The following is a 288358-nucleotide window of genomic DNA, read 5'->3' as shown; positions in this document are numbered from 1 at the left end:
ACCATCACGCCGGGTGAAACGCCAGTATGGGGATGACGAATACACACTTCCAATGTGCGTTCGCCGCGATGTCGCCAAACACAGATGCGACCAACATGATTCTGTAAACAGAACCTGGATTCATCCGAAAAAATGACGTTTTGCCATTCGTGCACCCAGGTTCGTCGTTGAGTACACCATCGCAGGCGCTCCTGCCTGTGATGCAGTGTCAAGGGTAACCGCAGCCATGGTCTCCGAGCTGATAGTTCATGCTGCTGCAAACGTCGTCTAACTGTTCGTGCAGATGTTTGTCGTTTTGCAAACATCCGCATCTGTTGACTCAGGGATCGAGACGTGGCTGCACGATCCGTTACAGCCATGCGGATAAGATGCCTGTCATCTCGACTGCTAGTGATACGAGGCCGTTGGGATCCAGCACGGCGTTCCGTATTACCCTCCTGAACCCACCAATTGCATATTCTGCTAACAGTCATTGGATCTCGACCAACGCAAGAAGCAATGTCGCGATACGATAAACCGCATTCGCGATAGGCTACACTCCGACCTTTATCAAAGTCGGAAACGTGATGGTACGCATTTCTCCTCCTTACATGAGGCATCAGAACATCGTTTCACCAGGCAACGCCGGTCAACTGCTGTTTGTGTATGAGAAATCGCTTGGAAACTTTCCTCATGTCAGCACGTTGTAGGTGTCGCCACCGGCGCCAACGTTGTGTGAATGCTCTGAAAAGCTAATCATTTGCATATCACAGCATCTTCTTCCTGTCGGTTAAATTTCGCGTCTATAGAACGTCATCTTCGTGGTGTAGCAATTTTAATGGCCAGTTATGTAGTTAACTGCAACACTGAACTACAATTGAGTACTATCCTGTGGAAGTCAGTTGTAAGTATTTGTCAGGTTCTGCCAATGAGATTAGCCTCCTGCGTGATGACCAAAACTGCCGTAGTTTTCGGAGCCCGCAACGTTCTTGGTCGCTCTAGGATGTCACAACTTCTTCTTTCATATGCTCTTTTTTTCTGTATCAGCAACTGGACAGTTACTCTTGCATTCGATCTGAGCTTTCTTGTGTCAGTTTGCACACTCAATATTATGACGATACCCATCTGTCACCATGATGTCATATTGTTACGTTGCTTCTGTTTAAGGGCTCATCCCATCCAGGGTGTTGCAATAGTTCCTGAGTCCGCTAACACTCCTTCAACGTATCTCTCTCGCTGGCATTTTGCCTGGCCGTTGACCCAATCTTTTCTCCCTCTTACATTCCAGGAGGGAACTTTAACAATATTCTAATATCCGCCCAGAATATTATTGTGGGGTGCAACAATTCTTTGTGTCGATCAATATGCACAAAACATACGTCTGGGCACTCTCAGCTAATTTATTGAACAAGACGAACAGGCAACTACCATTTAATTATACAAAGGAATTTTGCTTGGCAAGTAAGTGTATAGTGAAATCTTGCAGTCAGCAAGTGCCGGGTATTGCCGGGTATCATTATAGCATGATACCGCCACACCTGCTAATTATAGCTGTAAATTCGACATTGACAACAAAGAGTCAGTGAGTTTGTGCGAAACTGGAATGCTTGTGTTTTGTGTCTACCACCTCTTGGGAAATCAATGCAGGGCAGGAAATCGAAAAAAAAAGCAACTAAAACGGGAAGAAGCGTGCCTTGAAACGTGGGATTTACGTACGCGAGGAGGGAGGGAAATAGCGTTCGCTCCTGGGGAACCAGTTTTTTGCACCTTGCGGTGACAACACGTGACACGAATAGTCGCCTCCAGGTTTCTTCATTAATTACGGGCGGAGGGCGGCCGCGCGCGGACACAGGGAGTTATGGCCGTGTTTACCCGTCTAACAGTATTTTGTACCTGCCGGGCAGCACATGTTTTCCTGAATGGCGACAAAATAAATGGGCGTCCAGTCACAACCGGTGCTGCCTGTTGTGCTATTCCTGGCCACTGCATTCACACAACCTGCATTCGACAGCTCTGTGCTCGATTCACCAGCAGCTGAAACGTGCATTCTCTAGACTGAAATACGAACAAACTTTGAAATAATTTCTGTCGTTTTGCCGACACGTTAATACTGCCACGCTGCTTGAACAATAATGATTTCGTTGGCTTAGTTACTTCGTCATTTCTTTTCTTATTCGTGCTCTTCTGCGTTGTACTACTTCTGTCAACTGATTTATTTTCTTGTTTGCATATCTGAATTACGTCACAGGTTTATTTCTACATTCATGTGTCTCGTTCTCGTCTATAAATAGTTCATCTCAGCGCTCGCTGCCTACTGTTTTAATTTCAATCGTTTTAACTTGCTTGTGTCGTTATAACAGTTGGATCAGTAGAAACAAGAGACATCTTCACAGCAGATATTTCCAGGAATACTGACAGGTGAGTCGACACGGTATTTTCGTAACCAAAGTCGCTAAAGTGTGACAGCACGGTAGGTCTTTTTTGCTTGTAACCAGATCGAATTCAGGTAACCTGCATTTGGCCGGGAAAAAAAAGAAGTGATAATTATGTAAAGTTTTATATCATCAAGTGGTGAGCCTAAATACTGCGTTATGTTGTAAAATTATGCAACCGTGTCTAACGGCATTAGAGCATGTGTCATTGGGGATTCATCAGTTGGAAGGGGAGTTTACCCCGACGATCATATTTGTGTTACTCGAGAGAAGTAGGCTGTTTTCTCGAAGACGGACAGAAATCTTAATCGTTTATATGACTCAAAAAGTATGTGTTATCAAACCAGAAATGTTATAATTTACGTGGCTTCCACTGGCCTTACATCAGGGACACAAAGTACAATTTCCCATTGTAAAAGCATATCCTTAACGTAAACGAGTGAAATTTAAGGGGGGATGTTCAAAAATGGCTCAAATGGCTCTGAGCACTATGGGACTCAACTGCTGTGGTCTTAAGTCCCCTAGAACTTAGAACTACTTAAACCTAACTAACCTAAGGACATCACACACATCCATGCCCGAGGCAGGATTCGAACCTGCGACCGTAGCGGTCGTGCGGTTCCAGACTGTAGCGCCTTTAACCGCTCGGCCACTCCGGCCGGCCTAAGGGGGGATGCAATGGAAAATGTAAACATTTATGTAAAATATCATTACATCCATATTTATAAATGTACAAATCTAAAATTTATCATGTATAAAGCAAAAGAGCGTTGTTTTAAAGGAAAAATATAATAAAATATGCAGGATTAATATTTTGCCAGAAATTTGGATTTTTAACTTTTTATTGTCTTTTTTATAAAAAGCCATAACTCGAATTCTAATCATGCAATTAATCTGAAAATTTTATTGTAGTGTCATGAGAAAATTGTAAGACCACTGAGCTACAGTTAGTAATTTATGGTACAAATTGTATCATTAACAGTTTTTAATTCTGCACATCCAAAATTAATTTTTTTTCTACAGATAATCATCTAAAAATCAGAATGTAATTGCTGGATCTCGTATTTTTTAGTTCCAGGGAGACACAAAAACGTTGCAAACAGTTCCTGAAAATTTCATAGCATTAGCGCATATACTTTTTATGAAAAGGCTTCTAATAACGTAAAAAACGTGTAACATAGAAAACAAGGTTCAAAGATTTTCTTCTCATACTTATACATGTAATGAGCTTACCTCAATTTTAAAATCCTCCATACTGATACTCCTCATCCTCCAGGTTTCTCTTCTCTCCTCTTCGAATCGGCCTGGCCTGTATTTGCAGGTGAGGCACTGTTCTGTTAGCTTTCTTGACCTTGCTCTCGTCGATGGTGTAAAATGCTTTTATTGTAAACACACCAGGATCTATACCAACTCTCTTCAGCACTTCAATTCTGCCATTATTTCCGTTATTGTAACATAAATATGCATCATAGACACCTATTTTTAGTACTTCAAGTCCACAGAACGTCCTTTTTGAGCATCTAATCCAAATTAAACTATTGAGGGTTTCAATTGCTTCCTCAATAAATCAGCGTTTGCAAGAAACCTGAATGTGGGCTAAATTGCATTCATAACAGGTTCTGCTAATGAGTGAATACGTCTGATTTCTGTTGCTGAACTTACACCAATCGTCTTTCGGACACAGACTGTACATTGGTGTTTGGTCAGTGGATTGTTTGTGGGAAAAAATTGCCCACACAGCACGCCTCATTGCCTCTAAATTGTGTGTGTTTCTCCTGATACTCCCCAATAAAATAAGTGAAGAGAGTCAGTTTTTTTTCAGAGTAAGCTTGCCTTTTCCTCCTAGTTGTTTTCCAACCTCAAGTACTTCACTTTTGTTCTCTTTCAGCAAGCGACAAAGCCTACCACCAAGCCTCTTTTCGGTGTGGCCAATACATTCCAACTTTTCTATTGATATATTGTACGGATTGTTATCTGTTACAGCTTTGAACGAAGAGGAGTCCCCATTACCAAGGCATTTAGTATATCTAATAACATACTGGTCCTCAGATCTGGAGAACATCCTCACAACTGCAGCAGCTTCCATGCCCCCACTTGAGCCACTATAATTTTTTGAGCACGCTACTGCATGCTTTTCTTGTCACAGTTTCTCACTGTCTTCCTTGTTGAACGCTGGTGGCAGTATTTAGACACAATTTATACATCTAAAACTTTACCTGAGGCAGTACCAATAACAGATGCAACTCCATAGAGCGATGTGTGACCCCTTTTCATCCAGGTCCTATCTACAGACCCACACAGGTCAGTACCATTTGTAGGAGATTCACTGTCATGAATATCTACCCGAGGATCTATTTCTTTTGGGTTTGTTTTCACCAATTCCTCCAGTGCTTTCTTCATAGAAACTTTGGCAGTACCGTATACAGAATCAGACATTTCTTTATTTACTTTTTCAAATCTTGCACAAGGTGGAGGCATGTTCAGAAAACCACACTAAAATTACCTCCTTCCCTGCCCTGTCCAAGGCATCTCAGAGCATATGCTAATCTAAAATTGCTTTCACAGGTAACAGTGACAGTTTTTTTGGAGGAGGAAAATGAAGATTCATAGGCACACGAATTACAAATTAGTTTAAAATCACAAACTATTTCCACTCTTCTTTCCTCAACAACAATCATGCATTCCGTATTTTTACAGCTAACACATGAACTTGAAAACTTTGTAGCCTGGCAGAGAAGCTCTAAATCAATAAGTCTGAATCGAGTGGGATCCATATCAACATCATTCACGCACCTGTACAATTCTCCTGTCCCCAGTTTCGATGCTGAAGCTGAGAGCTTGTGTTCTTCATTTCGAGCTGCTTCCTATTTTTAATGGGTAAACCGATTTTCATGAAGCCTCCGTTTCCTAAACACAGTTTTTAAACCACCCATTATGCATAAATCTTGACTTCCGCGTAAAGCTTTGCGAATTCAATAATATGTGTTAGTATTGTCAAAACGTAAGTTTTCAGGCAAATGTATAGATGTCAGCCAGAGATATAGATGTCATCCAAAGATATCGAAAGAAAATAGCATTCACATTGACAACAATTCTGCTGAAGCATGCAGTTTCCCAAATGTTGGAAAAGGTGGGAGTGGCAGACAGTGCAGAGTTAATCAGTTTAACAACTTAAAGTCATTTCTAAAGCTGCTATCACGATTTAATTCCCACACAATATAGATAAAACTGTGTGGATCAAGAAAATAATATTTTTGAAAAATCGATTTTTTTACCAAAATCCATTACATCACCCCCTTAAGAAGCGTAAATGGATGATAAGACCCAATAATGTATGGTATTTATCTTACCACTCACTAGAATTCTGGAAACCCAGAATCTACTCTGTAGGAATCAACATGGATTCCGGAAACAGCAATCGTGTGAAACCCAACTCGCTTTATTTGTTCATGAGACCCTGAAAATATCAGATACAGGCTCCCAGGTAGATGCCATTTTCCTTGACTTCCGGAAGGCGTTCGATACAGTTCCGCGCTGTCGCCTGATAGACAAAGTAAGAGCCTACGGAATATCAGACCAGCTGTGTGGCTGGATTGAAGAGTTTTTAGCACACAGAACACAGCATGTTGTTCTCAAAGGAGAGACGTCTACAGACGTTAAAGTAACCTCTGCATGCCACAGGGGAGTGTTATGGGATCATTGCTTTTCACAATATATATAAATGACCTAGTAAATAGTGTTGGAAGTTCCATGCGGCTTTTCGCGGATGATGCTGTAGAATACAGAGAAGTTGTAGCATTAGAAAATTGCAGCGAAATACAGGAAGATCTGCAGCGGATAGGCACTTGGTGCAGGGAGTGGCAACTGACCCTTAACATAGACAAATGTAATGTATTGCGAATACATAGAAAGAAGGATCCTTTATTGTATGATTATAAGATAAGAGGAACAAACACTGGCAGCAGTTACTTCTGTAAAATATCTGGGAGTATGCGTATGGAACGATTTGAAGTGGGATGATCAGATAAAATTAATTGTTGGGTGCCAGGTTGAGATTCATTGGGAGAGTCCTTAGAAAATGTAGTCCATCAACAAAGGAGGTGGCTTACAAAACACTCGTTCGACCTATTGCTCATCGGTGTGGGATCCGTACCAGGTCGGTTTGACAGAGGAGATAGAGAAGATCCAAAGAAGAGCAGCGCGTTTCGTCACAGGGTTATTTCGTAAGCGTGATAGCGTTACGGAGATGTTTATCAAACTCAAGTGGCAGACTCTGCAAGAGAGGCGCTCTGCATCGCGGTGTAGCTTGCTGTCCAGGTTTGGAGAGGGTGCGTTTCTGGATGAAGTATCGAATATATTGCTTCCCCCTGCTTATACCTCCCGAGGAGATCACGAATGTAAAATTAGAGAGATTCGAGCGCGCGCGGAGGCTTTCCGGCAGTCGTTCTTCCCGCGAACCATACGCGACTGGAACAGGAAAGGGAGGTTATGACAGTGGTACGTAAAGTACCCTCCGCCACACCGTTGGGTGGCTTGCGGAGTATAGATGTAGATGTAGATGTAATATGGGTGCTTGGTTCACTTCTTCGAGGGTCAGAATATTACCATTCATTTACATCGGTATAGTACAAAGAATCGTCAGTGATCCATTTCCGATTAGTCCCGAAAGAAATTTCTGGTACCGTAAATGGTAATACGCAAACTAGGCTGGCGTACGGTGGTCCAACAGGTCAGTGACCCCTTTCAAATGTTTCTCCTGAATCGAGGCTTGGTGCTCCTCCCAAGGCCATCCAATATCGGAAGAGCAACTTGCCGCTGCAGTAACTTAAAGCAGCTCCAGATCAAATGTCAGAGTAGTCTAGATCACGAACTACCGATTATTAGAGGCCTTAATGTTTTGTATTTGAAGCGACATGAGTCTGAAGTCAATATACCCGACTCTCAACTCGCACTATGGTTTCAATTAAAGTTTAAGTCGCTCCAAAACCAAAAAAATACCTATCATGGTTCAAAGGTCAGTGGATGCTGTAGTATACAGAGAAGTTGCAGCATTAGAAAATTGTAGCGAAATGCAGGAAGATCTGCAGCGGATAGGCACTTGGTGCAGGGAGTGGCAACTGACCCTTAATATAGACAAATGTAATGTATTGCGAATACATAGAAAGATGGATCCTTTATTGTATGATTATATGATAGCGGAACAAACACTGGTAGCAGTTACTTCTGTAAAATATCTGGGAGTATGCGTGCGGAACGATTTGAAGTGGAATGATCATATAAAATTAATTGTTGGTAAGGCGGGTACCAGGTTGAGATTCATTGGGAGAGTGCTTAGAAAATGTAGTCCATCAACAAACGAGGTGGCTTACAAAACACTCGTTCGACCTATACTTGAGTATTGCTCATCAGTGTGGGATCCGTACCAGATCGGTCTGACGGAGGAGATAGAGAAGATCCAAAGAAGAGCGGCGCGTTTCGTCACAGGGTTATTTGGTAACCGTGATAGCGTTACGGAGATGTTTAATAAACTCAAGTGGCAGACTCTGCAAGAGAGGCGCTCTGCATCGCGGTGTAGCTTCCTCGCCAGGTTTCGAGAGGGTGCGTTTCTGGATGAGGTATCGAATATATTGCTTCCCCCTGCTTATACCTCCCGAGGAGATCACGAATGTAAAATTAGAGAGATTAGAGCGCGCACGGAGGCTTTCAGACAGTCGTTCTACCCGCGAACCATACGCGACTGGAACAGGAAACGGAGGTAATGACAGTGGCACGTAAAGTGCCCTCCGCCACACACCGTTGGGTGGCTTGCGGAGTATAAATGTAGATGTAGATGTACAACGGAAGGAGTTTAAGGGCGGACTATGCGAAATTGCAATACTTCGTAAAAAATATTACAAAGTCCAAAGATATCAAGAAAATGTAAGTAAATTGACTACAGTTGTTAAGAAATATTAAATGCATGTACACACAAGTTTTCGTCTTATTCACGTTATACGGTTTTAATCATAAACAATTTTAATTTTTTCGACAAATGTTCCTTATTTAAAAATCTGTGACAACTAAATCAATGCATTTGTGTAAAAAATTTTATATATCATTATCATAAATATCTGTGGAACAGAATTTTGTTATCTTCTTTTCCTGGATTTTTACAGCTCTCTAAATATCTGTAAAACAAGTGCGCCATACTTCAGAGCTTTTCTCATTCATGAATGCCTTACTATTGTGTTAAATGAAAATCCCTGCCACATAATATGTCGCTATAGTATTGACTAGTGGCATGCCAAATTTTTAAGTACTCTAACGGCAGTTGTTTGTGAGGAAAAGGTACGTAAAGTTTCCAAATCGGAAGTTACGCGAAACATGAGTCGAAGCTTCGACAAAGTTTGTGTAAGACCTTAATGTCTGAGTTTGAACTAGTGCGAACTACATGCATACTTGTCTACATCCTCGAACAGCCTTTTCTTCTTTGGCTAATCTGATTTTCAAGCTGAATGGCAACAATGTTAGCTGCAGCAATTCTCCCGTTTCCGATTTCCTTCGATATTGACAATGTAAAAGCTCCTGGATCAAGTCCTATCCTCTGTAGACTTCGTACTCTACTGAGATTATTAATGTGTAGTAATTACACTTTACTGGAGCGAGGCATACTGCTAATTACTATAACAGATCCACACAGAACTTTCGTAATCCTTACTACTTTGCAATCACTTGTAAACAAGCACCAAAAACTAATAAATACAAAATAAGTGGCAGGGATGTTAATCCTCAGCCTTCTTGATGTACTACACAAACATTCCCTGCGAGGTGATTACATAAAGCTGGAAGAAAACGTGGCAAAAATAAGTAATATGACAGAATGCAGAAGAAGGAAAGGGCGTTGCCCCGCCGTGCAAGCATTTGTCATTTCTCATTTTTATCACACTTACGAGAGGAACTGCAACGTAATATTTAGGATTTGAAAAAATTTTTTTTCACAATTTTGGACGCTTTCACGTACGTCTCCCCTTAACGTCCCATCTACGATGAGGTCATTAGAGAAGCAGCAGGAAATCAAGATGGGGAAGGAAATCGGCCGAGTCAGTTTCACTGCTTTAGCGATTTAAGGAAATCAGGTAAACCTAAATCTGGATGATAGAACGGAGATCTGAAGCACCGTCCGCCCGAACGCGATGTGCTACTTCGCTATGTCAGATCAGGGGAAGTTAAAGGACAGGTCATCCCAACGTCTACCGCAACGACTGCTTTCTCCTTTCCTGTTTACGAGTTTACGCGACTGGGTAACATCTGTTGCTGTTTTTTAGTCATAACTTTAATACAGGGCTTCATCAAGTAGTTGCCATAACGGAGCTTTCGCTGTCACAGATAGCTGTGCCTGGGAGCCATACACATCCGCTAGGCACACTCGGAGTACTACGTGCTAGCCGTCAGCGCCCCATAATCTGCGGGATTCCCTGCCGTTAGCCGGAGCCCCCTCCTCTTCTCTCGCAAACACTGTAATCTCAACACGCCACCTCCGATAATTGTTGTTCTCCTCGTTCTTCTGTCCCTAATGACCAACCGTGATCACTCACTTCTTTGACGCGATTACTAATTCTCACACTGTTGATACTTGGGAGAAATCATACGCTCACATCCGGAAGTTCTAGGAAGAAATGTTAGGGTTCAACGCCCGAACATCGACTTCGTTGAGGATAGAGCGCTAGATGTATCATGCTAATCAGGAGAAACAATTTTCAGAACATTAAAGAGATAACAGAAGTGAATAAAATACCAGCAACGTGGTAATCTCCTTAACTGTAACGTAAACCTACTCGTATTGTAAAGCGTAACCACGTTTACTGGCAGGAACCCGCAATGAAACTCATTCGGCTGAAAGTAGCTCGTCTTGTCTGCTCCGTTTTCAGGTACTGCTGACTTACGACGACCATTTGCTTTTGATGTTCGTATCAAATATAATCTCTCACACGTATTTTGTAACACTGTTCATGCAATCCAATCGTACGAAACAACAGCCAGAGAATGTTACTGAAATAAGTATTTTATACTTACTGTAAACATAGACACACAAACTTACCTTGTATTTTAGCTTTGCCTGTCCATAAAGAAAACATTGGCAAACTACACCTCTGTTGCTACTGTGATCTTCTGGAACAAGTAACCTGGCATTCCGCACACAATTCAGTGTTCCGTTGCATTGTAGAAAATGCTGAAGCACTTTGTAAGAGGTACATGGCTAAGGAATTTATTGCTAGCGCATTCGAGCAGACGTAATTTCGAAGGATTGCTCACGCGCTGCCTGCGACATGTAAGCTATAATAGAATTGCAGACCAGAGAGCAGTGCCGGCAGTAGTAGTAGTTCTAGCTCCGGCAGTAGGAGTAAGTTGTAGCTAGCAGTCGGGTGTATGGAGTTGGCGGGGCTGGTCGTGGGGAGCGATGGCGGTGCCTGAGTAATGTAGTATAAGGTAAAAGCAGCCGCGCGCATATGTAGTTTGTTACAACTAAATTTGTTCTATTGTTATATCAAGTCCCATGTAAATGTTTAAAAAATCTTTTAATAATAATCTTTTTTTATAAAATTAACTCATTGACAATCATTTATCTGAATTTAAAGAATTTACTAATTTCTGCAATCCATGGTCATCCCGATTAACGTTAGGAAAAATCAGTTGTTCCTTTTTATACATGACAAATCTAGTGGCCAGCGTTGTACTGGGCTGTGCCAGAAAATTTCTTATAGGAGCAGATATATACGCGTTATCCAGCGACTTCAGGTAAGAATTTTCAGTTTATTCAGAATGATCTATCAGGGCAATGACGCAGCACTGCTGACGTCCAAATAAACCAGTTTAGATTCACAGTCAGTTAATTATTGAAAGTTTATATATGAGTCACATTTTTTATTAGGAGGTTAGTCACATTATTACTGCGAGGTTACGAAATAATAAACTGTTGGGAGGTTACACTGAATGTGAGTGGTACATATATTTTTACTGTTAGGAGGCTACAACTTCCTTTCCTCAGTATCATAACACATCAAATTTCCCTACAAATTAATACATCTGACTGTTTCCTCTTTGTCAAATAGTAAAGCAAATTTCTTCATCTTCTCCTAGTTTTAATTTTTTTTCCTTTTGGTTTCCATGTAACTCACGCCACTTTCTCATCCTCTCACTTCAATACTTGTGTTTCTATCGAGCTCCTCTTCCTGTTTCTCTCATACCTATCCTTTCATTTTAACTGCAGCGAGAGCCATCATGTAAGAGGTCCGAGCAGATGTAATTTCGATGTATTGCTCATGCGCTGCCTGCGATATGCAAAGTCTCTGACCAGAGAGCAGTGTTGACTGCAGTAGGAACTATGTAGCTGTAGCAGTAAGTTGTTGCTAGTCTGGAGTCTGCTCTGGTCTGGTATGGTGTATCGTGTTGGCTGGCCCGTCGCGGTGCAGCGATGCCGGAGCCTGAGTATTATTGTATAAGGTAAAAAGCAGCCTCGCGTATATGTAGTAATGTTATCTCAAGTCCCATGTAAATATTTTAAAAATCTCGTAATAATAATCTTTCTCATAAAAGGTAACTTTTAACAACCATTCGTTTCAATTTAAAGAATTTACTAATTTCTCCCATCCATGATCATCCCGATTATTGCAATACAAAAATCAGTTGCTTTCTTTCATAAATGACATATAGGTCGGCCAGCATTGCACAGAGCTGTGCCGGAAATATTTATTGCAAGAGCAAATATATCCGGCGACTTCATTGAGGTAAGAATTTTTTCCTTTTTTCATTCAGAATGATCTTTCAGGGCCATGACGCAGCACTGCTGTCGTCCAAAATTTACCAGGTTAAATTGACTGTGAATTATTGAAAAGTCATAAGTGAGCGACAATTTAATTGAGAGGTTAGTTACATTGTTTTATTACCAGGTTACACTAAAATCAGAATCATATTCATATTATTTATTTAACGAAATTTTGTGGGGAGGTTACACTTGGCGACAACCGGCCAGGATCGTATTTCTTTGTGAATCTCTGAGAGGTAGTCATATATCTGCTCTTATTTACTTAAATGTAGTTTGCATCTGGCGCAACGCATTTACTAATTTGTCACTGTTTCTTTCACAGATCATCGGCAATTTATTGCTCTTTGTTGTAATTGTATTTGTTCCATTTGTGCTTCGTCTTTGTTTCATTTTGTGCTTAATTTTTATTTGTGAAAAATGCCGCGAAAAACTGTTAACAGTACATCGCGATATGCAATGAATGAAATAGCCGACTCGTATAATTTGACCGATCATACTAGCGACAGTCAGTGTAATAGTGATAATCCTCTATTTACAGACAATCAGTGCGTACCGACCACTAGTAATGATTTTAATTCTAATGATGAGCAAACAAATTCAATTGTGCCCTCTGTTAATTTAACGACAATTGATGACGCGGCACGTTCCGTTACAATGAACGCTGTCCAGTTTGACACGCGTAATTTGCAAAATTTACGTAGCGAACAGATAATTGTTTCTAACGAAGGTGAACAATGTACTCAAAGTACGTCAGATTTATTTGATTCCGAGGTAGTGACTAACAGTGCACATCCAATTGGCGAACCTTTTCAAGAATCAGAAAATGACCAAATGATTACACAGCATAGAAAATAGAGTCGCTAATTTTGGCTTGGATCAAATTATGGCAGTATTGCTACAGTCTAAGAAAGAACAAGACGACAATTTCAAACGACTTAATGAATCGAACAAACAACTTAATGAAAAACAAGACAAACTTAATGAAAATTTCAAACAGCTGAATGAAAAACACGACAACCTAAATGAACAGAACAAACAACTTTGTGAACAGATTGCAGCCATTGCCGCGCAATGTCATGATACTAAAGAACAATTACGTGAGGAAATTAAGGCTTGTGCTAGGAACAGTAGTGAAGAAATTATATCTGTGGCACAAGAATTAAATTATACACATGCAGCCACAACTAAATTACTTAGAGATGAAATTAGTGCAGTCGTTAAACAATGCTCTGAAAACGCAACACAGTTACGCGACGAGTTTAAATTAATGTCAGCAGAACTTTCACGCACACTGGATGCGAAAGTAGACGCGAAATTTGACCAACAGAACAGCCAAATTGACGAACGTTTTAATCACCACCTACAAAGCAGTGAAACGCGTTACCGTAAATTTATACAGGAACAGAATAAAGTAAAGCGACAAGTCATGGAAACAATTACTGCACAGCGACAGGAGGATAAGCGTAAATTGTTTACGAAAGCAAAAACATACGTAGACAACAATATTGCTACAGTATCAGACGAAATTAATACTATCAAACAGTTGAACACCGAATTGCATGATGAAATCTCCGATCATAAAACAAAAACAGATACACACACATTAGAGTTTCAGACAATGACCAACAAACTCGAAAAATTGGAACTAATACAGGATCCGGACGCCATCAAAGCAGACGTTAAAAAATTGAACATAAACACACGTAAAATACAAAAACAAATTAATGCTTGTGATACTAAAAACGATGATCAGGTAAAAGTACTGACTGAAAAATATGATGAATTGGCCAGTCGTATTGACGTTATCGAAAGTAATAATGACACCAAATCAGACGATACGTCACCAGTTTCGTTTAATCATACACCCGAATTCCAAAATTTACAGCAGACGATTAGTGAGATAGGTTCGTAGAATAATACATTACGTAGAAAATTGTCAACTTTACAGCAAGAAGTGACAGAGATGAAAAATATTTCAGCCTTTAACATATCACAGCATATGCCACTTTCCAAACATTTGTCAGACTCACATAGCCAGTATAATTTAGGTAATTTACAGAGAGTACGTGAGTTAGATTCCGAACAGTCACAGACAAACAGATTACCATACAATCCTGAACCTGTTCAGACATACAGAGACGATAATTTTGATTACAAGCACTTTCTATCAGTGAGAAAATTTAAAGTACTTAATAATGACAGAACACAGAGTCACGCTTTGGACTGGATACGACAATTTGCTTTTGTATTTTCATCAGCTTGGCCTGTAATGCAGAAACTAGAATTGGACTGGATACGACAATTTGTTTTCGAGTTTTCACTGGCATTGCCTGTAACGCAGAAACTAAAATTTATTTGCAGTGCGTAAGTGACCTCAGGGGATTCATTACGCTTCGATGAATATGTGCCGTAGCGTGCACAGGGCCCCGAGCCGTAGTAGTGCTATTTCATTTTTAGTTTTCTGCACTGCTGCCTTCTCTTCTACTATCCTTTATATCTGTCAAAACAGCTCTTTAACTATCGATCTATCTAGAATTAAGAATGAGTAAAGAAAACCTGACATGACAAGTTTTACCGAAAGTGACAATCTTCATTAGACACTCGCGAAATAAAAAGAAATACCAGCATAATTTTAATAACAGACAAAATTTTTAATCTTCAGTATGTACAAAATTTTCAGCTACCGCAGACGCATTTTGGTAACAATAGAGGTTTTTCCCAACAACAGCAACAAAACCAGCCAGTTAGCATACCTAACCAACTATGTATTGTGCAAGGTCAACCAAGCTTTAATGTTTCGCCACCTACACGTATAGCGTCGGCTCCGCCAAATAGTAACTCAACGCAACAAGGAAATAACTACGTACAGAAAACACATCATTTTAAGTCGTATCGCAACGCACCGTACAGCAATGACTATCATGACAGACGTAAAAATAATGAGCACAATTTTCAGCGTACGTTTAATAACAGTCGGTCTTACCAGCAGCAAAATCATCCACAACAACAAATTATCATGAATGAACCAGACAGTCGGTATCATCCCGAACCTAATGCGTCAGGACGAAATAACAGAACAGTACAAGTAGTGGAAATGCCACAGCATCCTCCCGCAAATAATAGCACGTCAGATAGAATTTGACTAGATACAGTACAGGTTGCATCTTCCAGCAACGCAAGCAATACTTTTGACACACAGAATCTTGTTCACGAAAATGTTAATACTTTTGACGTCATCCGGGACACACTTTTGCATGAAAAACCAGTTATTCAAAAAACCATTTCACACCCTGTCATTGAAGTAAAGATTGGGTCATCCAAATTTTCAGCAGTAATCGATTCTGGATCACCTATGTCAGTTATAAATGAAGAAACTTTCAACGAATGTAACAAAGAGAATACCTATCCTACGTTACCATTAGGCAAAACTAAAGTAAAAGGAGCAGTATCTGGTAAACGAGTAGATGTAAAATTACAGACACACTTATCGTTTTGTATTGCAGGTCATACGTTTCACTCAAATTTTTGGATTGTTCCCTTATTGACACCGGGTTCCCGGCTTCGATTCCCGGCGGGGTCAGGGATTTTCTCTGCCTCGTGATGACTGGGTGTTGTGTGATGTCCTTAGGTTAGTTAGGTTTAAATAGTTCTAAGTTCTAGGGGACTGATGACCATAGATGTTAAATCCCATAGTGCTCAGAGCCATTTGAACCATTTGAACCTTATTGACAACAGACTTTATTTTAGGTACGAATTTTCTGGTACAATACGACGCAATTATTGACTTTCAAAATTCCTATTTAATGTTAAAGGATGAAAATGTACAACTGGCATTAGAATTTCAGCACTCTTTATCTGCAGAAGAACAAACAATTAATCGTACAGAGGTCATTTCTATATCGCGTTACATAGACTGTCATTTGACATTGTTCACAGATACGTACGTACACAATTATAATACTCCAGACGAAGCCGACTATGACGTTATACAGATGATTTCTGATAAAGTTAAACAGAGCAGTGCAAATACGGACGACGAACGTACTCAACTACACAAAATTCTTTTACAGCAAGCTCCAGTTTTTGGCAACGTCCTTGGTATGAATTTCAAGTTAAACAGCACGACATATTTAAAGCCAAACATTACCCCATTCCGTACATTCACAGAGAACAAGTTAAGAAAGAATTGCAAGCTATGCTTGACCAAGGAATTATTGAACCGGTAGTTAGTCCGTACATAAACCCGCTCCATATTATTAAGAAAAAGGATGGTTTACTTCGCCTCGTAGTTGATTCGCGTCACATCAATGACATTACTATTAATGAAACAGATCGCCCTCAAACACTAGAAGAACTTCTACAGAAATTTCGGGGTACTGCTATTTATTCCACATTAGATTTGAAATCGGGATTTTGGCAAATTCAGCTCCATCCGAAATGCAGAAAGTATACGGCTTTTCTCTGTTTTGGTGACTGTTATCAATTTTGTAAATTACCGTTCGGTTTAACTATTTCTTCAGCAGCATTTATTCGCGGTTTGGATAGTTTACTTCCGACAGAATTAAAAGACAGAATCACAACGTATGTAGACGACATTCTTATTGCAGAAGCTAACTGGTCTGAACACAATCTGATTCTTGAACAACTGTTACAAACTTTTCGTGCACAAGGACTCACAGTTAATCTCAGCAAATCGCACTTTGGCAAAACTTCTATAAAATTTCTTGGACATGTAATTTCAGCAGAAGGCATTACGCCTGACCCGGAAAAACTTCAAGCTTTACGTGACATTACTGTACCTACGACGAAGAAACAACTACGCAGCTTTTTGGGTTTAATGAACTTTTTTCGTAAATTTATTCATCACTCTGCTTTAGACACACCTAGATTATGCCAATTGACAGGTAAAAACACTATTTGGTCCTGGGATAGCCAAGCGCAGTCTGAATTTGTCAATCTGAAACAAGCTTTGTTGAATGCACCACTTTTATCACATCCAGATCTTACTGGAAATTTTTCCAATGCCACCGACAGTTCTAACACTGCTTTAGGCGTACACATTTTTCAGGAAATTGAAGAAGACGGTACTACAGTAATTAAAAACATCGCCTTTGCGAGTCGCATTCTGTCACTTGCTGAACGCAATTATTCTGTTACAGAACTTGAAACATTATGTGTTGTATGGGCATTTACGAGATTTAGGCATTTTCTTTATGGAAGACACACTACCGTTTACACAGATCATAGAGCTATACAGTTTTTACTTTCCGCAAAATTTACACACGACAGGTTAAGCAGATGGAAACTTTATTTACAGGAATTCAATTTTACAATTGTTCACATTCCCGGTACACAAAATGTTGTAGCAGACGCACTATCCCGTTCTCTCAGCAACAATCAGCAAGACATCGCAACCAACTTCTGCCAAGCAAATTTTAGCGTCATGTATATTCAACAAGTTGCATTCGAAAATTTTATTTCGGCATCATTACGAGACATAGCACAAGGGCAGAGCAAAGACAACGTGTGGAAAGAAATTAAACACCTTTGGCAAGATAAGAATAATGTTACGATTAGAAACCATTACACTGTACGCAATAACATTCTGTTTCGCCGCTCTCACCCTGACAGCAACAAGTGGTTACTATGCATTCCTCACGAACTGGTTAACAAATTAATTTGGTATACTCATTTAAGTTACGCACATTATGGAGCCAAAAAATGTTTTCTTATACTCAGACAGAACTGTTATTTTGCCAATATGGAGAAACGTATTCGACGAGTTTTAGCGTCATGTAAAATCTGCCAGAAAGCTAAGTCAGACACGACTTCACATATTCCTACGTTACATCCCATTGTACCTGTTAAATTGAGACACATGGCCGCTGTAGACATTTTTGGTCCGATTCCCAGAACTAATAGAGGTTTTTGCTACATCTTTGTCGCCGTTGAACTCACTTCAAAATTTGTTACCTTCACTCCGTTACGCAAAGCTACTGCTAAATCGATTTCGAATGCATTTGTAAAACATTGTTTATTTCATGTAGGGCATATATTGAAAGTAATTTCCGACAATGGACCACAGTTTCGATCTGCTTTATGGACACGTATGTTACGAGCAAGAAACATTTCTCCGATCTATATATCCAGGTATCACGCTTCTTCGAACCCTTGTGAACGACTAATGAAAGAAATTGGCAAACTATGTAGAATATACTGCTATAAAAAAGATATTGATTGGGATACACACATACTGTCATTCCAGGATGTAATTAACTCCATACCAAATGAATCTACTATGTTATCTCCGACTGTTATATTGAAAAATGTTGAACCACCTAATAAAATTAAAGAATTAGGACCCTTTCCTACATCTCATCGACTGCGACACCATGAAATAATTGACATTGCGCTGAACAACATCAAACGTGCCGCAGAGCGCCGGAGAAGACAGCAAAAACAGGTTTGTACACGCCGTGACTTTCACATTGGACAGAACATATTAGTACGCACACATTATTTATCCAACAGAGGAAAGAGTAGATGCAGTAAATTTTGAGCTTCTATACTCAGGTCCATATCGAATTCGCAGCATTCCTCACCCCAATGTAGTACACGTCGAAACTCTGAGAACCAGATAAAGTAAAGGCAATCACCATGTCTCCAATATTAAACCCTTTATCGAATGAATATACTTTATGATTTATCACACTGTAATGCCATTTGCAGATATTTATATGAACACTTACTGATGATTATCACATTTTTTCTTGGCAAGTGCCCGGCAAGGTAAGGTTAGCAAGTCGCTTTTCTTGTCGTTACACATCAGACCGTGCACATTTTTCCAGATAAACTTACATATTTTATGACCAATTATGCAATTCTATCTAGTGACATATTAATTTTATCAAATTCTTTCTCCATTGAAGTCTTCAACTCTCGGCTCTAACAACTACACAACATACAAACTGAACACAAAGAAAGTCATTTCTTATTGTTATATATCAAACTGTGCACATTTTCAATTTTTCGTGTATATATGATTGTTTTCCTGTTTCGTTTGTATGCACTACGAAATCTTTAAGATATAACAAACACCAGTTGACTTAAACATTTTTCCTTATGATATCTCAATATCTTGACTATTCTACACTTTTGGCTACTGCATTATGAGACTGTGTGTACATTTTTGCACCTGAACACACTCTATGTTTTTGACATAATACGTTTTCTGTCATGCTATGCTGTATGCTTAATTATATCACTAGAAACAAGGTTTTATTTAATGGGTATATGATTTAAATGCAAGATATTAATCCTTATTCATCATTTTCAGAAAGCAATAACGTGTAAAAGAAATAACTTAAACAAACCACAGTGGATTACTATGAAATGGGAATTTCACCTTCGGAATGAACGAAATAAAATGCAATACCTCGTCATGAAGAGTAAATGGATCAGAATTAACAAACATTAACATGAATATACTATACACATTGTATGACTGCAGTCTTAACTAATTATTTTTCTTTCAGAATACGAGGCGATTGATGCAGGCTGTCAGACAGAACTACACATCTTAGTTTTAGCGATGAAATATGCTTGAAATAAGAAACTCTATACTATGAATAGTTGTATGAAGTAAATGGTAATATGAATAATGAAGTGTCTTTTTTGCAGATGATAATGAATGATGATGAATAGTTACATGAAAAATATGCTAATATGAATAATGAGGTTTTTCTTTGCAGCTGATGATAGTGATGAAGTTATGGTAATATGAATAATTAAGTTTTTCTTTGCAGATGAGGATAATGATGAAGTTTTTATATTTACTGTTAGTAGTTATTTAAGTATTTGTTGCAGTTCGTTTTGACAGTATGTCATATCGCATGGTATAATGACTGAATGTTTTTTAAAGGACAGCTGGAGTACATACATATTGAGTACACGTTTCATTACCTGTTAATTCGAAGTTCACTACTTTTCAGCATAATATGCGTTTCTTCTTTCAGCTTAATAATCCATTTTGTATTTTTTCCAGGAGAAGCTATTCATGAAATTAGTATGCTATAAGCAGTTAGTTATTAAACCTGTTCTAGTACTTGCATTTTTATTACCCATTTGTGTGTGTCATTCACGAATGTGATCACATATACTCTACTTGTTTCATAACCTTGCTACAGCTGACTCATGACGAACGATGTTACTAATCCTTATTTGCAGCAATAAGTCAAAAGCTAATATTTTCATGGCCCCACAATTAACTATCGGTCCCAACGCAATGCATTGCTAGCACACACACACACACACACACACAAAAATGTATTACCAGTCACAAATAATGCTACTAGTTTAAAAGATATTTGTAGTACTAAATATAATGCAGATTTGTCAGATGTATTGAATCCATTATATCTACATATTATTGAACCCCAGACCTTGAGTAATAGTTATAGTGTGTTACATTTTAAATATGTCCTATGTCACTTGAATGATGAGTTCTGAGTAATACTGAACGATGTTTTCTAACCATGGACCTTGAGTAATAGCTACAGTGCGTTACATTTTAAATATGTCCTATGTCACTTGAATGATGAGTTCTGAGTAATACTGAATGATGTTTTGTAATAATGCATAAATGCTATGCCAATAATTTCTGTAAATAATATTTTTGTTATACTCTATAAATGCTATGCCAATAATTAACTCTCATTTTTGAATGATGTCTTCTGAATAATACTGAATAATGTTTTATAAAACTATATGTATACTTTGTAACTGGCCAATGAATGCCACTGTTTCTTATATTTTAAATTTGTCTTATGTCATTTACATGCTATTATATATGAATACCAGTAGCTTGATGCTACACTCATTTACTCCTGTTTTGAATGATGACTTCTGAACAATGCATAAAAATGGTTTGTAACTGGCCAATGAGTGCCAATGATTAGTATAACTAGATGAATTATGTTAATGCTATGCCATTAATTAACTCTTGTTTTGAATGATGACTTCTGAATAATGCATAAAAATGGTTTGTAACTGGCCAGTGAGTGCTAATATGTAGTGTAATCAGATGACTTATGAATAATGTTCTGTAATACTCCATACATAGTACAGAAATGTTTAGTAACTAGGCAATGAGTGCCAACAATTACTCAATTCGGTTGATAGACTAGTGTAATTCTCAATGATGACTAGCATAAGACTTAATGTCCTTCACCTTCTGACCTAATTACCAGAAATTACTGCAATATCCGTTTGTCCTGTCTATCCTCATGATCATGGAGCACTATATTTGGTTTTTGCACTAATTCCACGTTGGTGTACCTTACAAGAATGTGGTGTTGACACATCATGCTGTCCACCACCTTGAACTATGGAGATATTATAGTCCCACTGCTTGTTGTACCTAATGTACTACCAAAATGATAACATTGAATATTAATACGACATTTCAGTGTCTTGGCTACGCTGATTAATACTTCAGGGAAGAGAACTTCAGATTGCCTCACTTGGTCTTGTGCTTCTGTAGAAAGATATGGACTTTCAGTGCAGCTACGTGCAACCTACTGTGCTACATCCATGATGCAATCCTTCCCTTTCCTATCCTAGTTCTTGTAAAATGATAAAAAAATATATATACAATGCGTGTGCACTTTATGTCATTTGTTAATGTGTTTTGTACTCATTGCGTATACATTTTGTCATTGCTTGATATGTTCTGTACTCAGTGCATGTGCACTCTATTTCATTTCATGTTCTGCACTTATATATGTATATATATATGTATATATTCTGTGACTGTAAACTTAGTTAATTAAGTAGATTTTAGAAAAATTTGTTGCTCATGGCAAGTCCAATTGACTCACCATCGCAGCCAAATTTTTGCCCCCCCCCCCCCCCCCCCCTCCCCCAGTGGAGGGTTACGTAAGAGGTCCGAGCAGATGTAATTTCGATGTATTTCTCATGCGCTGCCTGCGATATGCAAGGTCTCTGACCAGAGAGCAGTGTTGACTGCAGTAGGAACTATGTAGCTGTAGCAGTAAGTTGTTGCTAGTCTGGAGTCTGCTCTGGTCTGGTCTGGTGTATCGTGTTGGCTGGCCCGGTCGCAGTGCAGCGATGCCGGAGCCTGAGTATTATTATCTCGTAATAATAATCTTTCTCATAAAAAGTAACTTTTAACAACCATTCATTTCAATTTAAAGAATTTACTAATTTCTCCCATCCATGATCATCACGATTATTGCAATAGAAAAATCAGTTGCTTTCTTTCATAAATGACAGATAGGTCGGCCAGCATTGCACAGAGCTGTGCCGGAAATATTTATTGCAAGAGCAGATATATCCAGCGACTTCATTGAGGTAAGAATTTTTTCCTTTTTTTATTCAGAATGATCTTTCAGGGCCATGACGCAGCACTGCTGTCGTCCAAAATTTACCAGGTTAAATTGACAGTGAATTACTGAAAAGTCATAAGTGAGCGACAATTCAATTGAGAGGTTAGTTACATTGTTTTATTACCAGGTTACACTAAAATCAGAATCATATTCATGTTATTTATTTAACGAAATTTTGTGGGGAGGCTACAATCAGTTTAAATCTACCCGACTCTGACGTGCATTTGTTAATCTTTCATTAAGTGCCGTAAATTCTGCTTTTTTCTACTTAAGCTTTATCTTCTTTTATTATTATTATTATTATTATTATTATTATTATTATTATTATTATTATTATTATTATTATCGTCTTAGTACACTGCCTCTTTTGTATGTTTCCATTGCCCTCGATTTTGAGCCACCTCTTGCGATCGTGTTGCAGCCACCAGCTTCACATCATCAAGCAACTTCTTTTGGTGTTATCCAATGCCTCTCTTGCGGTCTTATGGTCTCCACGAACCACACTGGGGGTCCAGCTTATCGAGCTACGTATCCAACCCATTGCCACTTCAGTCTTGCAGTTCTCTCTAGGACGTCCCTTATCTTTGTTCTCCTCATGTCCTCTGATCGAATCCTGTCCCTGAAGTTAACTCCTAGCGTATTCCACTACATGGCTTGTGTGCGATGTAGCTTACGACCACTTGCTTTCTCGGAGTCACTGTTTCCAGACTGTAAGTTACAACTGGTAGTAGGTACATATCATACACCTTAGCCTTCAGGGTATTTGGGACACACTTTTTCGATAGGATAAATCGTAGTTTCTTGAATTCTGACCAGTTCAGTCTCATACCGCGAGGAATTTCTGTATTTTCACTGTTTTCCCCTAGTATAATTTTATGGTCGAGGTAGACGTGTTCATCAACAGCTGCTACTCCTCGTTGCTATTTCTGTGGTAACTGCATGGCAAAAATAGTGAAGCATCCAGAAGACATGCTCGGACGTAGAACACGTACAAACTGCCGGCGGATATGACAATGAGTAGAGATGCAGTTTTCTGTGAAAGGCTGAACTACCACCAGAATGTATAATTGTTTTTCGTATTTAGTGTTTTTACCAGATCTGTTAGGTATACAGGAGTCGAGAACAGAGTCACGTGCTCAGTGATCGCTGTGAAAGATGCGGAGGCGCCTAGTACTCCTGTGACACAGGGTTATCAGCACCTGAACGAGTTTGAAAGGGACTTCATTGCAGGATTTCATTTGGTCGGCTAACCGAATCGTGCAATATCCACATTTATAAGGTATTCGGATCCGACAGTGGCCGGATGTTAGACTTCATGGGAAACTGAGGGCAGGAATACTCGTCGTCAAGGTTCCTGTGGATCACATCTGCCGACCACAAGGGAGTACCACTGTACTGTGCACCAACTACATTGTAACACTTTCACATCTGCGCCTATCATCCGAGATAAAATAATGGACTAATTGCAATATTCTGTCTTACACTGCACCATTGGAGACAGGCAGCAATCGTCTCATGGGTAGGCTGTCATTAACACCACACCACAATCGGCTGCATTTGGGGCGGTGCCCTGAGAGGGAAGCAAAGACTGATGACGAATGACACTGCATTTCAGTTCTACACAACTCCAAATGATCACTGGAGGTGAGTATGGGGGCGATCTAGGCAGAGGTCACTGAAGCGCCAAAGAAACTGATATGGGCACGCGTATTCAAATACAGAGATACATAAACAGGCAGAATACGGCGCTGCGGTCGGCAACGCCTGTATAAGACAACTGGCGCAATTAGATAGGTTACTGCTGCTACAAAGGCAGGTTATCAAGATTAACGTGGTGTTATAGTCGGCTCACGAGCGATGGGACACAGCATCTCCGAGGTGGCGATAAAATGGGGATTTTCCCGAGTGCACTGTGAATATTAGGGATGCGGTAAAACATCAAATCTTCGAGATCGCTGCGGACGGTAAAAAATGCTGCAAGAATGGGACCAATGACGACTGAATAGAATCGTTCAACGTGACAGAAGTACAACCGTTCCGCAGATTGCTGCAGGTTTCAGTGCTGGGCCATCATTCAACGAAACATCATCGATCTGGGCTTTCGGAGCCGACGGCCCACTCGTGTACCCTTGATGACTGCACGACACAAAGCTTTACGCCTCGCCTGGGCCCGTCAACACCAATATTGGACTGTGATGACTGTAAACATGTTGCCTGGTCGGACGAGTCTCGTTTCTGATCGTATAGAGCGGATGGATATGTACGGGTATGGAGACAACCTCATGAATCCATGGACCCCGCATGTGAGAAGGGGACTGTTCAAGCTGGTGGAGAGTCTGTAATGGTGTGAAGCGTATGCAACGAGTGATATGGAACACCTGAAACGTCTAGATACGACAGGTGACACGTACGTAAGCATCGTGTCTCATCACCTGCATCCATTGATATCCACTATGCATTCCGATGCACTTGGGCAATTCCAGCAGGGCAATGCGGCACCCCACAAGTTCCGAATTGTTACAGAGTGGCTCCAGGAACACTCTTCCGAGTTGAAACGCTTCCGCTGGCCATCAAACTCCCCAGACACGAACATTATTGAGCATATCTGCGGTACCTTGGAACGCACTGTTTAGAAGAGGTCTCCATCCCCTCGTACTCCTACGGATTTATGGACAGCCCTACAAGATTCATGCTGTTAGTTCGCTCCAGCACTACTTCAGACTTTAGTTGAGTCCATGTCACGTCGTGTTGTGTCACTTCTGCGTGCTCGCGGGGTTCCTACACTATATTAAGCAAGTATACCAGTTTCTTTGGTTCGTCAGTATGTTTTGACAAGGCAAAGCGGTGTTACTCATTGCTTCATGGTGTGGGAATCGATCTGGTATGAATTCAGGTCTCGGCTGTCAGTGATTGAAGGAACTCTGCTGGCACAATGGTGCGTCATGGACATCCAGTATCTCACGTTTTGCCTGTGATGCGACAGTATCGTGGTGCCATTTTTCAACAGGACGGTGCCCGTCCACACACAGTACGTGCTCTATGAACTGTCTGCGAAGTACTGAGGTTAAAAAAGAACCCGATATCTATCCCTGAAGAGTGTGTGGGAACCAGTTTGGACATCTACTCCGTCCCATTGCCAGGATCCAGGTTATCAGGGACCTGTTGCAACAGTTATGAGCCAGCTTGTCTGAAGAGAGGATGCAAGAGGTTTATGGCACCCTTCCCAACCGAATCAGTGCGTGTGTGCATATCAGACAGGGTCAACTTTGTACTGATAATTTGGGTCTTACTGCAAGTTTTTCTGCATATTTGTCTCGATATTGTAATCACTGGAAATACACCACATGCACTCTCGAAGCGTGACGTTTCATTTCCTTTCCTCTGCCCCTTCTAGTTGCTTCACTTTCTTTGTCCGGCAGTGCAGTTAGTGCCACATTTTAAATGTAAGTCAAGGTCTTTTGCAGCTTGTATCTCGTTATGTGATCATAATGAAAAATATGTAGAATTTCTGGTTAGATATATGAAAGCGCCTCATGGACTAATATTGCCAGGATAAATACAAAAAAATAACAAAAAAATAACAAATAAAAACAAATAAAATACGGCCATCTAACTCTATCTAGAAAGTAGTGTCTCATAAACAAACTGAAGTAGATCAAATGGCTCTGAGGACTGTGGGACTTAACAGCTGAGGTCATCAGCCCCCTATAACTTAGAACTACTTAAACCTAACTAACCTAAGGACATCACACACATCCATGCCCGAGGCAGGATTCGAACCCGCGACCGTAGTGGTCGCGCGGTTCCAGACTGAAGCGCCTAGAACTGCTAGGCCACACCGGTTGGCTTTGGATTCCAGCTACCAGAATCATTTCTTTCATCTCAGTCTATTTACTGGTACTTTCGCGACAGTGGACGGCTCCTGTAGGATGCCCTGACAAGCCTTCGGCGGCAACCGCTGCGGGAGTACGATGTGTCGTATTATGAAGCCCATTTCGATATTCGGAACAAACGCAGAATCCGTATCATTGCTGGAATACTGAAGGCAGTGGCTTGGTGGAAGGGACTGAGAAGGAGGACCGTTCCATCAATCCTAGCCTCACTTACCGCACGGTTTGTTCGATGATGATGATGATGATTTGAGATTGTGAGATTGCGAGATGGTGTGAGATTGTGTGTGATGGTGTGTGATGGAGTGTGATGGTGTGTGATGGAGTGATGGTGATGGTGTGTGATTGGTGTGATTGTGTTTGGTTTGTGGGGCGCTAAGCTGCGCGGTCATCAGCGCCCGTACAAAGTCCCAATTTTTACACAGTCCAAAGTGTTACACAGTCCAATCGAGCCACTGCCACGAATGATGATGATGATGATGAAATGATAACAACACAAACACCCAGTCCCCAGTAGAGAAAATGCCCAACCCGGCCGGTTTGTTCGACGCTGCGTACTGTAGATGTTACACTCGTCAATCGAAGGAAGTTGTACTGATGATCAGGAGGGGATCCAAGGAGAAAGTCACGGGAGCTACCAGCTCCTTCAAAGTAAGAATTTACTAAAACTATTTCTATTTTTAACTGTAAATCTCAAGACAGTTGTTGCGAGAATATCGCGTATCGACTTGTATGCACTATGATAATGGGCGCAGGATATACAATCGCAACAAAAAGTATTGGCACACGTTGTTATTTATCATTGCTGGTTACCAACGCCGCACCTTCCGGTACACAGCACATGTACGTGCTATCTCACATTCCAGACTTTAAAATTCTGCCCACAGTGCCTACCATTAACAAAGAAATGCAGTGTTAAGGGCAAACATGGACTCCTCTATACACAAATAGTATTGGCACAGAGCGTGGTTTCTCGGTATATTGCTCGATTTTCAGGTACCGGAAAGCCATCTGCTGACGCAATGGACACTGCGTGTTGTTGACGGTCCAGTCGCTAGTATGTTGCTATATTGCGCGATCGTGGTCAACATGGGGCCGAAGAAGAAGCAACATTCATTCAGTGGCGTTGCGTGAGAGAGTGGTATTGCTCCATTCACAAGGGAGAAGCTATCGACAAATCGGAGCAGAGGTGTCTGTTAGCTACACCACGGTACGAGCCATCATTCATAAATATAAAGAGACTGGAACAACAAAAAAATGGTTCAAATGGCTCTAAGCACTATGGGACTTACCATGTGAGGTCATCAGCCCCCTAGAACTAAGAACTACTTAAACCTAACCTAAGGACATCACACACATCCATGCCCGAGGCAGGATTCGAACCTGCGACCGTAGCGGTCGTGCGGTTCCAGACTGTAGCGCCTAGAACCGCTCGGACACCCCGGCCGGCGACTGGAACAACAGTGAATAAGTGTCGTCCTGGACGTCCAAAAGTGCTTACAACCAGAAAGCGTCGCCTTATCATCGTACTTGCTCGGAAAGAACATGCTACAAGTGCAGCAGTTATTGCTAAGGTTGTTCAGGCAACGTCCGACAAGACGGTTAGTGTTCAAACTATACGAAATGAGTCTGAGATGCATGGACGTTCTCCCAGGAAAAAGCCATACATATCGGAAATTAATCGGCAGAAACGCCTGCAGTTTGCCAAGGACCACATCAGCACGCCAATGGAGTTTTTGACCGCTGTGATATTTAGCGACGAATCTATGTTTAATGTGTTCGGATTTGATGCAAGTTAGAAAATTTGGCGCAAGCCGAATACGCACCTCGACATCAAACACACGCATCCCACAGTCAAACACGGTGGAGGCGGTCTCATGGTCTGGGGCTGTATGGCGGCGTCCGGCGTTGGAAATGTAGCTGTAACCCACGGTACATCGACGTGTTGCGAGGTAACTTACACGATAGTGCACAGACATTGGGCCTTACTGGGGTGTTTCATTTCCACTAAGACAACGACGCAAAACATACTGCCATGAATACCCGGGAGTGGTTACTGTACAATGTCCCCAGAAGGGTTCTAAAACCACCTCAGAGCCCTGATTTGAACTCCATTGAGAACCTGTGGGCTCATCTTGACACACAATTCAGAAAAACGCGTCCGTCCGATAAAAACGATTTGCGTGGTCGTGCTGTAGCGTTCTCGCTTCCCGCGCCCGGGTTTCCGTGTTCGATTCCCGGCGGGGTCAGGGATTTTCTCTTCCTCGTGATGACTGGGTGTTGTGTGATGTCCATAGGTTAGTTAGGTTTAAGTAGTTCTAAGTTCTAGGGGACTGATGACCGTAGATGTTAAGTCCCATAGTGCTCACAGCCAAAAACGATTTCGAGAAAGTGCTCCTGGAGGAATGGTCGAAAATTACCCCCGATATCACCTGGGATGTAATACAAAGCATTCCTAGGCATTTACGTGCTGTTACAGATGCTAAAGGGATGCACACTGGCTATTAGAAGGTGAACATCAATGAAGAAAACGAACACATTGTCCGATTCATACGCGTGTACCAATACTTTTTAGGATGCAGAAGAGCGATGTTTATTTTCATAACACTTTACGGACAGGTGATTTGTATGTACAGTATTTGTAACCTATGTAATGTAAGGTGGCACGTGTCTGGGTTTTTTTTTTTTTTTTTTTTTTTCAGCACTATGCGACTTAACTTCTGAGGTCATCAGTCGCCTAGAACTTAGAACTACTTAAACCTAACTAACCTAAGGACATCACACACATCCATGCCCGAGGCAGGATTCGAACCTGCGACCGTAGCGGTCATGCGGTTCCAGACTGAAGCGCCTAGAACCGCACGGGCACACCGGCCGGCTGGTTAAAGTTAAACCGATCCAAAACCCAAGCGGTAGGGGCTGGTCATTCTAGACTCGTCAGCCCGAAATATCGGGAATCGCTACTACTTTTAAACCTAAATAAGACGAATATCAACTTTTCGCGTTCAGCATAGTCTAGAAGTAATAATAAATGAAGATCCAAATTAACTGATCTCGAACTATAGCGTGCAAGAAGGCATCAGCATGTCTCGAGGTGCCATTCCTCCACGACGTCGCATAAACCAGAAAACAGTAAACTTCTCTTTTTGCCGCGCTGTACCTTCACCGAAGAGAGCGTTTGGTGTCTTGCCTGCGATCCAAGCGGCGCGGCAGCCTAATAGGAACAGGCACACCATCTCCGCACTCGAGTGTTCCGAACAAGGCGGCCTGCTGCCAGCGAGTGCTAATGAGGGCGCGAGTGGCTGGGCTATTTGCTAGCGCCAAGGAGCAGCAGCGCCGAAACGGGGCCAAATACGGCGAACAATGCTGCCATCACCTCGCCTTGTTTACTTGCCCGAGCACCGCCGCGTCGAGCTCTTAATACCGGTCGCTGCTCTCCTTGCCCGCGTCCGCAGCGTCTTTCTCGTCCCCTGCGCGCGGCCACGCTGACGCGTTATAATTAAGCCGCACCACCTCGATTTAGTAGTTCGCCTACTATTTATAGACGGTTCACCTGTACCTGAAAGTGAAATCTAGGCCCGATAAACAAAATACCTGCGTTGCGGCCAAAGGAACGTCTGTTTTTAGCCCGAGCCTACTCTGCCGAATGAGTTATATCGCCGGCGGCCAAGAAGTTATCTCATTCTACTGCCGTGGCAGCTCACCTTTAAGAAGGATTTCCGATAGAAAACAAGTGCAGGCAGGTAGCAGAAAGTAGTTAACAACATTATACAGTTGAGTCGCATTATCATAACTGCCTCCTGCGTTTGACGTCAGTACCTAGTCGCCCGTCGTGAGCTGGCTTAGCGCATAAATCAGTGCGGGACAAGTCGTCTGCAGCTATGTTTCTAGTTTTTGTCAGTGGAAAACGGTGGTACTGCTAATCCAGCGTAGAAAATGTGAGTCTCGTTCAAGAATAGTTACTTCGCTGTGCGGTGTGTGTAGGTCGTGAATGTTCAATGCCTAAGAACTTCGGTGAAATAATTGTCACTGATGCGAGAGGTGAATTTCCGGTCTCGTTATGCCAGTGGCGAACGATACAAGGCAATGGTTCAATTCTTCCGTGGCATAACTATATAAAAAAATGTACAAATAACGCTTTTTCGAATTGAACAATGACACGCGTATTGGTGCGGCACACTATACAGGGTGGTCCATTGATCGTCACCGGGCCAAATATCTCACGAAATAAGCTTCAAACGAAAAAACTACAAAGAACGAAACTTGTCTAACTTGAAGGGGGAAACCAGATGGCGCTATGGTTGGCCCGCTAGATGGCGCTGCCATAGGTCAAACGGATATCAACTGCCTTTTTTTTAAATAGGAACCCCCATTTTTATTACATATTCGTGCAATACGTAAAGAAATATTAATGTTTTAGATGGACCACTTTTTTCGCTTTGTGATAGATGGCGCTGTAATCGTCACAACCATATGGCTCACAATTTTAGACGAACAGTTGGTAACAGGTAGGTTTTTTAATTTAAAGTACAGAACGTAGGTACGTTTGAACATTTTATTTCCGTAGTTCCAATGTGATACATGTACCTGTGTGAACTTATCATTTCTGAGAACGCATTCTGTTACATCGTGATTACCTGTAAATACCACATTAATGTAATAAATGCTCAAAATGATGTCCGTCAACCTCAATGCATTTGGCAACACGTGTAACGACATTCCTCTCAACAGCCAGTAGTTCGCCTTCCGTAAAGTTCGCACATGCATTGACAATGCGCTGACGCATGTTGTCAGGCGTTGTCGGTGGATCACGGTAGCAAATGTCCTTCAACTTTCCCCACAGAAAGAAATCCGGGGACGTCAGATCCGGTGAACGTGGGGGACATGGTATGCTGCTTCGACGACCAATCCACCTGTCATGAAATGTGCTATTTTATACCGCTTCAGCCGCACGCAAGCTATGTGCCGGACATCCATCATGCTGGAAGTACATCGCCATTCTGTCATGCAGTGAAATATCTTGTAGTTACATCGATAGAACATTACATAGGAAATCAGCATACATTGCACCATTTAGATTGCCATCGATAAAATGGGGGCCAATTATCCTTCCTCCCATAATGCCGCACCATACATTAACCCGCCAAGGTCGCTGATGTTCCACTTCTTTGCAGCCATCGTGTTTTTTCCGTTGCCCAATAGTGCATATTATGCCGGTTTACGTTACCGCTGTTGGTGAATGACGCATCGTCGCTAAATAGAACGCGTGCAAAAAATCTGTCATCGCTCCGTAATTTCTCTTGTGGCCAGTGGGAGAACTGTACACGACGTTCAAAGTCGTTGCCATGCAACTGCTGGTGCACAGAAATATGGTTCGGGTGCAATCGATGTTGATGTAGCATTCTCAACACCGAAGTTTTTGAGATTCCCAATTCTCGCGCAGTTGTGTGCTACTGATGTGAAGATTAGCCGCAACAGCAGCTAAAACACCTACTTGGGCATCATCATTTGTTGCAGGTCGTGGTTGACGTTTCACATGTGGCTCAACACTTCCTGTTTCCTCAAATAGCATAACTATCCGGCGAACGGTCCGGAAACTTGGATGGTGTCGTCCAGGATACCGCGCAGCATACGTAACACACGCCCATTGGGTATTTGAATCACAATAGCCATACATCAACACGATATCGATCTTTTCCGCAATTGGTGAACGGTCCATTTTAACACGGGTAATGTATCACCGTCCGCACGTGATACCACGTACTTATACGTTTGTGACTATTACAACGCCATCTATCACAAAGCGAAAAAAGTGGTCCAATTAAAACATTCATATTTCTTTACGTTCTACACGAATATGTAATAGAAATGAGGGTTCCAATTTTAAATAACGCAGTTGATAACCGTTTGACCTATGGTAGCGCCATCTAGTGGGCCAACCATAGCGCTATCTGGTTTCCCCCTTCAAGGTAGACGAGTTTCGTTCTTTGCAGTTTTTTCGTTTGACGCTTATTTAGTGAGATATTTGGCCCGGTCACGATCAATGGACCACCCTGTATAGCGCTGCTCGAAAGTGTTTAGAGAGCGACTGTTCTGTCAGTTGTTTTGTTGGAGTTAAGGAGCAACCTGTTGTTCGTACACTACCTCATCAAAGCTAGACATCACAAGACGAGGACCAGCCAGTGCAAAACGTGGCGGGGAGTATTGTGTTGTCAGCAGAGAAGCCGCAACAGCAGAAAGGATCGGTCAGAGAAGCTCAGTAACTTTGAACGTCGACTAGCCACTGGATGTCAGCTGAGTATCAAATGCATAAGGGGCATTTCAACACATCTAAGACTGTCCAAGTTGGTGATATTGTGAAGTGGAACCGCGAAGTAACCGTCACAGCTAAACCAACGTCCGCCCCCGGTAGCTGAGTGGTCAGCGCGACAGACTGTCAATCCTAAGGGCCCGGGTTCGATCCCCGGCTAGGTCGGAGATTTCCTCCGCTCAAGGACTGAGTGTTGTGTTGTCCTAATCATCATCATTTCATCCCGATCGACGCGCAAGTCGCCGAAGAGGCACCAAATCGAAAGACTTGCACCTGGCGAACGGTCTACCTGACGGAAGGCCCTAGTCACACGACATTTACATTTACATTTAGCTAAATCAACATCAAGCAGGTGTCATGTACTGGCGAACAAGGACAGTTCAGCATTGAGAAGGGTTGTTGTAAAAATCGCATGAAATGAGCGGAAGGAATCACTCGAGAGTTCGAAAGTACTACCAACAGTGTAGCTAGCGTAAGCAGTTAAAAAAAATGGTTCAAATGGCTCTAAGCACAATGGGACTTAACATCTGAGATCATCAGTCCCCTAGAACTTAGAACTACTTTAACCTAACTAGCCTAAGGACATCACACACATCCATGCCCGAAGCAGGATTCGAACCTGCGACCGTAACAGACGCGTGGTTCCGGACTGAAGCGCCTAGAGCTGGTCGACCACAGCGGCCGGCGGTAGTTAAAAAGAATTGGGTATAATGGTCGAGCAGCTCCTCATGCGACACACATTTCAGTAGTCGGTACTAAGCGGCACTAGGCGTGGTGTGAAGAGTGAGGTGGACAGTGGACGACTGGGAGTGACGAATCACTCTATACGCTGTGGCAATCTAATGAAAGGGTTTGGGTTCGGCGAATGCCTGGAGTACCTTACCTGTTGTCATGTATAGTGCCAACAGGGAAGTACAGAAACGGTGGTGTTACTATAAATGGTTCAAATGGCTCTGAGCACTATGGGACTTAACATCTGTGGTCATCAGTCCCCTAGAACTTATAACTACTTAAACCTAACTAGCCTAAGGACATCACACACATTCATGCCCGAGGCAGGATTCGAACCTGCGACCGTAGCAGTCGCATGGTTCCGGACTGCGCGCCTAGAACCGCGAAACCACCGCGGCCGGCAGCTGTTACTATACTGAGTGCTTCCGTGGTTAGGGCGTGGTCCCCTTATTGCATTCAAGATAACACTATGTAAAGATGGGTGGTGACACGTTTTACAGTATTATGAACTGCGTAGAGGAGAGCAACAGTTCGGAGACGATGATTGTTTCTATCAGCACAATAATGCACGCTGTCATAAAGCAGCACCGGTGAGTAAAGGCTTGTGGACAAAAACATTCGTGAGAGGGACTGTGCTGCCAAGAGTCCCGACCTGAATCTAATGGAACACGTTTGGAATGATTTAGAACGGGGACTTCGCTCGAGACCCCAGCATCCAGTATCGCTCGCTACCTTCTCTGGTCTCGGCTTTGAGAAGGAAGTGGCTACTATTCCTCCAAAGGTATTCGGACCTTTGTTGAAAGTGTCCGCAGCAGAGTTCAAATAACTACAAAGCTGAAGAGTGAATTGACACCATATTAATGTTCACTAATTTGGTGTCGAGATACTTTTGAGTACATAATGTACGGAAAACAGACAATAAAAGCTATAATTTAACAACAAAATTAATTATTCTGCCAAAAATATAGCTTCTGCTAGAAAACGAAGTTCAGAAATTCACATTTCGTGTGTGTTTGACAATAAATTGACTTTTAATACAGTAAAAAGATTCAAGATAGAGACACCTTCTGTAATGTTGTATTTTCCTGCATAACCCTTTGCTGACATTACAACAGCGCATTTTGCAGGTATACTGAAACTTCCGCTTTGTATGTAAATAATGACAGTGCTGTAACTTCTACGTTATTTGATTTTCAAACAGCTGAGCAAAACTGAACGTACTCAGACAGTCTTCTCTTTACTTATTCTGATCCTCACTAAACTGACACACAATATTTTTAGCGCAATGCAGTCTGACTTTATAATCCCTACAAAAGAATGGCCCTGACTAACAATAACGTATCCTTTCATGAATCACTTACCTCACAAAAATCTTCGTTACTCGAACTACTGCAATACAGCGAGCGCCACTACTGCCGGCTAAATAAAAGATTCTAACTACTGAAGGCACTAACTACTGATACGTTAGCTAATGAAAGATTTTGATAGAGAACAAACAATGCATTTACCTTAATAATGTCTTCAAAAGTCCTAATATATATATCAGTTCATGGCATCCAGTCTTACAAATTTCCTTTTTCTGACGGACACACGTGCAAATCGTCCGCTCATAGTAACCTCTCAAAACTCTGGCATCTCTCTCAACAGCCTACTTACAGTACATTAAATTAGCCGTAATACTGTGAGACGTATCTTTCTCCATTCGGACTGCAGAATTTCATAGCAATCTGCTTTATTTTGGTACTCACTTCGTCTAATAGATCTGGCAAGTACCTCCAAGATATGCTACATCGTAGTTACATCCGGACTTTGACTGCCCCATCTTTATGTTTTTCTTCTTAATATATTCTCGGACACACATTGAACGATTTTTTTAATCGGTTTTTTTAATGCAATTTCGTGAAATGGTTTCTAATATTTTCTTATGCTTAAGACCATTCATGATAGCCACTATGTGTACTGAAGGAGCCACTCCTAATATCTTTCTTTTTTTTCTCTCTCTCTCCATACTTCACGGTTCAGACCGTGGATTCCATATTTCACCTGAAGGTCGACAAACGTACGGAATATCGACGGAGGACATCAAATTGAATTTATTTTCGGTGCTATAGAACACCGGGGACGAATCTTTTGCGTCCACTTGCACTGTTTTTTTTAGCAAAGGCAATTCTTTCCTTCGTATATGTCGAATTTATGGAAGATATTTTTCCGAGGACAGAGGCGTGTGAAGCCTGAAGCTCGAAGTTGACGTTTTACTGTAGGAACTTTGATCTTCTAATCCGTGACATTTGTTCAGTTCGTCCTAATCCGTAACGTTTGTGCATATCATCAGTAATTTACCGTGTTGTTTTCTGGGTTGGGTTGTTTTGGGGAAGGAGACCAGACGGCGAGGTCATCGGTCTCATCGGATTAGGGAAGGACGGGGAAGGAAGTCGGCCGTGCCCTTTGAAAGGAACCATCCCGGCATTTGCCTGGAGCGATTTAGGGAAATCATGGAAAACCTAAATCAGAATGGCCGGACGCGGGATTGAACCGTCGTCCTCCCGAATGCGAGTCCAGTGTTTAACCACTACGCCACCTCGCTCGGTTGACATCAGCTGTCTAGATACTCCGAAAGCATGACCAAACTCAGTCTGTGCTTAACCTTCGATCAAACAAATGTATTACTGATGGGATTCTTCAATTTTTTCCGGCGTAATGAGTACTCCATGAAGTGTCGGGGACTGTAGCCGGATAACGTCGAAATCTGACGCTCACGCGTATGCGCATAAGACCTGGCACTCAGACGTACGCGCACAGAATATCGCCGCACGAGCGTCCTCTATCAAGTTTAGCGCCTTATTTGAATATTGCTCCCTCTGAGGCACGCCTTCGGTCGGTATGCGCCCCCCCCCCCCCCCCCCAGTTAAATTAAGATATGAGCATAATGAAATAAATTGTCGCTAGATGTGTCAATAGTCACAAAACGCGCTCTTTCCGAATATATTAAAGAAATCACATGATGACACGTTTTATCTAATTGCCGCGCGGGGTAACCGCGCGGTCTGGGGCGTCTTGTCACACGGTCAGCGTGGCTTTCCCCCCCACCCCGCCCCCGCCCCCACCCCCTCGCCCCGGTGGTTCAAGTCCTCCCTTGGGCATGGATGTGTGTGCTGTCCATAGCGTAAGTTAGCTTAAGTTAGGTTAAGTAGTGTGTAAGCTTAGGGACCGATGACCTAAGCAGTTTGATTCCGTTAGATCTTACCATAAATTTTCAAATTAAAAAAAATTATGTAGTTGAAAGCCACCATCAGGATTCATCTTCCGCCAAACATATTCCCAAAAATTACTTAATAACTGAATCTCAAAAGTATGTCTTCAGGACCAAAATTTACGTGGCAGAATACTCCATAGTGTCCTGTGGAGATACGGTCCACAGCTATGGCTGCTTTCCTGTGCTGTCAAAGGCGAGTGTGGTGGCCATTTTCAACGCACCTTTCACGTACTGTGCGTGTGATCTGACCATTGTAGGCTTTCCCACACTGGCGTGGTATTCTGTAAATTCCGGTCTTCCGCAATCGCAGATTATCGTTTACCGAACCGAGAAATACACATGTTTTTGCATGTGGCTGGAAGATTACATGACTATAATACACTGACGGATAAAAATGCAACACCAAGAAGGAATTGTGCGTGTTGTGTTGGCAGAAGAGCCAACACCGTGTTACTAGAGGAGGCCGAAATGCACGCGTTTTAGCTCACGCAGGCTGGCGTGAAGAGGGAAGAACTATACTGACGTGAGGTCTGGAACATGACAAGGAATTAGAATTCAGAAAGCGGACGGAAGTAGTTTGATGCTTAACTTTAATCCATTAATGATGAACGTCGCTCTTGACGGTACATGATTCACAATATCAATATCAATAGTAACTGAATATGGCGCCTTGCTAGATCGTAGCAAATGACGTAGCTGAAGGCTATGCTAAACTGTCGTCTCTGCAAATGAGAGCGTATGTAGGCAGTGAACCATCGCTAGCGAAGTCGGCTGTACAACTGGGACGAGTGCTAGGGAGTCTCTCTAGACCTGCCGTGTGGCGGCGCTCGGTCTGCAGTCACTGATAGTGGCGACACGCGGGTCCGACGTATACTAACGGACCGCGGCCGATTTAAAGGTTACCACCTAGCAAAGTGTGGTGTCTGGCGGTGACACCACAGTGCGACATAAGCGAGGGTTCTCTGTTGATTCATCGTGGATACGGAACATCAGCCGGTCAAATATTTGCCAAGGAAAGTCGCCGTTTGTTTTGAGAAGTTTCGACATCCCATTAATGCCGTCTTCTGGCTCCTTTGTGCTCCATGTACAGACAATCGGATATATCGATACTTGCCAAACTGGACCCATCAATATAAGGAGTTCGTTAATTCGTTTTTGGCTATTTTCCTTGGTAAATAAACGAAAGCTAGTAGGAGTGTTTGTACATCTGAAATATGATGTCTATCCAAATTTCACGCCAGTCACGTAAGAGTGACGCTACCGGCGCCATTATGAGGAGGCCAATCCAGTTTGCTGTAAGCACATGCTGTATCGGCCGTGAACGTTACTTACCTTTGAGATTGGACGTAGTGAGCCGACGTTAGTCAAGAATGCCTTTAAGTCGACGAAGACACCATCATCAATATCTCACTGAGTTTGAACGATGTCGTGTAATGGGGCTACGACAAGATGGCTGCTCCGTCTGCGATATTGCAGAAGGTCTTAGCAGGAATGTAGCCATTGTACATGACTGCTGGCAACGGTGGTCACGAGAATGTACGGTCACAAGAAGACCGGACTCCGGACGGCCACGTGGTACTACCGAGAGGGAAGAAAATGGTTCGAATGGTTCTGAGCACTATGGGACTTAACATTTGAGATCGTCAATCCCCTAGAACTTAGAACTACTTAAGCCTAGCTAACCTAAAGGCGTCACACACATTCATACCCGAGGCAGGATTCGAACCTGCGACTGTAGCGGTCGCGCTGCTCCGGACTGAAGCGCCTTAACCGAGAGGGAAGACCATGATGTTTGGAGTATGGCTCTGACGCATGGAACTACATCTGCAGCAACAATCTGGGCAGCTGTTGGCATCACACTGAAGCAACGAACTGTTCACAGTCGGTGACTTCGACACCTCCGAGCGAGATGCCCTTTAGCGAGCATTCCACTGACCCCAAACCACAGCCATTTGCGATTGCAGTAGTGTCAATCGAGAACTAATTAGAAGGCAGGGTGGAGGTCTGTTGTGTTTTCTGATGAAAGCCGGTTCTGCCTGCGTTCCAGTGACGCCCATGAGTTGGTTAGTAGAAGGGCAGTCGGTGGCCTGCAACCAAACTCTCAACGTACTAGACGCAATTGACCTACGCCTGGAACTATTGTCTAGTGTGTGACTTCGTACGACAGCAGGAGCGTCTGGTGATTCAGTCTGTTGTGCTGGCATTCATGACCAGCATTCGAGGGGGTGTTTTTCACCAGGATAAAGCTCGCCTACATGTCGCTGTTGTAACCCAACATGCTGTACAGACTGTCGACATGTTGCATTGGTCTCCTCGATCACCAGATCTGTCTCCAGTTGAGTACATATTGGACATCATTGGACGACAAGTCCAGCCTCATCCACAGACTGCATCAGCCGTCTGTGTACTGACTGACCAAGTTCAACAGGCTTGGAACTGAGTCTGACAAACTGACCCGATACCTGTACGACATTTTGATGCTTGCATTCAACATTCTTCGTTTATACCGGTTGTTAATGTACTAGCATTTCACGTTTGCAATGGCATATCTCGTGATTACATTATTCTTTGGTGTTGCGATTTTTTCCGTCAGTGTATTTCTTTAGGGATGAGACACATTAAGTTCCTGGTGCAACAGCGTTCGCAGAAGGCCCATGGTTGGTGTAGGATAGTGTCATCTAGGAGCTTACAAATATCAGTGTTTAAGCATGGGCTTACGGCAAAAGATATGCCCCAATGGCCCCTCCACTAACCGACTAACTAAAACGTCTAAAAACAATAGATAGCCACCTTTTCCCATTTCCGTCGTAAATGCGGCACTGTCGTGGATTAAATTCAGATCCTGTAAAAACCGTGACAGGTGTTCTTGACCGCGTGACCGCACTACGAAAGTATCGTTTACATCTCGCCGGAAGACGTTTGGTTCACGATCCACTGAATCGAGTGTCCTCCCTTAAAAGTCTCTCATAAAAACCTAGAGGACTACCCATGGCAACGCCGTCAAATTGCTCAAAATATTTACTGTTGAAAAGAAAATGGGCTAAGGAAAGAGCATGATGAAATAGCGCCGGTATACCGATTTTTAAATTACTTTATTAAAATTTTTAAAAAATTTCTACAAGAAACTTCCTACCCCACAATTTACGTTATACAATTAAAACGTGATGACTAGTTTCGTTGTGTATAACAATCTTCTTCAAATCGCTCGTATGGTAAACGCAGGTGGAGCATGTATTGCAGAGTATCAGTAGCGAACATCACGCATAAAACATGCATCTGTATTAAAAAACTACCAGACCAAGACAATATTGACGTTAAAACCATCATTACGGGCGATCCAGTACGTACCTTGCGAGACGTAGATAAAAAAGAGGAGGTGGCAGTTCCGTAACTAAAATTACATCAGTCATCCATTACGTGCATTTGCATAACAGGTAATACAGTGAGAAACCTTTATGTAACGACAAGAACGAAAAACTGATCCACGCTCTGGCTGACAAGAGAGTAATCCACCAAGATTTACAAAATAGCAATCGTTACATGATTTGTACTCGTTAGTGACAAAAATAAAATGGTACTAGTGAAGCCAGACTGGCAAGACGTTCCCGTTCTAAGAATAACTTAACTATCTCGAATTTATTGCCGATGAGTGACGACGTATTCCTGAGAGCTATCCTAGAGGAAGTGAGACGAGATCGAAATTTAATAGTAAGTACGACTCATTGGGTCGTAGTGACCTCAGTCTAATAATAAGTCAGCAGTGTTGGGACAGAAGATCTCAGTAACGAAGCAAGATGTTTAGCTCAGTCATACATCGGTGCGCCCGTATGGTATGCAATAGGACGTAATGTCAGGTTTTTTGTGAAGTTTTTGGATGACCGTATAACCTTGGAGGAACACAGCTGTGAGGTCTTAACCTTTTCGCAAATTCTCGCCAATGTGAAGGGGAATTTATTTAAGCTGACGTTTTTCTTTCTTATCTCCCCGCACGCCTTTACCAGTCTTCTGTTAGACCTACGTAGGTTCACTCAATAATCTGTCATCTTCTGGCCATAGATCTCACATAGGATCAGTACAGTGGCATTTCATTTATCCTCTGGGAGGACTGCCGTGTGAGTATCTTCTCGTAACTTCCGTAATGCGGCCGTTACCACGGAGGAAATATTATTCTGAGGCGGACCTCTCGTACCTTATCCGTGAAACTGACCGCGAAGCGTCGAAAAGCAACTTTTTGCGGTGACGTTCCTGACAGGGGGTTTAACTTCGATTACTGCCTTGAACTAAACTCCTTATGGAACCAGGGCCAGACTGGCGTTACAAATGTTCAAATGTGTGTGAATTCCTAAGGGACCAAACTGCTTAGGTCCCTAGACTTACACACTACTTAAACCAACTTATGCTAAGAACAACACACACACCCATGCCCGAGGGAGGACTCGAACCCCCGGTGGGAGGGGCAGCGCAGTCCGTGACATGACGCCTCAAACCGCACGGCCACTCCGCGCAGCGACTGGCGTTCTTGATACAATGTGTCACTTTATTTTGCGGGCTGGACTTACGAAATTCATAACCTAACATTAAACCTTTTCGTGACAGGAATATGCATTTTACATCATTCAAGAGAAGAAATAAAGCATGTATTAAGTCAAATTACACCTGATGATGGACCCACAGGGTCCTAAATACTGCAGTGGGTAGCTCAGTTTCAAAATGAACTAAGCGGGTGAGAGATGTTTCCTAAAAACGACAGTTCAGCTAACACCGTGTGAATAAACACGCGGTGTTGTGGATATTATCCCGAGTACTGAACTACCAGGCTGCCTCAGGCTCAAATGGCTCTGAGCAGTACGCGACTTAACTTTTGAGGTCATCAGTCCCCTAGAACTTACAGCTAATTAAACCTAACTGACCTAAGGACAGCACACACATCCATGCCCGACGAAGGATTCGAACCTGCGACGTAGCGGTCGCTCGGTTCCAGACTACACTCCTGGAAATGGAAAAAAGAACACATTGACACCGGTGTGTCAGACCCACCATACTTGCTCCGGACACTGCGAGAGGGCTGTACAAGCAATGATCACAAGCACGGCACAGCGGACACACCAGGAACCGCGGTGTTGGCCGTCGAATGGCGCTAGCTGCGCAGCATTTGTGCACCGCCGCCGTCAGTGTCAGCCAGTTTGCCGTGGCATACGGAGATCCATCGCAGTCTTTAACACTGGTAGCATGCCGCGACAGCGTGGACGTGAACCGTATGTGCAGTTGACGGACTTTGAGCGAGGGCGTATAGTGGGCATGCGGGAGGCCGGGTGGACGTACCGCCGAATTGCTCAACATGTGGGGCGTGAGGTCTCCACAGTACATCGATGTTGTCGCCAGTGGTCGGCGGAAGGTGCACATGCCCGTCGACCTGGGACCGGACCGCAGCGACGCACGGATGCACGCCAAGACCGTAGGATCCTACGCAGTGCCGTAGGGGACCGCACCGCCACTTCCCAGCAAATTAGGGACACTGTTGCTCCTGGGGTATCGGCGAGGACCATTCGCAACCGTCTCCATGAAGCTGGGCTACGGTCCCGCACACCGTTAGGCCGTCTTCCGCTCACGCCCCAACATCGTGCAGCCCGCCTCCAGTGGTGTCGCGACAGGCGTGAATGGAGGGACGAATGGAGACGTGTCGTCTTCAGCGATGAGAGTCGCTTCTGCCTTGGTGCCAATGATGGTCGTATACGTGTTTGGCGCCGTGCAGGTGAGCGCCACAATCAGGACTGCATACGACCGAGGCACACAGGGCCAACACCCGGCATCATGGTGTGGGGAACGATCTCCTACACTGGCCGTACACCACTGGTGATCGTCGAGGGGACACTGAATAGTGCACGGTACATCCAAACCGTCATCGAACCCATCGTTCTACCATTCCTAGACCGGCAAGGGAACTTGCTGTTCCAACAGGACAATGCACGTCCGCATGTATCCCGTGCCACCCAACGTGCTCTAGAAGGTGTAAGTCAACTACCCTGGCCAGCAAGATCTCCGGATCTGTCCCCCATTGAGCATGTTTGGGACTGGATGAAGCGTCGTCTCACGCGGTCTGCACGTCCAGCACGAACGCTGGTCCAACTGAGGCGCCAGGTGGAAATGGCATGGCAAGCCGTTCCACAGGACTACATCCAGCATCTCTACGATCGTCTCCATGGGAGAATAGCAGCCTGCATTGCTGCGAAAGGTGGATATACACTGTACTAGTGCCGACATTGTGCATGCTCTGTTGCCTGTGTCTATGTGCCTGTGGTTCTGTCAGTGTAATCATGTGATGTATCTGACCCCAGGAATGTGTCAATAAAGTTTCCCCTTCCTGGAACAATGAATTCACGGTGTTCTTATTTCAATTTCCAGGAGTGTATATAGCGCCCAGAACCGCACGGCCACTCCGGCCGGCAGGCTGCCACAGCCTGCGTCTATAACTTTGAAAGTATGGACGGCATCTTACGCTAGCATTTGTCACCACAGTTAATATCTCTGTCCGACGGGGGGCTGAGGTGGTCACTAATTACGGAACCTACAGATATTTCTGGTAGGTGCCAGTCTCTACTGCAGAATTACTGGATGCTTTCATCTTTCCTGATTTACTGCGAAAGTTTGTAATTAGTAACAAAGTCCTCGACATATGTCTGAAGATTTACTCTTATGATCGCGAAATCGACTGCATTATATCTGAACATCAGTCGTTGTTACTTTGGTGGTCCACTTTTGCAGTTTGGAAGCGACAGACCAGCAATTCTCGGCCGGTCGTAGGATCTTTGTGACATATCACATATATTTCACCCATTTCAATGATTTACATATGTGAAAAATACAAAATTCCACCCTGTTATGGAATCCACGATTAATTTTGAGTTCTCTGAACTCGCTGGGTAAGTCAGTTAATAGGACGGTGGAAGGTAAAGGCATAGCACCTACAATACGATCATGCACAGCAAACGTCAGCGGGGTTCTAACCAGCCTTCAGCTTGCTGGTAGCTTTACTTTATTTAATTAATCACTTACAAGGCGCCAATACCCGTGCGTTTGGAGCTCCATAATCTTTATTACTTGGTTCGGAGCGAGCTGCCGGAGACAGCGGCGATGCATGCGTGAGGTGTGCTTACTTGTCTGAATGAATGTGTGTGTGTTTCCTTTTCTGGTCTAAAGCTTATGTGGAAGTGACTTTTAGTTGTGTTTGTCCGCAACTTAATGTGTCATCTTTACGGTACGTAGCAATGTGTCTTTTCCTTATATTGTAGTTATCAAAAATGTTCAAATGTGTGTGAAATCTTATAGGACTTAACTGCTAAGTTCATCAGTCCCTAAGCTTACACACCACTTAACCTAAATTATCCTAAGGACAAACACACACACCCATGCCCGCCGGGACCAGCCGCACAGTCCATGACTGCAGCGCCCCCGACCGCTCGGCTAATCCCGCGCGGCCTGTGGTTATCACTTAGTTTCTTGTACTTTCTTGTTTTCTCTATCTTCCTCACATTTCTGTAAAGCCACGAAGTACTGCTGGATATTTTCCATTATCATGGAAGTATGAACACCCTCCTTCAAACGAATGCTTCACATGAAGTTATCTTAAGTCCCGATGCGTTGATGCGTCTTCTGTTTCCCAGGGTTTCTCTAGATATCTTCCAGTAAATATTGACAGTTTTGTCAGCTACACCGATAGCGACATTACATGTCTCTGGAGGCACTTTCGAGAATGAGAATTTTCTTATCACCGGCGCATCGTTGAATAACAGCTGTTACCTGATGAGCCATTTCCTGCTATTAGCGTTCCTAGGAAGTACACGCCTCCCCCCCCCCCACCCCACTCCCACCCCCCTCTCATACTCTTGCTTGGCAAACAGTAGCTCAAATATCCCGCCACTGTGAAGCAAGACTCGGTGAGTGTTGGCAATATTATTTGCACGGCGTAGAGTTCCCACGTTGGCATCCACAAATGAAGGGCAGACACGAACACATCACATGTAATGCATTAGTCAAATGGGCATGGCCCCCTACAGGAGCTGAAAAAACGAATAACTTACAGTTTTTACTGTTTGTTGGTGTATTGTGTACTGTCAGCTATGTAAGTGAAGTATAATATGTATAGAATTTCCGCATAAGAAGATGAAGAGAAATCCCCAAGTAAAAGTTACTTCCACATACATCATTATTCACAGAGATAAATACATCAGTAATTACGAAACTTCAGTTGTTTGTGTTACATTAAAGACAGCAGAATAATGCAGCAACTCACGTTTCGAAAATATCACGCCTAAAATCGTAATATACACCAGAAACGCGTTTGATAAAGGAAATTACCTCCTGAAACGTGTTGAGTAAAAACATCTAAACTAACATCGCGACATGCAGATACAAATATTATTTTATAAAAAACAAAACACTGAAAACAGGCAGACTACAACTGCTTGCCGGACCGGGACTCGAACCTTGGACCGCAGTTTTTCGTGAGCAGATACTTCACCCATCTTTTTTTTACTACTGTAAATCTTGCTTTTGTTGTGAAAATCCGTCCATGATCTTAACAAGGCAGGTAATTCAGTAACTTTAAAAGACTGCATTACTTCCTCTTTTTATTGACGAATTGACCACCTGAGATCACGTGGCAACTGCATTTTGTCATCTTTGTCAGGACTCTCCTCTGTTTCCAGTACTACTTCACACGGTCGCTGCGCTGCAGCTTCTGATCTTCTGTCCAGTTCTTCCTTTCTTTGTAGTGCTTCTTTCAGTATGAACACCCTCTAAACTTTTTATTGTTTCAGAATACGTCCAGTTCGAACACAGGAGCTTTCCAGGGTGTTGGACCACTCAAGGTCTTTCCGAGCCTCCTTAACCAACGACCTGGTGGTCTTCCTGTTCCAGGGGTAATCAAATATTTTTTGGACAGTCTTATTTTGTTCATTCTGCACAGCTGCCCAAGAAATATCAGCCTTATTTCCCTCATGGTCTCCGAGATCCACGCCACATTCTCTTAAGGCTTCTTTGTTGCTCCGAAGTTTCCAACGGCTTTCAGCCTGGACTGCGCCCATGAAATTTCGTAGGATTCACATTTCCAGGATCTACGACTTCTCTAGCTTGCAGTTCATAGAGAGGCATTCACCGGAGGACAGGATTCTGTTTTGATCACAGTATTAGGGTGTCTTAGTTCGGCATTCTAACTATTGCATTATTTTGATATAAAACTTTTTAATCAGCCCTTATACTCTCTCCATTTTTGATATCTGACTGCCTATCGCAGTTTTTTCTGGTACGTTTTCGATGTACAGTCTCACCGAGGTGTTTGAATTTCTGTAATCTCGTAACCTGGCCCGCTTTTTGTTTCAAGTGTATATGAAAACAGTGATTTTGTAGCTGGGATTACAATATTTGCGCCCATTAGGGAACAGTACAACAGAAGCGAGATTTTTGGAAGCAGTAATGTAATGAGTTAGAGTTTTCTACGTTTAGAACTATAGCACAGCTCACTGTCTACAAAGTAAACTGCTGTTACAATTAAATATTTTATACGTGAATGAAAATAATAAGCAAATAATAAATAAGTAAACATTACATTACTGGCATTTTCAGGGGAAGCCGTCAAAATATCTGACCTACTAAACCCTCTCTCTAACCACTGGCTATTGAAACTGGTTTACAAGCAGAGAAACAAACAAGAGACAGAAACATTTGTACGTTTGTTTGGTTTCACATGTGCTAGTCAAAAGAAAGGGATAGAAAAAAATTCAGTACAATGAAGCAGGCTTGCTGGGATGGTTTCATATTTACACTCCTGGAAATTGAAATAAGAACACCGTGAATTCATTGTCCCAGGAAGGGGAAACTTTATTGACACATTCTTGGGGTCAGATACATCACATGATCACACTGACAGAACCACAGGCACATAGACACAGGCAACAGAGCATGCACAATGTCGGCACTAGTACAGTGTATATCCACCTTTCGCAGCAATGCAGGCTGCTATTCTCCCATGGAGACGATCGTAGAGATGCTGGATGTAGTCCTGTGGAACGGCTTGCCATGCCATTTCCACCTGGCGCCTCAGTTGGACCAGCGTTCGTGCTGGACGTGCAGACCGCGTGAGACGACGCTTCATCCAGTCCCAAACATGCTCAATGGGGGACAGATCCGGAGATCTTGCTGGCCAGGGTAGTTGACTTACACCTTCTAGAGCACGTTGGGTGGCACGGGATACATGCGGACGTGCATTGTCCTGTTGGAACAGCAAGTTCCCTTGCCGGTCTAGGAATGGTAGAACGATGGGTTCGATGACGGTTTGGATGTACCGTGCACTATTCAGTGTCCCCTCGACGATCACCAGTGGTGTACGGCCAGTGTAGGAGATCGCTCCCCACACCATGATGCCGGGTGTTGGCCATGTGTGCCTCGGTCGTACGCAGTCCTGATTGTGGCGCTCACCTGCACGGCGCCAAACACGCATACGACCATCATTGGCACCAAGGCAGAAGCGACTCTCATCGCTGAAGACGACACGTCTCCATTCGTCCCTCCATTCACGCCTGTCGCGACACCACTGGAGGCGGGCTGCACGATGTTGGGGCGTGAGCGGAAGACGGCCTAACGGTGTGCGGGACCGTAGCCCAGCTTCATGGAGACGGTTGCGAATGGTCCTCGCCGATACCCCAGGAGCAACAGTGTCCCTAATTTGCTGGGAAGTGGCGGTGCGGTCCCCTACGGCACTGCGTAGGATCCTACGGTCTTGGCGTGCATCCGTGCGTCGCAGCGGTCCGGTCCCAGGTCGACGGGCACGTGCACCTTCCGCCGACCACTGGCGACAACATCGATGTACTGTGGAGACCTCACGCCCCACGTGTTGAGCAATTCGGCGGTACGTCCACCCGGCCTCCCGCATGCCCACTATACGCCCTCGCTCAAAGTCCGTCAACTGCACATACGGTTCACGTCCACGCTGTCGCGGCATGCTACCAGTGTTAAAGACTGCGATGGAGCTCCGTATGCCACGGCAAACTGGCTGACACTGACGGCGGCGGTGCACAAATGCTGCGCAGCTAGCGCCATTCGACGGCCAACACCGCGATTCCTGGTGTGTCCGCTGTGCCGTGCGTGTGATCATTGCTTGTACAGCCCTCTCGCAGTGTCCGGAGCAAGTATGGTGGGTCTGACACACCGGTGTCAATGTGTTCTTTTTTCCATTTCAAGGAGTGTATTTTAATCTATTCATGTGTTCACCTCCAACACTGTATGCCTCTACTTCTATGACAAAAGGTAAGTACACATATTGTAGAATCATCTTACTCAGGTTTGAAACTTTTCTTGGCTTTTTCTGTGTTTGCAATTTAAAATGATGGTTGTACAATTTATACACTTTTTTGTGTTTGAGTAAAGCGAATTTTAAAACAACCTCAAAAAATTATAATTAGTGTGTTCACTATCACAAACATTATTTACTCTACGACATAATAGTTTTCTGGGTATGGTACCTCGTCATGTTGTATAAAACTTCTCCAGCAGTAGTTTTATACAATATGACGCGGTACCATACCCAGAAAACTTTTATGTCGACTGACTCTGGCCCCGGAAGCCTACGCAGTTATATTATTTACTCTGTATCTGAGGACATAAATCGCCCACACAATGTCACAGCAGAGCACAAAATAAAACCTTCATTTCCCTCATCTCTTTTAGGCACACAGTCTGGTCCTGGATGAAATAAATAAAAGTTTGAAGCCTATATTTTCTTTGGTGTGAGAATAACTGCTTTTGTGTGAAATGTCAATAAAGCGCTGTTACCTCGTCCAGACGACTTGTCGTGATCCGCAGATTCCGGGGTGATGCAGATTTCGTGCTGTCCCACATCTTCACATCTGTCAAGACAACAACCTGAGTATATTGTGCAGCACCGGCTCGTTACATGGGAGTTAACCATTTTGTAGCAATACACCAACGCCGCGTTTGAAGATAGGCTGTTTCGATTTTAGTTTGGACAATCAACCACTGAACAGTAACATTCAGATTCTTGGGGATTATTCGAATCATTAATGGAATGTGCATCTTCAATCTATTATCCTTCCCTGGCCATCATACTTATGCTAATTAATTGTTTATCATGTAAGATTCGTATTGTCAATCTTTTGGTTTTCTTGTGTACGACGACGGACTTTCGGAGTAAATCACTAGTTTATTCTGATTTGAATTTCATTTAAAGTAGGTAGTGTTCCCTTCCTGTATTACCAATTGCTTTTAAAATGCAATTATTAATTGAGTTTATAGCAATTCCCAACCTTATCATCTCATGTTAGGACCAAATTTCATATAGCGTGTTTCCATTGTTAGGTGTATCAACATTGAGTTGGTTGGTTGGTTGCTTTGTGGAAGGGGACCAAACAGCGAGGTCATCGGTCCCACCGGATTAGGGAACGATGGGGGAAGGAAGTCGGCCGTGCCTTTTCAGAGAAACCAAGCGATTTAGGGAAATAATGGAAAACCTGAACCAGGATGGCCGGACGCGAGTCTGAACCGTCGTCCTCCCCAATGCGAGTCCAGAGTGCTAACTAGTGCGCCACCTCACTCGGTCTAACATTGGGTCTTAAGGGATGTGATGAAGTCTAGATAATCTATGACTCTGAAAACGATTTATTAGTTCATACAAGCGGGGTCTTGCATGCATTAGGGCAGAGTTCATTTTTAATAACTTTATATAGAAGTACATCTACATCTACATCTACATCTATACTCCGCGAGCCACCTTACGGTGTGTGGCGGAGGGTACTTATTGTACCACTATCTGATCCCCCCTTCCCTGTTCCATTCACGAATAGTGCGTGGGAAGAACGACTGCTTGTAAGTCTCCGTATTTGCTCTAATTTCTCGGATCTTTTCGTTGTGATCATTACGCGAGATATATGTGGGCGGTAGTAATATGTTGCCCATCTCTTCCCGGAATGTGCTCTCTCGTAATTTCGATAATAAACCTCTCCGTATTGCGTAACGCCTTTCTTGAAGTGTCCGCCACTGGAGCTTGTTCAGCATCTCCGTAACGCTCTCGCGCTGACTAAATGTCCCCATGACGAATCGCGCTGCTTTTCGCTGGATCATGTCTATCTCTTCTATTAATCCAACCTGATAAGGGTCCCATACTGATGAGCAATACTCAAGAATCGGACGAACAAGCGTTTTGTAAGCTACTTCTTTCGTCGATGAGTCACATTTTCTTAGAATTCTTCCTATGAATCTCAACCTGGCGCCTGCTTTTCCTACTTATACACTACTGGGCATTAAAATTGCTACACCAATAAGAAATGCAGATGATAAAAGGATATTCATTGGACAAATATATTATTCTAGAACTGACATGTGATTACATTTACACGCACTTTGGGATCATAGATCCTGAGAAATCAGTGCACAGAACAACCACTTGTGGCCATAATAACGGCCTTGATACGCCTGAGCATTGAGTCAAACAGAGCTTGGATGGCGTGTACAGGTATAGCTGCCCACGCAGCTTCAACACGATACCACAGTTCATTAAGAGTAGTGACAGCTGTATTGTGACGATCCAGTTCCTCGGCCACCATTGACCAGAAATTTTCTGTATCCAGAAAGGCCCGTATGGCACCCTATACCATCATGCCGGGTGATACGCCAGTATGGCGATGACGAATACACGCTTCCAATGTGCGTTCACCGGATGTCGCCAAACACGGATGCGACCATCATGATGCTGTAAACAGAACCTGGATTCATCCGAAAAAATGACGTTTTGCCATTCGTGCATCCAGGTTCGTCGCTGAGTACACCATCGGAGACGTTCCTGCTGTGATGCAGCGTCAAGGGTAACCGCAGCCATGGTCTCCGAGCTGATAGTCCATGCTGCTGCAAACGTCGTCGAACTGTTCGTGCAGATGGTTGTTGTCTTGCAAACGTCCCCATCTGTTGACTCAGGGATCGAGACATGGCTGAACGATCCGTTACAGCCATGCGGATAAGATGCCTGTCATCTCGACTGCTAGTGATACGAGGCCTTTGGGATCCAGCACGGCGTACCGTATTACCCTCCTGAACCCATCGATTCCATATTCTGGTAACAGTCACTGGATCTCGACCAACATGAGCAGCAATGTCGCGATACGAGAAACTGCAATAGCGATAGGTTACAATCCGACCTTTATCAAAGTCGGGAGCGTGATGGTACGCATGTCTCCTCCTTACACGAGGCATCACAACAACGTTTCACCAGGCAACGCCGGTCAACTGCTGTTTGTGTATGAGAAATTGTTTGGAAACTTTCCTTATGTCAGCACGTTGTAGGTGTCTCCACCGGCGCCAACCTTGTGTGAATGCTCTGAAAAGCTAGTCATTTGCATATCACAGCATCATCTTCCTGTCGGTTAAATTTCGGTCTGTTGCACGTCATATTCGTGGTGTAACAGCAGTTTCAATGGCCAGTAGTTTTTTTTTTTTTCGAAATTCACGCCTGTAAAAGGTAATAGGCTGCTCTGGAATCAAAGAAAGGAGGACCTAGTTAGCTGGCGCTGTGCACCGTGGCATCTGGAACAGCGACGGCGAGCGCACCCAGCTGACAAAAGATAAGGCGGGCGCACACCTGTGACCCACAAAGATAATCCTCGCCCCGCCTAGACGGCTGCTCCCATTTACATAAGCCTCGCCGCCCCTGTAAACATCCCACGAGTGCGTCTGCTTCCGATCTATAGCGGCGTGCCTCATCTAGAGCAAACAATTACACTGTGCACGTGACACGTGTAATTCTACGTAATTTGCTAACAGCACTTCTGTTCTTGATAGTGTTGGAGGAGCAGAAATGTCTTCCCTACAGCCATTACTAAGTCAATATGATGGAGATCCTCCCATCGCCATTTTAAGTCCGTCCATTTTTCAGGAAGATTTCAGTCAACCAATCTATTTTACTACAAAGGTCAACAGTCAGAGCTCACACGTATTGTTTATTGACTAGACCGGTTTCGACACTTACACCATTCTCAATAGCCCTATGAAACCGGGAAATACAAAACCACACTTGTAATCGCTACATTATATAAACACTGAACTACAATACATAATTTAAAAATGTACCATATTACTCCCGAGCCAATGATTCATTGAGTATGTAGAAAGATCGTTCATCTCTTCTGGTCGCCTGGTAGAGGACTGACAGTGAGTGGGCCTAGCAAGTGGAGGCATGAGGGGTGCTTAGTAGATCTACATCTCCATTCACATGAGTGCCTGGCTGAGGGTTCATAATAATTCTTTAGAATTACAATCTCGAGCATGAGCACAGTAGACAAACTGTGGATCCTGTTACACCATTAATATGCACTTTTAATACACAAGAGGAACCCAATATTGTACAGAATTTCACTTGAATTGCAAGAGTAATTAAAACTTTCTATAATTAAGTAACTTTGTGCATTCGAACTACTTTCAATGGAGGGGGTTCCTTCATACTGATCGCTGTAGCAGAGAAAACTAAACACACTTTCAATACACTAAAGAAACAAGCCCCTAACAAACATGAACATGTACCTTTCAACAGTAATAGTTCTCAACTTTTGCTGGAATAGAACACAATTTGATGTGGTTATAAGACAATAGCTCACCTTTGGGTGATTTTCACCAGACTACACTGTGATCATTTAATTTGCAAAACTCTATATGCCACAGTTTTGAGAACATTCACTTTGGAAGTTGGCAACAAAATATTAATAAACAGTTTTAATAGAAAGATTATTTTCAACAAGCATCATTTGCTATATTACTCAGTTCCGCTACATAAACTTTAACTTTCTTTTTACTATGTTCAAGTGCCATTAACTAGTAAAACACTGGGCTTTCCTGTTTTCACAATATGGACACTCGGGAAGTATTTTTCACTTGGGAAGGACCCTAAGTGGTTGTGTGACTAGGGATAAAAGATCAAGGTAGGTATAAGAGTTTGGGTATAAGTTACCTTATATTTGCGCACACTGAAACATCCAGTGAGCTGATCCTTCACCATACATTTCTACTATTCCTTGGTTCCTTTTCAGTGATTGCGCAATGTGGTGGCGATTGCATGTTGGTAGGTGGATTTGCGGATAGAATTTCTGGACTCTGTCATTTCTTGGTGGCGATGACAGATATCAATTCCAGAATAGTTCCAGCTCTTTATCCACCCATCCGAGGCATTGGAAAGCGGCACGGAAAGCCTCTCCCGGCACCAGCACAATATACAACTTTTACATGAGCAGTTGACAGTTTGGTAGCTCGTCCCCGACTGACTCTCAATCCAACTCTTCTACCTATGCCAACCACAATTTGCGTCTACTATTCAGTACCGTTCCCGAGGGGAACCACACCACCTTTTACATACAAAATAACTAAGAACCCTAAGTGACGGTCAGCAGTTTACATAACAGCAAACATACATTTTAAATAAAACAGAACATTTGTATGTATTGACATTTATACAAAAAATTATTTAAACAAAATTAAAATTATATACATTAAGTTTTGTTCCCTCCAAATGAGGCAAAAAATTCAAATGATAGATACACTACATTGCATAGAATCAAGCCATGACATCAAAGTTTTGTACACAGAAAAGAATAACCACTCTAATGGTATCGATTCAATCCTACAACATTTACAGAAACTCAACGATATAACACTAAACAAAACAAAAGACAAAATAAATCAGTACAGTATTAGAGCTATGGTGTTACAAGCCTTAAAAATACAGAGAGGTGCTTGCTAAAATCTGAGCGGAAAACTGGTCTTTGCCTTGTCAAAATGCAGAGGGACAGAGTTGATGCTACATTGCCCGTTGTCTAGTAATTTTCACTATCGATAACTTCTGGCGACGGTCATCTTTCGTTGTGTGTTGGCGCCAGTGTGTGTGTGTGTGTGTGTGTGTGTGTGTGTGTGTGTGTGTGTGTGTGTTATCTTTCCCGAATTGTTCAGTAATCCGAGGTCTGAAATTCCCTTGTACAGCGCTTAGTTCCTGCAGTTTTTCCTCGAAAGTGAAAGGATTGTCATCTATCGGCTGCATTTACGTAAGTTACTTGAACACTTTAATTAGTTTATACAGACACGGCTAACTACATAACGACTCCTACCAGCTAGCCCCACTCACAGTCACTCCTCTTGTAGGAGACCCGAGGAGATATACTTCACACCGAAGGGACCATCGGCTAACGAGTATTATGGTATCACTTTTAATTCATGTATTGTAAGTGTTTGGTTCAAATGGCTCTGACCACTATGGGACTTAACATCTGAGGTCATCAGTCCCCTAGGACTCAGAACTACTTAAACCTAACTAACCTAAGGACATCACACACATCCATGCCCGAGGCAGGCTTCGAACCTGCGACAGGAGCAGTCGCGCGGTTCCAGACTGTAGCGCCTAGAACCGCTCGGCCACTCTGGGCGGCTGTAACTGTTTATTTAAAGTAATGCGACAAGTGTGTTTCTGCATATTGCTTTTTGTTTCATAGATCTACTGAGAACGACAGAACCATCGAAACCAGTCTTGTCAACAAAAGAATAGATGAGCATTGACTTATAAGCTACGCAGTCGAATTTAGTGCACACATGACACTGTATGCCAATATGCCAGATGTGAACAATCCATTTGTGCTCTTGTTTTCTGCGAATGGGGGACGTTGTCTTGTTGTAAACAAAAAAACAAAAAAAAAGTTTCTTTCAGCTGCGGTATTTGCGGTCGAATAAATCAATGCAGTGGATTAGGAACGAACTCCAGGTTAAATAGTAACACGCTCTATACATCATATTCACAGTAAACGATATCATGTGAACCGCATATATGGGCAACACTAAATAATATCAGACACTTCTCAGCTCCTGCTTATAAAGAATTTGTCCAGACTTCTCCATGTTTTGCAATGTTTCCAACCATGCGCAACCTGTACCTTCTCTAATTTTATCAATCAACCCATTCGGGCCTCTCCCCAGTCTTCTCTTATCTCTCGAAATCTGACAAAGAACTTTCTGACCCCAACTAGTATGTCCTGCTTACCTCCTTTTCATTTTCATCGGTGTCACAGTAACGTCTTCCACAACGGTCTCTGATACAGTTGATCACTCTGTAATTTCCAACATTTCTAAGCCAATACCGTACTTAATCGTTTACCGGGCGAACATTCATAAAACCGACAAACTGAATAAACAGGTTTCTGACTGGAAATAGAGGGAGAAAGATCCTATGAAGACGTGTTTGGAAATGCATCGTTGCCACGGCAGATAGCGCTGACGAATGACAGATCCTCTAATAACGAGCAGCAACGCGGAGTGGCAGCGCGGTTAGAGGCGCCATGTCACGGACTGCGCTGTCCCTCCCACCGGACGTTCGAGTCCACCCTCTGGCATGGGTGTGTATGTTGTTCTTAGCATAAGTTAGTTCAACTCAGTTTAAGTAGTGTAGGGACCGATGACCTCAGCAGTGTGGTCGCTTAGGAATTCACACACATTTGAACATTTTGATCACGTGCCGTGTGTTCCTTATGTGTTACAGCCTGTATTGACGCAGGGTACTGTAAGCAGCCGAATGATCCGGCTTTCATGTCGGGAACAAGCCGAGATGGTGTTTGTCTATGGCCAAACAGGTGGAAACGGGCGAGAGACAGCACAGCTGTAACAAAAAAAGTACCTTTACAGACACCACCCACATCACACAACATTTCAGGTCGTTCTTCAGCGTTTGTGTGATAATGGGTCCTTTCAGACAGACGAACGTGCATGGAAGCGGCGGACTGTGCGTACACAAGATTTGGAGGACCGGATCTACAGGATACGAAGACGAACCCTAGTAGAAACTCCAGGCAAGTGGCCAGCCAACATGGTGTAAGCCAAAGTACGATTATGTGTACCCAGCATGACACTGCATCACGTGGGCGCCACTATGATGTTGTGACGTGGGTGCGACGCAGCTCAGTTCTGTGTTCCGCGACGATTTGTTGTCGCTTTTTTAATAGTTTTAACTTCAAAACTTTACATGAGATCTGGCGCTAAGTAGACGTTCTAACTCGTCCCAAAGATGTTTCAGTGGGTTTAGGTCGGGACTCTAGGCGTTCTAGCCAATTTTAGAAATTTTGTTATTGGCAAGCCATTTTCCCACAGATGGTTCTTTACAAGAGGTCCACTATCATGTTGACACAAACGATAATCATCTACGAACTATTTCTCTAATGTACGCGATACATAATCCTATAAAATATGTTCATATCCTTCCGCATTTAGCGTTTTCTTAAGCGCTGTAGGGGGAGCATATCCTAATTACGAGCAGTACCCCCATGCAGAGGGACGAACACCTCCATACCTCAGTTTCCCCTATACAAGATAACAGCTAACATTCTCTATGCATTCGGCAAATCCCAGCCTCTCTATGCAGGAGAACGAACACCTCCATACCTCAGTTTCCCCTATACAAGATAACAGCTAACATTCTCTATGCATTCGCCAAATCCCAACCTCTCTATCTGATTGCCATAGGGTATAGCAAGTAACTTGTTTCTATTCGTCCACTATCTACTGGCGTCGCTCTTTACACCACTTCCAGCATCGTTTATGGTTCAAAAATGGTTCAAATGGCTCTGAGCACTATGGGACTTAAGATCTGAGATCATCTGTCCCTTAGAACTTAGAACTACGTACACCTAACTAACCTAAGGACATCACACACGTCCATGCCCGAGGCAGAATTCGAACCTGCGACCGCAGCAGCTGCGTGGTTCCGGACTGAAGCACCTAGAACTGCTCGGCCACAGCGGCCGACGCATCGTTTATGATTGACAACAGAAGTACGAGGGTTGTAACTTTAATAGTGGCAACTATTTATTTACAGATCGTACAAAATAGATACGTGTTTCAAAGTTTTACTGACATTCAAAGTAGTCACCAGCATTGTGTATAACCCGTTGCCAGCGATGCGGAAGTCGCAGGATACTCTTAGCAGCGCCAGTTGTGTTGACAGTTCGGGGGGTGCGGTCTATTGCCCGACGAATTTGTAGCAGTTCTGAAGTGAATGCCGTGAAGTGTTTCCTTCAGTTTAGAAATCGAGTTGAACTCCCGAGGGCTTAAGTCAAAAGTGCAGTAGGTGGTATAGCACTTAGCAGCCCCATCAGTCAAACAAATCACTAACAGCTTGCACTGTACGTGCTTGAGCATTGTCCTGCAAAATGATGCTCAGGTCCGCAGAAAGTGTCATCACTTGTGTCTCTAAGCTGGTCGTAGGTTGTGTTCCAAAAATGAACAACATACACCTGTGCACTGGAGTCACAGTGATGAGGTTAGAACGTGGAATCGGTTCCAACTGACAGGTAGTGCTGAAGACATACACCACAAAGGTCCACACGATGATCGATATCAACGACTTTTGAGTTAAAGGAACAGTGGGCTGAGTGGCCCATAATTGAATTCAGCGTTCGAAGAGGCACAGGACGTCATGTATTGCATCACACTGATAGAGATGATTGCACGACGGGAATCTCAATTCGCGACGACCTTGGCGAACGTCACGTCGTACACCACATCATCATGGACCGTGTTATCAGTGGACAAGACGCCCCTGGATTGGCGCCTCGTGTTGTTTACGCACGAAACTCTGATCCGTTTGTACTCCGATAATCATAGACAACATCTCTGGAGACAACCCGGCAATATTGAATGACTCCAATACTGTGTCCCACGTGTGCAACTACGTAGTGGTACAATGATGTTCTGCAGGGGCATTACATGGGGCACTTTACACCTCTCGTGTTTGTTTAGGGCAATCTTATTGCTCTACGGTACAGGAACAAGATTGTGCTACCAACAGCGGTGTTGTAAGGTCAACACTTTGGTGGCAATTTAATCTTGATGAATGATAACGCGAGTGCTGATCGTTACGTTGTCTTGAACACGTTCCTTTACCAGATTGGGTTGTCCAGTCAGTTCACCGAACATGAACCCAATTGAACACGTGTGGGATATACTGAAATAAACTGTTTTTGGTTGTTGTCAAGGACTACGCACTGTGCAGAATCGGCATGGTGGAGTCGGACAATTTGGTCTAGTGCTACCTTGACGATCTCCCCCATGGTATGTCACAATCAACTGAATACTGCACACTACAAGGGGACGTTCCACGACGTACTGACATTGCACATGAACACTCTAAGAAAGCCTGGATGGGAAACAGACAATTTTGTCACTACAGAATTATTTTTGTCGCGTTATCTGGACGCTTTGCAAATGAATACAAACGCCTGCCTCGGAGCACATATTTTTCTGTGCCATGAATATTGAAATAATGGGGTGATGCAAAACTTTCGTTGATGTGTGTATACACGCCTGTGATACTGATAATACCACTATTGGCCACTAAAATTGCTACACCACGAAGATGACGTGCTACAGACGCGAAACTTAACCGACAGGAAGAAGATGCTGTGATATACAAATCATTAGCTTTTCAGAGCATTCACACAAGGTTGGCGACGGTGGCGACACCTACAACGTGCTGACATGAGCTACGTTTCCAATCGATTTCTCATACACAAACAGCAGTTGACCGGCGTTGCCAGGTGAAACGTTGTTGTGATGCCTCGTGTAAGGAGGAGACATGCGTACCATCACGTTTCCGACTTTGATAAAGGTCGGATTGCAGCCTATCGCGATTGCGGTTTATCGTACCGCGACATTGCTGCTCGTGTTGTTCGAGATCCAATGACTGTTAGCAGAATATGGAATCGGTGGGTTCAGGAGGGTAATATGGAACGCCGTGCTGGATCCCAATGGCATCGTATCACTAACAGTCGAGATGACAGGCATCTTATCCTCACGGTTGTAACGGATCGTGCAGCCACGTCTCGATCCCTGAGTCAACAGATGGGGACGTTTGCAAGACAACAACCGTCTGAACGAACAGTTCGACGACGTTTGCAGCAGCATGGACTATCAGCTCGAAGACCATGGCTGCGGTTACCCCTGACGCTGCATCACAGATAGGAGCGCCTACGATGGTGTACTCAACGACGAACCTGGGCGCACGAATGGCAAAACGTAATTTTTTCGGATGAATCCAGGTTCTGTTTACAGCATCATGATGGTCGCTTCCGTGTTTGGCGACATCGCGGTGAACGTACATTGGAAGCGTGTATTCGCCATCGCCATACTGGCGTATCACCCGGCGTGGTGGTATGGGTCGCCACTGGTTACACGTCTCGGTCACCTCTTGTTCGCATTGACGGCACTTTGAACAGTGGACATTACATTTCAGCTGTGTTATGACCAGTGGCTCTACCCTTCATTCGATCCCTGCGAAACCCTACATTTCAGCAGGATAATGCACGACCGCATGTTGCAGGTCCTGTACGGCCCTTTCTGGATACAGAAAATGTTCGAGTGCTGCCCTGGCCAGCACATCCTCCAGATCTCTCACCAATTGAAAACGTCTGGTCATTGGTGGCCGAGCAACTGGCTCGTCACAATACGCCAGTCACTACTCTCGATGAACTGTGGTATCGTGTTGAAGCTGCATGGGCAGCTGTACTCGTACACGCCACCCAAGCTCTGTTTGATTCAATGCCCAGGCGTATCAAGGCCGTTATTACGGCCAGAGGTGGTGGTTCTGGGCACTGATTTCTCAGGATCTATGCACCCAAATTGCGTGAAAATGTAATCACATGTCAGTTCTAGTATAATATATTTGTCCAATGAGTATTCGTTTATCATATGCATTTCTTCTTGGTGTAGCAATTTTAATGGCCAGTAGTGTGTGGAGGATACAACCAACGTGCATGATATGTCAATAAATCTCTACTTGTTACCATTGTCTAAGGGTGTCCATCTTCTCTTTCAGACTAGAATTACTCCAATCACTCAGTAAATCATTTCTGAGGTGTTAAAATAAAGAAGAAAAAGGGGTGTTTCTACGTACAGCGTACGTAAAAATGTTACCGCGTGTGGTGTGGTGTATCTACAGTTCGTAAGCTACAACTGAGAAGCTCAGAAGTGTCTCAAAGGAGGTGGTCGGCGCGAAGGAGAGGAAAGCCCACATGGCCTGCGTGGGAAAGCACGGGGTGCGTGACAAGCATCGCTATGTACGGCTAGCTGGGCCACACGCGTCTAGAAGAGACGCCGTGGTGAAGAGCGAGCGATTACATCACCAGGGCTGGCTGATACACAGCTGTCGCTAGGGATTAGACGGCAGTGCTGAGGTTACGCAATCGAATGCGCTCCTACAGACAAACAACACAGCGAGTTTTAGAAACTCAAATGAGTTTAACGCGTCTTAGGAGATGTTTTTTCGATGTCATACGAAACAGGAACGCTTTTCAAGAGGGCTACAACACAGGGTAAATGGATGTGATTTCGCAACATTTCCGAACGCAAGAAAGCTTTTGGTATGAGAGCCTGTACCAATCTGCCAGTTTTTACTGCATATGTCTTTAGAAGACAGAGTTTTTGACGCTTACATCGCTGTACTTCTTAATAATCTTTCCAATTCTATACTGACTTTAAGTTGTGGAAGCGAAGTGTTTTTCAGAATTGCAAAACAACAAAAAGTAAATAAATTATATACTCATATTGAGTGGCTGCAATTATGTGACAACTTATACAGGATATATTACAGCAGGCATAAGTAAATTAGGAGTATTCTGAAGATAATTTGTCCCCGTGGATTAACGCTACACATCTTAAACATACTGGACAAAAATTCAGTCACTCACAGGAGGCATTCCGCTAATAGCCTGTACTAGCGACTCTTGCCTAGAAAATGGCCTCAATTCGACGAGGAGCAGAATCCACACGTTCCCTCACGTATGCTTTATCCACCCAGAGCCGCTCGTAGATGATTCAGTGCCGTAGAGCTACGAAAATTAAGGGATGTTGACTGCCACGCGTCACCCACTGTTACAAACGGCCCCAGGAATTTACTATGGGTTAAGGTCGGCTGATTTAGTGGGCCAGTCGAGGTGTCATAAGGTGCCCCAGTATTCATCAGCCAGGAACGTTTAAGAGCAGACCTATAAACACGACTGTTGTCATCCTGGAAGATGGGAGTGCCCATAGCATACTCATAATGAAGAAGTAATAGAAAGGGCGATTCTGTGAGGACATTGAAGTAAACACCCTCATTCATAAATTGTGATCTTTCACGTTTTCAGCCAGGCTGTAGTTTCCATTTCACGAACGACGTTTCGACAACAGACCCAGTTACCTTCTTATGGTACTCTGAGTTTTGCTGTTACACACAGTGATTCAGCTGCCCCTATTGACAGGTTTTATTCATCCCGCAATGCGTTCAAAAACCAGACGTGAGGTTTTCATATTGTCTCACTTGCTACGCACAAACCATCAGCCCTACAGAAAAAATGAACTGGGTCTTTTCGTAGGAATGTTAATGCAGTTAAATTGCGTATTGGGATACGTTTTCACTGGAGGCCACAGTCTTCGACTTCCTCAGGAGTATGAAGATCATTTTTATACGTTTTTCTTGAATAATTCGAAAACTACGACCTCTAGCGAAAAAGGAGCCCAGTACAAAATTTGATTACATTGAATTTCATAGAAAATGGTCTTAAGTTTCCTTTAATTTACGTCTATGGTCGCAAACATTTTGTTAACAGATTACCGGCTTCGGTCTATGTTGCCCATCATCAGATCTGCAGCAACAAATGAGAAAAAACTTAAATACATTCGCAGACTGTCTACAGCTTAAAAACAATAAATAGACCATAATGAAAAGTACTACTGACAAATATATGCATTTGTGCGCTTTAAGTATGAAGAGGCATACCTGTTTTATAGAATCAAAGTCCTCATGTACTGCAGCCATAGTGGCATCGTCAAATGTTAAATGCAGAATCAGCACCAGCATCGTCAAATATATATAAATAACATCATATGCACGAGTCATGTTGTCAGTAGCACTACTGTTCAAAACAAGCTGCCGTACAGTAGCCACAAAATGTTCGTGTTGGAAGTTCACCACATGTCGCTAATATCGGCGTACACTAGTTTTCAATAATTATTTGAACAGCGAAAATAAAGGGGGATACAATAGTTGCAATAGTTGAAGTATGTAATGAGCTTGTAACGTACAAAAGGCATTACAGTAATAAAAAGCAATGAAACAGAAAGCGACAAAAGTGAGATTGTTAAAAAGTGGAAGAGTTAAGAAACAGTAGTTGACATATGCTCTAGTGCCAATATTCTACATAATGACATAAATAATAAACTCCTTAGATAGTGCACAGGATAATATTAAAAAACCATAAAACAAATCGCCAAAGAAGCCATAATGAAAGAAAACATACTGCTGCACATAATCAGCGCCCTCTGTTATTGCTAAGGCCAGAATTCCGCATAGGCGGGAAGTGGTTGGAGGAACGCGACCGCCACAGGGTCCCTCGTACCCTGCGGCACTCCGTTGCAAGAAATGCGACGATGTCGCAGCTTGGGAAAAAGATCTTATTCATTTTTTATGCAGGACTAACAGTTAGCAGGTAGTGAGTGACAGGGTATGCAAATATCGCATGTAGTTCAAAATGGCTCTGAGCACTATGGGACTTAACAACTGACGTCATCAGTCCCCTAGAACTTAGAAATACTTAAACCTAAATAACCTGAGGACATCACACACATCCATGCCCGAGGCAGGATTCGAACCTGCGACCGTAGCAGTCACGCGGTTCCGGACTGAAGCGCCTAAAACCGCTCGGCCACCGCGGCCGCCTCGCATGTGGTACTTGAAGGTCTATTGTATTGTATGTTAACCGGGGACCTAGAAACGAGACGACTACCGCAGTCTACTTCACCCCTCCGCCGCCCGCCGCCCCACACCAAACCCAGGGTTATTGTGCGGTTCGGTGGACCCCCCCCCCCCCCCCCCCCCACCGGGAACGTCTCACACCAGTCGAGTGTAACCCCTATGTTTGGGTGGTAGAGTAATGGTGGTGTACGCGTACGTGGAAAACTTGTTTGCGCAGCAATCGCCGACATATTGTAGCTGAGGCGGAATAAGGGGAACCAGCCCGCATTCGCTGAGGCAGATGGAAAACCGCCTAAAAACCATCCACAGACTGGCCGGATCATCGGACCTCGACACAAATCCGCCGGGCGGATTCGTACCGGGGACCAGGCGCTCCTTCCCGCCCGGAAAGCCTGGAAGCCTTGCGTTAGACCGCGCGGCTAACCAGGCGGGCATTTAAAGGTGTTGTGTGTTGCATAAAACCTATCGTTAGGGGCGGCAGAACCATCCCGTATGTACTCACTGCCTGAATCCCAACCACACTGTGAATTAATGTTGATCTTGCGCTACTATTGACATGGGAAAACACCAAAAACACCTTACATTACCAAGCCTAATATCTTGTAGGAAACCCGTTGACATTCAAAACAGCTTCCAGTTGCCTCTAAATGAAAAAATACAGGCCCTTATATCTTATACCATATAGTGACAATTTCAGTTAATGATCACACAGACTTCTCTCCAAGGTAGGCCACAAAGACTCAATAATATTGAAATCTTGTGGCTGTGGTGACTAGGCAAGGCGCGACAATTCATCCTCGTGTTCAGAAAACCGATCCGGAACGATGTGAGGTGTGTGAACATGGTCCTCGTCGTCTTGTAATATAGTATCACAACTAGAGAACAGACGCTGTACCATGAGATTGACCAGAACAGTCAAAATGGTCACATAATTCTTCGCAGTAATGCGACCTTACTGAGTAACCATTGCTCCCATGCGATACCACTAAATGGCTGACCCAAATCATCATCGAACCCCCGATATCTTTAACTATTCGAAGCAAGCAATCTGAATCTCTGGCTTGGAACGGCGTACGCCAAATGTAAAGTCGGCCACAAGTTAGTGTGAAACAAGACTTATCCGACCAAATGACTCATTGCTCCGTACTTCAGGTTTTATGACTTCGACAACACGTTTTCCTATTGCGAGCGTTTCCATCACTAAACTGATGTTTGAAATTCTAGCTCACCCCGAAATTCACTGTTTATGGAGCTACATCCGTGTTGTTTTGGCGCTGAAGGGGTTCGCAAGTGGGACATTCAATTCTGCAGTGATTTTTGTAGCTGTCGCCCCCTTATTTTTCGTCAGAATTATCTTCTTTGATAGTCCGCCGCGATCACTGAACACACTCTTTCGTCCACATTGTGACTTAGAGGATGATGATTTTCCGATTTTCCTGTATGCGGAATACACTGAGGTGACAAAAATCACGGAGACCCTTAAAATATCGTGTCGAATAACCTTATGCACGGCGTAGTGCAGCAACTCGACATGGAATGGATTCGACAAGTCGTCCCATATCCGCTGCCCAAATATTGAGCCATGCTGTCTCTATAGCTGTCCCTAAATGTGAAAGTGTTGCGGAGCGGAGTCTTATACATAAACTGACCTCTCGATTACTTCCCATAAATGTTTGATGGGATTTATTTCGGGCAGTCTGTGTGGCCAAATCATTTGCTCGAACTGTCCGGAATGTTCTTCAAACCAATCGCGAACAACTGTGGCACAGTGAAATGACGCATTGACATCCATAAAAATTCCACCGCAAAGTAGCCCAACATAACGATTTCCAGTCAGTGATCCATTAAGTTGAACCAGAGGATCCAGCCCATTCCATGTAAACACAGCCCATAACACCATGGAGGCACCACCAGCTTGCTCAGTGCCTTGTTGACAACTTAGGTCCATGGCTTCGTACTTTACCACCAGATCTTACCAGCTGAAATCGAGACTCGCCGAACCATGCTCAACCGATATGGCGACAAGCCCAGGACAGGCGCTGCAGGCGATGTCGTATTGTTAACGAAGGCACTCGCGTCGGTCGTTTGCTGCCATAACCAAACTTCAACGCAGTGTCCTAACGGATACGTTCGTCGTACGTGCCACATTCATTTCTGCGGTTATTTCCGCAGTGATGCTTGCTTGTTAGCACTAGCAACTCAACGCAAACGTCGCTGCTCTCGGTCGTTAAGTGAAGGCCATCGGCCACTGCTTTGTCGGTGGTGAGAGGTTAATACCTGAAATTTAGTATTCGCGGCACGCTCTTGAAGGTGTGGTTCTATCAGCACTGAATTCCCTAACGATTTCCGAAATGGAATCCCACGCGCCTAGCTCCAACTACCATTATGCGTTCAAAGTCTGATAATTCCCGTGGTGCGGCCGTAATCACGTCGGAAACTTTTTCACATGAATCATCTGGATACTAGAGGCAGCTCCGCCAATGCATCCCTTCACACCTTTGTACGCGATACTACCGCCATCCAAACATGTGCATATCGCTATGCCGTGACTTTTGTCACCTCAGTTTAAATCTTCGATACGATCACATGTAGAACACTAGCCACAGCGGCTACCTTGAAGCTCTCACGATATGGGCACCAACAATTTGCGCACGTTCGAATTCACTTAGCTCCGACATAGCGCACTCTCAGCCACACAGCTGCCATAGTCCATTAAAGCCACACTTCGCCGCAGCCACACAGCAATAGATAGATTCATACCGCGTAAATTAATAAGAGACAGGACTGATGCACCATGGTACACAAAACACGTCAGAACACTGTTGCAAAAGCAACGAAAAAAGCATGCCAAATTCAGAAGAACGCAAAATCCCCAAGACTGGCAAAGTTTCACGGAAGCTCGAAATTTAGTGCGGACGTCAATGCGAGATGCTTTTAACAGTTTCGACAATGAAACATTGTCTCAAAAGTTGGTAGAAAACCCAAACAGATTCTGGTCGTATGTAAAGTACACCAGTGGCAAAAAACAGTCAATACCGTCACTCCGCGATAGCGATGGAAAGTTACCGATGATGGTGCCACTACAGCGGAGTTACTAAATACAGTTTTCCGTAATTCCTTCACGAAAGAAGACGAAGTAAATATTACAGAATTCGAAGCTAGAACAGCTATTAGCACGAGTGTCATAAAAGTATATGTCTTAGGTGTTCCGAAACAACTCAAATCACTTAAGAAAGGCAAGTCTCCCGGTCCAGATGGTATACCAATCAGGTTCCTTTCAGAGTATGCAGACACAATAGAGCCTTTCTTAGCAATCATATACAACCGCTCACTCGACGAAAGGTCTGTTCCTAAAGACTGGAACGTAGCACAGATCACACCAATATTCAAGAAAGGAAATAGGAGTAACCCATTGAATTACAGACCCATATCACTGACTTCAATTTGCAATAGGATTTTGGAGCATATGCTGTACTCGAACATAATGAATCACCTCGAAGAAAATGACGTATTGATACGTAAACAACACGGATACAGAAAATATCGTTCTTGTGCTCTTTATTCCCATGACGTAATGAGTGCTGTCGACAAGTGATCTCAGATCTATTCCATATTCCTAGATTTCCAGAAGGCTTTTGATACCGGTCCTGACAAGCGACTATTAATGAAATTGCGTGCATATGGAGTATCGTCTCAGTTGTGAGACTGGATTCGTGATTTCCTCTCAGAGAGGTCACAGTTCGTAGTGATAGCCGGTAAATCAACGAGTAGAACAGAAGTGATATCTGGTGTTCCGCAAGGTAGTGTCGTAGGCCCTCTGCTGTCCTGATTTATATAAATGATTTAGGTGAGAATCTGAGCAGCCCCCTTAGATTGTTTGCAGATGACGCTGTAATTTACCGTCTAGTAAAATCATCAGACGATCAATTCCAATTACAAAATGATCTAGAGAGAATTTCTGTATGGTGCGAAAAGTGGCAAATAGCACTAAACAAAGGAAAGTGCGAGGTCATCCACATGGGTAATAAGAGAAATCCGAAAAATTCTGGGTATACGAATAATCGCACAAATCTAAGGGCTGTCAATTCGACTAAATACCTAGGAATTACAATTACGAGCAACTTAAATTACAACGACCACATAGATAATGTTGTGGGGAAGAAGAAACAAAGAGTGCGCTTTGTTGGCAGAACACTTAGAAGATGTGACAAGCTCACTAAAGAGACAGCCTACATTACACTTGTCCGTCCTCTGCTGGAATATTGCTGCGCCGTATGGGACCCTTACCACGTAGGATTGACGGAGGACGTCGAAAAAGTGCAAAGAAGTGCAGCTCGTTTCGTGTTATCGCGCAACAGGGGTGAGAGTGTCACTGATATGATACGCGAGTTGGGGTGACAGTCACTGAAACAAAAGCCGGCGAGATCTGTTTGCGAAATTCAATCTCCAATTTTCTCTTCCGAATGCGAAAATATTTTGTTGACACTCACCTACGTATGGAGAAATGATCATCATAATAAAATAAGAGAAATCAGAGCTCGAACGGAAAGATTTAGGCGTTCCTTTTTCCCACACGCCATTCGAGAGTGGAATCGTAGAGTAGTAGTATAAAAATGTTTCGATGAACCCTTTGCCAGGTACTTACAAGTGAATTGCAGAGTAACCATGTAGATGTAGAGCACGCTTTTCTGACCACGATTGACACTTGCAACATATCGTGGATACCGCTCAGTTGCCGTTTGTGGTGAATTACAACTGCGCCATCTGCAGGCTGGGCTAGCGTCTGCATTTATGTTAGAGCAAGCGTCTCTCGAGCTGTTTCCATATTTTTCCCCGGTCCCTGTAGCTGCGTTTTATTCCCGGCCCCCACTTCGCTCTTTGATCCTGTTGTATTTTTTGCCTGTCGCATTGTGATGTTCCGTCAAATGAACAATCTTTCAGCGTTCCAAAGCTCTGGTGCATGTGAATGCCGGCGAGATCTTGATGAATTGACTGAAGAACTCGATGCCTTGTTTAAATTGAAATCTCCGGCTCTGTGTATTAGACTTTCCGATATCTTTATTTAGATAGACTCCTTATTTACGCTGTCCCAGGAACGTGACGTTTACAAATGGTTCAAATGGCTCTAAGCACTATGGGAAATAACATCTGAGGTCATCAGTCCCCTAGACTTAGAACTACTTAAACCTAACTAACCTAAGGACATCACACACATCCATGCCCGAGGCAGGATTCGAACCTGCGACCGTAGCAGCAGCGCGGTTCCGGACTGAAGCGCCTAGAAACGCTGGGCCACAGCGGACGGCGTGACGTTTATACCACTGTATTTCATTTCGTGAGAAAATTCGAGACAGTGCTCGGTGAAAGCTGCTTTGCGTGGATCTTTTGGTCTGGTGAGTCGCTGATGTCTTTTGCGTCTCTCTTCGATTGATATGGACGTCTCGTCGCACTTCCCATTCACCTGAGATAGGAGAAACTGAGAGAATGTGTGTCTCACAAAGAATATCAGTGCGGGCCCTACATAACAGAAGTGTATCAAAGGTCATAGTGGGCGTCGGGAGTCGAATTTGGCGCGAGATCAACAGCAGTTCACAGAGTGGTTGGAGCCCAGGCAGCGAGTATACACAACAGCAAAACTCGCATCACCTGACTGAGACGGATGAGTCGGTCTCGAAATATCGTTTATAAAATAACAAACAACAAGTGGGCTGAATACACGGAAATCCAGCATTACATAGTCACGTCGAGAGAACCATATCCCGGTCACCATCATCCAGCTGTATGGACCCAAATAATGGTAAGAAAAATGACCTCAAAATATTACAGACCCGCCTCCAGCCTAAACTGCGGACTCACGCATTGAGGGTAAACGTCTCATTGGATTGTCGCATTCAAGCTGTGAGAGCTCCGGACACAAATGCAATGTTGATGGCTAGAGAACCACAGCAAGTCCCAGCAGTACAACAACAACACACTTTGGAGTCCGCGGGCTTAAGAGAGCACGGAACTAGAAAGAGGAAACGTCAACTACGACCTCAGTATTATCCAAAGAACCGGAATTGTGCTGTTTGTATAGGAAAGAAGCGTTTTTGCAATTTCGTTGTCATCACAGCGTAGGTTTTTTGTGAACTTTCACAATATAATGTCATTAGGGATCTGTTTTGCTGGTCGAAATCTTCACTTCAGGCGTCAAATATAGTCTCAAGAATGCTGAATGTGCAAAAATTTGTTATTTTGGGGCAGGCATCCATTTCACAATCACGTCACCAACAGCAGATTTGGGCAGCCTTAGAAGGGTTGAAATGTGCCTGATGGATCTGTTCCTTAGGTGACATCCAATGACTGGTCCATATTCGATGTCAGTGAGCTCTCCCGACTTATATACTCTGATGTTACTGCTTCTCTCTACCCTCAATTCCCATCCCTCGATTAATATTGCCGAGTCGGCCTTCAGTGACATCTAGTGGTAATTACGCATTACGTACGGGTGTCCGTACACTTCCGATCAGGTTTTGTATGTTGTAGAGATACAGAAATTAAACAGTATGCAGAAACTTTGCTACGTACAACACAGTCTACTGTATACAATTAATACAGTAAGTTTATCACAATAACATTTTTGTGTTTTGTTGGTTTTTGCTTGTTACATGTACGTGACGGAGATCTGGCGAATGCTGAAGGCCTTACACTTCGCACGCAACGTGTCAACACGCCGCCGGTTACAATACCCAAGTCGCCAACGGCCGCCTAGCAGGCACCATACTGGAATTCCATCAGTGCCCAAGAACCTCAGCAGGGATAGTACCCTACAGTAGCAGGCACCATAACGAAATTTCATCAGTGGGTTCAAAGATAAAAGCAAATGTTTCATGCGGATAATCGTCACGGAAACTATGGAAGCAGGTAAATGTGCAAATACAACAAACAACTTTCATTACGGCCCATCACTGTATAACACTGGTGAAAATAAACCCACTTAGAATATTTAAGAAAAATGATTAATAACCACTGACTAACACATGCTATTTTATTAGTCTAAAAGTAGTTGTATCAGGTACACCTCCCTAATAAACTGGTTACATGTATATGAATAACACCTGTAATTTTGAGAAATGCTGAAAATCAACAGTATATCCTTAATTTTATAGTACTGTGATGAGGCGTATTTACAAATGAATATTTTGGTCATCTTAAGGCCTGAAAGAGCTTTATACTATATACGAATGAAAAGTACACAGTCTGATTACCCGGCAAACAATCCTACGTTATATTAGCGTTGCAAAAAATTACAGAAAAAAAAATGAGGAAAAAATTCTCCAATGCTTTAGACACTCCGGTAACGAATACCACATTAGGTAGTTCAGATGAGGAGGAGTTGGCATCTCTATAAAGAGCAATAACAAAATTTGGATAGATAAATATAAGTACAAAGAAAGTAACTACATAGATACCTTGGGTATCAATTGATCGACGAAGAAAGGAAGCACAAAAATGTTCAGAAAAAGAGAAGAATGCAGCAATGTAAGTCACTTACGAATGAAATTAATAGGAAGTGCATGGAAGCCAAGTGAATAAATCGAAAAAAAAGTTAATAAATCGAAAATAATGTTCGTGGGAAGGACAGATCCGGTATATAGGCAGTCAGGACTACCTCCGGTGAAATTAAAATCAAATGCGACAACATTAAAAGGGCAAGGGGAGTTCCACCGTTAAATGCAGAGGCGACAGCGGATAGCTGGAGAGAGTACATTTTAAGGCTTCTACGAGGATGAGTCGCTCTCTGACGACGTCGATATGGAAGAATCAGGGAGTATAGTACTTGAATAACATCGTAATCAAGTAAAGTGGAGGGCATAAATATCATTTCTCGTAGTTTCTATAATAATTGCGGAATGCGGCAACCAAGCGAATATTCAGTTTGTTTTGGAGAGTCTGTCAGTACGGAGATACACATGACACTCGTGGAAAAGTACTGTGCACTCAATCTCAGAAACAGCAAAGGCAGATAATTATGTGAAATATAGCGCAATCAGCTCATCAGCCCATGCACCCAAGTTGCTGACAAGAATACTGTACAGAATAATGAAAAAGAAAATTGTGAATCTGTTGCACGATATCAGTTTGTCTCTGCGAAGGATAAATTCACCAGAGGGGCAGTTCTGACTTTGCGTTTCATAACAGAATCAAGATTTAGGTAAACTGACCTGCTGATAGGATTTGTCGACCCAGCATAAGTGTTCGATATTTGGTTGGATGATTTGGAGGAGAAGTCAAAACAGTGACGTCATCGGTCCCATCGGATCAGGGAAGGATGGGGTAGGAAATTGGCCGTGTTCTTTCCCACATTTTCCTGAAGCGATCTGGGAAAAACTCGGAAAACGTAAATCAGGATGGGCGGGCACCGGTTTGATCAGTCATCCTCCCGAATGTGAGTCCGGTGTCGATATTGTAAAATGGTGCAAGATTTTCTAAATTCTCAGGCAAGTAGGTGTAAGCTACAGGGAAATACGGGTAAAATACAATACGTACAGTGTGCATACATCAAAAAAAGTTTTGCATCACCCTAGTTCCCAGAACTCCTGAAGATAGACGTTGACTATGAATATTTTATCACAGACACAGTACCTTTGACTGTTCAGAGATGTCACTAAACACGCCCAAAGATGTAACCAACCTTGCATGAGCAGCGTCTATTACACGGAGGTGGTCCGACAGTCGATCGGTTCCAGTCATTCCATCAGGAAGGAGGCACACAGCTCGTCTTGTCTGTACTTCAACCATGCCTAGACGGTCAATATCGCGTTTCGATATCGTCTGCATTGTTACTTTGTGCCAGGAAAGGCTCTCAACTAGGAAAGTGTCCAGGCGTCACGTAGTGAACCAAAGCGATGTTGTTCGGACATGGAGGAGACACAGAGAGACAGGGACTGTCGATGAAATGTCTCGCTCTGACCGCCTCAGGGCTACCACTGCAGTGGATGACAGCTACATACGGATTAAGGCTTGTAGGAACCCTGACAGCAACGCTACCATGCTGAATAATGCTTTTCGTGCTGCCACAGGACGTCGTGTTACGACTCAAACTGCGCGCAATAGGCTGCATGAAGCGCAACATCCCTCCCAACGTCCATGGCGAGGTCCATCTTTGCAACCACGACACCGTGCAGAGCGGTACAGATGGACCCAACAACATTCCGAATGGACCGCTTAGGATCGGCATCACGTTCTCTTCAGCGATGAGTGTCGCATTTGTCTTCAATCAGACAATCGTCGGAGACGTTTTTGGAGTCAACCTGATCAGGCTGAACACCTTAGACACATTGTCCAGCGAGTGTGAAAGGTGGAGGTTCCCTGCTGTTTTGGGGTGGCATTATGTGGGGTGGTCATAGAAGTCGCCGTAACGGCTGTGTGGTATATGAATGCCATCCTTCGACCGATAGTTCAACTATATCGGCAGCGTACTGGCAAGGCATTCGTCTTCATGGACGACAATTCGTGCCCCCATCGAGCACATCTTGTGAATGACTTCCTTCAGGATAACAATATCGATCGACTAGAGTCGTCAGCATGTTCTCCAGACATGAACCCTATCGAACATGCCTGAGATAGATTGAAAAGGGCTGTTTATGAACGACGTGACCCACCAACCACTCAGGGATCTACGCTGAAATGCCTTCAGGTTTGGGACAATCTGGATCAACAGTGCCTTGATGAACTTGTGGAATACAGCCACGCATCAATGCAAGAGGACGTGTTACTCGGTATTAGAGGTATTGGTGTGTACAGCAATCTGGACCACCACCTCTGAAGGTCTTGCTGTATGGTGGTATTCTTTCGATTTGCCACTACTGGCTACGAGCACGACGTTTTAATAATCGACGGATAAATTTAAATGTTTGCTCTTCCATCGCCCAAAAGCCACAGCTGATGAGCTGTCTCATATCAGCTCACTCCGAATAAAATCCAAGGTACATAAAACAAAGTTTTATACAGAAGTGCAGTCTAAATAGAAGGCAAAACATATAACGTTACTAAATGCATGAATACGGACGAATGCCATTCGAGCTCAATGAGATTATAACGTTATTACCTATGCCCATTTTGAGATGATTCTTAGCAAAATCGGCGAAGAGAGGAGTATGTGATAAAAACATTGACAAGATGAAGGTACAGAATGCCAAGACGTGTTAAGACAAAAAGGAATAATGTCCATGATACTTGAGAAAGCTGTTGAGAGTAAAAACTGTAGGTGGAGGCTAAGAATGGAATTTAGTCAATAACTCAAAAAAGCCGACGAATACCTCCGGATTTTTATGAAATGAACCTGCTCCCGTGATGAAGGTTCCGCAAAAGTGCATGGATTATGAGCAAGAGATAAATATTATCAGTGGTCGTTTCTCTATGTTCGTAAACAGAAAAACAAACTAATTAAGATACAATATTTCCTGCAGAGCGGTGTTGCGAGACCGCTTGCCTTCGTTATCCGCGAAAGAAGACGTGACCAGCGATGACGTTAACACATATGGCTCGGCACGAGAAAACAACAACTAGAACCTTTTTATCGTATCCTTTGTTCAAGATATTTTCTTCGTGAAATTATTCAACTATTGTGAATAAATATCGTGTAACAATGCCTGTTGGGATACGGTGCTGCCGGTGGAGGTGTTTATTATGCCCCAGTGCTTAACATTGTGTTTGTGTTGTTGTGGATGAAGGAGTAAATGAAGTAAATCAAAAGTATCCAGACACCCACCGAAACATACGTTTTTCATATTAGCTGCATTGTGCTGCCACCAACCGCCAGGTACTCCATATCAACGACCTCAGTAGTCATTGGACATCGTGGGAAACGAGAAAGGGACGCTCCGTGGAACTCACGGACCTCGAACATGGTCAGGTGATTGGGTGCCACTTGTGTCATACGTCTTTACGCGAGATTTCCACACTACTAAACATCCCTAGGTCAACTGTTTCCGATGTGACAGTGAAGTTGGTTCAAATGGCTCTAAGCAGTATGGGACTTAACAGCTGAGGTCATCAGTCCCCTAGAACTTAGAACTACTTAAACCTAACTAACCTAAGGACATCACACACATCCACGCCCGAGGCAGGATTCGAACCTGCGACCGTAGCGGTCGCGCGGTTCCAGACTGAAGCGCCTATGCAGTGAAGTGGAAACGCGAAGGGACACGTACAGCAAATAAAGCGTGCAGGCCGACCTCGTATGTTGACTGACAGATGCTGTCTGACAGAGACCGCCGACAGTTGAAGAGGGTCGTAATGTGTAATAGGCAGACGTCTATCCAGACCATAGCACAGGAATTCCAAACTGCATCAGGATTCTCTGCAAGTACTACGACAGTCAGGAGAGAGGTGAGAAAACTTGGATTTCATGGTCGAGCGGCTGCTCATAAGCCACACATCAAGCCGGCAAATGTCAAACGACGCCTCGCTTGGCGTAAGGAACGTAAAAATTGGACGATTGAACAATGTTGGGTTGGGTTGTTTTTGGGGAAGGAGACCAGACAGCGAGGTCATCGGTCTCATCGAATTATGGAAGGACGGGGAAGGAAGTCGGCCGTGCCCTTCGAAAGGAACCATCCCGGCATTTGCCTGGAGTGATTTAGGGAAATCACGATTGAACAATGGAAGAACGTTGTGTGGACTGACGAATCACGGTACACAAGGACACGATGGCAGGGTGTGTGTGTGGCGAATGCCCGGTGAACGTCATCTGCCAGCGTGTGTGGTACGAACAGTAAAATTCAGGGCGGTGGTGTTATGGTGTGGCCGCAGGTGTCATGAAGGGGGGCTTGCACTCCTCGTTGTTTTGCGTGGCACTATCACAGCACAGGCCTACACTGATGTTTTAAGCACCTTCTTGCTTCCCACTGTTGACGAGCAATTCGGGGATGGGGATTGCATCTTTTAACACGATCGAGCACCTGTTCATAATTCATGGCCTGTGGCGGAGTGGTTACGTGACAATAACACCCCTTTAATGGACTGGCCTGCACAGAGTCCTGACCTGAATCCTGCAGAACACCTTTGGGATGTTTTGGAACGCCGACTTCGTGCCAGGCCTCGCGCACCCGACATCTACACCTCTTCTCAGTGCAACACTCCGTGAAGAATGGGCTGCCATTCCACAAGAAGCCTTCCAGCACCTGACTGAACGTATTCCTGCGACAGTGGAGGCTGTCATCACAGCTAAGGGTGGGCCAACACCATACTGAATTAAAGCATTCCCGATGGAGAGCGCCACGAACTTGTAAGTCATTTTCAGCCAGGTGTACGGATACTTTTGATCACATAGTGTACTTGCTGCTGTTGGATAGGCCACTCCTTCAGAACAGCAGTAATATAGCCACAGGACGTCTTTCAACGAGCGGAGAGATAAGCACAGTCTTTTTAACACGAGACAAGATGCAGAAATGAGAGATACGTCAACGAAAGCTGAAGAAGCAACAGAACGTTCTAACTTGCACCCACACACTCCCAAATCAATGTAAGATGCTTAGCAGAACGTATTTCATATTACTGTTTATTCTAATTCGTGGATTACCTTCACAATCCTTCGTACTGGTGGTACCAGTTTTCAAGCAGAAGTTGTGAATGTAATAAAATCGCTGGCACACAAGAGTCCAAAGCAGTCTTCCTGGAATGAAAACTAATATTTGACGTACGTTTGAATACTATTTCGACATATAGCTACTATCTACGCTTCTAGGCGATGCGACGATCTTAATTTCCAGAGACCACATGGGGAATCCAGTTGTTCAAATTCTGCATTTTCTCAAATTATTGCAACATCATTCACACAAACTGCTGTTCGGTCAGAATGAACACATTGAGTGTGATTATGTGCTTTAATGTTACACGTGATTTTGACCACGTACCGCCTGCGGTACCACTTGTGTTAGCAAGGCCGTTTTAATCATACGTAGAATGATAAGCCAAAGTATTATGACCACAGCCCACCGCGACGTTGGATGCCACCTGCTGGCATTGCGGGCACGTGACACGGTAACAAAAGTACGTAGGCCAAGTAGACATGGACATGGGATCAACTTAGCGAAGATATTTGTTGAAAATGAGGAAATCCACTGAGATAAGCGACTTTGAAAAAGGGCCGGCCGGAGTGGCCGAGCGGTTCTATGCGCTACAGGCTGGAACGGCGCGACCGTTACGGTCGCAGGTTCGAATCCTGCCTCGGGCATGGATGTGTGTGGTGTCCTTAGGTTAGTTAGGTTTAAGTAGTTCTAAGTTCTAGGGGACTGACGACCTCAGAAGTTAAGTCCCATAGTGCTCAGAGCCATTTTTTTTAAAAAATGGCAGTTATTATCATGGAGAGCCTACAGTCGCGAGCAACTACGGAAAGAGGTAGAAGAACTGTGAAATTACCACTGGTCGCCAAATGGTTGGACGTCAATGACTCTTCACAGAGCGTGGGGTTCGGAGGCTTGTCTGCTCGGTAAAGCAGGATAGACGGTGATCTGCCGAAAGAGCAGAATGATGGTGTCCACACAAGTGTTTCAGAGCACACCGTTCATTTTATGTTGTTGAACATGGAACTCCGCAACAGACCATCCGTACAGGTTCTCATATTGATGCAACGACATCGTCAGTTACGATTGCAGTGGGTACGGGACCATTGGGATTCGACTGTCGAACAATGGAAACGTGTCAGCTCTTCGGGTGAACCAGACTTTTTCCTACTCTACGTCGATCGTCGTCTCCACGAGCGCTGTCATCGATGCGACACGAACGCAAATTGGTGGGAGCAGTACTATGCTACGGGACATATTCTCCTTCGCTTAAATGCGATCTGTGACAGTCGTCGAAGATACGCCGACGACTGAGAACCACCTGCATCCCTTCATGCTTGATGTCTTCCCAGACGGCGATGAAATCTTTCAGCGCCTTATTTGTCCATATCTGGGAGCCAGGAGTGTGCTACAGTGGTTTGAGGAACATTATAGTGAACTTACGCTGATATGTCTTCGACCAAATTCGCCTGATGTAAATCCTATGGAACCCATCTGGGTCGCCATCGGCACCATCACCGCGATCGCGTATCAGTGGCCCGTTACTTAAGCGAATTACATGACCTGTGCGTAGACATCTAATGACACTCACTTCTACAGTTCTACCAACGAACGGTCGGTTACCTGATATGCAGAATCAGTTATGTATTTCGTTCCAAAGAAGGACAAACAACGTATCACGCAGATGGTCATACCGTTTTGGCTCATCAGTGTAAGGCGTCCGCGGCTCGTGGTCTTGCGGTAGCGTTCTCGCTTCCGGCGCACGGGGTCCCGGGTTCGATTCCCGGCGGGGTCAGGGATTTTCCCTGCCTCGAGATGACTGGGTGTTGTGTGTCTTATCATCATCATTTCATCCTCATTCACTCGCAAGTCGCCGTAGTGGCGTTAAAGAACCGCCCCGCGAGGGGTCTCCCGGCCACCAATGCCATACGCTCATTATCATTATCATTATTATTATTATTATTATTAGTGTAAGGCGACTGCAGGCAGTAGCATTATGCTGAATGGCGTACTGCACGTCCAACAGACTTGTGTGGCAATATTTGCCATCGGAAATTTTGATTAGCAAACAGCCAATGAATGGTCCAGAATGAGATTTTCATTCTGCAGCGGAGTGTGCGCTGATACGAAACTTCCTGACAGGTTAAAACTGTGTGCCGAACCGTGACTCGAACTCGGGACCTTTACCTTTCGCGGGCAAGTGCTCTACCAACTGAGCCACCCAAGCATGACTCACGACCCGCCACCACGGCTTCAATTCCGCCAGTAGCTCGTCTACTACCTTTCGAACTTCACAGAAGCTCTTCTGCGAAACTTGCCCGTGAAAGGCAAAGGTCTCTAGTTCGAGTCTCGGTCCGGCACATAGTTTTAATCTGTTAGGAAGTTTCGGCCAATGAATGGTACTTGAAACTGGAGTAAGGCCGAAATTGTGCAATACTGCAATAACAAACTAAACGTCAACAGTTGCATGTGGCACGGAGTCATTTAAGATATTCCTGCCAATTGTGTACCAGTCTTCAAAGAAAGATTTCTAATTTACTTCTGGTATTCATGGAAAGTGATGTGAGCTTTATATTTCATTGGATGTGTCGTATTTCGTATTTGTATCCTAAAAATTTGTCGAACAATAATTTTTAGTAGTCGATATGCTCCGCCACGAAGTGTCCGAGTACAAGCACTGTGGTCTTTGGTTGTCAGCTGTCTTGTCGTTGCAGTAGGAATTCTTAGTGAGGCTAGTGAGTCGGGTGCTGGCTCTGCTAGTGAAATGATTGAAATAACTTGCAGGGCACGGAGATAAAGATACAGAGAAGGATAAATTGCGCATCATAATTTGGTAAATATTCAGAGTGTGCAAAGATTGGCAACTTGCTTCAGATGTTCAGAAATCTAAAGCTATGCACTTCGCAAAACGAAAAAAAAAAAAAACTTAGCACTATCCTATGATTATAATATCAAAGAGTCGCTGTTGGAATCGGCCAACTCATACGAATACCTGGGTGTAGCACTTTGTAGGGATATGAAATGGAGTGATAACGTAAGTTCGGTTGAGGGTAAAGCAGGTGGTAGACTCCAGTTTATTGCTAGAATAGTGGGGAAGTGCAATCAGTCCACAAGGAAGCTTGGTTAAACATCACTCCTACGACAGATTCTAGAATATTGCTCAAGTATGTGGGACCCGTACCAAACAGGTCTAATACGGGATATTGAACGTATACAGAGGAGGGCGGCACGAATGGTCGCAGGTTGGTTAGATCCGTAGCAGAGTGTCACAGGGACACTGAAGGAATTGAATGGAAAAGACTTGAAGATAGAAGTCAACTATCCCGAGGAAATCGGAAGTCCGTTAACAAAGTTTCAAGAACCGGCTTTAAATGATGATTCTAGAAATATACTACAACCCGCTACGTATCGCTGACATAGGATCGCAAGGATAATATTAAAATAATTACTGCACGCACAGAGGCTTTCAAGCATTCTTCCCACGCCCCATTCGTGAATGGAAAGGGAAGAACCCTAATAACTGGTGAAATGGGATGTACCGTCTATATGCACCACACGGTGGTTTGCAGAGTATTGGTGTAGATAAGTAAAGATTACGACGTAAAGCTGTCGCTGCGCTGCTTGTTTGTGCGTATTTAAGATGTTTTTGAATATAGGAAGGTTTTAGAGGAATTTTTCTTCATTGGTTTGGTTTAGTTCCATTGTTGAGACGTAAGGAAATTTATCAGTTCACATGGCTTGCACTCAGAGGTTAGAGATTGTAAATTCCTTCATAATTACAGTAATTAAGTTCATGGCAGATAAATATAGCTTACAAAAACGTAATTTTTTTGTAAAGGCAATGGGACAGTCAGAGAATGATTTTATTATTCACAATATACTTTTCTTAAAAATCAGTCTTTTTTGGAATCATTTAGATGCTTAAAATCCACCACTTTCATTTTCTCATTGTGTGTGTCGCCGTATTCCGCTCTGAGTTACACAGTGGCTAACGCTGATACGTTATCTTTTTAGAATAGTTGCACGTCCTTGCATTTCACTTGCACAAGGCTACTCTTTTATTTGGCTTGCTTGCTGTTGCGCTGCATATTTTATGTTCATCACTTCAGCACCAAGTTTCCGTTGCCACAGGTGAGCCAAACGAAATATGTTAGGGTCAGTTTTACGCTAAAGTCAGGTTACAGTTAGATCATTCTGAGACATCTTTGGTTTTTAAAATTCGTTATCAGTTGAGTTTGGATAAAGTCCATTTCAGATTTCATTTCATGTGCAGACAGTCTCACTCCGACAATGTAGCTTACATTCGGGTGTTTATTACTCAGTGTCTGGATTTCTATTTAGTCAGTTTGAATAAATAAATACACAGGGCCTTTTTATAGAAATGTTTGTGGTTATAAATTCTTCAATTCAAATTCTTCGTAAATTTCTGTAATTTTTATCCTGTTAGTTTTGTGTGTTGGAACTGCAAGTCACGTATTGTGACGTCTCGCATTGTAGTGCGGCTGACTGTACCGCGTAATGTAGTGTTTCACACGACAGTTTATTTAGTTTATAGTTTCAGATTTCTAATTAATTTGGTTGACGTCAATTAAAACACAATTACACAATTTCAGTTCTGGCGACTGATTTCGCAGTGATTCCGTAACTATACCACTAGCAATGTTCGGCATTACAACAGAGATACACGAGTTATAAAGCATAGCAGTTCAGTTTACCACAGTTTCAGTTCTTAAGATTAACCTTAGGAAGTTGCGCCGCCCTTCCCAATACCGCTCCAAACGCCAAAACGTCTCTTTGTAACGTACACTCGCACAAAAAGAAACAAACAACGCCGTTTTCAATGAAATAGCCATTATAAAGTTCGGCAAACATGTAAATTAAAATAGTGTTTAATAAAAGGTGTTTACTGTCTTATGTAATGAACGATGTCGGCCATCTGTTATAAATTTCATATGCAGACACTGCAGTACCTATTGGTCGTGTTACTAATTATCCTTGCTCTCATAACTGGTGGGTAAATATACGGATTCACAGAAAATTAAATGGTTATCCGTGTTCGGGAGGAGAGGGTTTTCTGGCCCTCAGTCAACCAGATCTTGCTTCTACGTAGTTTCGCTAAACCACTGAAGGTGAATGCCTTAGTGTCCCTTTGAAGAGGACATTCCAGTGCCTTCCCTCAGAGCTTGTCTAATCTGAACTTATGCTCCATGTTTTGGTGACCTCCGTCGTCGAAAGGAAACGCATACTATTCTGGCATATACCATGTTGTGTATCAAACAAAATCTCTGTAATATGTAAACACGCTGCGCACTTGTCCTAACACTATTTCACACGACGTAATGTGAATCAGAATAAATGATGAACTGTCTCATAGCAAGAAACACAGATAGAAATCCAACGTCCGTGAAGTTTTAAAAAGAAGTATAGACATAAGGCCAGCAGGAAGTGGTAGCACAAAAAAGGCTTGTATGTTTCTCTTTAAAAGGTTCTGACAGAAAACAGAGTAACCACCTGCGTCTATCATCATTTCTATTTCCCGCCAAAAATTTTGGCAAGCGGACATATTCGTGCCCTTTTTAAGAAAGAACATTCTAAATCCCTTTGCCCAGTCTGTCTCTGCAGCTCAGTCTTCATACTTAACATCTCCCTCTCAGGGCTTCTGTCTATGTATGTCTGTCTCCCATTGCCTCCTTCTGCTCTCGTTGAGATACTGTACGTAGTACTGCCACTGTCTCCTGTCTCACTTAAAACTGTTTCCTTTTGTCCCACTGTCACTCTCTTCGCCGTACCTCGGCGCTTAGAAATTCTAGGGGTCCAGTTTATTGTTCCCCTATACATGTGTTCAAAATTTCGATTCAAAATGCGCACTCCTTTGTACCTACAGGTTACAGTTCGCCGTTCTTGGAGACTCCAGAACCTCAAAGTGTACGTATGGTCTCCCCTTACCCCTTTTCCATTTCCACTGTCTCCTATCTCTTTGGTTCCCACTGATACTCTCTTCATCCACCTCTGTTCCTCTTCCAGTGCCAATTTTTCTCGCCCACCGCAACTGTCCGTGTTATTTTCTCTCCCAAGGGCACTTTGCCCCCTTTTTTCCGCCGCCTCTGTTTCTATGCTACTCTCTTTCAGCACTAAAAAGGGCAAATATGTTCACGTGACAAAATTCTTAATGAGGAAGGCGGGATGAGGAGTGGCGCAGCTGGTTACCCACTTTTTTGTCAGAGTCTTTTAAGGAGGAGCGGCGTACTCGCTTATTCTTGTGCTCCGACGGAGTATTTTTCCGCCGGTTCCCCCTATTCCTTGCTACAGCAGGGTGTGCTACTTATACCAAACAAATTCTATAGATCCTTAAAGTTTTGACAGTTTATTTATATACTTCGGCACATTAATATGCTTTGACACATATAAAGGACAAATAAGTACACACGATATAAGGTTAACCCAAAATCGTTTGCTTTAGACTTTTTTTCTGGTATCTGTTCATCCATCTCAATTCATAGAAAACATCCGACTCGTGATTCGTGTCTTAAAAGAATAAAAAGCTTATTAGAAATATTTTAATTAATTAGCAAACTCTCTACTTTTACAAGACTTTTGGCAGTCATTCTAAGTCTCTTCGTTCATGTTGAGACACTTCACAGATTTTTTGCCACTGCAGTACCATTTACGGCACATTTGTGTATGCGCGTAGTGCCCATCATACAGAGACGGCATTTCATGATGTTTTGTTGAAAAACTTCTGACAAAATATATAGTTTGGTGTCCTCAGAAACCTTGTGATGACCCTAAAACACTTGCCGTGTTTTCGTTATGTCAGTTGAAATTACATTTACGCCTCACACCGAATATTACGTGCATACTTTACGTGCGAAAGTACGGTAACTTTAGACCTCTGGAGGAACCGGTAACAGATGACGATATCGAAAAATGCTTCGACGTTTCCCGAGAATATAATCTTAACAACATATGGTAAAAATTTCAACGATCTCCCACAAACAGAAATTACAGAAGTGGCCACAATTGGTACTTTTGTGCCCAAAAATCACGGTTTTTCGCATTTTTTCTCAGGAACAAATGGTGATTTTATAAACCGTTTAAGGTTCAACATAGATCACACATAATGCAAAAGTACCAATTCATTTTCTCAATTCGTGTGGTTTAGAGAAGGCGTGTGGTTTTTAAATTTTTGCTCTTTACTGTGGGATATCTACAGACCGCCCCTTCTTTCGATTCAATAGGCACAGAAATGGACACTAGCCCGAGGTATATCCGAAACACTTGATACCTTGTCTCTGAGATCAACGTAACTCGAGGTATGAACCATTCCCTCAAAAAACAGCATTTTCGCCCAAATTTTTGGAACATATTGAGGCCGTGCTCTGTAGCGTACGGACCGAAAATAGAAGGCCTGTTAAACAAACTACATTATACCGCAGCCAGTACTTGCTGAGAAAGCGTACGATTCTCACATATATCTGCCGATATCTCTCCGAAAGTTCAAATGGCACAGCACCAGTATACTGGAAAAATAGAGTTATATGCCAGCTCCAGCTTTCACCTATCAGCTTTTCTACCGTCATCACGACCAACAACAAGATGAACAAAAACAACAAAGGTAGGTGACGCTAAACTCGACACTCACACATCAGTCAACGACACAATACAGTTACACATCTCATACTCAAACCTTTAAACGGGGTCCAGCAGAATGGCTTGCAAGTGACTCTGAGCGACATAGAATGAGAACCTACTCGTGAAGAGACGAGATGCCATTAAAAAATGAAAAGAAATGTTTGATTCAGAAAGCGCACTTCGTTTCGTAATGTGACAGGAAAGGAAAAAGGAAAACATAAACTGACCCTGTGATAGCTACCTGTCACCGTAAAGTTCTGCGGCCAAATTGCGCTGAGGGTATAATGTTTGACGCACAAATTTCACAACTGCTTACTTTCGCTAAGTAATTAAAACTTCACGGCATTTTGCTAGTTAACTGCCGAGTCACTGGCGTGATGAGCTTTCGCTCCCAAGAGACACGAAGGCAGCATTTAACGAAGTACGTTTCTGCAATTACGATTTGTACACAGAAACATTAACTGTCTTTGACTATGTGGAGCCGGGCGCAGTGGCCGAGCGATTCTAGGCGCTTCAGTCCGGAACCGCGTGACTGCTACGGTCGCAGGTTCGTATCCTGCCTCGGGAATGAATGTGTGTGATGTCCCTAGGTTAGTTAGGTTTAAGTAGTTCTAAGTTCTAGGAAATTGGTAACCTCAGATATTAAGTCCCATAGTGCTCAGAGCCATTCGAATCATTTTTTACTATGTGGATATCTTCTTTCAACATATTTATACTACAAGTTTTTCTAAAGAGAATTGTGCGCCTCTTGAATCTTCATTAGACAGCTTTAGTAGCGACTCTAATGATGAGAGTTTAAACTAATCTTCTACTTTATCTTCAACGCGACTGTTACATAAACTTCACACCGTAAGACATGAATTTTTCCTGTTGTTAAGCGAACGGTGACAACTTCTTTGTAAGGTGTTTAAACGCAGAAGATGAATTTGATGGCATTTGCATTTCACCGAAGATACAATTAACTGAAAGTTAACTGCAGGTTTTAATTTCGCCTACTTGTGCACTCTCAGATACGTTACTAATTTGAATCCTATCCCTCGCTTTTTAAATTTAAAGTTACATACTCTGAAGTACCAAAGAAACTGTTACACTTGCCTAATATCGTGTGGGGCCCCCAGGAGCACGGAGAAGTGCTGCAACACTACGTGGCATGGACTCGAGAAATGTCTGAAATAGTGCTGGAGGGAACTGACACCATGAATCCTGCAGGGCTGGCCACAAATCCGTAAGAGTACGAGGGGCGGAGATCTCTTCTGAACACCACGTTGCAAGGCATCCCAGATATGTTCAGTAATGTTCATGTCTGGGGAGTTTGGTGGCCAGCTGAGGTGTTTAAATTGAGAAAAGTGTTCCTGGAGCCACTCTGTAGCAACTCTCGATGTGTGGGGTGTCGCATTGTCGTGCTGGAACTGCCCAAGTACGTCGGAATGCACAAAAGACATGAACGGATGCAGGTGATCAGACAGGATCCTTACGCACGATTCACCTATCAGAGTCGGATCTAGACGTATCAGGAGTCCCATATCACTCTAACTGTACACGCCCCACCCAATTACAGAGCCTCCACCAGCTTGAACAGTCCTCTGCTGACATGCAGGGCCATGGATTCATAAGGATGCCTCCCTACCCGTACACGTCCACCCGCTCGATACAATCTGAAACGAGACTCGTCCGACCAGGCAACATGTTTCCAGTCATCAACAGTCCAACGACTGTGTTGACGGGCCCATACGGGGCGTAGACCTTTGTGTCGTGCAGTCATCAAGGGTACACGAGTGGGCCTTCTGCTCCGAAAGTCGACATCGATGATGTTTCGTTGAAGGTTTCACACGCTGACACTTGTTGATGGCCCTGTGTTGAAATCTGCATAATTCAGGTAACACATCACTTTAATTAAAAACTAAAAATGTTCAGTACTACATGTAGTATAGAAGTGCCTGTACAATATATCGTTAAAACGGCTCACGATAGTATTAAATACATTAAACGTAGATACAGGAGGACAAAATAATCAGATTCTAGACTGGTATGGATTTTATGAAAAAAATTGCATAATATCCGTCACAGTTTACATTATTTCATTTCTGGAAAAGTGTATTAATTATAAAAACAGTGCTACTGTACTGAAACTACCGAACGGTTAAAAATCACTTTTAAGGAATTTATTGCGACTTTGATACAGCACATCGTCAACGATCTTGTTAAAATCATATTGAGCCCTTGTAGCTGTACCATGGAATCACGCATGACGTTTTTGAATCTGTACATGTACTTCTGTTTAAAAAGATGCATATTGCGATACACATTAATGCTTTCTTAGCTAAAGCAGATTAACCATCAAGTAATGAAGTCCACAAATCTGCAAAATTTTGCTGCTTCACATTCGTTTTACCGTTCTGTCCGTTCTTTCTGCTGGTTCCATCAAAATACGCATTTGCACGGATCCATCTTCGTGCACTACACTAACGTCGACAGAAAACGGATGCAGAATCCAATGTGTGTACGAGTCAAGTTCAGGAAAATATTCACAAAAACTTTTTTCGTTAATGGTGAAAATGCTATCAAGAAGGCATCTAACGTACGATCTACCTTAACGTTTTTGTTTCTGTATTACAAGGAAATTGTCAGGAATGAAAAATGGATTAAAATGGCCGTTTGAAAAATACCCACTTCTCACCGAGCAAGCGGGGAAAATTGAGACAGGCCGTTCTCGTAGAAAGGAAAAGACCGCTAAAAATATGAGTTGGCCCATGGAGCAGTACTGATGTGCAACTGATATTGGTTTCGAATTCCGGTCGGGCAAACGGAATTTACTTCTCACATGTAATTTACTTTTCACATGTAAATTGCTGTTTCCAATGTTGCAGTTTTTATCATAGATTTTATTTTTGATTTCCAAAGCAAGAGAAAAACACGACAAAATGTAATATAGCAGTACATTATGTCTACCACATAATATGTTTATTGTATTTATCAAGGGAAACATGTATTTCAGGCCACTGATGATGCTTCCCAAATAAAAGAAGCGAAACGCGTATGGCAATAAACGAAATGTCTTCATTTGCATAGACGGTACATACCTCCATGAACTTTTTCTCCTTTCGAGATATTGGTGCAACGCATCTGAACGTGTGTCCAAAAATTAAGAGACACTTGTGAGCCAGTTTAAGTAGACGAAGAAATTTTTTACATAAAGGAAAGATTTTTTTCTTGTCTCTCGGTAACGTGTTAAAGCTCTGTTTTTTGATAAACAACGAAATTAGGAATGCAGCAATAATTTATAGTTCAGGCAATTTCATTTGGAGTTCTTGTTTTTTTCTCCGGTATTTCCTCAGCTAGGAGAGCTGCATTATGTGTAAACTAGGGATTCCTTGACGATGACGATGTTTTCTAATCTTCTGTTTAGTAAACATTGCGCGGAGAACAGGCGATATAAACAAAATAACCACAAGGAGGACAAGGGTGAACAGAAACTTCTTCCAACCACGAGGGAATTATAACACAGCTCGACGGTTAAAACCGAATAAAAATGGTTTTAAACTATGGCGATGTGTCTATACTACTATCATCAAGGTCATTTCTCTGTAAAATTCTTACATTTGTGTAGCCTCAATATTTGAAACGTAACGAATCTAAAAACTATAAAAGCCTAAGTGGCTGAATAAACAGCATCATGTTACAGATAGCTATGACCAATAGTGTCACGCGAGCCATCAATGAGGTACTGTTCAACAAACGCTAAAGATTTGCCTCGAACCATGTACGTTAACGCATATGCGGCACTTACAGTGATATTTCCCACCGTAGAAGCTGCTGCATTGTCGTAATTTCGTCTTTTATTAGTGATCGAAGTGCAAGTGTACAGCATCAACGAAACAGTTAGAACACAACGGGAGGGAATAGTAAGTTCCAAAGATGTAGGTAATGTGACCGCTGTGACTCTTGGACATTGGACTACGACAGTGCGGATGCAGTGAAATGACGCAGCATGTCCAAATTATGGCCTTGTCAAGCATGCACTCCCTCCCGTTTGACTGCGTTTCAGTCACTTCACAAACTCTACATTTGATATTTAACGACAAATGAAGTAAGAACGTACCACAACGCTCAAAGTTATGTTTTGAGTATCTATGACTGTACAGCAGTTGAACGGAATGGACAGTGTATTGAAAGGAGGGTGAATATCAACAAAAGAAAAATAAGGAAAATGGAATGTTGTAGAACTAAATCAGGTGTTGCTGAAGAAGTGACATTAGGAAAGGAGACACTTAAAGTAGTAGATGAGTTTTGGTGTAAGGGCAGCAAAATTAATGATGCTGGCATGGATCGAAAACAGACAGCGTGATCAGACCACCGATCTTTACCAAATTGAAGATTCTTCATCCGAACCTTGAAACTTACTGTTACATGGTTTTTTTTTTCAGGGAATCGTGTTCCTGTGGCTTTTAATTTTGTTATCCTACCTGCCCGTCGTATCTTCATGATTATTCTGTAACAACACATTTCGAAAGCTTCTACGCATTTCTTGCCAGTAGTGTTAATCGCCATACTTCACTTCTATATAAGACGACACTCGAGAAAAATTTTGAAATTTTTTCTTTACACTTCAGTTTATGTTACATGTTAACATACTTCTCTTCTTCAGAAACGCTTTTCTTGTTATCGTCGTTCTTCATAATATATTTTCTTTATTTCTGCTATCGTCAGTTACTTTGCATTCCAAATAACAAAATTCATCTACGAATTTAATTTTCTCATTTCCTAATCTAATACCCCCTGCATCACCAGATTTGGCTACATAGGTTAATATGGCGAAACCTTGGTGAATATGAACTCATTGCTACGATACTACACATTTGGCGACATGTAGGAGGAAGCTGGATAAAGAGGCCACTCTGAGGAAAATGTTGTTCCTCTGCCGTCATGAAAAATATTTGTATAAACTGTATAATTTCTGTAACTTTATAACAATTTTATTACTATTCAGCAGTGGAAGTCTGCAACATGGGTCAGAGTGGCCAGAGAGAGAGAGAGAGAGAGAGAGAGAGAGAGAGAGAGAAAACGAAAAATAAGACTCAGATGAAGTGGAATCTAATATTCTAATATTCTAATGCTTATGTTTGGATGTCTCTTCCTAAACTGTGTTGTTCATCCTTGCCTGTTATCTTTTTCTTTTCGTTGTATGGTTTAGATTGTTCTGCACAGCAATCTGAAATGCCAAGTGGCGTAAATCAGTTAATGTCATGCCACAATATTTTCGTCCACCGTAAAAAATATGGTTAAGGGGCTCTTCCTCTTACTGTTGGTCGAAACACATCGGAGGATCTAAAGAATCATCTTGTCTTCCGTAGCATTACCATTTTCTTAGGAATTCTTTTTTTAAGTGTGTTTCTTGACAGACTGAATAGTTTGGCTGCTGTAGCAAATGACACATTTTCTTTTCTTACAGCAACCAATGCCTGATGCATAGGTTGGAAATCCTATGAGTTTTGTTGCGATTTTCTTAAATAATTTGATGGCATAGTAACATGTTTATTGCTGTTGTGGTCTCCAGTCCAGAAACTGGTTTGATGCAGCTCTGCATGATAATGTATCCTCCGCAAGTTTCTTCATCTCCAAGAACCTACTGCAACTCGCATCCTTCTGAATCTGCTTAGTGTATTCGTCTCTTGGTCTCCCTCTACGATTTTTACCCTCCACTCTGCCATCCAATACTAAATTTGTGATCCCTTGATGCCTCAGAACATGTCCTACCAACTGATCCCTTCTTACAGTCAAGCTGTGCCACAAACTTCTCTTCTCCCCAATTCTATTCAATACCTCCTCATTAGTTATGCGATCTAACCATCTAATTTTCAGCATTCTTCTGTAGCACCACATTTCGAAAGCTTCTATTCTCTTCTTGTCTAAACTATTTATCGTCCATGTTTCACTTCCATACATGGCTACACTCCATACAAATACTCTCAGAAACGACTTCCTGACACTTAAATCTATACTCGATGTTAACAAATTTCTCTTCTTCAGAAACGCTTTCCTTGCCATTGCCAGCCTACATTTTATATCCTCTCTACTTCGACCATCATCAGTTATTTTGCTCCCCAAATAGCAAAACTGCTTTACTACTTTAAGTGTCTCATTTCCTAATCTAATTCCCTCAGCATCACCCGACTTAATTCGACTACATTCCATTATCCTCGTTTTGCTTTTGTTGATGTTCATCTTATATCCTTCTTTTAAGACACTCTCCATTCCGTGCAACTGCTCTTCCAAGTCCTTTGCTGTCTCTAACAGAAATACAATGTCATCGGCGAACCTCAAAGTTTTTATTTCTCCTCCATGAATTTTATTGCCTACTCCGAACTTTTCTTTTGTTTCCTTTACTGCTTGCTCAATAGACAAACATCGGGGAGAGGTTACAACCCTGTCTCACTCCCTTCCCAACCACTACTTCCCTTCCATGTCTCTCGACTCTTATAACTGCCACCTCGGTTTTGCACAAATTGGAAATAGCCTTTCGCTCCCTGTATTTTACCCCTGCCAGCTTCAGAATTTGAAGCAGAGTATTCCAGCCAACATTGTCAAAAGCTTTCTCTAAGCCTACAAATGCCAGAAACGCAGGTTTGCATTTCTTATTCTATCTTCTTAGATAAGTCGTAGGGTCAGTATTGCCTCACGTGTTCTAAGATTTCTACGGAATCCAAACTGATCTTCCCCGAGGTCCGCTTCTACTAGTTTTTTCATTCGTCTGTAAAGAATTCGCGTTAGTATTTTGCAGCTGGACTTATTAAACTGACAGTTCGGTAATTTTCACATCTGTCAACACCTGCCCTCTTTGGGATTGGAATTATTATATTCTTCTTGAAGTCTGAGGGTATTTCGCCTGTATCATACATCTTGCTCACCAGATGGTAGAGTTTTGTCAGGACTGGCTCTCCCAGGGCCGTCAGTAGTTCTAATGGAATGTTGTCTATTCCCGGGGCCTTGTTTCGACTCAGGTCTTTCAGTGTTCTGTCAAACTCTTCACGCAGTATCATATCTCCCATTTCATCTTCATCTACATCCTCTTCCATTTCCATAATATTGTCCTCAAGTACATCGCCCTTGTATAGACCCTCTGTATACTCCTTCCACCTTTCTGGTTTCCCTTCTTTGCTTAGAACTGGGTTTCCATCTGAGCTCTTGGTATTCAAACAAGTGGCTCTCTTTTCTCCAAAGGTCTCTTTAATTTTCCTGTAGGCAGTATCTATCTTACCCCTAGTGAGATAAGCCTCTACATCCTTACATATGTCCTCTAGCCATCCCTGCTTAGCCATTTTGCACTTCCTGTCGATCTCATATTTGAGACGTTCGTATTCCTTTTTGCCTGCTACATTTACTGCGTTTTTATACACATGATAAGAAATGTTAAAAAAGTATCAATAACCATTTATCAGTTTCGTGTTGCCATGACACGCCGCCTGGCGCTTTATTTAGTGTCACCATCACGTATCGCATATTCAACGCAACCGCTTTGCAATGGCTTCACAATGAGTGTTGGAGTTGCCTACATCTGAAACCACAGACTTGAGTTTCGTACTGTTCTACGTAGCACTTCATCGAAAACAAGAAAGGCGTGAAAATAATTCCTGCCCTTGTCGCAGACGCTACAGAGGTACAAGTATTTAAAAATTTCCAGTTTGATAACAAAGCGGTCAAAAGTTAAAAGAGGTCATCAGTCCCCTAGAACTTAGAACTACTTAAACGTAACTAACCTAAGGACATCACACACATCCATGCCCGAGGCAGGATTCGTACCTGCGACCGTAGCGGTCTCGCGGTTCCATACTGTAGCGCCCAGAACCGCTCGGCCACAGCGGCCGGCTTGCGTGTGGTATTAAACTTGTGTGGAGAAGATTGCATAAACTGCATTAAAAAAATCAAATGCTACGCATTTTGTTGCCATGTGTTACAAACGACGAAATGAAGTTTTCCTTGCAATGTTCCTATTACTTCATTATAGTTACGTATCCGTACACTAATAATCCAAATTACTATTTTTGCCGCGTGCATCAAGACACGACACATTTGAGCAAAAGAAGCTGCTTCCAACATATTAATTTCTGTTTTGTGTTGAGTTTTTGCGCTGATGGTAAAATAACTGAACTACACTACGCTGTCAGTTCTAGGTAGAATGCGGTTAAAAACCATCGCAAGCGGAATCTTCTCTCCTACTTTTGATGGTTTTCTCTGATAGCGCTAACGGCTAACTGAAATCTCATACGTTAAAGACAAAAAACAATAAAAAGACGCTGCTAGTATTGGGCGAGGGCTATAAAAAACCACCGAAAATGTAAAACAAAGAAGCGTCACACGTAGTCAACTACTTTTAACATCCGAAAGTGCAAGTCAAAAACAGCGTACAAATTCTTCTTTACCTTTTCTTTCATGGGCTAGATGTTATTCGTTTGCTGGAAAATGAAGGCATCTGAAATGCTTTAAAATTCGGGTCACAGGTCACCGGCAGTAGAATAAAAACATCAGCACCACATACGTAAATAACTAAGCTCCCAACCTAGACACGACAATATTTGTATCAAGTATTCGTACCAGATACAGAAATGATGGGTTTTCAATACTTCTACTGCTTGTCTTACGTCACCCTCCCCCTCCCCAGAGGTTATAACGTTACATAGTCAATAATTGTAAATTTATTTAGACACGATATCTGTACCGTGCGAAAAGTGTTAACTGACCTCAAACAATAAAAAGTGGGAGGTCCTCGATATGAGCACTAAACAACAATTCGTTAAGTTTGCGTTACACGATAAATCGCACGAATTTAAAGGTTCAGCTAAATATAGCTACAGTTACAAACAACTTGACCTCGATCAATCTCATAGAAAATGTTGTGGGGAAGGCTAACCAAAGACTGCGTTTTATTGGCAGAAAGCTTTGAAGATGCTACAAATCTACTGAAGAGACTGCCTACACTACACCTTACGGAGTATTACCGTGCGGTATGAAATCGTTACTTGATAGGATTGACGGAGAACACAGAAAAATTTCGAAAAAGGCTGGTTTTGCAACATCGCGAAAAAGGGGAGAGAGTGTCACTGATATGATGCGCGACTTTGGGTTGAAATCATGAAAGGAAAGGTATTTCTCTTTGCGGCAACATCCACAGAAGTTCAATTACCATCTTTCTCCTTCGAGTGTGAACTTATTATGTTGACTCACACTAACACGGGGAGAAATTACCATTATAATAAAGTAACACAAATTACAGCTCATACCGTAAGATATAGGCGATCATATTGCTCACTTGCTGCTCGAGAATGGAATGGTCGAGATACTGTGAGAGAGTGGTTCTATGAACCCTCTGCCAAACACTTGAGAGTGAATTGCAGAGTATTCATGTAGTCGTAGATTTAGTACGTACTGATTTTTTTTAAAAGGATAATTTCGAATGTAACTACGAGATCTTTTGTTAACCATTCTCTAAAGACGAGTGTAATCTTCTAACGAGTGAGTTAATGAGCATCGAAAGAAGGAAGGGAGGGAAGCCGGCCGTTGAGGCCAAGCGGTTCTAGGCACTTCAGTCCGGAACCGCGCTGCTGTCACGGTCGCAGGCTCGAATCCTGGCTCGGGCATGGATGTGTGTGATGTCCTTAGGTTAGTTAGGTTTAAGTAGTTCTAAGTCTAGGGTACTGATAACCTCAGATATTAATTCCCATGGTGCTTAGAGCCATCTGAACCATTTTTGAAGTGAGGGAAGGACCAGATTAACAGGACGTCAGAGACGCGACACAAGTTCATATGGGGGAGGATGAGAAGGGAAGTCCCAGTGTTCTTTACAAACGATCTACCCTACCATTTGCCTTACGTGATTTAGGGAAACTATGCAAAACGTAAATGCAGCTGGTGTAACGGGGATTTGAACCCCACTCCTTACGAATGCGAGTCTAGTACTTTGACAACTGCACTATCTTCTTTAGCATATCTCTCTCTCTCTCTCTCTCTCTCTCTCTCTCTCTCTCTCTCTCTCTCTCTCTCCCTCGAACAGGTACCGATCGGTCGCCGTGTCATCCTCAGGTCAGAGGCGTCACTGGATGCGATTATAGAGGGGCATGTGATCAGCACACCGCTCTCCCGGCAGAATGTCAATTTACAAGACCGAATCCGCTACTTCTGAGTCAAGTAGCTCCTCAGAGTGCCTCACAAGGGCTGAATGCACCCAGCACGCCAACAGCGCTCGGCATACCGGATGGTCACCCATCCAAGTGCTGGCCCAGTCCGACAATGCTTAACCCCGGTAATGGAAATGTGCGTTTGGCGTCATTGGCCGGGAGGCCCCTTACTTGGCAGGTCTGGCCGCATTGTTGCAGGTCTTATTACTTTCGACGCCACATTGGGCGACCTGCGGGCCGGATGGGGATGAAATGATGATGATGAAGACAACACAACGCACAGTCCCTGAGCGGAGAAAATCCCCGACCCAGCCGGGAATCGAACCTGGGCCCGTAGGACGACAATCTGTCACGTTGACCACTCAGCTATCGGGGCGGACGCTTAACTCCGATGATCTTACGGGACCCGGTGTTATCACTGCGGCAAGGCCGTTGGTTTCTTTGGCGTCTAGATTAGAAAATTTTGTCAGGTCTCTATGTCTGGAGTACGTTATTCTGTGACGGCATGAGCCTGGGAATGGGGAAAAATAAGATCCAATACTCAAAGGCGAAGGAGGATTAGGAACACAGAGAAATCGAATTAAAAAAAATTAAAAAACGCAGCTTGCTATTTAAATTCATGTCAACAGCAAGGTCGTTACGGAAGGAGCATTAGCAAGAATGGGGAAGAAAGTCGGTCACGGCCACGTTAAAGAAACCATCTCTGCTTTAAACCACAGAAAACCAAAATCCCCACCAGTAGAAGGCTATTTTAGCCCTGCGACACATGTATACGGGTCCAGTATCTTATTGGCGCCTCTCTTCCTTTGATTCCTTTTATTTGTCGACGTCTTCCTGGTCGATTACAGAGAGGGTTTTGAAGACTGCAGGAAATAATCTCTCCTCACCACACGGATTAGACAAATAGTCGCAGGAAGAAGAGAGAGCATGTGTGTGGCGGTTGAGGGGAACAAATTACGTTTACATCACGCAGTGCTGGTACAATAAATGTGCTGTGTTTTTCATATCGAACACTAATACGAAATGACACACGGAAGTAACGATCACTAATATTTCATGAAAGCTCCTTCCAGTTATGGTATACTTACTGCTACCAGCTCTGTGTAAGTTCTGAAACCGATTCCCGCGATATTTTTAATTGTTCTTCACGCCATATTTTAACAAGGCTTTGCCTATAAGTCTTAGGTACATCCTGCAATGTTCCTGGAATAGCTTCATCCTACATTTTGAACAAACATGCCCCGTGTTGTTGTTGTTGTTGCAGTCATCAGTCCTGAGACTGGTTTGATGCAGCTCTCCACGCTACTCTATCCTGTGCAAGCTTCTTCATCTCCCAGTACCTACTGCAACCTACATCCTTCTGAATCTGCTTAGTGTATTGATATCTTGGTCTCCCTCTACGATTTTTACTCTCCACGCTGCCCTCCAATGCTAAATTTGTGATCCCCTGATGCCTCAAAACATGTCCTACCAACCGATCCCTTCTTCTAGTCAAGTTGTGCCACAAACTTCTCTTCTCCCCAATCCTATTCAATACCTCCTCATTAGTTACGTGATCTACCCACCTTATCTTCAGCATTCTTCTGTAGCACCATGGCTGCCATATTACTACACACAATATTGTTATTGTTAGGCCCAGAAGCCTGGCAGCGGCTGGACACAAAGCAAAACACTAGCAGCCCGAAGTCTTCCGACTACAATCGATTAATACCGACTCTGAACTAGAGATCCCTACGATCAGAAAGACAGCAAACGAAGTTTATTAGGAATGACTTTTCCTTACAGAAATAGAAAGATAAAATAAGTAAAACCCACTAACGAGACAATTTTCAGCAACCATAACGTGAGGTCGCAGTATTGTGGATATCTCCCCACTACTGAGTTTCTTACATATAATGCACAGGAAAGAATTGAATACACAGACAAAATAAAACATTTCCTCCAGATATTTTACAGGAAACTGAGGTGCAAAGGCAAAGGGACATGAATAGTGAAATGAAAGACAAAAGGTAAGAGTTGCAGTAACTAGGTTTCAGCTGTAGAACTATCGTGATTGTAATATCATTTGGCAACATCCAAAATAATTGAAAAATTCTTAAGAAACTGGTCTCTAATTGCAAATTATGGAACGGTGCCCGCTTCAGGCAACGGTATACAGAGCCTGTGTCAAGTTGGAGAGCATATTTTCATTTTCTTAGCTTCAACAGCTGAGTTCCTGAGATACTTGGGGTTTCTTGGAATTATAAGGAGGAACGGAAAGAACAATAGTACATATCGTGTCCAGTTGTAATCAGTAGTCAGACATGTTGGATGGAGGTCGTTAATCTGATGTGGATTATGACATCTTAATTATAAATGCAAATTTTCAAAACTCTGTATTGTACTGTTTATTAACAAAACGTGTAACTGCGACCATGGCTGAATAGCTTAAACACAAAGCTGATGCATCGAAGCACACACTCGAAGTGGTACAGAAATGTCCGTTCAGTTTCTCCCTAGAATTGTTTGTATTTACTTCCGTATTAAGCCTCTTAACTTCCAGCGCTCTTCAAAGGAAGCCGCTGCGGAGCAGCATTGTCGGCTTGTCTCTGGAAGCAGTCCTTTTACGCGCTTACACGCTGCCTTCGACTGTCTTCTGCCTTGACAGCTTCCGCGTTGTGTCGTTAATTAACTCTATGGTGTAACTTCAGCTTGTCTGCAGACATTCGATTTGTTATAAATATACAACTACATCGTCGAGAGTGGAATCTCACGGATTTGCACCTAACATGAATGAGTGTCCGCAGAAATTTACCCGGGAGGGAGGGGATTGGGATGCAAGACTAAAATTGTCATTTTTTTTATACATATATGTGGGTGATTTTTGAATTGTCACGCCATAAGAACTACACTTGTGTGCAAAACCTAAGGACCGATTAAACTTTTCCATAATGTATCACTGCTAAGTAACAGCGCTTGATGAAACTCGGATTATACGTAGAAAGAAGGTAACTGTAAGAAACTGTGCTACGACACAGAGACCCCGTTGCTACACCGAAGCCCGAAACGCGAATCGATACCACAAACATTGGCGAGAGCTCGCTACAGTCCGCAACGACTTGAGGGAAGCGCTCCAAGAGACCACGCTCCCTTCTCAGCAACACTAGCACCATCGTACTGACGTTAGTGTAATACTGAGTAGGCAGGATCTCAGCCCCAGATCGATAACTCAGCTACAGCGCTCATCATCATCACCGTCTAGGACCAACGTGGTAGTTAAAGTTTCTGACGGACTTGTTAAACACTGAAAATTGTGCCTGAAGAGAATAGTTTTGCAATAAGTGCATCAAGCGTAGATTGCTAGCCAATGACAGTTGTAAATTAGACAATCAGTATACCTGTGATAAAGAATCGCGTCAATATTAAGTAAATCTTTTATTTTTATATACAATGAAGAGCCAAAGAAACTGGTACACCTGCCTAATATCGTGTAGGGCCCCCAGGAGCACGGAGAAGCATGACGCGGAATGGACTCGACTAATGTCTGAAGTAGTGCTGGAGGGAAATGATACCATGAATCCTACAGAGCTGTCCATAAATCCGTAAGAGCACATTGCAAGGCATCCCAGATATGCTCAATAATGTTCATGTCCGGGAAGTTTGGTGACCAGCGGAAATGTTTAAATTCAGAGGAGTGTTCCTGGAGCCACTCTGTAGCAACTCTGGACGTTTGGCGTGTCGCATGGTCCTGCTGGAATTGCCCAAGTACGTCGGAATACACAATGGATATTAATGTTCAAATGTGTGTGAAATCTTATGGGACTTAACTGCTAAGGTCATCAGTCCCTAAGCTTACACACTACTTAACCTAAATTATCCTAAGGACAAACACACACATCCATGCCCGAGGGAGGACTCGAACCTCCGCCGGGACCAGCCGCACAGTCCACGACTGCGGCGCCTTAGACCGCTCGGCTAATCCCTCGCGGCATGGATATTAATGAATGCAGGTCATCAGACAGAATGCTTACATACGTGTCACCTGTCAGGGTCGTATCTAGACGTATCAGAGGTCCCTTATCACTCTAACTGCACACATACCACACCGTTACAGAGCCTCCACCAGCTTGAACAGACCCCTGCTGAGATGCAGGGTCCATGGCTTCATGAGATTTTCTCCATATTCATACACGTCCATCCTATCGACACAATTTGAAACGAGACTCGTCAGACCAGGCAACATGTTTTCAGTCATCAACAGTCCAATGTCGGTGTCGACGGGTCGAGGCGAGGCGTAAAGCTTTGTGTGGTGCAGTCATCAAGGGTACACGAGTGGGCCTTCGGCTGCGAAAGTCCATATCGATGATGTCTCGTTGAATAGTTTGCACGCTGACACTTGCTGATGACCCAGCACCGAAATCTACATCAATCTGCGGAAGGGGTGCACTTCTGTCACGTTGAACGATTCTCTTCAGTCGTCGTTGGCCCCGTTCGTTGCAGCATCTTCTTCCGGCCGCAGCGATATCGGAGATTTGATGTTTTACCGGATTCCTGATATTCACGGTACTCTCGTGAAATGTGTAAGTAGGCTGTTTAGGTTTTTATGTTGGTAATGTCACCTAGCGCTCTGTATGAAAATCAGTGGCTGTGCTGTGTGCAGTCTGTGGCTGGTTGGCATTGGTGGAATAGTCGCTATTGTAGTGTTGGGCAGTTGGATGTGAACAGCGCGTAGCGTTGCGCAGTTGGAGGTGAGGCGCCAGCAGTGGTGGATATGAGGAGAGAAATGACAGAATTTTGAGAGCGGACGATCTGGACGTATGTCCATCAGAAATAGTAAATTTGTAATACTGTATATAATGAACTGATATATATATATTATGACTTTTGAATATTATTAAGGTAAATACATTGTTTGTTCTCTATCAAAATCTTTCATTTGCTAACTATGCCTATCAGTAGTTAGTGCCTTCAGTAGTTGGAATCTTTTATTTAGCTGGCAGTATTGGCGCTCGCTGTATTGCAGTAGTTCGAGTAACGAAGATTTTTGTGATGTAAGTGATTCATGAAAGGTATAGGTTATTGTTAATCAGGGCCATTCTTTTGTAGTGATTTTTGAAAGTCAGATTGCGTCGCGCTAAAAATATTGTGTGTCAGTTTAGTGTTGATCGGAATAGGTAAAGAGCGAAATGTCTGAGTACGTTCAGTTCTGCTCAGCTGTTTGAAAATCAAATAATGTATGAGGTTTATCAGCACAGTAATTTATTAATTTTTCTAAGGGGACGTTTCAAATGGTCTTACAGGAAACTCTTCACTTCATCGCTACCTCGGAGACGCTGTGTCTCATCGCTCGTACGCTGACTGTAACACTACGTTCAAACTCACTCAAATCTTGATAACCTGCCATCGTAGCAGCAGTAACTGATCTAAAAGATGTGCCAGACACTTATATGGGCGTTGCCGACCGCAGCGCCGTATTCTGCCTGTTTACATTTCTCTGTATTTGAATATGCATGCCTACACCAGTTTCTTTGGCGCTTCAGTTTATAATAAAGCAAGTAGTATTTAATGTGTTCTAGCGTGATGAGTCTTCATCTTGGACAATCAAAGAACCAACAATTGTGGCCGAACGGAAGTAGTTTCGCCTGGTCACAACATAAACGACACTTTTATTCAAAGACTAAAATTACATCAAATCACCGCTATTTATGATGGTTCTCTGGATATTAGGAAAGGCACATCTTGTTTCTAAACAGTTTGTGCGACCACCACGGACGGCAATACATGCTCTGTAACGCGGTCCCACGCTGGCCACAAACTTGGTAAGGCGTTCTTGTGGTAGGATGTTCCATTCCTGCATCAGTGCAGCTGACGATTGCTGGATGGTCGTTGGTGCAATACGCCTCCCATGGCATCCCACAAGCGCTCGATGGGATTGAAGTCTGGGGAATGGGCAGGCCAGACATGTGCCGAATATCCTCTCGTTCCAAGAGCCACTCCACCTGCAAAGTTCCATGTTGTCGCGCTTTGTCATGATTAAAAATAGAGTCAAAGCCGAATGCACTCCTGAAAAGACGTATTTGGGGAAGGAGTAGAGTGTCATAGCAACGTTGACCGTGTTCAAAAATTTGGAAGTCAGTATCCCCTTGCAACGTTATGACTCTGCACAGCGTGAAATCTGGACCATCAAAACGGTCAACTACGAGAATATCCCTGCGTGCATTACATGTTCCCACCTCTCGCCATATGAAGGTAGGTCCAGCACTGTCGAACATGTTCGTTTTGTTGGTGCAGCTGTTATGATATCGGGAAACATGATGTTGCATGGGCGTCCTGACATCCAAATTTTTGAACACGCTTCGTTTATCACTCAACGACATTGTTACACTGAACTCCTCCTACATGTGCGTCTTTTCAGGTGTGCGTTCAGCCCTGACTCCATTTTTGTGGATGACAATGCGCGACCGCATCGAATAGCGCAGGTGAAGGAACACTTGGAATGAGAGGATATTCGGCGAATGAACTGGCCTGCTCCTTTCCCAGACTTAAATCTCACTGAGCAAGTGTGGGCTGCCTTGGGGAGACGTATTCCAGTACGTGACCATGCAACAGTTGTCAACCGCAATCTTGTGGTTAGCGTGGGAGCAACTTGCAGAATATGTGTTGCCGTCCCTGGTGCTCACAAAGCCGTTTAAGAATCATGTCACGTCTCTAGTGCTATCCAGGGGACCTTTGTGAATCGCTGTGATTTCAGTGCAAATTCTGTCTTTGATTAAAAGTGCCGTCACTGTTCGTCTCACTATGTGCTTTATTCAGTTACCTTCTGTAGTAACTGTAGCAGTACTTTGTATGATACTACACTCATGCACATAAATTAATGATAATTGCAGAATGTAGTGCCACACGACGTGGCACTACACTAAACTAGTGCTAATAGCAAAGGCACATAGGGAACACACGAGACACAGATCTGTAAGTCCACGCTATTGGTAATAAGTTAAGAAAACCGTCCCGAAACACATGTGTTACCATGCACACGTACATAGGCTGCGCAACGGGTTGGCATATTCGGATCAGGTGGTCGAGCAGCTGCTGGGGTATAGCCTCCCATTCTTGCACCAGTGCCTGTCGGAGCTCGTGAAGTGTCGTAGGGGTGTGAAGACGTGCAGCGACACGTCGACTGAGAACATCCCAGACGTGCTCGATGGGGTTTAGGTCTGGAGAACAGGTAGGCCTCTCCATTCGCCTGATATCTTCTGTTTCAAGGTACTCCCCCACGATGGCAGCTCTGTGGGGCCGTGCGTTATCATGCATCAGGAGGAAGGTGGGACCCACTGCACCCCTGAAAAGACGGACATACTGACCTGTTACAGTTCCTCTGTCAAAGACATGCAGGGGTGTACGTGCACCAATCATAATCCCACCGCACACCATTAAACCACGACCTCCATACAGGTCCCTTTCAAGGACGTTAAGGGGTTAGTATCCGGTTCCTGGTTCACGCCAGATGAAAACCCGGCGAGAATCACTGTTCAGACTATACCTGGACTCGTCCGTGAACATAACCTGGGACCACTGTTCCAATGACCATGTACTGTATTCTTGACAACAGGCTTCACGGGCTCGTCTGTGACCAGGAGTCAGTGGAATGCATCTTGCAGGTTTCCGGGCGAATAAACCATGTCTGTTCAGTCATATGTAGACTGTGTCTCTGGAGACAACTGTTGCAGTGGCTGCGGTGAGGTCCCGAGCAAGGCTACCTGCAGTAGTCCGTGGCCGTCTGCGGGCACTGACGTTGAGATATCGGCCTTATTGTGGTGTTGTACACTGTGGACGTCCCGTACTGTAGCGCCTGGACACGCTTCCTGTCTGCTGGAATCGTTGCCATAATCTTGAGATCACACTTTGTGGCACACCTAGGGCCCGTGCTACGACCTGCTGTGTTTGACCAGCCTCCAGTCGCCCTACTATTCTACCCCTCATAACGTTTTCAATGTGTGTTCTTTGAGCTATTTTAGATACACAGTCACCATTAGCACGTCTGAAAACGTCTGCACACTTACTCGCTGCACCGTACTCTGACATGCACCAACACACCTCTGCGTATGTGTACTGCTGCCAGCGACGACCGCAGGTCAAATGCACCACATGGTCATCCCTGAGGTGATTTAAACCCGCAAACCGCCCACCAGAGCGTTGTTTCACCATATATCAGCATTATTCTTAATTTATGAGCATGAGTGTAGTTTGGCGGCCGGAGTGGCCGAGCGGTTCTATGCGCTACAGTCTGGAACCGCGCGACCGCTACAGTCGCAGGTTCGAATCCTGCCTTGAGCATGGTTGTCTGTTATGTCCTTAGGTTAGTTAGGTTTAAGTAGTTCTAAGGAACTGATGACCTCAGTAGTTTAGTCCCATAGCGCTCAGAGCCATTTGAACCATTTGAGTGTAGTTTCATCGAACTACATTACTTGCGAGTGACACATCATGCGAAACTTAGTTATGTCCTTAAGTTTTGCACACCAGTGTATTTTATAGGATACACTGCAGAACTGATACATTCTCCCGAGGTTCGGACAGCTTCAACGGGTCCGAAAATCACGCCTTTATTGAACTCTTCGTCAAGTGTGAACGTGAAGGCGTGTTTAATTAATAGCAGCTTCAGTTTAAGACACATAAGAAAGTAATGCCATTTATAAGGCCCATGATCCAATTTCATATTTTTCCTGTCAACATGAAGGGGGAAAATGATTATTAATATTTATCGTTCTTTTCCTCGATAACTGACTTCCATTTGAGGGTTATAAAAACTGAAATTTATGGTGTAAGTTTTATTAGAGTTTAAGGTTGCATGCACTTGCTACTGTAAGATATAGATGGATGCACACCATAAGAATAAACCGACACTACAAGTTTTCTCAAGAAAGAAAAGTTAGAAAAGATTTGATTTTGAGGAGAACTCCTTTCAGAAGTGAGGACGAACATCCATGCTGATATGAATTACCTGGTAACGAAATGTTTGTGGAGTCTGGTAGCAACATGTGTTGTTAGCTGAATGCCAGCAAACACAGAACCGCCGCTACGGGAGAGAGCACGGGTGTGGGGCAGGATCAATACAGCACGCTGGACACGTGTGGCAACTCACGGACGCCTCCGCCGCGTCAATTAGTGGATCTGACACGGTGACAGTAACGAGATTTCATTTGTTTACATTGGTACGCGTTGCAATAATGTAATTATAAGCGCCAATTTACTCTGTGGTTTATTTTTATACACGATGTGATAAACTGGAATTCCTTGGAGGCACAAAATATGCTTTGGGCGGCTACCCCCTAAGAACATTCATCTAAAGTTGGTCAAAGTTTGTAAAAAGTCTGTACATCAAAAAGCTGACGTCGTAGCACTTAGTGTTCATTATACACATACATAAATAATTTAACCGTAACACACTGCACCTAAGCAATATAACTTTAAGTTCACGTTATCAACGCCTTCGGTTATCCACTTCTGAAAAACCCGATACTCTCACGAAACAAAAGATATACGATATCAGTTAGTAAATTGCAATATTTCTTGAACCTCGTGATTGCCACGTCTGCTGTGATATCTGATGCCCTCAGTATTTTACGGCACGTATTTTACGCTGCTTATTTCAACATTGTGTTTCTCTGTCTAGTGCCTAGTTAATTTCCTCTGATTTCCCTACATGATATAATCTTCCATCAGCTAAAGTTTCTCGCTCTGTATTACTTTTCTGGTTTTTCACAGCATCGAAATTTCATTTTATACTTTGTTTACAGTTTCAGAAACTTCTTCGTGAATTTTAGGCAATTGTGGAACCGGCCCCCAACAGTTCTTTCTAAGAAAGGATCTTTTTTTTCTCTCTTAACCTCGCCACTCCTCCCCTTATATCTGGATTACTCTGATAGCCATGTACGATATTGTTAATTACATAAATATATATGTACCGTATCAGTCTGCCCACTTTCAGTTTTGATGTTACGTCTTTATGCCACATTTTGACACGCTTTTGATTCTCCTCTTTGTCTTGTTTATCCGCAGAGTAACCTGTGCATTCACCCATTTAAGAAAGTGTCCCTTACTGCAACTCGAGCAAAAATATTCCTTGATTGACATCTGGCATTGGTGAATCTGGTGCACCGTATTCTACATTCCCAAACAACCTACAGTGACAGTTACCGATATGTTATAAGACAAAAATTAAACATTTGCATACTGTTACTCTCATCTTCGTTGGTGCAGAAGAAATATTTATACGTTTTTCTCTAATTTCCTAAAGAAAATGCAGATGTATTGCAATGTACAAATTGATTCTGACCGTCAAATGACCGTTACCAGCTTCCATACACACAGCTTGAAAGAAAGCAAGCGCTGTATCGTGTATGAGATACAGAGCCGAGCGAGTGTGCCGGGACTTACTCCAGTTCACTGCTAGTACCGCCACGACACCTCAACGCGTCTCCGCCACGTCACCTTAACGCGTCTGTGCACAGCACACAAGTATTTCACCAGAATTAAGTATGAAATTAAAAATTCAAATTTATGTTTGAAACTTTGTTGAAATATAGTTTAGTGTTATAATGTTCTAAATACCAAGTCTTTATGTTCTAGGCTTAATAGTTTACGTAAAAATGCCGTGTTAAGAGAAAAATAAGTGGCGATAAATAATGAAGCTAGAAAGGCAGAATCTGGTCAGAAGGTGTAGTTAGAGCTCACAAATAAGTGGTGCAGGTTTCCAAAATCAATAACAAAAATTAACGCCGGAATCCACGTTTTTAGGAAAAATCAGAGGCGCTAAATAATGGACTTAGAAACATGAAAATTGGTTTTAAGCTTCAGTTCATCTCAGAAATAATAACTGAAAGACCACCTTAAGCTACCTATTATAGTTTTTGAGTAATTAAGTAAAAAACCAATTTTGTAACTAAAATGTACCCAATTGTCGTAGATTAAGTAACTGTAATTTTAATGATAGAGAATTTTGGTTAAAGTGGATGATAAAATATACCAAGAGAAAGAGCTATACCAAATTTGGGAGTTGTTGTATTAATAACAGCTGAGGTAAGTTCTAGTAACGATATGGTTCAGAGGTAACGATCTACGCTTTGTTCCACTATAAAAATTCTAGATGGCAAAGTTTTCATTCTAGCGAGCTGAAACTTTTTCTGTGATTTCAAACAGATTAACTGCGTACAAGTAAGAAGCTAAGAGGTTTCTGAAGTAATTTGTAACTATATTATTAAAGTTTATGTGCCCGAGAAAGCGATCGTTCGGATGCTGCTGCAGTATGCAGACAGCCGTAGACAGCAAATGTTCCCTCGGCCGTCCGCTCCGGCACCTATATAAATGCAGCCCGAGAGGCAGTAGTAAGGAAGTATACAGGAACTCGAGACACTCGAACAATCCTTTCATCCTCACTCTGGGAAACTACGATCACAACCACAGGTGGAAGCACAAGCGGCCAAAGATACTGCTAGCTAGGGCATAGCCACCTATGGTAAACTAACATACCCAAACAGCGACAAAAGTCGGTAAGCCCCTGCATATCAGCAACACTGACTGGCAACTACCAGCTGCTATTAGAACCGACCAACAGGCCACAGCAGGGACACCGACGAGCTCGCCCACAGACGCACAAACCATCTGCCATCATTCCCTCATACTGTGCTTCCGGTATATGACCTATCGGACACAAGATCGATAACAAACCTAACTGTTGCAGGTTGCTAACGCTGAACGAGGACTCTGTACCAGCACCCAGCGCCAGCCGCCGAACAGCACAAACGCACAACGTCAAGGTATCGACATGCATGATACCCACTACTAACAAAGCCTATCCTTGCACAACCTATCGCAGGCAGCAAGACAACCGCTACTGCTCTTACCACCCGACCTAACTATCGCAGAGGTTTTTTTCCCTTGGCTCTTGCCTTGGCACTTTTTTTCCTCTGCCCTTAAAACCGCTACCCTTCGTCAGATTTCGACCAATCCATCTCCAGATGAGCGCGTATTAATGGTTAATCTTAACCAGACGTACGCAAACATCGCAGTACCCACATCCTGCGACACCTCACTTTAGTGAAAACTAACCCTTATGCAGAGGTGGCAGTAGACCTTTCGTGTTGGCCATCATGCCGGTGTGGGCGTGCAGGGGCTCCACCTCTTTCCAAAATATATATATATATATATATATATATATATATATATATATATATATATATATATATAGTAAGGTTCACTTCGCACTCAGCCACTATGAGATCGAAGTCTGTCAAACGTCGGATTGCGCGCTGCCTCGGATGACGTCAGAGCCCAAGTGTCTCAAAGCGCGTATTTTGCGGTAAAACGGATAGTGAACTCGCGAGGACTGTACACCATCCTGGATCGCTTAGAATTCGCCAGAGTAACTGTTAGTGTGCCGTACGTGTGAATTACCAATACTGCGTGGCAAGTGGTGAGTTTATTTAAACTTTTATGGCGAGCATTAATTTTGAATATTTGTTGCAAACTTTCATTTGAGAAATTTTAGTCAGGGCGAAAGACAATCTGGTAGGAACGTACCGTAGAGGTCGCCTCTGAATTGCTGTGTGTGCCGTTAGAATAGAAAATTTGGCCGGCCGAAATGGCCGTGCGGTTAAAGGCGCTGCAGTCCGGAACCGCAAGACCGCTACGGTCGCAGGTTCGAATCCTGCCTCGGGCATGGATGTTTGTGATGTCCTTAGGTTAGTTAGGTTTAACTAGTTCTAAGTTCTAGGGGACTAATGACCTCAGCAGTTGAGTCCCATAGTGCTCAGAGCCATTTGAACCAATAGAAAATTTGTTTTCAATTGAACATAGTAAATTTCCAAGTATTGTATGTGAGAAACTTTACGAAATACAATTTTGATTGGAACTTTATACTTTTAGTTAAAATCATAGTCCTGATCCCATAAAGAAACAGGAGGACAGAAACTTTTCTTTCAGTGGGCTGGAACAGAATGTGGCCGTGCGGACTGGAAACTAAGGCTGTATGTTTCCCTTCGCTTTCTGCCTGACCAGAAAATTAGTTGCCAGGCTCGCGTGAGAAAAACGGCGAACAAAGAAATGAATAACTTTTACCCGCCGCCCCACAAGCTGGCACACGTCTTCCTGTAATTAGAGAGTTTGTGTGGACATTGTTGTCGATGTGACACAGGGCAAATGCGTTGTCTTCCCCTTCACTGTGCTACATGCGGTGTCCGACAAACGCATAGCACAACGAACACACGGCGCAAGTGGAACAGCTGTAACTGACGGACAGCCGTCACCTGATGACCCCTTATGCAGGTTCCGATATTCCTGTCAGATGCACCCCTACAGGTGTGTATCAACAAAACGGTGCAAGGGAACACAACTGCACCGGTTGCTACAGAGGAACTCAAGTTTAATCCTTTGTACCCTCGCTTGGATCGAGCAGGTGCGTGTATGCGAGTGATCTGCTTGTTAGCTGTTCAGGAACATCAGAGATTCGTATTGTCTGTGTAAGTCCTCCGATTTAACAGGCAGTGCAATATAAACAGCAGATAATAAGAAGCATTAGCACTAAAATTACCTATGTCGTTAATTCACAGTAGTATGTACGTACGTTGTAAGTAGTACTATCAGAAGGCATAATATCCATAGCCCGAATGGATATGGATAAACGGAGAACCCACTTCGGGCCGCCTCAGATCATCGCAGCCTATGGGTTTCTGCTACGCGAAATATGAGAATTACGTCACGTTCTGGAATCAGCCCGCGAGGGTTTCGGGAAGCAGAGAGCCCTGTAAAGATCTCTCATGAAGGACGCTCTTGAACTTATACGAAGATGCGATGGTAAACACAAGTGCAAGGCAAACCATTGTGATATACAGGGTGTTACAGAAAAGTACGGCCAAACTTTCAGGAAACATTCCTCACACACAAATAAAGAAAAGATGTTATGTGGACATGTGTCCGGAAACGCTTAATTTCCATGTTAGAGCTCATTTTAGTTTCGTCAGTATGTACTGTACTTCCTCGATTCACCGCCAGTTGGCCCAATTGAAGGAAGGTAATGTTGACTTCGGTGCTTGTGTTGACATGCGACTCATTGCTCTACAGTACCAGCAACAAGCACATCAGTACGTAGCATCAACAGGTTAGTGTTCATCACGAACGTGGTTTTGCAGTCAGTGCAATGTTTACAAATGCGGAGTTGGCAGATGCCCATTTGATGTATGGATTAGCACGGGGCAATAGCTATGGCGCGGTACCTTTGTATCGAGACAGATCTCCAGAAAGAAGGTGTCCCGACAGGAAGACGTTCGAAGCAATTGATCGGCGTCTTACGGAGCACAGAACATTCCAGCCTATGACTCGCGACTGGGGAAGACCTAGAACGACGAGGACACCTGCGATGGACGAGGAAATTCTTCGTGCAGTTGACGATAACCCTAATGTCAGCGTCAGAGAAGTTGCTGCTGTACAAGGTAACGTTGACCGCGTCACCGTATGGAGAGTGCTACGGGAGAACCAGTTGTTTCCGTACCATGTACAGCGTGTGCAGGCACTATCAGCAGCTGATTGGCCTCCACGGGTACACTTCTGCGAATGGTTCATCCAACAATGTGTCAATCCTCATTTCAGTGCAAATGTTCTCTTTACGGATGAGGCTTCATTCCAACGTGATCAAATTGTAAATTTTCACAATCAACATGTGTGGGCTGACGAGAATCCGCACGCAATTGTGCAATCACGTCATCAACACAGATTTTCTGTGATCGTTTGGGCAAGCATTGTTGGTGATGTCTTGATTGCGCCCCATGTTCTTCCACCTACGCTCAATGGAGCACGTTATCATAATTTCATACGGGATACTCTACCTGTGCTGCTAGAACATGTGCCTTTACAAGTACGACACAACATGTGGTTCATGCACGATGGAGCTCCTGCACATTTCAGTCGAAGTGTTAGTACGCTTCTCAACAACAGATTCGGTGATCGATGGATTGGTAGAGGTGGACCAATTCCATGGCCTCCACGCTCTCCTGACGTCAGCCCTCTTGACTTTCATTTATGGGGGCATTTGAAAGCTCTTGTCTACGCAACCCCGGTACCAAATGTAGAGACTCTTCGTGCTCGTATTGTGGACGGCTGTGATACAATACGCCATTCTCCAGGCCTGCATCAGCGCATCAAGGATTCCATGCGACGGACGGTGGATGCATGTATCCTCGCCAACGGAGGAGATTTTGAACATTTCCTGTAACAGTGTTTGAAGACACGCTGGTACGTTCTGTTGCTGTGTGTTTCCATTCCATAATTAGTGTGCTTTGAAGAGAAGTAATAAAATGAGCTCTAATGTGGAAAGTAAGCGTTTCCGGACGCGTGTCCACATAACATATTTTCTTTCTTTGTGTGTGAGGAATGTTTCCTGAAAGTCTGGCCGTACCTTTTTGTAACACCCTGTATATTATATTGGTACAACTAAATGTAAGAAAGTGATTAATGTATAGGGAAGAGGATGTGTGGTACATAACAGCAGAGAGCATACTTTGGAACTAACAGCATATGTTGCGGACTGCCAGAGCGTGCTACTACGGTTCGGTAAAATAGTTATCATAAAGGTTTAGATTAATTTCAGGCTTTTGTAAGATAATCAGTTTTTATCGCTAAAAGTTATCTCTTTCTGTAATTAGTGTAATTTTTTCTCATCTTCTGCTCATTTACATGGTTGCAGAAGCAGTTTACGGCTTCCTTTTGTTTTTGAGCAACATGCCATAGATATAAGTAAAAAATGAATGTCACACGCGCAGGTTTCAGGTCTATAGGCCTGAGTCCACGCTGTGCCTCCGCGTCAGTAGTGCAAAAGTCAGTACTGTGGCTGCTTTGTTAAGTTGTAATGCGGGTAGTACTGTCCTGTGTTTCTGATATCGTGTGTCCATTTGCCAATACGTCAGGTTGTAAAAGAAAGACCACGACTAAGGAATTCACGGAACTTTATAAATCGGAGCGTTGTTTATTGTACGTAAAAACACGGAGTATCAAGGTCGTTAAAGGCGAGAAGCTGCTTACACAAAATTCATTAAAAAATTAAGTATTCTCTGCTACAGCCAATCCGTTTTCTTCATTGGGAGCCAACAACAGAATTTGAAAATCTCTCAGATGTAAAGTAGTAGTAGCAGGTGGTAGTGGTAGTAGTAGTAGTAGTAGTAGTAGTAGTAGTGTGTGTGTGTGTGTGTGTGTGTGTGTGTGTGTGTGTGTGAACCCCTCGAACATCAACTGGTTCGTCTCTAGAGCACTTTACAATAGATTCGCAGAAAGATTAGTCACAAAGATATTTTGGTCGTACGTATTATATTAAGTTATCATAAGCACAGAGGCAAAAAAAAAATTGTCACGACCAGGAGACATGGAACTGATACATCATAACACCGCCTCTTGCATTTATAATGGCCTAATAAGCAGCTGAAGTCACCCACTGCTGGTTAGATCCAACACACCTATCAAATTGCGAGGATGTTGCTTGCTGCGTTTCACTAGCTGTTCCAAATAGTCCTACACATTTTCTGCAGGATTAATATCAGGTGATATAGCAGGCTAGTCGAAGTTCGATGCGGTGCCAGAGTGTATGCCAACTGGGAACGATTATGTGCAGCCATGTGAACATGTTGTTGTCATCTTTGGACTCGGGAGTATAAACAGCACATTCATCACAAACACACATGAGAAAGGGCAACAGTGTATCAGCGAGAATGTTGAAATGAGCATGCTGTTTCATGTTCACAGTAACGTGAATGACTGAATCCAAATCATGATACCAAAACCACATCCAAAACATCGCAGAGCCACCTCTAGCATGAACTACACGCCACACACTACTGGTTGCTCGTCTCATTGGGTTTTCAGTGCACTCTACGCTTTACATCCCTTAAACCTAAAACCGCGACTTGTCAGAGCATGCTACATGCCTCCACTCAACTACTGTCCAGCCGCTGTGTTGTTCGACCCACAGAAAGAGGACAGCTTTATATAGCACTGTTACCGATGGTCTTTCGCAGGCTACCCCACTCCAATTGCCCATTGCAATTAGTTTCCTCCAAAATGTTCGCTCTGAACCTGCATTCTCTGGCAACAGCAATTCCTGTTTGGTTTGGAACCGATTGTCATTGAACATGTATGAGTCTGATCTTCAGGCCATATGACTCAAGATCCTTTTACGACCACTGATATTTAGCTCTGTTACATGGCTGCGAGTGATACAGCACTCCTCGTAGAGACAGTGGACCATCTGCACTGATACACACTTTAGTCGTGGAGAAGTGCAAACTAGGCGAGTCGTATCCATCACTACGTAAGTTCTCCACATCTTCCATCTTAGTGCACTAATCCCATACAACCGACTAGAATATGTACGCCACTTCAGTGCCATGAAGTACGTCAGCAGTGGAGGGACACGTAACTGCCTGGTAGAGTTCAAGCAAAATAACTTGGCCTGTGCTGACGGCGCCCTCTCGCTCAGCACTGGGCGAGTTCACCCCTCTGTCCAGAAGGGGTGGCCGCCTTAGTTCGCCGCTGCCTACTGAGCTGTGCGTTTCCTCCATTACAAATGAAACGTTCTGTGCCTGCTTTCGCTTCACTGCGGCAACGGTGGCGTGCACATGCAGGCTATTCTACACTCTTTCTCAAACGATTTCAAGGAAAGTATTTGGTAAAAAAAGCTGATTCTCCTACATCTCATAGCCTTATTCGCCAGGTTCATGGTGAACTGCCTATCATTTCGTTAATGGTCACAGTTATTGTGATATTTTGACATTATCTCAGGTACTGCGCGAAATTCTTATGTATGCAAGAAAAAACAGGGATGGCTATGAATTTGCATTTGGTGCACGGTTTAGTCGTGTACTGCGGCGTAGCAAATGCAGCTAACGTACTTTCTCTCCTTTAATATTGAGACAAGCTCTATACCTAGCTGTAGTCTGAGAACGTGCCCCCTGGGGGTGGGCTGGGAGGCAACATTAAAATTTCAGATGGGACCCCCAATTTGTATTGCAGAATCAGATTTTACATAAAAAACTACGTACATTTTGTCTGACACATTTGTTTTGATTCTTTGTAGTTGGCGCTATAATTCAACAAAATCCATGTTCTCATTTTTCCAAATGTAAGGCATCCCAGATAAGCTCAATAATGTTCACTTATGGGGAGCTTCGTGGCCAGCGGAAGTGTTTAAACTCAGAATACTATTCATGGAGCCACTCTGTAGCAATTCTGGACGCGTGGGGTGTCGCATTGTCCTGCTGGAACTGCCCAAGTCTGTCGGAATGCACAATGGACATGAACCGATGCAGGTGAGCAGACAGAATGCTTACGTACGAGTCACCTATCAGACTAGTATATAGACGTATTAGAGGTCCCATTTTACTCCAACTGCACACACCTCACACCACTGTAGAGCCTCCACCACCATGAACAGTCTCCTGATGAGATGCAGGGTCCATGCATTCATGAGGCTGTCTCCATACCCGTTCACGTTCACCCGCTCAATACGATTTGAAACCAGACTCATCCGACCAGGCAACAGGTTTCCAGTCATCAACAGTCCAATGTCGGTGTTGATGGGCCCAGGCGAGGCGTAGAGCTTTGCGTCGTGCAATCACCAATGGTACACGAGTGGGCCGTCGGGTCCGAAAGCACATATCGATGATGTTTCGTTGAATGGTTCGCACGCTGACACTGATAGCCCAGCATTGAAATCTGCAGCAATCCGCGGAAGGGTTCCACTTCCGTCACGTTGAACGATTCTCTTCAGTCTTCGTTGGCCGCGTTCTTGCAGGGTCTTTTTCCGACCGCAGCTGTGTTGGGGATTTGATGTTTTACCGGATTCCTAATGTTCACGGTACACTCGTGAAGTGGTCGTACGGGAAAATCCGCACTTCATCGCTATCTCGGAGATGTTGTGTCCCAACGCTCGTGCGCCGACTATAATACCACGTTCAAACTCAATTAAATCTTGATAACCTGCCAATGTAGCAGCAGTAACCGATCTAACAACAGCGCCAAATACTTGCCTTATATAGGCGTTGCCGAGGACAAAGCCGTATTCTGCTTGTTTACATCTATCTGTATTTGAATATGCATGCCTATACCAGTTTCTTTGGCACTTCAGTGTATATACGTAGTGCACTTACTACCGATGGCATCTGCAAATGACAGAGTAGAAGTGAAATATTCACAATCCCTCTTTGGTCATAAACGGTTCCAGACACCAATATGGGTTTTTGGCAAATGATGGCTCAGAAAGTGGAGAGTATTTTGCCACACGTTTAAAATGCAGAACATTCTTATCTACTGCGATATGTGAGTGGCTGCACTTTTTGTTCAATGAAATAATGTAATAATTTTTAAGGACATCGTTAACTGGTGAAATAATAATTAGTATGGATTTGTAAGAAACTAAGAGAAGGAATTACACTTTTCTATTTATACCGAGCTGGAGATTTTCATTAGTTGTGGATCTTAATTATCCTCAACTGTTTGTTTCAGAATACTGTCGTCACTGCAACTGCATTAGTATGTCGGTGAGTTCAAATTTTGTAAAAGAAGAAACTAAGTCTGACACGACAATAACAGAAAAAAAGAAAGGAGTACAAGACAGGCTACAATAATTCGCCCTATCTGTTGGAATTTCAGCGTAATGCTTTACCTACCCTGTTTTTAACTATATACGGTTGAATTGATTGATTGTCCGTCAGTCATTGGTAGAATATTTTATACATTACACTTCTGTGATTATACGAAAAAAATTGCAACTTTATATAATAACAGCAGCTTCACTTACCTGTTTAATCTCACTGGTATGTGTCACCTGTTTATAAGTTAAGATCGATTAAAGAAGTGAATATTTTGTTCAGCCTCGCGTTTGGAATAAATCACCACAGCCTATTGTTAAACTCGTTTTCGTCTACGAACAACTCTTGTAATTCGTAAATAGTTCAAATGGCTCTGAGCACTATGGGACTTAATTTCTGAGGTCATCAGTCCCCTAGAACTTAGAACTACTTAAACCTAACTAACCTAAGGACATCACACACGTCCACGCCCGAGGCAGGATTTGAACCTGCGACCGTAGCGGTCGCGCGGTTCCAGACTGTAGCGCCTTTAACCGCTCGGCCACCACGGCCGGCCGTAAATAGTTCATTAGTTAATATGTGACACCTTTTATCTTCAGTAATGATCTTACATCGTATTTAAACTGAAATAATACCTCTTGTTTTATTCATAAATCTAACTTTTTTATCTCTGGAAATGTTTAAAATCTTTGATCCGTCAACATTTCAATGCATCCCCATCCTGAAGGTGGCACAGCAGCCAAAAAACGGTTCCTGAAATAAATCATAAACATTATAGAATGTTACACTACCGTTGTGCGTTTTTTCATTCGTAATAAACAGCTGACTTGTCAAAATACTGGTCGTACTGAAATGAGCTGTTAATACGATCCTTTGAAGACTAGCTCGAAGTGACTTGGAAGTTCTGCATGATATGTGTCTGTGTGTAGGTTTCAACTGTAGAACTAGATTTCGCGCGCGATTAGCCGAGCGGTCTGAGGCGCTGCAGTCATGGACTGTGTGGTTGGTCCCGGCAGAGGTTCGAGTCCTCCCTCGGGTATTGTTGTATGTGTTTGTCCTTAGGATAATTTAGATTAAGTAGTGTGTAAGCTTAGGGACTGATGACCTTAACGGTTAAGTCCCATAAGATTTCACACACATTTGAACATTTTTGAACTACACTTCGCGGCCCCCACCGCTACCGTTTTCCGCTCCCTTATGGCGCCGTCTGCGCATCTACGAACCAAATATACTGAAGAGCCAAAGGAATTGGTACACCAGCCTAATATCGTGTAGGGCCCCCGCGAGCATGCAGAAGTGCCGCAACACGATGTGACACGGACTCGACTAATGTCTGAAGTAGTGCTAGAGGGAAATGACACCATGAATCCTGCAGGGCTGTACATAAATCCGTAAGAGTACGAAGAGGTGGATATCTCCTCTGAACCGCTCGTCGCAAGGCATCCCAGATATCAACAATGTTGATGTCTGGGGAGTTTGGATTGTAGGATTGTAGGCTGCTACGGTCGCAGATTGGAATCCTGCCTCAGGCATGGATGTGTGTGATGTCCTTAGGTTGTTGCTGTTTGTTGTTGTGGTCTTCAGTCCTGAGACTGGTTTGATGCAGCTCTCCATGCTACTCTATCCTGTGCAAGCTTCTTCATCTCCCAGTACCTACTGCAGCCTACATCTTTCTAAATCTGTTTATTGTATTCATCTCTTGGTCTCCCTCTACGATTTTTACCCTCCACGCTGTCCTCCAATACTGAACTGGTGATCCCTCGATGCCTCAGAACATGTCCTACCAACCGATCCCTTCTTCTAGTCAGGTTGTGCCACAAACTTCTCTTCTCTCCAATCCTATTCAATACCTCCTCATTAGTTATATGATCTACCCATCTAATCTTCAGCATTCTTCTGTAGCACCACATTTCGAAAGCTTCTATTCTCTTCTTGTCTAAACTATTTATCGTCCACGTTTCACTTCCAAACATGGCTACACTCCATACAAATACTTACATCTGAATATGCAGTAGAGGGTGATGATTATCCTAGAAACGACTTCCTGACATTTAAATCTATACTCGATGTTAACAAATTTCTCTTCTTCAGAAACGCTTTCCTTGCCATTGCCAGTCTACATTTTATATCCTCTCTACTTCGACCATCATCAGTTATTTTGCTCCCTAAATAGCAGAACTCATTTACTACTTTAAGTATCTCATTTCCTAATCTAATTCCCTCAGCATCATCCGACTTAATTCGACTACATTCCATTATCCTCGTTTTGCTTTTGTTGATGTTCATCTTATATCCTCCTTTCATTCCGTTCAACTGCTCTTCCAAGTCCTTTGCTGTCTCTGACAGAATTACAATGTCATCGGCGAACCACAAAGTTTTTATATCTTCTCCATGGATTTTAATACCTACTCCGAATTTTTCTTCTGTTTCCTTTACTGCTTGCTCAATATACAGGTTGAATAACATCGGGGAGAGGCTACAACCCTGTCTCACTCCCTTCCCAACAACTGCTCCCCTTTCATGTCCCTCGACTCTTTATAACTACCATCTGGTTACTGTACAAATTGTAAATAGCCTTTCGCTCCCTGTATTTTACCCCTGCCACCTTCAGAATTTGAAGGAGAGTATTCCAGTCAACATTGTCAAGAGCTTTCTCTAAGTCTATAAATGCTGGGAACGTAGGTAGAGTTTTGTCAGGACTGGCTCTCCCAAGGCCGTCAGTAGTTCTATGTTGTCTACTCCCGGGGCCTTGTTTCGATTCAGGTCTTTCAGTGCTCTGTCAAACTCTTCACGCAGTATCGTATCTCCCGTTTCATCGTCATCTACATCCTTAGGTTAGTTAGGTTTAATTAGTTATAAGTCTAGGGGACTGATGACCTCGGATGTTAAGTCCCATAGTGCTCAGAGCCATTTGAACCATTTTTTTAATTGCAAGATGAACTGAAATGTTTTTAACCTATGACGTTGTCGCACATCCGTAATGAATTGTACGAACGCTACGCTCTTGGACTTGCCCCTGAGGTGCTGCCGTGTGTTAGTGGAACAGGACGCGGCGTGGTGGCTCTAGCGGGGGCAGCGGCGACATATGGGGCGACAGAGACGGGCTGTCCACGTGCCGTCCCCAGCTCGCGCCGGTGAATTGTCGCAATTAGGCGCCGCAATTGCCCGCATGTGCCGCGCTGACAGACTGCCGCCGCGTTAATATGCCGCGCGCAGTTGCCGGAAACTGTGGGGCCGCCCCCGCACGTTCAAATCCCCCGCGTGCCGCGCACAGCACCCGCTGTCTGTGCAGTACGGCTGCAAGCTGACGTGTTCCCTGCAAGACACTGAAAGACTCTGGTTCTTCGGTGAAAAGGAGCAGTGAGGAAGATTACCGTTTATCGTCCTGTCCACGACGAGGTCGTTGGAGACGGAACACAAGCTCGGATTGGAAAGGAAATCGACCGCGTCCGCGTTTGGTTTATTGTTCATTCACTGAACGCCAACTTTTGAGGAATATTTCTGTCACATCCATTCCTTCAGCATTTTTCTGATGTACCACATTTGTACCGCATTTTTTCTACTGTACCATTTCTTCTTGTCTCAACTGCTTGTTCTCCACGTTTCACTTCAGTAGAAGTCTACACTCCACATGAAGACCTTCGTAACATGATGACAGCACAATTTTCACTCTACAGCGAAGTGTGCGCTGTTATGAATCTTCTTCTGTTAAAAAAAACTAAACTCCTCCCGAACAGGCCATGAAGGCTCAACGGCACCGGCCGCCGTGTCATTCTCAGCCCATAGGCGTCACTGGATGCAGATATGGAGGGGCATGTGGTCAGCACACCCCTCTCCCGGCCGTAAGTCAGTTTCCGAGACCGGAGCCTCTACTTCTCAACCAAGTAGCTCCTCTGTTTGCCTCACAAGGGCTGAGAGCCCCCCGCTTGCCAACACAGCCCGGCATACTGGATGGTCGCCCATCCAAGTGCTAGCCCAGCCCGACAGCACTTAACTTCGGTGATCTGACGGGAACCGGTGTTACCACTGCGGCAAGGCCGTTGGCCTCCTTCTGTTAAGGTGGGAAGATAATAGACGAGGTAATGGGGGAATTGTAGCTGTGAGGTAATAAAAAAAACTGAGTGAACGGATCAACGAACAACCTGAACGGGTGTCATCGAACATCCACCCAGAACAAATTATACAAACATTATAGATCAAAATGAGATAAAAAAGTTGGCAGAGCACTTGCTCGCGAAAGGCAAATGTCCCGAGTTCGAATCTCCGTCCGGCACACAGTTTTAATCTGCCAGGAAGTTTCACAAACTTTCTTGGGTGCCAAACTGGATTTTTTTTTGTTTTATCTATCCTCCTATGACGCGTCTCGCCTTGTATATGACATCTTCAGATTGGCTTACGAGAAAAAATACAACTTTTCATATAAGTGGCGTGACCCCGACGAAGCAAAGTCTCACTTATGACTTGCAAGGAATAACAACTTTCGGGAAAGATACAGTGTTAAGCATATAGGATGCCGCGCACACAGAAGTACAAGCAGGTAACTCCCGTGGTTAGGATTTAAAAAAAACATTGTGCGGCCGGCCGGTGTGGCCGTGCGGTTCTAGGCGCTTCAGTCTGGAACCGCGTGACCGCTACGGTCGCAGGTTCGAATACTGCCTCGGGCATGGATGTGTGTGATCTCCTTAGGTTAGTTAGCCGGCCGCGGTGGTCTCGCGGTTCTAGGCGCTCAGTCCGGAACCGTGCGACCGCTACGGTCGCAGGTTCGAATCCTGCTTCGGGCATGGATGTGTGTGATGTCCTTAGGTTAGTTAGGTTTAAGTAGTTCTAAGTTCTAGGGGACTGACGACCTCAGATGTTAAGTCCCATAGTGCTCAGAGCCATTCGAAGCAACCAAAATTTATGGCAATATGGCCGATAAAACGTTCAGAAGTCAGTTAACAGCCTAACGCACTAAAAGCCCAAAACACATTCAAACAAAATTTAAATGCATATAAAAAAACTTACTGACATAAAAATAAATAAACGGGGAACCGCTCCTGAGAGCCCCAGCAGCTAGTTTTTTTTTTTTTTTTTTTTTTAAGAAATCTCGCGCAGTGTCCTATAAAACGGATCACCTCAAGAAAATCCAAGAAGTATTAAAAAACAAAGTACAGGCTTAGTCTCACGAGAAGTACGTATATCTGTATAAATAGACAGTAAATTACACTTTAACAAGGACAACTAGCTGCTGCGGTTTACATGTGTTTTAGTTGCTGTTTCGCATGTAGTTAATATCTTCTACATCAGTAAGTTGTTATTTATACATTTTTATATGTCATTTGAGTGTTTTTGGCCTTTTAGTGCATCACACTGTCTGCTGGCTTCTGAACATCTTATCGTCCACATTCCGACATCCTTTACTTTTATCTTCTTAGACACGGCTTAACGTTTTCTCAAATACTGACCGCGGCGGTTTCCTGCTGGGACTTCTGTATAAGGGCGATACTATGTGCTTAACACCATATCTTGCCTGAAAGTTGTATTTTCTTGCTAGGTTTTCCAAGCAGTTAGCCTATGCTCTATCGCTTCGTCACATATCTTATTCCGCCACTTTGTTTCCTTCTTCTCCGTGGTTGTTCTGGTTCTTTCACCGTTTTTATCACTGCTTCCCTGATATAATTTCAGTTTCTCATCTTCTTTGCATAAAGCTTTTTAACGAATTCGTTCCAGTTCTCTGATAGAAATTTTGTGTCGATTCTGTGGGCTTTTTTAATTTTGGGTTTTGATGATTTAGGCTGAAATTTGTCTTTGGTTTCTGTTAAAAAGTGGTCCGAGTCTATCCCTAAGCCTCTTCTGATCCATACGTTCACGATTTCTCCATGGTTTTGTTTGGTTATAGCCACAAGATCGAGCTGATATGAGCCTAAATGTACACTCCTGGAAATTGAAATAAGAACACCGTGAATTCATTGTCCCAGGAAGGGGAAACTTTATTGACACATTCCTGGGGTCAGATACATCACATGATCACACTGACAGAACCACAGGCACATAGACACAGGCAACAGAGCATGCACAATGTCGGCACTAGTACAGTGTATATCCACCTTTCGCAGCAATGCAGGCTGCTATTCTCCCATGGAGACGATCGTAGAGATGCTGGATGTAGTCCTGTGGAACGGCTTGCCATGCCATTTCCACCTGGCGCCTCAGTTGGACCAGCGTTCGTGCTGGACGTGCAGACCGCGTGAGACGACGCTTCATCCAGTCCCAAACATGCTCAATGGGGGACAGATCCGGAGATCTTGCTGGCCAGGGTAGTTGACTTATACCTTCTAGAGCACGTTGGGTGGCACGGGATACATGCGGACGTGCATTGTCCTGTTGGAACAGCAAGTTCCGTTGCCGGTCTAGGAATGGTAGAACGATGGGTTCGATGACGGTTTGGATGTACCGTGCACTATTCAGTGTCCCCTCGACGATCACCAGTGGTGTACGGCCAGTGTAGGAGATCGCTCCCCATACCATGATGCCGGGTGTTGGCCCTGTGTGCCTCGGTCGTATGCAGTCCTGATTGTGGCGCTCACCTGCACGGCGCCAAACACGCATACGACCATCATTGGCACCAAGGCAGAAGCGACTCTCATCGCTGAAGACGACACGTCTCCATTCGTCCCTCCATTCACGCCTGTCGCGACACCACTGGAGGCGGGCTGCACGATGTTGGGGCGTGAGCGGAAGACGGCCTAACGGTGTGCGGGACCGTAGCCCAGCTTCATGGAGACGGTTGCGAATGGTCCTCGCCGATACCCCAGGAGCAACAGTGTCCCTAATTTGCTGGGAAGTGGCGGTGCGGTCCCCTACGGCACTGCGTAAGATCCTACGGTCTTGGCGTGCATCCGTGCGTCGCTGCGGTCCGGTCCCAGGTCGACGGGCACGTGCACCTTCCGCCGATCACTGGCGACAACATCGATGTACTGTGGAGACCTCACGCCCCACGTGTTGAGCAATTCGGCGGTACGTCCACCCGGCCTCCCGCATGCCCACTATTCACCCTCGCTCAAAGTCCGTCAACTGCACATACGGTTCACGTACACGCTGTCGCGGCATGCTACCAGTGTTAAAGACTGCGATGGTGCTCCGTATGCCACGGCAAACTGGCTGACACTGACGGCGGCGGTGCACAAATGCTGCGCAGCTAGCGCCATTCGACGGCCAACACCGCGGTTCCTGGTGTGTCCGCTGTGCCGTGCGTGTGATCATTGCTTGTACAGCCCTCTCGCAGTGTCCGGAGCAAGTATGGTGGGTCTGACACACCGGTGTCAATGTGTTCTTTTTTCCATTTCCAGGAGTGTATATTACGAGAGCACCAGTCTTCTTTCTCGTCGGTGATTTCATGGCAAAGGTTGACACTAGTTTTAAGTCGCATTGTCTGCAGAAGTTGATGAGCCTTTCTCTAATGTTACTGGCGCGTTTGCGTGCAGGAAAATTTACTACTATTGCCTTGTTTTTCTCTTCTCTGCCGATCTGTGCAGTGAAGTCCTCTACGAGTTTTTGTAGATGGCGCTTTGGTATTTTTGATGTCTCATCTTCCAGTGTCTCTCAAAACTGTTCGATTCTTTATGGATTTTTCTTTTGTTATTGTTGGTAGGTGCACGTGCATTTATGACGGTATAGCCCTTGTTTGCTGATCTAAACGAGAGAAGTGGTATTCGCTCCGACGGAGACACAAAAATTCGTTATGAATTCTGTTAGATTCCGTTTGACCGTGAAAGCTGTTCCAAACATAGTGACTTTTAATTTATTCTTTATGGCCGGTTTTTCTTTATAGATCCTGTAGCCCTCTGATTCAAATGCGTTCTCATCGCCGTATCTGGTTTCCTGATGTGCTAGTTTAACAACTCCGTCAAATTTATATTCAGTGTTAACAATTTTTTCTTTTTTAGAAACATCTTTCTTGCTACTACCAGAAAAATAACTACTAATCAATATTTACAGAAATTCGTAACTATATAACTGGTGAAACTCATTTCACATTGGAAGGGTGGGTGCGCTACCACCCCTCTACGTCCAGGAAATTTGGAAATTTGTTGTAAGGTCTTATGGGACCAAACTGCTGAGGTCATCGGTCCTTAAGCCTACACACTACTTAATCTAACTTAAACTAACTTACGCTATGATGCGATTCCGCAGCTACAGCTTTCGGCGAACAACCATACGCCACTTTCTGGAGAGACTGTAGGCAAATAACCGGTATATAAACGATAAGCAGTACCCTGAAGTGACAAAAGTCACTGGATAGCGATATCCACCTATACACAGGCGGTAGTTTCGCGCACACGAAGTATAAAAGGGCAGTGTATTGGCAGAGCTGTCATTTGTACCCAGGTGGTTCAGGTGAAAAAGTTTCCGAAGTGATTATTGTCGTACGAAGGGGAATTAACAGACTTCCAACGCGGAGTCACACATGGAGTTAGACGCTTGGGACATTCCGTTTCGGAAATCGGAAGGGAATTCAATATTCCTAGATCCACTGTGACAAGAGTCTACCGAGAATACCAAATTTCAGGCGTAACGCCTCACCACGGACAACGCAGCGGCCGATGGCCCTCACCCCACTACCGAGAACGGCGGCGCTTGCGTAGTGTTGTCAGTGCTAACAGACAAGCAACACTGAGTGAAATAACCCCATAAATCAACGTGAGATGTACAACGAACGTAACCGTAAGGACACTGCAACGAAATGTTGTGTTAATGAGATATGGCAGCAGACAACCGACGCGACTCTCTTTGCTAACAGCACAACATCGCCTGCAGCCCCTCTCTTGGGCTCGCGACCATATCGATTGGATCCTAGACGACTGCAAAACCATGGCCTGGTCAGATGAGTCCCGATTTCGGTTGGTAAGAGATGATGATAGTGTTAAGAGTGTGGCGCCGACTCCACGAAGCTGTGGACCTAAGTTGTCAACAAAAGGCTCTATTAAAACTAGTGCTGGCTCCGTAATGGTGACTGCAGTGTTTACATGGACTAAACCGATCACTGACCGGAAATGGTTAAGTTCGAAAATTGGAGATCATTTGCAGCGATTCATGGACTTTATGTTACCAAATAACGAAGTCATGTCATCGGGCCACAACTGTTTGCGACTGGCTTGAAGAACACTGAGGACAATTCGAGCATATGATATGGCCTGTCAGATCGCCCGACATTAATACCATCGAAAATTTATCGGACACAATCTAGAGGCTCGTCCGCAAACTTCTGGACAGGAAACTCTTTGGCAATTATGGCTACCTATAAAGGCAGCATGGCTCAATATATCTGAGGGGGACTTCCAACGACTTCGAAGCCACGTCTAGTTACTTCACTACTTCTATACAAAGACCATAGCAACATTTTAATTTCCTTTTAGTGTTAACAAATTTCTATTTCTCAGAAACGCTTTTCTTGCCATTGCCAGTCTCTCTACTTCGGTGTCTCTGGAACAGTTTTTCACGCTATCAATTATTCGTGCCACAAGGAAAAGTGATAATGTATGTGTCGTCGCTGAAAGTAAGATGAAAAAAAGCGGGTATTATTATCCACGCACTGCACTTACCACAGGGCGATAATCGGTTTCGGCCCATGTTGAAATCGTCCTCCTTACCTGTGAACAAACGAAAGAAAAAGAAATATTACGTTTTGATTCCCTTAAGATGGAATATTTGCCGAATATTATAATCGGTACACTTAAAGGCAACACATCTTAAGGCGCTAACGTGGTTTTGCTACTTTTCTGTGGAGTGGATGTATATGCACGCATCAAAAAATGTTTTACATCACCTCGGTTACGAGAGATCCGGAACCTGCACAGAAAATTGGAATAATGATCAACATAAACATCATTTTCTCCCTTTTTATTCCTCATGATAACCACAGATTGCATGTTGTACAACCATACAACGACACCTTCAGAGGTGGTGGGCTAGATTGCTGTACACATCGGTACCTCTAATACCCAGTAGCACGTCCTCTTGCATTGATGCATGCCTGTATTCGTCGTGACGTACTATCCGTAAGTTCATCAAGGCACTGTTGGTCCAGACTGACCCACTCCTCAACGGCGATTCAGCGTAGATCCCTCAGAGTGGTTGGTGGGCCACGTCGTCCATAAACAGCCCTTTTCAATCTTACCTAGGCATGTTCGATAGGGTTAATGTATGGAGAATATGCTGGCCACTCTAGTCGAGCGATGTAGTTATCCTGAACGAAGACATTCACAAGATGTGCACGATGGCGGCGCGAATTGTCGTCCATGAAGACGAATGCCTCGCCAGTATGCTGCCAATACTGTTGCACTATCTGTCGGAGGATGGCATTCACGTATCTACAGCCGTTACGGCGCCTTCCATGACCACCAGCGGCGTACGTCGGCCCCACATAATGCCACCCCAAAACAGGAGGGAATCTCCACCTTGCTGCTCTCGCTGGACAGTGTGTCTAATGCTCGGTTTACACTAGCAAGCTATTGCACCAATTTACTTGCGCGGTGGAACTTGCAGCGCGATTTGCGAGTGTAAACATATCGCCAAGTCGACTTGCGACCGTAGCAGTTTATTGCGGAAGTGACTTGCCGCACGTTTTCCGCTTCCAGTGTGAACACCACGCAAGAAATATCTGCAAGTAACTTGCAGCTTTTAGGATTTGTTTCTATTTCCTGCAAGTAGGAAGCGCAAGTTACAGTAAGTATGTCGTCTGCATAACACTCATATTTAAAATTTTACTTAATGTGGTGACTCAATTTTATGTAATCACCTTACGTATTAGATACAAACAAATTTCAGAAATAGAGAAGATACGGGAATGGATAAAGCAGGATACAGAACATTTTATTGAAGCCGTGGAGAGCTACCCCGAAATATGGAACGTGCATAACCGAGACTTCAAGGATAGAGCGAAGAAGATGGGCGCATTAAATGAAATCTCGTCGATATTCGACATATCTGTAAAAGAAGTACATAGAAAGTAGCATAACTTGAAGACACAACCCCTTTGCCAACTGCATCCACTCGCTTGTGGTTTTAGGAGTCTAGAAAAAGACAATGTGTAATTATCACATGTTTTATTTAATTAGCTTGTCACTTTCCATTTTATGAGGATTAGAAAAAAAAAAACATTTTTATAAGCATATTATTATGTAAAATGCAGTTTATTTCCATAAAAGTTTAATTTCATTGTTGTGTTTTCACATACCTTCAAATAATTTTTCCTTTTCAAGACGTTAAAAATGGCTCTACATACATCGGGTACGATCAAAGAAATCGTGCTGACGGGAATATGAAACAAATATATTAGGGTCTTGTATGAGTTTCCAACAAAGACACGATTTCAAAATTCAAACTGTTTTGTCTGTATGGTACACATAAATAAATGAAATGCCTATATTATTCGTAGCTCACCGGTAGCTATAAATCATAGAGTGACTAGCAAACGTTCCTTTGCTGAAATAGCAGTACGGAAGTTTGTGTCTCGTTTTGATATGACGGGCGCTATTAACATCAACAAATACTCCAGATCATTTGAGGACATTCTGCAAAAGTTTTCAAAGGTATCCATGCTCTCGATACTAAGTTCTTGCAAAAGGTTATTATATGCAGCATTTTGCGATCTTCTCATTATCTACTCACTAACCCAAATACTTCTCTTTTTCTTTTTCACGTTTTGCATTACAATTACAAGAGCTGCAGTATATCTCACCGGCCTACTTGTCATTTTACACTTCGGCTGACACTCGTAGTGCTACTGAAAGCATATGTAAACAGTATCAGCAAGTTGTTAACGCATGTTTCTTGCCAAAGAACTTGCGGAAGAATCTTGCTTAATTCTTGCGCTGCTGTGTAAACACAGCTGCAAGCGGCTAGCAATAACTTGCAGCAATAACTTCTGCAAGCGACTTGCTAGTGTAAACCCAGCTTAAGGCGTTCATCTGACCGGGTTGCCTCCAAACACGTGCCGACGATTGTGTGGTTGAAGGCATATGCGACACTCATTGGTGAAGAGAACGCGATGCCAATCCTGAGCGGTACATTCGGCATGTTGTTGGGCCCATTTGTACCGCGCTGCATTGTGTTGTGGTTGCAAGGGTGGACCTCGCCATGGACGCTGGAAGTGAAGTTGCGCATCATGCAGCCTATTGTGCACAGTTTGAGTCGTAACACGACTTCCTGTGCTGCACGAAATGCATTATTCAACATGGTGGCGTTGCTGTCAGGGTTTCTCCGAGCCATAATCCGTAGGTAGCGGTCATCCACTACAGTAGTAGCCCTTAGGCGGCCTGAGCGAGGCATGTTATCGACAGTTCCTGTCTCTCTGTATCTCCTCCATGTCCGAACAACATCGCTTTGGTTCACTCCGAGATGCCTAGACACTTCCCTTGTTGAGAGCTCTTCCTGGCACAAAGTAACCGCGGTATTGACCGTCTAGGCATGGTTGAACTACTGACAACACGAGCCGTGTACCTCCTTCCTGGTGGGTTGACAGGAACTGATCGGCTGTCGGACCCCCTCCGCCTAATAGGCGTTGCTCATGCGTGGTTGTTTACATCTTTGGGCGAGTTTAGTGACTTCTCTGAACAGCCAAAGGGACTGTGTCTGTGATACAATATCCACAGTCAACGTCTGTGTTCAGGAGTTCTGTGAACCGGGGTGGTGCAAAACAATTTTTGATGTGTGTATTTTAGTAATACCGTCATCACACACACCGGAAACATGTGCAGCTCAACAGTCTCTCCAGCTTCATATAAAAAATTTTCCGTGTATGCCTCCATTTTTCTGTCCTCCACTGATTGGTAACGAAGGGAACAGAAAGGAAGGAGACAGAAAGCAGTTGTGTAGTCCTAACATTTGTAAGGTTCCTATGTGTTTGCTAATGTACAAGTAAATAATTCACCATTACTGTACTCGGACAAAGATGAATGAGCACGCTGCATGAGTAGTGAAAACGATTCTTGACTCTGTGTTTAATTTTATCTGTGATTGACTCGCTGGTTATGCAGTTGTGCATCGTTGGGGGATTCTTATTTGAGGTTTTGTAGCGAGCAGTTGAGTTCTTCCGAGAATGAGATCTGTTTTTTCGTGAATCTGGGAGAAGCTATCTGGAATGCTTAATTACGGAAATGAAAACTCATTTTTACAATACCTTCTCGTTCTTTATATTGATGGAAAAGGTTTTGCAGCGATTTTATAGGTAACGAAGGCATGTGCAAGAATGAAATGTTTGTTAATCAGAACTATTAATTTAATTAAATCCTCATCTCTGAGATAACCAATAACGTTTATGATTAGTGTTAACTTGATATCTTTGTTCTTCATTATGTCACAAATAACACAACTGGCTTATTTGGTAGTGAGAGAATTTCGTAATTGTTAGCGTCTTCTTATGTTGTGGAGTCTTTTGTCAATAATCAAAGTTTGATTTCTCAAGAAGGATTTTTCTTTAAAGTTAAACCAACCTCCATGATTCACAGGAAAGCTTTTAATATGTTGTTATGTGTGCGTTGAACATTACGGCGCACCGTTTCTGAGAAGCAAAACGAAAGAAATTAGTGGTGAGTAGTTTATTTGTGTTTGCTTTCGAGAATATCAGAGCCGCAGACACAAATACGGCATGCTGAGCAAGGGGTAACTCACTTTTGTTTCAGATCTGTATCTCACCTTTCATTCCTGAGAAACAGTGTGTAGTCGGAATTGGCAGTTATTGTGCTAAGGAGCAGGTTAATTTTCAGTGAACAACATTGGTAGCTTCAAACAGTTATTTCAAATGGTTCAAATGGCTCTGAGCACTATGGGACTTAACATCTGTGGTCATCAGTCCCCTAGACTTAGAACTACTTAAACCTAACTAACCTAAGGACATCACACACATCCATGCCCGAGGCAGGATTCGAACCTGCGACCGTAGCAGTCCCGCGGTTCCGGACTGCGCGCACCGCGGCCGGCAAACAGTTATTTTCTTCGAGCAGAGCAGTAATTTATTTTTGTGGATATTCCATGTCAAAATTGCACTTCATATCATGCAAAGTTCATAATATACCTCGGTACTGAGTTTTAGTTACACAGTTTTCGCTAAACACACAATTAGTTTCTTTTGTCACTTATAAGACTGTGCATTTCATGGAGTTTAATGTTTTATCCACGGTACTGTTCACATCCGCAACAAAGGGCCAACAAAAAGTCAGTTTTGTTGAGCAGATGAATACAATACCTAAAGTACATGTTACATGACGAGAAAGTTTTTGGAATCAATGTATTCACTTTTCTCACTTACAGACAATTTTCTTTTAGAAAACTTACATATTTCACATAGGTCAGTGTCAGTGCAGCATACTTACTTAACGAAACTCAAAAGTACTAAAACGCTGATGATAACATTACCGTGAAACAGGGGGCTAGTTTGTCTGAGGTGCGGGTGGAAGGCACATTTGATATGCGCGAGATAAGTTTATTAGTGCGAAGCGGCTTAATTCTCATGGACTGATAAACACAGGAAAACATTTAACGGCAGAGCGCATGATACCAATGCACATTTGTATAGCTCCAGAGTTCCTCATTAGGTGTGTTTCAAATCCGACTTTTGACACGGAAGTAACTATAACTTTTAACGCGTCTGCTACAACTGTATACTGATAACGAAGCTACTCTAAATATGTCTCTACCTGTAACGCTAAGTTTTAATACACGTTCTTCAATGATACACCCGAAAGCCATAGAAAACAAAATTATAAAAAAACATAGGGAGCTCTGAAACAGTGGTGAAATGATGTTCTTCTTGTTATTAGCTACTTGGTTGGCGTATCTGGCAAAATTAGCACTGGAAGTCTGCAAATTTTCGGCTCGTAGTGTAGTTTCAATCTGTTAGAATATGTCATTGGAGAGTACCCCGCGAAAGACGACACTTGGTCACTACCGAACAATGTTTCGGGACAGACAAGCCGTACTGCTATACTCCGACTAAAATAACTTCATGTTCACTGTACAGTCTTCTACTACTAGAGTGGCCAGTCGCTAGCCAATCGCAGTTCTTTCTGGATCGCCACGTGCTCGCTCTGTTGCCTCTTTTGTAGGAGCGTGCTGAGCCTTGTGAAGCTGCGGCTCTCTGTTCAAATGCAACACTGCCCCCACCACTGCACTTTGCCAATAGCAAAGTTATTTTATACGAACTATGACTGATATTTTTGGAGCACAAGCACCCATCAAGGCAGACACCTTTTACGGCACACAGCACACACTGCCTGGCGTGGTCAAAAGCAAGTGGTTTTTATTTAATCGTATGGTGATTTTATACAAGATAGAGTTGATATAAGGCAAATGATTTTATACAATATACATACGATATTAGACAAGATTAAACCCTACAGTCCGTGTTTTTCAACCAGTTAATTAAGCTGGGTATGAGAGTGAACAAGTCATTCACACATTGGTGAACTGATGCAGTCCCATTTGTACCTGAAGTACCTACAACAACCATGTCCAGTCCTTAACTTGTTGAGGCGGCACCAAAGGTTCTTCGTTAGGTCACAACCTATTGGCTTCTTTGTGGGATAAAGGTGATGGGCTCTTGTTCCCAATGTTTTTGTTGACCATTCATGCTTCCAGCTTTCGTTTAGATCAAAACCATCCGCGATTAGTTGTCCTGCAGTAACACTTGCTGGCCTTCTTGATCGCAATCGTTGCTGTGGCGGATGACAGAATTCCTGGTGCAGTGGTAGAGAGGGTGATGCAGAGATTTTCTTGGCTTCCCTCGGTAGAGCTTGTTTCCGCCTTAAGTGAGGTGGAGGAATGTGACTCAGTACAGGTAACCAGTGCAGTGGCATGAAGTTGATTTGATGGAACCAGTAATGCTGCGCATTGTGTCGTTAAGTTTTGTGTCTACCTTCTTCACAAGTACACTTTCCAACCAGACAGATGCACAGTACTCGGCAGCAGTGGTAAGGCATTCTGAGACCTTATGTTGTTAGCCTCCACGACAATAGTAGTTACAATACAAGGGTTGTAATGAAACAACTCACCAATGACTTTGTGAACTATGTCCTCACGCCCAAATTAATTTTTCCGTCGTTTCCCTAAATCCACTAAAACGACTGCTGTGGGGTTGCTTTGAAAAGAACACGGTTAACTTCCGTTTCATCCTTGTCACACCCTAGTTTGTCCTTTATGTCTAATTACTTGGTCGTCGACTAAACATTAAAATATGATTTTTTTGCTCCCTTCCCCAGAATGCCTACATCACCTCGCTCTGATTTACATCTCATCTGACACTGCACTTGAAAGTTTTCATTACCAGCGAGAGGATTATCATCCTCTCTATAATTACCGGTAACGCCATCTGTGGTATCTGGTATGAGGGTATAAAACGTAATACCTCGTTGTGGCAACATGTATTGATAGAGGCGTCAAGTACGCTGAAGCGCAGCCCAGCCCTTTCTTGTGGAATACTCCATTTATGAGTAGGCGAGCTCCTCAGAGCGTACACGATGTCTATGGGGTAGTGAACCGCTTTGGTTTCTCTGTCAGTACACCGAGGGCCATACTGTGATTGACTTTATCAATTATTTATTTTTATCATCAGACTTCTGCCAGGTTTAATGTGGGACGCCAAGACTTTGTCTCTTATGTCAATCTCTTCACCTTAGGGAAATAGTGACCTGAATTATTAGCTGGATGTATTCCACTGCCCTCTCCTACACCTTTTGCCCTCTATAGCTCCCTCTATCACCATGGAGTTAACAAATGGGCTGTCATCATGACACTTCTTTTTCTCAGTAAATTCGACAAACTCCTATCCTCTCGCGGAGAGTACCATCTTCTCCCTTAACTTGTCAGTCCACCCAAATTATTAAAAAAATGGTTCAAATGGCTCTGAGCACTATGGGACTCAACTGCTGTGGTCACAAGTCCCCTAGAACTTAGAACTACTTAAACCTAACTAATCTAAGGACATCACACACATCCATGCCCGAGGCAGGATTCGAACCTGCGACCGTAGCGGTCGTGCGGTTCCAGACTGTAGCGCCTTTAACCGCTCGGCCACTCCGGCCGGCCCCAAATTATATCATCTTTCTATACCAACACGTCCGAAACGCTTCGAATCTCCTTCTTTCCGCACAGGATTTCTATTTTCCAGATGTACATTCTGAGAAATTTCTTCCTGAATTTAAGAACTGTATTTGATAGTAATAAACCTCCTCCGGCCAGTAATACCCTCTTTACGTGCGCCAGTCTGTTTTTTTTTTTTGTATCTTCCTTGTACCATCCGTTATGCGATTTGTTTTTAGTCTTCTTCGTGGTCCCCAATTTCGATATTAGGCTTGTCGCTAATCTCTTTTCTTCTACTTTTCATTACTTTTGTTGTTCGATTAACTCTGAATCCGTATTCCGTGATAACACAGTTCATTCTGTTCAGCAGGTCATTCTCAATTTTCTCTTGTTTCTTCCACATGTTTTATGTTACCTGATTTTCCCTTACTCGAATGAAAGCAGCATCTAGCTGCACTCATGGGCAACAGTCGTCTTCGAGGAACAAGTGTCCTTCTGGTTTTTAATTTCGAAGTTTATTTTCGGGTAGCCTGAAGAAATAATGCAGATAATTAACCCACATTTCATTAAATAAAATGGCACCAGTAACATCAAAAACAACATTTTTATGTCATTTTCTAACAGTTTACCATTCTAAATTTAAATAGTAGTGCATACTAGTTTGAAGAAAGAGGATATTCCTTTGTGTTTACGATAAACGACTTTAACAAAATAGTAAACTAGATATATCAAGACTAGACTTACCGATGCCTTTAACTCCGTAGTACTGAGTAAAGTATTTTAATCTTAAGGAGACTGAGAGGTCCTACATAGACTAGTAACCCATAGCTCCGACAGTAAGCAAGTGAGGTCATCAAAGGTGGAAAAACAAAAAGATAAACTTTTCTTGAAAAGATACGAACCCGAGATAAAGCTCAGTCACTCCAGTTCAAGTAGTATCTTCAGGAAGGAATGAAATAAGTGGAAAAAAGCACCGACTGATGTAAGGGCCCAAATGGACACAGTTATCTACAGAGCAGACTGCTAAATTTAATGAGGAGACCACTTGGCACACAATGATGGTTAAAGCTCAATAAGCCAACATGAATGAGATGAAAAATAATAAAATTAGAATAAGCTACTTGCTAAACGCCACAAAGGCGTGAACGAATTCAGCTATGTAGAAAGTAAGATTATGGTGTATGACTTAAGCAAGAAAGATGGAAAGCGACTTCCGCAGTTTCTTTCGACCGAAAAGTCTTTTTGTGTTACAAAATGGTTCAAATGGCTCTGAGCACTATGGGACTTAACATCTGAAGTCATCAGTCCCCTAGAACTTAGAACTACTTAAACCTAACTAACCTAAGGACATAACATACATCCATGCCCGAGGCAGGATTCGAACCTGCGACCGTAGCGGTCGCGTAGTTCCAGACTGAAGCGCCTAGAACCGCTCGGCTACGGCGGCCGGCTTTTGTGTTACAAGTTGACACAAAATTGAATAAAAAGTTAATGAAACTGGGCGCCTCGAATGTAACGTAATGCAGAAGTGAAATCAAGAACACTGATAAACCGCAGAAAAAAATTAAAAATGAAGGTGGTAAGTAAAGCATTTAAGTAACTAGTATTGTAACTAACAGACGAGATAAGAAAATAACTTATGGAATATCCTTATCATAAGAAGGAAACATGTGTTAAGGCATCCTGGACAAGCTGCCCTGGCCCTGTAGATAGGGATAAACGTAATGACATGAAAGAAACAAAGCAAAAGTCCAATACTGTAACATTCCGCTATATGAGAAACTTAGTTAACAACACGCGGAGGTAGAGCGATAATTACTCACGCTCTACCGTATCTTAAAGTTGGCATTCCGTCACTATGAATCGGAACTGCACGAAACTGATAAAACTACGAGGTCGAGCATATTTTAATCGAAAAAGGCGGTCGGTTCTTCTGCCATTGGTGCCGCATACATTCGCATCGCTTAACGAATGGTGCTGTGCTTAAGCAGAGGCGTCCATACTTGACTGCTAAGTGATCCAGTCTAATGGGGAAGTCATCGAACTCCAGCGACTGATATAAGCGTTCAGTTTATATGTTGATAGTAAGAAGTGCAGAGAGCCTCTTGGAATGTAGCTGCTATCAGTAAGTGAGAAGCAGCCACTTGAGAGAAACATCGCACATGTTATCTTCCTTCGGATGACAAACAACAGATACTATCATCTTCAGAACAGAACGTTTCCTACAGCGCTTTAATTACTAAGTAGTAGTTTCCAGCTACTGACGACTTCTTCATTTGGAGTTGCCTGCTGTGAAACTTGCGAGAAATGAAGTGTGTTTTTTAGGAAGCAGCCAGAAAGGAGCGCAGGTTTCTTCCGTAGTTATTAATCAAAACCTCATAAGCAGAATTTATTAATTTAAAAACCATGACAAGACTAGTCAACAACCTTTTTTTTACAAAGAATACGAATGCTGTTTTTTGCTAAGTCTTTGGTGCTGAATCCACAAACGGTACCAGGGTCTGGCTGCCAGGTCCAGCGTTACTGTGACATTGTACTCTCTGCTATCAAAGTTCTTGAAAACACTGCATATTGGTTACTCCTGTGACGCTGAACTTAAATGTTTTGCAGATATTAACGTTCAAAAATAATCAATGTGTGTACAAGTAATTACCACACATGACGCTCAGTTCAGAAATCTACCTCCAGGAAATGAAGGTTGTTCGGTAACACTGACGTTGAGCCATGCTTGCAACAGTTTTTGTTGTTAGTTGAGTATCAGCACTGAAAGTTCTGATAATTGTTGGAACTGACTGTTATTCGGGTTGTGGTTTGTGTTTTATATTAATTCAGAAGAAGAAATTCCGAGTACCTCTGCAAATAGTTGGTATGGCGAAAAAGGAATTTATTCTTATATCGTAGTATAAGATCAATACCCTATATTTTCAAGTTTTTATCCTTGTGACTTGGTCTGGGCGATGAGGAGTCAGTCAGGACATTCCGTTTTATATAAACTGACGAGGGAAAAAATCCTATCGCAGAGGAGGAGTTCTGCGAGATAAACGAAAGTTGCCAGCCGTGTTTCTATATCTGAACGATGACGTCTACTCAGATTTCACTCCGATCGCAGAAGAGTGGGGCTAGAAGCGCCACAATAAAAATGCACATCAGGTTTCCTTCCAATGCGCGCTGTAACGGTCGTGAGAGGCAACTGCCTTTGACACTTGACGCGGTGAGTTGATGTTATTCAAGAATGCCTTGAAGCCGCCGAAGACGCTAATACTAAGTTTATAGTTTGAGCGAGGTCGCGTAACAGGGCTACGAGATGGATGTTTAATCCACGATATTGCAGAAAAGCTTGACAGGAACGTAGCCACTCTACATGATTGCTGGGAGCTATGGTCACGGGAAGGTAGGGAGACAAGAAGTCCGAGCTTCGGACAGCCACGTGGCACGACCGAGAGGGAAGACTCTTGTGTTCGGCGCATGGTTTAAATGACTCTGAGCACTATGGGACCTAACAGCTGAGTTCATCAGTCCCCTAGAACTAAGAACTACTTAAACCTAACTAACCTAAGGACATCACACACATCCATGCCCGAGGCATGATTCGAACCTGCGACTGTAGCGGTCGCGCGGTTCCAGACTGAAGCGCCTGGAACCGCTCGGACACAATGGCCGGCTGTTCGGCGTATGGCTGTGGCGGATGGTACTGACATGCGCCTGCAGCAGCAATTGGTATCGCAGTGACACAACGAACCGTTACAAATCGGTTTCGTCAAGGAGAACTACGAGCCAGGCGCCCTATAGCCTGCATTCCACCTGCATTCCACTGACACCAAACCACTGACATTTGCGACCTCAATGGTGTCAAGCGAAAGCTCGTTAGAGGGTATGGTGGAGGGCTGTTGTGCATTTTGATCGAAGCTAGTTCTGCCTCGGTGCTACTGACAGCCGTGTATTGATTAGGAGGAGCCGGCCGCGGTTCTAGGCGCTTCAGTCCGGAACCTCGCGACAGCTGCGGTCGCAGGTTCAAATCCTGCCTCGGGCATGGATGTGTGTGATGTCCTTAGGTTAGTTAGCTTTAAGCAGTTCTAAGTCTAGTGGACCGATGACCTCAGCTGTTAGGTCCCATAGTGCTCAGAGCCATTTGAACCATACGCCGAACACATCAGTCTTCCCTCTTGGCCGTGCCACGTGGCTGTCCGAAGCTCGGACTTCTTGCGCTCCTACCTTCCCGTGACCATAGCTCCCAGCAATCATGTAGAGTGGCTGCGTTCGTATCAAGCCTTTCTGCAATATCGTGGATTAAACATCCATCTCGTAGCCCTGTTACACGAACCATTTTGATTAGGAGGAGGCCTGTTGAGTGTCTACAATCAACATGTCTAAGTGCTAGACACACTGGACATACGCCAGGAGGTATGGTCTGGTGTTCGATTTCGTACGACAGCAAGAGCGCTCTGTTGGTTATCCCACGCATTATGACTGCAAATTTGTACGTCAGTCTGGTGATACGACCCGTCGTGCTGCCGCTCCTGAACAGCAGTTCAAAATGTTCAAATGTGTGTTAAATCTTATGCGACTTAACTGCTAAAGACATCAGTCCCTAAGCTTACACACTACTTAACCTAAATTATCCTAAGGACAAACACACACACCCATGCCCGAGGGACGATTCGAACCTCCGCCGTGACCAGCCGCACAGTCCATGACTGCAGCGTCTTAGACCGCTCGGCTAGTCCCAAGCGGCGAACAGCAGTCCAGGGATCGTTTTCCATCAGGATAATGCTTGCCCACATACTGCTGTTGTAACCCAAAATGCTCTACAGATCGTCCACTTGTAGCTTTAGCCTGCTCGATCACCAGAGCACATATGCGACAACATGGGACGACAAGTCCAGCCTCATACACAACCAGCATTATCCAGCCGTGTTTTGACCGACCAAGTGCAAGAGGCAGCCGGCCGCGGTGGTCTAGCGGTTCTAGGCGCGCAGTCCGGAACCGCGCGACTGCTGCGGTCGCAGGTTCGAATCCTGCCTTGGGCATGGATATGTGTGATGTCCTTAGGTTGGTTAGGTTTAAGTAGTTCTAAGTTCTAGGGGACTGATGACCTCAGAAGTTAAGTCCCATAGTGCTCAGCGCCATTTGAACCATTTTTTTTGCAAGAGGCATGGAACACAAACTGCCATCCGGCGCCCGCACGACACAGTGCATACACGTTTCTGGAGGATACACCGTTTTTTAATGTAGCAGTATTCCACGTTTGCAATGGTTTTTCTCACGCTTACATTAATCTGTGACCTTGTAACCTTAAACACTTACAAATGTTACCTACACAAATGTATTCCCGTCATTTCATTACTCTACATTAATTTTATTTGGTTTTGGTTTTTTTTCCGTCAGTGTATATAGGTAAGAGGCGCGCACACGTTTTCTCTAATGGAAGACACACGAGAAAAAAAAAAAAAAAAAACGAAATGAGATGATCGTATGGCGTTGTTGGCCGGGAGGCCCCATTCGGCGAATTTCGTCCGCCACGGATCAAGTCTTATATCAGACGACGCCAGGAGGGGCCACTTCTTTGTCGCTGATGATGCGACGATGATGACAACACTACACCCAGCCCACGAGCGGAGAAAATCTCCAACTAGGCCGCAAATCGAACCCGGGTTCGCTACATGGTAGGCAAACAGATACCACTCAGCTAACCAGGCGGACACTAACGTGGAAACATTCCTCAACTCGTCGTTCCCGCTCCCTGCGGCACACTGTGACCCCTGGCCAACATATCGTCGACATACTGTGTGTGTCTGGGAATAAATCCGATTTGACCCAAATGTCCATTGTTTTGGAAGCATTTGTTTGTGGACAGCAAGTTAGGTGATGGCAGGCCAGTACAGAGGATGCGAGCTCCTATCACTAGAGAATAGAAAGCGAAGGAGCATCTGTTTATATCACTAATTCCCACAGGTGATCCTTTTTTATTTTAGGTTATGTGCAGGTAGAAACGAAAAAGAGGAAAAAACAATAGATTTTAATATACACCTTTATTTTTGCCCTACCGTAGAATCTAAAGATGGTCAACGTGTGGTTAAAATCGCTCTTGACTTTTGTCGTATTGTGTGTTTCCGTATAAAATGAAAAAAAGGTGTATGATAGATAAATTACTCTTTTCAATAGACAGAAAGCAGTTTTAAAAATTCGCAAACTTTTTACTTTTTCATTAGCTTTCTAGTAGATGCATTACGTCAAACGACGATATGAATCGCAAAGTGTATCTGGTAAACTGCAGCTGGTTTGGGGTCTATCAAGCAAACCACATCTCCGCCCTGACTTTCACTTTTTTTTCACTGCTTATATTTTATGACCCACCGTCTAATTTCTTATGGTTGGTCGTATGTTGCCACTTAGCCGCTGTGACTGGGTCCGGGGTCCGGAGTGACTGAAAGTAACACCACACCGGCTCCCGTCCCCACTCACACCGTTGCCCGTGTCCCGCCACGTGGAGGCGTGCTCTATTTGTTTACATCCATTTGATATATTTTTTTTTAGCAGCATTAGAAAAACTTATAACTAATACAAAATCAAGTAAGATATTAGTAAACAAAACGAAATTAAATATTTAGAAAGAAGGAAGGAAGAGAATTGAATAGAGAAGGGATAGGTATAATATGGCTCAAATGGCTCTGAGCACTATGGGACTCAACTGCTGAGGTCATTAGTCCCCTAGAACTTAGAACTAGTTAAACCGAACTAACCTAAGGACATCACAAACATCCATGCCCGAGGCAGGATTCGAACCTGCGACCGTAGCGCTCTTGCGGTTCCAGACTGCAGCGCCTTTAACCGCACGGCCACTTCGGCCGGCAAGGTGCAATCTGTTTTTAGGATTGTGTGTGACTTGTGCACCTCTCGTCGGTTGTTCCATTCTCTTCTTTGAAGTTTACTTGGTTGACATTATGGATCAACCGCGCTGGACGCTTCAATATCTGTGTTGGTGCCCTGATCTGTATCTGTTTCTTCTTCATCACTCGTGGTGCTAATCATATCTGTGTCCCCCTGGGCATCGTGATGTCTGTTTGGACCGACTTGCCTTCGGTAGGGCCTGTTGCGCAAGTATTCTGTTTGTTGGATCTTCGAAATTTCGTCAGTTATTTTGCTGAGTTCAGTCCACCTTTCCGTGTCGCGTATTATGGCATGTAGTTCGTTCTGTGTGTTCAGGCGATTTATGTGTACTGTGTGTCTTATGTTCGTGCGTTGTACGCAGAAGAAGATAGTATGTTCAGGGGAACCTTCTTCACCGCACGTGCATCTATTAGTCTGCTGCAGATTCACGCGGTACAGGTGCGTGGGATAAGTGCCATGTCCTGTGATGAAATGTACCATACCGCGGCTGGGATCGATATGTTTTAGTTTTAGTCTTTCCCGGATGTCAGGGAAGAAGTTGTATACACGGCGGCCCTTATCGCTGTTGGCCCACTCGCTCTGCCAGGTATCCACTCGCCATGCTCTGAGTTGGCGTGTTGTCTCAATCGGTACACCAGTGATCTGCCGAACCTGGTCTATTCTCCCCATCCTAAGCCAGTATATTGCTGCGCGGTACCTGATGGTGATATCTGTGGGGAAGATTCCCATGACGACACATAGTGCGTCATTTGATGTAGTGTTGAATGCCCCTGTTAGTCGAAGTAGAACATTTCTTTAGCCTCGACGTACAATGGTTCTGTTGGTTGAGAGAGACTTAATCTGTGGGCCACGTACTGGCAGCAAAGCGTAGTACTGACTCGAAGAGAGCGCAATGGTATGTTCGTGTCACTGACAGGGGTAGTCTGAATTGTTCCGAATTTAGCCTAGCCAGTTTGTGTAGTATCTTTTCTGCTTTGTTTGTGCATATTCGCATGTGTTCGTGGAAGTTCAATCGTTCATCAATGTATACTCCTAGATAGTGTGTGACTGCTAGTCTTTTTATGTTTGTGTCCCCGATTTTGACTACTGGGTTCCTGCGCAGGGTACCCTTTAGCAATGTATAAGTTGTTTTGTTTCCTGCCATCTTTAATTAATTATCTGTGCACCATTAGGTTATTGTCCTAAGTGTTCCATTGGCTCTTTCTTCTAGCTGGGCACGGTTGTTTGCTGAAACTACGACGAGTAGATCATCAGCATAAGCGACAACTTCATCTGTCAAGATGTGCTCCTCTAGTAACTGTAGGAGCGGTTCTGTAACTATGTCCCAGAAGATGGGGCCGCAGATCGACCCTTGTGGACAGCCTTTTGTAATTCGTTTAATCACTTTCTGGTTGTCCATTGCCAAACGACCGTTCTGTCTCTGCAGTAGTTCATGAAACTATTATACAGAGACTCCGGTACCTGCAGGTGTCTGAGCCTCTTGAACAAGGCCGGCAACCAGAGGTTGTCGAAGGCACCTGAGATGTCTATCATAATTGCAAGTGTGTATTTGGAGGGTGTGTCGTGTACTATTTGGAGTGCTCTCTTAATTGCGTCGTCTATAGATTTCCCTTCCCTGAAGCCGTATTGGTGTGGTGTCAGTCCCCGTAGTGTTCGGTGTGCTTGTAGTCTTTTGCAGAGTAGTTTTTCTTGTACTTCACCGAGTGTATTGATAAGGCAAATTGGTCTGTATGACTTGGGGTCTGATGGGTCTTTGTCTGGAGCCTTTTTGATGATAACCGCCTTCGAGGTCTTCCACAATGCAGGCACACGGCTCAGCCTTAATGCATCGTTTAACAACGTTGTGAGAAACGGGGTGATCTGAGGTGCAATTTGTTTCAGTACCTCAGAGTGGATACCATCCGGTCCAGGCGCCTTTTTGTTTTTGAGTTCTGAGATCGCTGTCGCCACTTCATCCTGCGCAAATGGACAGGTGACGGTTGGTGTGATGTATACTGTGTCTACTTCGTGTCTCAGTGCTGCATGTAGTGGTGTGTCTGTGTCTGCGATGTCGTCGGGCAGGAGTTTGCTCAGCAGGAACTCCGCTGTGCGTCTCCAGCCCTTAGTCATCTCTCCATCCTCCTGTCGCAGCGTTCCCAGAACCAGTGAAAGGTCTCTGTTGGATTCCTTTCACGTTAATTTCTTAAATCTGTTGTCATTTACGGCATAAATTCCACTTCTAAATTTACTGTGGTGTTTCTGACTATATGGGAGGAGACTGAGCAGTGAAACGTGTTTCTTTTACACATAAACAAGAACGATCTGTCACACTACTACACTTTAAAACACAGTTTATATGTAATTCATGTCACACAGTCTCATACGGAACGTACATCCACTTTCTTTTATATACTGTATATGTTAAGATACTGTCATCCCCCTTCCCGTCTGTGTGAGAGGATGAATGAGCAATTGTATTTCTAGTTGCATGCTTGATGGTAGCAGACAAGCCTGTCTGCTAGAGAACAGTAGGACCAACGTCGGAACAGGTAGCTACGCTTTCTAAAAGCAAAGAGATTTCTATTCTTAGTATGGTCCTGTCCGTCCCTTGTCATGTTGGTATAGGAAGCTGCCTCTCTGGCCACTTCCGTTTGTATCTGTGAGCCACCCTCAGGAAGGGACCAGGGCAGTCTGTCCGTGGCGGGCGTCTGAAGTGGTAAGATCTCCGGCTAAGCGCGTGTCTGCTAAGTCCGTAGAACAACGGATTTCTTAAGATCAGCCTAACTGAAAGTTTAATCACCTTTATTTCAGGTTTAGCTCTAAAATATCTAATGTTATCTTAAATTGCAACGCGGTGTAATTCGAGTGTGAAGTTCAGAATATATTCCGGTAGTTGCTTTGTCACTACTTTGTGAGTAAAGTGGAACCACGTGTTGATCAGTAACTCTAACTAAGATCATCAATCTTAAATGCGAATGTGCGTGATATTATAACGTCTCGTCTTGACAATATTTTTCAATATAGCAACTTTTCTTTGTGTTCAACCCACGCGGGGTGTACTTTGTGAGACCAGTACCACGTACTTATACAATTGTTTGACCCATCAGGTTAATAGTAAGACGATAGTAACCAGTTCCAGGTTTTTCTTTTGTAAATTGCTTGTCGATCTAATTTATTTTAATTATCAAAATTATTGCGGAGTTACACTCTTTTTGTAAACCAAGTTGACCACGTGAAGCATGTGGTGTAATCATCAAAGTAGCCCTCAGCTATTCTTTTCTGGAAGATTTCACAGAGAGTTAGTATGAATTTAGTATACCAATGTGTGGTAATTACATGACGGACAGGATTGCGCTACGAACGTAACTTCTTTGTGTGAAAATTGAATCGGTTGGTTGTGGTTAATTTCCTCTTGCATATGTTTCAACGTTCTTCGTGTGCTATTTTATGAATGCAGTGTTGTATGCAGACTACCAAACTTGGCTCCATATTTGATGTGTTCCGTAAGATTACAATCTCACATTTTCACAATGCTAAATAAGGCACCAGTTTAGTTATGAATCAAGTTTAATATGCTGAAATTTCAATGATCAATGTTAAAATAAATTTCCAAATATAAACTGATTTATTTCTTTTTATTTAAATTCTCTTTTTATATATGTATATATCACCGGTTGTCGTATGACTATTACAAGATTATAATTAATGTTAGTCCGGTTGGGAATTTGGTAAGCTAGACTGGATACCTGGTGAAACAGTTGCTCAGTAATGCAAGGTTAACTTCCCCAGACAGCTCACAGCTTTTAACCCGCTTTTATTGTCTATCAGCACCGCTTTCATAACAAATTAATGCAACAACATTACACCAGTGGGCTCTTAATTTTCTCTGTCACGATTTTGTGTGGTTCCCCCCAAATGTTTAGTTGTGTTTGTGCTGCTACATGGCTATTCCAATGGTCTTTCCTGGTCTTATTCAGCTCAAGTTTATATTTGTCCTTGGCAAGCCGGTAGTTGTAATTGTCTTTCTCTAGCTGAAATTGCTCGTTGGTAAAGCTTACGTTTACGTTTTGAGTCTTGTTTGAATCGTGTTAATTGTGTAGTCCAGGGAATATTTTGGTGTTTTGTCATTCTTTGTGTGGGTGTGCAGGTGTTCTGTGTGTGTGTGATGGTATCTGTCAGCATGTGTGCTCTGTAATCAACACTGCCGGTGATGTCTTGCGGTATGTGCTCATGTATTTTTTGTCTGACCCTGTCCCAGTCTGTTTTGTCAAATAATAGTGTTTTTGGTAGTGTTTCTGTGTTGACGTTTGTTGTACCACTTAAGGTTAGTGTGATGATGTTGTGGTCGCTAACAGTGACCTGGTCATGTACGGTCCAGTCTCGTACGTGGTTGATGGCGGCATTATTAACGAGGGTGATGTGTATGTTTGATGAATGACCGTTATGTCCGATGTGACTTAGCCGCCCTGACTAACCTATTTCACTTCTGCACACGTAGACACAATTTTATCACAACAAAACTTTTTTCTGACAACATTTAAGATCGACAGTGTTACCGCTGAGGCCAGGATTCTGCGTTTTAACGGCATTCAGCTTCTTGTTGCTAGCTACTGGTATTTACACATGGCAGCAGTGATGGGACAAACGACTGGTTTCGATGGGCGATTGACAAGCGAGTTCATTTTTCAGCCGAATGAAACAACCAAATGAAACTTGTCTCTGCTGCCACGTCAACTGTATGAATGTTTTCACTCACTCTCCGGACTTGAGTGGCTTCGCTCAATGTGAGATGACAGACTGACAGAAGACAGACAGTTACGGCAGTTAAACGAATGTTTCCGCTCTATCTCTGGGTTCGAGTGTTTCAGCCTTTTCTGTTACATACGAGTAGGGCTGTCAAAATTTTTGAAAACAGATAATGGATCGTACTTCAAGGAGAGGTTAATAGGAAGTGTATTTCTAAAAATGTAGTATTTTCAAAAGTTGTGTAATTTTTTACTTAAATACGAATATTTCGTACTTCTGGTATTAAATATGGATTTTTGGCTGGTTTTTATAGGGTTATTTAACTGGTGCTACATTATACATGTATTTTGAAATTAGTGAACTATTACTTTCTTAATTTAAATTTATTACAATTCTGACCCTCTCTTCGCACTGATTTGTTCCGAACACCGATAACACCATTTTGGCAATTGATGAGGTGACGTGAACGTGAAGCATGTAAAGTATTTTCTTAAATTATTCTTAAATTATTTCGTGACTTATTCACTCGCTTTTTAACCGCGTACAGTAATCTGTCGGAGGTGTTTTTTTATACGAGGAAGATTAGTTGTCTTTCACTAATTTTCTTCGAATTTCTTTAATTAATATTGTTTCATGATATGAACTATCTTGCTGATGCCGTATATTGTATTGAATTTATCTTTGTGATCACTTTTCATCCAGTCATAACTTCTTCCATTCCCACTCAACCGAGCCTTTCGGTATTCTGATCCAGATACAAAGTTCGCTATTAAGAAAATGTTCATAAACATGGACGAAAAATTAAACTAAGAGCTACTTATTGGCATTCAATAAATGGCAAATATCGGAACATCAATAAGAGTGACGACAGTCGATTACAGAGGGCAGTCGACAATAGTGCTTTAACAATGACGAAACGATCGAATGTTCCCGCTCAGAACTGAATCAGTCGGATTGCGTCGACCTTTTTTCCACAGACTATACCCCCGCCGGCGAAACATTGCACTTGACAGTTCGCTTTTTGTCTATTTAGGTTGGCTACACTGTAATAGCGATGTTGCAACAGCAGCCTCTATACACACAGCAGACGATACAGTTTTCCGTCCCGTCTCGTAAATGCAAGCGATTGAGCAATTACAGTGTATATAAAAACTCGTTTTTAGTTGTACTACAATGACAGGAAGTAAACAACCGTATAACAATACATGTAAAAGCATAACAATGCGCACCCTTTCGATAACGGAGCAAAGAAATACAAAAAACAAGCATCTGACGACTGGTACTTTCAAATCAATAATGTACGTAGTTTACAAAATAAATAATAACCGAGAGTGCAATAAATAACCAATATTAGTAATTTTTCACTCACCAATTTACAGCGATAATGGCGCAATTCCATCCAGCTCGCCATCGTCACTGTTGTCCGACTCATCGCCAAAACCGTCTTCATAGTCGTCATCAGCAAGACAAATCATTAATTGTTCATGGCCACTGATAATGCCTTCTATTGTCTGTGCTGCTCGTATAAGCTTCTCGACGTGCTCTACTTTTTTTCTCCATGAGGCTGCATCCACAGTCACAAGAGCTTCACGCAACAGCTTTTCCACCTCTGTTATTGTAAAGGACTTGTTGTTGTTCCTTACATACATTTTTACATCACTCCATATTAACTCAATAGGGTTGAAATGGCAGTGATATGGTGGCAGCCTTATTACAGTATGACCCTGCTCCTTGGCAATTTCGTCTACTACATATGTAGGTGTCGTAGGCTTATTTTCTTTAACAAGAGAATACAACAGAACCTTTGTCATACTCATATCCGCTGCAATATTTCGAGCCTGTAACCACTGCACCATAACTTCTTTCCGATCATTTGTGGTTGGGGCTTTGTTCTGTATCACCGAATGATATGGAGCATTGTCCATTACAATTGTTGTAGGGACAGGAAATTGTTTTAAAAGGTTCCTGAACCACTCAACAAATCATGTGTGATCCATATCTTCATGGTAATCACCAGTCTTTTTCGATCTAAAAACTAAAAGTGCGTCAGGGACAAAACCACTGGAGGAGCCTGCATGAACCACAATTAATCTAGCTCCTCTTCCCGTCGGCTGATGGCCGCTACTGCTGGGTGTGTTATCCGTCCAACATTTACTGACAGCTTCCCCGGCATTAACCCACGTTTCGTCTAGACAAATTATGGAATGAATGTCTCTGCCCACAAGTTTGTGCAAGAAAATACTACGAGCGGTAACAATATGTGCCCTCTCTAACAGTACTTTGCGTCCGTCTAGCGTTTTGTAACGGAAACCCATATTTTTTAGCACAATTTTTAGTGATGTTTTACCACCCCTGAAGAGTTCACTTTCTTTTAAAGAGATTAATAACTTAGCTACAGTCGGATACTCTTTTCTGCTGTAGTAAGCATAAACATGCCTACGAATAGCATCAGTCTGGAAAGAATCTAAATCTGTGATAGGACTAGGCCGCTTTTTCTTCTTTCCCGGGGTTGATAAAAATGTATTATTTGATCCAGACAGCTCGGAATCATTACAGCTCACTTCAGTATCTTCCAAGTTTTGTAGTACTACTCCCTTACTTACTACGGTTCTTGCACTAATACCAAGAGTTTTCGACGTACGTTCCACCACTTTGTCGGCAGGAATTGATGGCTGTCCATGAATGCTTACGTAGTTTTTCTCCTGCTCGTAAAACTCACGAGTTCTGCGTAATAATTCCAGTGCCTGGCTGTTTAGCGGCACCCCTCGACGCAAAGGATTGTCACTAAGTGAACGAAGTCTTTTCGGTGGCATTTTCCAAGTATGTACACTCACAACGTAACAAAAGTCACAACGATATAGCACACAGTACAACGAAAACACGCGGTAAACAACATACAATTCACGTTGTATACACATTCACTAAACAAAGCCGGCAACGCGGGAACTTTTGACGTCACAGCACGTGAGTAACAGCTGTGCTCACTGCGCTGTGATTGGCTGGCGCTCCACGCTGAACGCCTAGCGCCTATCGTTCTTCACTTGTTACTCTGTTACGCTGCCAACTTCATGCGCAAACGTCAAGTGCAATGTTTCAGCGGCCCCGGTATAGTTACTCTCGAACGACCTGAATGCGTAATAATTCTTCGGATACGTAGAACTACAATCGACTGTTTTCATGCAGTTGCTTCCACAGACCGGTTTCACTCAAAAGAATGAATGAATTATTCAACAGATACGTAAAACTACAACCGAATGTCCCGATTGTTTTCCAAGAAACGACTGATTCTATTGTTTTCATCCGACTGTTCCCATCACTACACGGCAGCCACCGCTAGAACGCTGGTATCGGACGCAACAGGCTCGTGCAGCGTATGTAAGAGGCCTGCCATGAGAACCATCGATTGCCAAACACCGGCTCCGTGATCGCGCCGGCTAATATTGTTTGCAGCCTCCTGTGCAGACGTCCGCTTCTAGGAACTGGTGTGCGGCAGCGGCGTTTAATACACAGCACGCCCACGCGCCGATTACCTGGCGGGACGTGGGCGTGTGGAAGCACAGGTGCTCACCAGAGGCAGCCGACCGTAGAGATGCTAACGTCGACCGGCCTGTACAGCTTCCTGTAGTTCCGAGGTAATGCAAGCGCAGTTTGACGCACACGGAGCAAATATAGTTGCACCTTTGTATGGCCGTCTACGGAAACTGTTTCCATATGCAGCTTAATCAAACTGTGTAACATCGTCCCAACTAGGCGACTGGATTCAGAATTCCTATCAGAATGCTTTCATTTATTAGTAACTGGTGAAAAGTCATCAAATAAAACCGAAGTGACATCTGGGGTTCCCCAAGGGAATATTAATGACACCTAACCCTATAGATATCTGAGCGGCTTGTAGTTTTGTCGGTCCGCACAAGCAAAAGATTTCTTTAATGGGCGCTACGATTCCCAACCAACTTCTCTGTCTGCCAGCAACAGGACGACTGTTTAAACACAGGGCTGCCATCCGCCCCGATGTTGTCTGTACCGTCAAAAAAGGGTCAAATGGCTCTAGGCACAATGGGACTTAACATCGGAGGTCATCAGTTCCCTAGACTTAGAACTATTTAAACCTAAGAACATCACACACATCCATGCCCGAGGCAGGATTCGAACCTGCGACCGTAGCAGCCGCTTGGTTACGGACTGAAGCGCCTCGAACCGCTCGGTCACCGCAGCCGGCTTCGGTACCGTTACCGTTACGGACCTTCTTGTTCCGACGTCCCGACAAGAGCCAATTTTTCTTGATGCAATCGAGTGGATCAACGAAGACCCAATTTTGTCCTGATTTTGCAAAATACAGTTACGAGCTTGGCTTAAGTACTGCAGTAACGCCATGTGTAGTATTGTATTGTAGGTTAACACGGGCCTAGAAACGACGGAGAGGCTCCGTCCCCGCCGCAGCCGCAGTGGTTCACAACCACATGACTACCGCAGTCCACTTCACCCCTCCGTCTCCCCACACCGAACCACTCTTGGAGGGTTATTATGCGGTTCGGTCCCCGGTGGACCCCCACAGGCAACGTCTCGCACCAGGCGCGTGTAACCCCTATGTTTGCGTGGTAGAGTAATGGTGGCGTACGCGTACGTGGAGAGCTTGTTTGCGCAGCAATCGCCGACATAGTGTAGCTGAGGCGGAATAAGGGGAACCAGCCTGCATTCGCCGAGGCAGTTGGAAAACCGCCTAAAAAGCATCCACAGACTGGCCGGTTCACCGGACCCCGACACAAGTCCGCCGGGCGGATTCGTGCCTGGGACCAGGCGCTCCTTCCCAATCCGGAAAGCCGTGCGTTAGACGGCACGGCTAACCAGGCGAGCGTATCCCATGTGTTAGTGCAACATGTAAATGCAGGCTCAGTTTTATCTATGTAAACAAGTTTATGTTGACAAGATTGTCTCACAGTAGCGTTGCATGTTGCATATCCTATATCGACGATGCGAGCACCTTCTAGATATAGCACCATCATACGAGAAAATACCAGACTTCTAGAGTAGTACACGGCTGCAGCTATTTAACAAGCGCCTCGCGAAAGATTTGAGCAGTTACCATTTGAAAAGCGATTTGATAAGACGATTCTTTCTGAATGGAATGCGAACATCGGGTGTCAGAGGTATGATGAAAGACATCGACTGCTGCCAGGGACTATTGCATCAATCTTACAGTGCGGAGAGTGGGCAATTACTTAGTTCATTTTTTGTCTGACACTCTTTTCCATATATAATGTGACGTGGTGAAATGGCACTTATAACAGGTGAATTGATTGCTACTTTAATATAGAGTTCGAGAATCGACCAGCTTTGTATAAAACGATCTTAAAGGAATACTCAGATGTAAATATAAAGCAGAATCTATGGTTGAAAATCTCTGAAGCAGTTGTTGCGGGATGGAATCTTTGTGGCTGGCTAGAAAAAAATAAAACAAGATGTGTACGCATTTATGTATTTCAGTTTTTCTTATATTTTATACAAAAATTTACCTCATAGCACGTTATCATACTGACATGAAACTGAGCCTCGTTGTGAAGTAAAAAATGACGTTAAGTATTGTTATTTCTTCCTGTTTTGTTTTCATTAACTATGAAATTATTCGCAGGGGAATCATTGAGTGTATCTGTGAATTTCATTCCCTCTTTTATTCGTTCGTAATTGTGTAGGGTAAGTTATATTAAGGTCTATTGGGCGGTGAGACATAGCCACTTGTTGGACAGGATTCCGAAAGTACTTTAGACCATGCAACGGGCGTTAGTTGGGGTTGTCTGTAGTTAAAATCGCTGTTGGTGTTGTATAAATTTGTTTCCGCATGTGGAAGTAATATGTGATTTCCTAGCCCAAAGGCATCGTCACCTGCCACAAAAAATCGTACAGCTTCTCAATCTTCACAACTGGGCAATTTTCTTGCAGGGGGGACATTTAAATGGTTTCCTGAAAGCCGTTTACCCACGTCAGACTTTTTAATCCTGAGGTGGTGGCGTAGATTACATAATTCCGTAATCCGCTTGAGGGAATAAAAAAAAATCTGGAAGTCGGGTAGCGACAATGTTTCGAGTCCAGTATACTATAGTACTAACAGATGGATTGCTGCGTTACATGGATTCTGCTAATTCGGCGACCTATCATTCAATCCACGCGACCTATTACGTATGTATTTTTGAAACGCAGCTTTTTATTAGTGATGTTTTCCACTTATATTGTTAGAATACGTTTATTTTATTGGCTAATTATTCTTTTAGAGTGTATGATCATGTGAAATAATCGTGTAATTTCATTAAATTTTAGCAAAATCTTGGATCAGAGGCAATAAACGCGAATTGTAGCGTGGCTGGTAGAGACGGAGAACGAGGAAGATTTTCCTGACTCGAGTTCTAGCAGTGACGACGATGTTCTGGAAGAGCACGACATTCAGTCTGTGTCTGAGCCAGAAGATTTAGGCCCACGTGTGGGGAAAAAATAGTGCTGAGTTTGCATGTGAGAAATCATCTCGGAGAATCTAGCGGGTTGATTTTTTCACTGGCGCAGTTGACACCGTCTGGTTAACACTCCTCTCCTGAATACAGAAAGAACTCGAAGCCATAACATTATTTATGTTCCTCCGGTCCTAAAGGAAGTGCACGACAGAAAGCTATGATTGAAGACTGGATTTCCCATTTGGACGAAAAGAGAGAGAGAGAGAGAGAGAGAGAGAGAGAGAGAGAGAGAGGATAAACCTACAGATACAAACGAAATAAATGAGTTGATTGGGATTCTGCTGATGACTGGAGTGCTGAAAATCAGCCTATCAAGCGCTAGCTGTCCGAACACCCTGATTAAGGAATCTTGTGGTTTACTTTATTGACTGAGCCGAAAGCTGGGTTGGTTGGTTAAACAAGACCACGACTGTTTCCTTTGCCTCGTCCTTGTACAGTGTCCCTCTACTGACCTAAAAGTTAAGGTAAATTCTAGCGATCTTCCTAAATTAAAAAGTAAAAATGGCATCAGTTTACTGAAACAGATATAATAATCGATCAGCCAACTGCGATGGCTTGTTGATCTCAAAATACTTCAGTTACTCTGAGTAGCAGAGACACTGTCCCCAGGAGTACCCCGGTCTCTAAGATGTTTATATGAAGAAAAAAAAAATTATATACGTACTGAAAAAGCGGGTACGGTGGTGGGGTGAAGTAGAGTAGAAGGGTGAAGTACACTAAACAGACTGTTATTGAGTTCAGCAGTAGCAGTTTAGCAGTTTTAAAGAGAGAAAGAAAGAAAGAAAGAGAGAGAGAGCACCGTACGTCAATTTGAGAGAAAACGCACCAGGTACAAACAAATTAATTCAAGTGTCAGTTGCGCCACGCTTTGGGTAAGAGAGTAATGGGCACACCCATCAAGAAGCTCTATCCGAAAAGAGAGAGAGAGAGAGAGAGAGAGAGAGAGAGAGAGAGAGAGAGAGAGTGGCGTGAACGAACAAGTTTGGTGTGTGAATTTTATGTAAGCAGTTAGCCACGCGTTTTCCTACAGCACGTATCTCAGCCACAGAGCGGAGAACACACAGCCGGCCGCGGTGGTCTAGCGGTTCTAGGCGCGCAGTCCGGAACCGCGCGACTGCTACGGTCGCAGGTTCGAATCCTGCCTCGGGCATGGATGTGTGTGATGTCCTTAGGTTAGTTAGGTTTAAGTAGTTCTCAGTTCTAGGGGACTGATGACCACAGATGTTAAGTCCCATAGTGCTCAGAGCCATTTGAACCATTTTTTGGAGAACACACAAGCTACTACACAAAATGTGAGACCAAAACTTGTACTACTAATCAATAGCTAGTTCACAGGCTGACCACACAACACAATACAATACACGTGGTTCATTGTTATGCATCAGGATAGGTTCTTCACATTAAGCGTCTCATACTGACAGGGTCTCTTAAGTATCGCGAACACGTATAGAATCACATTCTCATGCTTTTTATTTCCGCTATTTAGCCATTCAGCAAGGAAACTTATTGTTTAAAGAGGGTTACGTTAAGGGGTTAGTGTAGTTTTCATTCATATGAACTCTACATTTCTAATTACTGAAGGTAGTAAGTCACCAAAAAAGTTTCAGGTGTTACGTTTAACTTCAGTGTTATCAGTTTTTTTTTTTTAATATTGAGTAACGCTTGTGAGTATACAGGAGTTAGGAAAATGCTTCAAGCAAATTCTTGTTTATAATGTACACTAAACATCAGAGTGGCACTCGATCGTTTTGTTTGTTCGCCAAGCAATCCATATGTAAATCCTGGTTAATATGCACGTAAATTTTAGCAGGCGCCTTCTGACCATTCAGCGTTACGTGATCTTCCGTAATACGTTATTTATAAACAGAAAATCGTATCAGCATGGTGCGCATGTTATTTATCCTGGTTTTCGAATATGCCGTACGTAAATTTTATTTTTCTACTACAGGGATTAAAGAAATATAATCTACCAAGACTCAACGTATTATTTTTTTAAATCCTGTCTGATTGCAACATACTGAAAAAGTAGGTATGGTGGTAGAATAAAGGAGAGTAGGAGGGTGAAGTACACTAAACAGACTGTTATTGAGATCAGCGGTAGCTTTTTAGCAATTGTAGAGAGAGGTTACATGTCGAACTATGTGTAATACGCAAATTTGAGATTAATTTGTCAAAATTTTCTGCGTTTCCTAACTAAGGGAGAAACGGGAAATGTATAATTAAATTTCGTGAGTCATCGTGTATACAGGGTGTACATAAAGTTCAGGAACACTTTCAATTATTTATTGCACAAAAACTAAACATTGTACAGACGTCATACATAATGCATTTTGAAGAGAGGCTCTGAAAGTTTTTTTTTTTTTTTACAAACATTCGATATGCGAACCATGAGTGACCCGGCAGACGTCAATACGGTAATCGAGTTCCTGCCATACCTGTCCCAGCATGGCATCGTCGACTGTGGCAGTCGCTTCCCGTATTCTCTCCCGGAGCTCTACTACATCACGTGGTAGAGGCGGAACATACACCACTCATTTAATGCATCCCCACAGAAAAAAAGCCACACGGAGTGAGATCTGGTGACCGGAGAGGCCATTTGATGAAACAGCTGTCCCCTTCTGTAGCACGGCCGATCCATTGTAGCGGCAGCTCCGTGTTCAGCTCTAATTTGAATGGTTTCATAGACAGCTTCTGTCGCAGGACTTTCCACACTATCATGGGAGCCATTTCGAGTTCACGGGATGCACGACGCACCGATTTCTTTGGACTCCTTATGAATGAATGTCCCTCGTACGCGCTCCACATTCACTTCACTCACACTGGGACGTCCACTTTTGCCGAGCACAGACAACCCGTCGTTACGAATTTCTTGTGCCAGTGGTAAATGGCCTTCCTTGTTGGTGGCTTCTTACCGTATTTGGTTCTAAACATCCGTTGAACAGCTGTAGCACACTCGTTTTTGTCGGATTCCAACACACAGAAAGCTCGCTCCGCAGCTGAACTCGCCATGTTTGCGACTAGCGTTGGCTATTGGCAAATTACCAAACTACGCTGAGGCGGTATACATGAAGGAAAAAAAAAAACTTCCAGGGTTTCTCTTCAAAATGACAGATGTATGATATCTGTACAATGTTTGGTTCTTGTGTAATAAATAATTGAAAGTGTTCCCCGACTTTATGTACACCCTGTATTTCAGCATAGTTAGATTTGTATTAACATTTCAAGTATGGAAATACTATTTTCATAAAGAAGGGTACAGCTGTGGAGATAACTGTTTCAAAATAAGAGAACGACAGTAACATTATAGGAGATGCAGATATGCGTAAATGCTTAGTTTTTCGCGTACGCAGATTGTACTTATTTGGTAACTGTCATATCGCCGCTCTAAAACGTTAGTACCTTCTAGGAGCGATTATGTTAATTGAGGCTGCCAACTCACCTCTCTCAATTCGACAAAATCTCATTGCGTTACGACAATATCTGCACGATCACCAACAACTGAGATGTAGATGTATTCTGCGACGCTGTCAACTTTTTATCCGTAGTGGAAGACTAAATAATCTATTTAAACTGTGTCATGCTGCCACCATTTCAAGTTCAATTCAGATTTGTCGCTGGCCCTCACTTCTTTCTCATAACTCAAGTATTTCACAAGATTAGTGATGGGTTTCTTTTAATGTTTCGTTGTAATTCCACTTCAGCGAGATGGCAAAACCGTACGGTGCCGAGAAACCGATTTTTACGTTCATTAAATCCATCGTTTCCACGTGACTTCGGCACTTTTTTTTTATTGTACTAACTTTATCGTCCGTTTCGTGCCGATGGGGTTCGTGGTGTAACTACATATTTTACATTGCATTCCTGAGAATACGTAGGTGATATAGTTAGATCACTATATAATTTGCTTGTCTGTAATATTGCCTCTCTCCATATGATCTGCTACCCGATTTTGTTAAGTTCAATTACTGACTGGGGCTAGTTAAGCTTGCCAAGTAAAAACGACGTCCGGTACTGCACGGAGACAGCATAACATTTCTCTATGAAAACGTTCCGATTAAGCGAGGACGAGAAAGGGGTGGTCGGAGGGAGAAGAGGGTGCTGGAGATTGAGGGGGGCGGGGGGTCACACCAAAACCGCCACACCAGACAGTTAATGGGCGTTACCACGTTCCAATAAAACTGTGTGAACCACTGTGGAAATGGGCAACATGCTTTGTAACCGATCTGCTGCAAAACATCATGGCTATTGCATCGTCTAACCACTATATAGAAAATCAGGTGACCCACGTTAAATTCGAATTACGTTATTTCCTAAATGAAAAGCAAGTCAATCAAATAGCCACTAACGACAGTTGGACACAAATTCAGATCACTTGTCATGATTTTGGTGGTATTCTTCTGACGTGCAGATAGCCTTTCGGATAAGTGTGATGAGCGCTTGTCAAGTTGTGTTACGTTTGCTTTGGTATGGAGTTTTATCGAATGAAACGTGGGCAAAACGTGAAAGAATTCTGTTGTCGCCACGTTTCCTACACTTGTCCATTGTTGCCGGGGGCATCGCCAAATTTGGATTGATTATCATCAACAGTTTGTCATGTCCTCACTTCGTAAGGCACTAAAGATTTCGCATTTTGCTATCTAGTTACCCTGAACTTACTACTTCTTTGAATTAGTATTTCGGCCCTTTCTGTGTCGGCTCCTTTTCACTGCCACTACGGTCGCGGAGTGCCTGGATAGATGGCTTCGATCGGTTTAGTGATTTAACATAAGACCAAAACTTCTTAGGATCTTCTGTTCCGTCGGTAGTCAAAATTTTACTTCCGAATTCGCTGAACGCTTTAAGCACAGCTCTCCTTATGCTAATTTTGGTTTGGTGTAACTTTTGGCTGTCTGTGAGGCTTTGACTACGTTTAAATTTGCGTTGAAGCTCTCTTTGCTTTCGTAGCAGTCTTCTTACACAGCTGTTGAATCGTGGCGGGTCGTTTCCTTCCATCATGACGACGCATTTGCAATTTCTTCTCTATCTCTCTCTCTCTCTCTCTCTCTCTCTCTCTCTCTCTCTCTCTCTGATAGACACAACAATTTACGAAACGTACTAAATAACTCACAGTAGTTGTATTTTAGGCATATATTCCGCTGCGGATCATTCCGTAAAGAGTTGAGGCAACACCTTGCTACACGACGTACAACACGACTCATTTTGGCACACTGTGCAATGTGGAGGATTAATCCGAGCCGGCTGGGGTGGCCGAGCGGTTCTAGGCGCTACAGCCTGGAACTGCGCCACCGCTACGGTCGCAGGTTCAAATCCTGTCTCGGGCATGGATGTGTGTGATGTCTTTAGGTTAGTTAGGTTTAAGTAGTTCTAAGTTCTTGGGGACTGATGACCTCAGAAGTTAAGTCCAATAGTGCTCAGAGCCATTTGAACCACTTTTTTGATTAATCCGAGTCCACCAAAGAATGTTTGCAATTAAATCTGCAGAGCGCTATGTTTTCTAATTTGCCTCGAACTTCGCAAATCGCCACTGGGATTTCGTGTGGTATCGCGGTAGCTCTTGCGACGGACGAAACAAATCTTGCAATAACACCTTTCCACGCCAACTACGTTGCTAGTGGCATATGTAAATTAGTAATACGTGAGTTCGGTCAGGGACTTCCACGTATACTCCGCAACGCAACACATATATGAGTCGAAATGACGGAGAAATAAGGTAGGAGTCAAAACATCTTGTTAGCGTCAAGTTCACCTGAGATGGAAAATCGGCTGCAGCCTATTTCATAAAATGAATTTGCGGCTCGGATGATGATTTCTAAGAAACACCACCAAAAGTAATTCATTATGGCTCTCGAATAAAAGCCCAGAGTTTTACCCATTGCTCCACCTTGCTGGCTAGAATTAAGTAGATCCAAAAAAGGTTATGTGATAGAAGAGATCAATGTACTACGTTAGGAAATATGGCGTCTATATACCGATGAGCTGAACCGGTTACTGGAAGTAAGACACGAGGAAAAAAGGGGAGAAATATTCATAATACATGATCTGGTAGAAACGCTGAAACAAACATGTTTGTTGTCCTGCCCGTATCCGCCGAAACAGTCCTGCGAAGGTCAGCATAAAAATTCTGTCGGTGGAAGTTTTCTTTCCGTAGCTTATTTTCCCTCTGTTCGAGCGTCAGTAACACGGCGTTTTTACATTGCGACAACAGAGACCACTTTCCATTCATAAATGGACCTGTTGGTGCAATGAATGGTAGATCTGTCTAAATACCCTGTATGGATAAATGTAAGATAATTTTCCCGCGCCTGAAAATCGTATTACTTATAAACGGAAGCGAAACGGACTCAGTCAAGCTATGAGAAATGCAAAACTCAGGCGTCCCCTACAGTAAGCGACAGCAGAAGTACACCAGCTGTCGTACTGAAAAACCTGTGTAGTCTTGGTATAAGTAAAGTAAAAGCGGCAGCTGTCACCACTGTCCCAGCCGATGAACTGAATCGGTACTTCACACTACCTACCACCATAATTGACCGCAAACGAAAGAGAGACTCATTGATTACATCATGCAGCCACGAACAATTTTATTTAAAGGATGTTACTTGCAATATCGTCAAAAAAGCCATCTCGCGCTTAAGATCAGCGTCTACTGGACACGATGGCATCGCACCCAATGAAGCTGATTATTGAGCCACAGTAAAAGGTATCTTCAACGACTTCTTGACCGCAAGTGTTTTCCTTATGGCCTGGAAACAAGGACTAGTTGCGCCATTACCTGATTACCAACTTACTAACATTCTTCTTGCGCTGTCCAAGGCCAGAATAAAAAGCTAACAAACTACCTGGTCACAAACAACATACTAGCCGAAAACCAACTACCTTTCCGTATACATCGCAACAGAACACCTGCCTTAATATAGGTAACAGGCGACCTGAAGCTTGCCATGGAAGCACAAGAAGTAATTGTCACTTGCTTCTTTGACTTCAGCAGAGTCTTTGACACTTCGAAGTTTTATCTGCTAAGCTTAGCAGCCTAAATTTCTCGCCAAGTGCAGTGCAATGGTTTCAGTCATACCACACAGCTCGCCATGAGTGCTTCATGTCCAGCACCACGTAGTCACAATAGAGGCAGGTAGTTTCGCCGGCCGAAGTGGCCGCGCGGTTCTGGCGCTGCAGTCTGGAACCGCGAGATCGCTACGGTCGCAGGTTCGAATCCTGCCTCGGGCATGGATGTGTGTGATGTCCTTAGGTTAGTTAGGTTTAACTAGTTCTAAGTTCTAGGGGACTAATGACCTCAGCAGTTGAGTCCCATAGTGCTCAGAGCCATTTTGAAGGCAGGTAGTTTCAGGCATCCGCCAAGGTTCGGTTAAAAGTCTTATACTCTTTTCATTGCACATAAAGGATGCGTCACTACTCCAAATGCCACGTGTACGCTGAGGACTTCCAGTTATAGCAGAGTGCAAAACTAACAGACACGAAGACAGCTATCGAGAATCTCAGTACAGACCTGTGTGTATTTTCGAAATGGGCTCAGGATGTAGGGTTAAGGCTCAGTCCACTCAAAAACCAAGCGGTACTGGTTGTTCATTCTAGTCTCATTAGCCCAAAATCCCCACTGTCATTGAGTTGAAAAGAGACAAATATCAACTTCTCTCCTTCAGCAAACTCTTTGGGAGCAACAGCAAGTGAAAATCTAAACTGGACTGAGTACGTAACTGCAGTGTCCAAGAAGATATTAGCATCTCTCCATGCCCTACAAAAAAAGCCGATCCCTCTTGACCTGTAGAAGAAACTTTTACAAATACTTTCATCTCCAATTACTGATCACAGCGATGTTGACCTGCAAAGCCTTTCTCAGGAAAGATGACGGCGTCTGGAACTGGTTATGACCGCCTGTGGTCGTTAATTCTGTGTTGTTCGACTCTTTGATTATATTTCACCATCACATGCACAGCTAACCTGTCTTCTCCACTGTCTTATCAAAGAAATCTGTCCCTCATATCTCTAGTCGACCTTAACGCTCTTGTTTGAACAACATTGCAGAAACACCCTCTCCCATCAGAGCAAAATTATTTCTCCCCCACTCCATCGTTCAGCCACCTTCTCGAGGTTCTTCCTAATGGCAGGAATCTGATGCTGGAACAATCACCTTCATTATATTAGAGAAATGAATAATATCTCTGGGTTCAGAAGACAGTTAATGACATATCTACTGAAGCAACAATAAGGATTACCATTCTCCCTGTACATACTCGTTACGCTGTAAATTTCTCTTTCCCAACCGGATGTTCGTCATTTCTCAGAATCCTTAGGCGATGTAGTCTACTTAAATTTCCTTTCCCCAGAAGTCACTATTCAGAAAACATCTAGTTTGTACACCTATAAATTCTTCTTATACCTGCCACTATCGCTATTGTCGTTATTGACATTATTATTATTATTATTGTTAGTGGCAGAATCTGTAGCAGTTCAAGTATTGATAGTATTAATTTTATTAGTCACTGTCAGTATAATTTACTCGCACTGCCACTTCAGACACTCAAATCATTTTAATTCTATTTGTCACATTAAAATTGCTATTTCTAGGGAGCGGTGATGTAAAAAAGATACTGCATTTGTGAAACCCTGGTCCAATGTAAGAGAAAGCTTGGTTGCCCTAAGAAGAGGTACATTAAGTAAATATATCAAAGAGGAAAAACTGTACAGTATCTGATTACACGCCTATTGGTGGACATCTTGGGAATGTCACATTGTATAAGTATTGGGTGGTAACACTAACAAGCGATATGAAACGAGACGATTGCGTAAAATCAGTATTAGGCACGGTGTATGGAAGACTTAGAATTATTGTAACGGTTCTGGGAAAGTGCGATCCGTCTGAGAACAAAATAACATACAAGATGCTAGAACAACCTATTCTAGAATATTGTTACAGAGCTGATAGATGACGCGTGACAACAAACATCGAACGAGTTCGTAGATGCGCTGCTACGGTCGTAATAGATCAGTATGGCACGTACTAAAGGGTGCCAGAAATTCTCGGGGAACTTCAGTGGGAATCTTTGGATGAAAGACGACGTAGCTCTCATAAAACCCAGTTGGCAACATTTAGATAAACTGAACTCCACCCGCACAGGCCATGAAAGCCCAAAGGTACCGACCGGCCGCCGTGTCATCCTCAGCCTACAGGCGTTACTGGATGAACAGCTACTTCTCATGCAAGTAGTTCCTCAGTTTGGCTCACAAGGGCTGAGTGCACCCCGCTTGCCAACAGCGCTCGACAGACCGGATGGTCACCCATCCAAGTGCTAGCCCAACTCCAGCAGCGCCTAACTTTGGTGATATGACGGGAACCGGTGTTACCACTGCGGCTAGGCCGTTGGCAACATTTAGATAAGCTGTGTTCTAAGAAGACTATATGACCATTATCTGCGACGCACGTGTATCACGTTCATGGATCATGAGAGAGAAAAAAACTAGACTTATAACAGCTACAGCGGTTGGACAATAATATGCGAACACCGGGAGCAGTACATACTGCGGGTGGCGCTACTGTATTTGACAACGAACGGCAGCTGTGCAACGTCCTCGATAAATTGCAAGTGTCAATTGTGGTCAGGAGAGGCTTCTGAGTCGTTGTGAGTTTGTTATGTCGGAGCCAACTGAATTCCAAGGTGAACAGACTGCTGGTGCTCATACGGTGGATGCTTCTCTAATCAAGGTTGCCGAAGTGTTCCAAGAGGTACCATACTGAAGATTCGTACTGGAGTTGAAGAGCATCATCCGCTACGCCACAACGCGGTCGAAAGTGTGGGCTGTGTGATCGTGACACACGATCCCTGAAGGCGAGAGTGAAGAAAACTGATAGGACTACAGCTGCAGTAGTCACTGCGGAACTGAATGTCCCATTCGCGAACACTGTCTGCACCAAAACAAAACGAAGAGAGCTCCATAAGAAGGGAATTGCAGGGCGAGCTGAAATTTCAAAACCATATATCACTGATGTCAATAACAGGAAAACGTGGTGCCTAAGCCGTAAAACCTGGACTGTGGAGCGATGGAATCAAGTCATTTGCTCGGATGGGTCTTGTGGCACGATGTTTTCACCAGCTGGTCGAGTTTACATCCCAGGAATGCGACATGGCTGGAGTTCGGAGGTGGTTTGGGCCTCATGGTTACTGCGCAAGGTCGCATTACTGCCATTTATTATGTGACCATTCTGGCAGATCTGATTCCATGGTAGTATGGTTGTTCCCCAATGATGATGCTGTTTTGAGAGCCCCTATTCACAGAGCTCGCATTGTTCAAGACTGCTTTTGTGAGCAGAAGATAAACTGTCACATTTCCCCTGGCCACCACAGTCAGCAAATCTTAATATTACTGAGACCTTGTGGTCTACTTAGGAGACAAGGTTGCATGATCACTATCTACCTCCACCATTACCAGCTCTTGCCACTATTTAGCTGGAAGAATGGTGTAACATTCCCATGAAAACCATACAGGATCTGTTTTTACCCACTTTGGAACGACTGGAAGCTGTTTCGTGGGACCTTAGTTTGGCGCTGAGGATGAATTCAAAGTTCCAAAATTTAAGCAGCAGCAACCACAGAGTAGATAGAAGTCAATGAGCACAGTAATAACCCAGTAAATTCGAGACACTTACACACAATTTTTATCTCTCTTCTTTCGCAGTGTATTATAAACACATCGAAAAAAGTTTTGCATCATCTCGGTTCTGAGACTTCCGGAACGTGAGCAGAAAATTGGAATGGAGATCAACATAAACATCATTTCCGTCCTTTTTATTGCTCATGAAAACCACACATTGCATGTTGTACCACCATACAGCGAGAACTTCGGAGGTGGTGCTCCAGATTGCTGTACACACCGGAACCTCTAATACCCATCGATACATGCCTGTATTCGTCGTTAATCAAGGGACTGTTGGTCCGGATTGTCCCACTCCTCAATGGCGACTCGGCGTACATCCCTCAGAGTGGTTGGCGGGTCACTTCGTCCATAAACAGCCCTTTTCAATCTATCTCAGGCATGTTCGATAGCGTTCATGTGTGGAGTACATGCTAGGCACTCTAGTCGAGCGATGTCGTTATCCTGAAGGAAGTCATTCACAAGATGTGCTCGATGGGTGCGCGAATTGTCGTCCATGAAGACGAATGCCTCGCCAAGATGCTGAACATATGGTTGCACTATCGGTTGGAAGGCCACCAGCGGCGTACGTCGGCCCCACATAATGAGTTGAAGGCATATGCGACACTCATCGGTGAAGAGAACGTGATGCGAATGCTGAGCGGTCCATTCGGCATGATGTTGGGCCCATCTCTACCGCGCTGCACGGTTCAGTGGTTGGAAAGATGGACCTCGCCATGGACGTCGGGAGTGAAGTTGCAGACTATTGCGCACAGTTTGAGTCGTAACACGTCGTCCTGTGGCTCCACGAAAACATTATTCAACATGGTGGCGTTGCTGACAAGGGTTCCCCGAGCCATAATCAGTAGATAATGGTCATCCACTGCAGTAGTAACCCTGAGGCGGTCTGAGCGAGGCCTGTCATCGACCCTGTCTCTCTGTATCTCCTCCATGTCCGAACATCTCTTTGACTCACTCCGAGACCCATGGACACTTCCCCAGTTGAGAGTCCTTTCTGGCACAAAGTAACAATGCGTACGCGATAGAACCGCGGTATTCACCGTCTAGGCATGGTTGAAGTACAGACAACACGAGCCGTGTAACTCCTTCCTGGCAGAATGACTGGAACTGATCGGCTGTCGGACGCCCTCCGTCTAAAAGGCGCTGCTCATGCATGGTTGTCTTTGTGTGGATTCAGTGACATCTCTGAGCAGTCAAAGGGACTGTGTCTGTGATACAATATCCACAGTCAACGTCTATCTTCAGGAGTTCTCGGAACTGGGATGATGCAAAACTTTTTTTGATGTGTGTATTATTGAGCCTTTGTGGTCTACTTTGGAGACAAGGTTGCAAGATCCCCATCTACCTCCATTATTGCCCGCTCTTGCCACTGCTCATCTGGGAAAATAGTATAACATTCCCGTGAAAACAATACAGGACCTTTTTATTATCCATTTTGGCACGACTAGAAGCTGTTTCGAATGTCAAGGGTTTTTCTGCACCGTAACAGGTATGGTAGCTAGTGGTGTTTTTGGTGTTCCTATGTTTTTGTCCACTCCCTGTACATAAGCACGTAGACAGCCATTTCACTCGCGTTCAGTACGCTTATGGAATAGGAGAGAACTCTGATGAGACTGGTACGATGTACCTGCCGCCATGCACTTGCGTATACACTACTGGCCATTAAAATTGCTACACCACGAAGATGACGTGCTACAAACGCGAAATTTAACCGACAGGAAGAAGGTGCTGTGATATGAAAATTATTAGCTTTTCCGAGCAATCACACAAGATTGGCGCCGGAGGCATCACCTACAACGTGATGACATGAGGAAAGTTTCCAACCGATTTCTCATACACAAACAGGAGTTGACCAGCGTTGCCTGGTGAAATGTTATTATGATGCCTCGTGTAAGGAGGAGAAACGCGTACCATCACGTTTCCGACTTTGATAAAGGTCGGATTGTAGCCTATCGCGATTGCGGTTTATCGTATCGCGACATTGCTGCTCGCGTTGGTCGAGACGCAATGACTGTTGGCAGAATATGGAATCGGTGGGTTCAGGAGGATAATACGGAACGCCGTGCTGGACCCGAACGGCCTCGTATCACTACCAGTCGAGATGACAGGCATCTTATCAGAATGGCTGTAACGGATCGTGCAGCCACGTCTCGATCTCTGAGTCAACAGATGGGGACGTTTGCAAGACAACCATGATCTGCACGAACAGTTCGACGACATTTTCAGCAGCGTGGACTATCAGCTCGGAGACCATGGCTGCGATTACCCTTGACGCTGCATCACATACAGGAGCGTCTGCGATGGTGCACTCACCGACGAACCTGGGTGCACGAATGGCAAAACGTCATTTTTTCGGATGAATCCAGGATTTGTTTACAGCATCATGATGGACGCATCTGTGTTTGGTGACATCGCGGTGAACGCACATTGGAAGCGTGTATTCGTCATCGCCATACTGGCTTATCACCCGACGTGACGGTATGGGGTGCCATTGGTTACGCGTCTCTATCACTTCTTGTTTGCATTGACGGCACTTTGAACAGTGGACGTTACATTTCACATGTGTTACGATCCGTGGCTCTACCCTTTACTCGATCCCTGCGAAACCCTACATTTCAGCAGGATAATGCACGACAGCACGTTGCAGGTCCTGTACGGGTCTTTCTGGATACAGAAAATGTTCGACTGCTACCCTGGCCAGCACATTCTCCAGATCTCTCACAAATTGAGAACGTCTGGTCATGGTGGCCGAGCAACTGGCTCGTCACAATACGCCAGTCACTACTCTTGAGGGGACTGATGACCACAGATGTTAAGTCCCATAGTGCTCAGAGCAATTTTGAACTACTCTTGATGAACTGTGGTATCGTGTTGAAGCTGCACGGGCAGCTGTACCTGTACACGCCATCCAAGCTCTTTTTGACTCAATGCCCTGGCGTATCAAGGCCGTTATTACGGCCAGAGCTGGTTGTTGTGGGCACTGATTACTCAGGATCTATGCACCCAAATTGCTGTGAAAATGTAATCACGTGTCAGTTCTAGTATAATATATTTGTCCAATGAATACCCGTTTATCATCTGCATTTCTTCTTGGTGTTGCAATTTTAATGGCCAGTAGTGCGTTTGTGTAGATGTATGTGTTATTCACCGCAAAGTAATTCTGAGAGTATACGTGGGAAAAATGTAGATCTGAAATAGGTAGGAGTGAAGATGTTGTCATTCACAGTTGAAGTGCGGTCGCGGAGAGATGAGGACGCGGCGTCCTTCGGCAGGGAGGCGATAGGCGAGCCGGCTGGTGCGCGGGCGGAGTGCGTAGAAGGCTGGCAGGGCCCCCTCCACGAGGCGCGGCGAGTGGCGTGATGTTTGCGGCGCCTCTCCGCCTTGACTCAGCCGCATTTCTTTTAAACTCCGCCGTTGGCAGCTGACTGCATCGGCCGGCAGGGGCCGCTTTGCCACTCCGCTTCCTCCCGGTCGTAAACAGAGGCCTCGTTCAAGAAGACTGGCCGGCATCTTTTTCGTGGGACTGTGGTACCGCGCTGAGGATGAATTCGAAGTACCAGAACTTAAGGAGCAGCAACCACAGAGTAGAGAGAACTCTTAGGGCACAGTAATAACCCATTAAATTCGAGACACTGATAGACTATTTTTCACTCTGTTCTTTCGCAATTATATAATTTACTTCGAAATATCTCGTCAGTATACGCACCAACATGTTCAGAAATGTTTAAATATGTGTGGATTCCTAAGGGACCAAACTGCTGAGGTCATCGTTCTCTAGACTTGTACACTACTTAAACTAACTTATGCTAAGAACAACATATACACACACACACACACACACACACACACACACACACACACACACATGCCCATGCCCGAGGGACCACTTGAACCTCCGGTGGGACGGGCCGCGCAGTCCGTGACCACTTCGTGCGGAGCGGCAACATGTTATGAAAGTAAAACCAGTGCCATCTATTAGTGCGGGCGGAACTATTTCGCTTTTCGTTTTGTCTGTGTAAAATTACAATTTTATTTTTTCATTATTTTTAAGTGAAACACTTCCAGTTTTTGTTAAAAATGGAGAGAGAAGAAGCACAGAGATAGTGGACGACAGTGTGTGTGTGTGTGTGTGTGTGTGTGTGTGTGTGTGTGTGTGTGTGTAATGACTGTGCTTTACGGAAGAAATACCGATCACGGGAAGCGAACTGGCAATATACTGATATGTTGAGGGGATGAAGAAACGCGTAAAAGCCATTGAAGTATTAGCCACCAAATTACAATGGTGGAGGCACTGGCACACACACACACACACACACACACACACACACACACACACAGAGAGAGAGAGAGAGAGAGAGAGAGAGAGAGAGAGAGAGAGAGAAATACCAAATTAGTCAGTAAAATTAATTACAGAAAATTAATTACGGTCCCTACTTCGACACTGCGTTCCTGCGGCAACACAGATCAGTCTGACGAACTTTACAAAGTGGAGCTCTCCATCTTTCTTAAACGAGCTCAGCTTGCAAAATGAGCTGTGAGTGACGTCGGAGCTCTGCTGACTAATTTACCATCATGATAAAATTATATACGTGGCGAACTGTTAAAACAGTGACTGAAAGAATTGGATGAGAGCAAATGGTTCAAGTGGCTCTGAGCACTATGGAACTTAACTTCTGAGGTCATCAGTCCCTTAGAACTTAGAACTACTTAAACCTAACTAACCTAAGGACATCACCACATCCATGCCCGAGGCAGGATTCGAACCTACGACCGTAGCCGTCGCGCGGTCTCAGACTGAAGCGACTAGAACCACTCGGTCACATCGGCCGGCTGACTGAAAGAATTAACTGTTGCACTGATATGAATTGATAATTTCGAATAATGTCTTGTTTTGCAAATCAAACTGCCTTTTCCTGCTGCTAGTTATTTTATTAATCCCATACGCGTTTCGCTTTCTCCTTTTCTAAGGCATCATCAGTGGGATGATTTGTTGACCTGCGTTTCCTCACATCTGGTCTGGACGTCGCACTACCACTTTTATCACTGTTCTATATTCACATATTTGCGTTTTCGCCATCCACGCACTGTTCACCATGTTTCTCACTCTTTTTTCTGGTGGACTATCGTTTTTCCGTCACTTGATACAACTATTTTGTCGTACACTTCTTTTCACAGCGTAAATATTGCAATTCAATTACGTGTTTTGATTTGGAAAATAAGTATTTATATGCTTGCTGCGGAGGATGGCCACACAAACAAACTTGTTATCGAATAATGTCATGTACGTAGATTCGTGTAGGGTCCTGTGATATAGTGGAAAAGCGCGTGCTTCGGAACGGAGAAGTAGCGTTATTGAAACCTGGTCGGACAACGAAAATTTTCAATTTGCTTTTCATCTGGCCTTCACCTCTCAACGGAGACACCAGGAACGACACTTGATTCAGATTCGACGTTAAACTGTAGGTCCCTTTTCCTCGGTTGAGCAAGTCAGGTAGATTATACAGGGTGTTACAAAAAGGTACGGCCAAGCTTTCAGGAAACATTCCTCACACACAAAGAAAGAAAATATGTTACGTGGACATGTGTCCGGAAACGCTTGCTTTCCATGTTAGAGATCATTTTATTACTTCTCTTCAAATAACATTAATCATGGAATGGAAACACACAGCAACAGAACGTACCAGCGTGACTTCAAACCCTTTGTTACACTAAATGTTCAAAATGTCCTCCGTTAGCGAGGATACATGCATCAACCCTCCGTCGGATGGAATCCCTGATGCGCTGATGCAGCCCTGGAGAATGGCGTATTGTATCACAGCCGTCCACAATACGAGCACGAAGAGTCTCTACATTTGGTATCGGGGTTGCGTAGACAAGAGCTTTCAAATGCCCCCATAAATGAAAGTCAAGAGGGTTGAGGTCAGGAGAGCGTGGAGGCCATGGAATTGGTCCGCCTCTATCAATCCATCGATCACCGAATCTGTTGTTGAGAAGCATACGAACAGTTCGACTGAAATGTGCAGGAGCTCCATCGTGCATGAACCCATGTTGTGTCGTACTTGTAAAGGCACATGTTCTAGCAGCACAGGTAGAGTATCCCGTATGAAATCATGATAACGTGCTCCATTGAGCGTAGGTGGAAGAACGAAACCAAAATGCGCTCTAACATGGAAATTAAGCGTTTACGGACACAAATCCACATAACATCTTTTCTTTATTTGTGTGTGAGGAATGTTTCCTGAAAGTTTGGCCGTACCTTTTTGTAACACCCTGTAGATACCCAAGTTGCCGAAGTGGGGTCCAGTTGGCACCTGGCCATCGAGTCACATGCATTAATACAACAGAAACAACTACAAAAACAACAACTGCTACTAATACTACTACTATTTAGCTTCAGTAATGCTACAAGGCACTAAAATTCATTTTAAAGGACCACATTCTCGCTTCATGAAACAGTTTGGTACCATTACCCACTGAAAAATCATTTCACTGTATTGTACTAGCTGCTCAGCATTTTCGATAGTATACTGAATCTGCATTATTATTCTGAGCATATTTAATAATAACACAAGGAGCATAAATGTTTCTGGAAATGCTTTACTGTGGCTATGTCATTTGTCACGTAAATCCAGTTATGGTAGTTCTTATCACAAACCACTAACCACACGTTCGCCAACCTTGATTCTACAGCATGATTTCATTGAATTATTTCTTTTCAACAATAAACAGGCCAAGTTACGGTACACGTACTACATGTGACTGAATTTTTTTGTTGTAAAATGAAGTTGGGTGTCCAATTAACAGTCACTATTCCTTATTAGGAAAGGATTAAAACACAACGGCTGCGTTACGACACGCATACATAGGCTGTTTAGGAATCTATTTTGTGTGGTTTGACAAATGTGACATGTGGTCTCCAGCGCATTCTTATCAAGTAATGGCATTTTCCCCACTTACTAAAAACATCTCCAGAATATTCCATGGACACACTATCTTCTTATACTTCTCGGAAGACGTCTCGTGTATGAAGCTGTCCCTCTCATAAATCGTGGCTTTATGTTATTCAGCTATATACCTACGGATTGCACATACCAAGTAAGAAAAATAGAAAACGTTGTGGAGAAGGCGAACCAAAGAGTAAGTTTTCATTTTCAAAACACTTCGAAGATGCAACAAATCTGCTACACAGTCTGCCGTCATGATGGTTGTCTGTCCTCTTTTGGAATATTCATGCGTGTTATGGAATACTTCCCAGACAGTATTAACGCAGGATATCGAAAAATTTCACAGTAGGGTAGTTCGTTTTGTGTTACCATGAAGTAGAGGGAGAGTGTTTAGGATATCATAAATGAATTAAGATGGAAATGATTGAAACAAAGGAGTTTTTCGTTATTACGGCATCTTGTCACGAAAGCTCGATTACCAACTATCTCCTCCGAATGTGAAAATGTTGATGACAGTCATGGTAAGAGAAAACAGAGCTTACACGGAAAGATTTAGATATACATTTTCATGTACTACTCCTGAATGAAACGGTAGACAAACAGGATGAAATTGATTGTATGCATCCTGTGCCATATATTTAAGTACGACTTACAGTGTAAGCCTCTATGTAGATATGTACGCTTAGTACGAGAAAATCCGTGGTCAGTTGGAACGTGATGGAACAGTCTGTTGCAGTCGTGGTCTTGGTGCGATAACTGATTTGATACAGTTCCCCAGTATAGCCTATTCTGCATAAGAAATGCCAATAGAATTGCTGCGAACTACATCCACCGAAACGTGCATTGTGTTGTCAAGCCTTGGTTTTCATATACAATTTGTATTCCCTACATTTCTCTCCATTAGTAAACAGATTGCTCCTTGGTGTCCCAGCATGTTTCCTCCCATCTACTCATTCTTTTCAATTCATTTATACTATTAATTTATTTTCTCCCCTTGTAAATTCAGTACTTTTTCAAACACTGAAGCGCCAAAAAACGGTGTAGGAATGCGTTTTCCAAAGCAGAGATCTGTGAACTGGCAGAATATGGCTCTGCTGTCGGCAACGCCCATATAATACAAGAAGTGTCTGGCGCTGTTGTTAGGTCGGTTACTGCTGCTACAATGTCAGGTTATAAAGATTTAAGTGAATTTGTACGTGGTGTTATAACCGGCGTACGAGCGATGCGGTACAGCATATCCGAGTGGCGACTTTCCCGTACGACCGTTTCACGAGTGTACAGTGAATATCATAAATCCGCTGCGGCCGGAAAAAGATCCTTCAAGAACGGGGCCAACGACGAGTGAAGAGAATAGTTCAACGTGGCAGTTGTACAACCCTTTCCCAAATTGCTGCAGATTTAAATGCTGGGCCATCAATAATGTCAGCGTACGAACCATTCAACGAAACATCATCAATATGGTCTTTCGGAGCCGAAGGCCCACTCGTGCACCCTTGACGACTGCACGATACAAGGCTTTACACCTCGTCTGGGCCCGTCAACACCAATATTGGACAGTTAATGACTGGAAACATGTTGCTTGATAGGACGAGCCTTGTTTCAAAGTGTATCGAGCGGATGGACGCGAACGGATATGGATACAACCTCATGAAGCCATGGACCCTGCATGTCAGCAAAGGACTGTTCAAGCTGGTGAAGGCTCTGTAATGGTGTGGGGCGTATGCAGTTGGAGTGATATGGGACCCATGATACGTCTAGATACGACTCTGATATGGGGCCTTTCAAAGGAACCATATAGTATGCGACACCAGTGTGCTCGGTGTGCTAAGTGATTAACTCATCATCGCCGTGCCCAAACAGCTAAGGATAGAATCCTGAAATCTGGAGAAGATCTGGACCTTATGTTGTTGGCACCGTTTAAGAAGGGATTTCTCAGAATTCCAACCCTAAGGGGATGAAATAAGGGATGAAGATTTTTCTTTTGCCTTTTTTTCTTTTTCGAAAAATGTCACTATTAAGGTAATTTTGAAGCTAGTCCTATGAAAATTGGTATTTGGTTTCTAGGTCAGAAATAAAGAAATACTTGTTTCAGCATTTTCGGAAATTTAACCCTGTGAGGGTGAAATAGTGGGTGAAAGCTTTTTATGAAAATATTTTATTATTAAAGAGCTAATAAAGCTGTGTTACCCCAATAGCGGTTGAATATCCAAAAATGATGAAACATATATTTTTGATATTCTAACTGAGAGAAAAATACCAGTTTTCGTAGTTCTAGCTTCAAATTTACCTCAGCGACATACTTACAGAAAGGTTTTCATCCTGTGTTTCACCCTCTTCTTTAATAATGATGTATTTTCAAAACAAGCTTTCACCCACCATTTCATCCTCATAGGGTTAAATTTCTCAAAAACCTGAAACACGTATTTCTTTATTTCAGACCGAGAAACCAAATACCAATTTTCGTAGGACTAGCTTCGAAATTACCTTAATAGCGACATTTTTCAAAAAAGAAAAACAAAGGCTAAAATATCATCCCTTATTTCATCCGATTGGGGTTGGAATTTTGAAAAATCCCTTCTTAAACGATTCCTACAACATAAGGTCCACATCTTCTCCAAATTTCAGGTTTCTATCCTTAGCGGTTTGGATACGGCGATGATGAGTTAGTCACTTAGCACACCGAGCACACTGGACTCGCATATTATATGGTTCCTTTGAAAGGCCAGGGTCGATTACCTTCCCCAATCCGCTGGGACCGATGACCTTGCTATTTGGTCCACTCAGCCAAACCAACCAAACAGACAATTAGTTATTCAGTTCGTCAGGACACTGCCTTTTATATATAGAGATGAGTGCAGCACCGTAGGAGATATTGCAGTTGATGTTTCATATTTATTTTTATCACTAAAATCTGTAACACATTATCAAAACTAAGGCGCGTTGTGGAGGTAGAAACAAAGGTAGTCGCTACATCGCAAGACAGTCGAAGAGCAGAACTAGAAATTTCTCGAGCTGTGACGTAAACAGCTGAAGCGATTCTAGTTGTGCTCGAGCACAGCACTATTGATGGTTTTCTTGACTCTTCCTGCTGCGGTCAAGGAGTAGCAAAATTACACCAGTTACGTTATTCCATTATAAGGATTTTCCAGGGGCCTAAAATAAAGTACATTATGGAATAATACGTAACGAAATTGCTACACTAGTCTGTCCAGTGAGAACTTTTTGCCCCTTGCTTGAGACACACTGCTGTCATTTCTGTTCAACACGATGTTCAGTGGAGCAGAACACCGCGGCATGAATCAACCGCACACTGCCATCTCAAGTGTGCTTATTATCAGTATAAATAATTTATGAAGGCGTGACATACTGTGTACTGGACGAACCCGACAGCGGCATTCAGAAAATGTTTGATTGGAGTGTAATGTCGCAGTTTTTCACACATATTGCCGGTTGCGGTAAAACTCTAAATATGTTGAAAGGTGGCTACACTGAGCCACAGCGCCAGAGAGTTTTGTTTCGCCGCCTCCACTGGCAGTGATTATTGAGAAGTAGCGGAGGGCAGTGCTTGTTGAGAACTCGTGGTAGTGAGTGCTTGCCGAGATGTCGTAGTGAAGAGTGCTTGTCGAGATGTGGCAGTAGTCAGTTCTTGTTGAGATGTGGTAGTAGCGAGTGGGTGTGGAGATATTGTAAGGATTAGAGTGATTTTCATCAATATAAATGAAGGTAACAAACTCCTTTTCTTTTTTTCTCATTATTTCAATGTCCTGAATAATGCGTCATTACAGGTTCAGTCAACAAAGCATCTGGCTTGTGTTCTTGTATTAGAGTGTAATTCTGGTTTTCTTGTGCAATTATACTATTTCTATTTTTTTAATTACGTCAGTATAAATGATATTTAAAATTTCTTGTCTTATTGAAGAAGAACCGTGCCAGATGTGTACGTTGAATCACACTTCCACACACAGAACAGTTACACTTCTGCCTTGTTGTTGCGTTGGTTTTATAGCTGCTGGGGACTTAATTAATTAATTGTGTTAACGAAAATTTTCATTTTATTCTTTGTTGTTGTTCCATGCAGTCAGATTGCGGACAAAAACTAGTCAGGGCCAACCGTTTACGAGACACAGCGTAATCGGACATACAGCTACTAAAAATATTTGCATTTTATTTAATTAAGCCCCCATGCACGTGGCGACCGCTGCTTCGGATCGTCCCTTGGAATTCTTCTGATTGTAAAAATAGTAGACAGTAGTATTGTTGTAGTAATTTGTAGTTTAGTAATTGTAGTCTATATGGCATGTGTAGATTTGGTAATTGTCATTCTTCTAATGGTATTTTTCAAAATTTAAATTTGTTGTCTTGTCTACGGGTTTGACAATTTAGTGCAATTATTTCAATTGTTCGTTAATCGTGTTTGAGGGAAACATCTCGTGTGAATGGTATTGTTGGAGACGAGGAGTCATTGTGTGTAATTTTCGTACAGTGACGAGCTTTGTATGTTTTGTAAATGATTACGCGATCGATGAAAAAGGCAAAAATGATGGATAGTCAGAATGACGAAATTGTTGACATGGCGAACTCGCCAACACAGGAGAACAGTATGATGAATAATGAAGTGGAAAACAATATAATAAGTCTGGAAAATAGTCCGGAAACAGTTCAAAATTTTTCTCAATCAGAAAATTCACAGATTACGTGGTTAACGACAGAAGAAATGGAGCAGTTAATGAGTGCAATATTAAATTTGGGATCACGGATGGAAGGAATGATAACACGGTTAGGCTCACAAATAGGAACAAGTAAAACCGAGATGGAAACAATGGAAACACAGTTAGGCTCTAGAACAGGGACATGTTTCAAAAACATGAAAGATGAATCAAAGAAAGAAATTAGAGAAGAAGTACAACCGATTTTGAATGCTCACAATAATAGTTTAATTTCAACAGAAATTAGACAAGAGGAACAGGACAGAGAACAGGAAGAAAAAGATCGCGTGATAGTACAAAAATTTTCAGAGTTAAGTTTACAACGTGCAAAAGATAAGGAAGAAATATTTGAGAGAATCGAGGAATCCGTACCAAATGACAGATTAAATAACCTAACACAACAATATGAACAGTTAACTACTAAATGTGTCAATACTGAAACCCGAGTCGCGACACTTACGCAAGATGTAAATAAACAGAAGGAACAAATAGGTGACTTATCGGAAAGAGTTGAGGAGATTGCAGATAAATTGACAAGTCTTAGTTTAAATGGGGACAGAGATTCAGATGATACAGCACCATTGCCATTTGCAGAAACCGAAGAGTACCAGAACATAAATAAGCATGTTGAAATTCAGGGAAAATTTAATGAACGCGTTAAAAGGGAAGTTGAGGCATTACGAAAGCAAGTCAAACAAATTGAAGGCGAAATCGTAGGAAAAGACAGCAGAAGAAATTTAGAATCACAGATAGCAGAGGGCTTTGAAGAAAGTAATTTGTTTCATTTACGGGATGCAACAAGAGAGCGCCAGGCGCGCGAACTTGACAATAATCGTTATTGGGACTGGGACAGACGCGGTAGGTCTTTGTCGCCACGAGCCGAAAACTTTGACTATAAACACTTCTTGACTGTTCGGAAATTTAAGATCTTCCGCAATTCTAAGAATGACATACATCTATGTGCATGGTTAGATCAATTTATGTACGCACTTCCACCAAATTGGCCACTAAGTCACAAACTAGAAATTATGTGCGGCTATTAAGTCCTCAGGGGATTCACTACTCTAAGTGAATATGTGCCGTAGCGTGCATACGACCCCGAGCTGTAGTGGTGCTATTTCCGTTTTAGTTTCCTGCACCGCTGCCTACTCTTTTATTATTCTTTGCATCTGTCAAAACAACTCTTCGACTATCAATCTACCTAGAGAGTAAGTAAACTATAACCTGATATGACTATTTTACCTAAAACTGATTTCGGAAATTACCGTTTGGACTTACTGTACCTTCAGCAGCATTCATTCGTAGTTTAAACGAAATTTTACCTGTTTATCTTCGTGACAATATTACTTCATATGTTGACGATATTCTTATTGCTAAACGTTCTTGGAGTGAACACAACAAAATTTTGGATTCATTATTACGTATTTTTGCAAAAGTTGGCATTACAGTGAACTTGGAAAAATCTGAATTTGGTCGTTCTCAGGTGAAATTTCTCGGTCACATTATTTCTACGGAAGGTATTCTTCCTGATCCAGAAAAACTTGACGCTATTCGTAATTATGCTGTTCCTACTACAAAACGTGATGTTCGTAGTTTTCTTGGTGTCTGTAATTTTCTTAGACACTTTGTTAGATTGGACAATTTGGCCACACCTCATTTTTGCGAACTATCTGGAAAGTTCTTTTTAAATGAAAATCGGTCGACAACTCTGTTTGGTTAGTTTGTATTCCTGATGAGTGGGTTAATAAGCTGATTTGGTATACGCATTTCAGTTATGCACACTTTGGTCCCAGAAAATGCTTTCATAAATTACAGGAAAATTGCTACTTCAGTAATATGGAAAAACGTATTCGATCTGTTCTGGCCAAATGCAAATAATGTCAAAAGGCTAAGCCGCCAACAATTTCTCACAGAGCACCGTTGTTTCCTATCATTCCAGCGAAATTAAAGGAGATGGCTGCAGTCGATTTGTTCGGTCCAGTGGTTCGTTCTACTAATGGTTTTGCGTGTATTTTCGTAGCAGTGGAGTTGACATCAAAATATGTGTGTTTTACACTGTTACGCAAAGCAACAGCTCGTTCAGTATCTAATGCTTTCATTAACCATTTTCTTAAAGAAGTTGGTCATGTTGATAAGGTTATATCAGATAATGGATCACAGTTTCGTTCTAAAATTTGGCTTCGTACTCTACGGCGTCGTAAAATTAAAACAATTTTCATTTCACTTTTTTACTCTCAATCTAACGCTTCAGAGAGATGGATGAAGGAAATCAATAAATTGTGTCGTCTTTATTGTCATCAGAATCATAGAACGTGGGATCAGTATCTTCATATTTTTCAAAACATTCTGAATGAACTTCCTAATGACTCAACTTCTTTACCGCCAATACTGATATTAAAAAACAAAGCACCGACAAATCGCATATCTGAAATCGTTCCTTTTCCGCCTTCACGGAAACTGCGGCATTCTGAAGTTGTCAACCTGGCTCTACAAAATATTGCATCTGCGGCTGCTAGAAGAGAGAAATCAGCTAAGCGTCCTGGTCGTTTAAAAATCTTGTCAGTTGGTCAAAAGGTGTTAATTAAGTCTCATCGTTTGTCTCACAAAGGAAAAGGCTTGTGTCGCAAATTTTTTCTGCTTTATAACGGTCCATATAGAATTCGCAAAATTATTCATGATAACACTGTTGAAGTAGAAACTCTTAAATCACGACGCTCTAAGGGAATACATCATATATCAAACGTTAAAATTTTTGTGGAATGACATACTTTCGAGAAACAACAGTTTTACGTAAACATGCAGAGAATACAAGGATACCGCGCTGTGTTTTGGCGGCAGCACATACTCAAAGCAACAGTCAAGTCTGCGCGCCGCACAAGGCAGTCGTTGACCGCAAACAATTGCTTCCTACGTCACGCGCCTACAGCTGATCGAGCGCTCAGTGCGAAAGCACTGACTGCCGTAAACAAATACACAGTCTAATTTCTCCGACTAAATTCAGTATAAAGCTATAGTGACTTGATGAATTATGTTATTAACGTTCAGTATTTTTCAGGATACGGTTGTATAAAATATTTAAGAACTTCAGGTAAATTCTGTGTGTCTCCGACGTTAAGAGGACTTGCTATCGAGAAAATTTCAGAAAGAATGTAATTTCCAAGAAGAAACTAATAAACTAAAAAGGTTAATTGAGTTTATTTTTTCAGGTAACATATTTCCACTTAGGTACGTACTTTAGACGTAATTTGCTGCTCGCAATTACGTGATTCATACTTTGTGCTAATTTCATGTTCTATGAATTTACTTGTGAAGCGACGTGCTTGCGTACATTTGCTGATTTTTGCCAATGTTTTATTAATGGACAGGGTTGTTATTTGTATATATTATGCATCGCTTGGCTGCACTGCTTTTTCACTGATGTCACATTTTTTTTATTATGTGTCTGCTGTGCTTATTTATTTAAATTATAATTGTCACCTGATTAGTTGTGCTGATATGTATGTAAGTTATACTTTGTGATTTATCTGCTTGCGCCTTCATGTTTACTTATTAAGATTACATATGAACATTTATTTGCTTATGCTGATATGATGCTAATGACCTGTTTATTACGTAAGATATATGTTTGCTGCTATGCGTATGGATTGCATATTTATACATTTCTGTTTGTTGTCATAACTACTCTTTAATTTGGTATATAGAAATGCTGATATACTGTGTACAAACGTAGAGTTTAGGTCACACTATGGTATTAATTATAGATTGTTTGCTTGGCAGAGCCTCGTTGTAAGAATTGTGCTGCATCCACTTGTTGACATTCTGTTCTCTACTGGTATATTTACTCGCTATTGCATGTTTTGCTTACGCTCAGTGCCTTATATTTTTAAGATAGGAAAGTGAACTGCTATAATTCGACATAAACTAAATTAGTACAAGAAACTTCATAGAAGTCACATGAGCTGGAGGTTTTATGGAAGCTGTATAAATTTATGCTAATAGGAAGGAAGCTAACGACATGACATACCAAAACTAGGTTTAGACCATTGACAGTTATTACACTGCATTTTTCGTGAGTAATTGAAATAGGAAGTGACACTTGACACAAGAAATACTCCACATGTTTGCTTCTGTTTGCCATAATTCTTGAAGTAGTGTACACACTGTGAAATATTATGATCATCCACACTCCGTAATCGTACTTAATTACTGAGAGTTATTCGAACTAAGTCTGTTAGAGGTCATGTATGCATTTCTTTTATTTAATGATGGACAAGGTAACCAAAATCCATCTTATAATTTATAATGAGTAGAAGATTTGGGTCAGATGGATTACACAGAGGTTGTGTGTTGACAGTGTGTCTTCGGATTGTATGGGATGATGAGGTTTGCATTAGTATTTTATCTGTACTTGTTCGAGGAGACTGACTAGAGGAAAGAGTTGTTATGGAAGTGAAATGATATTGGCGATAAGGTTTATATGTGTCGACGTATTGAAGAGGTATTATTGAGGTATTGAGATTATATGAAGTTGATGATTATTGGAGTTTTTGTGGACAAGAGGTAAGGTAAATGATATTGAAGATAAGATTTATATGTATCGACGTAAGAGGTATTATTGAAGTATTGAGATTATGTGATGCTGATGATTATTGGAGTTTTGGTGGATAAGAGGTAAAGTAAGTGAGGTGCATATTTTTTTTGTTGGTCTATATGGAACAAGGAGGATGAAGATAGCAGACTAGAACACTCAAGTAGAAGGAAGATTGTCTACACACACTTTGTTAAATCAATAAGCAGTACATATTTTTTTTTGGAGAGAGGAAGTAATTGCATATCTTGGCTCACTGACAGTTGTTCAGCAACCGTACATTTTGATCTGGCTTGGCAAACATTGGTCTTGACATGATGACTATGACGTTGACTTAACTATTATTGACTGCTATACATTGCTGCCACTACTACTTAATACACATGATGAACATAAAATTTTGACAGAATTGCATTTACACAGTTAACACTATTCAATTACACAGTAGTACTTAATGTGGATGAAAGATGAGTGAGTGTGTTTTGTGTGTTTTCCTTTCCTAATCCTACCCACCTATCTCCTAAATATTATTTTATTTGTTTGTAGTGGCTTGCACTGACACCCATAAATATTATAGGTTTAATAATATTTGAGTATTTGTAATAGTTAATATGACAATTATCTGATATCATTTGTGTGTTTATTAGAATTTGTATGTTTAGCGCATTGAGAATAATTTTGTAAAAGCATTTGTATGTGCATTCAAACTATTGTTCATGCCTGAACTGTCTGATCAGTGATGGTGAATATTATCAACTGTTACCTGCACTTGTTCAACATTGATGTGTGACACTTAGAAATGTTTAATTTCTGCTGATGAACTGTGTGATTAGTGATGGTGAATATTATGGACTGTTACCTGCACTTGCTCAACTTTGCTGGGTGCCACAGATGGAACTGCTTCTACTGAAATAATGTCACTTGTTGCTGTCTGCACCTGCTCAACTTTGCTGGGTGCCACTGATGGACTGCTTGTACTGAAATAATGTCACTTGTTGGGGTCTGCACCTGTTCAACATTGCTGGGTGCCACTAATGGAACTGCTTCTGCTCAGAAATGTGACTTGTTGCTGTGTGTACCTGCTCAACATTGCTGGGTGCCACAGATGGAACTGCTTCTATTGAAATAATGTCACTTGTTGCTTTCTGCACCTGCTCAACATTGCTGGGTGCCACTGATGGACTGCTTCTACGGAAATGATGTTGCTTCTTGCTGTCTGCACCTGTTCAACATTACTGGGTGCCACAGATGGAACTGCTTTTACTAAAATGATGTCACTTGTTGGTGTTTGCACCTGTTGACCATTGCTGGGTGCTGCTGCTGCAACTATCAACTATTTGTTTCTTTTTTTTTTGAATAATTAAAAGTATTTTATGTGAACATTTGTACGAGTATAAACTGATTTTTTGTGTATTGTGTAAACTATTATGTAAAGCCACATGTATGAAAGAATTTGTATTGCCTACTGTATTTTATGTATTAGGTTATTGAAAGGTCAGTGCAAAGCCAAAATTTTATCTAATTATGTGATATTTACGTATTAATATTATCTTTTATTTGTGTCTGTATTTTTTTTTGACGAATTTGGTGGTATTTTCACCACCAATGCTGGCAAAAATACCATCAAATTCTGGCCCGTGGAGGAAGGGCATATGAAAGGTGGCTACACTGAGCCACAGCGCCAGAGAGTTTTGTTTCGCCGCCTCCACTGGCAGTGATTATTGAGAAGTAGCGGAGGGCAGTGCTTGTTGAGAACTCGTGGTAGTGAGTGCTTGCCGAGACGTCGTATTGAAGAGTGCTTGTCGAGATGTGGCAGTAGTCAGTTCTTGTTGAGATGTGGTAGTAGCGAGTGGGTGTGGAGATATTGTAAGGATTAGAGTGATTTTCATCAATATAAATGAAGGTAACAAACTCCTTTTCTTTTTTTCTCATTATTTCAATGTCCTGAATAATGCGTCATTACAGGTTCAGTCAACAAAGCATCTGGCTTGTGTTCTTGTATTAGAGTGTAATTCTGGTTTTCTTGTGCAATTATACTATTTCTATTTTTTTAATTACTTCAGTATAAATGATATTTAAAATTTCTTGTCTTATTGAAGAAGAACCGTGCCAGATGTGTACGTTGAATCACACTTCCACACACAGAACAGTTACACTTCTGCTTTTTTGTTGCGTTGGTTTTATAGCTGCTGGGGATTTAATTAATTAATTGTGTTAACGAAAATTTTCATTTCATTCTTTGTTGCTGTTCCATGCAGTCAGATTGCGGACAAAAACTAGTCAGGGCCAACCGTTTACGAGATACAGCGTAATCGGACATACAGCTACGAAAAATAAAAATTATTTTCATTAATTTAATTAAGCCCCCATGCAATGTCTGGATCGTAATAGCTGCAGAACAACAAGTCATCTGCATGTACTTGCAGAACACATGGGTATGGGCGCTCGTACATACAACTTGCAAATGATGGACTGCCCTGTAACAACTATGATCCGAATATATTCAATACTTCAGCGAAACCGGTGCGACTTTACACTGGAAGGAAATACAAAAGTATTTTACGCGAACTGTAAATTGCAAATATATGAAATCGAAACTGCTTCAGCTAATTTTACTCTTGCCCTCTCTAGATGTGAAAACCTTGCCACTGTCACAGTAGGCTCTTCACTAAAAATTGCTACACTTCAATCTTTGCGAAGCAGTTTTCTGTAAGCAGCTCCGTATGGAAAAATGCCGCCTCATTTCCATCCCCGTGTAACGTCTGTTTCCATATCATCTGCATACCTCTCAGTTGCGATCTCTGCTGTCGCCACGAATAATGTAGCGTTCCCGAATAGCATTATCAATGAATTATTACTGACAGAGTCTAATTAGCGGTCAAAATGACTGCAGCAGGGACTAACTACGAAATCACGTCACGAGGTGGGTAAACCCCGCGTAAAACAAATATTGCAGCATCTGATGTCCATTAGAGCAGTGCATACAATATCGCGCTACCTAGAAACTAACTACCAAAATCGTTTTCATGACATAGTCTTTGGAACTTTGTGGTAAGTTCCCATGGGACCAAACTGCTGAGGTCATCGTTTCCTAGGCTTACACACTACTTCTTCTTCTTTTGCTACTGCGTTTATCCCGCATCGTGCACAGGGTTGGCGGGGTTCAGTATGGATTTGGCATGGCTAATTTTAAGGGGTGGCCAGATTCCCTTCCTGCCGCCACACCATATCCTCTGGGATAGAATTAGTGTACCCCAGCTGTCTGGGTCTAGTGTACATCATGAATAGTGTGATTGTGTTTCAAATGTCTGCGAGTGGGTAACTGAAGCGGGACGTGGGGACCAGCCAAGTATTCACCTAGTGGGATGTGGAAAACCGCCCAAAAACCACATCCAGGCAGGTCGGCACACCAGTTCTCGTCGTCAATCCGCTGGACGGATTCGATGTGAGGCTGGCGTGCCTACCCGAGTCCAGGAACCAGCGCATTAGCGCTCTCGGCTGCCCTGACGGGTAGGCTTACACCCTACTTCATCTAAATTAAACTAACTTACGCTAAGGACAACACACACACACCCATTCTCGGGGGACGACTCGAACTTCTCTTTACTCTTAGTGAATCACCACCACCGCTATGTGGACAGTATCGTGATATGGAATTCGTTAACTGTAGTACCACCATCATCCCATAATTTTCCAGTCTCCTCCTCCCTTTATTACACTGAGGAGACAAATGTCATGGGATACCTCCAAACATCGTATCAGACCACATTTTGTTCGGGGTAGAGCAGCAGCTTCACGTGACATGTCGCTGGAAGTCCCCTGTAAAAATTTTGAGCCATGCTGCCTCTCTAGCCGTTCATAACAGCGACAGTGTTGCTAGTGCAAGATTTTGTGCACGAGCCGGCCGCTGTGGCCGAGCGGTTGTAGGCGCTCCAGTCCGGAACCGCGCTGCTGCTACGGTCGCAGGTTCGAATCCTGCCTCGGGCATGGATATGTGTGATATCTTTAGGTAAGTTAGATTTAAGTAGTTCTAAGTCTAGGCATGGACGTGTGTGATGTCCTTAGGTTATTTAGGTTTAAGTAGTTCTAAGTCTAGGGCACTGATGACTTCAAATGTTATGTCCCATAGTGCTTGGAGCCATTTGAATCTTTTTTTGTTGAGCACTAATTGACCTCTCGATTATGTCCAATACATGTTCGATGAAATTCATGCCGGGCGATCTGAGTGGCCAAATCTTTGCTCGTATTGCGCACAATGTTCATCAAACCAATGGCGAACAATTGTGGCCCAGTGACGCGGCGCATTTGTCATCGTAAAAATTCCATCGCTGTTTGGGAACATGGACGCCATCAATGGCTGCAAGTGGCCTCCAAATAGAGGAATATAGCCATTTCCAGTCAATCACCGGTTCGGTTGGACCAGACAACACAGTCCATTCCACGTAAACACTGTCCACAGCATTATGGAGCCAGCATCAGCTTCCACAGTGGGGCAGCGTCTGCGCCACAGTTGAACCCTACCATCAGCTCTTACTGCTGGATCCCAACGGCCTCGTATCACTAGCAGCCGAAATGATAGGTATCTTATCCGCATGGCTGTAACGGGTCGTGCAGCTACGTCACGATCCCTGAGTCAACAGATGGGGACGTTTGCAAGACAACAACCATCTGCACGAACAGTTCGACGACGTTTGCAGCAGCATGGACTATCAGCTCGGAGACCATGGCTGCGGTTACCCTTGACGCTGCATCACAGACAGGAGCGCCTGCGATGGTGGACTCAACGACGAACCTAGGTGCACGAATGGCAAAACGTCATTTTTTCGGATGAATCCAGGTTCTGTTTACAGCATCATGATGGTCGCATTCGTGTTTGGCGACATCGCAGTGACAGCACATTGGAAGCGTGTATTCGCCATCGCGATACTGGCGTATCACACGGCGTGATGGTATGGGGTGCCATTGGTTACACGTCTCGGTCACATCGTGTTCGCATTGACGGCACTTTAACAGTGGACGTTACATTTCAGATGTGTTACGACCCTACATTTCAGCAGGATAATGCACGACCACATGTTGCAGGTCCTGTACGGGCCTCTCTGGATACAGAAAATGTTCGACTGCTACCCTGGCCAGCACGTTCTCCAGAGCTCTCACCAACTGAAAACGTCTGTTCAATGGTGGCCGAGCAACTGGGTCGTCACAATATGCCAGTCACTACTCTTGATGAACTGTGGTATGGTGTTGAAGCTGCATGGGCAGCTGTACCTGTACACGCCATCCAAGCTCTGTTTGACTCAATGCCCAGGCGTATCAAGGCCGTTGTTACGGCCAGAGGTGGTTGTTGTGGGTACTGATTTCTCAGGATCTATGCACCCAAATTGCGTGAAAATGTAATCACATGTCAGTTCTAGTATAATATGTTGTTTCAATGAATACCCGTGTATCATCTGCATTTCTTCTTGGTGTAACAATTTTAATGGCCAGTAGTGTATATCGGAACTCATCTGAGTAGGCTACGGGTTTTCCAGTCGTCAAGGGTCCAACCGATATCGTAACGAACCCAGGAGAAGCGCTGCTGGCATTGACGTGCTATTAGCATAGACGCTCGCCTCTATCGTCTGCTGCCACAGGCGATTAACGCCAAGTTTCGCCGCGTTGTCCGAATGGATACGTTCGTCGCAAGTTCCATATTGATTTTTGCGGTTATTTCAGGCAGTGTTGCTTCTATGTTAACACTGATAACTACACGCAACTTCCGCTGCTTTCTGTCGTTAAGTGAAGGCCATCGGCCACTGCGTTGTCCATGTCTAGGTAATGCCTTAAATGTGGTATTCTCGGCACACTCTTGATACTGTGAATCTCGGTATACTGAATTCCCTAACTATTTGCGAAGTGGAATGTCCCATGCGTCTAGCTTCAACTATCACTCCGCATTAACAACGCGGTAATTCCCACCGCGCGGACATAATCACGCCGGAAATCAACTGAATACAAATGACAGCTCCACCGATGCATTGCCTTTTTATACCTTGTGTATGTGATGCTACCGCCATCTATATATGAACATATCGATAACCCACGACTTTTGTCACCTCTGTGTAATGTGTGACACCCATGTTAACAAGTCAACAGTGCTAGTGATTGCGTGTCAGGGGCTATTTAGGGGTTTTCGAAAGTGCTAGAAAACAACCGGCTTACTACGCCACCAAGGGACCATAGATCTTTGTACGTGACGCAAGATTCAACTTGACACGTTAACACGTTTCTGAGAAATACAGGTCTGAACAGACAGTGGGATAACATGTCAAAAAGTATTTTTTCGTGTGATATAATTACAAATTATCAATTTTCAGACTTTTTCCTTTACTTTCACGGTGAAAGCTTACCGTTTGCCAAATTTCACGATTCTAGTTTGGCAGGAAGTGCTATATAGCTTTAGATGAGAGAGTTCGCCAGTATGAAAATGTGTGACATATATGGCTGTATCTTTCGACTGCACTGTCTTACAGGCTTACTACACCGCCAAGGGACTATAGACCTTAGTGTGGGACATAAATTTCAACTTGACACGTCTACGCTTTCCTGAGAAAAAGGGGTCGTAACAACCAGACAGATAGAAAGGCAGAGAGACGGACGGACAACAAAGCGATACTGTACGGAAGCCTAAAAATCATAAGGTCTAATGCGGCCTACACACTGGTGTAAGTTATTGTACCGGGCACTGTCGTATCAGCAAGCAGAATCTTCGGAAACGAGTCGTACGTTCGCAATATGTTGTGCTATATAAAACCCAAGGCAAAGTCCACCTAGTGACGACACTGTTTCTGCTCGTGGCAACAGGCTGAATCTGCTAGCGGAAGCTAACGGTTACGGGAGGTCGACTAGCCCGTGAGACGGTGGCCGCTGGCGCTAGACAACCGTTAGATAATCTGGAGTACACACACTACCGCCCCTCTGTTGGAGGCAAGCTCTACACGGGTCGATGTTGGGCAATCGTCTGTGACGTGAACGGAAATGTGGATATTTATTTATTCACTTTACCTTATAGCCTGTTACTTAATATTCTACAACAGGTCTTATTTACTGTGTGCAGCTATGATTCTGTATTCACTTCATGTAAAAAATAACTCAACGTTTAGCCGGCCGCTGTGGCCTAGCAGTTCTAGGCGCTTCAGTCTGGAACCGCGCGACCGCTACGGTCGCAGGTTCGAATCCTGCCTCGGGCTTGGCTGTGTGTGATGTCCTTAGGTTAGTTAGGTTTAAGTAGTTCTAAGTCTAGGGGACTGATGACCTCAGATGTTAAGTCCCATAGTGCTTAGAGCCATTTGAACCATTTCTTTGTTTCAACGTTTAAAAACACAGCAAAAATCACTGTCACTAATGATAACGAAATGAGGCCATCTTCACATCATGAGGAGAACAGTGACCTTTGTAACGGATTAGATTATAAAATTCAGTGTCTTGCTCACATAATGTATGGAGTGTTCAAATGAAAAGGTAAGAAACGTCGTAATAACCAAACCTGTTGAAATTTGCATATACCGCTTTCGGATAACGTAGTGAGACATGTAGGTAATGGAAGCGTGCGTCGTCATCTCCCATTAAAAATTTCAATGGACGGAGCAATGGAGGGAGGGAGGGAGGAAGGAAGGAAGGAAGGAAGGCAACTTATGTTTAACGCCCCGTAGACATCGAGGTCATTAGAGACGGAGCACTAGCTTCGATTGTGTCAAGGATGAGAAAGGAATTCGGCAGTACCCTTGCAAAGGAACCATTCCGGCATTTCCTGGAGCGCTTTAGAGAAATCGAGAGAAGCCTAAATCTAGATGGCCAGACGCGGATTTGAATCGGCGAGACCAGTGTGTAACTACTGCTTCATCTCGATCAGTAAGAAAGAGAAAAATAAATCAAAGCTGAGACTTCAGTATGCAAGGTGATACTCGTCGCTTTTTCTATGTCTGAGGTCCGATACTAATCGAAATCCTCGAGTACGGAAACACCATAACAGTATCTGAATGCATGGTGTCTGTTCCTTCGAAAGAAGACACCACGCAGATTCCGCAGCTGTGAAACCCTATATGTAAATGGAAGGGAGGTCACTGCTATGAGTTGTAGCGGGACAGTAAGCGGAATCACCGGCGACGAGCGAAAATGTGTACCGGACCGGGATTCGAACCGGAGAGCTCCTGCTTATTAGGCAAGTGCGATAACCACGGCTCCATCCGGGACAACTTATCGCAACTGCACGGACTATTTTGGTACGCCTCACGGCCGATCCACTTCCTGGGCATTGGATCCACTTCCTTCAGTGCGAATTAACGCTGCAGCTGATAGCAGTGATCGTCCTTGACATAGCATTAACAGGAGCTGTGAGACACTCAGTCCATGAAGAGCAAACAGCATGTGCTGCTTACGGAGGCAGTGATTCTGCTCGCCGGCCTGGGTGGCCGAGTGGTTCTAGGTGCTACAGTCTGGAACCGCGCGACCGCTACGGTCGCAGGTTCGAATCCTGACTCGGGCATGGACATGTGTGATGTCTTTAGGTTAGTTAGATTTAAGTAGTTCTAAGTCTAGGGGACTGGTGACCTCAGATGTTAAGTCCCATAGTGCTTAGAGCCATCACTGTGGATGAAAAATGGATACATTACTATACTCCTGAGACCAAACAACAATCGAACCAAGTGGTTACCAAGGGATAATCTGCACCAAAAAAGGCGAAGACCATTCCTTCGGCCGGAGAGGTTATGGCGACTGTCTTTTGGGATTCGCAAGAGATAATCCTCATCGACTATCTGGAAAAGGGTAAAACTATTACAGGTGCATATTATTCATCGTTATTGGACCATTTGAAAACCGAGCTGCAAGAAAAATGCCGGCGACTGGACCGAAAAAAAGTCCTTTTCCATCACGACAGTGCACCAGCACACACCTCAGCAGTTGTCGTCGCAAAATTATTGGAAATAGGATTCCAACTCGTTTCACATCCCCCTTATTCTCCAGACTTGGCTCCATCGGACTACTATTTGTTCCCCAATTTGAAGAAATGGCTGGCGGGACAAAGATTTTATTCAAACGAGGAGGTGATTGCAGCAACTAATAGCTATTTTGCAGGTTTGGACAATTCCTATGATTTGAAGGGATCAACATATTAGAACAGCGTTGGACGAAGTGTGTAAGTCTAAAAGGAGGCTATGTCGAAAAATAAAAAAAGGTTTACCCCAAACACGTGAGTAGTTTTTATTCTTGCAGGGACTTTTCAAACGCCCCTCGTATCTCACGAGTATGCGGCATCTCCATGACCTTCGCACTAATAACCCACCACATGACGCTATTCGCGCCCAGTAGCACCCTACCTGGACTGGGTGCTTCGTCTTTTCAGGTAGCGATGTATTTGACTTGGATGCAATATTTTTCCCATTATCGTATGCAGATGGGTTCTTTCGGATTTACAAAGTCAAACGTTGTCCGATGCGTTCTCTTTTATTCTTTTGGTCTGGTCGGAAGGCACAAAACGCCCGAAAGACGACCATAAGTTAAAAGGTCCATGTCGTCTGAGTATGTTATGTATCGACATCCACCTGTTCCAGAACCGTTACACGCGGACACTGTCGGGGCGGTATTTTTCTGCACTGAACACAAAGAATAAAGGCCCGTATGAGGAGGACATTTTAATCAACGTCTCCCACAGGTATATAAGTACCGGGGTGTTAGTCTGGTAGCGTTCTGTCATGCTGTTCAGAGCGTGACAGTCGCTGTTTCCTGTCACTGAAATGGAGTTTCCTCGTACCTCACCTATTTCACGTCGGTAGTTTTCCGTAAGACTCTCAGGAGTGACCAGCATAGCGCTCTGGCGATCCCCAGGAAGCAGCAGGGTAGCCGCTTGAGAGGTCAGCAGGCACACATGGGAAGCGCGGCCTTCTCGCACGATGCTGGACGTGACCGTATTACCGGAGGCGTCGATGCAGATGCTGGCCACGTAGATGCTATCAACCGGGTGGTAGCGCATTAATACCCGACAAGTAGCTAGGCAACCGTGGACGCACTCTAGGCTAGAATGCAAAAAAGCGAAACAAATACGCTAAGAGAGAGCGTGCGCACGCTAGGTTACAATCTCCCTCGAGTGCTGACAATGAAGAGCTTCGAGAAAATACCTCTGGTGTTGGGAGAACTTTACCAACAGACATTTATTAATTTGCTGTACAACTGTAATCCGTATCTCTGTACCCTACAATTAACATTATTTCTTACGTACAAACATACATTGTCCACTCACATTAATGAGAACATCGTCCGCCCCCGGTAGCTGAATGGTCAGCGTGACGGATTGTCAATCCTCTGGGCCCAGGTTCGATTCCCGGCTGGGTGGAGGAATCTTCTCCGCCCAGGGACTGGGTGTTGTATTGCCATCATCGTCCTACAATCCTCATCGACTGCAGGTCGCCGAAGTGACGTCAAATTGAAAGACCGGCATCTGGCGAACGGTCTGCCCGACGGGGGGCCTTAGCCATACAATTAAATACATGAATGTGAACATCTGTCAAAAGCCTGAATAACCACCATTTGCTGCACGGGCCGCTGCAAGAAGTGCAGGAAGAGAGTGAGTGAGGCTTTGGAAGATACTGACGAGTATGTGGAGCCATGTCGACTCCAGTGTCGTGGATGGCTGCGGTAGGTTTCTCGGCTGATGATCCATGTCGCGAACAGTCCGATTGAGGTGGTCCCACACATTCTCGGCTGGACTGATTTTGGTTGACACGTTCCACACCTTTGTGACACGTTTGCACTGTTCTACTGGTAGATGCTATCGTGCTGAAGAAGTAAAAACTGAATACCGGGGTGGACATAGCCCCCAAGGACAGCTGCATACTTAAGTTGTTCCATGTGTGTTCCAGAATGACAAGGTCACCAGGGAATGCCACGAAAACATTCGCCAGACCGTGAAGCTATTGCAGGGTGTTTGCTTTCAGACGTTTTACACTGTACACGCCAATGGCCGATGGAGCATGAAACGAGATCCATATGGATAGAGCACCTGTCGCCACTCAGTGGACATTCGGTTCAGGTATTGGCGTGCAAACACCAGCCTTCTTCGCCGATGAACAGCAGCCCTCATGGGTGAATGAACAAGATGCCTGCTACGGAGGCCCATGTGCGGCGATGTTTGTTGAGGAGACATTGTTGGCAACCTCTGGGTTCATCTGGCTGGTTAGTTGCTCAGCAGCTGCACTTATATTCGCCCGTGCATATCTCCCCAGCCGTTATCGCCCTTCTCATTTATGGCCCGAGGAACATCACATTTGCCTCGGCGACGGTGTACTTCAACCAAGGCGACATGCAAACAGTTTACAGAATTGTTATCCGTTTCGGAAATGGCCGAAAGCCAATGATCATGCCCTTTTGGGCGTCAGACAAATCACTCAGTTTTCGTATTACGACAAGGTCTGCACTGTTTTTCGGGTCCCCCACCCGACACACTCTCTGTACCCTTCACTGCTAGTGCTGCGACCTGTCATCTGTGAGGGGTTATTACACGTTGACGTCGAAGATATGTGTTGGTCATATTAATTTGACTAGACAGTGTTTAACATCAGCGAGAAGTTAAACGTTAATTTTACAGTCAAAGACTTAGCGAAAATTACCATCACTATTACTACTGTCAATACTGCTACTACAGCCACCAGTATTACCAAAAGGCTGCAGCTCATTGATGAAGTGGAGTATCAGTGGTAATTCGTCCCCAATGCTGAAACAGTATGTGCTGCGTTGGTGGAAGTGTGCAGTAACTCTGCACCATCGTATGTCTAATGGTTAGGAGCACAGACGTTTCCATTGTTGTGAAATAGGTTCAAATGGCTCTGAGCACTATGGGACTTTAACTGCTGAGGTCATCAGTCCCCTAGAACGTAGAACTACTTACTACTTAAACCTAACTAACCTAAGGACATCACACACATCCATGCCCGAGGCAGGATTCGAACCTGCGACCGTAGCGGTCGCGCGGTTCCAGACTGTAGCTTCCGGAACCGCTCGGCCATCGCGGCCGGCCTGTGAAATAGGTCTGAATGATAGTGAATTAAAAAGGGTTTACCTTCTTACAAGAGGAAAATTTTTGTTTTGTTTAATTCCCAACCGTATTTTACCACTGTTGTGGTATCTTCAAGTATTTTTTACTTTTATTGTTTTTGAAATATGGGTTTACAAATTTTACGTAGCTTAGGAATTTGCTGACTTCTAGTTTTTTGCTGTTGTTTATATTACAAGTGAAATGGTCAAAGAACTCCAGTGGCAAACCTCGCAAAAGGCTTGTGTATCACGGACGGTTTAGTGTCGAAATTCTGAATGTGTCCGTTGCAAGAATGAAATGAAATGAGCGTATGGCATTGTTGGCTGGGGAGTTCGGCCGCCATAGTGCAAGTCCTTTTTAGTTGACGACACTTCGGCTATTTGCGGGTCAATGATGATGAAAATGATTGTGAAGGACACACAACACCCAGTCCCCTGCCGGGAATCGAACCCGGGCACCCTGCGTGACAAACTTAAACGCTACCTCTACGCTATGGAGGCGGACGTTGCAAGATGATCGGGCAACTATTACTTCATCCCATGTACGAGGATTGGACACAAATATGGAAATAACGCTAGGAATGCATTCTTGAGCAGACGCTTTCCGAGTCCGCAGGTTGCGGGGTTGCGTCAGACCACGAACGGCATCTGTGCTATGTCCTCAATACGTGACAACGGTCACTCGTGGTCAGAGTAATGTCCTATGTACTTCTGAGTGCACTGCGTCGGAGCTAAATAACTTCGAACGTCGGCAGATTGTTGGTGCTCGTATAGTAGGCGTTTCCGTAACTAACAAAAGAAGTCGAAGCGGAAAAACATCATCAGTTAACGCGGACGAAAATGTGTGGTGAGTGATCGGACAGACACTCACTGAAGTAGATTGTGGCTAAAAAAGGTGGACGACAGTTTCAAAAATCACCACAAAACTGAATATCGCACCTGCGAATCCTCTCAGCACCGAAACAACGCGGAGAGAGCTCCATAAGCAGGGAACTGCAGGGCGAGGCGGAATTCAAGAAGCACTCATTATTGACACAAATTCCCGTAACAGGAAAACGTAGTACAGAATCCATAAATCCTGGCTTATGGAAGATAGTCATTTAGTCGGATGAGTCTTGTTTCACACTGTATGCAACTTTTCGTGGAGTTTACTCGCAAGAGTGAAACATGGTAAAGGTTCGAGGACGATTTTGGCAGCCATACTGTAGTATTCCATGATGCTCATGGTTACTCTGGAAGGTCGCATTACTGCCAACGATGATATGGCAATTTTTACTGATCGGGTCCATCCCGTGGTCTTGTTCCCCAATGGTGATGCTGTGTTTCAAGGCGCAGTGTCCCTGTTCACACAGCTCAAATCGTCCAGAATCTGTTCTGTGAGCGCAAAGATGAATTGTCCCATCTCCCTTGGACACCACAGTCACCAGATCTCAGAACTCAATATTACTGAGCCTTTGTAGTCTACTTTTGAGACAAGGGTGCGTGACCGCTGTTCATCTCCATCATCTGTAAGTAGCCGTTTGTATGTTAGCAGCGCTGTAGACTGTGGTAATATCGCTGGCAGCGCTCTGCGCCCTCGGAAAGAGATTCTGTGGTTGGACGGACTTGTAGTTATCGAGTGGATAGGGAAGTGTATGGACATGATATTGTTAGTGGAGACTCTGTGTTGGTAGGACATGGACTGTAAAGTCAGATGAGACGATGTGTTTATAATACGCAAGGAAATGTATGATGATTAATGTTTGGTTGACAATGTTTGAGCAGTGGAATTATTGACCACTATATAATTTTTGGAACTGGATGTCACATGGATAAGGCAAAATTTTCTAAATACAATGTTTGCTTCCAGAATGAGATTTTCACTCTGCAGCGGAGTGTGCGCTGATATGAAACTTCCTGGCAGATTAAAACTGTGTGCCCGACCGAGACTCGAACTCGGGACCTTTGCACTTGCCCGCGAAAGGCAAAGGTCCCGAGTTCGAGTCTCGGTCGGGCACACAGTTTTAATCTGCCAGGAAGTTACAATGTTTGCTGTTCAACAAAATCTTTCTTTCGCTAACCATATGCGTCCTTGGTAGTTAGAATCTTTTCATTCAGCTGGTTGTAGTTGCTACTTGCTGTAATTGCTGTACTTTGTGTTATGAAGATTTTCTGGGAGGTAAGTAACTTATGAAAAAGAATGGGGCTTTTGCTATTGGGATTCGCGACAGAAATGAGTTAAGTAATTAACAGAGTTGGATGTATTTTGATATTTCTTTACTTTCATAAAATGGTTCAAATGGCTCTGAGCACTATAGGACTTAACTTCTAAGGTCATCAGTCCCCTAGAACTTAGAACTACTTAAACCTAACTAACGTAAGGACATCACACACATCCATGCCCGAGGCAGGATTCGAACCTGCGACCGTAGCGGTCGCGCGGTTCCAGACAGTAGCGCCTACAACCGCTCGGCCACCTCGGCCGGCTCACTTTCATATTTTTTGTGTTTGTACTATTGTTAGGATTTCTTGCAATTCAGGGCCATTCCTTTGAGTTAATTACTGGAAGTCATGTCGTCAATGTATAGCAGTCAGATTGCGTTGGAATTGTATATTGTGGGTAATAAATGAATAGGTTAAGTTTGAGTTGTCTTTGCCAGGGAAAATTCTGTAGGTCAGCGATTGATAAAAATAATTAAAGAGGTAGTTTCACACAGTTACCTGATCGTGACACCATTTTGCAGGAAGAATGGTGTAAGATTTCCTTGACGATCATGCAGAACCTGTATTTGTCCATTCCTTTGACACTGGAAGCTGTTCTGAATGCCAACGGTTTTCCTACACCGTATTAACAACGGTAATGTGTTGTGTTTTAGGTGATTCCATGTTTTTGTTCACCCCCCCCCCCCCCCCCCTCTACGTCACGTGAAATAATCCGGACGAGAAAAAAAGAGGAATTAGAGTTCACTGTGGAGGTTTCTCGGCAGCTGTTCACCTCACTCACTGTTCGCGTGTGAAACAGCGATGTGGGGGAGTGGTAGTCGTTCCCTGAAGTACCTACCGCCACATTATGTAAGGTGGCTTTCCCACTAAGGACGTTGATGACGTCAATATCAAACAAACGAACTGCAAAGCCTCTCCGTGATAGCAAGTCTGATCTGATGGGTCTTTAAAGGACTAATCGCAACCTGTATACATGGTGAAAAATCCACCTGATAACCAGGTCAGGGCAGTGTAGGGAACGACAAGCTGAGCGAAATTTTCCAGATAATCCCAGGTGCTACGATTATGATGCGACAATCAGGGGCGCGCGCATTTAAACTAGCTTGCACTAGGGAAAACCGACCGGTTAAAACCGAACCGGATTTTGGATCTGAATAACTGGTATTTTTCGATATTTGTTTGGTCTCTGTTTTAACAAGCGTTTGTTATTTTATATTAATAACTCAGTAAAAAAACCGAAATATCAATTATCCATAGCAACAGTGCTAAAACTGTTCGTTTTTAATTAGTCCTTTTTTTTAAAAAAGAAAAAGCAGTAATTTTTATTTGTAAAATTTGTATTTGTCCGAATTATTGAGATATTGTAGAAAACAGGAAAAGCGACCAGTGCTATTTTAATTATAATGACGACAGAAACGAGCAACAGATATATGGCATATGAATTGGTACAACAGTGCTGTTGCCGTGTTTCGTGGCTTAGGGCGCGCATGTGCGTGCAGCGTCCGGGACTTGCCCCCACCTAGTCTATGCGATAGTTTCTCCCTGTCGTCGCCGGACATAACGTTGTATTCTACAGTGGTACCAACCTCAGCCTGGAAATATTTTTACGAAGTGACGTAGCAATGAAGTACAGCGCATCATCTGCTAAGAGATCAAAGATTTGTTTGCCATTTCTATGAAACAATAAATGAGTAGGGAAATTATGGTAATAGTAGTAAGTTAAAAACTTAACAACGAATGCTTCATAGCATACAATAAAAATAGAAAGTAACTGAAATTTGCTGTCTGTGTGTACATAACATGCATTTATCGGCTCGTAGCCCTTCTAAATGGGTAAATTAACACGAAAACCAGAGTTTTTCAACCTCAGCTTTTACCGTTTGTCATTGACTGTTCGTACTGTCCAAACAGTGGTATGATCTCCGATTACAAAACGATTTTAGAGCAGAGTTTCAAAAACTAAGTAGAAGAATGCTGCTGATTTTTGCAGTATTCGACCACTTACCACTTCTCGAGAACAGCAGTGAACGGTGAACGGACAGCGTTTTCATTTATTTGCCTATTTCATTTAATATTTTAATCTATGTATCATGAAACAAACGGCCAAAAATTTTCAATCTTTGTTCGATTCCTACGCTTATTACAGGAAATGAATCGAATAAAAAAACGGAAAATCGGTTATTTCAGAATCGATTATTTTTAGCGGTTTTAACACTCAATTTAAACTGGCGTAGGAAAAAACCGATATACCCAAAAATCGGTTGTTTCAGTGATAACCGCCATCCCTAGCTTGGTCCAGCTATTACCTGTTATGCTACAGAGCGCAACTGCTAGTTAAATTAGCTAAAGATAAATGCTTTAGCTGAACAGTCAGAGCTAGGCAAACTTTAAATTGCTACACACGGCTGGTTACATAAGATGCGAATTTTCCGTGACGTTTGCTGGGAAAGCTTAGCCACTAAGTCATTAACGACAAAAAGTACCTTAACGCCATTAATATTTTAGGATAATACGTTATGGTGCAGAAACACCTGTGTAGTAGGACAGTCGACACGTGGTATCGTAAGGTGCAATCTTCTCATAATAATTTATGAAGGCTACGTGGTTTAGTTGCTGCTAATATTGGGGGAGCAAGACTGAACTTTTATTTTTATGAGTAAGTTAAAGCAAATCAGTTAAGTGTGGATAAGACAATGCCGAAAAAGATAGATTTGAAGCAATCTTTTTCTGTAACCACAAACTCCTTTTGCACCAAATGCTCGAATGCCCCCAACATCGCTAGAAAGTTGCGAAATGACAAACAGAATGTTATTAACTGGAATTTAGTTGGATTCCGTTAATCTTGCAATATCGAAAATAATGTCCTATCTACTGACCGAGAAACCAAAACTTCATGTGTGTAGCCGGCCAAAGTGGCCGTGCGGTTCTAGGCGCTGCAGTCTGGAACCGCGAGACCGCTACGGTCGCAGGTTCGAATCCTGCCTCGGGCGTGGATGTGTGTGATGTCCTTAGATAAGTTAGGTTTAACTAGTTCTAAGTTCTAGGGGACTAATGACCTCAGAAGTTGAGGCCCATAGTGCTCAGAGCCATTTGAACCATTTTTTGCATGTGTGTAACGCTTCTTGTATTTAGTAACGCCCTTATTAAGTGGCACTCTATTCTGGTGTGGAAGATTGCTGCAGCTCGGCGAAATGAGTCTTTACGTGCTCGGCATCACGCTGCTAAATTCGTCATACGACGCAAGTCAGGGAGAGATTAAACTGCTCGCAACAGACCGTTCGGAAATTGTCCAAGCAGTGACAAGACTCTAGACTGCATTTTGGGAACCATTATCCATCCTAGGAAAACCTGTAAAAAAGGAGGAAAACACTTTTGCGGTGAACAAAATTCCCTAAGAAAAGACATGAGTGTGTGCAGGCTTTCAGATTGCTGCTGAAGTCTATCCACCCAAAGGTCTGTTCCGATGAGCGAAACGTCGGAATTCATATATGCTGTATTACTTGAAATGAAATTCGTAGATACCTTTACACATTAACAAACGGTGTATTTTCCTATAGTATTCTCATACAACAACAAAACTCTTTTATATCTATGTTTTTACGACTTCAGTAAATAATTAAACTTTTTCAGTTTCAGATGTAACCCGATGGCTGATTTTCAGCAATGCATCACAGTAGCCTTAGACAAGAACTCGTTACACAATTACTCTATCGCAGAACTAGAACCAGATTGTCCTTTCATTAATTCGTTCACTGCTTACTAGCCAAGTCCAAGAGTGCTGCGCAGTACAGAACTTATAGCTTATCTCTCGCAGTCAGAAGTAAGAGATTGTCTTTCTAGGGGACTGATGACCTCAGAAGTTAAGTCCCATAGTGCTCACAGCCATTTCAACCCCGTACATCCATCGTCGGAGGGTGGTACGGAACCCACAGCTCCACAACCACACATACAAAGTGCCATGCTCGGTTGTTCTTCAGCCGTTGTTTTGAGTCCCCTCTCACCTGCCCACCGAGAACCGAGACAGCTGGACCGGATCTGAACCGGTGACGCTGTGTAATAGTAAACTACCACAAAAAGGGCCTCGCTGGCATTTCGTTAACAGAAATGAGAACACGGGAAATGCAGAATGTGCTACGTTACAACCGATGTCTTCGCAAAAATGATCGGCGCACCCTCTCAGATTTTCCTCGTAGGTCGGACAAAATCGCACTGCTAGTCACAGCCAAACAAGTTTTATTACCGGACAAACGTCTACAAGCACGTCGCTGATAGTCGATTTGTGGCCACAGTTCCAGAGCAGCTCATTTCCGACTCACGCCTAAAAACAAACAGATATGTCGAAATATTAGAAAAATGGCTAGCAACATGAGGATCCGCCCAAATCCTACAAAAACGCAAGTACTGGTAATAAGACACAGACACAGACCCCAGAACCTGGACGATGTGAAAATATCGTTATGGGGACAAACGATAAAGCCAAGTCCAACCGCCAAATACCTAGGATTGGACTTTGACAGCCTACTAAATTGGGAGAAAAATACAACCAAGAAAATAAGCATAGCCAACTCCAAAGCAAATAGAATACAGCTACTTAAATATAGGAACGGAGGAGCAAGCACAAGAACAGTTTTGCACTTATACAAAATGTACGTAAGGCCAATAATGGAGTACGGAGCGGTAGTGTGGGGCGGCACAACCACACAGTGCAACAGGATAAAGGCTACAGTCACAAGAAAAAAAATGGTTCAAATGGCTCTGAGCACTATGGGACTTAACATCTATGGTCATCAGTCCCCTAGAACTTAGAACTACTTAAACCTAACTAACCTAAGGACATCACACAACACCCAGCCATCACGAGGCAGAGAAAATCCCTAACCCCGCCGGGAATCGAACCCGGGCGTGGGAAGCGAGAACGCTACCGCACGACCACGAGATGCGGGCACAGACACAAGAATATTAAGGAAACTAGCGCAAATACAATATGAACCAACAGCAACACTCCACAATACACTCGATATAGACTCGATAAAGGACAGAATCAAAAAACATATGGCAACATACGGAAATGACAGATTAACAACGAATCGAGACATCAAGACATTAATCACGACAATACCATACCATTTAAACGCACCGGCATATAAATACCCTTATTCGCCTCACATTATAGCAATACCAAAAAAAATGGTTCAAATGGCTCTGAGCACTATGGGACTTAACATCTTAGGTCATCAGTCCCCTAGAACTTAGAACTACTTAAACCTAACTAACCTAAGGACATCACACACATCCATGCCCGAGGCAGGATTCGAACCTGCGACCGTAGCAGCCCCGCGGTTCCGGACTGCAGCGCTAGAACCGCACGGCCACCGCGGCCGGCTAGCAATAGCAACTGAACAAGAATACCCAGACAAACATGAATACATAAAAGCAATAACGGAAAACAAAGATCTGCCTCAACATCTAACAACAGAATAAAATAACAAAACGACATAGAAGAAAATTCTAAGTATTTTCACCCGACTCCAGCTGAGGTTTTCAGGGGTTTCCCTCAGCCGTAAGGCAAATGCCGGAGTTGTGTATTCTTCCCAAAACAAACAAAGACAACAAATAAGAACACAAAAAAAAACAGGAAAGGTAAATAACAAAAGATAAACAATAATTTAGATCCCTTCCCCAAATTACAACAAATAAATTGTGTTACCACAGAAAAACTTAAGATAAGCTAAGGCTCCAAACGGGCAGTAAGCCCTATATGAGCCCACCCCACCCTTCCGTTGGTGAAAAAAAAAATCTGGTGAAGTTATCTCCACCCCTCGCTCCAGTGCTCTGCTCCAACCTTATTACAGGTTGTTTCCCCCGACCGCCCTTCCCCCCACTCGCTTAGGCACGACCTCACAGTTACTCGGAGAATTAAAAAGAACTGTGATCGAAACGAAGCTTTCTGCACTGTCGTTCGGATACCTTACATTGGTTGGATGGCGCGTGCAGCAACCGGGAAGCGGTCGGCCTGGGAAGCCGCTCCTCGTGGCCAGCTGACAGCAGTACACTGGGAGCCGTCGGAGGGATTAATGTTAATTAACAGTCCTGCGGGCAATCCGATAACGCGCTCTGGGGACACGCTAATGCGCTCACTGCACCCTGCTCTGTACGCACGCAATGTCCCGGCGCTGATGGACGCCCGTAATACAATCACCCGCGTAGACGTCACCATCTATTTAAGACACTTCCATGTGTATTTAGAGCACTGAGACAGTTGCTATCTCTGAGTAAAGTTCTACCCAGTCCCGTTACTCTTAGAGTTTCACTTGATAAACGATGGTGTTTTGCCGTTTACTACAGCGATGTGAACGTGAACTGCTAATACATATGTGTAATTAAGGGTGGCGGTGAAACTTCTAGCTCTTATCTGCACCACTTCAGATCGTCTATAAAGGTGGGAAGTAAGTGCCTACTGTAAATATAGTGTCTGACAAAAAAAGTGAAGCATTCACAAGATACGGTTGCCTGTCACTGTAACTTCGTACACCGGCACACCATGGGCGGGAATGGAACTGGTTAGAGTAGCAGTTCTCTGTGACAGATATAATAACGGCCGCGAGAGTATGCATTTGTGCCGCTAGTGGTAGGATATGTACAGTGCGTGAACAGCGTCAGATGTTGAGTGATCACTGTAATGTCGTGTGACTAGGGCCTCCCCGTCGGGTAGACCGTTCGCCCGGTGCAAGTCTTTGGATTTGACGCCACTCGGCCACTTGCGCGTCGACGGGGATGAAACTATGATGATTAGGACAATACAGCACCCAGTCCCTGAGCGGAAGATACCTCTGACCCCAGCCGGGAATCGAACCCGGGCCCTTAGGATTGACGTTCTGTCGCGTTGACCACTTTTTTTTTTTTTTTTTTTTTGCATTTTGTTCGTTGCTGATCGTTGTGTTTGGTCGTTGCAGTCGTCACATGACATCCAGTCAAGTTCGTTTTTTGATCTTTCCACTCAGTTTTTTATTACAGAGGCCAACCAGCTCTATGACTGAACACGCTGAGCTACCGTGCCAGCTACCACTCAGCTACCGGGGGCGGACAGTGATCACTGTCAAGAACACGGAGATGCTATGTAGTCGTCTGAGACAACGTTGTCAGCACCTGACAGAATTTGAAAGGTGTCTCATTGTGGGTATCGTACAATATCACCGAGCGAGGTGGCGCAGTGGTTAGCACATTGGACTCGCATTCGGGGGACGACGGTTCAAACCCGCCTCCGGCCATCTGGGTTTAGGTTCTCGTTGGTCTCCCTAAATCACTCCAGGCAAATGACGGGATGGTACCATTCAAAGGGCACGGGCAGTTCTGTTCTCCACCCTTGACACAATCCGAACTAATAACCTCGATGTCGACGGAACGCTAAACCCAATCTTCCTTTTTCTTTCATATAGTATCTACGAGGGTAATCCCAAAAGTAAGGTCTCCTATTTTTTTTATAAGTACATAGACCTGTTTATTTCTACAATGGTTTACATCAGTTTACAGCTTGAACATTTAGCTAGTTTTCGACATAATCACCATTTCTGTCGATGCATTTCTGTAGACGCTGTGGCAGTTTTTGTATGCCCATGTCATACCAGCTCGCCGCCATGCTGTTCAGAAAGTTATGAACCACTTGTTTCACCTCGTCGTCGGAGCTGAATCGCTTTCCGGCCAAGCGTTCTTTTAACCTAGGGAACAGGTGATAGTCTCTGGGCGCCAAGTCAGGACTATAGGGGGGTGGGTGATTATGTTCCACTGAAACTGTTGCACGAGAACAACGGTTTGCCGAACGATGTGTGGCCGAGCTTTGTCATGGAGAATGTGTACGCCCTTGCTCACCATTCCTCTTCTCAGATTCTGAATTGCCCGTTTGAGTTTTTTCAGAGTCTCACAGCACCTGCCAGCATTAATTGTGGTCCCAGTGGGCATAAAGTCGACCGACAATACCCCTTTCCGATCCGAAAAAACGGTTGTCATGACATTACCGGCAGACTGTGTTTGTTTGAATTTCCACGGCTTTGGGGAAGGAGGATACCGCCAATGGCGTGATTGTTGCTTGGTCACAGGTGTAAAGTGGTACGCCCAGGTTTCGTCACCCGTGACAATTGAGTCCAGAAAGTTGTCCTGTTGGGCTGCAAGGCGGTGAAGAAATGCGCGGGAAGCATCAACTCGTTGCCGCATGTGGTCCTCAGTCAGGATGCGTGGCACCCATCTTGCGCACACCTTCCGGTAGTTCAATGTTTCCGTCAAAATTCTGTGAGCGGTGCTTCGGGAAACCTCAGGAACCAACGTGCAGACATCATCCAGGGTGATCCGCCGATCTTCACGCATGCTTTGCTCAACCTTCAACACTGTCTCCTCAGAAACTGACGGTCTCCCGCTCCTTTGTTCGTCGTGAATTTCGGTCCGACCAGCTGCAAACTCTCTACACCACTTACGAACATTTTTTACATCCATGCACGAGTCACCATATGCTTCCGTCAATTGGCGAAGGATTTCAACTGACGCAGTACCCTTTGCGTTCAAAAACCGAATAACTGTACGCAATTCGCACTTGGCGGTAACATCCAACGGGAGCTACATTCTCAACGGCTGCCAAGCCAAGACTGAGCGTCTCAGCGCGGCATGCACATGTTTACACACAGCGCGTGAAGCACTGTTCATAACAGTGTGACCAACTGCCACACAAACAGAGTTCTGTACTTATAAAAAAATGGGAGATCTTACTTTTGGGATTACCCTCGTAGATTTCTGGGGCGTTCATACTGATGAGGTTTGATTTGTGGGGCGCTCAGCTGTTCGGTCATCAGAGCCCATACAAAGTCCCAATTTTTACACAGTCCAATTTTTAAACAATCCAATCGTGCCACTGTCACGAATGATGATGATGATGATGATGATGATGATGAGAACAACACATACACTCAGTCCCTGGGCAGAGAAAATCACCAATCCGGCTGGGAATAGAACCCGGGATCCCATGATCCAAAGGCAGCAACACTAGCCACTAGACCACGAGTTGCGGATGATTTGTGGGTCGTGGCCCAGTGTGGAACTGCATGGTAACATGAGGGCAGGCATACTCGACGTCAAGTTTCCGGTCGAGTTCGTCTGACCACCTGCAAACACATCGTAACACCTTCACATCTGCGCCTGCCATTCGAAGATAGTTAATGGACTCCCTACAACTTTCTGTGTTATCCCGCACTATTGGTCCGATACTGGCAGCAGAAAGATTAGGGAATTACCACCCCACCCGTAGGCTGCTGATAACAGCTGAACACAAACGGCTGCGTTTGGAGTAGTGGCGGACCGGGAAGCATGAGCTGTTAATGCGGCGAATATGGTGGCCACCTAAGGAGAGTTCCCATTTTTCCAATGTTTTGGAGAGACACAGCGGAGTTATTTCTGGCATCATGGTGAGCAGAACCATCTGTTATTATTGCAGTTTACCGCTGTTAGTGACTGAGGGATCTCTGATGCCACAATGCTGCTTCACGGACATCCTGTGTCCTCGCGTCTTACTTCTCTTGCAACAGTATCCTGGTGCCATTTTTCAACAGGACAATGCTCAGCCGCACATAGAACGTGTCTCTGTGTACTGTCTGCGTGATGCTGATGTACCATCATGGCCAGCAAGAGCCCCAAATATGTCCCCAAAAGATCATGTATGGGACCAACTGGGAAACCAACTCCGTTCCAACTTCACTGTCCACAATATCCAGTATCAGTTCGAAGAGTTGTGGGCCAACATGCCTTAGGAATGATAGAACGGCTTTATGACGCTCTTCCCAACCTTCATCCAGGCTATTTGAGTGTATAAGTTCATACTGATAAGTGGGCTCATATTGCCAATTTCTTTGTAAATGTGACCCGATTTTGTAGTCAATGAAATAATGTCACATATCCTCTCGACCTCGGAAGTTTCTTTTCGTGTACTTCTCCGTTTGTCGGTGTTTCGCTTTTTATTGGAGGACTTTTAACGCAGTTCCATAAATATCCATGATTTGATTTAAAAAATGTGTTTGTTTCTTTACATTGATGGAAATTTATCACTTGGTTCAAGTAGCCGTTCGATATGAAGTGTGGCTTTCTGTGGTTTTGGTACAGGGATGGTGTAGGACTGTGCTTTGGCTTCGAGTTACTTTGTATCTAACTGTAAGGACTATCAGGAATGGCCATACAAAACTAATGATTACGACATCCATAGTGCACATTAGACGAGTTGGTCATTCCAGGGCCATCCACATCAGACGAAAATGTGCCGTTGCTGCCAGAAATGTTCACCAGAAGCCTCAAAAAATCAACACAGCAGGCAGCCTGAGAAAATGGACCAATGCTGTACACGATCGAAAATATACTTAACAAGCTGTTTTAAATTTCAGTCGTGGAAGCTACATTACTTGCAGGATATGTCTTCGGAAGCTTGGGACCATCGGATAGTGTAGGCCTACGGAGAAAACATGCCCCCATTGTTTTCAAACATGGTGTGGAGTGACGAAGCTGCTTGGGAGGATTTGTAAACCGCCATAATTCCCATTACTGGATGAAAGGTTCTCCACTATCCACAGTTGAGAAAAAGCCAATCACTCCATACTAACGACATAGTACGGTATGACATCAAAGGAATTTATAGGTCCGTCAGTTCTTCGGACAGAATGAAAATATACCGGTATTTAGCCATGTTGTAAAATAGGGTCTGGCCAGTTGTGTTCACGTACGACAGTATCAATGGCCTCATTTGTACTTAAACGGTGACCAACTACGTTCTGCAATCAGCGTGCGCAAAGAAATAACTTGACCATCAAAAATCAAATGGCTCTGAGCACTATGGGACTTAACTTCTGAGGTCATCAGTCCCCTAGAACTTTGAACTACTTAAACCTAACTAACCTAAGGACATCACACACATCCATGCCCGAGGCAGGATTCGAACCTGCGACCGTAGCGGTCGCGCGGTTCCAGACTGTAGCGTCTAGAACCGCTCGGCCACTTCGGCCGGCCTTTGACCATCACTTCCCGGGATTTCGGTAGAGCCACTGCGGTCCTCATGATTGGGCAACACCGTCCACCTTCCTCTTGTGAAGTTGGGTGAAGGAGGAAGATTATTGGACCATACCACGTACGCTGGGTGATTTGGCAACTCGCATTGGGTATGTTCTCACCAATTTATAAGTTGGAGAAATTGGTGGAAAATGAAAATACTGAGGCTTATGTGAAATTCGCTATGAAGAACAGTTTGTACTATTCTACTGATAACAATAAATGTTGTTTCAACAAAATGTACCACGCTTGGCACTTTATTAATTTCCGTAACTAACGTGAACTGAAATTTATCATATCGGATTATTATAGTGTTATGCTACTTGGATTTTATGTTTATTTTTAGTTAGGCTCAACCTGTTCCGCTTCTCAGCGAATCACCTTCAGATAATATTAAGACTTAATTATATTACGTCCATTACCTAAATTCTGGAACTTCGAAGATCAGCAGTACTCACTATTATAAACTACTTCATTAATGATAATTTATTTATACATATGAAAAACGCTGCTTTAAATTATACACGCTGGTTTTCTAGTCTTAATTTTAAGTAGTTGTTAAACTAGTATTACAGGATTGCCACATAAGTGTATCTAAGAATAAGCTTCAAAGTAAAACAATTGCCTACGATAGTGAAATCAAGAAGAGAAAAACAAAATCAGGAGAAGTACTGGAAATTACAAAAATTAGAAGCAGTTACAGGACGCTTATATGATGAACGGAGGATTGCAGCCGGCTGCTGTGGCCGAGCGGTTCTAGGCGCTTCAGTCTGGAACCGTGCTGCTGCTACGGTCGCAGGTTCGAATCCTACCTCGGGCATGGATGTGTGTGATGTCCTTAGGTTAGTTAGGTTTAAGTAGTTCTAAGTTCTAGAGAACTGATGACCTCAGATGTTAAGTCCCATAGTGCTTAGAGCCATTTGAACCATTTTTTGGAGGATTGATGATTCCATTCGGAAAATCATATTTAGGCCGTGAAAGTGCAGCAGGTACAATGAATATTAGTTGCAGAAAGAAAAGACCAGCCTCTATAATCGACATGTGCGATGTGACGTAGTTTGTGACGTAAGCACGAACGTCACCCACGGATTATTCCCGTGCACCGCCGCGTTTTCCACGGGACTGACTGTGCTTCTGTCTCGATGAGCTGCCTATTTGTGACGCCCCAGCTTACATGCATGAGCATGTCTTTCTGACGACGCGTTCTCCAAACTCAAAATAAATGAACACCATGTATAAAACGTGTCAAAAGGATTAACAGTAACACTCTTTGACACCCATAACCTTTTCACGTGCATGACCTTGGTTTGCATTCTGTCCTGAGTCGTCTTCTGTTGACGTCATGTGTGGTACGATCATATAGCCTTATATGAGCAGAGTCGCTTCCTGCCTGCTTAGTGTGGTTTATCAACACAGTACGTAACCTGCAAACCTTGCATGTATGTAGGTTTTATCTTTCTGGACACGTATTCACGTGCTGGTACTGTCACGTGGATGATTACGCTGTTACGGATGAGGACTTACTTCTTTCAGCTTTTCGGTGATGGTATGTTCTACATCTGCATGATCACTCTGCACTTCACAGTTAAGTTCAAATGGTTCAAATGGCTCTGAGCACTATGGGACTCAACAACTGAAGTCATCAGTCCACTAGAACTTAGAACTACTTAAACCTAACTAACCTAAGGACATCACACACATCCATGCCCAAGGCAGGATTCGAGCCTGCGACCGTAGCAGCAGCGCCTAGAACCGCCCGGCCACAGCGGCCGGCACACAGTTAAGTGCATGGAAGAGGGTGTATTAGAGCCACTGTGAGACTATTTCGCCACCGTTTCACTCTCGGATAACGCGTGGGAAAAATGAATACTTATCTTTCCGTGTGAGCTCTCTTATTTTAAGCCCATGACCAAATCTTCCAATGTCGGTGGGAATCAACAAAATACTCTGGCATTCGGGGAAAAAATTTACTGATTGAAATTGCATGAAACGATCTCGCTGCAAGTAAAATCCCCTTTGTTTTAATAATTCCTATTATAACTCGCTTAAGATATCAGTGACTCTCTCTCCACTGTTTTGCTTTCGTACATAACCGAGCGGCCCTTCTTTGGACTTTTTCGATGTCCTCCGTCAATCCTATCTAATAAGGATCCCATACCGCGCAGCAGTTCTGCAGGAGACAATGGAGAAACGTCCTCTTTAAATACTCGGCTGCACATTCTAATTATTACACCAATAAAACGCAATTTTCGGCACGACATCTCCACTGCATTTACTACGTGATGGGTCGAATTTCAGTTGTTCGTGACTGTAATTCCTATACATTTAGTTTAATCGACAGCTTTTAAATTTGTCTTATTTTTCGTGTAACCAAAATATAACGGCATTTATGAAATACTGAAGTGGAGGACGTCACGCTTTTCATTATTTAGGGTCAATGGCCACTTTTCGTACCACGCTCATATTTTGTCTAAATCATTTTACAAAATTGTTAAGGCTTTCGTGGCCACTTGTTGACAAACTGCCTATTGGCTTCTGTCTCGGGTTCTTCGGCCTTCGTTCATCTAATGATTTTTCTGACGTTTTGCCAGCACGAGTGGCTGGCATTGTCAGAGCTTAACCCAGTTCACCACCGGCAATGGAGGGTGAAGCTTTGACAATGCCAGCCACTAGTGCTGGCGAAACGTCAGAAAAATCATTAGATGAACGTCGGCCGAAGAACCCGAGACAGAAGCCAATAGGCTAAATCATTTTGTTATCTGTTTCGATCTTCTCATCACTTTACTAGACGGTAAAAATAATATCATCTCCCAAAAAAAAAAAAAAAAAATCTAGACTGCTCAAACTGTCACCTAAATTGTTCTTACAGCTTGTGAGCAGCTGAGAGCGTATAACACTTCTTTGGGATACAGCATATATGACGTCAGTTTCACTAGATGATTTTCCGAAAGATATGCGAACTGTAACTTTCTGACAAGAAATCAGGAATCCAGTCACGAAAGAGACGATATTCCTTATACACAAGCATGTTGTGAGGAACGGAGGGAAATTCCTTCTGGAAATCTAGAAATATGGAATTTACTTGAGATCACCTGTCGATAAGATGGGAAGAGTTATCATGGCGTCTATTAAGATTTGTTACGAGATAAAGTGACATGGATATTGAGGTCGGCCAGACTGGGCAGAAGTTCATTTGGGGGAGCATGAAGCAATGCAGTTGACGCTGGTAACATAACTGGGCATGATATTTTGTTTAAGCGCATGTGTTTTAACAGCATCCCGCTGTTTTTCGCAATAGTGGTCAACTGCTGACCCCGATTCAACGGCTGATGTTAATGTCAACGCGACCATTATCACGCGTAATCCATACTGAAATATTACACAGAAACGACAGTAATTGTCGGGTAAGCCCTAAGGACACACAGCGATTTATAAGCACTCACTCTGGACTCGCCTTCGAGAATCATCCAAATTTAGTTTTCCGGGATTTCGTTAAATCGCGTACGGCGAAGACAGGGATGACTCCCTTGAAAAGGATATGATCGATTTCTTCTTTTCATCCTCGTTCAGATGTAACTTGTGCTTCGCATCTAATGTCCCCGTCGTCGATTAAACATTAAATCCTAATTTTTTCTTCTTTCTTCAATTTATAAACAAGAATTTTAGCAGTTTTTTTTAAAAAATGTAAATACTTTATGTTTGTGCTATAGGAGCCTAAATTGTTCACGGGGCCGATGGATATTATAGCAGAAATCAATGTAAGGGCGGCGTCATCGGATCTGTAGCTCTGGAAAAACAAATGCCAACCATGGAACGTGAATTGCGTGGTACCTTTCGGTCCCCGTTCTCTGATCATCACATGGGACTTACACAGTCAGCGGTTTGCTTTCCAAACACATTTATCGGTCGTCAGGTTACAACTGGAGTGTGATACCGCTTAGTCCCAACGTAATGGGGGACTTGTGATGAGCGCCGGGAAAAGAAAAAAATCTGACATCACTCTGCAAGATGGAAGACGCGACTGTCTCTGCCAACACTTTTCCTATCCTCTACTTATACCTTTTCCGTCACTCTTGTTCTGGGCGCCAACCAACCTTACATTAAAGATCAACGAGGAAGACGTTTTGTCAGCAGAATTAACAGCAGTTTCGCGGGTGCTGACGTACACATAAAAAATGATTGATCCGAAGGTTATTATATTAACGTGCTCCCAGGCAGCACTACAAGTAGAGAAATACTACAGAAAACAACGCCAGAACAGCCACCTAGTGTATACTATAAGCCATAATTTGAAGCAAGATTGGCTGACGGTGTTACTTTCGTACGGGCAAAAGGCCATTGCGACCTTTACCGGAATGAAATAGCTGGCAAGTTAGCGAAAGAAGCCGTTAGCATGATTAGTAAGAAGTACGAGAAGATCCAATGACCAGATTTCGTATTCCACGGAAGCGTTAAGAACGAAGGGACTGTGAAAAGAGAAAAATTGCCCATCTGCCAGCGATGGAAATACACAGTGGGCGTCATACATCATCAGTTGCGTAACTCGGGGCACACGGGACTTCACAACATCACAGTGCTTCTTCTATCTGCCACCGTCATAGAAGTCTTTAAACTATTACCGAACTTCCTTACAGCAGAGGGCATGGAGGTATGACAATCACGCATTTAAAACAAACACCTCTGTGGTTGACTATGCTTAAGAAAGGAGTGCAACTTTAAGAGCTGTGACGTGAGAAAGTGTGTGTGTGTGTGTGTGTGTGTGTGTGTGTGTGAGGGAGGGAGGGAGGGAGAGAGAGAGAGAGAGAGAGAGAGAGAAAATGTGTGAGTATGTATACAGGGTGCCCAAAAATTCACTGCCCAAATTGATAGGTATTACGGCGGAGCCAACAACAAATATATTTTTTTAAGCAACCACATGCCAATGATCAAAATGGTTCAAATGGCTCTGAGCAGTATGGGACTTAACATCTGAGGTCATCAGTCCCCTAGAACTTAGAACTACTTAAACCTGACTAACCTAAGGATTTCATACACATCCATGCGCGAAAAAAAAAAATGGTTCAAATTGCTCTGAGCACTATGGGACTTAACATCTATGGTCATCAGTCCCCTAGAACTTAGAACTACTTAAACCTGACTAACCTAAGGACATCACATAACACCCAGACATCACGAGGCAGAGAAAATCCCTGACCCCGCCGGGAATCGAACCCGGGAACCCGGGCGCGGGAAGCGAGAACGCTACCGCACGACCACGAGTTGCGGGCTCCATGCCCGAGGCAGGATTTGAACCTGCCACCATAGCGATCACGCGGTTCCAAACTGAAGCGCCTAGAACCGCTCGGCCACAGCGGCTGGCTGCCTATCATAGCCTGTGACCTAGATTGTCAGCGAAAAGCAGCGTCCTGAAACATCGTTACACCAAATCTGATTTGAGACATGTAATGCTGTGTCATCCCGAAGATCACATTGACCTATTAAACAGCATGCAGTGCCTTAGTGCCGGTTTAAAGGTCGCAGTACGTAACATGGAGAGCTACACATTGTGAGAACTGCAAGACATGAACTGTTTTTACGGAGAAGCTGAAGGCAGTGGTCTAAGACCTTCGCGAATGTGCCACGGACCTTTCACTTGCACGAAGATTCTGGCATTATTGCACGTTTACTGCAGTCTGCATTCGACTGGGCAATGCCGGCGCGTTGATGGTACGCAGGCACAACGCAGGAAGACCACAGGCGGTGCATTCACCTACGTTTGAAGAAGATGGGCAGTTACGCTTTGAGAACACGTCCGCGGAGAGAATGGGGAGAGGGGTCTGGGGTTGGCGACAGGAAGGCCTTCCACTGATCCTCTTCCACTAACACTGCCAAAACCCAAAAAACTAACATGCCAATCCATACCAAGATACGGTATAAAGGCCAGGAAAAAGTGAAAGAAAGAACTTAGCCATCTCTGTGCCTCGCCCTAATGTCACTTGTTACTGAACAGCACTATTGGTTGGTCTGAATTCTGCAGCTAACAGTAACTGTGAAGCAAATGGTAACAGTGCAGCACATATTAATTCTAATTATCATCGTTTAGTTTTAAAGCTCGAACAGTTTCTGTGTTAGCAGACTAATTTATGAAAATTCAGATCCGCTTATTACGCGGACAACTATTCTTTTTAACGCCCAGACATGTTTGGACACATTTGTGCCTTCACCAGCTTGTTGGTTGGTTGATTTGGGGTAGGGAACCAAACCGCAAGGTCATCGGTCCCATCGGATTATGGAAGTATGGGGCAGGAAGTCGGCCGTGGCCTTTCAAAGGAACCATCCCGAAATTTACCTGAAGCGATTTAGGGAACTCACGGAAAACCTAAATCAGGATGGCCGTACACGAGTTTGAACCGTCGTCCTCCCGAATTCGAGTCCAGTGTGCTAACCACTGCCCCATCTCGCTCGGTCACCAGACTTTTTGTGCAAGTCTGTAAAATGAAAACATGTTTAAGTAATGATTATTGTGTGGTATAGTTCAGAGATCGTGGGGCCACACCACAGTCGGCAACACACATCGATACTACAGACATTAGGGATGTCTCGTTGTAGTTAGCAACTGCGAATGGGAGAGTCTGAGGAAGACAAGCCCTCTCTCTCTCTCCCCGTACAGCAACGCTCTCACACCGAGGTTAAGATAGAGCTGAGCATGGAAGCGCTCTGCCCCAGTTTGTGATCTCAGGTGAAGCAGTCTGCATCATCGAGTAGGACTAAGGAGTTATTCACGTCGCAGATGGAAACGTACTTTTGTAAATATTGTACATTTTACGAGATTGTTGATTAGTGCAGCAAAAGATGGTTTAATAACTGCTAAGGTCATCAGTGCCTAAGCTTACACACTAGTTAACCTAAACTATCCTAAGGACAAACACACACACCCATGCCCGACGGAGGACTCCAACCTCCACCGCGCCCAGCCGAAATCTTGTCATTCACGTGCTAAAGTGAACTAACACAGGGCAGTAGGTACTCGAAAGTTTTTGGCTACTGCGGTTTAATAAGAGGTCTTTCAGTCTCGTTATCACAGTCATGCTACAGGAGACAAATTGAAATTTAATGCGGGTTTTCAAAGTGGTTTCCTTCTGCAGCAGTGAGTGTGTGGAGCCATGAACTGAATTTGTTTATGACTTTCTCTAGAAACTGCAGTGCGAAGGTCCTTGGGTGTTGTAGGAACATTTTTGGAGACTCTGTCTTTTAGATAAGCCAATAACAAATGATCACCCTGGTTGAGATAGTGACTATAACGGCGCCAACCCACAACCTGTCGGTGAATGCTAAGGCGTCCAGAGCGACGATCCGATGTCTGAATGTCGCTTGAAAAAAGTGGAAGATGACTGCAGTACGGCATGCAACTGCTCCATTCAAGACTCGTCGGTATTTGTCTTCTGAGATAGGTTGCTCAGTAAAAATGAGCCAAATGGTGCATCGTGCTCATTCTGTAATTGGAACTGATGCATCGGTGTGACCTATAGAATTTTCAGAACTCCAACACAGCAATATTACAAAGAGGATCATTTATGTTGTGTGATTAAACTACAGTAGACACAACTTCGTAACACGCTTTTTGCGTCCCCCTGTACTTCATATGTGTATTTCGGATGAGCGTCTCCTGGAGCAATAAAAGGACCCCAGTTTTGGCGAGGCGATTGCAGTTTCGTCTGGTCATAACATATTGAATCGAAAATTAAGCCGCGCGGGGTAGCCGAGCGGTCCAAGGTGCCTTGTCACGGTTCGCGCGGCTCCCCCCGTCGGAGGTTCGAGTCCTCCCTCGGGCATGGGTGTGTGTGTTGTCCTTAGCGTAAGTTAGTTTAAGTTAGATAAAGTAGTGTGTAAGCTCAGGGACCGATGACCTCAGCACTTTGGTCCCATAAGACCTTACCACAAATTTCCAAATTTCGAAAATTAATAGTGATTAAAATTCTTCTGGGTATTATGCCGCGTCGTTGCTTAAAACTAACAACAATAATAAACTAAAACCGACGTTTCGGCCGAATTGCAACGACCTTCCTCAGGGCACGACTATGACACCGGCCGCGGAAGCCTACGTTCGAAAATTAAGTCTATATCATTTCATGCCTACTGAGCTTATTTCCTTATTCTATACAGTTTTAGGTTGTATAGCATCTTCTTTACATTATTCTGTCCGTAACGAAGCGATATATTATTTTGAGAGCAGTTCGGTACTCCCCCTACAAAGCCGTGCGGTACACACACACACACCTAACCGCTCTCGGTTAGCTGCCCTCTTCCACCCGGCACAGACTGCAAGGCCAATTCTTGTCGCTAGTGTCGGTAATGATTCGTCAGCTGGGTTATGCATATGTAGTATGTTTTCCTTTGAGTCACTTTACAAGCAACCTCTAACCGCACTTTGCATCTGCTTGCTGATAAGAAAGCCATGAATACTTACAGTCAACTATAAAGCTCAACAGCTCTCCGATGTTTGGAGAGCACTTCCTGTCGGAGGGTTCTTTATAGCGTGCGCCTGTGTACGGCTGAGCTCCCTGTACAACCACATCGTCAAGTAACGAGGCAAGCCACACCAACCTCTGCATCCACAGCAGACATGGTTGTGTGAACGTCGCGTCCGTAATCTTTAGGCAGTCAACTTGTGTAGCAGTTTGATCGCTCCATGAAGTTCTTTTCCTCCCCACCCCTTCCTCCTCTCGTTATTTCTTCACGTGTTTGTGAATGCAGCTAGTGTAGTACATATGCACGGGACCGAAATACTACTGCGTTACTGCTAGGTAGCCTTTAGGTACTTCGTAAAACGATATCATTTCGTTACAACCAACATACGAGTAGAGTGCCACTTGAGAATATTACTTTATTTCTGGATTTCTTTTTGGCAGATTGACCGTATTCTGGCGCACAGAAACAGTAACCAATTAAATGAAATACAGGTTTTTCTAGAGGTACACTCGTAGTCAGATAGACTTCATCATTTCAAAAAAATCCGTGTGGCAGTTGCTGGAGTCAAGAATTATAACAAATTTAGTATTGCACAGTTAGGTTCGGTAACGTAAATTTTTGTAAAATATTAAACTAACATTTTAAATTACTAGTACTTATAAAGACTACCTATAATGGTCCATTTTTCCTCCCATTAAAATGGGTCCGCAATGAATGAATGAATCTATGAATAAAAATGTAAATGTTCGTCTGTTGAAAATGGTGAATCTCCGAAAGTTCTTGACCGACTGCTTTGAAATTTGGACACAACACTGAATTCTAATACGGGGGCGTTTTTAGGTACATAATTATATTTAAAATTTTTACACGTTAGTGTAATAAACGTTTGGACACATATAAACTATACACTTTTTAATATATATGTATGATCTATAATATATAATAATATATATCATATAATATGATATATAATATATCATATACCGGGTGATCAAAAAGTCAGTATAAATTTGAAAATTGAATAAATCACGGAATAATGTAGATAGAGAGGTACAAATTGACACACATGCTTGGAATGACATGGGGTTTTATTAGAACCAAAAAAGTACAAACGTTCAAAAAATGTCCGACAGATGGCGCTTCATCTCATCAGAATAGCAAAATTAGCATAACAAAGTAAGACAAAGCAAAGATGATGTTCTTTACAGGAAATGCTCAATATGTCCACCATCAATCCTCAACAATAGCTGTAGTCGAGGAATAATGTTGTGAACAGCACTGTAAAGTATGTCCAGAGTTATGGTGAGGCATTGGCGTCGGATGTTGTCTTTCAGCATCCCTAGAGATGTCGGTCGATCACGATACACTTGTGACTTCAGGTAACCCCAAAGCCAATAATCGCGCGGACTGAGGTCTGGGGACCTGGGCGGCCAAGTATGATGAAAGTGGCGGCTGAGCACACGATTATCACCAAACGACGCGCGCAAGAGATCTTTCACGCGCTATCCTGCATAAACATCGTACGTTCCAGCAGGTGTTTATCTGCCAGGCTGGGGATGATGCGATTCTGTAACATATCGGCGTACCTCTCACCCGTCACGGTAGCAGTTTTGCTGTGCAGCGCCATCTGTCGAACATTTAGTGGTTTTTTTTGTTATAATAAAACCCCATGTCATTCCAAGCATGTGTGTCAATTTTTACCTCTCTATCTACATTATTCAGTGGTTTGTTAAGTTTTCAAATTTATACTGACTTTTTGATCACCCTGTATATCATATAACATATAATATATATCATATAATATATGATAGCGAGATGTTGCTGGCAAACAGGCCAGCTGTGTTTATGGCTTATTGGTTTACGATTAGAATACAACTACAGAATCTGCCGCTGAAGTTACAATAAAGAAGAGGAACAGGGGAAAATTGAGAGAGAGAATGAGGAAGGAGAGGATGGCCAGAGAAAAGGGGAGGATGTGATGGACAGAGAGGGAGGCAGATGGGAGGAGATGTGCAAAGAAAGGGGGAGGGGGAGATGCGCAGAGACGGGGGGGAAAAGGAGAGTAGCACTTACAGCTAGTAAATAAATATTAGATTGCAAGGCGTTTGAGCTACAGTCGCATAAAGTATTTAACTTTTCCTCCGCTCCGTATGTCGTATTAACGTCTACCTGCAGGTGCTCTGCACAAGAACGTAACATAAGTTCCATTTCTCTCACAAAACCTGAGCGAAACGGTGCTTCATCCTGCCTGTTTCTTTCATGCGACTCTCCTCATTCTCATTATGGTAGAATTAAAGAAAAACAAATACACACGTTACTGCAGCGAGTTCACGACAGACAATGACTGCAAAAGGTAGTTTTGAATTCTCACTTGAGTGAATATTTCAGTCAGTCATACTCTAGTTAGCAATTGCCACTTGTTTCAACACCGGTCATATGCTACTTCTTTGCATCCTCTGGGCATCATAAAGACAAAAGAGCTAACAAGTAATGAGTGCTTGGAAACGATGCACTAATCGAATGAAATTGTATCAAACGTTAATTCAAGCAAGAAAATAGGGTGCAGAAGCAAGATGTACAATAGTAAACAGTACGGTGAATTTTTTTTAACTAAGCACTTGCCGCTCCCTGCAGTAAAAATCACAACCTTTGAAAATTACTGAGTTGACTCGTTTATAACAACTGTGTCCAGGCTAAAACCTACAGTCAATCGGAGTAGCTTTGAATCCGTTTTTTCCATTTTCTGGAAACACTGGACGCAAGACACGTTACACATCACAACAGAAATATTAACATTTTAGATCTATAGTTACCGAGTGCTTGGGAAAGTGAAAATGTAGACTAGCTATGCCCTATTAGAGTAAAATTTCTGTTTTAATACTGGTACAAACTTACGATGTAATGTTGAATAATTTTAGACCAGTCTTAAAAAAAAACATTGTATTTGTCCTATGTATGTGTACATTTAGATCATTTCAGGAGGAAGTCAGGTGTTAATAGGAAGTAAAAACAACAACGTCAATTCAGTATTGGAGGTTTACTTTGAAATATCAAGATATTTGTATAGATCTGGTACTGTTCAACTTAAATCAATGTCGCCAGAAACTCTCTTCACAGCCAATGTAATTAAAGCATAATTATTGGCGTGAGAGCTTTTAAGAAGGTGGAAATACAACAGAAATGCCAATTAGAAACCACAGAGATCATAGAAATTTTAATTTTAATACAAAATAATGCAAGAATACGGAGCAGCATCCATTTGAAACAAAACTAGTAAGTCGTGACTGGTAAAATGTTACTCCGATTGACTTTGTACCACTTACTAGCTTTGTTTCAAAGATACTCTGATTGGTAAAAATTTACTCTGATTGACTGCAGTAAAAATTTAGTTTCATTGCTGAGTGGCTTTTGCAGTAGTGGATCTTCTTATTCACATCAGAGATAGCATTCCCAGGCTACATGTGAATTGTTGACAGTCGTGTCCCAAGAAATTCGTTCCTCTTCCACTGAGATGGAAACTCAGTAGGGGAAAGAAACACTGTTGTGGTATTTATTCAGATACAAGAAATCACAGCGGAATGGATTCATCGAGAGGAAAATGACACGTTTATCTCTAATTTATTTCGTCATATGACAACACTTTCTAAAATACACTCTTTCGGCTCTGCTGACGATATTATGCAGTAATCAGCATCTGTAGTGCAGCTTTAACGGCATTTAGAGTAGGGAGAGCAGAGATAAAAGATTTACTTGTTCAAACTTTACAAACACTCGAAGCGATCAAACGTTAGATAAAAATGATATCCTATAACGAACGATGAAGCCGGAAAAAGACTTTGTCATAGTTATGTAATTATTTACGTCCTCCTTCATGAGGTGAAATACCGGTTATCTTTGATCAAATATCGTCTTATCATTTCATAGCTGTTCTAAACAAGAGACTATATATTCTGAGTCATCGCATATTTTTGGCAGAGAGTTTTGTAATGCTCTAGCTTGGTTTCTTGTTTTCGCTTACGAATAACTTGCTGTGCTTTACTGTAAATTAAATTATTGAGTTAATATAGGGACTGCAAAATTTCTGTTAGTTAAGAAACAATGTTCAAGTAGATAGGACTCCTTCATAGATATCTTACTCTTTGGCAGTCGTTAAATAGGAAGACAGGGGACGAAGTGAACAATAACTATTCAGTTTAACGTACAAGGATGACCTTTTTGCCTCCGAAAGTAGCACCTTTTTTCGTATAACCCGAAGCATGGTCCTGTTTGTGGTGGTGTGCCCTTGCCTTCCTTTGAAATGACCCAGCGAAATGGGACATTTGGAAAGATGTCTGATCAAACTTCCGTACGGTCTTTCGGATTTAGGTTTTGCACGAGTTTCACAAAACGCTTGTGGCTAATGCCAGAACTGTTACTTGGAAACGAACATGACCGATTTCTTTCCTTAATCCGTACTTTTGTTCTATTCCGAATGATTACACCATCATCGGGATGTTGTATCCTAATCTCCATCTTCTTCTCTTCTTTCCTCCCTTCCTTAATTCATTCCTCCGAACTGAGAACTTATTTCCTTAGCATGTTGTTAAACGTGATTTCTAAATGACGGTTCAAATGGCTCTGAGCACTATGGGACTTAACATTTGAGGTCATCACTCCCCTAGAACTTCACACATCCACGCCCGAGGCAGGATTCGAATCTGCGACCGTAGCGGTCGCGCGGTTCTAAACTGAAGCGCCTAGTACCGCTCGGCCACACCGGCCGGCGCACACGAAGTATTGCTAAATGTAAAAGGCACATTAGAGGGAAGAAAAGATCGAAGATCCAATAGTGGATCGAATCATAGGCTTTCGAACTTTTATTTCGAAGCTTAACATTGCAGCCGAAAATCGTGTTAGATATTGAGTGACAGCTGAGTTAAACATAAATTATTTCTAGTTGTTTAGTCACAGTTCAACTAAATCTACACATATATGCCATGAACCACCATACGGTGGTAGACAGAGGGTACGTCGTAGCACTGTTAATCGTTCCGTTTCTCTTTCATTCGCAAATGGAGCGAGGGAAAAACAACTATCTATGTGTCACTGTACGAGCTCTAAATTTCTCTTATATTGTCTTCGCAGACCTTATGCACAATATACTTCAGCGACAATAGAATCATTCTACAGTCAGCCACGATTATCGGTTCTCTAATTTTTTTCAATCGTGTTTTGCGAAAAGACCGTCGTCTTCCTTTCAGAGATTCCTATTTGAGTTCAGGAAGCATTTCAGTAACACTCGATGGTTTATTGAATCTACGGGTAACAAATTTAGCAACACGCCTCTGAATTGCTTCGATGTCTTCCTTTAATGCGACCTGATGGGGATCCCAAACACTCGAGCAGTACTAAAGAATGGTTTGCAATAGTGTTCGCGGTCTCCTTTGCAGATGAAATACACTTTCCTAGAATCCCTTTCGCCTTCGCTACTACCAACCAGCTTAAAAAAATGGTTCAAATGGCTCTGAGCACTATGGGACTTAACATCTACGGTCATCAGTCCCCTAGAACTTAGAAATACTTAAACCCAACTAACCTAAGGACATCACACAACACCCAGCCATCACGAGGCAGAGAAAATCCCTGACCCCGCCGGGAATCGAACCCGGGAACCCGGGCGTGGGAAGCGAGAACGCTACCGCACGACCACGAGCTGCGGGCCAACCAGCTTACCGTTCTCGTTTCTTATCATATAGCTTGAAACTTTAAGCTTAGATGTTTAATCGAAATGACTGTGTCAAGCAGAACACCACTGATAATTAATTCGAACATCACAGGATCGTTTTTCCTACTCATCTGCTTGAACTTAGATTTTACTACTTTGTTAGTATGGCTTGGTGAAATAGTCTCTAACACTGGGTCATTCATTTTAAGGACGTCGTCTCTTTCCGCATCTGAAGTGAGCGTCCTATGAACGAACGGACGAACCTCGACTCTTTCCCCACACTGATAGATCCTTCCTTCAGCGATGAGACTTAGAGAAAGGATCTATGAACGAACACGAGGATAAAAGAGTGGGTGAATGTTGCAAACGACTCGTTACAGTAACTGCAAAGTTACGTGAAAAATATGTGTTCATAACGTCTAAGTCAATTTGCAGTTTCAGAACAAACATTTTAAGACGCATTTACTCGTACATATTAAATATGCAAGATAAACGACTGGATACTAGTTTATTTACTGACGAAATTTCAAACAAGTGCATCGAGACTCCGAGTTGCGAAGAAAACTCATTTACGACCGTAAAGGAAAAAACTCAGGGAAGAGATGATTTTACACGAGTCTACAACTGAAATGAGACGATTTCAGAGGGTTTTACTGGTCTCATGCAGATATTTTATGTAGGTCGACTGAAGTGGCGTGTGAATTTAAAGTAGACTGGGGTGGCAGTGACAGTTTGTATCTTCGAGGGAGGAATGCCAGTGTAATCAATGCAGTTGTGTGAATCGCTGTGCCAAGTTGGCTTAGTGGCTAACGCACCTGCCTACTAAGCACGAGATGCGGGTTCGATTCCCGCCCTTGGTACAAGTTTTCACTCACCACTTCAGTCTATATACACAGAAGTATACGAGTCTGTTGATACAGAAGAAAAAAAATAAACAAACGTAGGCTTGTGGTTTTTCTTATTACCACAGATAATAATTATGTAGTCTTTTTAGCAACCAAGTACCAATACTCGTATTTTAAAGTGAATGACTCTTCCCTGTGCTAAGAATCTCTTGTTCCTCAGCTTTTTATATCCTTTACACTGCAAGTTTTACGAGGCTATGTTTCATGAACTCCAGTGGTGATTAACTTGTCAACTTCGATAGCCAAGAATTTGAGAAGAAAACTACGGAAATCCGTACTCCGAATTCCGTTCCCGTTTACTCACAACCCTTCTTAGAATATCAACCCAAGTTCCATAATCTTTAAACTCTCGAAAAAGTTTGGAAACACACACACACATGAACGCAAGCGCGCACACACACACACACACACACACACACACACATACACATACATACACCCACACACACACACACACACACACACAAAGCCGCGCGGGCACGCATTCTGCGGGTTAAATAATTATCTCGGCAACGCTTGTCCACAACGAAGTTTGCTGCAATCTTAAGATTCCCACCTACATAACTCGGCTACAAAGATGGTGTTTTCAAAATTTCCGTTTGATTTCGTTGTTCAATAAAACAAAAAACAAAAAAAAGTTGTTGGCTGCCTCTGACGACGCTGAGGCTACGTAAGCTGCAGTATAATTAGTCCATCTGTTTCAGAAACATAGATTCTCAGTTTCTCTCTTTGCAGCCGGCAAAAGTTTTAGGAGAGTAGAGGGATACTATTCTGATGACGGTAACGGCAAGGTTCGATAATTTATTGCTGCTGTTTTGTTTTGGACATCGCAATATTCAGGAGACGAAACAATGACGAACTTGTGCTTTTCTGAGGCTGTAGCTCCATCTGTTGGTTTCACGCAAACAACAAATATCCAGTGCTTCTACCACAGTTTATTAACGGGGAGTGGATGAGTTTTTAGACCCGCTGCACGTGAAGTACATTTATCAGAGAAAGAAGAGATCGATGCTAGCTGCCTCACCCGCTGTTGAGGGTTTCTCATCAATACATCCAGTACAGCATGTAATTACATGACAGTAAGAGCTGAGTCTTATAAAAATGGTGCCGTAATAATGCTTAATACCTTACTTACTGCCTAATTAACTTTTGTATCTGTTCTCCTACATAGTCAAATCAACAGCGCTTACAAACACGAAATGCTGGTTGCGTAAAATCGCTGATTTCTGACGCACTATGTGCAAAAATTTTAATTAGTTACCTTTCATAATTTTTTTAAATCTTTGTCACGATGCTCGAATAAGCTTTGGAGAACATATAATGCAGTTATAAGTACCCTCGAGAGATAACGTCTAGGTTCATTGCTTAATGCAGCAAATAGTATGTACCACATTTTCGAACAGCAAGTGCGGTGTGTTACATGTGTGTGTCTAATCTAGATCATATAGCTACATTTATACCCAGCATGCCGTCTTACCGCGTGTGTTGGAGGGTACACTGAGTACCAATTTCACTTCCCCCTTTCCTGTTCCAGTTGAGGGTGCAAGGGAGAATGGTTGTTGGTAAGCTTTCGATTCTCTCAAATTTTACTTTCAAAGTCTTTCGGCGTTGAAGAAAGCATCCTTCTAGGAAAGACCTATCGCAAAATTTTAGCAGTAAACCACACTCTGACACGCAGTGATTCTCTTGTGACGTTTAGCACTAGGGTTGAATCAGCATTTCCGTGATGTCTTCACTTTCATCAACTAAGCTGTGACAAAACGCGCTGTTCTCCTTTGGATCCTATCTACACTATGTGATCAAAAGTATCCGGACACCTTAAAAGACATACGTTTTTCGTATTAGGTGCATTGTGCTGCCACTTACCGCCAGGTACTCCATATCAGTGACCTCAGTAGTCATTAGACTCCGTGAGAGAGTAGAATCGGGCGCTCCGCGGAACTCACGGACTTCGAACGTGGTCAGGTGATTGGGTGTCACTTGAGTCGTACGTCTGTATGCGAGATTTCCACACTGCTAAACATCCCTAGGTCCACTGTTTCCGATGTGATAGTTAAGTGGAAACGTGAAGGGACACGTGCAGCACAAAAGCGTATAGGCCGACCTCGTCTGTTGACTGACAGAGACAGCCGAAAGTTGAAGAGGGTGATAATGCGTAATAGGCAGACATCTATCCAGACCGTCACAGAGGAACTCCAAACTGCATCAGGATCCACTTCAAGTACTATGATAGTTAGGCGAGAGGTGAGAAAACTTCGATTTCATGGTCGGGTGGCTGCTCATAAGCCACACATCACGCCGGAAAATGCCAAACACCGCCTCGCTTGGTGTAAGGAGCGTAAACATTGGACGACTGAACAGTAGTAGTTCTAAGTCTAGTGGACTGATGATCTCAGATAGTGCTTAGAGCCATTTTTAGAGCCATCCATCTGCGGAAGGGCCGTAGTACTTGTTCTACAATTGTACAACAGACTGACGTCAGCGTTGCAGCCCATAGTTTTACGCGTCTATTCGAGGACCCTTTTATGATAATGGGAATGACTGCACGTTTTCCCAATCACTAGGTACGCTTCGCTCCTACGACGAACTGCCGTAGACCGCTCAACATACCCATCAGGACCAGTCGCAGTGCCCCTATAGGGCCATTTTAGTTCTTTTTTCATACATCGAGCGGTCAGTTATTTCTACCATCTGTCATTCTGACAGTCGTGCACCAACTGAAAGGAGTAACCCAATACGACCTTCCTCCGTGAAACGATTTCGGAAAATGGAATTTAGTATGTCTTCCTTCTGTCTGTCATCCTCCGCACCGATGCCATTAAGGTCACAATAAGAGCAGAGGTCTATGATCAGCGTACTAGCTAACAATAAGACCAATGTTCTGCAAGATTTTCTGCCCCATAACTTCAACTGGCTGACCATACCCATTTTAGCTATGCAAGGAAGCTCACGGACTGCCTCAAAAGTTTCAGCTTGTCACTAATTCGTAGGTTCCAGAAGATATAAAAAGTCCTTCGTGGGATAACTGCCTTTAATGGTATCGCCACTACTCGTATCCTTAAAGTAAACTTATGTCATGTGGATATGAGACGAAAGAGACAACAGAGCAAGTAAATAGCTTAAAAATTTTCAGACTTTCTCCTTTACTTGCGATTGTTGGCAAAACTACATACGAACTTTCAAGCACTGTTGGCAACTACTAGAAATATACGAGGAACATTTCATAGATAATGCACAGGTTGATATTTATGCGAACTGTCTGATGCAACGACAACGAAAATTGCGTCATATGTAGTTGGCAGCTTGAGGATTTAGCAGGTGTTTTTGTTTTTTCGCTGTGTACTCTAACATAAAATTGGCGAGAGGCAGAAGTGGACCTTGCAGAGATCTCGGGTACTGTGACTATTGTAGACCAGAGGTCGTACATCATGATCGAAACTTTACGCGGCAAAAACCAGACAGAAATCCACAGCGCGTTAAGTAACGTTTGTGGAGAGTTTACGGTGGACCGTAGTACAGTTTCACGTTGGGTTATTCATTCTCCTGGTAGTCTTATACTCTTATGAGCACAGACGATAATCCAAGACCCGTAAGGCCAAAAATGACAACAGATAAAAGACGTGTGAATCTTGTGGCAGATACACTTGAAGATCGCAGTGCGAATTGTGAGGAACTCTCTGAAGCCACGGGAATTCCGCCAACGTCAGTATTCGGTATTCTGACAAATCATTTGAAGGAGGAGGAGATTAGTGTTTAACGTCCCATCGACAGCGAGGTCATTAGAGACGGAGCGCAAGCTCGGGTGAGGGAAGGATGGGGAAGGAAATCGGCCGTGCCCTTTCAAAGGAACCATCCCGGCATTTGCCTGAAGCGATTTAGGGAAATCACGGAAAACCTAAATCAGGATGGCCGGAGACGGGATTGAACCGTCGTCCCCCCGAATGCGAGTCCAGTGTGCTAACCACTGCGCCTCCTCGCTCGGTAAATGATTTGAAAAAGAGAAAACTTTCTGCAATATGGGTCCCACACTATTTGACTGCTGAAGAGAGACGGAAACGCCTGGAGATTGCAACATTGCTCAAACAACGATTCGTCCGCGAAGTCAAGGAGTCTTCTACCGAATTGTCGTCACTGAAAAAACGTAGATTAGTATCTCTGAACCGGAGTTAAAATCACACTCAGTCCTATTAGTGATTCTCCGCGTCCAAAAACATTTCGACGCGCTTAATGAAAGCGACACGAAGTGCAAAATGGCTAAGCAGGCATGGCTAGAGGACAAATGTAAGGATGTAGAGGCTTATCTCACTAGGGATAAGACAGATACAGCCTACAGGAAAATTAAAGAGACCTTTGGAGAAAAGAGAGCCACTTGTTTGAATATCAAGAGCTCAGATGGAAACCCAGTTCTAAGCAAAGAAGCCAAAGCAGAAAGGTGGAAGGAGTATATAGAGGGTCTATATAAGGGCGATGTACTTGAGGACAATATTATGGAAATGGAAGAGGATGTAGATAAAGATGCAATGGGAGATATGATACTGCGTGAAGAGTTTGACAGAGCACTGAAAGACCTGAGTCGAAACAAGGCCCCGGGAGTAGACAACATTCCATTAGAACTACTGACGGCCTTGGGAGAGCCAGTCCTGACGAGACTCTACCATCTGGTGAGTAAGATGTATGAAACAGGCGAAATACCCCCAGACTTCAAGAAGAATATAATAATTCCAATCCCAAAGAAAGCAGGTATTGACAAATGTGAAAATTACCGAACTATCAGTTTAATAAGTCACGGCTGCAAAATACTAACGCGGATTCTTTACAGACGAATGGAAAAACTAGTAGAAGCCGACCTCGGAGAAGATCAGTTTGGATTCCGTAGAAATGTTGGGACACGTGAAACAATACTGATCCTACGACTTATATTAGAAGCTAAATTAAGGAAAGGCAAACCTACGTATCTAGCATTTGTAGACTTAGAGAAAGCTTTTGACAATGTTGACTGGAATACGCTCTTTCAAATTCTGAAGGTGGCAGGGGTAAAATACAGGGAGCGAAAGGCTATTTACAATTTGTACAGAAACCAGATGGCAGTTATAAGAATCAAGGGACATGAAAGGGAAGCAGTGGTTGGTAAGGGAGTGAGACAGGGTTGTAGTCTGTCCCCGATGTTATTCAATCTGTATATTGAGCAAGTAGTGAAGGAAACAAAAGAAAAATTCGGAGTAGGACACGGAGAAGAAATAAAAACTTTGAGGTTCGCTGATGACATTGTAATTCTGTCAGAGACAGCAAAGGACTTGGAAGAGCAGTTGAATGGAATGGATAGTGTCTCGAAAGGAGGGTGTAAGATGAACATCAACAAAAGCAAAACGGGGATAATGGAATGTAGTCGAATTAAATCGAGTGATGCTGAGGGAATTAGATTAGGAAATGAGACACTTAAAGTAGTAAAGGAGTTTTGCTATTTGGGGAGCAAAATAACTGATGATGATCGAAGTAGAGAGGATATAAAATGTAGACTGGCAATGGCAAGGAAAGCGTTTCTGAAGAAGAGAAATCTGTTAACATCGAGTATAGGACGATAAATAGTTTGGACAAGAAGAGAATAGAAGCTTTTGAAATGTGGTGCTACAGAAGAATGCTGAAGATTAGATGGGTAGATCACATAACTAATGAGGAAGTATTGAAAAGGATTGGGGAGAAGAGAAGTTTGTGGCACAACTTGACTAGAAGAAGGGATCGGTTGGTAGGACATGTTCTGAGGCATCAAGGGACCACCAATTTAGTATTGGAGGACAGCGTGGAGGGAAAAAATCGTAGAGGGAGACCAAAAGATGAATACACTAAATACATTCAGAAGGCTGTAGGTTGCAGTAGGTACTGGCAGATGAAGAAGCTTGCACAGGTCAGAGTAGGATGGAGAGCTGCATCAAACCAGTCTCAGGACTGAAAACCACAACAAGAACAACATAATCAAAGCTCAACCAACTGATGACTTTTGCTTTTTGTTCCAGCGTAACGACAAGCGCCGGCACGAAGATGAAGAACGCAAGAGGAGAGAAGGCTGTGAGACGACGTCAGCGAATACTAAGCTGACTAGGACCAGACCACGGCAGGGGCGGCGTCTGTCCGAAGAGAATATAAGCGACGCTCCTGCCAGCCTCGACAGGACAGCAGAAAACGCTCACTATCACTAGAAACCACGCGCTGGAAGAGAGGCACTAGAAGGGACGTGATTAGTAGTAATCCATATGAACTTGTGCGAATTATATTGTATGCAGCGAAGGACATTGATTATTTGCATGTCGCCATTTGCTTGCAACCCGAAGTTAAGTATAGTCAGTCTACGTCTTTGTAATAAAAAGGATGATTGTGATTTGCTTGAACTGTTGTTATACGAGAAAGCAGCATCCTTTGGGCACACTATAAGAAACGAGTGGAAAGGACACCACACTTCTGATCACCAAGGAATGATCTTGACAGTAGAGTCAATTGTGGAATTTCTAGAATGAAATTTTCACTCTACAGCGGAGTGTGTGCTGATATGAAACTTCCTGACAGATTAAAACTGTGTGCCGGACCGAGACTTGAACTCGGGACCTTTATCTTTCGCGGGCAAGTGCTCTACCAACTGAGCTACCCAAGCACGACTCACGCCCCGTACTCACAGCAGGTACTGGTGGAATTAAAGCTGTGAGGACGCGGCGTGAGTACTGGTACTGGTGGAATTACTGGTGGAATTAAAGCTGTGAGAAACATCCCCCCAGGCTGTGGCTAAGCCATGTCTCCACAATATCCTTTCTTCCAGAGCACTTCTGAAAGGTTCGCAGGAGAGCTTCTGTGAAGTTTGGAAAGTAGGAGAATTAAAGCTGTGAGGACGGGGCGTGAGTCTTGCTTGGGTAGCTCATTTGGTAGAGCACTTGCCCGCAAAGGCAAAGGTCCCGAGTTCGAGTCTCGGTCCTGCACACAGTTTTAATCTGCCAGGAAGTTTCAATTGTGGAATTAGTGTGTTATTTTAAATTCCTGCAAAATCTGCGCAGAAAAATGCACAAAACCCGCCCTCAGTTGCTCGAGTCTGGGCCGCTTACTCTACACGACAATGCTCGCCCGCATGTCGGCTGTGTTGTTGCACAAATGCTGCGCGAAAACGAATGGAAAGTGTTGCCGCATCCTCGCTACAGCCCGGACTTGGGGCAACTACCAGACTTTGACTTGTTCCCGAAGTTGAAAAGACCTATCCTTCGGCGTCGTTATCTTTCTCTGGAAGAGCTTTCTACCACCATTACTCCCGTTCAACGAACAAACAGAAGTGGTGCCCTGACTGGAATAACAGAGCTTCCGAGACGGTGGAATTCAGTCACACAGGAGCAGGGAGGGCTGTAAAGAGATACTGAAGAATGAAATAGTTAACGTGTGAGTAAAAAGAAAATAGTGTGCATTGTTTATGAAATGTCCCTCCTATAATTACACATGCTGATGGCTAACGGGCTGAAGAAGTTCGTTACGTGTGTGCTATGTTACTAAGATCCATACAGCGGATCTGTGATAACGATGGCGATGTATGTTGTTGGCTGCACGACGTTTGGGTCTTTACCGCCCTTGCGAGAATATGTAAGGGACGAGTTTGGAACCTAAAGAAGTTGGCTGGTTGATGTGGGGGAGGGGACCAGACAGCGAAGTCATCTGTCCCATCAAATTACAGAAGGGTGGAGAAGGAATTCGCCCCTGCCCTTTCACAGGAACCATCCCGGCATTTACCTGAAGCGATTTACGGAAATCACGGAAAACCTAAATCAGGATGGCCGGACGGAAGTTTGAACCGTCGTCCTCCCGAATTCGAGTCCAGTGTGCTAACCACTTCACCACCTCGCACGGTGCCATAGGAGTACCACTGCGAAAAAAACATATCAGCTCTCTAAAAGTAAAGATCACCGCCCCCCCCCCCCTCCCTCATGCACACGGACACACAGACACTGAGTTCAATGAAAGCGTCTAAAAGTATTGCTTAAGAGAAAAGAGACTCAATGGAAGACGTGGGATGGCATAACAGGCACTGTGATTGATACCAGCTACAGGGGAACTCCGTCCACTAAGCTCGTCTCTTACCGACACGGTTTCCGTACGAGGAGCAATACGAGTATAATCTGTGGCAGGCGCCGGCTGCCAGCGGACACGTGTTGTGCTGCAAAGCGACACCAAGGCAGTCGAGAGAGCCTCCGAGCCGTAGCGCGCGGCTTCCTGCGACACCAGAGACTCGAGGACAACTGGGGGTCGACGACAGGCCGACAGTGAATGTGCGCCTCCAACCGACGCAACACAAACGTGGAAGTGCCGGATACACTGTTTTCTATGAGTCCTACGTCTTCATTTATGTATATATCTACAGCTATAGTCTGAAAGTATTGCGAAGTGGATGGCAGACGGTAGTTCATATCGCAGCACTTATTATTAGGGCTTCTTCCCGTCCCATTCACATATGGAATACGGGGAAAATAATTCCAGTTGGTGAAAGAAGGTACAACAATCAGTCGCACCTTGTGTTTATTGTAATAGATATAGATATCGGTCACTGAGTGATCATCATCAATGTAGCAGATACAGTTAACACATTTCAGCCGTTATTTGGCATAGTCCCTCGTGGACTATACAATGCATTTTTTTTACTCTTCACGTGTGTAGAGTGCTATTTGAATTCTTGACGAGTACAGTCCAAGCGGGGCTATGCGGCCACTCAGTGATCTGATACTGACAAGGGAACCTCCCCATCGTACCCCCCTCAGATTTAGTTATAAGTTGGCACAGTGGATAGGCCTTGAAAAACTGAACACAGATCGATCGAGGAAACAGGAAGAAGTTGTGTGGAACTATGAAAAAATAAGCAAAATATACAAACTGAGTAGTCCATGTGCAAGATAGGCAATATCAAGGACAATGTGAGCTCAAGAGCGCCGTGGTCCCGTGGTTAGCGTGACCAGCTGCGGAACGAGAGGTCCTTGGTTCAGGTCTTCCCTCGAGTGAAAAGTTTAACTTTTTATTTTCAGTTTATGTGACAAACTCTTATGTTTTCATCACTTTTTTGGGAGTGATTATCACATCCACATGAAAACCTAAATCGGGCAAGGTAGAAGAATCTTTTTACCCATTCGCCAAGTGTACTAGTTAGGTGGGTCGACAACATATTCCTGTCATGTGACGCACATGCTGTCACCAGTGTCGTATAGAATATATCTGACGTGTTTTCCTGTGGAGGAATCGGTTGACCTATGACCTTGCGATCAAATGCGGCGCAGTCGCAAAACACAGACACTAAACTTATTACAGTGAACAGAGACGTCAATGAACGAACGGACAGATCATAACTTTGCGAAAATAAAGAAAGTAAAATTTTCACTCGAGGGAGGGTTTGAATCTGGGACCTCTCGTTCAGGAGCTGCTCGCGCTAACCACGGGACCACGGCGCTCCTAAGCTCACAGTGTCCTTAATATTGCATATTTGGGGGTGGACTACTCACTTTGCATATTTTGTTTATTTTTTCATAGTTCCTGTTTTCTCGATTGATCTGTGTTCAGTTTTTCAAGGCCTATCCACTGTGCCTACTTATAACTACACTCCTGGAAATTGAAATAAGAACACCGTGAATTCATTGTCCCAGGAAGGGGAAACTTTATTGACACATTCCTGGGGTCAGATACATCACATGATCACACTGACAGAACCACAGGCACATAGACACAGGCAACAGAGCATGCACAATGTCGGCACTAGTACAGTGTATATCCACCTTTCGCAGCAATGCAGGCTGCTATTCTCCCATGGAGACGATCGTAGAGATGCTGGATGTAGTCCTGTGGAACGGCTTGCCATGCCATTTCCACCTGGCGCCTCAGTTGGACCAGCGTTCGTGCTGGACGTGCAGACCGCGTGAGACGACGCTTCATCCAGTCCCAAACATGCTCAATGGGGGACTGATCCGGAGATCTTGCTGGCCAGGGTAGTTGACTTACACCTTCTGGAGCACGTTGTGTGGCACGGGATACATGCCGACGTGCATTGTCCTGTTGGAACAGCATTTTCCCTTGCCGGTCTAGGAATGGTAGAACGATGGGTTCGATGACGGTTTGGATGTAGCGTGCACTATTCAGTGTCCCCTCGGCTATCACCAGTGGTGTACGGCCAGTGTAGGAGATCGCTCCCCACACCATGATGCCGGGTGTTGGCCCTGTGTGCCTCGGTCGTATGCAGTCCTGATTGTGGCGCTCACCTGCACGGCGCCAAACACGCATATGACCATCATTGGCACCAAGGCAGAAGCGACTCTCATCGCTGAAGACGACACGTCTCCATTCGTCCCTCCATTCACGCCTGTCGCGACACCACTGGAGGCGGGCTGCACGATGTTGGGGCGTGAGCGGAAGACGGCCTAACGGTGTGCGGGACCGTAGCCCAGCTTCATGGAGACGGTTGCGAATGGTCCTCGCCGATACCCCAGGAGCAACAGTGTCCCTAATTTGCTGGGAAGTGGCGGTGCGGTCCCCTACGGCACTGCGTAGGATCCTACGGTCTTGGCGTGCATCCGTGCGTCGCTGCGGTCCGGTCCCAGGTCGACGGGCACGTGCACCTTCCGCCGACCACTGGCGACAACATCGATGTACTGTTGAGACCTCACGCCCCACGTGTTGAACAATTCGGCGGTACGTCCACCCGGCCTCCCGCATGCCCACTATACGCCCTCGCTCAAAGTCCGTCAACTGCACATACGGTTCACGTCCACGCTGTCGCGGCATGCTACCAGTGTTAAAGACTGCGATGGAGCTCCGTATGCCACGGCAAACTGGCTGACACTGACGGCGGCGGTGCACAAATGCTGCGCAGCTAGCGCCATTCGACGGCCAACACCGCGGTTCCTGGTGTGTCGGGTGTGCCGTGCGTGTGATCATTGCTTGTACAGCCCTCTCGCAGTGTCCGGAGCAAGTATGGTGGGTCTGACACACCGGTGTCAATGTGTTCTTTTTTCCATTTCCAGGAGTGTAATTCTGTGGGGGGTGCGATGGGGATGTTCTCTTGTGAGTCAGAATTAGAAAAGGAAGAATGATTACTTAAACGCCTGAGTTATTAGTGTGATCTTGTTCCCGCGATCGCTTCGGGAGCAAGAATTAGGGGGTTGTAGTATGTTGCTACATTCGCCGTGTAAAGCTGCTTCTTGAAATTTCGTAAACAGGCTTTCTCGGGATACTTACTTATATTGTGTTGTCTGTTCTTTCTTGTTAACATTTTGTTAGGCAATTTACTCATTATATTATGGACATCATTTGTATGATTCGGCAGCCGTATGTACAGAGAAGCGGAGCATCCTGATTCGAGTTTCGGTCCGGAACAAATTTTCACATGCTACCGTTGCATTTAATGCAGTGCCCATATGCAGCTGAGATCTGAGAATTTCCCTTTCTTCCTCGACATAATTAGCGTTTTTTTTTTTTCTGAGTGTGACAGTTCAGTTTTCCCAGCATCTCCGCGACGCTCTCCCATATGTCAAACAAACCTGTAACCATTCGCCTTGCCCTTCTTTGTACACATTCAGTATCCCTTGTTATATTTGGTATGGGTCCCATAAAACTGTGCAATATTCTAGGATAGGTCACACGAGTGATTTGTGAGCAGTCTACTTCGTACAGTGATCGCGTTTTCGTAATGTGCTATAGCTTTACCTACGGTTGAATCCATATGAGTGTTCGATTTTATATCACTACAGATTCTAAGATCAAGGTATTTGTATAACATGACTGAGTCCAACTGAGACATACATTTTCTCGGTTTGTGACTTGTGACGTGCACGATTTTATTCATCTATAACTTCACCTAGAAAAATTAGCTTCGTAAGTTTCTCTCTTACATCTAACGAGAGTTCGTAACTGAGTAAACACGACGATTTGTACAGTACACCAGCTATATATAATGATAATAGTAATAATAAAACTGATAATGTACGTAGTAATGAATATATGGAATTTAAGGAATGTCGGTCTTATTAACACAGTGTTAAGCAATTGCCTGATTACGCTCTTGTGAAATGTGAGTAGCTACATCTAACAGAAATTTGTGACAGCAGCACAGAAGGAATCGACGTGCAGAAGAAGTTGATCGGTCAGAGAAAGAGCGAGACATAACTGGGTAATACTTGCTGGTGAGAAGGAAGGAAACAGAAATAGAAAGGGATAAGAATGGCTTACAGATGTACAATGTGACGAAAATGCTGGATCCGTGTTGGACACAAGCAAAACAGTTAGGCTATTCCGAGAGGCAAGCTGCCAATCTTTACACCACTTTTAAGTCATACTAGTATCTGACTCAACATTTGTTCAACTTCGCTTTAGTTAACTGCATCATCTATGAGATATCTGAGGCGACCATTACTATTGTCACCGTAGTTCAACACACACACTCTCTCTCTCTCTCTCTTTCTCTCTCTCTTTCTCTCTCTCTCTCTCTCTCACACACACACACACACACACACACACACACACACACATTCACGCACAGAAATAGAAAGAAAGGTCAGATAACGAGAAAATGTTTATTACTACTAGTCTTTCGCCGACTATATTACTTACGCTGAATACAGCACCAAAGTAGTTAAAAAACGATCGGGGGGGGGGGGGGGGGGGGGGGGTCAAATAATACTCTAATAGCCACCAAGTGAAACGGCACTTCGACACATAGTGTGGGAAAAGAGGAAGAAAACTGAAACATCTGACAATTAAGGAAGAAAATGTTTTTGTTTATTACACTGATGGAAATGGAAATTGTTACACCTCGAACATGAGAAGATTCAGTAATGTTATCAACATCCTACAGCTATCATATAACCACGCCATTCCTCATCTGTAGGAATGGCTGCTTCCTGTACTGAAAATGCTGACACATGTTCACATACGGCTTTCTCAAAGGCAGCGATACGTTGCACGTGCAAATCCTATGCTCATACTGTGTTGCGGACTTCACTTGAGATGCTTCAGTAACGTTATCCACATCGTGTAGCTATCACGTAACCACGCCATTCTTCATGTGTAGGAATGGCTGGTTACTGTACTGAAAATGCTGACAACAAGTTTACATATGGCAGAAATTCAAATCAACGAATACCACGCCTTCCTTACGACCGACCTTCACTGCTCCTTCCATTTCATGTCTCTTTGGGACGTTACTTTTTATTCAAAAAATGGCTCTGAGCACTATGGGACTCAATTGCTGCGGTCATCAGTCCCCGAGAACTTAGAACTAGTTAAACCTAACTAACCTAAGGACATCACCCACACCCATGGCCGAGGCAAGATTCGAATCTGCGACCGTAGCAGCAGCGCGGCTCCGGACTGGAGCGCCTAGAACCGCACTGCCACCGCGGGCGGCACTTTTTATTCAATCGACGTGCCTATGTCCTGCAGCACATCAGTAGTGCTGTTTTCGAACATTAAAGGATTATTTATCCTAAACATCTGCATTAACTTTTCCGTATTTAGAGCAAGCTGCCATTCGTCAGACTAAATATAAATCGTATCCAGGTCATTTTCTGTCTTCCTGCAGTCACTCCGCGGCGACAGTTTCCTGTACACTGTACAGCGTCATCGACAAATCGTCCCAAACTGCTGCTCACGAAATCCGCCAGTTCGCTGTTGCAGGTAGAGAACGAGAGCGATCCTGCCATACTTTCCTGTGACACTCCTCAGATACCTTTGACTCTCATGAATACTCGCCCTCTAGGGCAACGTATTAGGTTCTATTATTTGAAATGTCTTCGAGTCACACACACATGTCTGAGAATATTAACTTGCCATAATGAATACTAAGAAAGTCAGATAGGGCGTAAGAGAGGACTTTATGTCTCAATTCTCGCCAGGAAAAACAAAGAACTAAAAAGAATAAAAAGTAAAAAAGACGGTGAAACGTTTTGCGAAAAGATTTGTCTAAAAATAAGACATAAAATTAGAGGAACATTTGACACGCTTTTGAATGATGATCGAAATATCGTACAGCAGCTGATATATCCATGCGTTAGTGACGTAAGGAGACCACTGAGTGAAATGCCAACAGACAAATATCCTTTGCCACTTTTTAAAATTCCCAAGTTTCTAAGCTAAACACTGAACTTTAAATTCTCAACCGGCATTTGCTGCACGTCATTCAAAAGCGAGTCAAATATTTTTCTAATCTATTTTGTTTCTTTCTTGTAGGCAAATCAATTTACAAAAAATTTGTGCGAGATTTTCCATTATTTTTTTTTTATTTTCAGGTTTTCTTCATGGAGCATGAAATGTAATACATTGAAATATTCATTGGTATTATATTCCTATTAGGAGAATGTAGATAGAGAGCAAGCAAAGAACTTTCAATTTATACTGTGATGTAGTATTTTCTGACACTTCATTTATATAGCCATCAGCAGCTCTGCGCGAAATAATTCAGTTTTCCATCGAATTATTAAATTTTTCTCAATTACCTTGATTACTTTCAAGCTACTGAGCTTTTTTTTGGAAAACTAGACTTCGCACGAGTCAATTTATTATTCCATTTCTTTATTTGGCACTCTTTGTTTGACTATAATCATTCAGTAAAAACGATTGTGTAATTTCCCTCAAACCACTAATTAAGTTTTCCTGAATTACTCGGGTTTCTTTCAAGCAATTACATGTTATTTTTGTTAAACTAGACCTTAGCCTAGTCTATTTGATACCCCATTTGTCCATTTCCTACTCTTTGCATGATTATGAAAATTCAGACAGCAACCGATTGTGTAATTTCCATCTTGTTTCGGTTCGGCAAAACACTTGGCTAGAAAGAAAATAACCATTACTGAAGTATTACTTTATCTCATTCCATTACAGTTTTATATTTAAAAGTGAAGGTCTCGTGTGTTACTCATTACAGTAACCGAGACGTATTTCATCTCAAAACAACACTTGTTATTTCCTTTATAGAAAAAGTATCTCAATCGCGTTCATTTAACGCCCGTGTTGTCCGCGCTTTCGGTCAGCAGACCATAACCAGACAATGTATATGTCAACAGTGATGTGGTAGAATTTTGCTCTGCGCGTGACTGACTACATTCAGCATCACTTCGAAGTCCATTTAATGCCTGACATGCTGTGTGAAGATGGTCTACAGACGAAAAGCACCAACAACATTGGCAGTAAATAACCGCAGCTGAGAATAATTTTTTCAGTCGAGACACAGCAATCACTGTAGTTCTATAGACATCTTGTCTAAAGTTATTGTACTGTTGCCGGCCGGGGTGACCGAGCGGTTCTAGGCACTACTGTCGGGAGCCACGCGACCGCTACGATCGCAGGTTCGAATCCTGCCTCGGGCATGGATGTGTGTGATGTCCTTAGGTTAGTTAGGTTCAAAAATGGTTCAAATGGCTCTGAGCACTATGGGACTCAACGTCTGCGGTCATTAGTCCCCTAGAACTTAGAACTAGTTAAACCTAACGAACCTAAGGACATCACAAACATCCATGCCCGAGGCAGGATTCGAACCTGCGACCGTAGCGGTCTTACGGATCCAGACTGCAGCGCCTTTAACCGCACGGCCACTTCGGCCGGTGACCGAGCGGGGTGGCGCAGTGGTTAGACACTGGACTCGCATTCGGGAGGACGACGTTTCAATCCCGCGTCCGGCCATCCTGTATTAGGTTTTCCGTGATTTCCCTAAATCACTCCATGCAAATGCCGGGATGGTTCCTCTGAAAGGGCACGGCCGACTTCCTTCCCAATCCTTCCCTAATCTGATGAGACCGATGACCACGCTGTCTGGTCTCCTTCCCCAAACCAACCAATCAACCAACTTCGGCCGGCGTTAGTTAGGTTTAAGCAGTTCTAAGTTATAGGGGACTGATGACCTCAGATGTTGAGTCTCATAGTACTCAGACCCATTTGAACCATTGTACTGTTGTACTGAATACGAAGAAAATACTATTACTGTGTTAAGCTGTGTATGGACGCTAATAACCTCGAAGCTGAGCGCTCTGAATACAAAGTTACCTAAGTAACCAGTTCTACAACGGACGTGGCGGTAGTCTAGGTTGGCTGGTATAGACTTCAGAGACGCTTGCTGGTAACGATCGTTTAGCTGCTGGGAGTGAGTGGTGCGTGGCAGTGGGACCGCTTTAGCGCCAGCACGCACTACACGACGCGCTGGAGACGAGGAGCTCCACAGCAATTTGGGAGGCGGAGCTCGGGAGGCAGACACCCACAGCACTCGCCGTAATGGGGCCTAATGCCGCTGACATCACCTCGGGCGGATTTCGTCGCGCGGCGTGGCCCGGGCCCGGGGCCGGAGAAACACACACGTGGGAGGGGCGGGGCCACACGTGCTGGCCGGCTGCGCCCTTGTTTGTCCGGCGGGCGCATCCGCCCAAAGGCACACACCGCACGGCGAGCCGCGGCTCCGAGGTCCTCCTGGCAAGGACAAATCGCCTGTCGCCGCTTCTAGTCAGTGCGTTTATTGTGCGGCGGCGTCGGCGGCGCGAGGGATTGACTTCCGCTGAACAGGACGCAGGATGTGACCCGAGCCAGAGGTGTACCAAGGTGACCCTGCCAGAACTGCTAACAGCTGCGCCCCTTCCTTCCCCTCGCGCAAAACTAGCTTTCTCAAAGTAGTCGTGGGGTCTGACATTGTGAGTAGGCTTTTTAGTAACGCCACGCAGCGCCCTGTATGATAATCACTGACTGTGCTGTGTGCAGTCTGTGGCTGGTTTGCATTATTGGAATATTCGCTATTGTAGTGTTGGGCAGTTGGATGTGAACAGCGCGTAGCGTTGGGCAGTTGGAGGTGAGACGCCAGCAGTGGTGGATGCGGGAAGAGAGATGGCAGAACTCTGAGAGCGGACGATCTGGATGTGTGTCCATCAGAAAGAGTAAATTTGTAATATTGGATACCATGAACTTATATATATCTACAGGGCTATTACAAATGATTGAAGCGATTTCATAAATTCACTGTAGCTACATTCATTGGCATATGGTCACGACACACTACAGATACGCAGAAGAACTCATAAAGTTTTGGTCGGCTGAAGCCGCACTTCAGGTTTCTGCCGCCAGAGCGCTCGAGAGCGCAGTGAGACAAAATGGCGACAGGAGCCGAGAAAGCGTATGTCGTGCTTGAAATACACTCACATCAGTCAGTCATAACAGTGCAACGACACTTCAGGACGAAGTTCAACAAAGATCCAACAACTGCTAACTCCATTCGGCGATGATATGCGCAGTTTAAAGCTTCTGGATGCCTCTGTAAGGGGAAATCAACGGGTCGGCCTGCAGTGAGCGAAGAAACGGTTGAACGCGTGCGGGCAAGTTTCACGCATAGTGATGTGAAAGATTCAGTGTTTAAACCTCCTCTACCAAGAAACGTGCCAGAACTGCGAGCTCGCATCAACAATGCTTTCGAACTCATTGATGGGGACATGCTGCGCCGAGTGTGGGAGGAACTTGATTATCGGCTTGATGTCTGCCGAATCACTAAAGGGGCACATATCGAACATTTGTGAATGCCTAAAAAAACTTTTTGAGTTTTTGTATGTGTGTGCAAAGCATCGTGAAAATATCTCAAATAATAAAGTAATTGTAGAGCTGTGAAATCGCTTCAATCATTTGTAATAACCCTGTATATATATATATATATATATATATATATATATATATAATGACGACTTTTGAACACTATTAAGGTAAATAATTTGTTTGTTCTCTATCAAAATCTTTCATTTGCTAACTATACCTATCAGTAGTTAATGCCTTCAGTAGTTAGAATCTTTTATATAGCTGGCAGTATTGGCGCTCACTGTATTGCAGTAGTTCGGGTAACGAAGATTTTTGTGAGGTAAGTGATTCATGAAAGGTATATGTTATTGTTAGTCAGGGCCAATTTCTTGTAGGGATTATCGAAAGTCAGTTTGCGTTGCGCTAAAAAATATTGTGTGTCAGTTTAGTGTTGATCAGAATAAGTTCAAAATGGTTCAAATGGCTCTGAGCACTATGGGACTTAACTTCTGAGGTCATCAGTCCCCTAGAACTTAGAACTACTTAAACCTAACTAACCTGAGGACATCACACACACCCATGCCCGAGGCAGGATTCGAACCTGCGACCGTAGCGGTCGCTCGGTTCCAGACTGTAGCGCCTAGAACCGCACGGCCACTCCGGCCGGCTCAGAATAAGTAAAGAGAGAAATGTCTGAGTACGTTCGGTTCTGCTCAGCTGTTTGAATATCAAATAACGTAAGGGGTTTACCAGCACATTAATTCATAAATTTTACTAAGGTGATGTTTCAACATTAGCTCCCCAATAAACCTAAAGAACGATCTACCTTAAGGATAAGTCCTTACTCCATTTCTCTTCAGCTTGTACAGTTCTTGTAAAGAAACATATTAACCACTCGTTAGGAATGAAAGTGCCAGAGGTCATCCAGTTTTGCATAGAAAGCCGGACGACACATGACGCGAGATCAGCCTGAGTATAGCGCCAAATGGCATTAACCCTTACGATGTAACGCACCTTATATAGGTGTGTGGTACGTCACAGCCGCCTTGGATTCCTCACTATCTCAGTGAATGTTATCTTTAATGAATCATGCAGATATACGGTCGTCTTTCTTGATTGTTCTTGTGGTCCTGCTAATCCATCCCACAGCCGTGTATGAAGTACATCTTTTGGGCTTCGTTTCCTGGCCAGGTATGAAAGTGTTAACTATTTCGACCTACTAAATGAATTCGACTCTTCCATACAAGCTCTTCTGTATTAAAAATCTTCAGCTCGGTAATAGACAGATTTCAAATCAAGTACTTCACAAAAAAGCTTTGTAAGCCATCGTCAATGTAACATATCCGTCGTCCGAATCTCAAGTGGTACATCCAAGCTGGAAGCCCGTCATTCATTTGTTCAGGGTCTTCAGTGACATTGTCAGCGGCCCTCTTAATCCTAAGATTTCAGGAAACCACTACGCCTGCCCTAAAGCATAACTGGGCGTGTTGAGCAAGTGACTCATTGTACCTCTCGCCACGGCTTGCCGCTGCCCTTTGCTGTTACTGCTCACGCGCCATATGCACAAACCTCAGTTCGGAGCACACGCTGTGGATGCTTCCGACTTACATACTGTTTAATATGTTCTTCAAAGTCTCTTCGGGTTTGCCGCCGGATACTAAAATCAAGTCGACTCAATATTTCGGCGATCCAGTTGTTCGTCATCTTCAGGAGAATGCTGCTGAGCTGTAATATTTATGGGGGTATGCCAAGTGAATGTTTGTGAACACCCATGCACGGGGTTGCCACCTTTAACATTTATGAGGGCTGGACTCGTTCAAACTATTTACTCATGCAGGGGGTTGGCAAATGTCATCAGTTATCAGCGGGACTCAGCAGCGGAAGCAGCGTTCTCCTGAAGATGGCGAACAGTTGGATCGCCGAAATATTGAATCGAGTTGATTTTCGTATCTGGCAGAAAACCCAAAGAGACTGTCAAGACTTATTACGCTACGCCGGGAAAGCTTACGGAGTCGCATATTTAATGCGTTATTAAACATCAAGATCATTTTTAGATCTCCTGAAGGCTCCTGTTGAGACAGGGGTATTCCTAAGAACGCCAAGTTGGACTACACCCTGCAACACGAGACAATTGAAGCAACAGAGAGACAGTGTGTGTTAAACAGCGAGCAGTTATGGTGAACTGTGGCGGTACTCTTCACTACAACATGGCCCAGAGACGTCACTGGGATCACATAACACAAGGAAGAGTCACCAGGAAACTGTAAGGAGGACGAAGTGTGACTAATGGAGTCCAGGACGTTGGTATTACTCACAGCATCGTTTCACATGCATGGGGAGCGTTCCGAACCACAGGCGCTGATGCCGAAGAGGAGGTGGTCGGCCACGGCCCAGCACAGCAGCTGTTGACAGGTACGTTGTCTAACAGGGAAGAAGGGACTCATTCTGGAGAACATTACATACGCTTGTGTAGCGTAAAGCACAGGACGCCAGCTTGCAAGACACGGAGGTGAGTCAGACTTGGCTCGACTTAACGACCGTGGCTGGTTCGCTGACCAAGGTAAGTGTGATTTTTAGGCGGCTTCTCACGCTCGTTTAGGCAAATGCTTGGCTGATCCGCAGTTTCCGTTTCACAAAATACGATATATGTATGTTAAAATGCGGCGACGGGAATGGCATCCGGCTGCAAAGGTAAATAAAATAAATTTGACAAACCTTGAGTACAGCGGACCCTGTACTAAATGGGACGAACGCTAAGTAGAAGATTCTCGTGGATGTTTCCTTGATGGCGCAATGATACCAGCGTCACCAAAGACTTCGCACATCCTTTCAAAAAATGGCTCTGAGTACTATGCGACTTAACTTCTGAGGTCATCAGTCGCCTAGAACTTAGAACTACTTAAACCTAACTAACCTAAGGACATCACACACGTCCATGCCCGAGGCAGGATAAGAACCTGTGACCGTAGCGGTCGCGCGGTTCCAGACTGAACCGCCTAGAACTGCTCGTCCACAGCGGCCGGCAGCACACCTTTTCTCAGCGCATTTTCAATAACTGTCTCTCCCAGACCATGAGACAATCCCGACAGCTACCCATCCTATCAAATTCCTACCCCATCCATCCCTACCCAGATGAACATTTTTTTCGTGAAACACTCTTGACTGCAGAACGATTCCGCCAATGTATCTTTCACGTAAGAACCGCGAAGACAAGATAAGAAAAATTAGGACTCTTACTGAGTCATGTAGGCAGTCCTTTTTCTCTCAATCCATTTGCGAGTGGAATAGGAAAGGATATGACTATTAATGGTACAAGATACCCTCCTCTATGCGGCAGACGGTAGCTTGCGGAGTACTGATGTAGATTATAATCACATAAGGGTCTTTTTTCTGTGCTTACAAGATTACTTTGGTAAACATCCTGAAATAATTGTACACTGAGTAATTAAAGACAACGAAATGAGCCCTATTTTTAAATGTAAATCCATACTGTTTCAAAAGGGCACGGTCGAGTTTGTATCTTTTACGTTTTGTTTATCATTTGTCTGTCTTTCTTCTTATGCCTCCGCTTTCGATACCTTTCATCCTCCTGGTATTGGTGTGTTAAGATGTACGTATCGTTAAAATGTATTAATGTGAATGATTATCTATTTTGTATTTTATTATTTCTTAACATTAATCTTTCTGTTACCAATGGACTGCCAAGTGGATAAGTCGGAGAGAGTCATTGGATAAACCACAGTAACAGGTTTGGATGAAGTTTGCACAGCAGCCATTACTGCCATTTCACAGAGATAACTAAGAGCTGTAGGAATTGTTGAGAACCTGCCCTTCATTTAATTGGGAAGTCCGACTGCCAAGTGTGAATTAAATTACCGCACTTGAAATATTCCAAACTTTCACGGTCGTGAAAAAGTGAAGCTAAGCCAGTTATTCCCACAGATTAACACTTTGTGTCCTAGTGTCCTAGTATTTTTAAATCCGTAGACCCATCGTCAATTTAACTCGCCCAGTCCTTATTAATATGAGTTGTAAGATGTATATGAATGCTCTGATCCACCCTTTTCCTTCTTAATAGAGATCATTCAAACACCTGATTAAGTACCCTAGCTACCATTTCGTTACACCATATACATCCTACACCTTTTTTTCCATACATCATCTTCTCTAACACCGTCCACATATAAATTCGTTACTTATGGTTAGGATTACCAGGAGCTTCCACCACCGCTATCATCGTCACTCAGAACGTGTGATGTATATAACTGATTCTACTGTCTTAAAATTTATTGTTATTTTATTCATGCTGGATCTCGCGAATTTATTGCTGTCGTCACTTTTATTTGTCAATTAAAGGAAGAAGTGGCAAATGTAAATTATTTTCAATGATTCCCGTAATCCATAATTTGGACATACACAGTCCATTTTGATGAAAGCAGGCAGATGGACGCTAACGGAAAAGAGCCTTCCACACCGTCGCAGTATGTACAAAACTAAAATTTTGCATCCGTATCAACAGATAAACAATACTCATGGCGATACGCGATACATTAAAGCGTGTTCCATCTTCTTGTCACAGAGCCAGCACCCAGCATTATGCTAGAAATAGCGATGTAACTTCCAGAAAACCATCTGAAGATGAACCTGGAAAAGGTCAAAATCCGTTTCATGGAATAATAAATAACTATTCAACAAAGTGACTGGTTGCAGTTTTATGTATTTACATACAATTAACAGCCATGTGTTCTAAAATATCCGTTGTGGGTAAGCTTAATCACTGTCATGCACCTTGTGTATGGGGAATTACGTTGCAATGCTCTCGCTGCTGAAAAGCTGAACAGGGAACGATTTCCTAACAGGCGTCATGCGTCAAGACGAGAGTTTATTTCTTTCGATCGATGGGTGCGGGAGACTGGTCCATTGGAAAGAAGAAACGAGGGACCTGGCAACATGAGGACCACTCGCACACCTAATTTTGAAGTGGTTCGCCGATGTCGCGCTTGCACTGAGGTTGATGGCCGTCAAATTCAGCACATTTTGTAAGATACAGTACAAATCCTACGTTTCATTGTGTCAATGACGGTATTTGCAGTTAACTGTAACTCACGTAAATAAAAAAGTACACGGTAACGTGATTTCATTCCTATTATCTCGTAAGCTGGCTGGCTTCCCGATCCCAGGATCCCTACCTCAGATTGTTCAGTGGAGCATCCTCTATGTCCTGTTAAATTTTTGCGCGCTCTTTCGGAAACACGTTGTATACCTGTCAAATAGTCTTTGCACGGTCTAAAACGACGCTCTACTTTATCTCGGAACTGCGCGGCAACGTTCAAAAAATACTCTTTAATCAAGTCAGCCTTGGAGCATCCGTGAACCTCATGACACCGAGCAGTTTCTTATAAACTGAAACAAGTGCGCATGTCATTACATGTATTCGTGATAACTCGCACATCTCAAAGAGTTCGAATCAACAGTCAACCAAAGGGCACCATATGCGAGGCCCTACGGAATGCTTTATCCCTATCAGAATGTAGGGGTCTACTTTAAAATGGATGGATGATGGTTTAGAAAAATTAAGAATTGCACAGAGTATCTATAACTATATACACACCATGCAAACCAATGTGTAGTGTGTGACAGGGGGTACTCCCTAGTGTACAACGTTTACGTTTTTTCTTCGTTCCATGCCCGAATGGGACGCGAAAAGAATGAATACTTAAATCTCCCTGTGAGCTTTGTAGTTACTCTGATTTTTTCGTCGTGGTCCCTACGGAAATATATATCGAAACTTCTCACTTTAATACTGATTTTAGCCTTTTGCCAAGCAGCCCTATGGCGATGAGCATAATCGGCCATCCTGTGTGTTGTGTAAACACGGCGTAAAAGTCCTACACGAACTGGCGCAGAGGATCAGAATGTCTCAAGGTTGACAAAGGACTAGAGAGATATATTAGCAATGTTGGGAGTTTACCGCTTCCAGCGTACATGTGAAAAAGTTGGAATGACTGGACGATCCATCAATACCAGCATCATCGAGCGTCGGTACTGCAAGCTGCGACAACTGGAAAAATCGGCCGTGGTGGAGTGTGCGCAGTGTGAGACAGACAACGGAGTAAAATTCGCCATCACGCAGGTTCCCGGGATGGAGAAAAGCTACAAAGCCCATTTGTTCTGGGAAGCCACTGAAATTCAGAGGCATGACAATAGTTTTAACAAGAAAGAAGAAAGCCTCAAGATAAGCGGATACTACACTACTCTGCAAAACTTGCCGGCCGGTGTGGCCGTGCGGTTCTAGGCGCTTCAGTGTGGAACCGCGTGATCGCAACGGTCACAGGTTCGAATCCTGCCTCGGGCATGGATGTGTGTGACGTCCTTAGGTTAGTTAGGTTTAAGTAGTTCTAAGTTCTAGGGGATTGATGACCACAGATGTCAAGTCCCATAGTGCTCAGAGCCATTTGAACCATTTTTTTCTGCAAAACTTACGGACGAAGTAGATAAAGTAGTATAACATATTAAGTACTAGGTGGAAATGGTCGAAAGTGCGGGAGCCTCTGCCAAAGGTCTCCCAGTCCTGCATAGACAGTTGGACGTCATCTGGCTTAATGTTACGTGACAGTAGCGCCAAATGGAGCAAATCGAGGCAGTTGAAGCAAAGAGAAAAGGACAGTGATATCAATCAGCCAGCAATTACGGTGCACTTTGGAGGTGTTCTTCATTGCACCATGGTTCAGAGACGACATGACTTCACAGGGGGAAGCATCATCTGGAAACTGGAAGAAGGGACTAGTGTGACGAGCATAGCCCAGAAGTTTGGTATTACTCACAGCACTGTTCCATGTGCAACGTTCAGAACAGTGGGCACTGCGTTCAAAAGAGAGATGGTCGACACGTTGAACCACAGCAGCGGCTGACCGCTACATTGTTGTGCAGGCAAGAAGGGACCCCATCAAACAACTGGTGCAATTGCAACAGGGCTGTAAGCAGGCAATCTCATGCTCCAGAATGGCACGGCGACTGGATTGGGGCAGTCTCTCTGCCCGACGACCAGTACGTTGCGTTCCCTTGATACCCGCATATCGGCGGCATCGCTTGCGATGGTGCCAACAGTGTAGCGAGTAGACCATTGAGGAGCGGGGTAGCGTGTTCTTTTCGGATGAGAGAAAATTCGGTCGCAGTACTGATTGAGGACGTACCCTCTTATGGGGAGAGGTAGGAACACTTAACGAGCCCAGCAAGACTGACCAACATGATCAGTTTCGTGCTCCAAGTGTTATGGTATGGGGAGGCATTATGTTGCATGTGTGTAGTGACTTGCAAATCTGTGAACACTATGCACTTGTTGTCAACGCTATTGTCACACTGTACTCCTTCCCCATTTGCCTCTTGTCGGCAGTGCATTTGAGGCCGACTTCAATTTTATGGATGACAATGCGCGATCGCGTCGAACGGTGAGGGTGGAGCCGCTCTTGGAAAGAGAGAATATTCGGCAAATGGACTGGCCTACCCGATTCCCCAATTTAAGTCCCACAGAGGATGTGTAGGATGCGTCGGAGGGACGAATTGCAGTGCGCCCACATGGACTAACGGTAATCCAGCTGGTGTCAACCGCTCTGGTGGAGGAATGGAAAGCCTTGCCACGAAGACTTCTTACCAACCTTGCGGCATGCTTGGGAGCGCGTTGCAGAGCATGTATTGCCATCCGTGGCGATCACGCGCGCTAGTAACAACCATCTCTTACCCTTTGTAATGTCCAGTAGACCACTAGAAACCGCAGCGACTTCAGTGGAATTATTGTCTGAAGAAATTGCGTATTTCTTTCAGATACCTGCTTTATTATAAGTAGCAGTTCTTTCTGTACGTATGGGTCGAGTTTCGTCGAGTTATGTTACTTACTTGGTAGTGACGCATTATGCGAAAGTTACTTTCCGTCCTTAACTGTTGCACACCAGTATACAGGGGACAGGCAAAATAATGTGAACAGTGGTAGCAGTGGGATGGCTGTGTTTGACGGTCAACAATGCACGTAACGCACGTGTCGCGCTGGATTGTGCGTGTTCAGTACGAACTAGGCATCAGTGCAGGTTGTTTACGAGTAGTGCACACTTCGTATTTACATTCAGAGGCCGTGGTCGACGTGCAGTGAAAGACCTAAGAGTTCCAAAGATTGTGGGAGCCCGATTAGCTGGAGCATCAGTAACCAAGGCAGTCAACTTACTTAATGTTTCAAGAGCAACTGTTTCAACAGTCATGGCAGCCTATACAAAAAATGGAAAGATATCATCGTGTAAACGTTATAGTGAGCGCAAAGCAAAACTAAATGACAGAGATCGTCGTACGCGAACACGAATTGTGTCAAAACAACACAAAACTACGGCCGCTAAAATGACTGCAGAACTCAATATCCATCTTCGAGACCTCCTTCCTATCAACACTGTCTGCCGTGAACTCCATAAAGCGAATATTCATGGACGAGCTGCTATACCGAAACCATTACTAACGACAACCAGCGCAAAGAAGCGTAAAACAAGGTGTCAAGAGCATAAATCCTGGATGGGTGATCAGTGGAAACACGTCATATGGTCCGTTGGGTCAACATCTTCGTTATTTCCAACATCGGGCCGGGTTTACGTCTGGAGAACGACAAAAGAAGCCTACAATCCTGACTGCTTGATTCGGTTAAGCATGGAGGTGGACGAGTGATGGTGTGGGCAGCCATATCATGGTACTCTGCTGGTCCGATCATTATTCTCAAAGCCGTGTTACAGTCAACGATTATGTGAACATTTTACATAACCGTGTGCACCCCATGATTCAAATGATGTTCTCCAACAATGACGTCATATTTCAGGACGGTAATGTGCCCATTCACACAACCTGGAAAGCACAATAGTGGTATGAGGAGCATGCAACTGAATGAAACTGAACTGCCGCGTCTTCCCTGGCCAGCACAAACCCCAGACTTGAATATTATCGAACCCTTGTGGGCGGTACTGGAGCGCACCTCCAGCGCAGATTTCCGCCTCCCTCGTCACAAGAGTTAGAAGAGGTTCTGATCGAAGAGTGGCATAACGTTCCACTGGAGACTATACAATCATTATATGCCAGTATTAAAAAAAAAATCGCCGCTGTATTAAGGGCAAATGGGGGTCCAACCCCTTATTAATTAACCATTCCCGAGTAAGTACAGGTGTTCACATCATTTTGCTTATCCCCTGCATATTCCTGTGCTGCAGCAAACGACTATTGTGTGTAAGGAGAGAATCACAGAGTGATGACCAGGGAAAGGCCCTCAGATGTTGGCGCGGTAAGTACACACAAACTCCGGATGCAAGCCTGACTCCAGTCCGCCACTAGTAGCCTACACTTTTTTTTTTTTTTTTTTTTTTCACTTGCCGCCCTGATTTTACGACCCACCACCTAAGTGCTTAAGGTGGGTCTATTTTGACCACTTGGCCGCTACGACCGGTGTGCGGACACTGATGTAGTTGATGAAACTCACACCAGTTCCCGCATCCGGTCGCACCGTTGCCCGTGTCCCGCCACGTGGAGGCGGGTCTGTGCTTTTTTTTTTTTTTTCTTTTTTTTTTTCTTTACTTTGGCAGCTTTCCCAAAACCGATTTAACAAAAATTTTACAAAAATTAATTTTGAATTGGAAGAAGGAAATACAAGGAATAGTTTAGTCTGAAGAGGAGAAAAGACGATAGGAAAGGAAGAGATGATAGTCCCACCACCGTAGGGGACTGAGGATGAGCGTCTTGGGATTTATCTTCAAGCCTCTGATCCTCAGTCCCCTACAACAATGTCAACCACCCCTGCTTGCGAAATGTCAGGAAACTTATTACTCAAATGACATCCGCAGATCCCTAGGCGACAACCGATGGCCAACAGCCAACACGTCGAAAAGTGACCATGGTAACTCATAAATATTGTGGTTTTATCACTGATTTCGTTTCGGGGAAATTTTGGAATCGTGAAATGGCATTTTTTTATACAGTGTAGGTGTTTTTATTACGAAGTTTAGTAAGATTGCAAAAACGCATTCGTGAACAAGTTTTAAGCTTCCATTGTCACTACTCGTTCCATTGTCACTACTCGTTCGGATGAGAACAAATAACCAAGATTTTAGATCCGTCAGAAGCTATCTGAAAGAAAGAATTACGTGGGACGACTAGTGTAAATCCACTACCAATCCTGAGCAAGGAGAGATTTAGACTGAAGCGCCAACGAAAATGGTATCGTCATGCATATTCAAATACAGAGATATGTAAACAGGCAGAACACGGCGCTGTGGTCGACAGCGCCTATATAAGACAACAAGTGCCAGGCGCAGTTGTTAGATCGGTTACTGCTGTTTCAATGCCAGTTTCTCAAGGTTTAATTGAGTTGAACATGGTGCTAAAGTCGGTGCACGTGCGATGGGACATAGCATCTCCGAAGTAGCGATGAAGTGGGGATTTTCCAGTACGGTCATGTCACGAGTTACCGTGATATTGAATATCAGGAATCCGGTAAAACATCAAATCTCAAACATCACTGGGGCCGGAAAAAGACCCTGCAAGAACGGGACCAACGACGACTGGAGAAAATCGTTCAACATGACAGAAATGTAACCCTTCCGCAAATTGCTGCAGATTTCAATGTTGGGCCATCAACAAGTGTGAGCGTGCGGACCATTCAAGGAAACATCATCGGTACGGGCTTTCGAAGGCGAAGACCCTTTCATACATCGTTGACGACTGCACGACACAAAGCTTTACGCCTTGACTCGGCACGTAAACACCGACATTGGACTGTTGATAACTGGAAACATGTTCCTTCGTCGGAAGAGTCTCTTTTCACGTTGTATCCAGTGGATGGACGTGTGTGGGTGTGGAGACAACCTCATGAATCCGTGGACCCTACATGTCAGCAGAGGACTGTTCAAGCTGGTCGAGGCTCTGTAATGGTGTGGGGCGTGTGCAGTTGGAGTTATATTAAACCCCTGGTACGTCTAGATACGACTCTGACAGGTGACACGTACGTAAGCATCCATTCTGATCACCTGCATCCATTCATGTCCATTGTGCATTCCGAAGGACTTGAGCAATTCCAGCAGGACAATGCGACACCCCACACGTCCAGAATTGCTACAGAGTGCCTCCAGTAACGCTCTTCAGAGTTTAAACACTTCCACTGGAAATCAAACTCCCCAAACATGAACATTACTGAGCATATATGGGATGCCTTGCAACGTTCAGTTCAGAAGAGATCTCCAACCCCTCGTACTGTCATGGATTTCGTCAGTTTGGAACCGTGTGACCGCTACGGTCGCAGGTTCGAATCCTGCTTCGGGCATGGATGTGTGTGATGTCTTTAGGTTAGTTAGGTTTAAGTAGTTCTAAGTTCTAGGGGACTGATGACCTCAGTAGTTAAGTCCCATAGTGCTCAGAGCCATTTGAGCCATTTGTCATGGATTTATGGACAGCCCTGCAGGATTGATGGTGTCAATTGCCACCAGCACTACTTCAGACATTAGTCGAGTCCATGCCACGTCATGCTGCGGCACTTCTGCGTGCTCGCGGGGTCTCAACACGATATTAGGTAGGTGTACCAGTTTCTTTGGCTCTTCAGTGTATGAAGACCATACGGTCGATGGCTTGTGTAGTCGCGAAACTTGAGCAACCCTTTAACTGTTGTTGCATGTTGGTGAGGATGATGATCGTAAAATCGTAAAATCTACCAACTACATCTATACCACTTCGATGAACTGAGCAGTTCTGGACAGAACAGACTCCCCCGAAGGATAGCAGACGTCGCTACTACCTCGATCTGTGACACTCTGAGGTTAACGTGCAATATCTGAAGCTCAGATATTTTTTTTTCTTTGCCTTTCTTTTCAGCGTATGTGGTACATGCTAACATTTAAGTGCCACTGTGGCCTGAGGCACGGTGCTGCGGCAGATGGTGTGACGGCAGGCGGGGCCCTGTCTGTCTGTATCGGCTGGTGGTTATCTTATCGGCGGACAAGGCCAGCGCGGCCGAACAAACAGCCGTCCAAGGACAGCCCGTCTGACGCTGAGCCGTGCTCCAGAGCTGACCACACACCCGGCAACACATCTGTGTGACTAAGCCGCAGCCGATGTGACCCCAGCGTTCCCTCAGCCACTGCACCCGGCTCCAGCTTATGACGTAAACAACACCGCGATACCTTCAAACGTTTCATCACCAGTGACCCTGCGTGAAAGTCAAGACCACATTCAGCCTTCCATATCCATACATGGAGATTTGAATAAGACAACGCCTCAAGTATGAGTCTGCTTCGAGTAACGCCTCGTACTATTTTGTTCTGTGAGGAAGGTACCGAATTGTGACAGTAAACATATGTAGTGACCGACCAGAATAGTTATGGTGTTCAAAGCGGATACTACGCATTGTTAGGTTGCTGTTGATTTCTATTAGATCTCCATCTCCATGGGAAACTGGAAGTGCACTCGACTCTATGCGCTCCGAGAAATCTGAATTTCAATGAGGCAACCGTTTGTCTCACCACGAAACGCTTAGAGAGAGAGAGAGAGAGAGAGAGAGAGAGAGAGAGAGAGAGAGAGAGAGAGAGAGAGGGGGGGGGGGGGGGAGGAAGAGGGAAGGCTAACGTCGATACTTTTCGCATAATTTTTTCCACGTATTAAATCGTTTTGCGTTTTCCGTTGTCTTAGGACTCACCTATAAAAATGGAAACAAATCAATTTCGAGAAAAATTAGGGTTGTGAAACCAGTGACGTACTGGGTGATCAAAAAGTCAGTATAAATTTGAAAACTGAATAAATCACGGAATAGTGTAGATAGAGAGGTACAAATTGACACACATGCTTGGAATGACATGGGGTTTTATTATAACCGAAAAATACAAAAGTTCAAAAAATGTCCGACAGATGGCGCTTCATCTGATCAGAATAGCAATAATTAGCATAACAAAGTAAGACAAAGCAAACATTATGTTCTCTACAGGAAATTCTCAATATGTCCGCCATCATTCCTCAGCAATAGCTGTAGTCGAGGAATAATGTTGTGAACAGCACTGTAAAGCGTGTCCCGAGTTATGGTGAGGCATTGGCGTCGGATGTTGCCTTCAGTATCCCTAGAGATGTCGGTCGATCACCATACACTTGCGACTTCAGGTAGCCCCAAAGCCAATAATCGCACGGACTGAGGTCTGGGGACCTGGGAGGCCAAGCATATCGAAAGTGGCGACTGAGCACACGATCATCACCAAACGACACGCATCTGTCGGACATTTTGTGAACTTTGTTTTTTTTTTGTTCTAATAAAACCCCATGTCATTCCAAGCATGTATGTCAATTTTTACCACTCTATCTACATTATTCCGTGGTTTATTAAGTTTTCAAATTTATACTGACTTTTTGATCACCTGGTACATTGTAGATCAGTGCCTTTTGATAGGGGGATTCGGCTGCTTTCTTACAAGGGAACCTCCCCATCGCACCACCCTCAGATTTAGTTATAAGTTGGCACAGTGGATAGGCCTCGAAAAACTGAACACAGATCAATTGAGAAAATAGGAAGAAGTTGTGTGGAACTGTGAAAAAATAAGCAAAATATACAAACTGAGTAGTTCATGGGAAGATAGGCAACATCAAGGACACTAGAAAGGAAGGAGCACCGTGGTCTCTTGGTAACGTGAGCAGCTGCGGAACGAGAGGTCCATGGTTCAATTCTTCCATCGAGTGAAAGTTTTAATTTTTTTGTTTTCAGTTTATGTGACAAACTCTTATGTTTTCATCACTTTTTTGGAAGTGATTATCACATCCACAAGAAAACCTAAATCGGGCAAGGTAGAAGAATCTTTTTATCCATTCGCCAACATATTCCTGTCATGTGACGCACATGCCGTTACCAGTGTCGTATAGAATATATCAGATGTGTTTTCCTGTGGAGGAATCGGTTGACCTATGACCTTGCGATCAAATGTTTTCGGTTCCCATTGGAGAGGCACGTCCTTTCGTCTACTAATCGCACGGTTTTGCGATGCGGTCGCAAAACACAGACACTAAACTTATTACAGTGAACAGAGACGTCAATGAACGAACGGACAGATAATAACTATGCAAAAATAAAGAAAGTAAAATTCTTACTAGAGGGAAGATTTGAACCAAGGACCTTTCGTTCTGCAGCTGCTCACGCTACCACGAGACCACGGCGCTCCTGAGCACATATTGTCCATGATGTTGCCTATGTGGCTCATGAACTATTCAGTTTGTATATTTTGCTTATTTTTTCACAGTCCCACACAACTTCTTCCTGTTTTCTCAATTGATCTGTGTTCAGTTTATCAAGGCCTATCCACTGTGCCAACTTATAACTAAATCTGAGGGGGGTGCGATGGGGAGGTTCCCTTGTTAGCAACATCTTGCTTCCATTTTTCGGGAAGAGCAAAGGTAATTTTCTAGTAGAGGAAACTTTACTTCAGTTTACTAATAATTAGTTCATCTAGACATGATTGTGAGTGGTGTTGTTCGTAACTGTATTTTAACAGAGTTTTTGTGGTTACCCTACTGGAATTACTAGTTTTGTAGTTTGCTTTATATGAAAATGATGGACACATCCAGAAAGTGGGGGTCTATGGCACCATAAACAGGAAAAAAACATAGTTACCTAGAAACGTACAGTGCAGTAGGTGCAGTAATCGTTGAGCTCAAGGGTGTTCTGCGAGATAAACGAATGTTGGTAGGCGTATTTCTACATCAGAAAGATGACGTCTACTGAAATTTCACGCCAGTCGGCAGTAGCGCTACTGTGAGGTTGCAAATCAGGTTTAGTTTAAATAGGCGCTATTATGGTCGTGGGCGTGACTGGACATAGTGAGCTGATGTTGGTCAAGAACGCCTTCAAGACGACGAAAAAAATCATTAGCAGCAGCTCACTGAGTTTGAACGATTTCGTGTAAAGGGGTTACGAGAAGCTGGATGTTCCTTCCGTCATAGTGCAGAAAATCTTCGCAGGAATGTAACCACTGCACGTGACTGCTGGCAGTGGTGATCACTGGGAGGCAAAGTCGCAAGAAGACCCAGTTCCAGACAATCACATGGCACTACCGAGAGTGAAGACCATCGTGTTTGGTGTATGGCTGTGGGCATCGTATTGTGTCTGGAGCAGCAATTCGAGCAGCAGTTGGCACTACAGTGCAGGAAAAGAAAATTGTTCAAGTGCCTCTGAGCACTATGGGACGTAACATCTGAGGTCATGAGTCCCCTAGAACTTAGGTTTAAGTAGTTATAACTAACCTAAGGACACCACACACATCCATTCCCGAGGCAGGATTCCAACTTGCGACCGTAGCAGTCGCGCGGTTCTGAAACTAAGTGCCTAGAACCGGTCGGCCAACGCGGTCGGCGCACTACAGTGACACAACGAACAGTTACACGTCGGTTACGTCAAGGACTGCCCCGAGCCAGACGCGCTGTAGTGTACATTTCACTGATCACAACCCACCGCCGTTTGCGACTTCAGCTGTGTCAAGCGAGAACTCATTGGTTTTGCAGGTCTGTTGTGTTTTTGATGGAAGCCGGTTCTACATCGGTGCCAGTGATGATCGTGTATTAGTTGGAAGGACGCCAGGTGAACGCCCGCAACTGGCATGTCTGCGGCCTAGACACACTGATCGTACACCTGGTGCTACGGGCTGGTGCGCAAATCTGCACGTGCGTTTGGTGATTGGACTTCTTGTACTGCCAATCGTGAACAGTATTCCAAGGTTTTTTTTCCATCAGGATAACGTTCGCCCACATACCGCTGATGTAACCCAACATGCTCTGCAGTATGTCGACATGTTACGTTGGCCTGCTTGATCACACCAGATCTGTCTCCTATCGCACACGTATGACACAACATCAGACGAAAACTTCAGTATCATCGACAACCAGCATTAACTATCCCTACATTCACAGACTAAGTGCAACAGGCATGGAACTCCATCCCACACACTGGTATACGACACAATGCAGTCACGTCTGCTTTCTTGCATTCAACATTCTGGCGGTTACACCAGTTATTAATGTACCAGTATTTCACAATTGCAATGGCTTTTCTCGTGTTTACATTAACCTGTGACCTTGCAAAATCAATCACTTAAATATGTTGCCCAGACAAATGTATTCCCGAAATTACATTACTCTATTTTCCTTATTTCATGGCGTTCGGATTTTTTTTCTGTTAGTGCGTGTTGCTTGTTTCTCTGTATTAAATGACATGTCTCAAGAAAACTATGATATTCTCACAAGAAAAGTCAAGAACGTTCTACGTAATTGCGAGCTACTTCGATCCTCAACACTGACTATTCTCTTTTCTATCTCTTACGATGGAAGAAATGTTCGCAGCCGGCCACGGTGGCCGAGCGGTTCTAAGCGCTTCAGTCCGGAACCGCGCGACTGCTACGGTCGCAGGTTCTAATCCTGCCTCGCGCATGGATGTGTGTGTGACGTCCTTAGGTTAGTTGGGTTTAATTAGTTCTAGGGGACTGATGACCTCAGATGGTAAGTCCCATAGTGCTCGGAGCCATTTTTGAAATTTCGCGTGCAACAAATTTATAGGAAAACACGCACCACGAGTTATGAATCACGTTTTTCCACATGTTAACACAGTAAATTTGTTTTGATAAATTTGCGTTATTTCATCGTTTTCTCTGTCTCTTTGCTACAAGGCACAGATCCAGGATTTGGTTCTGGAAGGGTTTTACAGTTTTCCACTGACTCTGCAATTCCTCCTCCTCCGCCGCCTCCTCCTCCTCTCACACACTCACTCACTCACTCACTTATATATATATATATATATATATATATATAATTTTCCCGGAACCCCTACATTTAACGTGCTACAGATAAAAAGGATTTTATAATAATAAGCATAAAATGTATAAAAATTTTTAACAGAATCACTGTAAGTTGTCTACATTGTAGTTGGTGCAGTCCAGCATTGCGTAAAATGACGTGGAGAACTCCGTATAAGCACTTTGATGTCATTAATCCGCTTCGCACATTCGACAGGGCGCCATCTCACCTCCCTGTCTCATGAGTTAGCGTGCTGCAAGTTAAGTTACACTAGCAGGTGAAATTTTACCGTCATTTTTGTTACTCAGTTTTTACTGATTTCAGACTTTGATTACTAAACTCTAATAATGTTTCGCTTGACTCCCTGCAGCATTAACAAGTGGGATGGAGGTCGTCGAAGAGAACACGGCCGGCGCATGTCCTGCCCTCGACTTCCCCTGTGACCTTCAGATCAAAGTTCAAGTGCAGCGTGCTCCTTGCAACGCGCACCATCTAACGTGAAAGTTTAGCATTAAGTCACCGTTTATAAATACGCCTTTCTCCAACGTGACAAGAGGCTGCGTTAAAGGAAGCGCTAATACACAACTCTACTCATAGCACAATTACTTGAAGACAGAAGAACCTTTGCTGCAAAAAGTGTATTGATCTACAAACTTACCTCTCTTTTCAAAATCATGTTTCTTAAATCAAATAATGAAGGAGAATTTCTAGTAATATATAGTGTCAAGGTTCACACCAACAGCTCCTTCTGCAAGCTACATTTGCAATTATCACTGACATGCTAGATTATCTGTGCTTTGGAACACTACAAGTGAAAACAGCACTGTTATCAGCAAAGGATGATTCTATACCAGTTACACGAAGGAGATGTCCATTAAGTACCAATGACTGTTTAGTATTCCATTTGTTAACTTCTTATAATGTGGGTCTACAGCCTTCATAAATACACCGATAACTGTTACAGAATGAGAGTTAAATATGACCAAGAGAATAGTGGCTTGCGTTAGAGACGTAAAGGGTTGCAGTGACATAGCACTATCGAGCGCAAGCTGCATTTCATTAATTTATTATGAGGGCATCAGTCCACGGATTGTGAAAGTGAAATTTCTTCCGTGTCCTTTGTTTATGCAGCTCTACATGCAGTGCAACATGCAAGGAACTCCCGCGCGAGGGATGTTTCAGCTGTATCACGGACGACAGTGATTATACGCAAGACCATACATTCTGTTTCTTGAAGGAGAAAATTCTACTCAGTTTCTTGCCGAGTATTTCGTGTAAATTATTGTGGCACCACGAAGTATATTTATGTACAACAGGATCGCAACTGCTTGAGAAACTCTTACTTGTAACTGCATTTTGGTAGATGCTTTAGTCCTCGGAATCATCTATAACCGAGTGACCAGTGCTTAGAGTACGTTCAGAGGGTACAAAAGAAATTCTGATTCCCTTCGAAAGCAAATCAGATGAATGTTCCACCGCTGCATTCCAAGCGACATATATATGCAGCTATTCCTCTCTTATTCCCTCTTCTACAACCACTCCACCTTACACTTGTCCTTACTTCCCTGATTACCTCCGCTCTCTCTCTCTCTCTCTCTCTCTCTCTCTCTCTCTGTCTATCTCCTTTCCCCCTATCCACCCTCTATTTCAGAGTGATCAGGAAGTGGGATACGAAAGTGCTAGATAATGACGAGATACGCTTGAAGTTCTCTAAGGTTGTAGTTGCAGCAATAAAGAAGAGCTCAGTAGGCAGTACAGTTGAAGAGGAATGGATAACTCTAAAAAGGGCAATCACAGAAGTTGGAAAGAAAAACCTAGGTACAAAGAAGTTAACTGCGAAGAAGCCATGGGTAACAGAGCAAATACTTCCGTTGAACGATGAAAGAAGAAAGTACAAAAATGTTCATAGAAATTCAGGAATACAGAAATACAAGCCGCTCAGAAATGAAATAAATAGGAAGTGCAGGAAAACTAAGACGAAATGGCTGCATGAAGAAAGTGAAGAAATCGAAAAAGAAATGATTGTTGGAAGGACTGACTCAGCATATTAGAAAACAAGGGTGGCAACATTAAGTGTAAAACGGGAATTCCTCTGTTAAATGCAGAGGAGAGAGCGGATAGGTGAAAAGAGTACACTGATGGCTTCTGTGAGGGGAAGATTTGTCTGACGTGACTGAAGAAGGAACAGGAGTTGATTTAGAAGAGAAAGGGGATCTAGTATTAGAATCAGAATTTAGAATAGCTTTGGAGGACTTAATATCAAATAAAACAAAAGGGATAGAGAACTTTCCATTAGAATTTTTAAAATCGTTGGGGGAAGTGGCAACAAAACGACAATTAATGTTGCTGTGTAGAATGTTTGAGTTTGGCGACATACCACCTGTCTTTCGGAAAAAATTCATTCACACAATTCCGAAGACTTCAAGAGCCGACAAGTGCGAGAATGGTCACACAATAAGCTAATCGGCTCAAGCATCCAAGTTCCTGACAAGAATAATATGCAGAAGAATGGAAAAGAAAATTAAGGATGGGTTAGATGACCATCAGTTTCACTTTAGGAGAGGTAAAGGCACCAAAGACGCAATTCTGACGTTACGGTTGATACTGGAAGAAAACTAAAGAAAAATCAATACACTTTCAAAGGATTTGTCGACATGGAAAAAGTGCTCGACAATGTAAAATGGTGCAGGATGTTCGAAATTCTGAGAAAAATAGGCGCAAGCTATACGGAGAGACGGGTAATATACAATATGTGCAAGAGCCAAGGGGAAATAATAAGAGTGGACAACCAAGAACGAAGTGCACGGATTAAAAAAGGTGTAAGACAGGGATGCAGTATTTCGTCCGTACTGTTCAATCTGAACATCGAAGAAGCAATGATGGAAATAAAAGGAAGGTTCAGCATTGGAATTAAATTCAATGACACGATTCGATGATGAGATAGCTATCCTCAGTGAAAGAGAAGAAGAATTACATGATCTGCTGAATGTAATGGAAATGGAAATGCCGTGTGGCTAAGGCATCCCGTCGGGTAGACCGTTCGCCTGGTGCAAGTCTTTCGAGTTGACGCCACTTCGGCGACTTGCGTGTCGATGGGGATGAAATGATGATGGTAAGGAGAACACAACACCCAGTCCCTGAGCGGAGAAAACCTCCGACCCAGCCGGGAATCGAACCCGGGCCGTTAGGTATGACATTCCATAGCGCTGACCACTCAGCTACCAGGGGCGGACAATGCAATGAATAGTCTACTGAGTACAGAATGCCGGCCGGTGTGGCCGTGCGGTTCTAGGCGCTTCAGTCTGGAACCGCGTGACCGCTACGGTCGCAGGTTCGAATCCTGCCTCGGGCATGGATGTGTGTGATGTCCTTAGGTTAGTTAGGTTTAAGTAGTTCTAAGTTCTAGGGGACTGATGACCACAGATGTAAAGTTCCATAGTGCTCAGAGCCAAGTCCCTTGCGGAAATACTGAGCCATCCTGCCTCTATAGCAGTCTATACCTGCGATGGTGTTACTGGTGCAAGATTTTGTGCACGAACTCAACTCTCGATTAAGTCCCGTAACTGTTCGATGCGATTCATATTGGGCGATCTCGGTGGCCAAACCATTTGCCCGGATTGTCCAGAATGTTCTACAAACCAGTCGCGAACAATTGTGGTCTGGTGCCACAGTGCATTGTCATCCATAAAAATCCCATCGTTTTCTGGGAACATGAAGGCCATAAATGACTACATATTCTCTCCAAGTAGCCGAACATAACTATCTCCAGTCAATGAACGGTTCAATTGGACCAGAGAACCCACTCCATTCTACATAAACACAAACCACACCATTACGCAGCAACAACCTGCTTGTACCGTGCCTTGTTGACAGCCAGGATCCATGGCGTCGTATGGTCTGCGACACACTCGAACCCTACCATCAGCTCTTACCAACAAAAATCGGGACTCATCAGACCAAGCTACTGTTCCCCAGTCGTCTGGGGTCTAACCGATGTGGCCACGGGCGCAGGAAAGGGAGTGCAGGCGATGTCGTGCTGTTAGCAAAGATGTCCGATTCGGTCGTGTGCTGCCATAGCCCATTCACGCCAAACATCGCTGCACTGTCGTAACGGATATGTTCGTCGTTTGTCCCACACTGATTTCTGTCGTTATTTAGTGCACTGTAGCTTGTCTGTTAGCACTGACAACTCTGCGCACACGTCACCGTTCTCCGTCATTAAGTTCAAATGGTTCAAATGGCTCTGAGCACTATGGGACTTAACATCTGTGGTCATCAGTCCCCTAGAACTACTTAAACCTAACTAACCTAAGGACATCACACACATCCATGCCCGAGGCAGGATTCGAACCTGCGACCGTAGCAGTCGCGCGGTTTCGGACTGAGTGCCTAGAACCGCTAGACCACCGCGGCCGGCTCCGTCGTTAAGTGACGGCCGTCGGTCACCGTATTATACGTAAGTGGTAATGCCCTAAATTCGCTATTCACGGTGCACTCGTGAGACTATGATCTCGCAATACTGAGTTCCCTAAAGATTTATTGGTCATAATCTCATCGGACTTCTCCATGAACCATGGACCTTGCCGTTGGTGGGGAGGCTTGCGTGCGTGGGCAATACAGATAGCCGTACTGTAGGTGCAACCACAACGGAGGGGTATCTGTTGAGAGGCCGGACAAATGTGTGGTTCCTGAAGAGGGGCAGCAACCTTTTCAGTAGTTGCAGGGGCAACAGTCTGGTCGATTGACAGTTCTGGCCTTGTAACATTAATCAAAACGGCCATGCTGTGTTGGTACTGTGAACGGCTGAAAGCAAGGGGAAACTACAGCCGTAATTTCTCCCGAGGGCATACAGCTTTACTGTATGGTTAAATGATGATGGCGTCCTCTTGGGTAAAATATTCCGGAGGTAAAATAGTCCTTCATTCGGATCTCTGGACGGGGACTACTCAGGAGGACGTCGTTATAAGGAGAAACAAAACTGGCGTTCTACGAATCGGAGCGTGGAATGTCAGATCCCTTAATCGGGCAGGTAGGTTAGAAAATATAAAAAGGGAAATAAATAGGTTGAAGTTAGATATAGTGGGAATTAGTGAAGTTCGGTGGCAGGAGGAACGAGACTTCTGGTCAGGAGAATACAGGGTTATAAATACAAAGTCAAATAGGGGTAATGCAGGAGCAGGTTTAATAATGAATAAAAAAATAGGAGCGCGGGTAAGTTACTACGAACAGCATAGTGAACTCATTATTGTAGCCAAGATAGACGCGAAATGGTTCAAATGGCTCTGAGCACTATGCGACTTAACTTCTGAGGTCATCACGCGCCTAGAACTTAGAACTAATTAAACCTAACTAACCTAAGGACATCACACACAGCCATGCCCGAGGCAGGATTCGAACCTGCGACCGTAGCGGTCGCTCGGTTCCAGACTGTAGCGCGTAGAACCGCACGGCCACTCCGGCCGGGCAAGATAGACACGAAACCCACGCCAACAACAGCAGTACAAGTTTATATGCCAACTAACTCCGCAGATGATGAAGAGATTGAGGAAATGTATGATGAGGTAAAAGAAATTATTCAGATAGTGAAGGGAGACGAAAATTTAACAGTCATGAGCGACTGGAATTCGGTAGTAGGAAAACAAAGAGAAGGAAAAGTAGCAGGTGAATATGCAACGGGGACAAGGCATGAAAGAGGAAGCCGTCTGGTAGAATTTTTCACAGAGCAGAACTTAATCATAGCTAACACGTTGTTTAAGAATCATGAAAGAAGACTATACATGGAAGAGGCCTGGAGACACTGGAAGTTTTCAGATAGATTATATAATGGAAACACACAGATTTAGGAACCAGGTTTTAAATTGTAAGACATTTCCAAGGGCAGACGTGGATTCTGACCACAATATATTGGTTATGAACTGTAGATTAAAACTGAAGGAACTGCACAAAGGTGCCAATTTACGGAGATGCGACCTGGATAAAGTCAAAGAACAGGAGGTTGTCGAGAGTTTCAGAGAGAGCCTTAGGGAACGATTGACAATAACGAGGGAAGGAAATACAGTAGCTGAAGAATGGGTAGCATTGAGATGAAATAATGAAGGCAGCAGAGGATCAAGTAGGTAAAAGGACGAGGGGTAGTAGAAATCCTTGGGTAACAGAAGAGATATATAATGTAATTGATGAAAGACGAAAATAAAAAATGCAGTAAATGAAGCAGGCAAAATGGAATACAAACGTCTCAAAAATGAGATCGACAGGAAGTGCAAAATGGCTAAGCAGGGATGGCTAGAGAACAAATGTAAGGATGTAGAGGCATACATCACTAGGGTTAAGATAGATACTGCCTACAGGAAAATTAAAGAGAGTTTTGAAGACAAGAGAAACACTTGTATGAATATCAAGAGCTCAGATGGAAAACCAGTGCTAAGCAAAGAAGGGGAAGCAGAGAGGTGGAAGGAGTATATAGAGGGTCAATACAAGGGCGATGTGCTTGAGGGAAATATTATGGAAATGGAGGAGGACGTAGATGAAGATGAAATGGGAGACATGATACCGCGTGAAGAGTTTGACAGAGCACTGAAAGATGTAAGTCGAAACAAAGCCCTGGTAGTAGACAACGTTGCATTAGAACTACTGATAGCCTTGGGAGAGCCAGCCCTGACTAAACTCTACCATCTGGTGAGCAAGATGTATGAGACAGGCGAAATACCCCCAGACTTCAAGAAGAATATAATAATTCCAATCCCAAAGAAAGCAGGCGTTGACAGATGGGAAAGTTACCGAACTATCAGTTTAATAAGTCACGGCTGCAAAATACTAACACGAATTCTTTATAGACGAATGGAAAAACTGGTAGAAACCAACTTCGAGGAACATCAGTTTGGATTCCGTAGAAATGCTGGAACACGTGAGACAATACTGTCCCTATGACTCATCTTAGAAGATAGATTAAGAAAAGGCAAACGCAAGTTTCTAGCATTTGTAGACTTAGGGAAAGCTTTTGACAATGTTGATTGGAATACTGTCTTTCAAATTCCATAGGTGGCAGGGCTCAAATACAGGGAGCGAAAGGCTATTTACAATTCGTACGGAAACCAGATGGCAGTTGTAAGAGTTCAGGGCGCGAAAGGAAAGCAGTGATTGGGAAGGGACTGAGACAGGGTTGTCGCCTATCACTGATGTTATTCAGTCTGTACATTGAGCAAGTAGTAAAGGAAACAAAAGAAAAATTCGGAACAGGAATTAAAATCCATGGAGAAGAAATAAAAACATTGAGGTTCGCCGATGACATTGTAGTTTTGTCAGAGACAGTAAAGGATCTGGAAGAGCAGTTGAACGAAATGGACAGTGTCTTGAAAGGAGGATGTACCATGTATATCAACAAAAGCCAAACGATGATAATGGAATGTAGTCGAATTAAATCAGGTGATGCGTGATGCTAAGGGAATTTGGGTAGGAAGTGAGACACTTAAAGTAGTAGATGAGTTTTGCTATTTGGGGAGCAAAATAACTGATGATGTTGTCGAAGTAGAGATGATATAAAATGTAGCCTGGCAATGGCAAAAAAGCGTTTCTGAAGAAGAGAAATTTGATAACATCAAGTATAGAATTAAATGTCAGGACGTCTTTTCTGAAAGTATTTGTATGGAGTGTAGTCATGTTTGGAAGTGAAACATGGACGATAAATAGTTTAGACAAGAAGAGAATAGAAGCTTTCGAAATATGGTGCTACAGAAGAATGCTGAAGATCAGATGGGTAGATCATGTAACTAATGAGGAGGTACTGAACAGAATTGGGGAGAAGAGGATTCTGTGGCACATATCGATTAGAAGAAGTGATCGGTTGGTAGGACATGTTCTGAGGCAACATGGGATCACTAATTTAGTATTGGACAGCAGCGTCGAGATTAAAAATCGTAGAGGGGGGACCAAGAGAGAAATACACTAAGCAGGTTCAGAAGGATGTAGGTTGCACTAGGTACTTGGAGATGAAGAAGCTTGTACAGGATACAGTAGCAGGGAGAGCTGCATCAAACCAGTCTCTGGACTGAAAACCACAACAACTACAACAACAACAATCTCGTCGGTAACCTTTTCACGTGAATCACCTGAGCACAAAAGATGCTCCCTCAGTGCACTGCCTTTTTATACCTGACGTAGGCGATACTACCGCCACCTGTTTGTGTACATATCGCTATCCCATGACTTCTGTCACCTCAGAGTACAGTTTAATGATTAACTGAACTTCACATTACATTAAATTAAATAAACGTATGTCATGCTCTGAAATTTGTTTATTACAGCTTCAGAAATTATACACGACAGCCTCAGCTGGCGGAAACCTTTCTCTTCATTACAAGACTTGTCTCGTAATACCACATTCCATAAAACAATAGAATGTAACTGTCACATAGCCTTAGTAATGTTGTTACTATTTATGAGTCACCTGGTCTTTTCGCCGACACGGCACTGAGACAGTTATCTTACCGTGACATTTGGTAGCCTACGGCAGAACGCGGAGGAAAACTGTGTCATGCCCATTGTTTCGTAACGTCTGGGTTGGAACGCGCCACTTATTAGCAATCTTAGGGACATTGTAGTTTGAAGCATACGTTACAGTTACTTTAGCGTGAAGTAGTTCGTGCACTGTCCTGTTCGCAAATTTTAAGTTCACGGTAGCTTGGAGGGGATGGAGGCACTAGACTGTTAATGTACTTGGTAACAAGTGATAAATTTCTGTGCTTACTACGCAAAAGATGTAGCGATGCCCACGTTGGTCAAACTTATTAATTGTTTCTCCAATAAAACCTTTGCGACTCTAACAGTGAACTTACAGTACTGGTACAAGCGATAATATAAATAATTTTAACTCATCTTTAGCAATGCCACTGGTGATGGTATGTCATATGTGAAGGGGAAGGGTCCGTATGACAGCTACATCCAGATGTTGAGTACAAATATAGGAAAATATCAGCTGAGAAATGTACCTGTCGAAGCACAAGGCAAATACTCTCCTCTTTAAAAGAGTCTGCCTCAATCGTCATAACGCCTTCCTCAGCGAAAATTTTGGCATGCGAATGTATTGCGCTCTTTTGACACACAACATTCTATATCCTTTACCCTTTGTCTCTCTCTGTTGTGAAGCCTTCAACTCAGTATCTCCCTCTCCTGCTACTGTCTATGTATGTCTCTCTTCCACTGTCTTTTCTTTCTCCCATTGGCACTTTCTTCTGTCTCTCCCAGTGGGGACCGATGGCCGTTGCAGTCTGGTCCCTTTAATCCCTCAAACCAACCAATCTCTCCCAGTGTCACTGTCTTCGTCTCTTTCTTTCGCTTTTCCGTTCCAATGTCTCCTTTTCTGCCAATTTCTCTGTCTCTCTGTCCCACTTTTTTCTCTCCCACTGCCTCTCTCCAACTCTCTTTCTTTCTTGCTTAGAGTCTGCTGTCTTTCTCTTCAACCACCACTGTATCCTCTCCACACACGTCCTTGAGGATGGTTTGCTCAGAGTTTTGACCACTAGACCTGGAAACTTCAACACGCGGGTACAGGGGATGGGAGGAAAAGAGCTGGTAAATTTTTCGTTTCCTAGTATTATGGGGATGGAGGGAGGAGGGAATGGAGGAGGGGAGGGGCGTGTCAAGTCCTCCCAAGCCTATGTACTGCCTGCAATCGTCTCTCTTTTTCATTTCCACTGACTCCTCTCTCATTTGCTCCCAATGTTTGTGTCTCCATTCATCTATCTCTCTCTTGTACTGCTTCTTTTACTGCCACTGTCTCTCGTTAACTCCTCTCTCTTTGTATCCCACAGCTGTCGTCTTCGTCCATGTCTCTTTCTCTTTCACTGCCACTTTCTGTCTGTGCCGCGCGGCATAGCCGCGAGTTCTGAAGCGTCCTGTCACGGTTCGTACTGTTCCCCCCGCCGGGGGTTCGAGTCCTCCCTCGGACACTCGTGTGTTTGTTTTCCTTAGCGTAAGTTGGTTTAAGTTAGATTAAGTGTGTAAGCCTAGGGACGGATGATCTCAGCAGTTTGGTCCCATAGAAGCTTACCACAAATTTCAAGTTTTTCTATTTGCCACCATCAGTGTCTCCTCTCTCTTTCTCTCCCACTGGAACTGTCTCCTCTCTCTTCCTCTGTCACTTTCTCTCTGCTACCCTCTTTCAGCACAAAAAAATTCTAATATGTTCGCACGCCAAAGTTTTTGGTGAGGAATGCGGAATGAGGCAGTTGGTTCCCCACTTTTTTGCAGAATCTTTCAAAGAGGAGCGTTTTCGCCCTTTTTGTGCTTCGACAGAAGCGTCATCCAGTTGGTTCCCTTCTTTTCCGTTTTACAGCAGGTTCTGCTGCTTATACATCAGTAAAATTTTGACAGTTTGTTGATACACTTCGACACATTTACATACTTCGAAAACATTTAAACCACAAGTAAGTACTCCCAATATAACGTTAACACAAAATCATCTACCATTCGACTCAAGCTCTATTTGCTGCACATAAAAGGTCAGCATCGATAGGCTACACCTGAGTCTACCAAAAAATGCTGTGTTTGATTTGCAAGTACAAGGAATTTCATATCACGAAATAATGCTTTTAAGACGTTTAAGCCGCCAGGTGCAACATCGAATAATTTCTTTGCCAAGACAGCCTTTATAGGGATGACGTGCTCATTATAGAGAGACACCGCGATATAATGTTTTAATGATGAAACTATGGCGACTGAAAACGTAGTTTGGTGCCCCATAACCATTCTGATGACCCCAGAACTCTTGCCATGTGTACACTACATTAGCCAAAACTACGTTCATGGATAATGGGTAAATATTATACGTAAGTAAGTACGGTAACGTTGAACCTCTGGATCTCTGTAATGGATAATGATATCGAAAAACGTTTTGAAGTTCTCCGAGAAATCATTTTAAGAACATACGGAAAAATTTTGACGATTTGTCATGAACAGAACTGGTCATTCCCGCATGTGGTACTTTTAGTGCACAAAAATAATGGTTTCTCGGGGTTTTCTCAGGTACCATCCATGCACAAATCGTGCTTTTACAATTCGCCTAGGCATCAACCTATACCACACATAATTAAAAATAACCAGCCGATTCACTCAACTCGTCTAGGCTGGGGGAAGTGGGTAATGTTTAAATTTTGACCCTGTACTGGTGCTACAGAAGAATGCTGAAGATTAGACGGGTAGATCACGTAAGTAATGAGGAGGTATTGAATAGAATTGGGGAGAAGAGAAATTTGTGGCAAAACTTGACTAGAAGAAGGGATCGTTTGGCAGGACACATTCTGAGGCACCGAGGAATTACCAATTTAGTATTGGAGGGCAGCACGGAGGGTAAAAATAGTAGAGGGAGACCAAGAGATGAATACACCAAGCAGATTCAGAAGGATGTAGGTTGCAGTAGGTACTGGGACATGATGAAGCTTGCACAAACCAGTCTCTGGACTGAAGACCATAACAGCAGCAGCAACAACAACAACAACAACAACAACAACAACAACAATTGTAGGTTAGCTACGGTACGCCAGTTCTTCCGACAGGTATAAGAATGCTCATTAGGACTATTGTTATCCGAAACAGTTACGATCTTATCTCTCTGATCAAGAGAAAATTCGGATTTTCGAGCGCGGTGTTTTGGAACATACTGATACTGTGCACTGCCGTGCGCAGTCTGATTTACTTACAACTACAAGGTAAAAATGATTTAATTTATTATTTTTCCTTGGTTTCGGCCATGCCGACTGATGATAGGGTGGTATTAAAATACTGTGGCACCGATGATTATTAAATTTTTAACCAGCTTGCTGAAATGGTCAAGTGTCAAATGCTATCCGCCATCCTACCCACCTTCGTAGCCAAGGTTGGTAAGCGCTGGAGCAGAGCTGTTCAGCTCTGTGTTTGCCGTTTGAAACCCCGGTGATGGATACAGTTTTCACCGGACGTGTATGACAGCAAAGTAAGGAGAGATAACGGTGTAAAGTTCCTGATTACCTGGCTTTGCACCAATGTCCTCGGTTAAATTCCATTCCTCTTCCATTCCTCTCCGCAGTATCTCATGGAGTGACGGTAGGTGGCGCTGTCGATGGTGAACCGGCCCTCGGATAGGGCCGTTAAGTCCGGTGGTGACTTCGGAGCTATTCGAAAGGAAAAGGCAATGTGCCGGCACAGGGTTCCGCCCTCTCACTCCTCTCATCGTCATAAAACACAAACATAACATCACACTGCACACAAATCCGTTACAAAAGAAAATGGTTCAAATGGCTCTAAGCACTATGGGACTTAACATCTGAGGTCATCAGTCCCCTAGAACTTAGAACTACTTAAACCTAACTAACCTAAGGACATCAAACACATCCGTGTCCGAGGCAGGATTCGAACCTGCGACAGTAGCAGCAGCGCGGTTCCGGACTGAAGCGCCTAGAACCGCTAGGCCACAGCGGACGGCAATCCGTTACAGACACCTACACTTACCAGATTCGTTTAAGACACGACCTTCACATGCGAAGAGGAAAAAGGCGTTTGTGGGAAGAGGAGAAAAAGTCTTTCCCGTTAGGCGGCTGAACCTACCCCTCGGGATCTCCCACTCAACAACGCCAAACGACTCTTTCTTTCAACCGCAGTTCTAGTGCAGGATCAAAATGTGGACCATAAATGTAAGAAGAGTTAGATTGTATCTTACCACATGAGTACTCTTAACTGTTTAAAATAAGTAATTCCTGTGGTGCAAGCCCGTGACCTGGCTCTTGCCCTGACTGTAAATAGAGAACAATTCATTTACTAGCAGACCGAGTGGACCTGCGACTATGTGGATGGACTAGAACGAGGAAATATCCCTCCAACATGTCCATGTCAGTGGCTGATACCGGGACCTCCAGGGTCTGAGTCTGGTGCTGTACTCTCCAGACGCCCAAGGTCACGACTCAGTGAATACCTGAATATTCAGAATTCGTGGGAGAATAGAAAAGATTCATTTTTCGTATTAGGCATACAGTTCGAAAACTCTGAACATCGGTTCCTGTTCAAATTATTACTATTCCCTTGGAATAATTTATATATTTTTGGAGTATGTTGGACAAATTTCGAAAGACCCTGTAGTAGTTTCCCAAAAACCAGTTACAATGACAGCAGCATATCATTAGTCACTAGTTACGAACTCTCCATCGAAATTCTCGCGAGAGGTCTATACGGCGTTTTCATTTTCTCTCGATTAAGCAGATAAATTTATTATTGTACTTACGTCTGCTTTTTATCTCTGTGTACAGGTAACGACTATACTTTGTCACTGAGAAGAAATGAGGAACAGAATGCCGCCAAGTTGCTGTACATCCAGAAAAAAAATCAACGAAAACAAATAACTACACAATGAGAAAGAATGGAAGTAAACCCTTAGAAATGGTATCCTCGTGGAGATAACAGCTTCAGACATGAGGGAGAAAGTGAAAGTTATGCCCATTATGCCGACAATGGATACGAACTGCGGTGTATGACCACTCGGCACTCGTGGAGTTCTGACTGTGAACACATCTAAGGTGGACGAATGCCATCTTAAAACACCAACACTTCCTTGTCATTTGGAAGCGGCCAAGGTCCTGATGTCCAGGAAGCCAGGGAAGGATCACTCCCTCCCGCAAAATTACCGACCCATCAGTCTGCTGTGCTCTCTCTGCAAGATGGTTCAGAAAGTAATACTAAAACGCATCACCAGGCATTGCATCGCCAATGACACCCAAAGACCGGGGCGGTTCGGCTTTAGAACTCACCGCTCAACAACACAACAACTCCTCCTCGTAGTCGAACATAGAACACACGGCTACAAAACGAAAAAAGCTACAAGGACAGTTGAGAGGTGGCATGAGCCCCCTCTCATATTTCTATCTTACGATTTTCGTCTCTAATTGCATGCGGTGGAAAGTTGCTATTCCTTCACACGCGGACTTCCCACGCAGCGTCTCTCGTCACCCAGGTGGTCCGGTGACAGGTGCGCTCTGCGGATCTCGAGAGGGTTAAGCCGACGAGTGTGAGGGAGTCGAGTGAATGCTTTCCAGACGCCGACATTGTCAAGAGACACGCCCGCAGGGGCCTGAAGTAGCGGCTGGGCTAGAGGTTCCGTTACTTCGCAGAATCTTAGCGAAAACACTTTCTGGCGGGCTACCAGCGAGGCGTGGGAATGACTTGTGTACCCAGGCAGTTGTGGCGGGAAAATTCCCGCGCTTTCTGCAAAATAGTAACTGTGATTGGCTGGCTCAGGGCATAGCTCCGTGACGTAGCAAAATCAGCGCAGAAATTGGCGCCAAGAATCTCCATTGGTGGAATGGCAGTGCTCCGGCAATGGAGTGGAATTTTCCGCCGGTTTTCGAGTTGCTGATTGGAACGTTTAACCACGGCCACTGTCGTGGGGGCAGGAATGTTGTGTGTTCGGCCTGTACGGGTGCTCTAGGTAGTCGGCTCTCGCCTTTCGGTCGAGGACGTCGAAGCAACCAGCCATCGCCTCCGGTATGCCAGATCGTGTTCTGGCAGTTAAGAAGACAGTTTGGTAATGTATGTCCGCAGCACCGGCAGATAGGGATTTTCCTAGGTGATAATCAGAGCTCAGCAGAGCGCGCCTGTTCGTCTTTTTCTAACATTGTTCTGTCTTGAGTAGCAGCAATTAATGTTGGGTTAGTTGTGTGTCTATCTTAAGATTTGAGTGGCAAGGAATTGGCTCCACATACCACTTCGTCATAAACCTCACAATCTAGTTTAGGGACAACTTCACCTTCACAGCGTTTGTTTGTGTATCCAATTTGAGCCAATTTGATGTATTATAAATGTTTCATGTGTTTTTGTTTATTATTTTGTGTTTAGTCTTAATAAATCATATTGTTATTTTGGACAGAACTTTCATTCTGTTAATCGGTAGAGCAACCCATCATTTCTCACTACGTTAATGAAATCTTCCTTTATTTAACTTATTTATCAAATTAAATTATTGCAGGTGCCAAACTCTTTTCTACTCCACTTGCAGGGTTGATTACAGTCAGTTCGCGTATATTTTTTAATCCTTGTGCAACAGCAAAAGTCGGAGTTAGAACAGGGGGGGCTTAGTGTATCATTTACATGTGTAGATTCTAGAATTTAGTGTTAAATACACAGCTAGCCCCGGCACCTCGCGCAGTGTTCCTGGACATCGAAAAAGCTGTCTCTAGCAGAACGACATTTTACGCAAATCAAGCGACGCTGGTTTCCTCGACGAACTCGTACATCTCATACACTCATATCTCACGAACAGATGTTTCAACACTGACGAGCAGGGCAAACAATCGACACTACATGGTACCCAAGCTGGAGTACCCCAGGGAAGCATTCTGGGGCCCATCTTGTTCAACCTCTACATTAATGATTTTCTAGCAACACAAAACGCGATGTTAGCCATTTACGCGGATAGCATAGCCATCCTTGCGCAAGAATAGAAACCGTCGAACATAAATTCACAAATAAGACTGCACTCAGAACTATCGAGTCTTGGTTGAAGAGACGGCGAATTAAAGTAAATGTAGACAAGTGTGAAGCAGTTCTGTTCACACGCAGCCCGAAGCTACTGCGCAAATCTCAACAATGTAGACAGGTAAATCAGATACCTCGGTGTCTGGCTGGACCAGAAATTTACATGGGAGGGGAGAGGGGGGGGGGGAGACTATGTAGAATACGTTGCCAACAGAGCGCACGTGAGGCTCAAACAACTCTACCCAATGCTCAACAGGAAAAGTACACTGAATAGGAGGGTGTCGAGCCTGCGGAGCACACAGAACAAAGTAGTATATGCATCGTTAGCAACGCCCCTCGCTACACCTGCACCGTGGTTCTTCACAATGAATACCGCCTTGAAACTCTGAAGGAAGTATTCAGAAAACTCGTCACACGACTATACAGGAACTCGAGACACTCGAAAAATCCTTTCATCCTTATTCTGGGAAACTATGACCATAGCCATACATGGCAGCATAAGCGGCCAAAGACACTGCCAGCTAGGGCATAACCCCTGCAAATCAGCAACACTGACTGAGTAAACCAGTTGCTACCAAAGCCGAGCAACAGGCTACAGTAGGGAAGCCAACAAGCTCGCACACTAACTCACAAACAAAAAAATGGTTCAAATGGCTCTGAGCACTATGGGACTTAACATCTATGGTCATCAGTCCCCTAGAACTTAGAACTACTTCAACCTAACTAACCTAAGGACATCACACAACACCCAGTCATCACGAGGCAGAGAACTCACAAACAAACCGCCAACATCATCTGCCAGATGAAAGTGTATTAATGGTTAATTATAACCAGACGTTCGCAGACATCGCAGTCCCCACATCCTGTGAAACTGCACATAATGAAACGTAACCAATATGCAGAGATGACAGTTGACCTTTTGTGTTGGTCATCATGCCGTCGTGGGCGTGGACGGGCTCCACCCAAACGAAAAAAAAAAATCTATGGTGAACGCTCTAAATACCTGACGATGGTGGAAGGCAGTCGTCGAAATATTGTGTTTAGAAATCGTTTCGTGAACCTACAGTGATGAGGCAAAGCATTATAACCATTGCCTACAGCAAGATTACACGCCGCCTGTTGGCGTTTCGGGCTCGTACGGCAAAGAGGGAAGTAAATAAGCGGAGCTGCGACGAATGGATACCACTCTAGCGGCGACACGGGCCGCAAATGAGGAGATTCACTGACGCTAACGAGTTTGACAAAGAGCAGATTGTTAAAGCCCGACGCCTGGAAACGAGCACCTAGGAAATTGCGTAAATGGCCGGCTGTTTGCGTGCCGCCTCGTGAGCTTCTTTTGGAAATGATTTCAGTGACGGTGAAATCACTAGTTGTCGTTAAGGTCTTGGGGTCTTGGACGTCCATGCCTCAAAACAGAACGACGCAGCCCGGAGGGGGAGGGGCAGGGGGGCAGTATTATGTTATTCCCCGAACGCGTAACTGTACGTGTCACAGGGTCAGAATCGTGCTACGGCGGTTTCGGAAGCATGAGATTCGACTCAAGTTGATGTCTTGGCTTCCTAATTCGCCTGAACTGAAGTCGATGGCACTCAGCTGGCATGCTACTCATCGCCAGGTCCGCTCGCATAAACAAGAAGCCAGTAATTTACAGGATTTACGCGACCAGTGAGGTAACATCTGCTGCCACATACGTTCAGAAAGTTACTACGGGACTGTCGAATCCAAGCCATGCAGAATTGCTCCAGATTTCCGTTCCAGATGGTGCTGGTAATAGTGTTTTGCCTTAACTGTGCACGTTGACGCCCGATATCGTATCTTTTATCAATCACGCCGACCGTTACACTTACGTGACAGAAGTCATCTGATAGCGATATGCCCATGTACAATGGCTATAGTAGTGCGCACACAAGGTATAAAAGGGTTGTGCGTTAGCAGAGCTATCATTTGTACTCAGGTGATACATGTGAGAAAGGTTTCCGACTTGGTTACGGCCACACGTTAGGAACTAACAGACTCTGATCGCGGATTGGTAGGTGGAGCCACGCGAATGGGACATTCTATTTCGGATATCGTAGGGAATTTAAAATTCCGAGATCCACAGCATCACAAGTGCTTCGAGAATACCGAACTTCAGGCTTTACCTCACACCACGGACAACCTAGTGGCCGACGACCTTTACTTTAATGACCGAAAGCAGCGGCGTTTGCGAAGAATTGTCAGTGCTAACAGACAAGTAATGTTAAGGGAAGTAGCCGCAGATATCAACGTGGGACGTGAGACAAACATACCATTAGGACATGGCGAAATTTGGTGTTAATGGGCTATGGCAGCAGACAAGAGAACCTTTGCTAACAGGACGACATCGCCTCTCCCAAGCTCGTGGCCATATCGGTTGGACCCTAGACGACTGGAAAATCGTGGCCCCGTCAGATGAGTCCTTATTTCAGTTGGCAAGAGTTGATGATAAGATTCGAGTGTGGCGCAGACCTCTCGAGACCATGGACCCAAGTTGTCAACAAGGCATGGTGCAAGCAGGTGGTGGGTCCATATCGATGTCAGCTGTGTTAACACGGAATGGACTGGGTCCTCTGATCCAACTGAACCAGCCATTGACTATAAATGATTGGGTTCGTCTACTTGGAGACAACTTGCAGCGATTCATGGACTTCATCTTCCCAAAAAACGACGGAGTTTTTATGGATGACTATGGGCCATGTCATCGGGCCACAGTTGTTCGAATGAATCGATCGAACATTTGTGGGACGTAATCAAGAGGTCAGTTCGTGCAAAAAGTCCTACATCCGCCACACTTCCTGTAGGGGACTTCCAATGGTTTATTCAGTCATTGCCACGTGGAGCTGCTGCACTATGCCGGTCAAAATGAGGTCGGACACGAGGTTAGGAGGCACGTGTCTAAGTTTGCATTGAAGATGTGGTGGATACTCATCGTCCCAGTGCGACGATTGCTGTGTCTGAAGCTGACGCTGTAGGGATGAAAATTGGCATCACTTCGCCCAACGTTGGAATCAAAAAACTGACAGTCGCTTGGAACTCACAGAGAATCGCGTTCAAAGGACAGGCGAGAAGTTTGGAGCCTACCGTCTCCGCTCCCGCACGCTCCTGATGGGATTCCAATTCTGTTTTACAGAGAGTACTCTACTGCATTAGCTCCTTATTTAGCTTGCATTTATCGCGAATCTCTTGCCCAATGTAAAGTCCCGAGCGACTGGAAGAAAGCGCAGGTGACGCCTGTGGATAAGAAGGGTAGAAGAACGGATCCTCAAAATTACAGGCCAATATCCTTAACATCGGTTTGTTGCAAGATTCTCGAACATATTCTCAGTTCTAATACACTGAATTTACTTGAGACAGAGAAGTTGCTGTCCATGCGTCAGCGCGGCTTTAGAAAGCATCGCTCCTGCGAAACGCAACTCGCCCTTTTTTCACATGGATGAAGGGTATCAGACGGATGCCATATCCCTTGACTTCCGGAAAGCGTTTGACTCGGTGCCCCACTGCAGACTCCTAACTAAGTTTCGAGCATATTGGATTGGTTCCCAAGTATGTGAGTGGCTCGAAGACTTCTTAAGTAATAGAACCCAGTACGTTGTCCTCGATAGTGAGTGTTCATCGGAGGTGAGGGTATCATCTGGAGTGCCCCAGGGAAGTGTGGTAGGTCAGCTGTTGTTTTCTATCTACATAAAGGATCTTTTGGATAGGGTGGATAGCAATGTGCGGCTGTTTGCTGAGAATGCTGTGGTGTACGGGAAGATGGCGTCGTTGAGTGACTGTAGGAGGATACAAGATGACTTGGATAGGATTTGTGATTGGTGTAAAGAATGGCAGCTAACTCTAAATATAGATAAATGTAAAGTAATGCAGATGAATACGAAAAAGAATCCTGTAATGTTTGAATACTCCATTAGTAGTGTAGCGCTTGACACAGTCACGTCGATTAAATATTTGGACGTAACATTGCAGAGCGATATGAAGTGAGACAAGCATGTAATGGCAGTTGTGGGGAAGGCGGATAGTCGTCTTCGGTTCATTGGTACAATTTTGGGAAGATGTGGTTCATCTGTAAAGGAGACCACTTATAAAACACTAATACCACCTATTCTTGAGTACTGCTCGAGCGTTTGGGATTCCTATCAGGTCGGATTGAGGGAGGACATAGAAGCAATTCAGAGGCGGGCTGCTATATTTGTTGCTGGTAGGTTTGATCATCACGCGAGTGTTACGGAAATGCTTCAGGAACTCGGGTGGGAGTTTCTAGAGGAAATGAGGCGTTCTTTCCGCGAATCGCTACTGAGGGAATTTAGAGAACCAGCATTTGAGGCTGACTGCAGTACAATTTTACTGCCGCCAACTTACATTTCGCGGAAAGACCACAAAGATAATAGAGATTAGGGCTCTTAAGAGGCGTATAGGCAGTCATTTTTCCCTCGGTCTGTTTGGAAGTGGAACAGGGAGAGAAGATGCTAGTTGTGGTACGAGGTATCCTCCACCACGCACCGTATGGTGGATTGTGGAGTATGTATGTAGATGTAGATGTAATCCCGAGTACGTGAGAGAAGTCTACAAAGTTCTGCGGGGATAATACAAGCGTTCATAACTATATTGGAAAGCTCTCTGTGATCTGCCGCACACCATTTAAAGCAATCCAGCGCCGGCGTGCTTACGCAACGCACCGAGGCGGAAAGGCTCTAGAAATAATCCACGGAAGGCGTGACGCGGCGATAGGCCACTTCTATCACTGCCACTTGTTTACGCCGCGACAAAACCAGCTGCCATTGCCTAGTCTGGGCCCGAAAGACATTCAACTCTCGCCGCTGCCTTGCGCTGTGATAACCAGCTCTGGGCCCGCCACCAAGCCGCCTGTTTCATGGGGAGTTCTTCACTTCATACTGTCATCTTCCTGACTTGGAGGCACTAACCACGTCGATTACAATTCAGTTGATCGAATAAAACCAAGCGCTGACTGTGTAATGTTGTTGCTTTAATTTGCTATGAAAGCGGTGCTGATTGACAATAAAAGCGGGTTAAAAGCTGTGAGCTGTTTGGGGAAGTTAACCTTGCATTACTGAGCAACTGTTTCACCAGGTATCCAATCTAGCTTACCAAATTCCCAACCAGACTAACATTAATAATAATCTTGTAATAGTCATACGACAACCGGTGATATATAAGAGATTTTAAATAAAAAGAAATAAATCAGTTTATATTTGGAAATTTATTTTAACATTGATCATTGAAATTTCAGCATATTAAACGTGAGTCATAACTAAGCTGGTGCCTTATTTAGGACTGTGAAAATGTGAGTTTGTAATCTTACGGAACACATCAAATATTGAGCCAAGATTGGGAGACTGCATACAACACTGCATTCATAAAATAACACACGAAGAACGTTGAAACATATGCAAGAGGAAATTAGCCACAACCAACCGATTCAATTTTCACCCAAAGAAGTTACATTCGTAGCGCAATCCTGTCCGTCATGTAATTATCACACACTGGTATACTAAATTCATACTAACTCGCTGTGAAATCTTCCCGAAAAGAATAGCTGAGGGCTACTTTGATGATTACACCACATGCTTCACGTGGTCAACTTGGTTTACAAAAAGAGTGTAACTCCACAATAATTTTGATAATTAAAATAAATTCGATCGAAAAGCAATTTACAAAAGAAAAACCTCGAACTGGTTACTATCGTCTTACTATTAACCTGATGGGTCAAACAATTGTATAAGCACGTGGTACTGGCCTCACAAAGTACACCTCACGTGGGTTGAACATAAAGAAAAGTTGCTATATTGAAAAATATTGTCAAGACGAGACGTTATAATCTCACGCACATTCGCATTGAAGATTGATGATGCTAGTTAGAGTTACTGATCAACACGTGGTTCCACTTTACTCACAAAGTAGTGACAAAGCAACTACCGGAATATATTCTGAACTTCACACTCGAATTACATTGCGTTGCAATTTAAGATAACATTCGACATTTTAGAGCTAAACCTGAAATAAAGGTGATTAAATTTTCAGTTAGGCTGAACTTAAGAAATCCATTGTCCTACGGACTTAGCAGAGACGCGCTTAGCCGGAGATCTTACCACTTCAGACGCCCGCCACGGACAGACTGCCCTGGTCCCTTCCTGAGGGTGGCTCACAAATACAAACGGAAGTGGCCAGAGAGACCGCTTCCTATACCAACATGACAAGGGACAAACAGGACCATACTAAGAATAGAAACCTCTCTGCTTTTAGAAAGCGTAGCTACCTGTTCCAATGTTGGTCCTACTGTTCTCTAGCAGACACGCTTGTCTGTTACTCTCAAGCATGCAACTAGAAATACAATTGCTCATTCATCCTCTCACACAGAAGGGAAGGGGGATGACAGTATCTTATCATATACAGTATATAAAAGAAAGCGGATGTAGGTTCCGTATGAGACTGTGTGACATGAATTACATATAAACTGTGTTTTAAAATGTAGTAGTGTGACAGATCGTTCTTGTTTGTGTGTAAAAGTAACACGTTTCACTGCTCAGTCTCCTCCCAGATAGTCAGAAACATCACAGTAAATTTAGAAGAGGAATTTATGCCGTAAATGATAACATATTTAAGAAATTAACATGAAAGGAATCCAACAGAGACCTTTCAACAGTACCTTTGTCATAGAGTTCTTCCTTTCGTCACTCATTTTACCAGGGAATTCATCAGACCGTTGGGGGAAAGTGCTAGTGCCAAGAAAAATCTTATCCACAAACAAGCAGTGTTGCAGACTCTAATTTAAAAGCGACTGGATTGTGCAGCGCGACTAGAGGTAATAAAGGACACTCTTTGGGATTCTAAACGCATCATTTATTTCAGAGACCACGATGTTTGTACTGCGTCCTCTCGGGCCGTTGACAAATCGTAGCCGCTGTTCGTCGGTCTTGACGGTGCCGTTCTTATTTGGCGGTTCTGACGTCGCTGGTTTCTATCACTACGAGACTGTGCATTAGTAAAATAGAAATTTCTTTATTTTTGTTATGTTGTGACATGAAACAGTTTCAGTGCTACAGAACGTATTACGTTGTTATTTCGCACACAGCCCTTGATGATCATCAGCTTCCTCAACTATCCGCCTCTACGTGTCTCTATCGTCTGCTATTCTATTTTATTCTCGATCCCTACCGTAACACTTTGTCCTCCTATCTTGTTCTGAGTCGTCCTTTCCTTCCGGCGGGACGCACTCTACCGTTCATTACTCTCTTCAATATTCTTTGACCTCCCATCCTCTCTGTATGTTCTTATCAGTGTATTCTCCCCGATTCATAAATTTGACCATGTCTTTTATTTGTGCAATACATTTGAATTTGAAAAATAGTATCTACTTTTTGCTACCACACATTCGGTAAAATATTGCATAATCACTGTTTAAAAGACAACTACATATCTAAAACAGTTGTCTTATTTAATACAGTATTTAGAGGCCTTTCTGTGATTTCTTGTTGTTCTGGTCTTATAAGTCGATATAATCATCTATTTTGTCTTATTTCCATTTACAATGGGCTGCTCCATTACTTCCTCTATTTTCTTAAGGATGTTAGCGTCTCTCCCCATAAGAGTAATATCAATTACGCATGCATACGTTTAACTGGATTTCATCATAATGTACCTTTTTTGGTATCATATTATGTGATGCTACGTTAAAAATTCACTATGCACTGCTAAGTAACACAGGACTGCAGGAACTACAAAGTTAAATTGTCCGCTAATTTTGTTATTTATCTGTATTTTTGCCCCGGCCGCTGGTGGCCGAGCGGTTCTGGCGCTACAGTCTGGAACCGCGCGACCGCTATGGTCGCAGGTTCGAATCCTGCCTCGGGCATGGATGTGTGTGTTGTCCTTAGGTTAGTTAGGTTTAAGTAGTTCTAAGTTCTATGGGACTTATGACCTCAGCAGTTCAGTCCCATAGTGCTCAGAGCCATTTGAACCATTTGTATTTTTGCCTTTTCGTCCGTCATTGTCATCCCAACTAGTCTTAATTTGTCTAGGATAACAAATCTCTTAATGCCTTACACATGTTTCCCTGCAAAAACACTTAAAACCGAAAACTAGAAGTTGAATATCTATGTCATTTTAGTAATTTTCTCCACTATTTAGCTAATAACAAACAACTAGTCTGAATGTCTCTATCTGATATAAAAAGACACTGGTTTCTCCGCCGACGTGCAAATTTTTAACCGTAGATTCAGTAACTCTATCAATCGCTATCAGTCGTAATCAATAATGTTATGTCTCTGAAGTTCTTAGCGGATAACTTTTCTTCTTTCTTATATACTGGCACTATTACCTCAGTTTTCCAGTCCTCAGGCATGCTATCGGTTGCTGTTATGTTACTTATTAGTGCATGCATTTCATGTATTAAACAATGACTATCGTATTTTATAAGTTCTAATATTATCCCATCTTTCACAGATACATGTCCTGTTTGTTAACTTTTATATCACTCACTCCGCCACTTTTTTTGTTGATCTTTTCGAATCTCTCTTTTTTTCTGGTCTCAGCTGATTTTCAGTTTATCTTCAAAGTATTCCACATTTTAAGCAGCATTTTTCTTCTTTTCGAATTATCCCACCATTTATACTTTCAAATCTATTTAGTGTCTGTTTAATTTCTTTCTCCTCTGTTTAATTGCTTAATAGGTTTTTTCTTGTTTCGTAATATCCGCTTAACTCGTGTATTTCTTGAAACTTCGCAATCCTAGTCTTATTTACCCTACAGGCCCTCGACGATACTTCATACACCTCCACATTTTTTCTTTTTCTCTCTCTGCAGCGCCGTGTAGAGCACGAATAAATTTTGCGCTTGTGCCAAAAGCATTCGTGACCTAATTATTGACGTTTATAAACCTTCAGTTTCAGTTAAGGAAGGTATTCCGATATTTAACTTAAAAATTCGTTAACATTTTTTAATATCTTAGCATCTATTTTTTAAAGGAACTTGCTGATCTTCGGTGTTGTCAATGTGTCGAGAATAAATCAGAAAACAGCACATCAATGCAACTTATTTAATTGTATTTAATTCAGTAAAATGATATGACTTGATACAAGTGGTTTGAAATCAATGAAGATGAAATGAGACGAAATGGTATCAGTGAAATCAGTAAAAGAATGTTGCACTAGTGATGAAACAAATCTGTTGCGTGCATATTTGCATGGCCAATAATTTAAAATGAATGATCGCAATGACTAGATGTGGCTGCAGGTCTCCAGTCTGCCCCAAATTTTCATTTTGTATGACATTATGCTGTTGGTCCACCATTTCTCACCAAATTTCTCTAGTATCGTTTCATATCATTCCATTTTAATTGATCTGATCCCCAATTACTTCATTTCAGTGAATGTAATTCAAATTATACAGCCTAAATAAATGCATTCCCGAGTGGTTGAAATACGCTCGTCTATCCTTTCACAAGTGTGCCTTCGTGTCAGATGCAGAATTCATAATTTATATGCAGATGACGCAGGCGCCGTGGCACGGCTATCTTATCAGTCGCTCTTAATGCCGAGGTTTCCTCTCGGGGCATTCTATTTTGAGCTGAGGCTGCAGCGGGAAATGACGTTCATTTTGTCGACTGAGCGGAGAGGAACTGAACTAAAATAAGGTGGCAAAAATTATAACTAAACAGAATTTAGCGCAGTGCTCACAGTACACTGTTTTAATTAGACATTTAATGGCGATATCGGGGAAGATAAGCTTGGGTTCCCGGAAATGTACCAGTACGCGAGGCCTTACTGACCCTACGACGTTATGGCGGTCCAAATACACTACTGGCAATTAAAATTGCTACACCACGAAGATGACGTGCTACAGACGTGAAATTTAACCGACAGGAAGAAGATGCTGTGATATGCAAATGATTAACTTTTCAGAGCATTCACACAACGTTGGCGCCGGTGGCGAAACCTACAACGTGCTGACATGAGGAAAGTTTCTAACAGATTTCTCATACACAAACAGCAGTTGACCGGCGTTCCCTGGTGAAACGTCGTCGTGATGCCTCGTGTAAGGAGGAGAAATGCGTACCATCACGTTTCCGACTTTGATAAAGGTCGGACTGTAGCCTATTGCGATTCCGGTTTATCGTATCGTGACATTGCTGCTCGCGTTGGTCGAGATCGAATGACTGTTTGCAGAATATGGAATCGGTGGCTTCAGGAGGGTAATGCGGAACGCCGTGCTGGATCTCAATGACGTCGTATCACTAGCAGGTGAGATAACAGGCATCTTATCCGCATGGCTGTACCGGATCGTGCAGCCACGTCTCGATCTCTGAGTCAACAGATGGGGACGTTTGAAAGACAACAAACATCTGCACGAACAGTTCGACGACGTTTGCACAGGCATGGACTATCAGCTCGGAGACCATGGCTGCGGTTACCCTTGACGGTGCATCACAGACAGGAGCGCCTGCGATGGTGTACTCAACGACGAACCTGGGTGCACGAATGGCAAAACGTCATTTTTTCGGATGAATCCAGGTTCTGTTTACAGCATCCTGATGGTCGCATCCGTGTTTGGCGATATCGTGGTGAACGCACATTGGAAGCGTGTATTCGTCATCGCCATACTGGTGCATCACCCGGCGTGATGGTAGGTGTGCCATAGGTTACACGTCTCGGTCATTTCTTGTTCACATTGACGGCACTTCACACAGTGGACGTTACATTTCAAATGTGTTACGACCCGTGGCTCTACCCTTCATTCGATCCCTGCGAAACCCTACATTTCAGCAGGACAATGCACGACTGCATGTTGCAGGTCCTGTACGGTCCTTTCTGGATACAGAAAATTTTCGACGGCTGCCCTGGCCAGCACATTCTCCAGATCTCTCACCAACTGAAATCGTCTGGTCACTGGTGGCCGAGCAACTGGCTCGTCACAATACGCCAGTCACTACTCTTGATGAACTGTGGTATCGTGTTGAAGCTGCACGGGCAGCTGTACCTGTACACGCCATCCATGCCCAGGCGTATCAAGGCCGTTATTAAGGCCAGAGGTGGTTGTTCTGGGTATTGATTTCTCAGGATCTATACACCCAAATTGCGTGAAAATGTAATCACATGTCAGTTCTAGTATAATATATTTGTCCAATGAATACCCGTTTATCATCTGCATTTCTTCTTGGTGTAGCTATTTTAATGGCCAGTAGTGTATATCAGCCGTCTTTAATTCTAACACTCAAGAGTTCGCGCGGAATCGGCATGTTGGCATACGAAGTTGTAAAGGCAACTGAGAAGGTGCGGCCACTGTCTGAAATCGGGGACGGCGTATTTTTGCACTAATGGGAATTGTAAACTGTTATAGAAAGATTAGTATAATTAATGGGGCGACGCTACAGCTAAACAATCAGTGAACTGAGTAGCTGGTAAGTAGCAGCGGCCAGCCGACGGCCGACGGACTGGCGGGCAAGAGCAGCCACCAAAGAATCCAACCGGGTAACACTCATTTCACAAGACTTTCTACAAACGTGACGTCATTTGTGAAAAGGAGGAAAGTGAATTTTATTGTTTGTCGTTTCACTTGGAGCAATTAATGCTGTCCTCTTCATTTCCTGTCTAAACGCATACTCGGAGATCGCCACATACACAGAACTGAAGATCCAGATATTTGCCGCAGCAATTAAAACTGTCCTCTTTGGTCCCCGTATAATCACAAACACAGAAATCGCCAAGAGGTGGTCGAATTTGTATGTTATTGCTCCGCGTTTCACTCGCAGCAATTTTTGCTGACCTCTTATGTTCCTGTCTAGCTAATCACTCGGAAATCGCCAAGTAATTATTTCATCCTTCGCTCTCTAACCAAAAGGAAATGTAAATAACATAGAATATTGCAGAATGTACTTTTACTACAGTCATTAGCATGTGTTAACAGCGCTAATATGAAAAAAAATGAGATGCGACCCTACATCCTTCAGCTCCATTAACCACTACATTATTCAATACGCTAGCACTTAATCATGTGATATTTGTCTTCTGTTAAAGTTATTTTACTATCTCTTGAAGGCGTGTATTGGTGATGCATTATTAACTGACATTTAACGGTACTGATGACAAGCTTGTAATAAATTATCTAACTTCTATAGAAATTACTTTCAGATTCGTGCTGTAATACACAGAATGACACTTGGCATTTCTGCTTCATGTGTTTGTACTAGCATGTGTGTGAACATCGACATCAAGACTGTCAGGGAATGGAACTCTTGCTCCACAAAACCCTGTATTTTAGTGGCTACTCGGTTTCCGCGTCGCAGTAATTAAGATTCTAAACAAACATTACGTACGAACGATACGGAGCTAAGAGATTAAGCTCTAATGGTTTTCCGTAAGTTTATTACACATGAGTAACGGGCCTACAGTTAGTAGGACCATAATGTTGGCTGTCAACAGTGAGTCAGCGCCGCCCAAGGTTAACACTTGCAACGGCGGGAGGAACATTACTACGGCGTTATGACAGCTTGTAGCCTGCCATATACCTCACTAAACCTGTTGGCTGCAGCCGCGCCTCACGAAAAGGAGACGGTTTCCAGCTCCCTCAAATCATAAAGACAACATCAAATGAAGTATGCAATATCTATCGCAAGAAACTGTCTTAACGTTTGTCTAGTGCGTGCAGAACCCCAACAGCTCACGCATCGCCTGAAAACTGAAGCGGAAATGTGTTTGAAGTTCGTAATAAAGATTCACATATAATTAATTAAATATAAAAAACAAATATTAGAATATAGGCTGCGGAATCTAAATTTCTGGTTTTTTTTTTTTTTTTTTTTTTTTTTTTGCAACAGTGTTTTCTTTTAAGACGAAGGGAACTATATTGTATTGATATGAATAGTTTTTATTTGCTAATATATTCTTTTATTCCTGACACTTAGCTTAATTCTATAAAGTAAACATAATCTTATGTGCGACACTAGAACACAACAATTTATGACTGTGATATGACAAAACATGCTGTACTGTATGTGTAAGAGCTGCAGCTGTGGTGTGAGATCTAGGAAATGCTGTTGAATCCAGTCCAAATTAAACGTCTCCTTCATGAATACAATGAAATGTGACCTCACAGTCACGTTTAAGCTAAAAGTAATCACTCAACATTACTGCAATATCCCACATTCCGATGTTTTGTGATGTCTTGCAGGAATTCACAAATCCAGCTACCTACACGAATGTAAAATTCAGTTCACTTGCAGCAGCAGTCAGTTCTGTCAGTCACGCATCGCTAAAACCCTGTCTACTGCACTCCAAATTAGATTTCGATGAGTTGCAACTTGATCCTCATTGTTTTTATCTTCCTCTAAATAGTTGTAATCCTCAGACTGGTTCGATACAGTTCTCCACCCTACTCTATCCTGCGTATCTCTACATCGCTCAACCTCTACGTAACTACTGTAGCCAACATCCTCCTGAAACTGCGTACTGTACGCATACCATGTTCTTTCTTTACAATTTTTACCCACTAAATTTCAACGCATTACCGCTTAACTAGCCCTTGACGCTCAAAGTTTCCTGTCAACTTGCCCTTATAACCTCAGCTCAGTTCAGTACCTCTTCAAAGTTTATCCGATCTACTCATCTAACTTTCTAGCATTCTTCTGTAACACCACATTTCAAGAGCTTCTGTTCTCTTCTTGGCAGCAGTTTTTATAGGACATCTTTATACTCACGAATTGTAACGTTTTTAGAAAATGAACATCTCCTCTATAAAAATCAACATGGATTTCGCAAACAGAGATCCCGTGAAACTCAGCTCGCCGTGTTCCTCCATGAGATCCACAGCGCAATGGACAATGGCGCTCAGGCGGATGTCGTGTTCCTTTATTTCAGTAAGGCATTTGCTCCGTCCTGCAGCCCGCAGCTAGTGGTCGTGCGGTAGCGTTCTCGCTTCCCACGCCCGGGTTCCCGGGTTCGATTCTCGGCGGGGTCAGGGATTTTCTCTGCCTCGTGATGGCTGGGTATTGTGTGATGCCCTTAGGTTAGTTAGGTTTAAGTAGTTCTAAGTTCTAGGGGACTGATGACCATAGATGTTAAGTCCCATAGTGCTCAGAGCCATTTGAACCCATCCTTCCTGCATTGCCGTTTAATGAGAAAAAAACAACAACAACAAAAACCAGCTTTTGAACTATCGACAGATGTAAAGCTAATATCCTTAGTACCACAGGGAAGTGTGATAGGACCGTTGCTGTTCACAATATATATAAATGATCTAGTAGAAAGCGTCGGATGCTCTTTAAAGCTATTCGCAGATGATGCAGTTGTTTATACCAAAGTAGCAACGCCAGAAGATAGTAAGAATTTGCAGAACGACCTGCAGAGAATTGATGACTGGTGCAGACTCTGGCCGTTGACCCTGAATGTAAATAAATTCAACATATTGCGCATACATAGCAAAATAAATCCACTATTGTACAGCTACAGTACTGATGACAAACAGCTGCAGACAGCGTCTACCGTAAAATATCTCGGCGTAACTATCCAGAGCGACCGTAAGTGGGATGACCAAATAAAACAGGTAGCGGGGAAAGCAGACACCAGACACAGATTCATCGGAAGAATCTGAAGGAAATGTAACTCATCCACGAAAGAAGTGGCTTATAAGGCCCTTGTTCACCCGATTCTTGAGCATTGTTCATCTATCTGGGATCCCTATCAGATAGGACTGATAGAGGAGATAGTGAAGATCCAACGAAGAGCGGCGCGTTTCGTCACGGGATTCTTTTAGCTGGCGAGAGAGCGTTACGGAGATGCTGAACAAAGTCCAATGGCAGACGTTACAAGAGAGGCGTTGTGCATACATCTCGCGTATTGACTGTTAGGAGAAAAGTCGAGAAATTAGAGCCAATACAGAGGCTTCCCGACAATCATTCTTCCTACATATTGTTCGCGAGTGAAACAGGGTAGAAAGGATCAAATAGTGGTACCGAAAGTACCTTCCGCCACACACCATATAAGGTCACACTCCAAACAAAGAGTTTCAAGAAATTCTTCCTAGTACACTGGTGTGCGAAAGTTAAGGACAGAAAGTAACTTCCGCATGATGTGTCACCACCAAGTAATATAACTTGAAAGGTCTCTGTTGGATTCCTTTCATGTTTGATTTCTTAAATCTGTTGTCATTTATGGAATAAATTCCTCTTCTAAATTTACTGTGGCGTTTCTGACTATCTGGGAGGAGACTGAGTAGTGGAACGTGTTACCTTTACACGTAAACAAGAACGATCTGTCACACTACTACACTTTAAAACACAGTTTATATGTAATTCATGTCACACAGTCTCATACGGAACCTACATCCGCTTTCTTTTATATACTGTATATGATAAGATACTGTCATCCCCCTTCCCTTCTGTGTGAGAGTATGAATGAGCAAATGTATTTGTAGTTGCATGCTTGAGGGTAGCAGACAAGCCTGTCTGCTAGAGAACAGTAGGACCAACGTCGGAACAGGTAGCTACGCTTCCTAGAAGCAAAGAGGTTTCTATCTTTAGTATGGTTCTGTCCGTCCGTTGTCATGTTGGTATAGGAAGCTGCCCCTCTGGCCATTTCCGTTTGTCTTTGTGAGCCACCCTCAGGAAGCACGCTCGGCAGTAGGCAGTTGCTGTGGGACTGTGGCGAGCGTCTGAAGTGGTAAGATCTCCGGCTAAGCGCGTGTCTGCCAAGTCCGTAGGACAATGGAATTCTTAAGTTCAGCCTAACTGAAAACTTAATACCTTCATTTCAGATTTAGCTCTAAAATACCTAATGCTATCTTAAATTGCAGCGGAGTGTAATTCTCATGTGAAGTTTCGATTATTTTGCGGTAGTTGCTTTGTCATTACTTTGTGAGTAAAGTGGAACCACGTGTTGATCAGTAACTCTAACTAAGTTCATCAATCTTAAATGTGAATGCTTGTGTGATTATAACGTCTCGTCTTGACAATATTTTACAATATAGCAACTTTTCTTTATGCTTTTCTTTATGTTCAACCCACGTGGAGTGTACTTTGCGAGACCAGTACCACGTGCTTATATAACTGTTTGACCCATCAGGTTAATAGTAAGACGTTAGTAACCAGTTCAAGGTTTTTCTTTTGTCAATTGCTTTTCGATCGAATTTATTTTAATTATCAAAATTACTGTGGAGTTATACGCTTTCTGTAAACCAAGTTGACCACGTGGAGCATGTGGTGTAATCATCAAAGTAGCCTTCAGCTATTCTTTTTGGGAAGATTTCACAAAGAGTTAATATGAATTTAGTATACCAGTGTGTGGTAATTACATGACGGACAGGATTGTGTTACGAACGTAATTTCTTTGGGTGAAAACTGAATCTGTTGGTTGTGGTTAATTTCTTCTTGCTTATGTTTCAACGTTCTTTGGGTGTTGTTTTGTGAATGCAGGGTTGTATGCAGTCTCCCAATCTTGGAACCATATTTGATGTGTTCCGTAAGATTAAAATCTCACATTTTTACAATCCTTAAACAAGGCACCAGCTCAGTTATAACTCACGTATAATATGCTGAAATTTCAAAAAACAATCTTAAAATAAATTTCCAAATATAAACTGATTTCTTTCTTTTTATTTAAATTCTCCTTTTTATATATAGATATATTACCGGTTGTTGTATGACTGTAAAAGATTATAATCAATGTTAGTCTGATTGGTAATGTGGTAAACCTAGACTAGTTACCTGGTGAAACAGTTGCGCAATAATGCACGGTTAACTTCTCCCCAGACAGCTCACAGCTTTTAACCCGCTTTTATTCTACTATTAGCACCCGATTTCAGCATAGCAAATTCTTGTAGCAATATTACAAACTCGATGAAACTTCGTCCACATATAGAAAGATCTGCTACCGTATAGTACAGAGGAGGTAACTCAAAGAAATACCCAATGAGACAAGAAGAAATCACCCTTTCGTGCAAAGACAATAATTACACTTCAGTCACCGTGATTCATGATGGTCCTCTGGACATTACATAAGGTGTAACATGATTTTTAACGGGATGTGTGATCACCACGGACGGCAGCATATGCTCAGCAACGTTCTCTCATGCTGGCCACGAGATTGGTAACGTATTATGTGGTAGGGCGTTTCATTCCTCCAACCAGGACTGTTGAGAACTGCTGGATGGTCGTTGGTACATTTGGATGTGCGACAGCAGGTCTCCACAACGCGTCCCACACGTGCCCAGTGGGATTTAAGTCGGGGGAATATCCTCGTCCAAAGGACACCTCCACCTGCACAGATAGATGCGGTCGCGCTCAGTCATCCATAAAAATGAAGTCAGGCCTGAGTGCATCACTGGAAAGAGGCACATGGAGGAAGGAGTACAGCATCACAATGACGTCGACAAGCAAGTGTATCGTGTTCAAAGCATCGAGTGAAATTATACTGAGTGCACTATCCGAAAATTACCTCGAGCAATTAAACAGAGAACCGACTCGTGGAGATAACATCTTGGACCTACTGATAACAAACAGACCCGAACTTTTCGACTCTTTAAGTGCAGAACAGGGAATCAGTGAACATAAGGCCATTGCAGCATCTCTGAATATGGAAGTTAATAGGAATATAAAAAAAGGGAGGAAGGTTTGTCTGATTAGCAAGAGTAATAGAAGGCAGATTTCAGACTACCTAACAGATCAAAACGAAAATTTCTGTTCCGACACTGACAATGTTGAGTGTTTATGGAAAAAGTTCAAGGCAATCGTAAAATGCGTTTTAGACAGGTACGTGCCGAGTAAAACTGTGAGGGACGGGAAAAACCCACCGTGGTTCAACAACGAAGTTAGGAAACTACTGCCAAAGCGAAGAGAGCTTCACTGCAAGTTTAAACGCAGCCAAAACCTCTCAGACAAACAGAAGCTAAACAATGTCAAAGTTAGCGTAAGGAGGGCTATGCGTGAAGCGTTCAGTGAATTCGAAAGTACAATTCTGTGTACCGACTTGACAGAAAATCCTAGGAAGTTCTAGTCTTGCGTTAAATCAGTAAGTGGCTCGAAACAGCATATCAAGACACTCCGGGATGATGATGGGATTGAAACAGAGGATGACACGCGTAAAGCTGAAATACTAAACACCTTTTTCCAAAGCTGTTTCACAGAGCAAGACCACACTGCCGTTCCTTCTCTAAATCCTCGCACAAACGAAAAAAATGGCTGACATCGAAATAAGTGTCCAAGGAATAGAAAAGCAACTGGAATCACTCAACAGAGGAAAGTCCACTGGACCTGACGGGATACCAATTCGATTCTACACAGAGTACGCGAAAGAACTTGCCCCCCTTCTAACAGCCGCGTACCGCAAGTCTCTAGAGGAACGGAAGGTTCCAAATGATTGGAAAAGAGCACAGGTAGTCCTAGTCTTCAAGAAGGGTCGTCGAGCAGATGCGCAAAACTATAGACCTATATCTCTGACGTCGATCTGTTGTAGAATTTTAGAACATGTTTTTTGCTCGCGTATCATGTCGTTTTTGGAAACCCAGAATCTACTCTGTAGGAATCAACATTGATTCCGGAAACAGCGATCAAGAGAGACCCAACTTGCTTTATTTGTTCATGAGACCCAGAAAATATTAGATACAGGTTCCCAGGTAGATGCTATTTTTCTTGACTTCCGGAAGGCGTTCGATACAGTTCCGCACTGTCGCCTGATAAACAAAGTAATATACGGAATATCAGACCAGCTGTGTGGTTGGATTGAAGAGTTTTTAGCAAACAGAACACAACATGTTGTTCTCAATGGAGAGACGTCTACAGACGTTAAAGTAACCTCTGGTGTGCCACAGGGGAGTGTTATGGGACCATTGCTTTTCACAATATATATAAATGACCTAGTAGATAGTGTCGGAAGTTCCATGTGGCTTTTCGCGGATGATGCTGTAGTATACAGAGAAGTTGCGGCATTAGAAAATTGTAGCGAAATGCAGGAAGATCTGCAGCAGATAGGCACTTGGTGCAGGGAGTGGCAACTGACCCGTAACAAAGACAAATGTCACGTATTGTGAATACATAGAAAGAAGGATCCTTTATTGTATGATTAGATGATAGCGGAACAAACACTGGTAGCAGTTACTTCTGTAAAATATCTGGGAGTATGCGTGCGGAACGATTTGAAGTGGAATGATCATATAAAATTAATTGTTGGTAAGGCGGGTGCCAGGTTGAGATTCATTGGGAGAGTCCTGAGAAAATGTAGTCCATCAACAAAGGAGGTGGCTTACAAAGAGACAGCAAAGGACTTCGAAGAGCAGCTGAACGGAATGGACAGTTTCTTGAAACGAGGATGTAAGATGAACATCAACAAAAGCAAAACGAGGAAAATGGAATGTAGTCGAATTAAATCGGGTGGTGCTGAGGGAATTAGGTTAGGAACTAAGAAACTGGAAGTATTCAATGAGTTTTACTATTTGGAAATCAAAATAATTGATGACTGTCGAAGTAGGGAGGATATAAAGTGTAGACTAGCAATGTCAAGAAAAGCGTTTCTGAAGAAAAGAAATTTGTTACCATCAAGTATAGAATAAAGTGTCAGGAAGTCTGTTTCGAAAGTATTTGTATGGAGTCTAGCCATGTATGGAAGTGAAACATGGACGATAAATAGTTTACACAAGAAGAGAATAGAAGCTTTCGAAATGTGGTGCTACAGAAGAATGCTGAAGATTAGAGGGGTAGATCACATAACTAATGAGGAGGTATTGAACAGCCTACGCCCACACATTATAGATGTTTGAGATCTGAAAAGTTCTCGGGAACCATATAGTTACATTTGAGCGATGTTAGGGTCTTGGTGCGAGAACCCGCCAGGGTAGCCGAGAGCGCTGATGCGCTGCTTCCTGGACTCGGGTAGGGGCGCCGGCCCCGCATCGAATCCGCCCGGCGGATTAGCGACGCAGCCTGGATGTGGTTTTTAGGCGGTTTTCCACATCCCATTAGGTGAATACCGGGCTGGTCCCCACATTCCGCTTCAGTTACACGCGTCACAGACATGTGAAACACGTCCGCACTATATCACAATTTACACAAGACGCAGACAGTTGGTGTACACTGATTCCATCCTGGGGGGGGTGGGGGGGTGGGGGTGTCAGGAAGGGCATCCGGCCATCCCTAACACTAACATTGCCAAATCCGTTGTAACCACACCGACCCTGCGATCGCTGCGGGACTATGGCGTAAGCGAAAGAAAGAAAGAAAGGGTCTAGGTGCGAGAGAGGTATTGCATTGGGGTAATTGAGTAGACACTAAGCTATTTAGGAGGATGCCGCCTTGTGGCGTCTTCCAGTATCCACTGTTGCTAGGGTTGCTGGTTGCCAGTAGTAGGCGGCGGTGCCAGAGCGAGCAGCCTTGGTCGCTGCCATTCCGCTGAGCGAGGCACTATGCAATGCAAAGCAGCGACCGAGGGCCTTGGCGCCGGCGCCGGGGACCCATCTGCGGCGCGCCAACCCGTAAACAACGTTCCCTCGCACTCACTCCTGTATATACTCTCCCGACAAGCCGCCTCCGGGTAGCATCTCCATTACCGTGCACGAAACATGCCGTCACCGCATGCACTTGGGTCCACCAGCTGAAGTATTAATAAAGTGCGAGTGACAAGACCAAGGCACGACAGGACTGCCTGAATAAGATACCCACAATCATCACAGCTTCTGTGATAGGATGACAGGTCCTTGATATTTCCTTCAGTGCGGATTTGCGGATGCACTAATATCGTCCGAACTACTGTGGGAATCAACAGTTTGTGATTAATAGCGAACAAATAAAACAAAACAAAAAAAGTGGTTAAGGCTTCCGCTCGTGAGAAACCGTAAATCCGTGTTCGAGTCCCGCTCTGGCACAAATTTTCAACTTTCACCATTGCGTTTAGACTGTGTACTGTGTGGCTGCAAGTCACTAGTTTCCCACCAACGCTTTCGTTTTCCTTTCCATTACCCTATTTCATATAAAAAGTGAAATTGTGCTGGATCTGATCTAAATGAAATTAACAGGAAAGTAATTGCTTGTCCTATACTTCATCTTCCAATCATTGCTGGGTGCTTATAACTAAGCCTTCGCGGTAGATGCATCTACATCTATACTATTACTGTGAAATTTACACTTAAGTCTTAGGCGGAGGGTTCATAGAACCACTTTCAGAGTATCTCTCCAGCATTCTATCTCGAACAGCACATGAGAAAAATAAACATTTATATCTTTCCACTCGAGGGTTCATTTCATTTTATTACAATGGTCATTTGTCTCAATTTTTGTGCGGCTACACAACATTTCTAGGCGCTACAGTCTGGAACCGAGCGACTGCTACGGTCGCAGGTTCGAATCCTGCCTCGGGCATGGATGTGTGTGATGTCCTTAGGTTAGTTAGGTTTAATTAGTTCTAAGTTCTAGGCGACTGATGACCTCAGAAGTTCAGTCGCATAGTGCTCATATCCATTTGATCACAACATTTTCGCATTCGGAGGAGGAAGCAGGTGATTAAAATTTCGTAAAAATATCTGGCACAATGAAACAGGCCTTTGTTTCAGTTAGTGCCACTCCTAGCTCGCGTATGACATCCCTATCACTCTCCCCTCTATTTCAAGACAGTGTGTGTTTTGTGTGTGTGTGTGTGTGTGTGTGTGTGAGAGAGAGAGAGAGAGAGAGAGAGAGAGAGAGAGAGAGAGAGAGAGAGAGAGAGAGAGTGGGGGGGGGGGAGGGAAGGAGAATGAGAGTATACGAGAGTCCAACAGTTGATTGAAGTGGAAGAAAGGTTTTATGATAGAAAACTACCTACTATGAGTATTGGGAGTGATCTATTTTAGACGTTGCTTTTTAACGCTCTTCTTCACAAGCATCAGTTAAGTGATGTTCTGTTTCCTTCTGTTTCCTACAAGCGGCAATCTGTTGCAGTTTATAAAAGAAGATCTCGTTGCTCATCACTCGTCCATTCTTCCACTCGTGTCGCACATATTTTTACTTTTTATTGCCACTTGATGTACATAAAATGCAGCCAGCACCGTATTATCCAAGTGGGACACTTCTCAATTTAAAAAAATGAGTAAAGAAATATAGAGTACACAATAGCTGATAATGGATCAGAGTAATACATCGGATAATGCCGGGAAAAATTGGCAATAAGTACAATTGTTTTAGATTACTAATTTGTTCTGAAGTGACGTTGCGACATAGTATTCTGTTTATACGATTGTTTCATTAAGGTAAAGATTATGCGACAAGCAAATAAGACGCTACCACGTGGCAGTTCAAATGGCCCTGAGCACTACGGGACTTAACTGCTGAGGTCATCAGTCCCCTAGAACTTAGAACTACTAAAAACCTAACTAACCTAAGGACATCACACACATCCATGCCCGAGGAAGGATTCGAACATGCGACCGTAGCGGTCGCGCGGTTCCAGACTGTAGCGCCTAGAACCGCTCGGCCACCCCGGCCGGCCCACGGGGCAGTCCATGGGGTGGTACAGAAGCTCTTCATAACACCAGACACCCAACTGTGCAGACTATACCTCTTAAAAAGTCCACGATGATTCTATAAGCTGTATTTCGCAATGAAAGGATGGCGCTGGAGTTAGTGGCAAATCATTGTTACAAGTTGCCTAGCGTCTTTTGCAAAATGATTTTCTCATCACGATACTGCTCACACAAAAACAACAGGTGATTCGTATCACGTTCTGATTTTGAGTCGCAGGAACAGGTTGGCGAGTTTCTGAGACCCACGGGATAATATTACGTTGCGATTTGTTCCAGACCGACACCAGAGATGATTATCAAAAGGAAAGGCCTAACAGCCGGCCGGAGTGGCCGAGCGGTTCTAGGCGCTACAGTCTGGAACCGCGTGACCGCTACGGTCGCAGGTTCGAATCCTGCCTCGGGCATGGATGTGTGCGATGTCAAATGGTTCAAATGGCACTGAGCACTATGGGACTTAACATCTGTGGTCATCAGTCCCCTAGAACTTAGAACTATTTAAACCTAACTAACCTAAGGACATCACATACATCTATGCCCGAGGCAGGATTCGAACCTGCGACCGTAGCAGTCGCGCGGTTCCGGACTGCGCGCCTAGAACCGCTAGACCACCGCGGCCGGCGCGTGCGATGTCCTCAGGTTAGTTAGGTTTAAGTAGTTCTAAGTTCTAGGGGACTGATGACCTCAGAAGTTAAGTCCCATAGTGCTCAGAGCCATTTGAACCAAAGGCCTAACATGAACGTCTCAAGCAACCGCCCACCAAGCTTAGGTTTCCTCCAAGAATTGGAGACACACATTATCGCGGAGATTGATCTCGAACTCTGGCGTTCTATGAACCGAACGGGATCCTCCGTAGAGCAGTGAGGCACGCAGAATAATCAACAACGAAAATGTACTCACATCTTTCACACGGATCTGACAGTGACCTCCCGACAAATTTGGATCAGGCCAGAGTATGCCAAAGGTCAGAGCCTGTTGTTTTG

The 288358-nt window shown here is 43.6% G+C and overlaps 1 pseudogene; it reads right to left on the bottom strand.

The window, feature by feature from the left end:
- Nucleotides 1–116494: 116494 nt before the first annotated feature.
- Nucleotides 116495–116612, bottom strand: LOC126426037 (5S ribosomal RNA; annotated as a pseudogene).
- Nucleotides 116613–288358: the final 171746 nt, after the last annotated feature.

Source organism: Schistocerca serialis, chromosome 1, assembly GCF_023864345.2.
Source record: "Schistocerca serialis cubense isolate TAMUIC-IGC-003099 chromosome 1, iqSchSeri2.2, whole genome shotgun sequence".
Taxonomy (NCBI): domain Eukaryota; kingdom Metazoa; phylum Arthropoda; class Insecta; order Orthoptera; family Acrididae; genus Schistocerca; species Schistocerca serialis.
Note: the sequence above shows the minus strand (reverse complement) of the source record. Positions and strands in the feature narration are given on the sequence as shown.